At 47.5% G+C, this 242043-nt stretch overlaps 11 protein-coding genes across 12 annotated transcripts; 5 read left to right on the top strand and 6 right to left on the bottom strand.

Moving 5' to 3' along the window:
* Positions 1-8803: 8803 nt before the first annotated feature.
* On the bottom strand, positions 8804-11498 carry TNFRSF13C (TNF receptor superfamily member 13C; the record flags this gene model as incomplete). Its single annotated transcript, XM_082498589.1, has 3 exons — positions 8804-9126; positions 10648-10884; positions 11354-11498. The coding sequence occupies 3 exons, from the start codon at positions 11496-11498 to the stop codon at positions 8804-8806; spliced, it is 705 nt and encodes a 234-aa protein (XP_082354715.1).
* Positions 11499-26512: 15014 nt separating this feature from the next.
* Positions 26513-32999, bottom strand: CENPM (centromere protein M; the record flags this gene model as incomplete). Its single annotated transcript, XM_082484775.1, has 6 exons — positions 26513-26638; positions 27389-27480; positions 28493-28572; positions 29608-29706; positions 32465-32544; positions 32943-32999. The coding sequence occupies 6 exons, from the start codon at positions 32997-32999 to the stop codon at positions 26513-26515; spliced, it is 534 nt and encodes a 177-aa protein (XP_082340901.1).
* A 13247-nt stretch (positions 33000-46246) lies between these two features.
* On the top strand, positions 46247-46453 carry SMIM45 (small integral membrane protein 45; the record flags this gene model as incomplete). The annotated part of the gene is made up of 1 exon (XM_082484932.1): positions 46247-46453. One exon carries the CDS (start codon positions 46247-46249, stop codon positions 46451-46453), a length of 207 nt encoding a protein of 68 aa, XP_082341058.1.
* An 11463-nt stretch (positions 46454-57916) lies between these two features.
* On the top strand, positions 57917-65048 carry SEPTIN3 (septin 3; the record flags this gene model as incomplete). Its single annotated transcript, XM_082498648.1, has 9 exons — positions 57917-58079; positions 58313-58441; positions 59349-59430; positions 59807-59944; positions 60309-60426; positions 60863-60958; positions 63027-63126; positions 63606-63657; positions 64913-65048. The coding sequence occupies 9 exons, from the start codon at positions 57917-57919 to the stop codon at positions 65046-65048; spliced, it is 1014 nt and encodes a 337-aa protein (XP_082354774.1).
* Positions 65049-69056: 4008 nt separating this feature from the next.
* Positions 69057-78518, top strand: WBP2NL (WBP2 N-terminal like). Its single transcript, XM_082480738.1, has 8 exons — positions 69057-69123; positions 71538-71646; positions 72187-72322; positions 73859-73951; positions 74683-74901; positions 75300-75422; positions 75788-75864; positions 76726-78518. The coding sequence occupies exons 1-8, from the start codon at positions 69065-69067 to the stop codon at positions 76771-76773; spliced, it is 864 nt and encodes a 287-aa protein (XP_082336864.1). The 5' UTR covers positions 69057-69064; the 3' UTR covers positions 76774-78518.
* Positions 78519-79019: 501 nt separating this feature from the next.
* NAGA (alpha-N-acetylgalactosaminidase) lies at positions 79020-84480 on the bottom strand. The gene is made up of 8 exons (XM_082480727.1): positions 84214-84480; positions 83433-83607; positions 83140-83317; positions 82778-82872; positions 81965-82126; positions 81288-81485; positions 80931-81074; positions 79020-80646 (listed from the first exon to the last, which is right to left on the bottom strand). The coding sequence occupies exons 1-8, from the start codon at positions 84438-84440 to the stop codon at positions 80464-80466; spliced, it is 1362 nt and encodes a 453-aa protein (XP_082336853.1). The 5' UTR covers positions 84441-84480; the 3' UTR covers positions 79020-80463.
* Positions 84481-85099: 619 nt separating this feature from the next.
* PHETA2 (PH domain containing endocytic trafficking adaptor 2) lies at positions 85100-87892 on the top strand. The gene is made up of 3 exons (XM_082489366.1): positions 85100-85107; positions 86142-86239; positions 86785-87892. The coding sequence occupies exon 3, from the start codon at positions 86793-86795 to the stop codon at positions 87606-87608; it is 816 nt and encodes a 271-aa protein (XP_082345492.1). The 5' UTR covers positions 85100-85107; positions 86142-86239; positions 86785-86792; the 3' UTR covers positions 87609-87892.
* Positions 87893-91948: 4056 nt separating this feature from the next.
* SMDT1 (single-pass membrane protein with aspartate rich tail 1) lies at positions 91949-95267 on the top strand. Its single transcript, XM_082482079.1, has 3 exons — positions 91949-92179; positions 93921-94061; positions 94975-95267. The coding sequence occupies exons 1-2, from the start codon at positions 92024-92026 to the stop codon at positions 94056-94058; spliced, it is 294 nt and encodes a 97-aa protein (XP_082338205.1). The 5' UTR covers positions 91949-92023; the 3' UTR covers positions 94059-94061; positions 94975-95267.
* A 149-nt stretch (positions 95268-95416) lies between these two features.
* Positions 95417-99662, bottom strand: NDUFA6 (NADH:ubiquinone oxidoreductase subunit A6). The gene is made up of 3 exons (XM_082482069.1): positions 99485-99662; positions 98869-98984; positions 95417-97573 (listed from the first exon to the last, which is right to left on the bottom strand). The coding sequence occupies exons 1-3, from the start codon at positions 99609-99611 to the stop codon at positions 97442-97444; spliced, it is 375 nt and encodes a 124-aa protein (XP_082338195.1). The 5' UTR covers positions 99612-99662; the 3' UTR covers positions 95417-97441.
* A 2496-nt stretch (positions 99663-102158) lies between these two features.
* CYP2D6 (cytochrome P450 family 2 subfamily D member 6) lies at positions 102159-110307 on the bottom strand (the record flags this gene model as incomplete). Its single annotated transcript, XM_082498820.1, has 9 exons — positions 110040-110307; positions 108291-108462; positions 107401-107553; positions 106586-106746; positions 106281-106454; positions 104322-104463; positions 103547-103734; positions 102452-102593; positions 102159-102337 (listed from the first exon to the last, which is right to left on the bottom strand). Exons 1-9 carry the CDS (start codon positions 110250-110252, stop codon positions 102159-102161), a joined length of 1524 nt encoding a protein of 507 aa, XP_082354946.1. The 5' UTR covers positions 110253-110307.
* Positions 110308-133159: 22852 nt separating this feature from the next.
* On the bottom strand, positions 133160-195601 carry TCF20 (transcription factor 20). Of its 2 annotated transcripts, none has more exons than XM_082498818.1 (6): positions 195594-195601; positions 170691-176333; positions 147240-147333; positions 140520-140569; positions 137407-137534; positions 133160-133409 (listed from the first exon to the last, which is right to left on the bottom strand). In XM_082498818.1, the coding sequence occupies exons 2-5, from the start codon at positions 176295-176297 to the stop codon at positions 137451-137453; spliced, it is 5835 nt and encodes a 1944-aa protein (XP_082354944.1). In that variant the 5' UTR covers positions 176298-176333; positions 195594-195601; the 3' UTR covers positions 133160-133409; positions 137407-137450. The 2 variants fall into 2 exon arrangements, with proteins under 2 accessions (XP_082354944.1, XP_082354945.1); XM_082498819.1 differs by having other exon boundaries at positions 137407-137501.
* Between the last annotated feature and the right edge of the window lie 46442 nt (positions 195602-242043).

Below are 242043 nucleotides of genomic sequence, written 5' to 3'. Positions count from 1 at the left end.
GCTGGGGTCTGTGCTGGGCCTCGTGGGTGCCCTCAGTGGGGAGAGGAGGGTGGATCAGAGCATCCCTTGAAGCAAGACAGGTTTCAACACTTCCCCTTCCACAGCACACATAAGCTCTAGGTCAAAATACATCACAATTTAGGCACGAGCGTTTTAGCCGTGGATGGCTCTGGATTTGGGCTGAAAGCAAGGGATGGGCTAAAGACAGACTTCTTTTAACACCTCCCAGGCCAGCAGTTCCCCCCCCCCCCCCCCCAGTTTCTCTCTCTGGACCCTGCCCGTACTGGCCCGTACACGCTCCCTACACAGCCTTTAGCCATCTCCGACATTGCCACTGCCACTCTCCGGGATGGTAGTGGGGACACGGGACACGTCCCAGTGGGTTCCTATGGCTGAGGGAGCAGAGGCCTGGCCATGGTGTGAGAGGTGGCGGGTGGAGGTGGGGTCCCACAGAAAGTGACCCCCCAGTGGCAAGGAGGGTCTCTCCTAAGCATGGGGTCAGTGCCTCATCGGTTGTGGTGGACACCCACCATCACAGAGAGGTGGTGCTTAGGGGGTCCTGTTGCTGCTGCCCCCGTGGCCGTTCGGCATCAGAGCTGGGATGGGGCTCGGGTGGGCAGGGCAGTGCTGGGGACAGGTCAGCAGGGCTCCTGAGGAACTGGCCCAGCACACACCCTGCTGCTCTCCAGGTCCCTACAAAGCGCTCTCAGCAGCCCCCTGGCACAATGTGCCCATGCACATGGGCATCCCCACACACCCCCTGCATCCCCTTCATCCCCCCCAATCCCCTCCATCTCCTGCACCCCTCCATCCACTGCATCCCCCTGCGTGCCCTGCATTCCCCACCTCCTACCACATCCCCCACATCCCCCAAATCCCCCAAATCCCCTGCATCCTTCCATCCCTCGCATCGCACCACAGTCTCTATAACCTCCCACATCCCTGCATTCCCCCACCCCAGACACGTGTGCGGGATATGGGAAGCTTACAATTACCCCCCAACCACTTTAAACTGTAAACGAAGGCAGTCAGGGTTTACCATCCACTGGCAAGACTCTCCCCAAATATCCCTGTTGGGAAACACCGTGGGGGGAACTGGATTCAGCCCTGCCGCTGGCCCTCCCCGGCCGATGCTGGCAGTAACCAGCTAGGCATGACTACCGTCTCTGTGGTTAGAGCTGATTGAGTACATCTTAAGTGACTCACTGGGGAATTTTTATTATTTTTTTTTAATAACTCACAATGTCACTACAGGGCACGAAGTTTGCTTCGCTGAGTTTGTTTCCCCGTTTCCTTGCGGAGATAAATAATTGAGGAGCTGAATAGCAAACCAGAAACCCAGAGAGACCGTTACTAGGAATACACTGGGAAATGTGTCACCCCAGCAGCATTTATAGATTTCATTTTTATATTAGCGGTGAGGAGGGGGAACAGAGACAAAAGGGAATTTGGCAGGAGGGGACTGAGGGGGGCAGGCCTGGGGGGTTGGGGGGGACTCTGTGGGGGGCTTGGGAGGGGGGTGACAGGTCTCTCTTTCCCCCTCATCCCAATCCACTGCTCCATCCCTTTCCGCCTCCCCACAATAGGATTGCCTGGTGTCAAAATGATGCTCCCTCTCATTTGGCATAGGAAGCGCTTTCAGCATCTCCCACTGCAAGTAAGCCAGGGCCACCCTCAGGGGAGGGCAGTGGTGGCCACGAGGGGCCAGTGAGGGTAACCAGCCATGGCTGTCCCTCCCATTCCTGTCCTTTGCCCCTGCTCTGCTCTGGGAAAGGGGACTGCTCCCCCCGAGAGGGCTGTGGTCCTTGGCAGACACCCCTGAGGGTGCTCACTGCCTGTCACCCCTGGGGATGCTCACAGAGAAGGCGAACCTCAAGGCGAACCTCTTAGCTAGGGAAAACAGCATTAAAAAAAGAGAAAAATTATTCAAATACTTAAATTTATCGAGAAAAATTATTCAAATACTTAAATTTATCTAATACTCAAATTTACCAATGCTGCATTTAAAGCCAAAATTACCATAACTTCACGAAGGAATTAAGAGCTTTGTAAATTCTTACCAATAATATTATTATTAACAAAGAATAAGAACTGTGGAGATTTTTTGGAGGAAGAATAAGATGCTTTTTTGCGTGGCACCCCCACCGTAGACTGCTATTGAAATTGCCATCCTGAGCTTGGTCTCGGCCACAGCTTTTGACTGCAGGTGCCTTCATCCCGGAGTTTCACCGCTCCGCAAAATGCCGGTGCTTCTCAAATCAGGAAGTGGCATCGGGGTAGCAGGACCCAGTCAGACTGCAACCCCGGTAGGGAAGGAAACGAGAAAGACATCTGCATCATTGAAACCTTTCAGGATGGTGGGGGGTGGTGGTGGGGAGGGGAAGGATGGGGAAATCTCCTGAAAAATCCCACCTGCTCTTCCCTGCCCGCAGCCCTCCTCCCAACGTGCCTCCCGTGGCTGTCACCCAAACCCCCGCGCTCACCCATCGATCCGGGCTCAGAATAGCTCCCGACAGCAGCTGGTGAGCAGCAGCCGGCCGACACCGGAGCCGACGGGAGAAGGACATGGGGCTTCGCCCCAATGGCACCCCGCTGCCGGTGACGCCCCCTCCCCCTGCACCCCTCCGGCTGCACCCTGGACTCCCAGCACAGCCCCATGCTCAGAAAAAGGGGGGAAAAAAAAGGGAAAATAGAATAAAGTGGGTGGAAGAGAGAAGGATGCAACATGGGCTCGTAGCAGGATGGGCTGCGCCATGTGCTCCAGCTCCAGCGCCAGCCACCTCGCCACCTGGCTGACTGATCTCTTTTGGAGGGGGTCCAAAAGTGGACCCTCACTTTTGGGGGAGGTCTTCCACATCCCATGTCGACTTCCAAAGCCCTTTGGGAATGGCGTGGTGGGGCAGCCAAGCTGCTGTCAGGAGGAGAGCCCTGCATCCCTCGGAGGTGTCCCCGGCGGTGGGGGGTGGGGTCAGTCCCTGTCATGATGGCGCTTCAACAGGAGCACAGAGGCTCTCCCTGTGCAATCTGCCTGTCGTCGCAGATCACTTCAGGTGTCAAACAGGGTTTGTGTCACTCAGCGGGGCTCTCCCCCCGCCCCCTCACCAGCTAGGACTGGGACGAAGAGTGGGTTTAAAATGCCACCACTTGCTGTGGGAGGGGGGAAATCACCCCCCTCGAAGCCCAGGGGACGTGCAGGTTTGCCCCATGCCTGCCTTGGGGCCTCCTCTTGGAGCATCCCCAGAGCGGAGCCACGCTGCCACCAGGCTGAGCATCCTCCTCCATGAGGCTGAGCATCCTCCCTGCCCGGCATGTCCCTGTCCCTGCATCCCCAGGGTGCAATGGTGTGGGGTGAAGGCCCCAGGCATCTTGAGAGCGTTCGGGGCAGCTGCTGGGGGCAGGAAGGGGGGTTTCCCTCATACTCCACCATGTCCCCCCCTAGCCCCGGGTGCACCCACAGCCTGGCTGGTGGCTCTGGAGGCAGGTGGCATTGCCCCGAGGCTTGGGGAAGGAGCAGGGTGAAGGGCTTGGAGGGGTTTGGTTGCAGGTGGGGTTTCTCCAGGGAGGAGAAGCCGAGAGCATTGCCGTCCCTGCCCGGCCACTTTGGTCCCTAAAGTTGGGTTTTGGGTGCTCCCCTGCAAACCCCGGGGTGGTGGCCTTGCTCCTCTGTGCCAAGGAAAGTGTGGGGCTGTCCTTTTGCCTCCCGAAAACAAGGGCAGCCCTGTTTCTGCTGCCTGCTCACCGCAGCCCCTCTGGCAGTTTTTGGCTGTCCCTCCCCCCGACCTCTTATCCCCTTGGGAAACAGCTCGCCGAGCACGGCCAGCAAAGCGGGGAGCAGCGGGGGCGGCCCCGGGGGAGAGCATCGGCCCACAAAGGCAGCGAGGAAACCCCCTCCGTGCCGGCCACCCAGGCAGGCACTGTGCCCCCTCCCACCGCTCCCCCAGCACCCTAAAACACCTGGGGGTGTGGGGAGACAAAGGCAGCTGATGCCACCTCTCAGCATCTCCCTGGCGTGCCTGTGGACCGAAGCGATCCTGACACGAAGTGAAGGAAGGGGAGGCTGATAGAAGCCAAGTGGTATTTTTTTTCTTTTTTTTTTTTTTTTTTTTTTTTTCAAAAATCTTTCCTTAAGTGTGAACACCATCTGGCTCCCCCAACTCTGTCAGTGCTTCCAGTCCCCAGGCAGCTTCGCTCTTCCTAATTACTGTCATTAGGCAGTGGGTAGCGATTAGGGAGGGATGCTGATGAGCGACATCAGGAAGGCTGTGGTCCCCCGACAGCCTCGTGCAGGGGACTGGGCGGCCTCTTCTCCCCAGCCCGGGGCCTTTTCCCATTGGGGAGCTTGGCGGGTAGCATGGTAGGGTTTTTTTGGTAGAAACTGATGGGGAGGGGATGGGGAAGGGAAGTGCCAACTGGCAGGTCCGAGTCCCGGGGAGTCCCCAGGGAGGCCTGATACCACTGGGGATGGGCTGCTCTGAGGAGTGGGACAATGGTAGAAGTGCTCAGTGCTGGTGGGGGAAGGAGCAGCAGCTCACTACATCCCACTCTGCCTCTGGTTGTCCCACTGCTCTGTGCCTGTGCTGCCCACAGGTGTCCAGCCACCAATAACCACTTCTCCTGGGCAGCCCAGAGGCCATGGTGATGGGCCGCATGGCCGGACGGAGTCAAGCCCAGCTGTCACCCTTCTGCCTGACCAAAGTGGAACTGGCCACCAGCCTGCATGGTCTTCCCTGGCTCCTCTTGCTGCATTTGGGCATTCATCCTCCAACACAGCTCCCCTGTGGCACTGCAGCCATGCAGGCCGGAATACGGTGTCAGTGCCACCTCGTGGTAGGCACCCGGGGCCTGCTGGCCTCTCATTGTCACCCACGGCCTCCCACGGGTGTCCCCCGGGGAATTGCAAAGGCACCCACGTGTCCCTCTGCCATGCCTGGCCCCGGGAAGCGGGTGTTGGGGAAGGCTCCTGTGGGGCAGGATGAGATCTGTGCCCCACGAGTGGGTGATGGAGTGGCCACGCAACCCCGGTCTTCTTGCATCAAGTGGGGGGATCGGAGGCTGTACCCAAAGACAGGTGGTCCCTGTTGGGCGTTGGCCATCGGAGTATTGCTTTGTGCACGGGATAAAATGGTGCAAACCTTACCCTGCCTGCTGTCAAGGTTCAGCACCCACAAAAAGCCCATGGAGGGGAAAACTGGGTCTGTGGGGGTCCATGGGGGGTGCTCTGGGCTGGAGTAGCTGGGCCCGTTGGTGAACTATCAGGAGACTTAGTGGGTTTAAGTCACTAGACTGGTGGGTTAACCAGCAACAGGATGAGCGAGGAGAAAGTGAAGTATAAGGACCCAGGTGGGGAGGATGGTGGAGGAAAGCCGAGCACTTTGGGAGGCTGGGGAGCTTGTGGGATTGAGGATGGTTTGGCAGACATGACCAGTGGCTGCAGAAGAAGACCCTTGGCCAGGGTACTCTTGGTGCCTCCCTTCCCTGTGCCACCGTGGTTTGTTGGCCAGCTGGCTCCTGCCTTTAGGACCAGGGATGAAAACCACCTCCATCCCAAGGGACACTAAAGCTTCCATCTTTACCAATAGTGTCATTGGTGGGACTTGCAGGAGTTCAAAGACCACTGTGACCTCTATCATAGCAGGGGTTGGTGGGGATGAAATGGCTAGGGATACACCCAAGGTGGTTTTGCAGCAAGGAGGGTTTTAGCCCTGGTTCCTTCCTCTTGCCCTGGGGTTTCCTTAGACTTTCCCCCAGCTCGGTCTGAAGCCCTGCGCCCCTGTGGCCAGGTGAAGCCTGGCCTCACCAGCCTTTCTAGGCAGTTGTGTGGGGCGGACGCCGGGCCGGGGAGGAAGCACAGCTCCTGCCTCACAGGGGGAAGTGAGAAACTGCTGTGGAAATTCAAAGATGGGCAACACCCCCCCCCCCCCCCAAAACCACTCGCCCTGCTCCCCATGCCATCATCCAGCTCCCAGGGAGGCCATGGCAGGGATGGAGGTGACCAGGCTCAGGTTGTCCCTGGCCAAGCAGGCAGCTGTGTGCAGGGGACGTGCTGGTGAAGCTGGAGCAGAGGGAACCTCTCCAGCTCAAGGTCCTGCCGTACAAGGTTCTGCTGTACCCCCTTGGACCACCATAGAGGAGACCTCTGAAGCCAGGGCAATGGGGGTCGAGAAGGCATCTCCCCATACAGACCTCAGAGCATGCATTGGCAGTGGGTTCACTTTATTCTTTATTTTTTATAACCATATTTTTCATCTCCATTCCCTCTGCTCTCCATGTAGTTCTCTACAAGACAGACAGCCCCCTTCCCTGTACATATGGACAGAGAAGCATGCACAGAGGGGGGCACCACTACCACACCATGCTGGCATTGGGCAGGCAGGACATGGGGAAGATGCCCTGCACACCGTAAGAGAGAGGGGATCTGAGGGGCACGCGCTGGCTGAGGAATCCAATGTGGATCGAAATGCCGCTCCTGTGAACTGCAGATGTGGGCAGCGTCCCATAGAGGAGACGCCTGGCTGAAGCTCTAGCAGAAATGAGAGCAGAAGCCCTTACCTGAGCAGAAAAAGGGGCTTTTTCAATGGCATTTGTATGGGAGTTTCTTTTCAAATTGCCACGCTGGTTGAAGTGGGCAGCGCATTCTCAGGGCTGAGTTACAGCAATCACGGGGCAGGAATCGGGAGAGGAGCCTGCTCCCTTTCCCTCTCGCCCCCATCTCCCATGAAGCAGGTTGCTCTGCTTCTCACGAGCCAAGTGAGAAGTTTGGCACTCTTCCAGTGCCAAAACGTCCCCTGGCCTGGCTTCGGCTCATTTCGCCTCATGCACAAAGGTTGCTCAAAGTTGCTTCACAGGGCTGGGTGTGGAGCACAGAGATGAGGAGATGCCCGATTCATGCTGCAGGGATGCTCATCCTGCGATGGGCAGCATGGCTGCTGCAGATAACTGGGAGTCCAGCGCTGGAGCCTCCACAGCTCTTGCTGGTGAGCCACGGGTGCCTGGAGCCCCAAGGGACAGTCTCTGGGCACGTAGACAGCCCCTCTGCCATCCCCAGCCCCTGAGACAGGGACCCATCCTGGGTCATGTGGAGTCTCAGCTGGATGAAAGCTCACCTCCACCAGCATGTTTAAGTCTGGGAGAGGAGTCGTGGTGAGGAATGTGGGCCCTGGCACCTGTGGCAGCTCCTGTGGTTCCCCTTATGGGACGGATGCCATGGCTCCAGTGCCACAGCAGGGGAGAAGGAGGGTCATTTTTCAACAGCAGTATCTGGTCCTGCAGGCCAGAAGAGAACTCAGGCTTGGGTGGAGGGTCACCTTCCTCTCATCAGAGGGACGTACCCTCCTCACAGTGCCACTGGGTGACCCTCCCATGAGCTGTGGCCCTTGGTGGCCCATTGGCGCTTGGCAGCAGCGCTCCCACACTTTGCTAGGCCACCTCTGCTCAGTCCCGAAGCTTCCCGGGTGAGGAGGCCACCTGGCCAAATGAAGAGGTCACCTGGGCCATCACCAAGATGGCACTTCATGCAAATACCCACCCTTCCCCCCAAGGCACATCTCATTGCCTAACCACCTCCTCTGGGGCCAGCAGTGTTTCTCACCCAAGTCATTGGCCAGGCTTTGTTCAGCCAGGGGGATCAGCTGCTGTAATTACTCAGGAACAGCAGTCCCACACTGAGTTTGTTTCCGAAGCAGATCCCTTCCTGTGCAGTAAAGCCACTTGCAGGTAGGTGAGCAAGACCATGTACAGAGAAATGCCTTGCACCAGCACCTCCGGCCAGCTCTGGTACACAGGCAAAGCCTTGAAGACACTCACATAAATTAAGTCATCCTGCCTACGCTCGCATCACTCCCTGCCTGGTTTTGCATGGCATGGAAACATCCATCACCGGGAGCCCTGTCATCCCGAGTGACACGAGGTGTTTCTGCAGCCACTGTGAGCTGAAGTGACGGTTGTCTGAGGCCGCAATGACAAGCTCATGGAGCATCTCTAGACCAGCAATCTCCTTTGCCTGCCCCTGGTCCTCCCTGACTTCAGTGATTGTAGGTCAGAGCATAGACAGATTTTTTTTTTCCTCCCTCTACCCTCACTTGTACCCTGCTTGGGAAGACGGACTTGTTCCCCATCCCCTGGGTACCCGCCTGTGGAGGGGATTCCCATGACTGTCGGTGGATGCCTGCCACCACGTGAGAGCGCCCAGAGGGAGGAGAGACCTGGATATTACAGCATGCAGAAGAGGAGGGGGCAGGACTGGGAATGGAGCAGATGCTGGATGCGCCTTGCTCCATATGGCCCCGAGCCTCCTTTTATTGAGGTCAGTAGCAAAAATTGAGCTAATGACAGCAGTGTGGGACTTGATCCTAATGTAACTCTCTGCTTCCCTCTCCATCTTCCTTTTCGCTCCTTCTTTCTGCTATTCCAGCCCCGTGTCCCCAGGAATTGCCCATCCAGCAGCAGACCCGCCCTAGCACAACTGCAGTCTCACAAATGGCACAGCAGCCCCTGCCATGCTCCGTCCTCACCGGCCGCATCTCCTCTGCCTCATCCCAATGGCACAGCTGCGGCAGCTGTCGGCAGTTTGGTGTAACATGGTGTGATCCACTTCAGCTTCCACCAGCACTTACAAGTCCAACTTGGGACTCAGTGCAAACAGGAAAGCGGAAAAGAGCAGTGATCCTAGAAGGCTGATCTTGCTTGAGGCAAAACCTGATCCTCAGCCAGCTCAAGTCTATGCAAGGCTTTGCCTGACCCCGGGGATGGGCTCTGGGTGTCCACAGGGAGCAGCCAAAGCGCTCCAGCCCCATTCCCTCTGTCCTCAGGCTCTCTCCTCGCTGGCGCAGTTCTGGGTGGTTTTGGTGGTGACCAGGGCTGTGGCCCCCAGCTCAGTGGCGGGCAGTGGGAAGCTGTGGTTGCACTCCTCATGCCGGGGGTACACAGTAGAGAGCAGGACGATGTCACCATCGGCATCACCCCGGCAGCATGGCCTCCGCTTTGCACCGGCTTTTCCAGGCAGCCCTGGCATCTTCAGGCCTCCATTATGATGCGGGCATGGAGCTGGGTCCAGGATGGCATCTCCATCTGGCACAGCAGGGTCCTGGCAGCCTGGGCTGGGCAGGGGGCTGGCGGCATCCATGTTTGCTGTGAGAGGGCAAGAAAAGGGGGTTATGGGGCTCACAAAGTGGGGCCAGGTAGGTCCCAGGGAGAGGGTCCTGTCCCTGGGGACACACGGAGGGGGGCAAAGATCGAGCTGGAGCAAGAGGAGCCTGCAAGGTCCCCACCGCACCTCTCCTGCTTACAACTGATGGGGTTTTCCCCCCCCCTAAAAAACAACAGGGAGAGGCAGAAACTTGCCCTTGCACTTCAAGCCCTCTCGCTAAACCCTGCCAGCGGCAGAGCAGCCCGGCCCTCGGCGGCGTGCCCTCCCCAACCGCCTCCCACTTAAAAATAGACTTGTTTACACGCTTTGAACACAGGCGCGTGCCGCCGGCCCCAAGCCTCCTGTGACTTTCCACGCATCCAGTGCCACAGTGGTGGGCATGCTGGGGTGCAGCCCAGGGGTATAGTGGGGACAGGGACCAGGGCATGCCACAGGAGAGTTGCTGAGGGGTGCCTCCAACGCCCTCCATCGTGGCCGGACCTCTCTTGCCACTGGATTTCTCCATCCTCTTTTGTTCTTGGTATTTTTCCCAGGCGTGTGTGTCATGGGCTGTCACAGCTGCACTTGGTTTAGCGGAAAGGCCCCAGGTAATGTCCCCCCCTAGCCTGAGTCACCCGGCTGGCACTGCCAGTGGTGTGCGGGCACGCAGGGGTGCGAGGACCAGCTGCCCCCGGCCCCACCACCCCTGAGGGCACCCACCTGGGCGGTGGGGTGGTGGCGGGTGCCAGCATCCCCCAGGGAGCCATACCCCCTGCCTGGGGATGGGGAAGGGTGAAGCCAGACAAGATGATTTCTGAGAAGAGTGGCCAGGGTTGAGTCAGTGCCAGGGCAGGGGTCCCCGGGGGATGAAGTGGCTGCCCAGCCCCCGGCTGACGCCCCAACAAGATGAGCCACCACAGGGCACCATGGCCTCACCCCCCTGGAAATACCCATGTCCCTCACCCCCCAGCTCTATTTTTGATGCCTTTGGGGATGACCCCATGCGGTGCCCCAGCATCCTGCCGACAGGGCTGGCTCTGACACCGTTGGGGTCTTTGGGGCACACATTGGAGGGCACCGGGCATCCCAAATGGCAGTGCCAGGCTGAGCAGTCAACACGGGACCACCATTTGTCCACTGCCATCCCTGCAGCCCCTGCTCCATCTATGTCTCTCCAGCTGCTGGGTGAAAGGGACAGGCAACTTTCTGGTGCTCTGTCTGTGTCCGCCATGGAGAGGGGACGGCGCCAGCGGGTGCTTTAAGCAAGCGAAGGCACAGGGACACCTGGCAAAAGGAGGGACAGTTCAGCAGGGTCCTGCTGGAAGCCGGGTGCAGGTGTGGGTTCCCAGGGGCCACAGGACACCTCAGCTGCCCCAAAATGCCCCAGGGTGCCCATGGAGCCCATGTCGAGGTGGAGGAGACAGTCTCAACAAGGATGTGCCTTGGGGGAGCTGGTGGCAAGCAATCCCACCTGCCCTGAGAGCCTTGGGATGCTGTGACAGAGAGAGCAAGAGGTCCCCTACCTTCAGCCTCCTCGTCCGCCGCCTTCCTCTTCCTCCTCTGCTTGCCCACCTTGCAGGCCAGGAAGCCCCAGAGGGCAGCCAGAGCCAGGATGAGCCCCACCACCGCTGGAACCCCGAAGATCAGGAGAGTGCTGGGCAGGTCCACTGATGGGACGGTGGGTGCCAGGGCAGAGGTGGGCGCCATGCCGGCGGGCTCTGCTGTGGGGTGAAACACCAGCAGCGTCAGGAGGGGGAGAGCTGGGGTGAGGGAAGGAGGGCAGCAGCGTTTCCCATCCAGCCGGCCGGCCTCAGGGCTGCAATGGCAGGGAAGGAGAGTGGCTCTTCATCGATGCTCACCTACCGCCCACAACAAACCGTCCCCAAGCCTGACCGGGATCCTTGCCCCACCCACTGCTGTTCCTGGCTGGTGGGAGATGAGGGCATCCTACTCTTCCCCATGGTCACCCCTGGGGCAGGCTGTGACCCCCACACCAGGCTGGATCATCCCTCTTCTCCCCGCACCGCATTCCCTTCACTGGAACTGGCTGCCCTCTTCTGTCCTACTCCTCCAGGTGAAGGCAGCGCTCCATTCTCCATCGCCACCTCCATCATCATCCGCAGGAAAAGGTCCCCTCCACCTGCCCACCCCCGGTGTGCCCCCAACCCCCTTGGCCCACCACCACCAAGCCCAGGGGAGCTTGGTCCATGGCCGCCCTTGTCCCCTTACTTGCGTTCTCCTTGAACAAGTCGGAGCACTGGACACAGGACCTGGTCAGGGGGTCGAAGCACTGGGAAGAGAGGCAGGAGGAGGAAGCGGCGGTTTTTCCTGAGGACGACATGGCAGAGTGGGAGCGAGAGCCTGGCTCCCGCATGGCGCAGCAGCGAAGGGGCCGCCCGAGTGTGAAATCGCAGCGCCTCGGGGCCTGTGGCAGAGGGAGATACAGTCTGTCAAGCTGCGTTGTCTCCCCTGGGGCTCGCGATCGCTGTGCTTGCCCTGGGGCGGATCTTCACCAGGGAGGAGGAGAGCGAGCACTCAAGCCCTACCCCTGCCTGCCCGTGCAATGCGCCCTCAAACTACCCCTCTCCTCCAAAGTACGCTTCCAAAATCCACACAAGCCCTGGCATCCCCCAGCCACACAGTACCCCATGCCTAGTGGCATGGTGCCCCAGCCCAATACTGTCACCTCCTCGGCCCTCACCCTTCCCCAGCCCACCCATATGTCGCCCCCAGCCCAGACACATCTCCCAGCCCACACCCTCCCTCGCCAGCTGGTGAAAAGCACCGTCAGCATCCTCCAGTGCCGACAGGATACTTTCCTGTGCCCAGATCTTTACAACACCATGTCCCAGGACCACAGATCTGGCTTGGGTGGAAAATGCAGAAAAGGGCCAGAGGAGAAAGGAGTGCAAGGGCACCGAGGTTTTTCCCTTTTAAAAGCTCCCACTGCTCCCAGGACACAGCCGGTTAGTGATTGCTGCACAGGCCGACCAACAGGTTTGTGTTCTCCATCCCTACTAATGACGGTGCTCTCCATCACCTTGCTCTCTCCATCCTCTCCATCCCAGACCTAGATCCGTGACAAGGACCCTCCCAGCTCCTTGGCACCATGTCTCATTCTCTGGGGTTCAGATGTGTTCTGCTCAGTAACTATCCCTGGGCATGGACAAAGCAGGTCACACCAAGCACGTCCAGTCCCCATACACTTGGAAGGGACCAAATAAACTCTTAATGGTTTTAGTTGTTCCTGATTGTGAGCAGGAGAAACATTCTGCGACCAGTCCCCATACATCAAAGCCCGATGCTTGAGATCTGAAGTGGATAAGCGATGGATTTCAGTGCTGCAGGTGGCTCCTCTCTGTCCCTGACAAACAAAAGTGACATCCTGTTTTCCTTCACCCCGTAGGAAAGAAAGGGACCAGCCACAGTTGCCAGCTTGCTCTCACCTGAAGGAAGCAGCACAGGAGACCTGCCCTGGCCAGATGAGCCCTAACAGGGCTTTACTGCTGGAGTCTTGTGCTTGCAGCAGCTATGGCCTCCCAGCTCTTTCTAGCAAGGTCTCTGCCACTTCTGTGCTGGACTGAGGCTGGGAGGGGAGGAGGAGAAAAGCCAAAGGACAGTTTGGCTTAAGCGACAGAGTAGCCGGTGTCCCCACTGAGCAACTAAGCTCCTCTGAGACAAGCCAGAGGACTTGGTCCCTGGATGCGCCTGCCCCTCTCCAATGGCTTTTGGGCAAGCTGAGCCCACAGCCTCTGCACCTCATCCCCTGAAGTCCTGGGTGGGATGCAGGCACCAGCTCCTCACACGGGTTTGCAGCCCAAGCATGGCTCTCCAGCACCCATGCCCTGCAGGGCAGGAGCTGCCCTATGGTGGGGCCCTCACAGCCCCCCGGCCGTGTCTCCCACCCTGCTCGCAGCATCCCCAGAGGATGGCTTTACACCTGGGCAGTGCCAAAGCAGCTCCAGCACCACCTCAGCCCTCCCCGCTGGGTGCCGCTGGGCTCCGGGCGAGTGAAAGTCCCGACCAAAACCGGTCGCTGCCTGCCGGTTCCACGCCTGCCGCGATTTCACTTCCCTTTCCAGCCAGCGTGCCCAGCCACTTGCTCCCTCGCCCCTCGCACGCGTGCCTAGCCGCCGGGGAGCACCCCGCACTGTACTGGCAGGGATGGCTGTGCCAAGCCCAGGGGGGCTGTGGGCTCCTCCGAGGAGCTGCAAGAGCCCGGGTGCCATTCCTGTGCCTGTGACTCAGTAATTCCCCCTCCGTCTTAGTAAAAGTAAAAATCCCCACATGAGCAGGGACATGCCAAGCACTTCCCTCTCTCTCAGCGTGGCCCCAAAATCTGAAGCCACGAGTGGCACGGCCAGCTCGGCACCCTCTGCCTCCATGCTTGTGCTGAATGTGCTGCAGTCACCCCTGTGCAGGTAGCTGCTGGGGGAGAACATGTGTCCGTATCCCACCCCACTGGGCTCCTTGCCTCTCTGCGCCCCGGGCAAGGAGCGGGGCTGTGGGGCAAGCCCGGGAGCAAGAGCAGCGCGCATCCAGCAACTGGGTGCACTGGGATGATCTTAGGAGGGGTCAGAAAGCCACAGCAGGGAGGACTGAGGGGTCAGGAGAAAAGCTCAGGCTTGCCCCAGGCTACATCCAAGCTCCAGGGACTCGAGGGCACCCGGAGTGCTCGCTGTCCTTGGCAGGCAGCTCACAGAAGCGTAAGGGTAAGGACTAGGGAGCAGACAATGTTTTGCTTTGTGAGCTGGTGCCACACACGGTGGCAGAGGACCCCCACAAAACAGGCAGTGCCCTGTCAGGACACGCGACCCTGAAACAGCTCACTGCTCCAAAGGCTTCACTGTTCCTCCTGCCCCGGGGTGTTTCCACCTGCTGGTCTCCTTTTCCCAAAGGGGGATGCTGCCATCATCGCTCTCACCCTCTCCCCTGAAATCTGCCCCTCCCCCCCCACCCCCAGCCCTGGCTTCCCTCGCGTCAGTTGTCTCTCGGCAACCCCCAGCCCCTATTCCCGTGGGTCCCCCCCCGGAGCACTGTCACCCTGCCCCTCTCCCCTCCCTGCTTGGCTTAACGCGGGGTGGGGGGAAATGGGTCCTAGCATCTGCTGTACCACGCTTACAGATTAACTCTGTGACCCCTCCATTCAAATATATGCACCAGGGAAAGTCCAAACTGTGGTACCTACATGTTGCTTTTGACACAGAAAGAGAGGCTTATGGTAGAGATCAGGAGCTGATGGCTCCTGTTTCGGTACCTGGAGGGAAAAACTGAAGCTGCACATGCATAGCGAGGAGCCCGGGGATGGCAGCCGTGATGTCCTCCTGCAAACGAAGTGCTCCCAGGTCCTGTTGCGTGGAAGGATGTTGCAGCCTCATCATCGCGATTGATCTTACCCAATCCCCCTCCCATTTTCTAAGCGCTTTTTACCCCCCTCTGCAGCTCTTTCACGCTCCCTTCCCGGCCCGTCTTCTTCCTCCTGGTCCAAGAAAACAATGTTTGAATTCACACATGATAACACTTACTCATGGAGAAAATCCCCGCTGACTTCCCCAGCGTGTGCCTGCTCACCAGCATGTGCCTGCTCACCAGCATGGCCCAGGCTGCCCAGTCGGTTCTGGGCATCAGCCGTCCCACTCTTCATCTCCCCCATCTTTGCCTCCCCTGCCCTTCGTAACGGCTGTTCATCGTTTCTGGAGCAGCGAAAGTTAAAGCTTGGTGAGTAGTTTGAACTGTTTGCATCTAAGAGCTGAATACGCTTGATAATAGCACAAATGCATAATTAAAGAGCAGAAAAAATGACTCACTGGATAAGGAAATGCGCTTTTCTAATCTCCTCTGCAGAGAAATGAAAGCCTCAGGAGCCTGGGACTCCGGCTAACTAAGTGCTTTTATTAAACAAATAAACCGGCAAAGATATCAAATGAGCTATTTAAAAATTATATCTTAATCCTGGAGTCAGAGAGCTCACTTTCCAGTGCTGTTTGCTCCAACTGTGCACTGGGAGGACTGGCTTTCGCTGAGTTCAGCTGCTGGGATCCCTGTGGAGTGCCCAGCCAGAGACAGGGCAGCATTGGTGATCCCAGGAGTGGGGAGGGACGGCGGTGTCCTGTGGGTGGTCGTGCACACGTGAGCAACCGGACTCGTGTGAGCAGTTCCTCTGGTGTCAGGGGTGGGTGAAGTGACTCACATATATGCTTGCAGAACCACCCGTAGCAGAAAATATCCACCGAAAGTTCACCTTGTGCTTGTGCACACCGGAAACCCAAAGGCTTGTCGATCAGAAAAGCCGCGAGGTGTTTATCAAACAGACCCAGTTACCTTGGGATAGGCATCTGACAGGATGCACCCAACGCCCCGGGAACACCTCGGCACAGCCTGACGTCTGCCCCACATCCAGATGGTGCCGCTGGAAGGCTTCAGCTGGAGCCAACCCCCACAGCACATTCAGCACCTCACCCCTAAGCCCCATTCCTGCGCCTCTGCCCCTACACTCCCTCCTGAAAGGTCCCACTATGGAGCTTGGGAGCTGGTTTCTCAGGGCTCCAACACAAACCTCCTCCTTGGGATCCACCAGGATGCCCCCACACAGCCCAGCGCACCCTTTGCTCTGCTTTCTCAAAGCCAGCTGGGCTTAGGGACAAAACCTGGAAAGGTTTTAGGAATAAGGTGGGAAAATGAAGGCTTCAAGAGATTCACCAATGCCCTAAACCTGGACCTCTCCACAGGCGCTCTGCTTCTTACCAAGGATTTTTGTGGCACTTCTCAATGACCTGCATGGGGAGTTTGGTGTGGGAGTTTTGTGTGCCCAGCAGCAACAGCTCTGCTGAACATGGTTTGTCTCCTCTCCTGGTTTAAAGGCCTCTGTAGCTGTGCTTGTCCATTAAGTTAAGGAAAAATGAGCAAGTCTCCTTGGCTCCCTCTGCAAGGGGACTTATACCCCTCCAGGGGTGCTACTGAGCACCCAAATTAGGCTTCTACAGTGGGGTGCCCTTTGAAGACCCCTCCAGGGTTGCAGAGGGAGGGTGGTGGGTCAGCACTGCCTGGGCTCAAGCTCCCTCTACCCATTCCCCCTCCCTGCTCCAGAGAGCCCAAGAGGGACACAGCAGCACCGAGGACATGGGGGAACCCCCCCGTTCCCGGTCCTGCCTTGGGGGAGCTGAGCCCTTGACCTCCCCTGCCAGGAGCAGGCAGGAGGGGAGGAGCGAGGCGTGTTTCCATCCGGTGTGCTGGCTGCTCTTGCTGCTCTGCAGAGTGCGGTGGGACTCTCTTAGAGAGGCTTGCACCCCCAGACACTGCCTGGGCTCTCACAAGCCCATCATGAGCGACACACCAGTAGCTGAGCCCGGCTCTTCTGCTTGGACTTCCCCACGAGCAAATCCTGCTGCCCGCTCTGCCTGTGGCTGGGATGCTGCCCCCATCCGCACCCTAAAGATGTGTGGGAGCTTGCAGTGACCCCCTTGGGTGGGTAGTGGAGGCCAAGTGCCCCCCAAGCTTTGCCTGCGGCTGGTTAGGGAACATTCACATGCTCTGGCAGGGCCAGGCAGTGCGTCTGGCACCGAAACGGAAACAAATGGCTGAGGGGGATGCACCGCCACATTACAAACCTGCAAAGCAGGTGGGTTCAGTTGGTTCAGACATGCCTACGCCAGGGCAGAAACCTGCCTGGGATGCCAGGCTGAGCACAGAAACCTCCCTGACACTTGCAGCAAGGCGCCCCACTGCTGCACTCTCAGGGCATGGAGGTCTCCAGCCGACAACTCCAGAGGCAAAAATCAAAGCCTGCTGAAGATGAGGGGCTGTCTCCCTTTGAGCCCTTACCCTTTGGCCCCAGCACCAAGGGACAGGAAACCAGTTGGGGCAGCCTGGAAGTCAAAACTAAACTGAGCAGCCTCAATTAGATTTTGCATAGCGCTTTGTTACAATGAACCAACGCGGGAGAGCTGCAGCTCTGGCTCACGCGCAGGATTGGTTTGGTGAATACATTTGAACAAGAAGGAAACCTGAGAAAATAGGAAGGTCCTTGTGAGTGATTCTAACACAGAAGAAATGTTTGTCCTGAGTGCGCTCATTTGTTGCAATTTGCAGCCTGCGATCCGACCACCCTTCTTCCCTGCACACAAATAACACCCCACAGCCCCCCACCACTGCAGCCCAGCCCCAGCATGGCTGCTCCGCAGTCACGCTCCTCAGCGCTGGCCATGGGAGCCATTCTAACGGAGATGCTCAAAACCAGTGGCACGTCTGGATAACTTAAAGCACAGCTCAAACGGGGAACAGAACACTCCAAAACACCCCCAAAAAATCCTGTGGCACCTGTAGATTACCACTGCCTAAGCAAGAGTAAGGGACAGGATGCTGCATGGGTTCCAGTACTAACCGCTGCTCCAGAAATGGGTCCCTGAGATAGCTTTTGTGGCTGCCCTGCAGCCTCCCACCACCCCAGGCACAGGCAGTGGCGGTAGGTGCAAGGCGAGCCTCCCTCACCCCCACCACTGGCGAGCTCCGACTATTCTGTTTGTCACTGCCGAACAATGCCCCGTGAGCAGCTGAGCCAAAGGAATACAGGGATTTTGACTGTAGGCTGCGTGGCCGGTCAGATGCCAAACTCAAGCTGGTTTGAGCCCCAGAGCACTGAGAGGGACTGCAGTGCTGCAGGAGGAACGAGTGGCACGTGTTTGGACATGAGTGCAGCCCCAAACCAGGATGAGAAGCAAGGAAGCGCGTTTCCACTGAGCTGAAGCGGGCCCCGCCGCTGGCCGGCTGCCTCCGGCAGCGAGCTCGTCACTGCCACGCTGTCGGCTGCGAGGCTCCCGCTGACAGCCTCCCCTCCCCTCCCTCTCCAGCTGAAGCACCTCTGTGCCGACAGCGTTTCATTAGTCTGCAGTGGCATTGCTGTGCTTGTCAGTATCTCCACACCGTTCCCCAGCTTCTCACAGACCTTTGGGTCTCAGCCTCGTATAAAAATGCCGGCTTAAATGCAGATTAACATTATGAATTTCAATAGCCTCGTTAAGGATGTGATGTAGGAGAAAAGTGACAGAAGGATTTGGCCCACGTCCCTCTTCTCCTGGTCAGCATCTGGGTGTGATGCCTTAGCCATCCTGCTAAGCCATCTCCTGCCCGGAGAAGCAACAGGGGAGCGATGCATCAGGTGAGGTAGGGGAAGAAAGGAAGGGCAATGGGCAGCTGCGGGTGCAGAGCTGGGGGGTGTGGAGAGTACTGCCAGCAGCCCTGTGCCACGCTCACCCCCAGCCTCCAAGGGACCTGCGGGCAAAGTCCACTGATTCCCATTCAAAGAGAGGGTCGTCCCCACAGCTCGCAGGGGCTCCCCCTGTAAGAGCCCTGCTGAGTTCTGAGCCTTCAGAGCCTTAAAGGCTCTGGCTGGAAGAGGGATGAGTTGCACCAGTACGGGCTGCCATAGGAAAGGAGAAGCTGGAGGGGTGTGAATGGTACTGCTGCGGCAGGCAGACATAATTTCCCGCCCCCCCACCCCCCCCCCCAAGACCCCTCCTCCCATTTCCCATCCCAGTGAGAGCACCCATAGGGGAGGTCCTGCCCTCTGCCACAGTCTCATGGGGAGGCTTCCTGCCCGTCCCCAGGGAACATCTCTGAGCCAGCACAGCTCCCTGGATCACACTTGCCTTAACCCCTCCATGCCGCACCCACAGCACGGCAGAGGGCTGGACCACCGGAGGATGGAGGCAGGCTTCCAAAGGACCGTGCAGCAACGCAGCATCTCCCATCACCCAACCTAAAAATGCACATTAGAGGCTGAGGGCAGATACAGCTTTATACCCCCTAATAATCTTGTCTCTAAGCTAGATAACTAGGACTGTAAATCCCTGGTGATAATCACAGACACCATGCCTGCAAGCTCTCCCCCGGACCATTCATTTAGCTTGATGATGCTTTAAAGAGACATCTAATGAGGATAATCTGATTCAAATCCCCTCTGCTTTTGGGCAGCAGAGCAATTCAGTTCCCCTCAAACTCCTTCTTCCTCCATGACTGTCTTTATTTCCCCTACTCATATGAATCACTCTGGGGTTTCCTTTGCTTTTTGCATTACTATTTTGATTCTTTGATATGACCACTGCAATCAAGATTCACTCCCTTTAGAACCTAATTAGCATGAAATCAGACTCGCTTTTTACTCATCATCTCATGGTAATAGGATGCTGGCCTATGCTTCAGCTCTCACTTTGGGTGCAAGGAACATTGCAGCCTGCTTAAAAAATTCCCTGTTTACCTGATTCAATCAGAACCACTTACAGGAGATCCGCACACATTTCAAGCTTGGCAAGAGAGTCAAGCTTTGGGAAAGGGGGAAGGTCTCAATCACACTCAGCTTTCAGCGCAGAGCAGATGGCGAACATACTGACTATATAATTTATAGGACACCATCACTACGTATTAGTCCCATGCAGTGGCCGAGCTCAGCCAAACCACGGCTCACACATACGCAGAGGGGACTCACGCAGGTGATGCTCCACGTGCAACTTGAGCAAGAGAGAAGAGCCAGGTTCTGGAGAAAGCACACACTTCACATTTTATCTCCTTCGTAACACAGAGCAGAGGATGCGGTGAAGCAGCCCTCACCCCAGAGGGGTTTTCTCTTCCCCGCGGGTTGGGCAAACACTTCCCAGCCCTCAAACTTGTGTTTGAACTAGGTCAGTATTATGCAACATCTGCACACAAGCAGCTCCTCTTCCCTTCTCCAGGAGCAGCTCACACACGGCGGCATGATAGATGCTGGGGCAGCCCAAGGCCAGGTGTTGGGGTTCATTTGCACTTCTTCAGGGCCACCATGCCACAGTAGCATGGCCTGGAGTGCAACTCCTTGGGGGTCACAAAGCCCGAGGGGGACATGCACCACCACAGCTCTATTTCCATGGTGCCTAAACCTCCCTGCCTCCGCCTTTCATGCAGATGCACACACCCGCTGCTCAGCAGAGCCAGGCAGGGATGCTGGAGAGACGTGAAGGACCTATAGGTGAGAACAGGAGGGAGAATTGCTCAGGATGGCCAAGTCGGGTTATAACAAAGGAGCAACAGGATGGAAAAGATCAAAAGGGAACACCAGGTAGTAAAAATACTCCCTGCAGAACAAGGTGAAGGCAGTTTCAGCCCCATCTCTAAGGTAGCAGACCTTTTAGCCCATCTCAGCATAGTTAAAAAGGAGCCCTGGAGAAAAGCGTGCAAGACCGAGCCTTCACAGGTGCCCAGTGTGCAGGCACAGAGGGACACTGTGCTATCCCAGGGCTTCCCCAGCTCCAATGCCTTTGATCCTCTGCTCTTCGGCATAACAGCACGAGGCACCGAGTCAACCCCCAGTCTCACAGGGGAATGAGGATTAATTAGTTGATGCTGGCACATTGCTTTGAAGAGAGGTGCTCCGCTGCAGCACGAGCCACAGGTTGTTACGTACCGAGCTGAGTCAAATGCGACCCTGGCTTCACATCTGTCATCTCTGGAAGAGCAAGAAAAGGAAACGTAGCAGTGGTGGTGGGGGCGGGAGAAATGAATGTTCACACTGGGGCAATGCCAACACTGCTGTCAAACCCAGGAGAGCAGCCAGCACAGAGGTTCAGGAGAGCTTTGAGCTGACCAGTGCAGACAGCGATAGTGCCTCAAGGACTGCAGACCCTCTGTAAGTACCCAACGTGTTTTGCCAACCTGAGGGCTGTGACAACACAGCCAGCAGGGAAGGAGCAAAGCAGGCCCAGCTGCAGCACCATCACCCTGTCACCGCAGGGTGGGCACATGGTGGGACTGGAGAGCTTCCATGGAAAGACAGGAAAGGAAAATACTTCAAGCTGCCAGAAAACAGGGGAAGCCCCCTTAGTATGTTTAATGCTAGCTGGGCTTTTTAGGTTTTTCCAAGTGCTCACCAGTGTGTCTCTGTCTCGCTTTTGCATGCGGACTGCTCTCGAGCACGGGTACTTCAGCTGGCCCTGCCACAGCTTGTTGTAGTGTGGAGAGGGTGGCAGGACCCAAAGGACAGAGCAGCCTCTGTGCACCAAGGCCAGGTTTCCCAAGGGGAGGTGGCTTCTCTCTTTGTTTTTGTCCTCACCCCACCTCAGTGCTCCTTCCCGTGACGTGCAGAGGCCCCGGGGGTCTCGCACCCAGCCCGCAGCTGCACCTGGGCTGGCGGCGGGGAGGCAGCCTGCATGTATGTAAAACACAGGCTCTCTTTCACACACCACTGACTTCCCTCGGCAAAGGAGGCGGCAGGGCAAGGGGACGAGCACGGCGCCTTTTCTGGCTCCTCACAGAACACCCCACCACACGGGGAGCTCAAGGGGGATGAGGGTTGTCAGCATCGTGGCACGTGTCAGCTCTGGCACAAGGAGCCCCTGGCAAGGGAAATGTGGCCCAGCACAGGCTGGGAGCCCATGCTACTCAGCTGCCAAGGAGTCCGAGCAAGTCACATCACTTCCGAGTCCCCTGTGCCCATCTTCTCTCACACACCGGTTCTTCACAGCCAAGACAGCCCCTTCTGTGCAGAGCCGACCCGAGGGGATGCCATCCTGCCTAGCATCGCCGCACCGTATTAATATTTAACGGCGAGGAAGAGAGCCAGAGACTTTGATTTCTCCCACCGGCCAATTCAAGGATAATTGCACTGAGCGGGGAATTTCCATGTTTCAAAGGGTGGTTTTGTTCCAGTTCACAACAAAACCCAACCATGCTGCAATGCCTTATGAGAAGGATCGCAGCCCAGTTTCAGGCAGCCTCCCTGCAGCAGAATCAGGCAGGTAAGCAGCATGAAACATGGCTGATCTCAGGAGGTGCCTGGCAGGGAGGTCCTGCCAAACCCTCCTCCCCCAGAACTTAAGTAAATATTAAACTCTTCTAATTAGGCAAAAATGGTTTCTTGTGAATGTTTCCACCCAATTCCAAATTTGTGACCCCAAAGCAAAGTCAATTCACCCTCATCACACCCCCCCAGAGGAGGCAGCTCCTGCTTTAGAGGCAGAGCAAGCGAGGCTCAGTGAATTTTAACACACGTGCCCAGGGTCATGCAAGAAATCAGCCACAGAGGCAAAAAGAGCCCAGCGTTTCTGGCTCCCAGCTCTGGGCTGTGCCAGCTATTGCTTTCTCTTGCATATAAATCACTTTTCCCCACTAGTGAAGGACAGCTGGTCACTGAATGGAAAGTGGCAGTTGTTCAGCAGCCCATAGCAACACTGCACACCAGCTTAGGGTGGGAAGTGGAGAACACTCAGCACACAGAGGAGACTGCCAGGGGATCTGGGCCAGTTGAATGGAGACAGAGCAGCTGGAATCTGGCCAAAGCAAAGCCCAGTGCTCCTGTGAAATCAAGACAAGTTAAAAAACCCCATAGAAGAAAGTCTCCCTTGCTTTTGCCAGCAGAGCAGGTACCTCTGCCACAACTCTGCAGGTCAGCTGCAGGCAGCAGAGCAGAGAAGTCCCTTCTTGTTCACTGCTGCTGTGGACAGTGGTCATCATGAGAGCTACCAAGCAGCTCTTACAGCGTGACCACAGCTGCTGAGCACCACCACTGACCTAACACACCAGTCCCTTTGAACTATAGGTCTTGGCAACCAGAGACATTCAGTTTTAAACAGTCCCCAAAGCAAATATTAGAGGTGGCCTTGAATCTAAACCTCTACCACCAGTTTCAAGGTTTGGAGGGACAGATAAGTCCCCAGGGTCTGGATTTATTGCTGATATTTGTTCCAGGACAGAGAAATCTTTTACTACAAGTACCATATCAGTACACAGACTTTCTCTCCTGTTAGCACAGACCAAGCATATCATGTCTTACCATGCTTAAAAGTTGGTCTGATTTAACTGCTGGTGTGGCAAAGCCAACAAAAAACCCTATCCTTGTAAAACCTAGGCTAGCGGACAGCTATAATCCCAACAGGTAATGACAACCAAGCTGATTTGTGCTGAAATCTCTCACAGAGTATGTCTGTGAGCTGCTCAGCTAGCAGGCTGAGGATACAAAAATCATTTTCAAGTGACTGGACTGAAGGCAAAATCCTGTTGGGTCAACCTGCCGTAGCAGAAGACATCCTATTACAGCCTCATTCAGTTTCACCAGAAAAAAAAAGCACAGCGTGACCGAAGCTTACACCAGTGCAACTGGTGCAGGGTCTTCTAGACTAATTAAACCACTTTTACACTAATTTTGCTGACATAGCTGACAAACAAAAACACGTCCACAAACTGAAACAGTCAAACCAGCAATGCTCATGGGTACTTTTGCCACAGAGAGGGGAATTTCTCTTTGTAAATCTCCACAGGGAGAGGGAACTGAGGCAACAGAGAGAGGAAGAGAAAGTATGTAACTCCAAAATATTTCTGTTAGTTTAGATTTCAGCCAGCTTGGCAAGCTCTTTCATGATGTTTAAACACAACAGAACCTGAGTCACTAGCCTTAATTCAGCTTCAGGCCTTCCGTGCCTCTGATCCCAATCCAAGTACTACTTTCACAAGACCTTTATCAAACATTAGCCCTGGCTACTCCATCCAGATGAAAGATATCCTCAGCTGCCTTGTCTTCTCTGGTAGGGGCACTGTTATGGCCTGTCTGAACTAATAGCTGACAGTTCCTAGAGGTATTTACATAGTTGAAGATGTAGCTTTAGATGTGTCCCAACTACTTTTGGTTGTAAAACATGATGGACCTGAGACAGAGTGTCATATTCTTAGATACGCTCCACTTCCCCTGCCAGTTCTAGTAAAGACTTTTTCCTAAGAGTAAGAAAAATATTTGCCCCAAGGTGAAGTGAGATGCTGCTCTTAAGGAACTAGATTTTATTTTGTACCAGCTGGGATTCGGCCACCTGTAGGAAGTACAAACAGCATCTTCTTTGAAAGTAGTAGAAGGAAAGAAATACCGCATCTGAAACACAGCAGTGGAAAAACACCCTGTGTTTGAAGTTGCAGGAATGGACAGTAGCACGTGTGGGTTGCTACAAAGCATTCTGGGTGAACCAAAGAAAGTTTCGTTTTCACCAGTTAAGAAAGCGCAGCGAAATTACTCGAGGCCCAAGGGATCTTACCCGAGTCCAATAGTTATTAGAGGCAACTGGAGAGCAACCTAGGACACGGAAGAGTCTCCTTACCTTACAGCGGTTGCGGAGGACACGAGAGACTGGCTCATTTCATGCCGCAGCCCTTCCTTCCCTCCCCCAAACTGCACCTGCACATCAAGACCAAATCGAAACCAGCCTATTCTAAACCATGGTCTCATTTATTTTGAGGGACCCAAAGTGAGAACGAGGCTGAGACAGCACAACGAACAGAGAAACTTGTTTCTCAGCATGATTGCCCCTCTCTGGTGGCAAAGTCCTGGCTGGTACCTTCAGGATCACAAAGCTAGCTGAAAGTAGGGCATGCCCATTAAGCTTCTTACACAGCCACAAGAGTTTGCACATGTCTTTCTCCTTTGGGTTTTAGCCAGAGTCCAGCCCTTCTGGGCACCATAACACAGCTGAATGGTTTAGCTCCTTTTGTTCCATCTGACAAACAACCTAGCCCTCCCCTGCCAGCAACAATACAACTGGAGCTAGGATTTGTGTGTCCTCTGAGCAAGGATACAGGCTTTGTGCCTTGCTGAGCTGTCTTTGCAAGGACTGCCAACACTCACAGCTGATTAAGCCTGCAGTGCTGCTTTCTGCTTTTTCCTGCTCACAGACAGATGTCAGAAACAAGCTAAGTGAAACAGCACACACAGCTAGAGCTCTGCACCTAGGAACATTAAAGCAGACTATTAGGGATTAAATAAATTAAACCAGAGGGGAGCTTAACACATTCTCTCTAGACTTCATTTCTACCTGGCATTCAATTCCGAGTAAGAAGCATCCCAGCCTTTCAAGAAACACTGTATTCTGACTCAACTCGGTATACAGGAAGGACTGTATTTGGAAAAGCTTTTGCCACCACCACGTGGCTGAAACCGTGACTGCAAGTCACCACCTAACGAAGTACAAACTGCCAGCAAGGACCAGTCTCACTGCCAGGACAAACTGGAGCAAGCGTTCCTAGGTTTTAGAGCCCATGCCACATACCTAAACAAACAGCATACAACTAATCGTAAAATATTATACATTTTATTAACTCAGAACTCCAAAACACACTATTGACTCGTCGTAAGAATAAGGCATGAATGACTGCTTATAAGAACCTATTAGTTAAGCAATTATACACAGTATATGCCCACCTTACAAGAGACAACATTGTTTTCTGCATGATGCTATAGTCCAGTCTGCTGTGTTTCATCTCTGATCAGCTACAGAGTGCAGAGCCTCAGCCCTACAGATGCTGGAAGGACAAGCACGCTCCTGCAGCTCTCTGGAGCTGAACTGCCCAATTTGCAGAGGCTTGCTGGAGGCCAGCAACGTCACCTAATCTTAGATTTGGCTCTTTGAGAGTATGAGAGAGAAAAGCTATTCTGTGGTTCTTTACTTTGAGAACGAAGATGGATTTCCACTAGCAGCTGCATGTTTCTCCTCCTGTGTTCTGCCTGCCATGGCTGCAACACACTAAGTGCTGCTACACTCTCAGTTACAGCTCTTTAACCTCTTCATTTCCTGACTCGGAGAAGTTTTGACCTCTCTGGACGATTATTTCTTGGTCTGCAGGGACCAACTTGGAGCAGAGAAGTCCACAGCTGCCATATCATGAGCAAAGACCAGAGTTGCTTGTTATCCTGGGCTTGAGAGATGGAGCCTTTTTGTTTAAAGATCTAAGGGAAAGCTAAAATGCTAGATTACCTTTTTCAGTCTCTTTCTCTCCAGTTAGGTACCAGGCATGGAAATATTGAGCCCTTCACTGGGTAGATGCTCACACAGCTGGATCATTAACTGCCAACTGCAGTCTATCTAGAAGCTGCAGGACAGCCTTCCTTCTCTATTATTCTCTTGGTGGGTAGACAAAACCTAGCTAGCAGCAAGGTTTCACATTAGTCCAAGGTGCTATATTTCAACTGAAAGGAAGCAGGAGCCTGCTCCCTCTTCTCTAGTACTTCAGGGACACTGAAACTAAGATACTCAACCATGACATGTGGCATTTGGGATAGTGGCCTGTTCTTCTGATAACCTCTCAGTAAAACACGTGGCTCCTGGCCACTGGCAAAGTGGGTGAAACTCAAACTTGATAATGAAACGGGATTCAAATGTAATAATGGGTAGGAATCCCCAGTTCAAACTGCCCTGCCCCCAGCACATATACCTTATCCACAGAACAGGAATCAAGCTTTTCTTGAGAGATTAGCAACTAGGAACAGCTCTGGATGAGCAGTCACGACAAATCAGGCAAAAAAGCTTCCCAATGTGATTCCGACTACAGCAGCTTGAATGCCTGAAGTGAAAAAACTGATGAATCTGGCTGAATTCTCACAACGAGAAGCTAGTCATCAGCAGAGTTCCTCATCAGTGTGCTAAAGAACAAGGCAGAAACTCCTGGTATGTGACCAGCACAGATCTGTAACATCCGGAGAAGTCGCTGAGCAGTGGCAACTCGTATCCCTTCCAACTGGAAACAAAAATGGAGAAATTATTTAACCAATAGGAAAGAACAAAAGAGTGCTTAGCTGCAACAAAAGAAAGAACTGGAACCGGCATTAAGTATGGTACAGATCTGCTAGCTACAGAAATTCCCAAAGAGGCCCATTTACTCCCCTAATGTTAGGGAAGGTACAGCATTGTCAGCTGAAAACCCTGAAGGGGTTGCCAAAGGCACAAATATTACCTGCTGGTAGGGAAGCAGTCTCTGAGGGTGGAATAATGAGTACACAGAAAAGTGAAGTGTGCTACCACTGAATGCCAAACTCTCTCTCCAGCTTTTCACACCAAGCAGGTAATTGGAAAGAGTGGTATATCAGATGGCAAAACAGTTTGTGATGCAACAAAGCCTGGCTAACAGGAAGCATTACATGTGCAAGAGTGACATGGCAAATAACAGCTCAGGGGCTCCCAGGAAGAGAAAACACCTCAAGGAACAAGTGTGCCAAGGCTTTGCATATCAGAGAAGTCTTTGTTAATTTCGACTTGGCTTCCTGAGGCTTTCAAGTAGCACAGGAAGGAGCAGGTAATCGAGAAGACTCATTTCGAGGACAGTCAGACTCCTGTACCTTTACTGTTCTTGTGGGAAGAATCTGGTCTCTGACACTTATGCAAGACAGTAGCATATGTACATATATTTATCGCTAATGTAATGATGTTCCTAAGGATCAGAGAGCAGTGGAATTCACAAATCCCTTCAGACACCAAATAAGCTCCTTACCTCCAGCTCACAGAATAGCACAGGACTGCAGTAGACATCTCCCAGTTTCCAGATGGCATTCGTCTCTATGCTGCAGTAATTCACCCTGCCAACTACAGAAAAAGTTTTCCCACATTGCAAGCCCCATAATCAACATTCAGCAAAGAAAAGTACTGGGAAATTCCACATCCACAAAAAGATCCAGAGCTAATTTTGAGAGCACCATAGAAGGTAAGGCAGACAGTGAGCAGTACAAACAGAACGAGCCACGTTACCGAGTAGTGTAACATTGACATTTTGGATAAGGGATCAGTACGCTACCAGCAGGGGCAGAATCTGCTAGTCATTAATCAGCAGCTTTCCTCTCATGTGGTATCACAGGGTGATGTCTCCAAGCACTTCACTTCATCAGGAGAGCACAAGACAATGCCAAGACTCTCTTCCACCCCAGAATTAAGCCTCCTGATCCCCAAATTCCAAGGACACAGCACCTCTGTTCCAACACTGAGCAGTACAGGCTGGCCCCTCCAGTCCCTCAGAGCTGAAGTAGGGAGGTCATGCAGGAAAGCACCCTCTCTGCTTTTGGGACTGGGGGGAGGGAGGCGGGGAGGAAGAGAGATTAAAAGAACAACAGAGCCAGACAGCACACAGCAGGGATACCAGTTTTGTGTTAAAACTACACTTTATAGTTTAGTAGCTCATTCACTTAGATTCATTTTATTACCACAGTATCATATGCTCCTCGCTGCTCATTAAGATTATCATTATGAGAGATCTGCAAAATCAGATATAACAGACTTCTGCAGTGCCACAGGAAGGAAAAAAAAAAAAAAAAAAAAAAATCAGTAACACAAATCATATTCAGGAGTTAGGGACAAAGAAGAGAAGTCCGGCTGGCAAAATCAGAAAGGAGAGAGCAAACGAGCATGAGAGAAGAGAACCATGTTTTATCTAAGAAAACAATTGAAAAAGGCAGATGAGTTCACATATAATTTAAACAAAGTTTTCAACAAAGCCACTGGTTTCCTTTGTTTTGTTTCAAGTTCAGTCACTGCCTTGTTTTAAGGAAAGTAACAGTGAGTTGTGCTGCTCAGACAGGAGGAAGAGGGCAGATGTCATACGTACCCCCAGTGACAAGAAAGCACACTTTCCCCAGGAAGAAGCTGGCATCCACATGAGCTAGGGAAGCTTCGACATTCTTCAAGCTGTCAGAAAAAGCACACACAATCCAGTTGGACAGGGAGGTAAAACCAGTACAGCATAAGGACAAAGAGAATAACTTTCAGAAGCACAATTAGAAAACCAATGATGTTAACATCTGCTGATCTGTGAGCTGGCAGAGTTATGCTGTATGCTAAAAGCATAGCAGCAGAGACCTCTGCAACACCCACAGCTGTTTAATAATCCATAACATATCCTTTCTACTCAAAACTCAACAGTTAGACTTAGTTTGAACTGTGCCCTCCAAGATTTGCGGACACTAAGCATCTGAATTCATTAACATCCAACAAGACTTCAGCACTACTTTGGTTCTTTCAGAAGAACTAGCCCACACATTTCTGCAGCACCATCTGTGCTGTAAGTATGCAGCTGGGCCTGTCATTTTTGGTAAATGAGAGCCCAGGATCATCAGTCACAAGTTAAGTAATAAAATGCTGACTTTTGTGCCTTACCAAGTCTTTACTTACGGCCTGGAGACACAAATATCATTTGTACAAAGATGAGCACAAGAGGAGAGAAAAGGGATCAATCCCTGCAGACCTTTCTCTTTTGCCTACAGACATCCATAGTACTGATCTCTCTTGACCAGAAGTATCAGTGAACTGGGGACACAGATGCAGCAACTGGCTGGTTATTAGGTAGCACTGCCCAACACACATCATCCAACTGCATATTACAGAACTTAACAGCACCACCATTGTTTCCATCTAATTTTACAGACAGCATCTTTCCAAAGCTTAGGTCAAATCATCCCATGTCTGTATCCAAGAATATATTCTGCCTTCTCTGCTATGGCAACTTAGTGCACAACAAGCGTGTTATTGGACAGAGCGGTTCAGTCCTAATCCATTGCTGGAGGCCAGAAAACCACTGTATACATTACTGAACTGTTCTGCCACAGCAAGTCTTGGGTTTGAAGTCCACTATCCAGCAATTCTGACACAGTAAAAAAGTAGATTTAGCCATCAATCCAAGAAAGAATATCAGTTTCCCCTCTCATATTTTTGCCCTTCTTTTACCTGTATTTGCTCTTGATGTCAATCATAAATACAATCAGATCTATCCTGGGCCGAAGGTGATCTCTCTCTGAAGGTAAGGGGAGGGATGTAGCAAGGTGACTGAAAGATAATAAATTTGCAAGTTTAATCAAATAGCTTGGCAAGGCAGTATCCACTTAACCATAACCACATAATCATTGCAGTTTACCATGTAGCAAGTTACCAGGAAGCCTGCTAATTACTAAATACGTAGGCACTGAAGAGACACTATGATTCTTTAAGGGGTATTCTCCTATCTTAAGCCTACTCATAATTGCTGACAGCCACAATGATACTTGCTAGACAAGGTTGTTTATAATGGGAAGCTTATTAGAGCATAACAAGACTCACAGAAACATTTTCTCTGCACAGATCTGTATGGCAGTCATTTTATTTAATTGTTCAGAAGAGTCCTTTCTAACAAAGTGAACCCCAGTGCTTTACTGGTAAATTTTGCTGCCAAGTTTCAGTTAAAATGCATCAGTGCTTTCCTGTCACATTCCAGAGATAATGCTTATACGCTTACACAGGAAAGGCTACCTTCTCAGGTGTCCATGTTACAGAAAGGTGTGTTGTATTCACAAAACCTTAAACCAGAAATTTATCACTAGTATATCTTTATAGACGAAGTCATAGCTCAGAAAGAGCTTCTATTATACCATTACGTCCCTTTTTATCCCTTTCACTGTGTCAGGAGTTACTAGGTTAGTTTAGGTGTCCTTCTACACAATACCACCACTGCTGATGCAGCTGTTGGAAGAAGAATTACAGGGTGGAGAATTTTATGTCTTTTCCCACCACCAAAAAAAGAAAGGCAGGCTTCAGTAGTGCATGTCTGGGCCTTCCACAGGAAAGAATATTATCAGCACCATATTTTGGAAGATCCCCTGACAGATAGATTGGACAAACAAAAATCACAGAATTTCAGTCTCTCTTACAATCCAAGCCAAGAGAATCTGGAAGCCAAGAGAAAAACACTGATTTTGGTGTTCCTGGGGAATATTACTTCTAGAAATTAAATCTTAAGGACTTAACAGTTTTCCCCAGCAGTCACAAACCACAGTACACATTCCCTTCTATTAATCATATGCAGTTAGTAGTTTTGTCTGCCAGTCTCCAAATAAAGACATTCTGTTTCCTATAAATAAGGTATGTTTTCACAAAAATATTTTGAAACTAACACAAGATATGAGCAAAGTGCGCTTGAAAGACACACTGCAACACAAACAAGCTTATAAATTTAGGGTAAAATTTAGGGAGAAAAGTGGTGAAAGGAAGGTATCAGATCTCATTATCGGGGGGGGGAGAGGGAGGGGCTGGAACTACCAAAAAAAACTAAAACAAAAACCCCTCCATGATTTGGAATTCTACTGTTTTTAATAAACATCAGTAGATTATGTCAGCAACCTCCAGATATGCACTGCAGAAGTGGTAACAGACACAGAACCCCCAGCTCTGTAATTCTTCTCCCAACAGCCGTATCTGGCAGGTAGAGCTGCCAGACAAGATACCCTATTTCTTTGTAATATGTATAATCCCAAAGCAACACAGTGGGAAAAAAATAAACTGTCACAGACTTCTGCTTCCCTAGGGATACTAGCACAGGGACTTAGCTTGCTCTGTAGTACAAGCATAAGTTTCAATGCCTTTGGGTAGTTACCCAGCTGTAGTGTAGTACCAGTAGCCATCTAGTTACAGCACTCCACAGCTCAGCAAAGGCTGCAGGATTTACATAGAAAATTGAGTACTTTAGAATCATAGAATGGTTTAGGTTGGAAAGGACCTTGAAGATCATCGAGCTCCAACCCCCCTGCCATAGGCAGGGACACCTCCCACTAGACCAGGTTGCCCAAGGCCATGTCCAGCCTGGCCTTCAACACCTCCAGGGATGGGGCCTCAACAACCTCTCTGGGCAACCTGTAATTTACTGTTAGTTAGCACAAACACCCAAGATGCCATGATCAGAGCAGTACAGTCACTCTAACTGGCCAGTAGAACATTAGCTCAGGCTTGCTTTTACTGCATAGCCTTGGATTACAGCAGCGAAGTAACACAAACACCTTCTGAAGAGCTGACTAAACTGATTTGGTCTTGGCAAGCGAGCTGTCAAGGACATTATATCATAAAAAGTTAGTTAATCAAGCTTTTATACAGGACTTGTCATGCAGCTAAAGTTAAAATTCCAAATGCATCTTAATAGCTCGGGGAGGAAAAGCATGTGCATGCATACAAACCAGGAAACAGCTATGAAGAGCACCAAAAGTAATGAACATCTTTCAGGAAAACTTGTTTGCATTCAAGTAGTTGCAAGCATTGTACTTGTCCCAGTTTGTCCCAGGATGTTTTAATTCCTGTATGTGTGCCTCCCAAGAGAAAAAAAAAAAACATATCTGTGCTCTCCGCATACCCTTGCAATTTATTAATCAAACACCCGTGCAACACGCAAAGGGCAATGGTATGTGCAGTGAACAAGATGAACGTGAGAATTATTTCCATTCCCATTTCTAATCATGCCCAAACTGCTTGCCCTGAAGACACCGGTTTTCCTCCTGCAGATGCCAGCCACATCTGTGCAGTAGTGCACTCTAGCGTTCACAAGAGCAAGTTCTTTCTTTGCAACGCATGCCCTGCGGTCCCAACTACCGCCGCTTGGGTAGAAGCTGCATTTATAATCAATTTCGGTGCGTGCGTTTCTGAAGCGGAAACTTTCCGTGAATACGCATCGCAGACGCTGCTTTGGCTCCATCTCTCGGACAAGGTGGCAGAGAGCCCCTGTTCGACCCCACTACGGCCCCGCGGCCCGGGCCGGAGGCGGCGCGTCCCCCTCCCCACCACTCACATACTGATCTTGAAGCTGTTCTTCACTCGGAGCATCGCCTCCGCCAGCTTCTGCTGGAGGTCTTCGTCCGAACCCACCAGCTGCACGGGAAAAGGAGGGAAAAGCACGGTCAGAGGTCGCCCGGGAGGCGGCGCCCAGCCGGGGGCAACCCCGCGGCCCGCCTCCCGCCAGCGCGCCGGGGGCCCCGCGGGAACCGGCACCGCAGGAGGGGGGGAAGGGGGGGGCGGGGCCAGCCCCGGTGGCTTCATTTGTATATCGCAGCCAGGCGGCCTATCCCCGCGGCCGTTGGTGCCGAGGCACGGCCGTTGGTGCCGAGGCACGGCCGTTGGTGCCGAGGCACGGCCGTTGGTGCCGAGGCACGGCGCGCGGCTGCGGGGGGGGTGCGCTGGACAGGCGAGCGCTGACCGCAGGGCCGGGCCCCGGGATGGGTTGGGATGACGGGGGCGAGGGGCAGCGCCACGGCGCCGCTCGGACTTACAAGGATAGTGGCAGAGTTGAGCTCCGGGAGCTTGTCGAAGGGCCGCAACACCGCCATCTCCGCCAGAGACAACGCCGCCCGCCCGCCAAGATTCAAACCGCCGCCACGCTCCGCGTCGCTCCGACGTAGCGCGTCGGGAGGGCGGGGCCTGAGGGGAGGGACCGGGGAGGACGGCCGGGTGGGGCTGGCAGGGCCTTGGGACGGCCTACGGCCTGGCTCCTCACTAACAACCGCCCTGCCCATGGCTGTTCACAGTAAAACTCGGCAAAGCAACTGTATTCCTGCGGCACCCCGGTGTCCCGGGGGGTGAGTCGTACCGGTGACACGTAGGGTAGCGCCAGGCGATGCTCGAGGGTTTCAAAGGTGCGGGCGAGTGGCAGGATGCTGGCCTCGCCTCGGCTGTCCAGGGGTATCACAGACAGCCCTACGCTTCTGAGAAGCAACGTCCTTGTTTCCAGGGCTGAGCTGTGCCCCTGGTCCTTGCGATGGGCTGGTGTCAGTTTGCTCAAGCCGAAACAATACCGAAGTCCCCGGTAAAATTCCGCTATTCCTTGCATCGCTGTGCATAATGTGAACGATGTTAACGGAGTTAATACACTTTCATACTGCTTGATATAACATGGAAGGGAATTTCCCTAACAGTGTCCAGCAGCAGTGCCTGGCTTTGTGTGCTAAATTGTTCTGCCTGAAGGTTTGCCGCAGCTCCTGCAGCCTCGACCTCCATCCTACCCCTTCCTGGCCACCTGCCCCCTCGCCCCCATGGCTGGCCGGCCTCTGCCCAGCCTGGTGCTCCCCTGCCCACGATACAGGCGGGAAGGAGCCTGTGCAGGAGCACTGCAGTTACGGAGGTAGGCTGAGCTTTCCTCATTCCAAGGTCAGAGCGGGATGATGACGTGCAGTGATGTAAAGTCCTCGGAAGTACAATGTCCCTTGCTGGTCTGTGGTCCACCTTGCTGCAACTCTTGGTTTTTGCCTCGTCCCTGGGTTCAGCTTCAGCTCGATGTGGAGGGGGTTCCAGGACCCCTTCAGCTGCTGGCTAGGGCTGGCTCTCCCTGCCCCTTCAGCCAGGGCACCTCCAAAAGGCAGGAGATGTGCCAGGGGGAGGAAGGAGGCCGCAGGAGGATGAAGATGCATCTCCCCCTCTGCGGTGAGCCAGAGAGGGAAGGCGGAGGGATGAGAGGGGGGCTTTAATGTAAGCTGACATCACATGGCTGCCGTGGCTTTTTTGATCTTGACAAAGGCAGACGGTTCCACTCGTTGCCAGCATGAGACAAATTACAGGTGAAGCAGAAGAGATTACAGGATATTTCTGGTTGTTGTTGAGTTCGGCGGGGGGAAGGGAGGATGAATCCAGGGCAGACGTGTCCTAAAGATGGGAGGCAGGCAGATGCGATAAATAATGAGAGCCAGCTCCCAGTCGGGGGGGCATAGAGAGCAACTTGGACAACGCTGCTTTTGGGCTGCTGAGGGTGCAGAAATTTGCTAAAAGCTGCAGCACCCACCTAAAAGGTGTTTCTCCTCTTTCATCTCCCTGCTACCCCCCATTGCCCGCTCTCCAGCCCTGCAGAAGGACCTGGGTGTCTTTAGTATCCAGTTGGGGACATACTCTCTGTCTCCTCTGTTACTGCAGGCTTCTGGTGACGCCAGTGCCTGTTGAGGTTCAGTGTGTCCAGATGAGCTACCACTGAACCCACAGTTATTTTTCCTAGTCCCCAGCAGGTTTCTTGGCCGTCCATTGGCAGACTTGCCTCTGCAGGGCTGACCCCCATGGGTCCCCCCATAGGGACACAGAGATTCGCCCTGCTCCCTGCTTCGCATGCCCCACTTTCACTGTGCCGTTTTGCTGGGGGCATGCCTCCCCCCTAGCACCTTACTAAGAAAGGACCCTTTGGTGCACGGCCCACCTGAGGGTGACTTGGAGGGGGGCAGTGGTAGTGCTGATGGTCCCTGTCTGAAAATCCAGGCTTTGGCACAGCCAATTTCCTCCTGGGATGCAAAACTGTTGCCTGACAGCTGGCACAGCGAGCTGCGCCAAGCAGATTCATTTTGGTTTCCTTCCTCCTTGAAATGTAGGCAGGGATGCTCTGTGGGGGGATGCAAAGCTTGTAGAGCAAACTCAGCTCTGTGGGGAACCAAGGGAGAGAATAGGAGCCGTCATCCTGCACCCTCACTGGCTATTTGCCCATGGGCCAAGGGGTGTAAAACAGATCTGATGTCAAAGGGTAGCATTTAAAAACTGTTTTTCATGGTAGAGGATGGCATAAGGATGTGGGGACTCAGGCTGGCAATGTGCCTGCAGCTCTTGTATAGGTCTGTAGCTCGGCAAGGAGAGGAGGGGAGAGGGATGAGAAGTGGCTGGTGTTGGAGGCTGGGGTGTATTTTACATATCACTGCATGACTGTCAGGCTGTTTCACCTCTCTCCACCCCGTTTCCAGTTTGCAAAATGGGAACAATGAGATGATCTCTGCTTCTGAGTAGTGCATGAGAGCTGAAGCAGGGGTGTCAGTGCACTGGCCCCCAGCGCAGGCAGAAAGGGTGAGAGCAGGATATGAAACGGAAGGGGAGAACTCCCGATTTTACCCTGTGGGCCATTTTACATTGCTCTGGTAGCACAAACCATTCCAAAAACGAGTAGAAGTATAATGTAGCCCATATGAAGATGCTCAGGTGCTGCCAAGGAAGGCAATTAGTGTCAGACTTGGCCTGGCCATCACCAGCACTCCCTGGGAATGGTGCAGTCACTCCTGCAGCAGGACAGCACCAGCCGCTAAAAAATATCGTACAATACACATTGCCCTCTGATATCCTTGGGCAATTTGCTGTGTGCTTCATCTGGTGGGTTGGTGACTGAATCTCAGGGTATTTTCTCTCTGATTTCTCTCTCAGTTCTCCCTGAGCAGCCAGAGGAGTGGTGGAGACAGGCTTTGGAGATGGTCTCGGGAGCAGCCAGACCCCAGCATAGTCCCAGTTGTCTCAGCACCCGCTCACAGACCTCCTGGCAGTGGTAGCTTCATAGAATCATAGGGTTGGAAAGGACCTCTGGAGATCATCTAGTCCAACCCCCCCTGCCAGAGCAGGGACACCTTAGAGCAGGTTGCACAGGAACGCGTCCAGGTGGGTTTTGAATGTCTCCAGAGATGGAGACTCCACCACCTCCCTGGGCAGCCTGTTCCAGTGCTCTACCACCCTGAAGGTAAAGAAGTTCCTCCTCATGTTTAGGTGGAACTTCCTATACTCAAGTTTGTGCCCGTTACCTCTTGTCCTGTCACTGGGCACCACTGAAAAGAGTCTGGCCCCATCCTCCTGGCACCCACCCTTTAAGTATTTATAAGCATGGATCAGGTCCCCCCTCAACCGTCTTTTTTCCAGACCAAAGAGACCCAATTCCCTCAGTCTTTCTTCTATGAAGAGAGGTGTTCCAGTCCCCTAATCATCTTGGTAGCCCTATGCTGCACCCTCTCCAGCAGTTCCCTGTCCTTCTTGAGCTGGGGAGCCCAGAACGGGACACAGTACTCCAGGTGCGGCCTCACCAGGGCAGAATAGAGGGGAATGATAATCTCCCTCGACCTGCTGGCCACACTCTTTTTAATACGCCCCAGGATACCATTGGCCTTCTTGGTCACAGGGGCACATTGCTGGCTCATGGTCATCCTGTTGTCCACCAGGACTCCCAGGTCTCTTTCTACAGAGCTGCTCTCCAGCAGGTCAGCCCCCAACCTGTACTGCTGCATGGGGTTATTCCTCCCCAAGTGCAGCACCCTACACTTGTCCTTATTGAATTTCATAAGATTCCTCTCCGCCCAACTCTCCAGCCTGTCCAGGTCTCTCTGTACGGCAGCACAGCCTTCTGGTGTGTCAGCCACCCCTCCCAGCTTTGTATCATCATCAAATTTGCTGAGGGTGCACTCCATCCCCTCATCCAAGTCGTTGATGAATACATTGAACAGGACTGGACCCAGTACTGACCCCTGGGGAACACCACTCGTCACTGACCTCCAACTAGACTCTGCGCCCCTAACCACAACCCTCTGAGCTCTGTCTTGCAACCAGTTTTCTATCCATCTTACTGTCCATTCATCTAACCCACTCTTCCTAAGCTTCCCTATGAGGATGCTGTGGGAGACCGTGTCAAACGCCTTGCTGAAGTCAAGGTAGACCACATCTACTGCTCTTCCCTCATTTATCCATCCAGTCACACCATCATAGAAGGCTATCAGATTAGTCAGGCATGATTTCCCCTTGGTGAATCCATGCTGAGTACTTCTGATAGCCTTCTCTTCCTCCACGTGCCTTGAGATGACGCCCAGAACAAGCTGTTCCATCATCTTTCCAGGGATGGAGGTGAGGCTGACCAGCCTGTAGTTCCCCGGGTCCTCCTTCTTGCCCTTTTTGAAGACCGGAGTGACATTGGCTTTCCTCCAGTCCTCAGGCACCTCACCTGTTCTCCAGGACTTTTCAAAGATGGTGGAGAGTGGCCCAGCAATGACCTCTGCCAGCTCCCTCAGCACTCTCGGGTGCATCCCATCAGGGTCCATGGACTTGTGAATATCTAATTGACCTAACTGGTCCCTCACTTGATCCTCCTCAACCCAGGGGAAGTCTTCCTCTTTCCTCGTTACTTTCTCCAAGGCCTGGGACTCCTGAGGGCTCGGCCGGGTAGTAAAGACCGACACAAAGAAGGCATTCAATAACTCCGCCTTCTCCGCATCCTCCATCACCATGGCTCCTGTCTCATTCAACAGTGGGCCCACAGCTTCTCTGGTCATCCTTTTGCCTCCAATATACTTGAAGAAGCCCTTCCTGTTGAGCTTGACATCCCTTGCCAGATTTAGTTCCAAGGCGGCCTTGGCTTTCCTTGTTTCATCCCTGCACACTCTGGCAGCATTCTTGTAATCTTCCCAAGGGGTTAGGCCATTCATCCCAGCCCTGTTCAGCATGAGTTTTGTGAGATGTTGCCTGACCATGCGTTGCTGGCTCCAGGCTGACCTCTTGCAGTGCTGCCCAGGAAGCATGCAGAATACAAACTCGGTGTATTTGATTGCACTTGTCCTCTCACTAACAGACAAAAATTATATCATTTGCAGCAAGTGCAAATTATTAGGGAAGCTAATGACATTTCCACATATGTTGCTGGCAGCTTCAGCTTCCTTTGGCAAAGACTCTCTCCAGCTATTGTTATACCCAAACTAAGTCATCTTTTTCCATTCTGTTCTTTAATTTAACTCACCCTACACATTTCTCTAGCTTTGTGATCAACTCAGCAAAGCTTTTCAAATGGGTTTCCTTATTTGAAGCTGCAGTAGCAGCCAGAAGGCAGGTTACTCTGCTTTTGCGCCAGAGCGTCTGACTGATGTCCTGCCATGCTTCCAGAGTGCCTTCTGCATCCTGCAGCAGCTCACCCACCTCCAGCAGCTGAGCAGAGAAGTATATCTGTGACTTGTGCTGTGGACCTTGGGGGAGGCTAGTTTGATAATGTCCATCTTCTCTCATGCCTCTACCTACCTTGGGAGAAGAGTATTTGGGGCACTGGTATTGCCTTAAAGACAGGCAGAGACTTGTGTCTGATCATCTCAGAAGATGCCAATAAAAGCCTAAAGGACACCAAAGAACAGTTGAGGAAACTTGTTAGGAAAAACTGGAATAGCACTTAATCAGGCTTGGTTGGGATTAAGCTGAGATCAGTATGTTGTTCCTGTTGTGATTTATGGGCGTGTTACAAATGGGAAGCGTGTGCCTGAGGTTGCCCAACCATCTCCTCTTTCTCCAGCCAGGTCTTTTGTCTGAGAAGGGTTTTGCTGAGGGATATTAATTGTTTAGTATAAATAAGTACGTTTTAATTAGAATAGATTACTTGGGATAATAATATGGTGTGATTTGTGCTGTTTGCTTTGCTTTACTTAGAATGAGTAGCTAGATTTGCTGAAGCCTTCTGGCCGTGAGAAAGTTATTCTTTTTAGTAATTTTCCTAGTAGCCGGTACAGTTATGTATGTAGTCTTTTAGTATGGGAAAGCGTTTGATATCACACTGATGTTTTGGTATTGTTTCTCCCAAGTCCAGAACTCTTCAGTTCTCCATGTTCTGCCAACAAGGGCAGATGCACAAGGAATGTAAATCAGAAGATACCGAGGCTCCAACCCTCAGCTGAAACTGAAAATCAACAAGATAAGAGCCTGCCTGGACACAGAAAAAGAATCCAATTAGATGTTAGAAGACCCCAGACCAAAAATCATCATTGGACTAAAAGATGCATGAAGGGCACATGAGGGGCAGGTGTACAGATCACAAGGGTATAATTGCCCAGGGATTTCTTTATTCATGATCCCTCTCTTTGGAGGCACCCAGCCCAGGCTGTTCTTGCTGCTGTACCTTCCAATTAAATTAATTATTTTATGAAATCTGACACCTGAGACTCTGCTGCGGGAAACCTTGGGTCAAACCTGAAGAAGGAGGAGGCATGTCTGGGAGTAAGCGTGTGTGCACAACACCATGGATGGTGTGTGAATATTTGGGCAGCAGCTTCTCCTTTAACAGTTTGGCGACCCAGATGGGACCCTAGGCCACCACCCTCCTTTAACAGGTTTCATGTTTTCTGCTCCGTCTGGGTGTCCCTTTCATGTCAAACCCAACCCCATGCTCACCTTCATCGCGCAGGTGAATTTGTGGCTGCCCAGAGATATGGAGGGAGCTGGAGGCTTGGTGGTGGGCAAGTATCCTGGGGTGAATGGCTTTGGGGGGCTTATGTGTGCACAGCCGCTCAGGGGCTTCCTCTAAGCCAGGTGGAAGGGGTTGGAAGCCCCCTCGGGCATCAGGCAGGATGATATGCACGCGCTTATGCCTGGAAGATGCTGGGTGGCACATGGCAGCCTTATTCGTAGTGAAAGCTGAACTGCAGCTGAAGCGTTTCCATGCGGTCTGAGCTGTACATGGCACGTTGATGCCTGGAGCAGTCTCGACGCTGCAGCTCTTGTTGGAAACCAAGGATGTGACAGCACCTGAGAGCTCTCTCACAGGCAGCAAGCCACTGCCACGGTGTCAGAGGCCACCACAGGGCAGGGGCCTGCCAGTGCATCCTAGCTCCAGCAGCATGAAGCCCGGTCCTCATTTCTTGCTGCTTCCAAGGGTGCTTTGAACTTAGCTGGGGTGAGTGCTGCTTGAAGCAAGCGAAGCTGCCTTGTCATGACTTCCACAAACCCACCAGTGCGGTGATGGCTACGGAAAGAGGAGATCCCCCCTCCTCGCCGTGCCCTCTCAGTGTTTGCATGGCAGAGAAGTGAACCAGGAGGAAAAAAATGACCCCATGAGACAAAACTATTGCTGTTCTGGGGTTTGGCTGCACGAGCAGCATTTTAGCATTAAGTCTGAGCTTAAACGTAGGGAGCAGTTGCAGCCCAACAGACACACACTGACTCTAGTGTCCCCCTGGGGTGACCTACAACGGAGAGCTGGGATGGTTGGCTGGGTATGGAGGAGGATCTTACACATTTCAGCACAATGTCCTTGAGGACACTGGGACTGGTAGACCCTACCAGGGTGGCCTATGTCTCTGGCACTGACCAGTCTCCTGGAGAAATGAATAGTCTCCTGCCTTGTGCCAGCCACCACTGATCTCCCTCTCTTTTCTTTGCACATCTGGAAAGTGGTTTTCCTTCTGCCCTCTCAAATGTACTGCATCTTTACCTGCCCTTAGGGTTTGCTCTGGGAACACAATAAAGAATATCCTTTCAACATTATTTTTTAAAAATCTTTTTGGCTTTTGGTTTGTCCAAACCACATGTTTCTCTCCCAGTGTGGTCAAAACTGTGAGGCTTGTATTTTCTTCTCTCTGCAGTGGGATTAGTGAAGCAGTTAATGCGCTGATGGTCAAGGTGGATATCATGGCTAAATTTCAGTGAGGTTAAAATTAAGGCACAATTGCAGGCTCCTCTCTGGAGGCACACGGCAATCATCCGAAGCAAATTTGCTGAAGCAAAACAAGAAGCAGCTAGCTAATCCTAATGATTCTGATCCTCTGTGCAGATATCCTGCTAGGCACAGGGGGGTCACGAGCCTATACTCAGTGCTTCTAAGCTATTATGACATTACCTCAAGCAGAGGTGGTAACACCTCTTTTGTCCCTGGGTGGGACAAAAGGAGGATGAGGAGGAAATCACGGAGCTTGCCAGCCAGTTCCCATGGCTCCCACCCCAGCCCTCTCTCTGCACTGATGGATGAAACCCCGGTGCAAACCAGACGACAGACCCCTTGGGTGCATTACCTTTGGAACCAGCAAGCGCACGTGGGCTCTCTCACCGTCCACAGGTTGGCTTGGGGAGGGGACAAAGCCATTTGTGCCTGAAACACAATATGCTGGGAAGCCAAACCTCACACCTCTCTGCTCCTGGGGCATAGGCATGTAGTGGGCACAAATTCAGGGCTCAGACAGTTTGGTGGAAGTTATTAGCCCTGCAAGCCTTTACAACTACCCCCCGCGGTGCACCTGCAGGGCTGTAGGTGTCAGAGACTAAGCAGGCATGGCTGGAGGGCGCAGGCAGGAGAGCAGGAAGCTCTCGAGGCTGGAGCCCATTGTTTGATTGATTTTGTTAAAACATTTTTTGCATTAAACGACTTCTGGGTCACAGTGAATATTTCCCTGTGTAAAAAAAAAAAAAAAAAAAACAAAAAACAAACCCAAACCCAAACAAAACCAAAATCAAACACAAACCAGAAAACCAAAACAGTTTAGTTGTTCCTATTCCTGTGCTGCTGAAAAGCTGAAAACGTCTTGACAAAACCGCTTCTCTCAGCAGCAGCAATCACAGAGCCAGGTATGAAGGCAAGAAATGAGGTATTTCACTCAAAGCAAAAATATTACTTCAGACAGCAATGTTTTTCTTCTTTTCTGCTGTAAGATGCTTTTGGTCAAAGTGTTGATTCTTTTCTTTTTGCATAAAACCACTAAAGGCAGTACTAACCTCCCTCCCCTTCCACTCCTCTGTCTCTCTGCCTCCATCCTGCTTCTGACAAGCCACCAGCCCCTGGAGCATGGGGTGGGCACACCGGTAAATCCGTGGAGCCTTAAAATCCCATAAATCTCCATCAGCCCGCACTCACACATGTCTCCCCCAGCATTTCTTCTCCTCCCCAGCCCGGAGGAGAGCAGGTCCTCGGGCGCTGCAGCTGGAGCTGCGGATGATGCGGGAGGAGGGAGAGCATCCCTTGGCCGCCTCTCCCGTGGCTCTCGCCCGGGTACCATGTGCGGGTGAGCTCGGGAGGCCCGTTGCCATAACGACTGCTGCTAAAATGCCCCCCCTGCGCGAGGATGCAATTGGTTGCAGACGGTCCCTCCTTCGGGGGGGGGTGGGGGGGGTGGGGGACGGAGGCCGGCGGTGGGGTGCCCTGGGGAGGCTGGAGTGGGGACTGACGCTGCCGGGGAGGCGATGGGGGAAGCCCCCAGGAGCCCCGGTGGGAAATGAGGCCGCGCTGCCGACTGAGTGTCATCCCTGCACGCTGTCGCCAGCCGCGGCTGCTCCCGCCATCCGTCCATCCATCCCTCCCTCTCCCCCCGCGCCTGTCGCCTCTCGCTGTTGCCCTGCTCTGCCGGAGCGGGGTCCCATCTCCCTGGAAGGGAGCCTGATTCACCCCGGCCGGGCTCCGGCAGATGCCGGAGAGAGCAGCCTCATCCCGTTGCCCTGCGCCCTTGGAAAAAGGTAGGTGGCATGTTGCAGGGCAGGTAGTGGGTGCTTGTCAGGGATGCAACGTATGGGAGCAGGGTCATGTCCAGGTCCCCAGCTGTCAGCAGCTCCTTGCCCCCAGCTGTAAGATGCCCCCGGGTTGCTCTGTCCTGGGGGGGATCTTCTGTGGTCGGGGTGACCCTGTGGCTGGTAGCACTGCACCCTGCTTTGTGCTCCTGACCATGCACACAGGAGGGTTTTGTGCCCAAAGTCACCTGTGTCCTGGCACTCTGCACGCGCACCGGTCCTGCCTTGCTAACCCCATGCCTGCTCACTGCTGCGTGTCCATGTCTCCTGCAAACCCCCTTTCCCGGCTCCAGCCCCCCCCCCCCCCCCAGCAGTCTCTGCCCTGTCACTTGCAGCATGGCTCCCCAGGGCGCCTGTCACAAGCGTACCTACAGCACCTTGGGGGGCAGCCAGAGGTAACACATGGGATCCAGGGGTGACATTGAAGGAGAGGCGGGAGCGACACATGTAGCATGGGTTTTAAAAGGGTCAGTTGGCTTACCTCTATGAGATGCTCTCTCAGCTAAAACACCAGGCACTCTTTTGTGTCTTTGGAGGGACACAGATGTCCCACTGCAAAACAGGGTGCTGAAATCGACCAGTCCAGCAAGGGTTAAGGCACGTTTAATAATCTGCAGAGCTGCTCCAGAAAGCTGACATCTTCCCAAATTAAACTCCCTCTTTCAGCATTTGCAGCCAAAATCTGCTCACCCACCTGACAACAGCAAGTGCTTTGCTGGGCCAGCCCTGCAGAGGCTGCTGGAGGGGGGGGGCTCTGACACCTCGCCCAGCACGCAGCTTGGCCACGGTGAGGACCCTTTGTTGGGGGGCAGTGACGGGCGAGTGGTGGGGGGATGCAGCATGAGGTGAGGACTGCATAGCAAGTAGACTGAAGAATAGGTTGCTGGCGAGGAGCTGGGAAATGTTGGCTCTGCTAGTCACCGAGGGACGATAAATGGGGAAGTCTGTAGGGCTGCTTTTCATTGTGGTGTTTTTGGATGGCAGCTTCACTCCCAGATTTGGAAAGCAGATGATTAGGGAAGGAAATGAGGTTGCTGGCTTTCCTCCCTTTGCCTTAGGGGGGTCCAAGCCAGAGTCACCTTCCCAGGCTCCCTAACCCTGCCCAATGCTGTTGCCAGCCGGGGACTGGTATTGGCTGCTGGGGCATCTCTGAAGAAGGGGTTTGCAGCAGCCTGGCCATGGCAGTGGCTGGAGGGGTGCAGTGGGTGTGCTGGGCTTCATGCAGAAGCAGCAGAGGACACAGGAGCTACTTTTGCAGAGCACATAGGAAAGATGCGCTGAGGTGTCTCTGGCCAAACCCAGACCTCGGACCTGACTCCTGTCGGGAAGGGGGGTTCATGCCTAATTCCTTCCTCAGCACCTCAGGATAAGTTGAGTGAGGGAAACCCCACAGTGGGCTTCCTGCTCCCCACAACATGTCTGCGATGTTTTTGCAGGCTGGGGTGGGGGGGTTCCTCCTGAGTTACTCACCCGAGGAAGGCAGAGGTAGCCATGAAGAGGCAGGAGCAGCACCCAGACTGCCTCTTTGCTCCCGGCCAAATGGTGGCTGATACTGAGCCACCTGATCTCATTGCTCTCAATCAGGTGGAGCAAGGTCCTGGCAAAGGGAAGGTGTGAATCACTGAAAGGGAGACAGAAGAAGTCCTCCAGGACTTGGCAACGGTAGGAGCAGCGCCAAGGACTGCTGAAAGCCAAAGAGTGTGGTAGGAGGAAGCAAAATCCACTGAGGTCTCCCCTGTCATGCAAGAACAGATAAATATCAACATTCATGCCAATAAGTGGGAGGAAATCAGGCTTTTTCTCCAATGCTGGCAGTTTCTTGCTTACGCTGGCAAGAATTGCAGCTCATTTCAGATCTAGCCCTGTGACAGAAAAGGTGTTATTCAGAAGGTAGAGATGAATCTCATGCTTCCTGCTGCTAGTCTCAGGGCGAGCAGGCAGGGACGGGTGCTTCTGCTGCAAGAGGCATCCAGCAGGTAAATGCTGCTGGGCACGTTGGAATCAACTAGTGGCTGTGGTATAAAAAACCAACCAACCAAACAAAAAAACCCCACAAAGCAGCCCAGCCTCTGATGTGGGAAAGGGCAGCAGTCTTATGGGCCAGGAGCGGGAAGCAGGACGGAGATGGTCAGAGCTCTCCCCAGCCTTCGCTTAACTGCCCTGTGCAAGGGGGGCCAGGGACATGTGGTTATTGGTAGAGGGGTGACTTGAGGGACGGTCTCAGGTGGCAGCTTTCAGGTGTCTTGAAAAACAGGAGCTCAATGCGGGCGCAGCTGAAGTCAAGGGGCATTTCATCACCCCACTGAGGGGCAAGGGTTTTGGAAAGCCCCCCCTTCAGGACTGCATTTTGTGTCTGAGCCCAGCACTGTCATGCTTTCCCAAGCCTGAGGGTCCCCAGTTTAATCCACCAAAGCCTGTGACAAGTGGCACACTCACCGTGCAAAAGCCAGCAGCGCCGGTGCCCGAGGAAGGCTGTAGCTGTGGTTTTTTTGGGGGGATGCTTCTCAATACCTTTTTCTACCCCTGCATGACCCACACCCTGGTAGGTGTCTCGGTAAGAGTGGGCAGCTGGGGGTCATACAAGTTGGGCACCGCTGTGGGTTGCAATGTGGGTTGCTCCCTCCCTCCCAAAGGACAGGGATAAGGGATGGACACAAACATGGTGCCATTACAGCTTTTAAATGGCCCTGAGTCAGGGTGTAGGCCCTGAGCACGGCATCAGCAAGGCCATAATGGTGGGGAGGGAGTGCGCCAGGGCACCACCAGGTTGTGGGTCTGGGACCCTATCTGTCCACCCCTCCAGAAAGCTTCAGCCCTGACGGTTGGGCAGGGAGATGTTTGCTCCTTCCTCCTTGCTCATTTTTAGCACCAGGTTGACAGCGATCATGTGGTGCATTTTTTTTTTGTTTCCCAGGGCAGTGCTGTTCCGGACTCGGCACCTCACGCCTGGGTGGCGAGGGGCTCCTGGCAAGGCAGATCAGCCACCCCTGGTAAGTGGTTCCCACTGCCCACCAGCTGATGCTGGGGGGAGGATCTGGGCTCCCCTCAGAGACCAGTACTGAACCAAGCACTGCGAGGACCCCAAGCCCCAGCAAAGCAGGACACTAAATAGGGGTGCAGCAAAGGAGGGCTCAGCATTCAAAGGGAATTCAAAGGGATCATGGAGCACCAGGGGAAGGGGCAGCAGATTTTCCCCCAAACAGGAGATAAGAAGCAGCCATATTTACCCGCTGCAGGAGCTTGGCTTAGCCAGGCACCCGCTGCCTATTTTTAATTGTTGGCAGCAGGGCTGGGGGTGTGCAGGATCGCCCCCCTCTGCGGGGAGGGAGCGGGACTGCTGCTCAGTGAGGGTGTCCCAGTGATGAGTCGAAAGAATTGCCCTCTCCCAAAGGCTGAGGTGCCTTGGTGTGCAACCAAGCACGACCTGGGGTGCAGCAGGGCTGTGAGGAGGGGTGCGGGGAGGATGGGCACTGCTGATGGGGCAGATGTCTCATGATGAAGCCCAGTGGAGGTGGCTTTTGGGTGCTCCCACTGCACAAGCTTTCTCCCCTTTTGTCTGGCAGCCATGCCACACTTCTTGGATTGGTTTGTGCCGGTGTATCTGATGATCTCCATTCTCATCCTGGTGGGCTTTGGAGCTTGCATTTACTACTTCGAGCCAGGGCTCCAGGAAGCCCATAAGTGGCGAACGCAGAGGCCAATCATGGAACGAGATCTTCGGAAGACACTGATGATTCGGGACAACCTGGCCTTTGGAGTGCCTGAGGTCTGATACGCTGCCTGTTGAGTCCAGAAGAGCCTCTCCTGGGCAGGCAGCAGTTCACAAGCCTCGGTAGGGATGACAATCCTGCCCTGCACGAGCAGGGCTGACCATCACTTTGCTCTTTGCTGATTTGGGTCTCATACTCACCACTCACCTTTCTGCCCCTTTGCTTCTTAGGCAAGCTTTGTGTGGCACTGTAGACTCAGGGTTTCCCACGTGATCACAGTCCTTCACCCAGCCAAGGATTTCTGCTCTTCTCCATGGCTGAGACTAATGTTTCGCTCAAATGAAAGGTCCCTTGTTAATTGCTTAGGTTTGAGTTGACTGGCATCTTGACGTGACCCTCAGTAAGGAAGGTCTCTGTGAGGTTACCAGGCTTCCAAAGGGATACAGAGCCTTTTACTCCTAGTCACTAGGTTAAATCTAACCCAGTCTGTTTAAGTCTAGGGGCTATTTTTGCGGAAATAAATGGGATTTCAATGCAGATCATTGCTTTGGCTGAGCTCTTCACAGCACCCCCCCTTGGCGCTGGGATGGTAAGCTTGCTGAAGCTCTGTGCAGAGGGGCCAAGGGCAGTGTGAGCCCCAGAGACTGAATGCCTTTATCCCTGCTAAGGGCACACCGCTGCTCTGTGTCTGTTTGGGAGATGGAGAACATCCTTCCACCCATCCATCCATTCCAGATGCACTACATTCAAATTAAAGATCTTTACTAAAGAGGTTTGTCCAAGTCCTGTGTCAAGCTGAGAATATTATGCTGCCCTCCATGAAGGGGTGCTGCCAGACTTATCACATAAGTCTCTCCTGATCTGCCTGACCTTCTGCTCCTCTGCTGTGGAGTGAGATGGGATAGAATGGGGGGTAGCTTGCACTTGTTCAGTCCCCTGCACTCTGGAGTCCTATGGCATGGATGGGCTATTGCTTAACTGTCATCCCAATGAAAGCTGTGAAGCATCCCTCAACCCCCTTTCCCTGCATGCCTCTGAGAAGGGACACTGAGTCTGTTAGTGAAATGGGCCTGTTGCACCGCCTCTGCTTTCTGGACACAAGCCATATAATGTGGGTCTGGCACAAAATCCCATGTTTGTAGACCAGCTATCTGCATTTTCTGCACTGCCCCAGGGCTGACTGGCTACCAAAGTGCTGCACGAAGGCGTGATGCTGGGGCTAAGAGGGACATTCACATCTTCTCTCTCTCTGTCAGCCCAGTGCGATGCCCAGTGTGTACAGGGAGGTTTGGGGGAGCTCTGAACCCATGGCAGGAGGTTGTGTCAAGGGCCTCTCCTCACCACTCCTCCCACCGCAACACCCACTCTTTGGATGCAGTAGGTGCAGAGGTGGTACCTGTGAGTGCTCTGGACATGATGGGGTCCTGCATGCCCCACTCCTACATGTCCCAGGGGATGTCAGTTTGTGCCACCACCCCGTGTGCACGTGTCTGTGCACCCCATGCCATCACCTGGGCCTGCCAGTATGGGGGTGACCCCCATCCTCAGCATGCTCCCAGGGTGCCGGCTCTGTGCCATAGTCTCTGACGGCTCCTTGGGGCAGCAGGAGTCCCACAGGCTGGCTGCCCAAATCTGCCACAGATTTTGGGTGGGCTCATGTCCCTCAGCCTCTTCTGTGAAACTGTCAGGGGTAGGTTTTCTCCTCCATTCCAAAAGAGAGGAGGAGAGCAAACAGGGCTGGTTTAAGTGAGTGATGCTACATTGCTAATTCTCTGGGGATGAAAGTTAATTTTTAGCTCTAAGGGTTTTGGCTGAAGAAGGAATGGGTCAGGACATCCTGTAAATATTTTGGGTCTTTCTGTGATATTTCATCCATCCAGATTGTAATTGTATCACCATTATTTCCCACACCAAACCCAGGCACAATGGCAGGAGATTTCTGGCTCTGTTTCAGCCAGAGGACAAGTACTTCCATTCAGCCAAAACCCAGACATCATGATGCGAGTACCCTAACTGGGGAGTCTCACTCAGCAGGGAAATCCAGTGAGTGGGATTACTCCTGTGCCCAAGATATGCTCGCCCTGGCCAGCAAAGGCTCAAAGTGCAGGTGCAGCCGAAACAGGTAAATCCCACATATTTTTTGTGCCTTTGTGACTTGGGGCTGTGAAAGGGAAATGCCACAGGGCTGGGCTGCATGGTCCCCTGGGCTGCTCATGTCCCCTGCTCCATGGGACAACACAACCATATCTCCAAGCGCCAGCTTGGAAACCCACTTCCTCACCTCGACTCCATCATAGCTGGGACTGCACTGTAAACAGACCCCAGATGAGCCATGGAGTAGCAATAAAAACCTCTGTACTGGAGCTGAGGGGCTTGGAGCAGTCAGGGACAGGTTAAACTGTCCCTGTGTGAAGGGGAACCCAGTCTTTGTGGCCCGTGCCAGTGCAGGCTGCTCTGCCATCACACCTCCTCTAAACCCACTTTCACCTACTGAGTCAAAAGAGAAGAGGGAAAACCACCAGTCTGGTAAAAACGAAAGGCTGCGTCTGCCACCACGGGTCTTGGCCAGCTGGTGTCTGTGGTGTGATGGGGCTCCCCATGGGTGTCCCCTCTCCCCTTATCTGTGTCTTCCTCTGTGCACTGTCCTGCCTATTTTTACCTCTGCTCTGCCCACGACTCACCGCAAAAACCAAGAAAAAAGAAGACAACAAACAGATCAGGGCTGGACTAGAGAGAAACTAGTTATTCATCTCCTTTGGCTTGTTTCACACTGTTTAGTCCTGACACAATCAGTATTAAGCCAGGTATTTTCCACTGGTATAAAGGACTTTATTGCCAACGGTGTCAAAGCCCTCCCCGGTGGAATAAAAGTGTGTGACAAACCACATGGCCGATGCTTTATTTTCCTGTTGTGCCCCCCGGGGAGCTGCCTCCCTCCAGCTCCAGGCAGGCAGCAAGGACCAGTCTGCAGCAAGGTTTCCTTAGCAGCAGGGTAGGTCTTCCTCACCTGCTTTCTGTGCCAGCTATGCTGCAGGGCTATCTGGGAATAATTAAGCCAAAGGCAAACGCTGCCTGAAAACCGAGACCGTTTCTCCCCTGCGGGACCTGTGCAGCCAGAGAGACCTCAGGGGAGAAGGAAAGTGTCTCAGATACTGAATTAAACTGCATAAAGCCTCAGAAAAAATACTTAGTGCTGGAAATACTGCTCAGCACCAGGTTGGTCTTATCCACCTTCTCTGTCTCTTTGCCTTTAAAGAAGCAGAGAAGTTATACCACCCTGAGCCCTACTTTCCCCCAGCTCTCCCCATGGCTCGCTGCAGTTTGGGACAGCAGTTCCCCCTTCACCCCTCAGCCTTGGCCACTCCAAGGCAGGTGAGCATCACCCCTGTGGTGCTATGGGTGCCCAGCTCTCCTTCTCTTTGCTCCCATTTCCCCACCAAACCACATGTATTCTCATCCCACCCCACCAAAACACCTTTCTCCTTCCCTCCTTGGTTATTGCATTGCCCTTCAGTCTCTATGATAGTAAGGAAGGTGTACAGCGGTAAGCTGACTGCCTGTAATGGATGCCCTCTTGACCTTGAAAATGCCCCAAAGCTGGCAAAATTAAGAAAAAATTGGAATAATTAAGAAGCAAAAGAAAATCAGTATAAGGGAAAGAAGCGTCAACGTGGACAAACACCCAACAAGCGAACACTGAACTTCCTCAATGGGGCATAAATTGTGGAACTGCCATTTGCAGGGGAGGTGGGGGAACAAAGAGAAGAAGGGAAAACATTTGAAAAATTCAGAGATTTAAATTGTTTTTTTTAAATTGCACTCGTTCTCAGGAGCAGGCGGCGCAGGCTCCTCCACCTCCTGCCATGGCAGTGGGGCAGGGTGTCATGGTGTGGGGCTGCCCATGGTTGTGGGGCTGCCCTTGGCGGGGGGCTGCCGGTGGCGGGGGCCAGGAAGACACCGGGCCAGGGACAGGAGCGGCCGCGACGCTGGGCGTGGGAGTGTGCTGGGCAGGCCACAAGTGTGCCATTGTCCCGGCCGGAGGCGGGCTGGCCCCCCCCCCGGGCAGGGCTGCCAGTGGGGGCTCAGGCCTGTGGACGACAGCAGCTCTGGGGAGTGCCGCGCCCCAGTTCGCTGCGGCACCGACACCAGGGAAGGCCTGGTCCCCCCAGCCCAGCCCAGCATCGCCTGGCCCCCGCCCTCACGTTTCTGCCTGAAGCCCACCGCTGCCTGCCATGGAGGAGGATGTCGCCCCTCACCGCAGCCGCCTGCCCACCCTGGGTGGCCCCAGCCGCATCCCGGGCCCCCTGCCGCGGCGGGATGGCCCCCTCGGCAGCCCCGCCACCCCCACAAAGCGGAGCTGCCTCTCGGTCACCCTGTGCCGGGCTGGTGGGGGTGGTGGGGGGCCCCCCTGGGAGCGGCTGCGGGGTCTGGCCCCCATCACCCCTGTTCCCCCTCGCCCCCGTCCCGCGGCAGCCGAGGGGCCCCATCGACGTGGAGGCCCTGGTGGGGCAGAGGCCGCCCAAGCGGTGAAGATGGGGGTGCTCTGCTCCCCACCACACTCCGGTGGGTCTCCGCTGCTGGGATGGGATGGGACGGGCAGGGGGGAGGGAGGCACCAAGGGGTCCCTCTGTGGTGGCACCATGGGGCTCAGTGTGGGGCAAGGCTTTTGGGAGCGGCAGGGGGACGTGGGGGAGGACAGGGGCTTTCTTCCCCTGGAGCGATTTCCCCTTGGCCCTCACTGGGAGTGCAGGTGGGTGAAGGCAGGTGGGAGGTGAGCCCATGGCATGGTGAGCCCGGCACCTGGTGGGGAAACGGGCGGCTGCGGGTGCCATGTCAGGAGCTGCTGTGAGTGCTGGGATGCCTGTCTGTCTGCCTGCCTGTCCATCTGTCCAGAGGTCTTGTTGGACTGCTCAGCCTGGCCTAGGTAACTTTTCAGTGCTGACAGTGATTTCTAAATACTCCTGTTACCCACAGCGGGTGCAGTTTCCTTTTTGCCCAGGGACACTGCAAAAAGAGGCACTCAAAACCCTTGCCCAATGTGCCAGGCATCCCGCAGGCCAGCTGCCACCCAGGGGGCTGCCGTGTGGTGGAGGGACACATGAGGACATCCCTGAAAGGACATCAGAGGAACAGAGCAGTCCCAGATGTTCGTGCTCCAGCACGGTGTGGCGGGGCCATGGTGTGCGATGGGGCTGGGGCTCACGACTGTAGAGGAAGGAAATGCATAGGGAGGAAGGGGCATCCACCTCCAAAGGCACCGGCAGCCAGGGGCATCTGCACAGCTCTCTGGGCACAGAACATCCACTGGACACTGCCAGGCACAGACACCTGCCAGGACATGTGGGGATGTGACCTATGCACCCTGACATGGTCCCGCAGATGGGACCCCTCCCTGCTCGCCACATGCGTGCACACACGTGTACATACAGACACATGCATACATGTACGTACACACACACGGAGCGGGAACCGTGCTTGCCTCTGCCTCTGTACCGTGGGCTGACAGCCAGAAATCGTGGTGCCGGAGGAGAAAAGGTTTCTCACGCCTCCGCAAGCAGAGCTGAAGGGCAAATAGCTTCTGATGAGCCAAAACATTCCCAATTTCCTCTCCCCAGAAAAGCAGAAGGAGGCCTTGCAATCCCCTGAACCCAGTAAATACCTAGAGTGCCCTTTCTCAGCCCTGCTGGAGCAAAGCCTCAAAGGGTTAAATATCCCCCTCCCTAAACAAGCAGAGATGCTGAAACCGATAGGGAATTGGGAGGGAAAGGGGGAAGAAAAGACCTGTCAGTTGTGGGTGTGCAAAGGGGGCCCCTCTGGGACACAGGGTGCCCATCGGCAGTGGCCCCCCACATCCCCATGGCTGTGCCCACCCAGGCGGGGAGGCTGGCGGGGGCCTGGGATGGAGCCGGGGGAGGGTGCGCGGGGGGAGATTTTGCGGCGATGCTTAATATTCAGGTCACATGACGATGGCAGCAGGAGCAGCACCAGCATCCCCGCTCCGCTGAAATAGCCACTGGAGAAGGAGGGGAAGGAGAGGGGGGGAGAAGAGGACACAGGGAAGAAAGAGAGAGATAAAAGCAGAGCCTTGTAGCCCACCACACCGTGTTGGCATCAGGCTAGAAAAGTGGGGGGAAACCCACCCCCTTGGGAGAGGATTCGGAGACAAAGGAAGCTTCATGTTCAAAGGTAGGATGCTCTGGGCTTGGCAGGGCTGGGCGATGCCGGAGGGATGCCGCTGGGGCTTTTCGTGCAGGCACCCCTTGCCGTGCCCCCACACCACCCAGCTCTGTCCACGGGGGAGGAATAACGCAGAAAGGCAGCGGGGGAGATCCGTCCTGGCTTTGTCTTTCCTCTTTTTTTTTTTCCTTTCGGTGGCAGCAGTCTGGCATGAAGGAGAAAGAGCAGGGCTGGTTGTGGTGCTGATGGGGACTAGCTGGCGCCAGGGGCTGCTCTGAAAGAAAGAGATAATCCCAGCTGGTCCAGGGCTGGGGAAAGCCCACAAGCTGCTCGGCAACTGGCTTGTCCCTTGCCAGTGACAGGCAGTCGCTGCGGGGGCAGGGGGGACATCCTGTGCTGCTCCCTGGGCATCTGCGCAGGAGCCGGCGGGCGGGCGGGCAGGGGACAGGCAGCTGCGGTGGCATGGGTACCCTGGTCCAGGGGTGCTCAGCATCCTCTTGCCTTGTGACACAGCTGTGCCGCCCAGGCAGTGAGCTGGGGTATAGGGTAAGGACTGCACGGCCAGGGAGCAGCGCTGAGGGCACGGCCGGGGCAGAGGCGAGTATCTAACCCTGTAGCTTCTGGGCTGGGGACATCATGCCCAAGCCCCTTCACCTCCAGCTCCTGCATCTCCAGAGAGGCTTCGGCACACGCTGCCCTAGTTTTCACTGCAGCCCAGGCAGAGCCGGGCTGCTGCCCAAGCCCTCTGCAGAACGCTGAGGGGAAGGAAGGCTGCTGCCGGGAAGGTTGCGGCAGCTCAAAGGGCTGGGATGAGCTTCCCTGCCTCACTCAAAATGCCTGGTGATCCTCAGGCCAGGCAAAAAGATCTGCTAAGGAGAATGGCTGTGTTCTGAACCCTGAGGTCAGGCGGTGCATCCGGCATGGCTTGGCCTTTGCCCTGCACAGCTGGGAGAAATGCCCTGGGGTCAACATGGAAATGGAAGGGAAAAGGATTTTTCCAGTGGAGAGATGCTCAGTCCAGCACCTCTGTGGATCTGAAACAAGGACCATATCCTAATGCCGGCAAGCCCCAGGGAGGCTGTGCTACCGAAGCAGCCGCTTGCTTTCCTTCCTAGGGACCTAGTCACCCACCAAGGGCCCCCTCCTGCCAGCCGCCTTCAGGCTCTGAACCCATCCCTCCTCCCTGTCCTGTGCCTGCAGGGAGTGGGACTGTGGGTCCGGGGCCACGCGGGTTGAAGGGGCTGGGGTGAGATGCATGTGTGGATCTCTGCCTTCAGCCAAAGTGGGACTGCCTTGTGCCACATGGGAGGAGAGCCACGGCGAGGCTGTCCATGTGTTATGTGAGGGTTAAATAGCCTTTCCTTGCTGGAAGCTGTTTTGTGGTGAGCGACTGTTTGCAGCCCTCCCTCCCTCTTGCTACTCAGACAAAGGATGGGAAGGCAGGGGGAGGGGATGCGACTGTATCTGGGTTATTGGGACAGAGTAGATGTTAGTCCCCACTACCTGAGCCCCTAAGGGACCTGCAGGGCCGCCCCTGTCCCCAGCTAGCTGCTGTGAACATCAAAGGCAGGTGGACACGAAGGGTGTGTTGCAGTAGTGGTGTCTGCTGCTGGCCACATATGCCAGCCTTCCAGGGAGAGGTATTGGGGTGAATTGGTGGGTGTCAGAAGCAGGAGCTACCTGGGACTGCTGAGACCTCTCTGGGCACCCATTGCCCTTCTGGCCTTGCCTGCCCCAGCCCCAGATGCTGCACCTCTCCCTGCTCCAGAGCTGAGTGGAGCATCTCCTGTGAGCCAGACATTATACCCTGGCAGCCCAGCCCAGGCCACTTCTCACCGGGAACCAGGCAGCAGAGGTATCGCCAGCAACCGCCCTCTTAAATGAGCTTTGCTTAGCACAGAGAACAAAGCAGCAGGGAAAAGGGTGGCAATGCAAACAGCGGATGTAAGTGGTTAACCTTGGCTAACCTTCTATTCATTGTCAGCTGTACTGGCTGTAGTGCCCTATCATGTATTCATTATAGGGAACAGCTGGAGGGGCTACAGGATGTGCCTAGGATGCATAATGCTGCCCCTTGACCAGACAGTCAGAGCACTAATGAGGCTTCCCAGCAGCATTAGCATTACTGCATGTGAAACAGAGCCATTCCCAGGAGACCAGGTAGGCACGTTTCATGTCTCAAGGTGCCTCTCAATGGCTGTGGCCCCAGTTTTGCACACCCTGACCTCCCCGGCAGGCTGTTCCTCAGTTGGTTCCTTGGATTCCTCCATGGGAGTCAAGAGGTGGAAAATCCTGTGCAGAAAGCTGAGCCCTTGGGCACCTCTTTGCTAAATGGGGGCTTCCCTTCCTGAGGCTGTATGTGAAGGCACCCCACACAGAGAGGAAGGCAAGTGACCAAGAGGAGAAAGGGAGGTTGTCTATCCCAAGACCTTGAATGTACAAAATCAAAATGCCCAGGGTAACAACACTGATATAAAATCCAGAAAATATTTAAGGAGACTTCTTGAGCTCTTTTGTGCTGGTCTCGGGGCTTTTTATAGGTGCTTAGGGACCTGACTCTGAAATATCTGCTCCAGCCACTGCAAGCTCCTGGCTCCAGCAGCAAAGCCTGCAAACGGATGGCCACATATTGTGATGTCCACAGCAGAGTTAGCAACATCTGCCAGCTCTGGGCAAAGCATCCCTTGGTGAGACTGAGGGACGAGTTATGAACCTCTTAGTGAACCTTGAGGTTGGCTGCCAGCAACTTCCCTCCTTCTTCCTCCCTGTGTAAGAACAAGGAGTTGAAGGAATAAAGGAAAAGGCAACAGATTCCCTTAGGACAAGCTACTGCCCAGGCAGCAAAGGGGTTGCAGCCCACATAGCCCAGGTCCTGCACTCATCCCATGTGGCTGCTCAGATGGGCTTTTTTCCCACCTCGACCTGTTCCCTGTCCACCTCCAGGGTCTATTTGCTTCCATTACTGTAGTAGCCAAGTGCCTCACCGGGGCCACAGCCCCTTGCCCCACATGCCCTCATCATTCCCTGTCTCACTCTACCTTCTCCCTGTCTTCGGGGTAGGTGGGACCCCAGCAGGGCTGTGTGAGTTGCGCACTGGAGGATGCTGCAGCAGGATGAGGGGCATGGCACAGCCACGCGACTATGTACAGGTGGCACGGGGCAGCCTGAGAGAGGGCGAGCAAAGGGCAAGGTGCAGGAGAGCTGGCTGGTTTGTCCCTCTGTGCTGTGCCAGAGAGATGGGCTTTCCTGGCTGGCAGCAGCTTTGAGAAAGCTGGAAAAAGACAACAGGAGCCCCAGGGGATGCTTTGTCAGCAGGAAAGGCGCAGACTAGCTGTGACGGGTGTAAGAGCGGATTGCAGCTGAGAAGCGCTCGGTTCGGCAGGCTGCCTCCTCCGGCAGCTGCCCAGCAGCATGAAGTGCTCCGAATTGCCAGCCTGGCTCAAGCCAATGGTCCATCTTGTACTTTGGTCCCCCCCAGGGTGCTGCTCGCTGCTTCAGGAGAGGCTGATGATAGTTCAGAGTGCTATCGCTCAGTGGGGAAGAGCAGGAAGGGGGGCCACCCTCTGGCAGACCTTTCCCCTGCTGGCAAGGTGGAACGGAGGTGGTAGGAAAACCTTCAGACTTTACACACATGGGTGGCTGTGCTACCATCCTCTCACACGGACGGAAGATCCCTTCTCCCAGTTTTAACATAAAAGACTTCCCAAGTGGTGTAAAAGGAGCTGGGTGGAGACACCCTCCTCCCTGCCAAGGGTGGCCCTTCCGCATGGTCCGCCCTCAGCACATGGCAGTGGGATATTAAAGCTTATATAAAACTTAAAGTCTTTACTGTGTAGAGCAGCCCGTGTGCCTGCACAGGAGCTTTGATGTGGGAATGGTAGGCAGGGTCACCAGCCAGGCAGCCTGTTGCAGCCCAACCCTGTCCTTGAACAAAATCTCTCTGACCTCTCCCCAGTCCTGGTCGCTGCCTGGCCTTGCTGAGCTGTCACAGGGAGCCCAGACTGGTGCTATCAGCGTCCCCAGCCCAGTGACCTCTGAGTCATCTTCCTCTCCAAGAGGCATGTGCCACCCACCAAATGGCAGTCACCTGCCTGGCCGCTCACATCCTCCTCTGCAGCCAGCGGGTTCTGCTGAGAGGAGCTAAAAATTCCACCAAAATGATGGAAAGGGATAATTTAGTGTGAGATACTTGAACTGAAGCGGCATCCAAAACAAGCGGAGTGCTTACCAAGCAAAAACACATGCTGTCCCTGTCCTGGAAAAATAATCATCTAATGAGACAAAGCATGGAGGAGTCAAGTAGTTAGAGTGGGAGAGGCTCTAGTTTGCAGCTGGTTCATATATGAAAGGTATTTGATTCCCATCCTCTTCATCTTCCTTTCTAGATTCATCCCTCACACCTCCCTTCCCCACCAATTGCAGCTTTTCTTCTGTGCCCTGTCCTCTCCCAACCTCCGGCTTCCTCCCAGCGGGTGGGAGCTGCTCACTAATGAGACAAGAGACAGAGATAAATGGACGACGCCTGCCCCAGCAGTGTGTGCCATCATCTAAAAAAGAGTCAGGGAGGCTAGAAAGCCCACAGGGTCTTTCTTTTTGTCTGTTAGTTTTACATGGAAGAAGCAAGGAGGGGGAGGCGAGGAGGGAAAAGTGCAGATGATTAGTTTATTGATCATGATTATTAGTTTCTTGAGCATGACAAAACCCGCGCATCTATGGGCAGGAGGCAAGCGTGGAAGTTGTGGCCGTGCTTTGCGCTTCCACCACTGCCTTCCTCTGAGGAACTCAGCCTGCACAGCACAGCTTGTAATGCAGCCGCCCCTGGCAAGGGCTGAGCTTGCAAGTCCTCAGAGTAAATCCCAAATTCTCTTTCAATGCTGGGATTTGGCGCATGATGATTTTTGAAAGTCTCCTGCATTGCAAATTTCATGTGAAACTTGGAGGGGCAAAATGCTGGTGATCCTGGTGAGAACTGGGAGACAAAAATGAGGAGACACACACAGAACTTTGGGCACCTGATTAGGAGCCCAGCCAGCTTCACTGGGTCTGCTCCTGCTGTTTGGAGGTAGCCATCAATACGTTGCATGCTCAACGAACCCCACTTTGACACCTCCTCATCTGGAGTGATACACAGAAGAGTGTGCTGGAAACTCAAGTGGATGTTCCTCCATGAAGAGCCTTACTGCTAAAATCTTGCCATTCAGTCATCCTCAGTAGCCCTTGAAATGGATGCTCAAAGTTGCTCTCAGCCCCTGTGACAGGTCAGCAGGGAGGTCCTCATTACGACTCAATTACGATTTTTCAATCTTTCTCCCCATGCAGGGCCAGTGGAGAGCAAAAACGAAGCAGCCATGTCTGAGCTGGTCCCAGAGCCACGACAAAAACCAGTGGTACCGATGAAACCCATGGGCATTAACGCCAACTTGCTGGGCTACATTGGTATTGACACTATCATTGAGCAGATGCGCAAGAAAACCATGAAGACGGGTTTCGACTTCAACATCATGGTTGTAGGTAGGCAGGGAACAGCTGAAGTACTGGGAACCATGGGCAGGGGCTGTCCCATGAGGCCAGATGGGAGACCAAGCCCTGCAGGGAGGGCATGAGGGAGCAGACAATGCTTGCTCTGTGGGAAAGGAGAGCCTGAACAAGGCAAGGAGACATCTATAGCCCCTTCCCCTGCCAGCCTGACTCCGTCCCCTGGGCCTGCTGTCAGATGTCACAAGCTTCCTCTTTATGATCCTCAGGTCAGAGTGGACTGGGAAAGTCGACGTTGGTGAACACCCTCTTCAAATCCCAGGTGAGCCGCAAATCTTCAGGCTGGAACCGGGAGGAGAAGATTCCCAAGACGGTGGAGATCAAAGCCATCGGGCATGGTAAGAGCCAGGCTGCTGGGGTGGAGGCAATACTGATGCTTCAGCACAGTCTTGCAGAAGACTGCAGTAGTCTATGCAAACAGCTCTTTGGTATTAGGCAGCTCTTTTTCCATGGGAAGCTAAAGGATAAGTACCAGTTTTAGATGGCCTCAGACCCAGCCAAAGCTCTTCTTAAATAGCAATGCCACTAATGCCACAGCCAAAAGTGGGATGTAGAAAAAGAGTTATAGATATTTCTTCTGCTAAGACATTGGTCTGCATGTGTGGATTAAGCCTTGCTGTAAGTCATTCCCACCTGCAGACACTTAATAATCTATACGAATTTCATTGGTGGGTTCCATCCCAAGCCTGGTAGAGCACATCTCCTCATGGCAAAGCATCAGCACAGCTTCTTCAGTGGTGCGGAGTAATGAGCATCATCTCAGATTCAGGATGATGTGTTGGAGGGGAGACAAGTTGTGTAAGGTAGTGTCGTGGTTTAGACCAAAATGCACTACTGGGGACCTGGGACCCCAGATGGGACCGACAGATGCTCCCCTCTACCCCTCTTCAAAGAGAGAGGCAGAGGAGGAAAAAGAGACTTATGAGCTTAGAAGGAACTAAACTACTTTAATGACAGGTAGGTACTATCTCTGGGCGACAGACTGAGCACAAATCCATTTTCCTGTGGCAGAGTGGTGTAAGGTGGCTTTGGTGCAGAGGTGACCAAAATTTGGGGTCAGAAATTTTGTGACCCACAAAAAGTGTGGGTCACAACTGTCAAGGTGTGACCCAGCCTGGCCTTGTCATGCTTGCTGGGTAGTGATGAGGGCAGAGCGCTCTTGTTCCCTTATAGGGCACAGAGACATGTTTCATGATGGAGCAGGTCCCCAGGGAGGCATATGATTGTTTGCAATTTCTTCCCCAGTCATTGAAGAAGGTGGTGTCAAAATGAAGCTGACAGTGATTGACACTCCGGGATTTGGAGACCAGATCAACAACGAGAACTGGTGAGTTTTGCATGGTGAAGGCCTTGTATCACAGAAAGGGCTGGAGTTAAGATGGTATACAGAGCAACTCTCATCTACTTGGCCTGGAAAGCATCTCTGATACTATTGCGCTCGGGGGGCCAGTAACGGGGACGTGGAATTGTGAACACCATGGGGGTGTGTGAATGCTTAGGGGTACGGACACATTACATAGGGAGTGGCTATTTCTGTGCCCAGTTACAGAAACTCTTAAACATCTCTGCTGATGGCGAGATGCTTGTGGTGGATATTTTTTATGCCTGAGCCTGGTTTGCTGCTGTCAGAGCTGGGAACACTGTAGGCAGGAACGTGAGGAGATTTGTACCCGTCTATTCATCTCTCTCTCCCACCTCAACAGCTGGGAGCCTATTGAGAAATACATCAACGAGCAATATGAAAAATTTTTGAAAGAGGAGGTGAATATTGCAAGGAAGAAACGAATTCCAGACACACGAGTGCACTGCTGCCTCTACTTCATCTCCCCGACAGGCCACTCGTATGTACACAGTCCCTTGTTCTTACTCAAGCCCTTGGTGCCTCTGTGCCAGATATACACCCTGCACTCCTCCATCTCAGCCACAGAACCAGGGGGTTCTGCCTGTGGGGTTGGCTGCTCTTTAGCTTAACTTCAGGTGCTGCAGGGCTTGAAAGGGTCTAGGTTAACAAGGGCAAGAGAAACACCACTGTGTTTTTTGGGAGAGGGCAGGATGGATGGGAAGAAGGAGATGACAATGTGGTGGCAGCAAGAGGGGTACATACAGGGGCGGTTTCATTGATGCCCTGATGCTGGGAGAACCATTAGGATGAAAGGCGAGGAGGGTAAAGTGACCCCTTCCATGTTGTTCCTTCTTGGGCTGCAGCCTGCGGCCTTTGGACCTGGAGTTCATGAAACATCTCAGCAAGGTAGTGAATATCATCCCAGTTATTGCCAAGGCTGACACCATGACCTTGGAGGAGAAGACCGAATTCAAACAAAGAGTGAGTACCTCCTCTCCTGCGTGGGATCCTTCCATGCCCCAGCTGGGAGGTGGGAGAAATGAGTGGTATCCTTCTCCCTGGGATTGCAGTGCAGTCCCCCAGGTATGCACAGAGTCCAACGCTGGGTCGGTGGGTAAGTCCTGAAGATGTAGCTGGTTTTGGCTCTAAGGGCATCTGTTAGAGGGGGAAGAATTCCTGTGACATCTCATGGTACACTCCATCACAGGAACTGCAGAGCTGGACAAGTAACCAGGGTTGGGGAAGAAAGACTCATCATTGCTGCCATGTGTCCTCACTTTGTTGCACAATTCCCTGGGGACAGTCCCTCCAGCCCCTGCCTGCTGGAAAGATGTCCCAGATGTGTTTGCCCAGGCATCTCACCTACCTTCCCTTCAGGCTTGTGTTGCTTTGTACTGCAAAATGTCTCTCTGTCCAGGTGCGCAAAGAGCTAGAAGTAAATGGGATCGAGTTTTACCCCCAGAAAGAATTCGATGAGGACTTGGAGGATAAAACAGAGAACGACAAAATCAGGGTAGGAAACATTTTATTATGGGAGGGGAAAGAAGGATGAGGGCTGGTCATATTCAAGGAGTGTAAAACAGACATTTGTCACTAGAAGTTTTTAAGTGCTTCATGGTCCCTAAAAAGATGCAATAGATGTAAGGGATGGCCATTTCTCCTTCCCAGTTTAATTTCTCCCTGTCATTACTACAGGGTGCTATGAAGCCCTATGTTTCACCTCCCCCTGCTGAATGCTCTGTTTGGCCACCGTTAAGGACCAAAGGATCCTGGGGTGTGACTGATGTCCAGCCTCTGTCCCAAACAACTGCCCCATGAGCCCCCTCATCTGCTGACCAAACTCAACCTGACAAGTGGTCCAGTTCTTTGCTCCCCCAGCCCCTGTGAGGAGGCCTGTTCCATCCTTGCCTCTTCAGAGTGTTAGAAACCATCTCCTAATTTCCAGCCTGTGTTTGTTCATGGCCAGGTTGTACCCAGGACTGTATCTGTGTTCTCGTGCCAACACTGACTCAAGCAGTTCTCCTACCTAGTGGTCCCCTCCACCACTCAAGGCATTTATAGAGAACAATATTATCCTTTGCTGACTTTCTGGTCAGCTAAAGGAGACAAGCTCCTTTGGACAAGCTTCCCATTCCTCAGTAGTCCATGCTCCTCATCACTTTCTTCTGTGCCTGCTCCAGATTTATTTGATTTTCCAACACTGGAGCTGTACCGCATGCTCCCCTGTCTCTTCTGAGATCTGAACTGCTAAGCCCGTGGACCACGTGTGCTTTTCAAACAATTGCATCACACTGGTGGCTTGGGGTCATCTTGTGACTGACTAGTACATGGGGTCCTTCCACTCCTTCAGTCGCTGCTTGTTCATGAGCTCCAAAGTCAGCAGAAGTTATTGATGTTATTCCCTAAATGCTGCTCCTTGTGCCTCAAACTTGCATCTTCCTGGATAATAACCCATTCTGCCTTTATACTGACAATGCCTCTTGGCCTTATGATGCTAGTGCATTTTATTATCCTACTCATCATTTTTGTGGCTAGGCCATTAATGAAAATAAATTGGCCTTGGTGGCAGTCCTCAAGAAACTCCAGGAGTCTTACATTGCAGCCTGACACTTGCCCTTTCAATTCCCCCAGCTGTCACAGCCCCAACAGAAATTCCCACCTTCCCCATCTTAATTAATCATTTCCCTTTTGGCAATGCGTCACACATTCTGGAGAAGACTAGATGGGTTTTGCTTCTTCTCCAAACTGTTACAGGTTTTGAGGAGGGTACTACATTTTTGTTCTACACTTCAGCATCATTGCCCTAGGTTTGGATAGTCTCACACATAAGAAATAAACTGCTTTTTAATCTCCATTGTCTGGTAACTGCATTCCCTTCCCAGGCTCAGGGACGTCTATAAAGCAGAGTAAATCTATGAACATCTGCACAACCTTATGGATAGCAGGATGTCCTGCATCCTATGCTCTGGAAATGAATGGTTTCTCCCTGTGCTTAGAGATATCTGGGTCCCCAACAGCCTCACCTACTGTCCCACTTCCCGGGAAAGCTGCACCCCTACCCCATTTCTGGCCTTCCTCAGTACAACCATTTCAGCTGTTGAACTTGTTGAATGTTCATGTGTCTTGGTGGGGAGGATTATTTTGAGTCCTCTCCTTCTTCTGGTGAAGAACAACAAACTTTGTGAGGAATACTTACTGCAAACTATCCATATGAGCAGCCTGTGCTGACAGACCCTCTCCTGATTACACCAACGTACTTCCTCTCTGGTCCTCCCCCTCTTGAGAAATGCTGAAGACGGGTGCAGAAAAGCTCTGCTCCCCTCTCCAGAGCCCTTAGCACTGCTTCAAGCTACCCACTAATCTCGGGAGGTACACGGACACCTGTAAAGCAAGACCCCAAAATGCTAGGGATAGCACTGATGGGTGAAGAGGTCAGCCAGTGAAATGTTGCTCTGGAGAACCTCTTCCCTTGGAGAGGCCTTGTGTTTGGTGAGCAGAGAGGAGGAAAGGTGGATGGGGAACAGTGATGGTGCTGCTTTCTGGAATGGGTTCAATAGGTCTCTCCATACGTCTCTCCCCAGCAGGAAAGCATGCCCTTCGCAGTAGTGGGCAGTGACAAGGAGTACCAAGTGAACGGCAAAAGAGTCCTGGGCAGGAAAACACCCTGGGGAATCATTGAAGGTAAAAAAACCCTTGTTTCTGGGAGCTGAAAGTATCTCTGCAGGCCCCAGAAATAGACAAGGGTCCAGGTAACATGTCCCACAGCTACCTTCCCATCCCTTTTGCGATAAACTTTTTGAAACCAAGCAAGAGGAGAATTCTCAAATAGGTCTGCTGGGAGGGAACTTCCATGGTCAATGCAGTACCACTACCACCAACTCACAGAAGCTAGAGCCACTCCGAACACCATGGTGTGTGAAGCTGAGCTCCCAAGACTGCCTTGGTTTTCAAATGAAAGTTCACATGTGACCACTCAGCACCTGGCAGTGTGTCTCCTCAATGTCTGACAGTGTGCTGTTTGCATAACTCTCTGTCCTTTCTGAAGTATGCAGGCTCTGCCCACCTGCAACATGCCCCACAGCAATGACCTTCCCATGCTCTGTAACCACAAAGGGGTTGTTGAAAAAATCAAATGTAACAATGGCTTGCTTTCTTTTCAGTGGAAAACCTCACTCACTGTGAATTTGCCCTGCTTCGAGATTTTGTCATCAGGTAAGGCCATGGTCATGCGCCAGTTTGCTCTTGACGAGCAGGGAATCCTTGTGAGACCCTCCTAGAGTGAAATAGCCCCTATGGAAAGGAAAAAAAAAGTGCATTTTAGGCAGTGAAAGCTTATGTGGGGTAGGGTTGGATTGAGTTCAGGGGTAGATACCCTTAGTGACATGACCACTATGTCAAGTAGGTGCTAGTTTTCATGTATGAGTTGCACACCTGGAGAAAAGCAGGGTACTACCACCCCCCTTTATATCCCGTTAAGGATATTAAGCTGCAACAACTTCTATTTGTTGCTGACAACGGGTCTGGGCTGGAGTCAGTGAGAAAGAGGCCACTACTGTATCCCAGACCATGTCTCCTTCCAGGCTGAGGGATGGGCTGGAACATATGACCTGGAAGTGAAAAGCTCCATATTTAATTCAGCTTTCATTATTCTGTCTTACTTCTACTCTGTTTCGTGAAAGTGTCTCAGCGCAAGCGGTATCTGCCCCGAATCCTGTAGAAGAGCTGCAGATCCAGGGTCACCTTTGTTCCCTATAAACACAATTTGGTTTTAAACCAACACCAATATAAGAAAATAAGGGAAACATGCTTCAAGACCAGAGCCCTGTGACTCATTCCACCTGTGGGTATGGTGATATTGAGACACTTGGCCAGGTACAATGCTTTGACATCACCCTATTGCCCTCTTTTTGTTCTGTGATACCTTCTGCAGCAGACGTGCTTTCTGTAAGTCTTCCAGTACGAACATCCTAACCAAGTGACCATCACAAAGCACATAGCAATCCAAGCCTACAGGCTTTCTATGGAGGTTGGGACAACGCTCACAGCAGTGTTCTGCAGGTTATGGTCTGCATTGGACCTGATACAGCCTTCTGGTGCTTCCTTGTCTCACCAGCACTTCAGATGAGATAAGCCCATGTCTGCTTTGACATGCCAGGACGGCCAGTAGCTGTCCCACTGGCACAGGTGTGAGAAGGGCAGAACACTGGCAAGCACAGCCAGGGATTTCAGCCCATATCCTGTATCTTGCGTATATGTTCTTGAATGCTAATGCTCCAGCTCTCAGTGTGTATGATGGCACCCATGCCATCTGTGCAGAAAGAGGGGTACACTCATTAGCCAGACTGAAAGAAGAAATCTTCCATTTATGTCAGGCAATAAAAATGATCATCAGAAGATTAATACTGACTGTGCTGATATTGGTTACTGTATCTTCTTTCCAACCCCATCTTCACTTTGCCCTCTGCAGGACCCACCTTCAGGACCTAAAAGAAGTGACCCACAACATCCACTATGAGACCTACAGGGCCAAGAGGCTGAATGACAATGGAGGGCTGCCCCCCATGACTGTCGAGACAGAGGAAAACCACGAAAGTAACCTGTGAATGATACACCCCACCCCCCACTGTCACTCAGTGTCTCTGGATACGACAACCCACCCCTGCTACCCTTGACTCTGCCATGGGCCTGTCTCTGAAGCATGTGGTGTATCCTCTGTGTGAAAGGATGTGAGTGTGAGTGTGTGCATCTCTGCGTGTGCCTACCTATGTGCCGGAGAGGGACCAAAGGCAACTCTCCCATCCTTCCCAGAGTGTCCTCATTCTCAGTTTGGTTTTCTGCACAGCGGACTGTCTGCCATCTTCCTTTCTCTCATTTGTCTCAGCTGTGTGTCTTCCCTGGGGAAAATAGGGATGGGGGGAAGGATTTCTGGGGGCAGGAGGGCTTTGGAGGTGGGAGGTGTGGGGCATGCTATGGTTCTGTTTTTATCACTTGGAGATATGGCAAGGAGAGACTCCAGGAGAGATGGTGGAGTCAGTGCACACAGTGTCCTCAAGTGATAGCAGCAGAGCTTTCTCTTGGGTCCTTGGTGGGTGGGAAGGCAGCTGGTTGGTCTGAGGGCATGGTGGCCCAGCATTTTATCCCCATTCCTTGCCGCGGCTTGCCAAGGGGAAATGGCAGCTTGGAAGTGGATAGATGGGAGAAGTGACAGACTGACGTGTTTTGTGGTTCAGGGGAAGTGACCGGTGGGAGGAGACAGAATTAGTTCTTGGGCTGTAGCATCTATTTGAGAAGCATCAAAATACTTGGGGAAAATAGCCATATTTTCCAAAAGAAGCAAAACCCAGAGGAAAATAACATGTTCCTGCTGCAGAGGGTGCATTTGACCTGCCCAGCGCTAAGGTCAAAAGCCATGCTTGTGCCACAGGCTTTTGATCCTGTGCAAATCAGACCAAGCTGTCCTGAGTTCACCCCACCTCATCCCCCATTGCAGTGGTCTCTCTCTACCAGCACTGAGCAGATCCTGGCCAAACCCTTCTCCCACAGTATGACTCCTCTGCCATGGGAGCACAGGGAAGACAGTGCCACAGGGGACCCCTGCCAGGGGTCTCCCCCAGGGAAAGCCCTGCTCAGCACAGGGCCTTCAGGATCTTGGAGGACTGCAAAAAGCCATGGGTTGATAAGCACTGGGCTGGGGTGTCTCCCTGGGTCTCCACTGGTGGTGGGAACACAAGAGATACCTCCTCCTCACTGAAACGGCTGCATTTGCTACTCCAGCAGCCTCAGCCTGTGCTGTCTTCTGCCCTCCTATTGCCCTCCCAGCTTCCATGTCCTCCTCTCCTGTGCTTTTGTCCTCATTCCCTTTTAGCCCTCCATAGCTTGCTTCCTTCCTTTCTTTCCCTGTCTTACTTTCTCTACTCTCGACCCTTTCCGTCTCTCCTTTATTTCTCTGAGTACTTGAATATTCCTCTTCTCCAGGCTGTTTCCTCCCTCTCCCTGTCCCAGCTCTCACATCTCCTCCTTATCAATGTGCTTTTGTGTCGGGTTGAGAAGCTGTCAGTTTACCTTCCCCTGGAGGGGACAATGTAGGAAGGTAAAGACCCAGGAGCAGAAAGAGGCACAGCTGTACTGAAGACGATATGCTCATGTCTAGCCAGTGTCAGCTCTTTTCTGGATATCCCTCAGCCGGGCAGAAGGTGTCAGGACTGGCAGGGCGGAAGGGAGGAGGGGAGAAAATCACAGATGTCCTGAGTTTGGCAGTCTCTGCCTGTCACCTAGCATGACACATGGCTGGCAGGGGTTGTCACCTCTGGAAGAACGGCTGGTTGCACTTAAAATGCATGTGCAGAATGCACGCCATGCCATGGGATGGCAGCGCAAGTAAGGGGAAGTGCAGTGGGTTTGGGATGGGGGATTGGAAAGGCTGGTGCAGGAGTGAGGAAGAGGTCCCAGCAAGGGAGTAGCAGGGGGTGACTCAAGCCAGGACTGAGGTTTGTTGATAGAGCTGTACGGGGGCCAGGGCTGGTAAGAGGGTGCTCCAAGCCTTAGCAAAACCGTCTAAGAGCATATGTCCATCTTGTGGCTTTCTCTGGTGCTGTCACTGCAAAGCAAAGGTCTCCACTCTTGCTCCCCCCTGTCCACACAAATCAGCCACTCTCAGCACCGCTACTATGTGAGGGCCATAGTGACCCTTCACAGTCCTTTCACCACCCAGCTCCCAGTGATGGCTCCCAGTGTTCCTCTGTGTGGCAAGTGCATATAGCCTTGCACCCACCTTTCCACCTGCACCAGGTTTCCTCAGCCCTGTAGAGAACAAAAGCCTTGTCACTGGTGCCACGGACCCTGCAGAAACCATCCCGTTATGCTGCTACAAATCCCGCCACCCACATTGGCCATCCACAGCCCAATGTGGGGTCAAAGCCTCCTCCCAGCTTGTCTCCACCAGCCAGCAAGGTGTGGAGGTGTCTCCAGCATCACCAGCTGCCAGAAGCATCTTCTCAGCCTACTTTGCTGTGGCTACTCCAGCCTAGCCTCTACATCATGTTTTAATCCCAGTGCAATAAGAAGGACTACCCCAGGCCTCTTCTTCTTCACTGCACTGAAGCATGAAGCCACACTCCATCATCTTTAGCAGGGGCGTGCAGAGGTGTTCCCTCCATTTGCTTTCTCACACAGCTCTCTTTGGTGGCCATGTGACTGCTCTAATGGAACTCTCTTTCCACCGGGCTGTGTCACCCCGGGCAGCGGTATGGTCATTTCTATGACTTTTGAGCCCAAACAAGGGTTATGGCAGAGAAACAGCACTGTCCTGCTTAATGAAAGCAAAGCAGACCCCACGCAACAGAAGAGATTTTCCTTTGCCTGTAACATGGACTACAAGGACAAGACTGTGTGTTTCACCCTATATGTTTAGGAATTTTTGTTTCTTTGTAATAAGGTGTTTTTTAAGCTCTGCTCTGTAATTTCCTGTCAGATCATGGACTACGTCTAAAGGATCCATAAAAGCTAGCTGAGAAAAGCAAGCTCAGGTATTCCTCACTGCCACCCGCTCATGCAAATATCCTACCGGTGTCCGTGTATCTACCAGAAAGTCTACAAGTGGGAAATATCAAAAATTTCCCATGCTGCACAACAGCAGGAGATGCTGTTGGGACAAAGTCTCTGCCAATGGATAAAGCTGGGAAAAGCCCCAATGGATCCTAGCTCTTGTGTGCCACCAGCTGAGTCCCAGGACAACCACAGCCAGTTGGAATCTCCCCTCAGAGATATCACCTGAACGGTATCACAGGGGGGTAAATTTTACACCGGAGGTACCCACTTAGTGCGTTCAAAGACTTCACAAACTCTTCACCACATAAGCTATTCACCAGGAAAATTTTGCAATGCATGGTAAATGCCAAAGGTCTTTTTTGCTTTCTGTTTTTTTTTTTTTTACAGTGGACAAATTCCATTTAGACTAAGGCGGTAATGAAGCCCATGGCAGGCGCGGCTATGCCGTCAGCAGAGAGAGCAAGAAGAGCCATCAGGGCTACGCGTAGGCACTAGTATCTGTGATTAGTTGTGAGGACAAGTTAATTATGGTTCATTACGGTTTGTAAGCAGGCATCTCCAGGGAAAGGCTGCCACCGACGTGCCACCATCACCTCCCCCACTCCAGCGGAGGTCTTGAAGAGTGGGAAGCGGTGCTGCGAACAGAGAACGACCAAAACCGCGCTTCAGGAGACACCGGACCGGGGATGGGTGGGTGTGTCTGTCGGGAAAGCGCCTTCCCCGGCCGCCTCGGGCCTAGCTGGGAGCCGGCCGCAGGCCGCCGGTAGGCCAGGAGATGAGAGGCGGAACCGTGGCCCTCCCCAGCGGGCCTTGGGCAGACCGGACGGCGGGGCTGCCCCGCGGTGGAGAAGACGCGGTGCCCCGGTCGGGTCGGGCGGGGCGGTGCCGCCAGCTGCAGCTGTAGCGACCCCTCCGCCAGCAGCCATTAAACCCGCGTCGCCTGACAACCGCCGCCGCTGCCTCATTTCCGTCTCGTGTGCGCCGCCGGCCGGCAGGCGTCACCCGGGGTGGGCGGGTCTTTAAGGGGGCTGACGTCACAGGGTCAGGGGTGGGGCCAGCGGGGGGAGACAAGATGGCGCTGAACAGGAACCACTCGCGGGAGGGAGGTGTCGTCATCCCCAATGGCGAGAGGTACCGGCGGGTGGGGGCCGGGGTGGGGGGTTTCTCCTCACTGCCCGTACTTGCAGCAGGGCCGGGGGCGGCGGGGCCCGGTGGTGGGAGGCAGCGGGAGGCAGCGGGAGGCAGCTCGGCCCGCTGGGGTGACCCGGCCCGGGGCCTGTGTTATTAAAGTGCTCCCCGGCGGCGTGGGGTCGGGCAGGGGCAGGCGGTGGGGAGCGGGTCTGGCTGGAGCCGACAGAGCTGCCCCGTCTTCGGTACTGGAGCTCCGGCGGACCGTAGTGCCTCTCCAGCAGGTGCCCTGGGGTGAAGAGTGAGCGGCCATTGCCTGTAAAATACCGGGAATTTGTTTTTTTCTTTTAATGTCATGCAATTAGAGATGTCATAGAGGCAGAGGCCGCTTAGGGTAGGAGTCACATGAATTCAAAGTAAGGAGAACTTTTTGTTCAGGCCCCCTCCTCGGCGTGGTAGGAACCCCTCTCCTCATGGGGTCACAGCTCGACGCCTGCCCTCACCCCGGGTGGAGGTTGACAGACTGGCTTGGCGGGACTCGGCTTCCCCTTGATTGTGTCCGGGTGTTCCCAGCATCCCAGCCTTGCCTAGAGAAATCCTAGAAACCAAAGGCCCAGTGAAGGATCATCGAGTAGGTTTGGGCCTGGTAACAATTGGAAAAATTACTCTCCAAAAATATGCTCCAAATACTGACTGCTATTACATCAGTCAGGGAAGTCCATTGACACACAAAGCTTTTGCTGCTTTAAAGGCAATCGCCATATCCTTGACCTCAAGCCATTCTTTAAGGCACTGCTTAGTCACAGGTGGGTGCTCTGCAGGGTGCAGAGCCCTCCCGTGACAGCCCTGGACAGGCATGCAGGTGCAGACCAGTTCAGTGGCCTAATTACACCCAGTGGTGGTGGCTGTGTGTTATTTTTGTGAGTAGCTGGGAAGGACTAAACATTACAGTGACTACGTAGAAATTCTTCCCAATGAGGCAAGCTAATGTGAAATGCTGCTACAGGACATAGTTGAGGAAGTGTTCTGGTGAGATCCAAGCTGTTGAGGAGCTGGTTTTATTTAGCTTAAAAGAAGCGTTTCCCCTTCGCATCTTGGAAGAGGAAAGAGCTCTGCAGCCTCATCAGTCTGTCCCTCCCAGGCAGTCTGAGAATCTGCACCTAGCTCGACTATGAAATAATGTCCCAGTAGAATTTCTTGGTCAGATTTTTGTTGTTTTTTTTTTTTTTTCATTAAAGCTAAACTTTTTAATGTCTTCTTCCTTGGATAGCTGCATTTTTCAGACACATCTATACTGTTATGTTTTTCTCTTTCCTAAAGAGCACACGGCCTGAAACTACAGGGCTTTTGATTGTTTTCCCATCATGCCCTGCTGATTCCTACCTTCCCCCAGTAATTTTGCAATTTCCTGAGTTGATCTGATTTCTGCAGTAAGCTGATCAGAATACATAAGGATTACTTTAGATCCGGCCTCTTCAGGCTTGTGTTGGGTTAGGGGTTTGTGTTTTCTTTTTCCATGCTCTTGAACCATAAAACACCTCAGATTCTTCTGCCACTAACATGCTGCAAGCTTGTCACCCCCAAGGCTCTTTTGTTTATTCTGCAAACTTTCTTACTAGGTGGCATGTTTAGGATCTATCCTGTAGATTCAATGACATGCTTTCCTGAGTTGACTCTTTCTTTTTTCCTGAAAATATATTTAATTTTTCAGGCACCTCCATATCCCTGACCCTGCAGTATTCACAGTTCTCATCTGTCTTTGTGACATTAGCAACTTCACTAATGTTCCCATAGATATCCAACAATAATAACCTTATTGCTGACATTACTGGCCCTTTATTTTGTTACTTAGCATTGTGCTGTTTATTACAAATATTTACTTAAATTATGTGAAGTAGGGTCAGCAGTGAGGGTATTAGTGAAGCAACTTCCTCAATTTGCACAGCGGGTGCAGTGTTACAGTGGGTAACAACCCACAGTAGCACAGTGGGTGCGGTGTTTTCTCATGCAGTGGCCAGTCCTGGATTTGAGCATGGACTTGGAGGGAGAGGCTTGCTCTGAGATGATACTTTGGCTTCAAGAGGGTGGTTTCAGGCACCTTAACCTTTTCTGTGCCCTGACCTTTGGGCTGAGGCTCTTCTCCTGTGGAGCGGGCAATTCCTCGGCCTGATGGTTTTGGAAACAGAAAGAGAAACTGACATTTAAAGCTTCCCTTTGTGGATGAGGAGCAGGGATTGTCTCTGCATAAATCATCCCTCCATTCAAAGAAAAAATGGCGTGGGCCCCCGTCAGAACTGAGTCTTTTGGGGTAGTATTCAGAGTTTCTGGTGTGCTGTGTGATGGGGGGGGGGGGGGAGGGCGTGTGTCAGAGCTGTTGCTGAGTTTCTCTCTCCAATTTGTCTGATTTCCTCCTTTAGTGTTCTCAAACAGTGTAAAGATGTGGAGCTCTCGTTCAGTGACGTGACGGGCAAGCCTGAAGTCTTCAAAGGTACCAAGAAAGGGATGTTGTATCTCACCCCTTACAGGGTAAGTTTGATGCCAGCAGGGCTTCTGTTTTCTCAAAGGACCTTGTAGACTTTAGACCAAGAATGTAGTTGGTGTTAGAAGTGATTTTTATTATGGGAAGAACCACTGAGTACTAGGTAGGAAAAGGGAAGGTGGAAATAGGATAGTTCGTGCCTGCGTTACAATTCCTTATGAAGGTGCATGCAGTCCTGGAAATCACTGTCTAGAGAATATATTTCATACAATATGTCAGTCAATATTACTTTATTTAAAAACTGTCATAGCTTATCCTTAAAAAGCAGAACAATAAAACTCGGTAAATGTGCTTGTGTGTTTTAAGTGGTATATTATTTTGCAACATACATGTTTCAGGCAAGTGAGGCATATGCCATAAAATCTGGGGATTTGGGATCCCACAGTATTAAGCTGTGAAATAACATGATGCATATTGACACTAGGATTTAAGTTACCCTCTTTTTGGATGCTGCTACAACTAGAACTCTGTGACCACCCTTTATATCTAATTCAAGTAATTCAGAGGCATTCCCTTTTGTCTTGCAGATGATCTTTGTGTCAAAGGGCAAGGATCCCATGCTGTCTTTCATGATGCCGTTTTATTTGGTGAAAGGATGCTCAATCGAGCAGCCTGTTTTCTCTGCCAATTACATCAAAGGACAGATTCAGGCTGAGGCAGGAGGTATGTGCCTGTGCTTTGTAGATTGAACTTTTCCTAAGTGTCACAAGTCCTTTTCTGCTGAACATCAGATAGATGGCTTATGTGCGCAGGAAAGACGGACGGAGTAGCTGTGGCAGTATAGCTAGCATGTCCATGTTGGGGTAACTTGTGTCTTCTGAACCTTAAGGCACTGTTTCTGTGTTACTGTCTGCCCCCAAAGCTAGTAACTGACTTCCACAGGATGACTGGGTTTTTTAATCTTGTTACTTCTGTCTTGCTGTCTATGTCATGTTTACTTGGTTTCTGCATGTGCTTGTTTTCCCCTGTCTTTGACCTGGAAGGGTAGGTAAGTGACCAACTCCCCAGTCATTGGTATTGATAGACAGAATTAATGATCACTTTTGTTTTCTGGAGGTCAGTAGTTGCTTACCGACTTGGCTATGTTTACATGCATCTAGGATGCTGCTGTATGTCATTGATGTAGCTTTGTTCCCCTTTTCATGATGAAACTGTAGTAAGACTTACTGTCACGGTCATGACCGAACATAGGGAATTGCAGAACATAAACAGGGATTAAAAACAAGGCTTCTGGTTTGAATTTCTTCCCTCTTCAGCCCTCTTAAGTTTATGTGCGTTTTGATGGCATCTGGAGAGCTTATGCTTTTGCTTTCTGTTTGTAACGATGTTTTAAAGTGACTGGGTCCTCTGGGAATTGTGGATCAGCCCACTTTCTTGGGCTGAAATCATACAAAGACAGTGGTTTCAAAGAGGCGAATCTCCAAGGGGGTGACTTTTTCCATGGTGGATTGTCTTGTTATATTTCTATACTTTATTTCTACTTTGTTCCCAAGAGACCAGCTCTACTTTTACTAACTTCATTGTTAGACAAGGAAGATAAGTCTTATTTTATGAAATCTTGTTTTATTTAAATAAAACATCTTTTGTTCTAAAGACACCAAAAAAACAAAGCATCCCCCCCAAAAAAACTACCAAAAAAGCCCCTAAAAAATAAAGCACTCTTACTTATCTTGCAACCTACTTCATTTTTTTTCTGAAAAATTGCTGTTATACCTAAGCATTTATAATCTGTCTGAGCTTCTGTGGGTCAAAGAGATTAAAAATGTTGCATTTGATTTAAATCCTAGCTTGAGTTGCAGATCCTGATCTGTAGTCCACTGAGGTCAGCAATAAAACTTCATTTGAGGGCTTTCAATTAAAATCCTCAGTCAATTAAGTGGTTTTTTTTTACACTGTGTTCATTGTTAGGTTCTATTAAATGTTTCAGGAAAGAACAACCTAGTATCTAGAGGAGGTGGTTCCACATAACTATAGTTAGGATCGACTTTTAAAGGATAAAGAAATAAATTCCTGATCTTCTTGAGATAATATTTTGGGGGACATCTGGTAGCAATGCCGTGATTCTTTCCCCTGGCAATAGGACGCAAAATAGTTTTGAAATAAGGAAGAAAAAAAATAATTGGAGTATTAGCTGGTTTGCTGTCTTGACTGCTACTGAGGAGGTTGATAGTCTGTTTCAATTCTGATTCTCTCTCGTAGGTGGCTGGGAAGGGCAGGGGACATTTAAACTGACTTTCAACAGTGGAGGAGCCATTGAGTTTGGACAGCTGATGTTCAAAGCTGCCTCTAACGGTAAGGGATCTTCAGAGCCTTCAGTTCCCCCACAATTGGCTGAGCTTTGTGGGAAGAAGGGTACCCTATGCACTCTTGCAGCAATGTATTTTTTCTCTTTCCAGGGGAAGTTTTGTTTTGCCTACCAATCCTTTTTCTTTATTTCACCTTAGTGCTTTGTGCAATCAGAATATTCTGGGATTTGTGCTTCTGAGGTGGACCACCTTTTTCTACAGAATGTTATTCCTCCTGGAATAAAGTTGAAATATGTGATGGTGAAAAAATGATTCACTTACCTACGCTCAGCTTGGTTCTATAATATAGGAGTAAGATGGGGGAGGTTAAAATGTGCATGTTTGAAGAGGGGTGAAAAAATAAATTTAAAAAAGCAACTTCAATTTAAAACTATCAAATGGGTGGAAAATGTACATTTTTTTCTGATATGAAAGTTGAAAAAGAAGAAAAAAACACCTTACAGATCCTTGCTTTAGAATAGTCTTTTCTTCCAGCAGTTGGAGCTCTGTGATGGGACTGGTACCTGATAGCTAGTATTTTTGCAGCAGGTTTCCTTTAGCACCTTGTGAACTTGCAGTGAGGAGACTAATGCTTTCCAAGCACAGTACTATGCCAACACTGTATAGTGAATTTCAATGAAGGGAGATAGTGCTGCATGAACAGAACTATTTTCCTTTTACTCTATACATTTAGTTGTAACAAAAGGGTGTCTGGCTTACTAAATGTGTGCTCCTTAGCTTCCAGTGGCGTTCCTCTCCAGAACCCTGGCTATGGCTATACACCTGTTCCCGGAGGGTATGCACCCGCCCCGCCGACTCCTGGGGGTTATTCACCTGTGCCAGGAGGCTATGCTGTTCCTCCACCACCAAACGGACCATATCCTTACGCACCACCTCCGATGAATGCCTATGGACCAGCTCCACAGCCCATGGGATATCCATATGCCCAGACTCCAGGTTTGGAAATTGTGTAATGATGACTGGCAAGGTGTATTTGGTGTTAGTTGTAAAGAATTCACAATGGTACGGTCAGGTTTATTGTAGTTTTGTCTCCATCAAGGATCCTTGTCCTTGCAAAAATCTCACGTGCTGTTGATCATACCTGTATGCTTTTATTGTTGCAGCCGGATGTGAAATTAAAATGTGGTTTGTAAATTGTGCTGCTGCTTGGCAGAGAGTTGTTGCCTGCTGACATGCCGGGCATTAGCAAAATGTCAAATCCCTGCCAAGCCTGCAGAGCTTCCCTTGCTGCTGCTCTTGTCCAGAGCTAACATGCTGCTGGGCCTGTGAGCTCTCTTCCCCCCCCTGTTCCATTGCCACGGTCCGAAGCATCAATCCGGTGTCATCTTTTTCAGGTATTTACCCACCACTTCCAAACCCCGTGTATGTACCACCTCCTCCCCCCTACTCCGGGCCATCTCCTGCAGGACCCTCAGCCCCCTCAGCTCCCCCAGCTTGGGGGGGCCCAGGGGTGCCAGGTAAGTGAGACTGGGGGGTTGCCAGGGTCTGGGTGCAAAAGAGTGCTTGGGGGCTTGGGATATTGAGGACACAGTGTGAGGTGGGGAAGTTGTTGTTTCAGGAGCTCAAAGTCATCTTGAACTATTATTTGAGATAGCAGAGCGTGGGGGGAGCTGCTCAGCTCTGCACTGCGCAGCTTGTGGTCAGCTCTAGCCAGCTTTCAGCTTTCCTGAACTGCTGTGAGTTCAAACTCAGCTTGCTGCGATTGCTGCTAGCTCTTTGGATGTTTATTGACCCCTCAGTAGAGCTATGGCTGTGGAGAAGGCTCTGGGGCTTGGGCCACTGCCTAACCTGTGTAAGATGGCATCTTCTCTTTCCTTTCTAGGGAGCAATAAGGCCATGGAAGCCGCTTCCAGTGCGTATTACAACCCCGCCAACCCACACAATGTGTACATGCCCATGGTGAGTACTGCGCCTGTGGTCTGCGTGTGCCTGTTCCCTCTTCCATCACTAAGAGAGGCAGTGGTTTGCTTTCTTAGAAAAGCCTAGCATGCCTTCATTTTGAACATGCACAGAAAGTATGTTTTTTCCTGGGGGGTGTGGATGATAGTGCCATGAAGAAGGCTTGTTAAATCTGCAGTCAGGGAAGGAGGAGGGCCTTAAGATTCACCCAGTAACAGCCATTCAGTACAACAGAAGCTCTCTGTTTCTGTTGGGCCTGAGAGTGGGGACAGTTAAAGAAGAGCAGGTCACTGAAGGATGAGAGTGTGAGGCTTTTGTTTTCATTTTTTTCTGGGCTGCGTGGAGATGGGGAGGTGTCTTAAAATTCAGTCAGTGGCAGCCGGTAGGTAGTCTGTAGCCCACATCTGGCACGTGACAGCCAGTCTGCCTGTGCCCTTCACTGCCTTGCATGGCTCTGTGGTGGGCTGGAGACTGATGGAGCAGCAAAGCTGGCCCTCGGCCCAGGGGTTTGCTGTCTGCTGGGTCAGAGCTATGAACATCAACAGAGACAAAGCCCTGGAATTGAAGGGAGGATGGAGATTAAAACAGATTTAATTGGTCTATTATTTGCAATAGAGCATTTGTTACCTACCTGTTTTTCTACCTTCACTAGAAATGTTATGAGAGGTAGTATATCTTTTAGAGCATAACTGATACTAGAGAGGAATGGTGTGGTGAAATGCCACCTTGAAACACAGCACCCGGCTCTGGCTGTAGCTCACTGAAGAGCAGTGATATCTTGTAAGCCAAGCCTGGGAACGCCTGGGTAGGAGCTCGTCATAAAACCGGCAGGATTGTTGACTCTACTGTATCTCCTTCCAGGATCAGCCACCTCCTTATGCACCTCCTGAGGATAAGAAGAACAACTAACAGAAGGAAATTGCAACCAGCCTCCCACACCTTCTCTCTCTGAAGACAACTTGGCTGTTACTGCCCCTCGGGTTAGCATATCTCTAGGTCTCTTTGTATATACACAATATATGTAGTGCTGGGCAGGGGAGCACCCACCCTCCTTAAATGTATTGCCACTGACTTTACAAGGCGGAAGAACAGCACTTTCCTGCTTATTTACTTTATCTCTTCGAGCTGAAGTACTAACCTTTTGCTCTGCCATTGGCTTAAGGAGAGAGATGGTCTACTGGTGGTTTAAGAAGTCCACATCACTAATCTAGGACTAAAATATGAAGCCTCTGGGATCTTGGAGTAAAATTACTTCGAACGCCAAACTTTTGACTTCTGAAGCACCATCCAAGAGGAAAGGTATAGAGAGCCCTGAGGTTCCTTGCATAGATTCTTGGGTGCCCCAGAAAGGTGTTAAATTTCCTAAAATTCTGACACAGCTCAGCGTGAGGTGGGACTCTGGAAATCCTGTATCATGCTGGAAACATGCGTTTCATGTCCTGAACTAACAGTCATGGTGTGATGAATGTGGGAAGCGCATCCTAAGAGACACTGAAGCATTTGTCTGCGCAAGAGGGAAGGGGATGGGCCCCAGTCAGCCTGCCATTGTAGACATGGAATAGAAAAGCAAACAAAGGTGTGCCTGCCGGGCAGTGAGCTGATACTGGCAGATATGCGAATCAGTCTTCCTTTCCTTCTCCTAGAAGCAGGTCCCATATCTGTGCAATGATCCTGTGTCAAGCAGCCATTCTTCAAGCGTAAAGGAGTCATGTGCTGCACAGGAGGCCGCTTGCCTTGAGCAAAATGTGTTACCTTAGGAAGACGACCTGGCACTAGCCTTGTCAGGAGAGAGGTCCTGCAGCCCTGGCTCCCTCTGCTGCGCAAGCTTGTGCTGCGTGCTAGCTCCACAGGGGAAAACCAGCCTTCATCTCTTCCTTCGGCCACCACAGCCAAGGCCTGTATGCCCACATCTGAGCAGTGTGGGAGAGCAGGCACTGTAAAACCGGAGTTGGGTCTCTTAGGTGGGGTGCAGTGCCCTCTCTCAGCTTGGAACCACTGTCTGGTGTGGATATTACTAACGCTCAGCTGTCTTGCAGAGGCTGGCTGCTCAGCCATAACCGTTCCTTCTTCCTTAGGACATAGTGCCATTAAACCTGCTCTGAAGAGAGCCTCTGTAGTCTGATGGAGACCTTTGCAATCCTTTACATACGGGGTGATAGTACTTCTTCCTACAGCCTTCCGACCTTCACAGTGAAGGGGAAGGAGTGTCTTCCCTCTTGCTTCCCTGTGTGCCAGGGCTCTCCTGTAAGTCAGGCTTGCATGACTTGCAAGTGTGAATTCCTAAAGCAGCCCAGCACAGGGGAAGCAAATTTCCTTATCTCAGCCTTTTATGTCTGAGTTAGAGATATTCTAATAACTCTGTATTTAAAAAAAAAAAAAAAATCAACCCTGAATGTTTGTAACTTTTTGAATTGCACTTTAATACAGGAGTGTTGATACCTTTAGCTGCCTGTTCGCTGTTATATGTGTGTGTTGTGTTGACCTTCATTCTTGCCTACTGTACAGAAGGCTGGAACAAACAACAACCACTGGTGGTGTTCTCTTGGGTCAGCTGTGGGCCAGTCCTTCTCTCTCCTATGGCTAAGACGGATCTGGAATCATGTAACTGGGGGGAGAGAAGGTGGGGGTTATCCTCTTGCTGCCTGGGGGGGGGGGGGGGGGGTGGAAGGCTGATTTGGGCCTTTGCTCTCACCCAGATACCCAGAACTGACGTGTTCATATCCCTGGGGCAGGCACAATATGGCGTGTCCCCTTCTACTCACTATGGCTGTATTTGTAGCACCTTTCCTGTGTACATTTACTGCCCGAGGGAAGGGAAGGCCTGTCTTTAAGAGAAACTCCTTGCTAGCTGCCGCCTTTTTTTTTTTTTTTTTTTTCAGTGAGGGGAAAAATAAATATTTGGTAAAGGGAAATGGCACTTAACTGTGGACAGTAAAATCTGTTTCCCCTTGCGCCAAGGAAAGCTGTTGCCCTGCTGAACATGATGTAACTACTGGAAAGCCCTTTCCTACTCTGCATCAGTCCAGTCTCTTAAGAGGAAAGCAGTTCTATTTCTTAGCGTAGTTATTCCTGTTTTGAGGTAATGACCCTGTAATCCTGCATTAACCAAGTGGCTATAGCTAACAACACTGAATAAACGTGAAACGAGAGCCTGTGACCCGCTTCCCCTTTATTTCAATTAATTTGTCTCAGTCACCCCCCAAGAACAAAGCCAGCTCCTATGTAGAGATATGAAGTGCACTTGTCCTTTCCTGTTAGCACTGCAAGCATCATGTTTGGTGTCCTGCTGCTGCACTCAGAGAAAGTTTCTGGAAGTAGCCAGAATCAGCTGTTTGGTCCTGCGGGAACCAGAGTGGCCAGATGATCAAGAACCCTCCAGCATCTGAACAGAAAGGGGAAACTTCTTCTAAAATGTAGTATTTCCCCAATCTGAGCCTTAATCTTGTGTCGGTCTTCCTGGGCTGCAATCTTAAGAGGCAATCTTCATGAATGCTGCACCCTGCTCTGGGGTAGTTGGGGTAGGCCATGTCTCATCTAAAACTCCTCCATAGGATGTGCATTGTATGAAGGCAAAGCAGTTGAGGCTTCTAGAGTCTGTCCCATGGCTCCCTCCAGGAGTGCTGGCTCCTCTTCAGGATGGAGCTGTGGCTGTAGGTGCCCTTGAGAGGAGGAGCTTTTCCCTGAGAAACCCTGAGTGTTCAGCCCACTGGAGGAGCACCTGAGCCCTCGTAGCAGGTGTTTCCTGCTAGAGCAAGAATAGGATGCAGCTTGGAGGCACCTCTGACCATCTCCCAACTCAGACAACCTCATCTTCCCACCACCACTTGTGCACAACACACTACAGCTCTGCAGTTTTTGGTGCTATACTACAGCAAGGCTGCTGGGGTTGTGCATGGCCAATGGACGTTTTTTTGCTCTGCTCTGCTGTAAACTGATAGCAGAGAGGTTTTAATCCAGTGCTAGCACACCAGCTAGGCTGCAGTGGTGTTGGCCCCCAGCAGCCTGGCAGCAGGGTCAGGCTGGCAAGCAAAGCCTCCTTGCACAGGCCCATCATGCCTCCAGGAGCTCTTGGTCCCAGGGAAGGTACATGGGAAGGGTACAGCCCTATTGACAGCCCCTTATTCTAAGCTAAGCTGATTATAGCAAAGGAAAGAAGGTGACCAGGTCTTGAGGCTAATGCCATCACATGGGGGGGATCAGGGGGTGGTCACTATCCCAGAAGACACTAAAGCATCCAAAGCCTTTCTGCAGGTGTAGTTCAAACAGCCCCTCCAAGTGGTCAGTGGTACCCAGCTCGAAGTGGTGAAGTGCTCAGGTGTCAGAACTGACAAACGCCAACAGCGCCTGGACTCTGCTTGTATGGCATCTTCCACAGGAGGATCTCAAAGGACTTTGCAATCACTAAGGAACTATGCTCTGCACACCCTGAGGAGGTGGGTAACAAGTCCTGCTTTCCACAGACTGAGTAGACATCATCAAGTTGGTGCATGGTCACTCCCCAGTGCTGCTGGACATGCCAGCAAAAGGCACTTAGCCACGTGCCCTGAGGTCTCGCAGCTCACCCCGGCACTGACCCACACCCCCACCTGCTGAGCCTCGTCACAGGAGGACCGGGCGGAAACCCTTGCCAGGGGCTTGCTGTCTGACAACATGCCAGGGCTGCGCCGGGAACACTGTGGGATAGAGATACCACATCACCACCCCCGAGGGGTTAATAACGACCGAGAAGCTGTCTTCCGTCTTTAAGCCACTCATGATCTTCCCGCTGTACACATCTTGTACCTGGAAGACAGAGATGGTGGCTACCAGGATTTCCACATACTTCCAGGATTTCCTCATCTTGAGGTCCAGCCACAGTGACTGACATGGCACGGCGGTACAGGGCACAGAAGTGGGCAACAGGAGGGCCACCCAACAGGCGGCTGCCCCTTTGTCCTGGAGGCAGGCAGTGGGAGTCCTTCCTCCCCACCCCCAAAATGCAAAGGGTGTCAAAAGGGGGAGTTGGAAAGAGGGGGATCCAGGTGCTGTGGAGCTGCCCTGCCATGCAGCGTGCCAGTGGGACTCACCTCATACACGGCATCCTCGGGGAAGTGGAGCTTGGCCAGGCTGGTGGTGTAAAGGAAGGGCATATCTGTCCTCCGGCTGAAGAAGACGAGGGCACTGGCGTCGTGGGACAGTGGACGCAGGAACACCTCGATGTGGGATTTCTCCTAGGGGTGGGGATGGGTGGGTGAGGCAGAGCTGCTGGTACCAGCACTGGCCCATAACTTCTGAACTTGCCCTGCAGGGCTGCTATGCCAGCAAGTCCCCAGCTCCCACAGCTCTCCTGCTTATGTTTCTCTGCATCCCTTCCCTCTCCCTCCTTATTGTGACGCCCCCTGCTGCTTGTCTGCTCTCCCAATTGCGTCCACCTTCCCCCTAACCTTGACAATCCTGCGCCCCTGGATTCCCAGGGGGTCCTGGTTGATCTGGATCATCAGGCGGTTCTGCAAGATCTCCTTGGCGCTTGGGGAGATGGTGCGGAGATCTGTGGACATGAGGAGTGGAGCTGCCATCACTGTCCACAAGGCCATTTGGGAGCGTGACTGTTCATAGCTAAGGCCAAAGTTTCCAACGATGAGCTGGAGGGGAGAGGGTGAAAAGACAGGAGAGGCAGAAAAGGGTTAGAAACTTGTCTGCTTGTCACCCTTGGCGATGTTGCAGCTTGGGAGGGAGCACGCATGGGAAACCTCACATGCACTTTTCCTTCCCCTTGAGCAGCCTACCACTGCCAGGACGTCCCACCCCTGCTAGGTGCCGAGCCATCAGCACACATTCAAACGCACTCACTAACACCCTTCGCTTCACCACTATCCCCCCTCAGGCTGTGCAGGGAAGGACAAGGACACTTGGACAACACCACACGTATTCTTAAGCAGTGAAGGGTTTGTTGCAACCACGGGCTTTTCCCCACAGCTTAGCCAAGGGCAACATGTGCTTTGCCTCCTAGCAGCAACTGGGCTCTTGCTCCTGGCACTCGTCCTTCGCCCTGCACCTAGAAGGGGATCCCCAGAGACCCCCATCCCTGGCCAGGGTCAGTGCACTGACCACCCAGCCGCACCATGTCCGGGTCATTCCAGTGGCCGGGGCCAGCTGCCGGCTGCAGCACATCCTGGTTTGCAGAGAACCAGTCCAGGATGGAAAGTACGCTGTCCCAGGAGTCCTGAATGTCATCGTAGTTACGCCACAGGTTGCAGACCTCTGCCAGGACGGTGTAGTTCACCTGAAGAGGAGCACAGGGTCAGGCAGGAGGGAGGAAAGATGGGGTCTGCAAGCTGGGGAGAAGGGGCAGCCAGACTTCTTGAGAGCTGCAGCATCCAGAAGGTGCTTGCAAGGCAGAGGGAACTGGGGAAGGGCAACATCATGTAATGAAGGAGGACAGAGTCATAGCCCAATATGACTGAGCACATCCCAGTATAATAGGATGTCTGGCAAAACAACCACAGAGATCATGGGGAACCATGATCAGCTGCCAAGAATGAGGCCAGCTTGGTGTTGACTCAGAAGGTAGAAGAGGAACTAAATAAACATACTCAATTCTCAAGAAGCATTACTAGAAGGAACATCCTATTTCAAGCAATTAAGCCAGACAGGACCTGTCTCAGAACAAACTCTTGGGACCAACTCCATATCAGCTGACGGGTGGAGAAGGCCTTGTTTTCCCCAAACTCCCACCACTTAGCCATGCTGGGAACCCTAAGTGTCCCCAGATGCCTGTCAGGGAAGCCACATTCCCCCTGGGGACCTGCAGCCCCATCCTACCCAGGGGCAGAGCAATAAGCGGGGTGTAGCACTCAGCTCCTGCAGCTCCAACAAGAACTCCCCCAGGCCACAGGGGACACGAGAAAAAGCCATCAGACGGGACAACCCTCACCTTGGGGGGGAGCCCCCCCTGATATGCTGGCCAGCTGCAGGAGTAGACGATGGGGCGACCTGTGGCGTTCAAGGCCTTTGCCATTTCTGGGTAGCCTTCAGGAGAGAAGATGACAAACGGTGAAGGAGACGGCGGGCAGCAGCAGCCTGCGTCCCAGCCCACTCCGTCAGGGGGACCCCAGGCCAGCCTGGTCTCCTGCCTTACACCGGCTCTAGGGCACCCAAACTCCCTCCTCTTTGCCCAAGAACTGGAACAAGAGATACAAAGGAAGAACTAAAACTGGCCAAGCATTTCAGCAGACGCCCAGATGCCCTGGCTGGAGCAGTGAGGGGAGAAACACCAGCCAGCCAGGGAGCCTTTACCTTCTGCCTGCTCTTCTCCTGACGAGTAGCACCCATCCAGCTTCAGCATGTCCACACCCCACTCTGCAAAGGTCTGGGCGTCCTGCTCCACATGGTCCAGCGTGGTGCCCGGGTATCCCCCACAGGTGAGGATGCCCAGGTCGCCATAAATGCCCAGCTTCAGGCCCCGGGCATGGACCTGCAAGGAGAGGAGAGCTGTAAGAAGGGGACGAGGGGGTCCGAGGTGCCTCCTGGGAACCGGGCAGCATGGGGACATGGAGACAACCCCACCACCATCCCCAGCAGGCACTCACATAGTCAGCCAGGGCCTTAATCCCCCTGGGAAACCTCTCAGGGTCTGGAACGAGCCGTCCCGCCACATCCCGCTGCTTGGCTGACCAGCAGTCGTCGATGTTGATGTACTTGTAGCCCAGGTCTCTCCAGCCATCCTCTGCCAGGCGGTCTGCCATCTCGTAGAAGAGCGTCTCACTGTGGGTCGGGGGGACAGGGACATGGCAGGCTGAGCCCCTGTGACCACCACACCCCACTGGCTGTGGGCAACCAGCAGGACTTTAGGGCTAACAAGGGCTCTGGAGGGTCTTGTCACTGCATGGGTGGCCTGGGCCGTACAGGAGGGTCCTCAAGGCTGCCATTTAAATCCCGTCCATGTTTTATTCACTGATCTCAGCGAGGGGAAGCGTTTCCCCAACACCCCGCAGAGCCCGGCCACAGCTACCAGCGCTGGGGGCTCTCCAGCCCCAGCACGGGGGTGCCTGAGCCCCCCCGCCTCCCTCACACCCAATGCTCCCCGAGATCCCACTGCTGTAGGGCTCGTTCCAGGGACACAGACGGTGCCAGAGCCCTCCCGGGCCCGATGTCCCACCCGACCACCCACCCTCCGCCGCCCCGGCACGGCCCCGTCCACCCACCCGGGGGCAGACCCGTGACACGGGCGCGGCGTTTCCGAGCCGGGTCCCCCGGCCAGGGGACACACAGGACAAGCCCTGCTTGCAGGGAGGGGGGGGATGCCGAGCCCACGGCGGGGGTGGGGGGAAGGTGTGGGGGCGTCCCCCCGCCGCTCCCCGCCCCGCTGACCTGATGCAGTTGCGGGGGTCATCCCGGCAGTCCACGTTGCAGCGGAACCTCTCCCAGGCCAGCCAGCCCATGGGGGGGGTGAGCGCCAGCCCGTTCTCCAGGGCCGCGGAAGGCAGCGCCAAGACCAAGGCCAGGAGCAGGACCAGCCCGCGCGACGGCGACGGCGACGGCGACGGCGACGGCGACGGCGACGGCGACGGCGACGGCGACGGCGACACCCCCCCCATCGTCCCCACAGCTGCCGCTGCCGCTGCCGCCGCCGGAGCACAAAACGCCTCGCCCCGCCCCACCCCGGCCCCGCTCACGTGATGCCGCCCGCGTCACGTGATGCCGCCCGCCCCCGCAGCCGTGGTACCCCATCGGTATCCCCGCCCACCCCCCCCTTCCCTCGGGCTCTCCTGTACATTATCGGCGTTGAACCCAGTTGGTCTTGCGCCCCACGGCTGCTGTACCCCATTGCCGCTGCATCCCGTCGCCATTGCAACCCCACCCCGCAGCTGTTGCACCCCATCAGCCTTGCACCCACTCGGGAAGGCACCCCACGGCCGCTGCACCCCATAGTTGGCACCCTATCACCGCCGCACCCCACGGCTGCTGCACCCCAATAGTTACACGGGGGGGGAGGAGGAGACTTTAGGTCCCGTCCCTCCCCCGAGGTGGGACCCCCGGGGGTACCCGAAGTGGTGCCGGGCGGAGCGAAGAGGTGCGGTAGAGAGCAGCTCCAGCCGGTGCCCCCGCCGGCCGCCCCCCGCCGCCGGCGGGGCGGTGCTGCCGGGACGGCGGGACGGCCCGGGCGGTAGTAGGCGCCCTCCCCCAGCCCGGCCGCGGCCGGCCCCCGGCTGCCCCGCACCACCCCGCCGCGCCGGGAGAGCCGCCGAGCAGGAAGGGCCCGAGGTGAGCCGGGACGGGACTGGGCGCGCGGTCTCCGCCGCCGGGGCGAGTCGCTGGGCAGGGACCGGGGGGCGGCGAGGCCGTGGGCGGCGGCGGAGCGGGAGCGGGCGGCGGGGCCGCTCCGGGGCGGCGGGGGTTTGCTGGCCCACGGCAAACACGCACAGGGACAGGCAGAGAGACACAAAGACACAGAGCCCGGTCGCACACGCGTGCACACACAGACACCCACCCACCCACCCGCGAATACCGGGGGACCCCCACGGCCCCCTCCGCTCAGGACTGGCGTGGGCCACCCCTGGCTGTCCTCAGCCGGAGCGTGCAGGGCTGGAGATTCCTCAGGGTGCCGCGCCGAGGCAGAAGCACCCCCGGGGAACCGCGTTACCCTACGTCTGATGGGATGTTTTTGGTCCGTTTCCCAAGTGGGGTTCGTGCCCCCTCGTTCTCAGCCCGGCCCCGCAAGCCCCGATGGGGGAGAAGGGCTGTGGGAGGGATGCTGGAGGTTTGTTCAGCAGTGGGGAGGTTCCCCTACCCGGATCTGGCCGGGGCGGAGAGGGAGCGATGGCTGTGGTTTGTTTTCTGCATATTTCTGTATGCAGAGTTTTAGCGGTTCGACATCCATTTGCAGCTGTAAAAGCGCAAAGGCTGTGCTCGCTGCTTCCTTCTGTGGGACCCGCTGCCTTTCCGAATCGCCTGCCACGGGGCCTCTGCAGACGGTGCAGCGATGGGCTTCTACAAAAGCTCTTTTTTTGTTGTTGTTGTTGCAATAAAACCAAAACAAACCCACAGGAGCCAAAAAACATGCCCACGGGAGCTCTGGCCTGAGCTGGGACGGGGTTTGGGGCTTTGAAGCCAATGCACATGCCCCCAGTTTTGCCATCCTGGTTTCCAGAGCTGCCTGCCTGTGGTGCCCAGCCCCAGCTGCTCCTGTGTGCCGAGGGACCTGGCTTTCTCGGGTGGGAGCGATGTACCTCTTTGCTCTTTCAGTCCCAAGCTGTTCTGATTTGTGACTCCATCTCTGCCACCTTTCCTTCAACCAGGGATGGGGCTCAGCATGGTGAAGCTTCGGAGGTCCTCGGCAAGGGAGCAGCCCGCCCAAGGAAGACAGCAAGGGGTTGCAGTCTGACCCACACAGCCGGTACGGCACCTCGCACTCTGCTGCCACTGAACCTGCTGGGGCTGGGGCTGCTGCTGCTGGGAGGGCTGGTGGAGACGGGTGGTCCTGTGTGGAGATAGGAAGCAGGGAGAGGGTGCTCAAACAGAGGTCCCAGAACTCTTGCATCTGAAAACGCCCTCCTTATCCTGCCCTATATACAGGAGAGAGCAAAATGAATGTCTCGCAGGCACAAAGGCAAATTTATTTGGTGTGCCCCATAAAAAATCCAGCAAAGTAGGTCACTCGTGGAATAAGAAACGAAGCAGCGATGTTGCCGTTCCTGGAGAAGGCAGGTGGGGCTGTGGTGGGGCTGTGGTGATGAACACCTTTCTGCAGCAGCGAGGAGCCAGCCTGCCATCACAGGGGTGTTTGCTGGGTGAGACGCTGTCCTGCAGCACTGGCTGCTGGAGTCGGGGCTGCTTCTCCCCACTGTGGGCTCAGGGCAGGATCAGGCCTGTCCTACTGGGGCAGGTGAGATGTTCCTCACCCTAAGCCAACTTCTTCCCCCTCTCTTCCTCTGCTCCTAGATGGGGCAATGAAGCTGAACGAGCGGAGCGTGGCCCACTACGCCACCTGTGACTCACCTGCTGACCATGCCGGGTTCCTCCGCAAGCGGGTGGAGCGGCACCACCACCATGCCCACCACCACCACACCACCTCCTACCAGCGCCGCTGGTTCGTCCTCAAGGGCAATCTCCTCTTCTACTTTGAGGAGCGGGAGAGCCGGGAGCCCGTGGGGCTGGTGGTGCTGGAGGGCTGCACCGTGGAGCTGTGCGAGGCCGCCGAGGAGTTCGCCTTTGCCATCCGCTTTGACGACGCCGGTGCCAGGGCTTATGTGCTGGTGGCTGACGGGCAGGCTGCCATGGAAGCCTGGGTGAAGGCACTCTCACGGGCCAGCTTTGACTACATGCGGCTGGTGGTGAGGGAGCTGGAGAAGCAGCTGGAGGAGGCCTCCAAGAGCTTGGCTGCTTGCCACAAGTCTCCACGGAGGTCCTCCTCCTCTGGCAGGAAGAGGCACCTTTCCAACCCCGCCTTGCTGCCCCTCCAGGAGAAGCCCACTGTCCTGGAGAATGGTTACTCCACTTGGGGTAGTGGTGGTGGCATCCCCGTCGGGGCTGCCTGCCCCGACCATGATGGGGGGCACGCGAAGCCCCCGCCCCTGCCTCCGCGCCGGCGCTCAGCTGCCAGCAGCGCCATGGGGTCCCCGGTCCCTGGCCTCGCACCAGCCATGCCGGAGAGCCCGGTGTCACCAGAGACGGCCTGCTTCTCCAAGCTGCACAGCTGGTATGGGCAGGAGATCGCGGTGCTGAGACGGGAGTGGCAGGAGAGGCAGAAGAGGGGACACCCATGACTGGGGGCGCAAGCCACTGGCCAGCCGATGCCCAGCAGCCTGTCTCCCGTGCGGGAAGAGCGATGCAAGGGATGCTGCTTGCCCCCTGCCCTGGTCGGTGGCCAAGTGCGTGGTGCACGTGCGCTTCACGGGGCGTGTAGGAGGGACCCAGGTCTTCCACAAACCTCACATTTCATTTCCATGAGGCTTTATCCAGCTGGAGAGTGTGTAATATCAGCGGAGCCACCTTTAAACTCTCCTCTGCTGGTGATATGAGGTGCCCAAATCGGCACATATGCAATGAACTTCACCCAACAGGCTTGGCCTTTTGCCATCCTGGCATGGTGGATGCTCTGGGTGCTTCATCACCGACCTCTCCTTCGCCACTTTTTTTTTTGTTTTGTTTCTCAGCATGGAAGTTTGCACAGGTCAGCGTTTCTTATTGTCTGTGGTCTTGCGCCGAAGTCCTTCTGCCTTTGCTCTTTTGCTGCAGATAAGGCTGGGCTCTTACGAAATGCTTCCGACTGGCCACTGGCCCTTGTGGGTGCCTCCAGCCTTTCTGCCTCTCTCACCACAGGACACGTGTGAGCCACCATGGCTGTGGCTGGCCCAGCAGCCAGGGCAACAAGGACCGGGCTCCTGAGTCATTGTTTTTTTTAACTCTCATCTGCACTAACCTTCCTCCCTGCCAGATCTCTCAGGATGTGGATTTCATGGCCTTGCATCTGTCTCTTTGGGTGCCCGAGCTCAGCAGTGAGGCTGAAAAGGAGACACTGAGCCTGGTCTGAAGGAACGGCAAGGACCAGGAGCTCCCCAGGGCTGATCTGGACTCTGTCAACTGGTAGCCAAGCCTGTTAATGTCTCTGGCTCAAGCCTTCCCTGTTCCAAAAACAGGGACACTAAAGCCTCTTTGCCTTGCCAGGGGTGAATTTATCAGCCTCTGCACATACTTTAAGCTCCTGGAAAGTGCCATATAGGACTCAGCCAACTTGTTGGGCAGGTTGCCCGAGACAGCGTCCAGGGCTGCGCTCTTGCAGAGCCCCTCTCACTGTTTTGGCTCTGCCCAGCCCCCAGCAGAGCTGCGCAGTTGGAGGAGAGGCTGTGGAGGAGCAGGGAGGAGGAGAAGGCTGGCCCCGGGAAGAGAAGTAAAGGTGTGGGAGTGAGTTACAGGTTGCACTGACTGACTGCGTGTCAGCAGTGTCTGGGCTTGCTCCTCTAGCATCAAAGCCGTATCGCTGCCTTCTACCAAAGCCAGTGCCTGACCTGCTGGTGCTTCCCTCCAATTTCATGTCAACATCGCTCAGCTGATCTCCGTAGTACTTCCCATCCTCCCGTCGGGTGAGGAGGACTGCGGGGAGGCACGCCTATCACCTCGCTAAAGAAACAAACTTGTCCTTCAGTAGGTCAGAGACTTTGTCCACGAGGCCGACGGTACGAGTAGGTGGGTGCTGAGTCCAGGGACTGGAACACTGGAAGGTTTATAAATCTTCTCCCTTATCCTCTTGGCAAGGGCTGTTTTTCAGAGCAGAAAAAATGTGTGAAGCAGTCTTGTGCTTCCTATCTAACAGTGTTAAACCTGTTTTTATTGCCCTGTTTTATTAAGGAGCCTTGCTAGGAAAGCAAGAGGCCGTTCCAGGTCATGACTGGTAGGAACCTATTTGCCTTTCTGGAGTTAAACACACACAGCTTAATACTTTGCAATAGCCAGTAGAGATTGCCAATGCAGAAAACAAATGACTTCCATTAACTCTTGGTGCCTTTGAAAATATATCTCTGGTAGTTTGGGATGCCGAACTTCCAGCCTGCTGCCTAATTATGGCTCAATGGCATGTTAGAGGAAATCGGATGTTAAATCAGACCTTACAAATATGACTTTGGGCAGTGGGAGTGTGACCTTCACATATGAGTGATGCAATCCAGTCCTCTCCAGTTTGTGCCGGTATTTCTTCACAGTAGGGATCTTTGAGTTTGGGAGGATTATTTTTGTTCTGCTTTTAAAAGTGAAAACAGTTCAGAAAAAAATGGAGCAGGTGGCCATGGGCCAGTACCCAGGCTCTATGACAACCCAGCTGGCTGGACTTACGGGCCAGCTCTGCATCCCTATCTGATGCATAAATTGTTCAGTACTGCAGCATTCCCGGCTGGGAACCTGTCCCCTTCCCCTTGGCAGTGCAGCAGCGTCAGGGCATGGCACTACTCCGTGCCTCCTTGCTGTGAGCGTGGGTATTTTGGGGCCAGGGTCAGATTTGGCAAGCATTTTTCTATGGTTTGCATTGTTTGTTTTTTTTTTTCCAATACAGGGAGAACAATATTCCTGGTATCTCAGACTTACATAAGGCAGTTTGACAGTGAAGATTTAACTTCCAAAATAAATCAAAATGTAATGGCAGTTCCTACATGAGACCCAGGAATTGGGAGTGACTTGAAAGGGAAAAGAAATCAACAAAGCCAGTTCTGTCAGAACTGGAACTGAAACAGTATTATTCATTTAAGGGCAGTTTCACTTTTAAGAAGCTTAGTTTGTTTTAATAAGCCAGGATTGTGCTAGTAACACTACTAAAGAGCTTATATTTAATGCCTTAATCTGTCCCATTCAAATGGCACAATTTCCACGCTACCTGCCTTTGCGTTAGTACATATCCCAACTAAATCCTAAATCCTACAAATGAGAAGCTGCGCTCTGCTTTCTGTTTGATCGCATTTGGAGTAATTTTGTGTTTTATTCTGCAGCACTGAGAAGAAAATTGCTGAACCCTGAACAGTATTTGTACTTGGTGCAGCTGTCTGTGCCGGGGCCTTTGCGAGGTCTCCACAGCGCTGCGTGACTTTGGATGCGCATGGTCAGGGCTTCCTCACCATCCTGCTCACATAACAAGGATGGCCCTTTAGTAAAGAGCCACAATGGAGCCATGCCCAAATTTGTATGGAGGTACAGGTTTTTTTAATGACCACTCCTCTGAGGTGGAGGCTGTCAAACCAGCTCAGCTGAGGACTGGTGGTGATGGCAGCGCCTTTGAAGCATCCCCCAGGCAGAAGGTCAGGATTTCAGCTTCCTGAGATTGCACATGCAGATGGCTAATGGCGTGTCCTCTCTTTCTGTCTGCAGGCAGAGATCGTTGCAGGAAAAGCACAGCATTTTCATTGTCCCCTACAGCAAAATAAGACTGATTGCCACACACTTGTTTTTTTTCTCTGGTCATTCAGGTTTGGACTGTTTCACCTCCCGCCTTTGCTTTTCCTTATTATTTTTAAAAACTAGAAAATGTCTGGGCAGCACAAAATAGGTTCCTTAGCAAAGGAGGGGGCTGAACACTAAGGCTGAATGGTTATTTTTCTTAAAGTACTGAAGTCAAATCCTTTCCTAAGAGTTGTCTTTAGCATAATAATTCAAAAGCGATGAGAGAAAAATGCTAGAATTTAGAAGAAATTGAAGACTGAAAGAGGGAGGGAGATGCTGACATGGCCTTTGTAAGCTGCACCAAGAAAGGATCCTGATCCTTCTAAAAGAGCTGATGAAAACCTTCTGTTTTTCTGAGGCTGGGATTTCAGATTCAGGCCCATAATGTATTGTATTATTTCTGCACATTTATCTTTTTTTTTTTTTTATAGAACAACTGTGGTGATGTTTTCCACCGAATCCAGGTCCTAGTGACTAGAGTAACCTAAAGATTTTAGCCATGGCCACCACTAGCCGTTGGGTGGATGTTTACAACCAACACCGAACACTGCATTTGTAGTTTTGGGGGGCGGGTGACCCCCTTGAGCATTACCCACCTCAACTGCCTTTGCAGAGAAAATTAAGTAACCCCCACACATCACCCAGGGAACATGTGTGGCGTTCCTGTGTGAGTGGCATCTTCATAAATCTGCCCAATTAACAGCCAACACTACGAATGACCTGCAGTTAACGCTCCTGTCTCTTCAAGCGCTTGTATTTTAGGTAGCCTACGTGTTTCTTTTTTTTTTTTTTTTTGGTTAAGAGGCGGTTTTGCATGTGCCGTCGTTTCGCACGCGGAACTCGTACTACGCGTATTCAAGATGTTGTTATCGTTTGTATTTTATGCCATGAAGCCGAATAAACGCGCTGTTGATTTGTAACCCGCCCGCTGCCAATGGAGCTGTGAGCCCCCAACACGGGCGGGAAACCTCTGCGGGGCTCGCCCTGCCCCTTTGCGGGGTCACCCGGGCCGGTTGTCCTCTCTCGAGCCTTAATGGGCCCACTGAAAGGCGGGAGGCGCAGAAAGGCCTCCCGCTTCCCTTACCCCTCCCCCCGCCCCGGTGGGAGCCATAGCGGCCGTAGGGCGGGGCCGTCCCGTGCATGCGTAGTGGCGATCTCGCCCCTCCTCCTCGAGCCTCGCGAGAACCGGAAGCCCCGCCGCCCCGGATAACGCCTCGGCTCGGCCGTTACGGTAGCCCAGTGAGGGGCAGGAGGGAGGATGGCGGCGGCCAGCGGGCGGCTCCTGGCGGCGGCCGCGGGTTGCTTCGGGCGGGCAGGCTGGGGCGAGCCGCGCCGCTCCCCGGCCGCGCTGCTTGTGCCCTCCCGGAGCGCCACCGTCACCCGCAGCGGCGCCATTTTGCCCAAGCCGGTTAAGGTGAGTGAGGGCCGAGCGGGTGGTGGCGGCAGCCAATCACGGCATACCGGATGTCAGCGGTGGCCAATCAGTGCTGGTGTATCTGCTGTGGGTGGGACGGTGGGAGTGAGTGACAGTTTCTAGGCTAATGAGTGGCTCCTTGTGGGCGGGGCGGGGATGCGGAAGCGGTCGCCCGCGGGAGGGTGACGGGAGCGGCCCTGGGGGTCGGGGGGGGCCCGGTCGGCCCGTTTACCCCCGAGCGGGTGGGTGCTGCTCCGACGGGGGTCCCCGCGCCATGGGGAGATAAACACCCGCCTGTACACAGCCGTTTCTCGCCCGCAACCGCTTTCCCTTCCTAAGCCACTAGTGTTCCCTGCCCCGAGCTCCCTGCGGGTTCCTGCTCCCCCGGTGCTGGGGTTTGTACAAGGTGCCCAAGGTGCCGTCTACGATGGCGTGACTGGCGAGGTAGGTGTGGGGAGAGCAGTGGACGTTGTCTGCCTCGACCTCAGTAAGGCTTTTTACACTGTCTCCCGTAACATCCTCATAAGTAGGATTAGGAAGCGTGGGTTAGATGGGCGGACAGTGAGGTGGATTGAGAACTGGCTGAGCTCAGAGGGTTGTGATCAGCGGTGGAGTCTGGTTGGAGACTGTAACTAGCGGTGTTCCCCAGGGGTTAGCACTGGGTCCAGTCCTATTCAACATACTCAACAACGCCCTGGATGAGGGGACAGAGTGTACCCTCAGCAAGTTTGCTGATGACACAAAACTGGGAGGAGTAGCTGACACACCAGAAGGCTGTGTTGCCATACAGCAAGACCTGGGCGGAGAGAAACCTAATGCAATTCAACAAGGGCAAGTTTAGGGCCTTTCATCTGGGGAGGAATAACCCTGTCACCAGTACCAGTTAGGGGTTGACCTGCTGGAAAGCAGCTCTGCAGAGAGGGACCTGGGACTCCTGGTGGACAAGTTGACCATGAGGCAGCAATGTGCCCTTGTGGCCAAGAAAGCCAATGGTATCCTGGGGTGCATTAAAGAGAGTGTGGCCAGCAGGTTGAGGGAGGTCATCCTCCCCTTCTACTGGGCCCTGGTGATGCCACATCTGGAGCAGAGTCTAGTTCTGGGCTCCCCAGTTCAAGAAAGACAAGAAACTGCTGGAGGGAGTCCAGCAGAGGGCTATGAAGATAATCAGGGGACTGGAGCATCTCTCTTATAAGGAAAGGCTGAGAGACTGGAGTCTGTTTAGCCCAGAGAAGTGAAGACTGAAAGAGGATCTCATCAATGCTTATACACATCTTAAAGGGCGGGTGTCAAGATGATGTGGCCAGACTCTTTTCAGTGGTGTCCAGTGACATGACAAGGGGCAATGGGCACCAACTGGAATACAGGAAATTCCTTCTCAACATGAGGAGGAACTTCTTTACTTTGAGGGTGGCAGAGCAGTGGAACAGGCTGCCTGGAGAGTTTGTGGAGTCTCCTTCTCTGGAGATATTCAGAACTCATCTGGATGTGTTCCTGTGCAACCTGCTGTAGGTGACCCTGCTCAGGCAGGGGGGTTGGACTAGATGATCTCTGAAGGTCCCTTCCAACCCCTACCATTCTGGGATTCTGTGTGATGCGGTGACAGGGGGTCCAGCACTAGGGAAGGCAAAGAGTTCTTCCCACTGCTCCCTGGGCCCTCTATGCCCTCGTGGAGCCGGGCGAGCATAGGCTCAGCCACAGAGCAGCTGGTAAAGATTAATCTTTTCCAATCAACTCCTTGCAGACACCCTTCGGCCTCCTCAGAGTGTTCAGTGTTGTGATCCCTTTCCTGTACGTCGGGACTCAGATCAGTAAGAACTTTGCAGCCCTACTTGAAGAACATGATATTTTTGTCCCAGAAGATGACGATGATGATGATTAAAGGGTATGTCATTAAGATTTACAGCAATCTAATTATTTGTGCTTCCTGTTTGGCTTGGGGCAGAGAGGCAGATCTCAGAAGTACAGACAGCAACAGCTCTGAAAGATGAATTTGCAGTTAAACACACGGACACCTGCAGGTGTACTGCACCTGGCTATGAACTTTTCAGTTCCTTTATACTGGAATAGGCCAGACTGGTATCTGACTGTGAAATCTCTACAACATACATTTTTTAAAGATCATAATAAACTCATGGCGGTTTAGATCTTGTAATTTGAACAAGAAATAAAAATAAACTGTTGTCAGTGAGGGTCTATACTGCAGACAGAAAAGAGGGACTTCAGTGTTATTACACATTTACGTGTTTAAGTCTTCCACTAACTCACAGAATGAGTATTTTAAAAGAAAATGAAATTCTGATATAGAGGTGAATAATTTGAGAAAACTCCAGAACCCATTGGAACAAACTGTCCAGTGGGTGTTACAACACTGATCTCTGGAGTAGTTGGTCCATTCAGACTCATCAGATAAAGGTGATTTATTCCTGCTCTTCCTTTATCTACAGTACACTACATTACACTTCCCTCCATTTTATGTTATTCTGTTTGGCTTGCACTTGCGTAAAGACTTGAGTTTGGGTATATTTCTTTATAGAACAAAGAAGTTGCTTCAAATAAATTGTTGTAAATAGTGTTGTTTTATAATCAGCCTGGTGGATGTATTCCATTTGATAAAGGGGGTTTCCAGTGTGCACTCTGCAGCTAAAAACAGAGAATTAAATGGTTGTAAAGACTGCAGTGGCCTGTTAGAAACTCCTTTTATGTAAACCGCCACCTTGTGTGATTCATGGGGAGGGTACGGACTGGAGCTCAGTACAGTATATCTGAAGAGTAATGGCTTATTGTTCCATTTGCAGAACTGTAACAGAAGAACAGAAGGGAGAAAACCATTGACAAAGCAATGGTTCCAACATCTGTCACCTGTGTTTTGTCCTTCCTAAATGGGACGGGGGGCTCTGTATCCCCTTTGCCAGTGAGTGTCCTGCACTTGTCTGTATGATGGAAATCTGTAGATCTGGGTTGAAGGGAGTGCTTGATAGGCCCTGCATCCTTGCACACACACAATCACCTCATCAAAGACTGCTTGGGATTACTTTTATTAGCAATATGGGAAACACTTAATTAAAGATCAAAAGATTGAGATGTCTGATTTTGGTCTTGTGTTTTTACAGATTATGTGCCTATGTGCTAGCATTACTGTCTTAACCTTTCTACCTCTGTACGTTCCAGTAAGGAGGCTCCCTTCATATTATTTCCTCTTATGAGTCCTTTCTGTAATTCAGTACTAATCTACAGTACATGATAGGAATCCTAGAGGAAGCAGCAGCCCTACAACACAGCCCCGTTAAAAGAATGGTGTTCATATTGACACTGGCAGTGCACTTCAAATAATGCTGATTTACAACCTAGCAGGTATATCTGATGGGGACTATACCATTAATTTCACCTCACTGAGGATTAATCTTAAGTATTATCATTGTAGAGTTAAAAGTTTTGAATAGCTTTGGTAAAAGGTTAAAATCACAAGTGGCAAACTAATTCACTGATGTGTTTTATAGCATTTAATCTCCGAATAGCGAAAATCTCTGAATGCTCTGGCTCCAAGTACCTAGTATCTACTAGGTAGTTCACTACTTCCTTCTGTATGAGCCCAAATATATTTATTTTTTTAACTGTGTATAAACTTCAACTCTTCTTTTCATAGAAGTGTTTGCTATTGCAATTAAATCCTTGCATAATAGACTTAAAAGGTCTTCTCTACTGCTGGGGCATGCATAGAGTATCATCAGTCACATCAGAGACCAGCTGTTTTCTCAAATACCTTGAAAGGTTTGTCAGGTTTGGTTTGTTTTTGTTTTTTTGTTGTTTGTTTTTTGTTTGTTTGTTTGTTTTGTTTGTTTTTTTTTGTTTTGTTTTTTTTTTGTTTTTGTTTTTGTTTTTGTTTTTTTTTTTTAAGACAGCATTGCCCCAGTGCGTCTCTCATGGTTTCTGGTCACTAGAGCTCGCCTCTTCTCTTGACTGCTCACTCTTCCCTTCAGTATTCATGTAGCTGTTAAAAAGTTGTGGTTTTTTTTAATGTTGCACACATTAGCATGGTGTATAGTTCCAACAGCCACATTTGCTCCCTTATTATTTAGCACAGCTTTTGATGTTTGCTCTGTAACTCTCCAGTGCAGCTACTGAGAGAAAAAGGAGCCTGCAATCTGAGTAACCCCAACAGCTGTAGTTGAAGACAGTTGGCAGGTTCTTGAGTCACTCAGTATCTGAATTGTCCGCTCCTTCCCTAAGGCTGCCTGAGAAGTGGTGGCTCCAGTTCATCTGCTCTTGGGAGCCAAACATGTCCCTGCTCCCATTTTCTATACTGCCAAATGCTGTATTACTGCTTTATCCCACCACATTGCCTGGCCCTTGCTGACCATGTCAACCCTGTTCTTAAAAACATCCCAGCCCTGAAGGCCCTAGGTACACAGCAGTGCTGCTTTACAGTCTTCATATGGGGAAGCAAGCCCCAGTATTTAGTCAAGGATAAAAAGAAGTTTGAGCATACTACAAAGATTCAATGCTGACCACACATGGGGGAGCTCCAGCACTGAGTTACGTCCTGAAAACCTGTTCTGACTGGTGAAAGAACAAATTATCCTTACCTTTTGAGAAAGGGAGCTAGTAATTCCCAATTCAATTAAGGAGGTGATGGTAGGACACCATCTTCTGCTAGGCATCAGAAGCTCTTATAGAGCCCCCCTATTCTAGACAACAGTACAAAACCCCAGGTAATTTCATTTTACAGCAGGGAAACGGACTTTGCTGATCTTTTTCTTGCACAGAGGGCTTTATCAGCCTATTGGATTTTATGCCCTTCTCTGGGAGGAAGTAAAAAAGAGACTAGCGTCCAAATAAAAAACACAAGGTCAACAGAGTCATAGCATGAAATTTCAAAACACTGCATGAATACAGATGGGCCTCAAGCACAAGAATATTTATGTGACTACACTGGCTTTTCTGCTCTTTCTTCCGCAGAGCTGACATCTACGCGTGGGGCTGCAGGCTAAGCAGAAAACCCAAAACCCCACATACAGGTTGTGTTCTGGTTATTCAGCAGACACTCCAGGGCAAGTGATAGGACAAACTCCCAGTGAAAATACACACTGCCAAACTAGGAAATCACAGCTCTTCATACATATCATAATGACTTGCACACACTCTGGATTCAGATTTAGTCATTAGGCTCCTAATATGCTACACAATCTTTCTGTACAGTTTTTTTTTTTCTACTATATGGAGCTTTATTTGTAATACAAGGCAGGCAGACATAGAGTCAATCTCTCAGGGATCGTGGCCGTCATAGAATTTGGACAGAAAGTCTTTAGGTCGTGGGGTTTCCGTCTCATGGAAATACCTCATGACGTGAGTCCTCTGCTTCCACACCTGAATGGTTTCTTGAAGCTCCATTTTTCCCTGCATACAGACAAAAGAATTTTAGACTAGTTCTCAGTCAGAGCCTGATTCTAACTACATACAGCACCATGAAAGTTATTTGAATGCACTTAGAAACACCCTTAAGATAGCTGCATCGACAATTCTGTACTCCTAAGACTGCCTGCATCATCTATACTGCGACACAAATATAGATACTGTTCCTGCCTTGTGATTTTAATGCTTCATGTCCTGTATTAACAAGTCGCTTGTCTCTACAACACAGCTTCCCAGCCCTGCGGAATAGGCAAGGGACCCTGCCCCCTTCTTAGAACCTGGCTTGCTTCTCTTATGACTAGCATAAAATTCTACATAATATCCCTAACTTTCATGCATCTCTATTTTTTTTTTTTTTTAATAGCAGCAAGTTACCCGTAAAACTAAGTAAAATTGCTGCTTAGAGCTTTGCATCAGCATCGCTACCACAGAGATATTAAACATGACTTCTTCATGACTCCAGTTTAGGAATTATTGTACTGGGTTTGGACAATTACAGCTCAGGGCAGAATGAGACAGCCTGGAACTGTCACCTACTGTATCCACATAGGCTTCTGTTTCCAGATTTTTTTCATCATGTAAAGACAGACAAACTGTCTTGAAATGCAAGAAATACAACAGGTGAGCACGGCAGTCCTTGGTTGGAAGCTTTCTAATGCATTAGAACTGAAGAGGTCAGTTATTGTTACTCAGACTCATTTCAAAGTTGTGCCCTCTTCGTAGGTCCATTACTGCTTTGAGCCAGACGTGTTACAGACTCAGGGTGTTTTGCCACCCAAAGCCAGCCTCCCACCAAGTACCATGTTTCAGAATCAGCAAAGAAAATCACATTGCAATCTAAGGAAGTACTGTAAGGAGTAGAAAGGTAATTTTTAATAGTAAACTATCTAGCAACATCTTTTTTCCTCTGTCTTTGATTGCCATTGTTTTCTAAAAATCACCAAACCACAAACATAGTATTTAAACTACCATTTTGCTTGCCATACATGCTCTTTTAAACATCTGCAAACTAGAAGAGTCAGTACACCGAGTGACAGAAATCTGTATTCTAGCAACTCTTGACTTAGGTGAGTTAAGACCCTGTTCCTCTGTATGCTAAAGCCGCTTGATACCTTATCAACAGGTTTGTTGACAGAGATAAACCAATCTGGATTGCAAGAGACAACTCTTCCACAGTACAAGCTGAGATAAAAACTGTCCCCCTCTTCCATCACACTCGCCACCAACTATCCACTCTCATTTTCTGCAGCTTCAACAAAATGGGAATAACTTGTTTGTACCTTAATAACCAGCATGTCTATCACCCGTGGATCTGTAACATGGGCATTCTTCATGAACATCTCCCGCACCTTGTTACGCCCCTGTTTCACCGTGATGTCCAGCTGGTATAGGTGTACTAGGGAAAACAGAACATCCACAGAGGTCAGCTATATTGCTTTTCATTTTTTCCACTGACAACATGCAACCCAACCCTACAAAACACTAGGCAGTCATTTGTTCTTGCCGTAGCTGCCCACTTCACTAATACAATTAATTTAAAGCGAATAAACGCAACCACGGCACGAGTCCCAGTGCAACTGCAAGGAGGCAGGCAAAGCCAAGCGACAACTAAAGCATGAGGAAATCGAAGTTGCCCCTCCCGGGGGAGGCCACGGCAAACCCGGCCGCGCCGGACCGGCGGGACTGTGCTACGTCGGGAGCGACGGAGAGCCCGCAGCCCCGGCACGACCGCGTTCACCTGCCCCGCACGCAGCGGGGAATTGGGCCGCACACCGGGGATAACCGGCACCCCGCGACGGGCCCTTTAAACGCCCAACGGCTGCGGGGCGGCCGTTGCGACCTTGAGCTCGCGCTCCCGCCCGCGCATGCGCGACCGGCTCCGCGCCCCTCACCCACCCGTGTTGGGCACCTCGCGGTACCAGGCCCGGTACAGCTCCCTCACGCGCCGCTTTGCCTCGCTCAGGTCCCGGCTGAAGATCGGCTTCACCGCCACAGACGCCACTCCCTTCCCCGCCACCGCCATGTTGTTGCAGCCGCCGCCGCGGCGACTCCTGCCCCGCCGCCGGTGGGAACGCGCACCGGCACGGCGACCTTCTATTGGCCGGCCGCGCTGCCACTCCAACCCTTTTGGGCGGTGGCCTCCCACCTGATTGGTGGGGACAAATTCCAGTCACCGCTGGCTGTGGGGAGGAGCAATGCAGTGGGTGGGCGGGGCCGCGGTATGGCCCGCCTCCCGGGCCCGTTGGGCCTGTACCACCCCTCACCCCTCCACCCCGTCCTGCGCCGGCGGGAGCGGCCGTGCCCGGGGGCTCTGGGGGAGGCGGGGGGTCGCAGGAGAGCGGGAGGCGAAGGGACAGCCGAGCAAGGGGGGGAGTAACCGGTCGGTACGAGGAGGGGCGGGTTTAGTCTCGCCAGGCTCACCGAGGGGAGGCCTTCAAGGTGCCACGGTCTCACGACAGTGACCGGGGAGGGAGCAGCCACCGCGGGCGCCTGAGTAGCCCTTGCCGGTCCCTGCCGCCCCGGAGTCACCTGCAGGCGCAGGCCCCGAGGCACTGAGTGAGAGAAGGCAGCAGGACGCTTCTCGGCAGGGGCTCCGTCCTCACAGCGGCCCACTCTCCTCTTACCCGTGCTGGGACAGAGCCTACCCCCAGCCCAACACCCCCTGGTTGGCTTTTAAGGCCATTTTTGCCTTGGAGATGCTTTCCCCTCCCCGACTATCAGTGTTAGATCTCTATTTTGCAATGATCTATTTGTTCCCTCTTGCATCCAAAGTGCCACACCAACTGATGTTTGCAGCTGCAGATTGACTTTCTTTCAATGCATTCTTGCATGCTAGAAAGTCCCTGCTCCAGGTATACCTGTGCTTTGTATCCAAATACGTGATTGCTGGAATCGTTTCTGATTAAAGTTTATTTCACTGACAGCTTCTTTTTAAAAACACTAATGTGTGTGCTGGTAACTATAAACCCAAGCATATTCAGGTCAGTGTCATTGAACCAACCAGAAAAGTAACACTGAAAAGATCTTGAAAGAAACTGGTGGGGTGCCGGCTGTAAGGAGAGAATTGTCGAGTGAGTTTCTGAGGCAGGTCTGTGAGAACCACAAAGAGGAGAGGGTGGGAGGGAAAGAAGACTTTTCAGACCACTTTTATTCTTTCGGATTATTTTGTAGATGAAAAGCATATAAATGTGCAGTTCCTGCTGAAGTAAAAATCTTAACAACGGTATTATGTATTTGCATAATTCAATAGCTTTTAAAGCTTCCAAAATTAGTCATTAGAAAGATGGGATGATGCGAATATGGATTTCTTTAGTTGTGATTATGCATAGAAGCTCCTTTATGCTATGGTCTGTTCAGCCATGTGGTTAAAAGACAGTTACTACTAATCTGAACATCAACATATCTTAACACCTTGCAAAACAATTTTTCAGGAATATTGCAGGAAGAAAGAGAAAAGCAGCTCTGAAATCTACAGCTGTACTGTTTCAAACAGCATAACTCCATCCCTTTGTGAGTTCCAAACCTGCTCAAGAGTTGACTTTATGCAATGCTGAAAAAAAGCAGCTTTCAGGAACTATTTAGGTAGGACACGCTAAATTTAGACACCAAGATTCCTCTTAAAGTGTATTTGTAGGAATTTCTGTATTTCACAAATGACCTGCTTCTGTGGTGGAAACACCATATGGATTATTTACGAACTCCTTCTTGGTATTTACTCCTACTGGAGGCATAGTGTGACAGAAGGGTTTTCAGGCATTTCTCTGGATTAAAACTTGCTTTCTTTGGGGCTATAAATGAAGGCAATGTAGTATGCACACAATAGACAGGAGTATGCAATAAATGGGAGGGAATGAAGGAGACCTACATTTATTGGATGGTAAAACTTTTCAGGAGTGCTGTTCTGAAACTGTGTTTAAATGTCACCTTGTTGATGGACCTGAAGCTATCTCCCTGCCCACCAGCAGCACACGCCAAATCAGCTGACAGGCCGTGGATTGTTTTTGCAGGAACTGAGCCAGAGCTGGCCTCCCCTGGGCATTGGCCAGAGGCACATGCTGCTGTGGGATGGTGCTGCGGGGAGGCAGAGTGTGGCTGGGTATGCAGTGTTGGGCTAACAAGGAGGGGAGTGGGCCAGGAGTACCTTACAGATTTTTCCAAGGTTTTTTTTTTGTTCTTAGAATTGGCAAGACCCCAGGGTTGTCTTTTACCCAGGATAGCCTTGTATTTTGGTGAACTAATTCAGGACTAATAATTCTTTCAGTAGCTGTCTACTCAGTGAACTGCTGCTGCAACCGATGAGAGCCCAAAGTACAGCAGAGCTGGCTGATAGGCATACATGTACTTGCAAATGTGATCGTCATCCATAACCTCTACGGCTGTCTGATTCAAGATCCAGGACTGGAATTAAGCTAAACTATATATTGGGCCAGATCCTTACTTTACACAGCTGTGGACATCTGTGTAGACTTGAGAAGTCTTGAGTGGAACCCAGCATGATCCTAGACCTGCAACATTTCTGACAGAGTTTGCATTAGCGGTGGTCTCTGAGTGAAACGAGAGCAGTGGGCACTTATCTTGGGACAGCGCGCACCAGGTATGGGTGCGGGGAGCTTATGAGGGCAAAGTGACCATCCTCCTGTGGCCTGGGCTGGTCCTTGGGGAACACGAAGGTGAATTTCTGCAGGAGAGTGGTAAAGAAAAGAAAGAGCTCCATCCTGGCCAGCTGTTCTCCCAGACAAGCACGGCGACCTGCAAGAGAGGGAGTAGAAAGTGTCTGTGAAAGAGGACATTAAACCACGCTGGAGCAGATCACCCCTCCTGCTGTGCCTCTGACTTGCAGCTGGATCCTCCCCTCAGATTTACCTGCTGAGAAAGGCAGGAAAGCCTCTGGTTTCACAAACTGCCCGTTTGCATCCAGAAAATGTTCAGGGTAAAACTCGTTTGGCTTCTCCCAGACTGCCTCATCCTTCAGCACGGAAGACAAGTTGGTGATGATTGTCGTCCCCTGCACTCCTCCACAAAAGGAAAGTTCTTATGTGAGAATGGCAGCGTTACCTTGGCACAACGGATCGGTGCTGGTCCCTCTTTGGTCCACATCTCCCATCTAATAGCAACCATCGTTCGGTGCTTCAAAATCAGGCACTGATCTCCTCTTCTGTATCTTATTTAAAACAGAGGTAAAGCAGGGCACTTTTCCAATAACTTATGGTGCCTGCCCTATGCTCTGAAGCATCTGAACTTTTGCAATTTCTGTCCTTACAAAGACCATTGCATGCAAATGCCAATTTAATGGTTACACAGTGGAAACAGACTCTGCTTCTCAGATCCTGCTGGACTTGTTTTGTAGCTGGAGAGAAAAAGCTGACTGACAGACTCTAAAGCCCAACTTTCGCAGGGACCATGGGAAATTGCAAAGCTTTCCTGTTTCACATGTCAATGTTCTAAGCTAGAGGAGATATTGCGAGGCAAAAAAAAAAAAATCCTAGGGCTTGCATTGCTACAAGTGCTGCCAGGGCAGAGTGCTCTTGCTGCTTCTCACAAAGGCAGTGGACTGAATGCCAGTGGCATTTGAATAACTTCAGAGATTTGAGTTTTAACTACTACCATCTCAGGAAAGCCAGTAAGCTGGTGTCGTGTGCCTCCAGAGAGCCCGCTGGACTCCGTTACTTTCTCCTTTTAACACAGGCAGTGGATGTCACAGCTCAGCGAGAGGAAAGCAAACCTTCGCACTGAGTTGCCACTGTACTTGGGTTCCCGCATAACCAATGCAAACCTGGAGCACAAATGTGACTCTCTGCCAGGATGTAGCATTTCAAAACGTCCTACTTCAGTGCTCGCCAGTGACTGTAGTTTGGGGCTGGAAGTGCAACATTGCAGAGTGGCGTGGGGTCACCCACACCCAAGGCCTGGCGTCTACACAGGGAGAGGATGCTGCATTGTCAATCTGGCCACTGTCACCTTGGGAATGAAGAAGCCTTGCAATTCAGTGTCCCGGTACGTCATGTGAGGTAGTCCAATAGGAACGACATCCCCGTAGCGTTGCACTTCATGGATCACAGCGTTGGTGTAGGGCATGCTCACTTGGTCCTTCATGGTGGGTGATCTCTCTCTGCCAATCACCTTATCAATCTCTGCTTGGACCTTACCTGAAAGCAGCACAGCTAAGGAATTAGAGCACCAGAATAAATAGAAGGGGTTGGTACAAGCTGTAGGAAGGCTGGCAGCATGAGATTGTAGACACTGGGCGAGAGCAGGACAAGCAATTAGAGAAAGGAACAGAAACTAGAGCGGACTGCATTTGTTTTCAGTTGCTCAGAGCCATCTGTGTAACTATTCTTTGTGCATAGTGTCTTTAATAAAGGTCTTGTCACTCAACATGCTACTTTACCCCTCCTCCATGCAGCTGGCATTAGAGAATTAAAAGAGATGAGCATCTCTTCCAAATACTGGAAAGAGGGTGCTCTGGCCACTGGAAGTCCCCAGGTAGCCTTCAAAACAAAGGCAAGAGCAAACTTGCCCTTTTGACTCCAGTCTTTTTATCAGGGCTTCCGCCTGCCAGCAGTCCCTGCCAGAACAGCTATGTTTGGCAGTTGTTTCTCCTGGTTTCTGCTAGATCAACAATCATCAAAGCTGTTCCTCACTGCAAGATCCTGAAACCATGAAGAGAAGTGTCCTCACAGAAAAATGAAGGTTGGAGGGAAGACGCCACACCTCTGCCTGTCTTCCGACTTACGCTGTATTTCCGGGTGGAGAACCATGTACAGAATTGCCCACCGGAGAGTGGTGGAGGTGGTCTCAGAACCAGCTGCAAACAAGTCTGCAGTCACCAGACGAAGGTTGTTATAGTTGAAGCCGCTCTCTTCAGCTGCCTTACCCTGTGGAGAGCAAACAAGTGCGCAACTGGAGCTAGGGTACTTGCTGGGCTAGAAGACCAGTGTTCCAGAGAAGTACTGACAGGCACTAGATCTGTTTTTGCTGACCAACAAGTTCATTGGGAGAATAGAGCACAACACAGGCAACAATCTGTGTATGAGATGTACTTTGGTAACCCTGTTACCTCCTGTATTTGAAGGTCATCAGTCACTTCCCGTATCCTGAAAGATGAACGCTACACCTGCTTTCAGGATAGAAGTGAATGTCTCGTGCTCTCAACTCAAACAGACAGCAGGCCCCTGCCACTTCCCCTAACATCCTCCCCCAGAGGAGGTGGAACACAGTTATTCAGGTTTGATCGGATCATAAAACCCACACAGTAGAGAGGAGGCTGCATTGATGTGGCAAATGCAAAATTAACAGGATTTTGAGGGGGTTGTCTATAGCTATGCGTTACAGAGTCTCCCTGCTTCTACCCTGCTATTTTCTTACAATAAAACAAAAAAGATCAGGGTATCATTGCTGCCTATTAAGTCTGCAACACCAATTTCAGCAAAACTGGTCTCTCATCCAAATGCTAATTGAGCTCAAATTTGTTAGCATATGAGATATGACAAGCTCTCTGCATGAGTTCATCTGCTTGTCTTTTCTAATCCTCTTTACACTTTCCTTTCCTAGGGACTAGCTTCTGTTAAATTATTCTGTATATTTTGATGCTGTTGTAATATGGATAGCAATTAATAAAGCATTTAAGACTCGACTGTTGTTCCAATAGAAGATCTCTGCCAAGAGAGCTACGGGGCTGACCAAAGTTAACCCAGTAGAAGGATTTATCAGACTGGCTTATCAGGGGACCTTAGTGAACAGAAGAGAGATGTGACAAGAGGCAACAGCTCACATCCACCCCCAAATGGTATCGCTCGGTGCAGAGTAACGTAGGTCACGTTGCTCTGCCCATGTGAGCTCGGGGGGAGAATGCATGGACTGGAGGTGCCCGGCGCCCGCAGCACAGCAAGGTTTGTTATGCAGAGCAGCAGTCCAGCCTGAGTGAGGACTCAGATGGCGGAAGCAATTCGCAGGCAGAATTTGCTACAATTGCTCATCTGGCACTTGAAATTTAGTGAATCCATGTGCGGAAACTTAGGGTGGATGGATGGGCTGATGCAAGTACCTTTGATTTTATACTGAATTCATGCCTGACTAAATCACAGGAAAGACTCCTTTTAATTTCAGTGCAGTTCAAATTTAGGCCTTCATCTGATCTGTAGGGAACAAGTTCTTAGCAAACAATTCAAAGACACACGTCCCAAAAGGGATGCCGGCTTTCCAAGTCCTAACTTGGTTTAAAGATAGGCTACGGACTGGGGAGTGATACCAAAAAGCCAGTCTGTTGCAGCAGTTTTGTCACTGGTTTTGAGACATCAGTCATTAAAGGCACTGACATACACAGAATCTTACATGTTGACTTGTCCCCTGGCACAAACTTAGCAATATTTGTGAATTCTCAATCATTGCCTTTTAAATGCCTTCAAAATGGTTTAGGCTGGAAAGAAGGGAGTTGCTAGACGCTGAGGGGAACATGAAGGTAGAAAATGGGAACAAGAACATCAGCAGATAATATCAACTCTTAAGACAATAGAGGAGGTTACAGCATGAAGAAGTTAACACATTTCTTCTCAAGATACAATGTGGAATGAAAAAGTAGGAAATTAGTAAGAGGTTTTATACAGCTTTATGAGAAAAGTCAGCTTCTATCAACAAGCTTAAACAGGCAGAGGAATTGCCCCTTGACCCTGAGGTTCTGCTGGTGTCACCCTACCTTCTCCATTTCTTTTAAAAACGCGTCAGTGAAATCTCGGATGTAAGCAGGGTTCCAGGTCTGCATGTGCTTATCTATGAGCACGTCTATGAAGTCCATGAATGCCTTTTGCCCTCGAAAGACTTTCTGTGGCACGCCGGGGATGCGCAATAAAAAGGGTACCACGTTAAGAAGCTGGGATGCCAGAACCAGAGAGAGAGAGAGAGAGAAGATATTATGTGATGCAAAAAGAAAAAAAATGAAAACACAATGCTCTCAAGCAACAGAGGGCAGCTTCTTACAAATGTATTATGCTGTTGGTTTACCTGAGGCAGGAATCCAGCTTCTTCATTCATGGAGTCTTCAAACAAATGTAACAGCTTCTTGAATGTCTCATCACCGTAGTCAAAACGCTCTCCATAGATGGTGATGCAGATCACGTTGCAGACTGCATTATTTACAAGAAAACGTAAATCGAAAGGACGACCTAAAAATGAAAATGGAGACCAAGCAATGAAGCTAAGCAACATCAAGCTGTTGGATCTCAGCTGTCAGCAACAAGAATACACAAATACCTCCTTGATGCCTTCAAGAGAAAAAGTCCCCAAACTGCTCAAAGTACAAATGCATCGTACTAGGAGTGGAGATCTCATCTTCTACTACTATTTGGTTGAACCTTGTTTAAAAGAGGAAACTCCCAAGAAAAGCTGAGTTGCAGGGTTGTCCTGTGACTTGACAGATAACACTTTGCTTTGCTTCTACACGACAGGCAATGCTGACAGGCTGTGAAAACTCTCAGCTGCACTTTTATTGCATGTGATAATATCAATATGTTCCACTAAACTTCATAAAGGTAACAGTTACTCAGCTCTGGGAATAATTATATTTTACCTCTGTATTTCTATTTATTTCCTATTTGTTTCTTGTTTCAAATGTATTAGTGTTACCGTAGCCCCACTGTGTAAAGTAGAAGCGGCTCCAAGGTAGAGCAGGGTCAATAATGCATATACACTAGAAACACTGCCTTTGCTTAGGAAGGGAGCACTGCAGGCAAACAAGAGTAGCTGTGGTGTTATGTCTCTCTCTGCATCACTCTATTGCCTTTTTCTATGACTTCCCCATCCTTCTGGATGTGACAAACCTTCTTCAGAATTGATTGCAGAGCACAGAAATCCAGCTTCCTCTGTCACTCGCTCCTCCAAGGATTTCTTTCCCATCCCGAAGTTCCTCAAGGCAGAGAGCGTGAATCTTCTTAGCTCCTTCCAGATGTGCCCGTATCTTGCTACAACAATCCCTGGAATTATGGACGAGCATGAAATGTCAGGAGCTCTGACCCATCAAGCAACGTTCACTAGAGAATAGCAAATGTGAGTGTGGAGGTACAGGTCTGTGTGAAGAGATAAGAGCTTGGAAAGCTTGTTCTTACAATTCTAAAAACGGATTACTGCACCTTCTAATGCATGTGCACAGCTAGCAAAGGTGGAGGGGGGATTCAACGAGAGCAACAAGTGCTGCTAAGGACAAAGGAATCACTCCCCCAAACCATTCAGCATTGCACCCTTGGCTTGTGTGAACTGGGTGGCAGCTTGTGCCACCTCACAAGAGCTGAAGATGAGAGATGTGGGCTGGGTGCTGGATAATACTCTGTCTTGGAAGACAGTTACCCTTTTTTTCTTTTTTTTTTATGATGACAATGACATGCACATAGTGTATGAGCATAAGCACTAATCACTGGGTGTCAGGAGCTACCAGCTCCAACGCCGGCAGGAAAGTTGTACCACTGATAGTGTCCTAACACTGCTGAAAAGGTGTGTGCTAACACGTGGAGCTGTGTTGCAGCCACTAAGGGTAGCCCCCTTTTCATCAAAACTTATTTTGTCAAAACCAAAGGGTGGCAGACATACAAGGAGCTTGACCAGAGGGACATGAGAAGGTGGCACCGTACTGAGAAAATCTTCCCATCTACCCACCATCTACTCAGCCCTCCTTGTGCTAGTGCCAGTGGGGAATGTCCATTTCCAAGGGACTTGCCTTCAGATTTATTTCCGTAGCCCAGATGTTCATATACTGGAAAGTATGGCCGGTCAGCAAAGTCCTCTGATCTGTGAACCAGGGCTTCCTTCACTGTTTTATACCCATTCAGTACTACCAGGTTGGTCCAGCAGTTCTGGAGATTGAAGACGTTTCCAAACTTCTTTTGAAGCTGCCAAGATAAAAAAAGTACATCCCCGAAAATGAGCTGAATGTAACGTCAAAAATATCACCATATCCTTCCTTAGGGCCTTTACTATTTAGTGATTTTTGAGGTGCTTTTATTAGGAGACCTTCAGCTGATCTTTGACCTTTGTCTTTGTGGTGCAACAGCTCAGAGCGGTGCCGAGCAGCAGCTGAAGCAGGGTTCAAAGCTCTGGGTGTGGAAAGGTTTACAATACGCCTGTCCTGGACAAACTGTTGCCATAACCGTTATGCAAGTATTTTGGATTTTATCTGGCAACACAAAGTCAGGGACCTTTTGGGGGATTTTCAAAGGCTGCATGCTCAACAATGAATTATTTTCGAATACTTGTTTTTATCTTGATCTGAAAGACTAGGCAAGTTGTGAGTTAGTCTATTTCTGCTAGAATTAAATATGGATGATAAGGTGATATGTAATATTTTTTTTTTTTAATATATGCATTTATTCCTAAAGATCTACCCAGAGACTGGTTCCCAGAAACGTGACTGGAAGAGGCAATTCCACACTGGAGTTTCAGGTCAACTTTCTCCCTAAAAGGTGCATACACATCTAGTAAGACTGGTAACTGGCACACACCCTGCATCTGTTGTGATCTCTAAGAGACATAGTTCTGACAGCAGGATGGTCTGTCAGCCATACACTCACCATGGGAGCTTCCCATGGAGCTAAGTCGCCTCCAGGTAGACAAGCCCTTTGACTGAACGTAGACTCCCAGGAAGGCAGGTTGAAGCTCCCCTGCTAGTCAGTACACTGAACAAAGCGCTCAGGAGCATGTTATTAGAAGACAATGCAATAGTAGCAATGCCCCACAGACTGTGTTTGGTTTTCTTTTTTTTTTTTTCCTATTTTTTTTAAGCTAAGTGTCATCATTTCTGCACTGTAGCAAAGCAACGAACTGAAGTATTTATGACTGTACTTGCAGTGGGGTTGGAAAGGAAATTAGCACTTCACTGGCACTAGAAATACATAATTAAGAGTGATTATCGGTCAAGATTGTGGTTCGCATGACCCTGATGTGATGTGATTTAAAAATGGTAATCTTTTGGACTATACACAAGCAAATAATACAAATGCTATATTTAGTTTCTCCATTTGGCAGATTTTGGACAGACAGCTGAACAGTGCTGTCCTAGAGAAAAGGCCTCTAGAGTTTGCAAATTGAAGCACAAACCCCCAGTGGTTTATCTGCTGCAAGCTGTGCTGTGCTTTTCCTTTGAGAAAAGCTAAGCCCTGACGTTGAATAGGAACGCTACGGAGATTTTGGGCATTGCCGCTGGGCCACAATCCTGCCAGCTGAGCTCTTGCACTGAAACCGTCACACGCCTGTAGGCGTGCTTAAGTGACGCGCAGGGAAGTCTGCCATTCCTGCAGCCACATCCCCACCTCATAGATATTTGCTTTTCCTCCCTTATTTGTACATCTCCTTGTTCCCTTGCCCCCACACCTGCCCACATGTTAAGTTGGTGGCCAGCTCTACAGCACAGCAAGCATCATCCATCCAAGCATCATGTGAGGGGTGCTTCATTGCGGGGGCACGCACTCACCTGGTTGAAGGAGAGGTGGGGATTTCGGAAATCAATGTACAGCATGGTCCCAATGAACGGCAGCGACACTGGGCCTGGCGGGTAATGGCTCCACTTCTTCCTGCGCTTCATGAAGTCAAGAAGTATAGTAAAGACTGTAAGAAAAACTCCCAGTATAGAGATGTTGCTCCAGCAGGATGACAGCTGGGACCCCAGCCACAGGAGAAATGACATTTTGTAGCCTGTCTACTCCTTGGTCTTCCTCTTTTGACCCAAGACTCCCTCTCCCTCTCCCTCTCCCTCTCCCTCTCCCTCTCCCTCTCCCTCTCCCTCTCCCTCTCCCTCTCCCTCTCCCTCTCCCTCTCCCTCTCCCTCTCCCTCCTCTCCTCCTTCCCCAGGCAGTTGCCCTCTTCTCCTTGTTTTCTCCTCTTCCCCACACTCTTGTTTTCTCTCTCCCTGCTCTTCTCTCCCTGCGGTTTCTGGCTTCTGACTGTGGGACTTGGCTCAATCCCAAAGCTCCTCCTCTGCTTGGTTCAGCCTTGGGGGAGTGGTGATGAGGGTCATCCCTCCTCTTCCTCCTCCTCCTCCAAAACCAGAGCTCAGAGGCCACTTTGTCCCTGTGGCTGGTGGCAGCTCCGGCAGTGCTGTCCTCTGTGGGGCAGGGCTGGGTGAGGTCCAGATCTTTGGGTGTCCTCTCCCACAGCCGAGGTGGGATCATGGTTCACAACAAGCAATCCAGTCTTGCTGCATTCTCGCGGGGTGGTTTTGAAAGAGTTTGTTTAAATCTGTGTCACCTTCTCATTTGTACAGACAAATCATGGGAGAAGCAGCTCCTAAACAAAAACAGTCCGTGTTTCTGTTTGCAAGACTGAGTATTTGTTCCATTGGAACTTGAGAAAGCTCAGGTTAGGTGAATCTTTCCCCTACAGAAAGCACTTGTCACAGAAATTAGGCTAAAACAGTGACCTGAGACTTTACAAATCATTTATGTCTGTGGGAAAAACAATCTTCATCCAACGCCAAATGTCAGTGAGCATGATGACCTTGATTTTTGTAGAATACAGCTCAGCTACAAGGGAGAAAGCACATGTATTGCAAGCAGCCTCGCATTTCCAGCCTTTGGGGCAGCAGTAATGCAAAGACAACTATGGAGGTAGTCAAAGTATTTCCTAAAACAGCACAGCTATATGCTCCTGGCATCACTGCCATCAGAGATCAATAAAGCTTGCTCTTATGACAGTTAGTTCTAGCTAAAAAGAAGCAATAAACCCATCACAGTTTGATCTGTGATCTCGCTGTGATCAGAGAAAAGCTCCTAATGGAGCAATTGCTGCAACAGTGATGGAGAGCTCAGGCTGAAAAGTGATGCACCTGCAAAGACCGTGCAGTCAGCGCTGGCATGCAGCCAGGGCCTCAAAATGCCCCTTGCCCAAAAAAGCACCTAAACGCTCATTGTCTGTGTGCAGAGGTCCTCTCGCTGGAGTCTCTACAGCATTGGAACAGGCTGCTCCGGGAGGTGGTTGAGTCACCATCCCTGGAGGTATTTAAAAGACGTGTAGGTTTGGTGCTGAGGGACATGGTTTAGCAGTGGTTTTGGCAGTGTTAATGGTTGAACTTGATGATCTTAAAGGTCTCTTCCAACCAAAAAGATTCTATGATTCTATGATCCTGCACGTCCCTTACGAAAGCATTGTGACTCAGGGTTCATCTCAAGTATCTGTAAACAAACATATGCAGCCTGGGAAACAACTAGGGGGGAATTACTAGCTCCCACACAACTGCAGAATGATTTCTTTTGGATTACAGAAGCATGATGAGATAGTTCACTGGTTGCTCTCCAGTCACGAGATGGACATAGGCTTTTCAGGAAGGACAGGCTGGAAAGGGAGAGGAGCGGTGGTGCTTTATGCAGAGGAGTGCCCAGAGCTTTGCCATGGGGCAGGTGATGAGCCAGTTGAGTGCTTCTGGGCAAGGAGAAGGCGGCAAAGCAATGTGGGCAACTGGGTGGTAGGCACTTGCTACAGACTAGCTGATCAAGGAGGACAAGTCAATGGGACCATCTCACACAATTCCAGGCCTTAGGACTCACGAGTGTACTTTAACTGGAAGGGCTGTATGATTTGGCACAATCCAAGTGGTTTCTGGAGTGTGCCAAAGACAATTTGTTGATGCAATTGATGAGACAACTAGGGGAGATGCTCTGCAGGGTTTGCTATTCACAAAAAAAGGAAGAATTGGTTCAGGACGTGATGGCCAAGGATAAGTTTTCCTGCAGCAACCATGAGACCGTGGAATATTAAATCCTGCAAGAAATTAGCAGGATAAATAGCATTACTGCCCTTGCCTTCAGGAGGGCAGATTTCACCTTGTTCAGGTATCTGCTTGGCAGGATCCCAAATGGAGGTGTCCTGGAGAGCAAAGGGGCCCAGGAGAGCTGGTTGTTCTTCAAGGAGCTTCCTCAAAGTGTGAGACCAGCGCATGTCGTTTATTACCTTGACTTTGGCAAAGCCTTAGATAACATCCCCTGCAGTATCCTTGTAGCCAAATCAATGAGATACAGACTGGCAAGGTAGATGATAAAATGGGTGGAAGATTGTTCAGGCTGTGGGGCTCAAAGAGTTGGGATCAGCGGAACAAAGTCCAGCTGGTGGCTGGCAACTAGTGACATCCCTTAAGTATCCCTGTGGGGGATGACAAAGTTTAGCATTATTTATTAACAACCTGGATGATAGGAGAGAGAGCACTCTTAGCAAGTACAGCCTGGGAGAGCCAACAAGAGCTGAAGTATGTTTGCAGAGTAGTTTGGGAGTTTGTTGGCTCCTGAGTACCCATCACATTTCGAACAGCTCTACTGCGAGGTCTTAGGAGACAGAGCTGTGACAGTCCTGTCCTTGGTGGACTGGCTTAGCAGGAGATGGCTGGATACTAAAAGGTGATCAAGGGGTTCCTCTCACACCAATTTTCATGACCCATGCACTCAGATGACAAGGGAAAAGATGGGAAATGTGGGCCCAAGAATGACAGCGGACATTTTCTAATCACCCCACTGGTAAAAGGATGTTACCCTGTTGGTTTCAATTTATTTTGAGCTCCAACTTCACAAACTTCAGCTGAAAAATATCCACCTGGATTCTTTCCTTTTTGCTAATCTTGGCTAGAGACTTGTTGGACTCCCATCACTCACCTCCGGGCTGTCAGAAGGATGGTTGGTTGGAATTTGGGAAGTGGATTTACTTTTAATGAACATCACCCTTAAAGAACATCAGAAGAGTAACTCTCTGGCTGCTCTTCCTCCTGGGGCTCAGCCTTGACATAAAGCAACAAAGCTGCAACCTGAGAAACACACCAACTTAAGAAAAAAATATGACACCCACCCCCCCAATTTTACACCTTTCCAGAAGGTCTCTGGGTGAACTTCAGGCTGCAAACTAGACAGCTCCTCCATTTTTGGCTAGGAGAATGGACTGCCATTCCTGCAAAGGAGTGGAGCAAGTGCTATAGCTTAGGTAATTTCGAAAGAACGGTTTTCAAAGCAAGCAAAGAAACAATAGACAACAAATCTCTTTCTGGGAGAGAGAATGAGAAAAGGGTAATTATCCTCTGAAGAATGAAAGATGTTCATTTACATTTCTTTTCAATAAAGTAATATTCTGAGCAATTTTCAAGTCAGGGAAAAAACCCCTCTGAATTCATACATATTAATTTTAGCTAGCTGCAGCCCCGCTGTGCTGGGTGTATGGCTTTGACTGTGAACAGTCAATTAAGAGACGAGCTAAGCGAAGTTACAGAAGTTGCATGCAGACATCCACGTTCTTTGACTGAAGAACCTGCAATCCAAACAGGCAGCTTTAAGAAAAAGCTTATTAATGTTGCAAAGTGAAGCATCCAGAAGTAAGGTAACACAAGAGTTGCCTGCACAATTTTAATTGAGCCTTTTTGTCCATATATTCCATAAGATCGTCTTTAATTACAGTCTCGTGCTATTTTTCCTTTCTGAAGGACCCTCCCTTTATTCAGTGCACAGGCTAAATGATGATCATTTACTAATCTTGTTTTAATTATAGTATTTGGCTTCAAAGCCTATTTTGCCACCTGCTGTTCACACCCTTCCCAGGAGGTAGAGTTGGTTTTGTTGGGCTTTTCCACCACGGCCATCAGTGACTGCGTGGGTTTGGAGCAGGCAGTCCTTTGTACTCACAGCATCCCTCTGAGGTGCCACCGATGGGGAGAATGGGAAGTCCAAATGACCTTTTAAGTGTTGGTACTAATAGGAAAAGCCTAGAAGCTGGGTTTGACGGCTCCTGACTGCCACATGCAGCTGTCCAGGACCCATGCCTGGCTCTCGGCTGAGGTTGCCAATGGCTTCTGCAAATCTTCCTGCAGGATCACAAGTTTGGCACCCTGGGCATGAAGGTCACAGATAAGTGCTTCTTTATGAGAAGTGCTGTTTTGGTAATTACCCAGCATCACATACTCAGTCCTTCACAGAGGTGTGGTGAAAATCTTTCAATGGACAAAGGAACACTCTTCCTTCTCTCCCTCTTTGCTTTGATACTGGAGCCAGCCAGGAAGCACTGGTCACATAATGTGACTATTTCCTTGAGCTTTCAGAAATTTTTCATCCAGATCCCAGCAGGCTGTCTACTTTCCCCCTAAGCCTGTCAGACAGATCCAAACCTCAGCAATGTTTCATTCTGGAGGAGCAAAGCCTCTTGCAACAGCAGGAATGATCAGTGTGAAGCCTGCTGCTCTCGTTTCCTGGCTGTCCGTCACACTGGCTGCAGCAGAGCTGGGTCTGGTGGAAACCCCAGAAACCTTTCGTCTTCAGTGGCCTCTTCTGAGCCCAGAAAACATGGTCTCCCACCCAGTCCCAGCCTTTTTTGGCCCTTCCTTCACCTCCTTTTTTCAGCCCACCATCTATCTCTTGCCTTCAATTGGGCGGCCTCTCCTCCTGAGCGTTTGAGTGCCGGAAGGGGGCAAGGGGAGCGTGGAGGAGACCAGCTTCGCACTTGTCATTCACCCTTGCCAGCCTCCGGCAGCCGGCAATAACCACCACCTGCTCCGTTCAGACATCTCTGGGACTTTTAGCTGAAAAACTGAGAACTCCATCAAGCGCATGCAAACTGGGTTTTCAAGTGCTTGTAACGTGGCCAAGTTTGAGCACAGTTTTAGAGAGCTGGTGCAATGTGTCTTCCTAACAGAAAGCTGCCTCCTGCCAAATTTTGCGTGTAGCACTTCAAAGCATTAAACTGAGAAAGGAAAATATCGCCAGAAATTTTTCTGACGGGTTAGGAGAAGGTCAGATAAACAATGGATTTCTAAGAACCATGTCAACCATTAGAAAGGGATTAAAAAAATTTTTGGCTGAACGTTTCCAAACAAATTTAGCCTGAGGCACAACCCCAATTCAGGAAATTTTAGTCTCAGCCAGTTCATCATGACTTTCTTGGCCTTCAGATGGGGTTTTATACATTGGAAGTACTTCTACAGCCTTAAGATGGACTGTGCTAACAGCTTGTTCATAATAAAGCAGTCAGGAGAACTGAAATAGCCAAGTCTTTCATAGTTACTGTTACTATGACTTACTGCCAGCCTTCCCACGTTGCAAAGAAATCTGTTCTTCAGGCTTTTCTTCTTTAAATTTCCTGTGGCTTCCTGCTCTTTTTCCTACATCAATCACAGCAGCTCACCTATCCCCAAAGTGAGTCTTAGGCAGATTTTGCTTCTTTCACCCCCCCCTCCCTCCCCCCATCCCCATACACATCGCTTGCTCTTAAAAAGCCACAACTCTGAACTTAATACCGAAAGCGAGGTGGATCTTGGGCCTCATTTTTCACCCCAGAGAGACAACTTCACGACGGTGCTCTAAGATGTCGAGGCGTCAGGCTCTGGCGACTGCTGTGACCCACTTGGCAGCATGAGCTGCGTAGTCACTGCAGGTGTCAGCATCCGGATGAATAAAGCAGCCGCTGAGATGAGGTTTGTTTTCTGAAACAAGTTACCCCCAGACAAGCCTCGGATACTGAAGGCAAACTGAAATAAGAGCAGAATGGCTTTATCTTGACTTGATACTTCACATAGCTTGAGATGATACTGAACTGATCTCACACGTATACGTAATGCTGCCCAGTAAGGGTTTTGCCAGTTCAGCAAATGACTAGACCGTGGTTGTTATGGGCGCTAACCCCGGTATCCTCGTCATGTTAACTAGGGTTAAAGCAGAAAGCAAAAGACGCTGGCTCGTTTTTAACTAGGCTAATCACCAAATTCAAGGCCTTAATTCCTCAGCCTAAGAAATTCCCACTCTTACCTGAGTTAGCTAAATGGAGCTTTGCATGTGCAATTTCTAACCGCAGGACGGAGAGATAATGAATCAAAGTGCTGCTTTGTATGGGTCGAGGTACCAGCACTGGTCTAAAATGCCTCCTGAAGATACTGTTAAACCTCTGTGGTGTGGCCAAGCTCTGAGAAGACGCCCGCTCGTTCAGAAAATGACTGGCAGCTGTTGCCTTGACTCACACTCTCCTGTGAAACTGTCAGAAAAATATGGCTTACGCCCCCGATACCATAGGCTGTTGATTTGTCTCAGCTGCTGGTTTTGGTTTCTTGTTCTTGAAGCTTCTTGAGAGCTGTGAATACATTGCTTTTCTTTTCATTTTTGGTTTAGTATTGATACCATGGGGTTTTTCTTTGCTGTACTGGGAGCATCCAGGGGATTTCTGGACAGAGGTAATGGGTAAAATCCTGGTGTTGGCTCCCCCGCCCATAAAAGATGCATTTAAATCCATATGGGGGAACTCATCCTGCTTTCCCGAAGGGTGACATCAGTGAGACACCTTTGAAAACAATGAGGTGATTAAATCCAGGTTTGGAAGCCAAAGGGACAAAAGCATCTTGGTTTAGTTTCTGTCATTGATTTGCCCTGTGAGTTTGAGGCGAGCGCTCAGGTGGCTGCTCGCTCAGGTTCACCGCTTGTAAAACATGTCTAATGGGGCTGTTTACCCACTTGTGAGAAAGCAACTACAAATCTAGGTGCAAAATACATTAATGAGGACTGATACTGTAATTATTACATAGCAAAGACGTGGGTTGCCAAAGATCTCAGAGGAGAGGTTAAAAAAGATAAAAAGTTAATTTGAAGACTTGCTCTTGTTCCAGGCAACATCTAACTCTGATCTTTTTTCTTCTGGCAGAAGGAGTATTTCACAGGAAGTTTCTGTGTGTTGGAAGGATAGCTGGGGGTGATGTTTTTTTCACAGTTAGGTCCTCAATTCAGTTATTTATGAATAATAATAATAAAAAAGGAAGCTAGTCTGGCTAAAAAAGAGAATTGCATTTTTCTCCTGTACTGAAGGTGCTCAGGAGCAGACAGAATAACACTGGGTGATGCCATCTCCTAGTAGGTAAGTCAGCTTTCAGGTTTCGGTTTCTTTCTCTTTTCACTCCAAGCTCATTAGCCTGTTTCTGATGGCTCCTGAACAGCCCTGGCTTCCCAGGAAAGCATTCAGAGCTGCGTGTGCTCAGCACATCTGAGACAGAAGAGACGAAGAGAGGCATTACTTCTGAAAACGTACTTGCTGTTACGATTTCCTTAGATTCAGTAAAGGTAGAAGTGACTCTCTCTGTTCACATCACCTTCCTCACAGCTTGGTGGCTGTGATTGCTCCAACGGTGAGAGTAAAAATATTCTTGTTCTGGTAAAGCGGCGCATTATCTACTCTGTCTGTTTACGCACGTGTTCAGGGTGATGCCACAGCGGTTATTTTGGGGTGTGCTGTGCCCTCCTGCCTCATTTAAGTTACACAGCCATTTTCAGCATTGTGAGCACCTGCAGTCACTCAGCTCAGGATCCCTTGTCTCCTCTCATGCCGCCGCATTTGCCTGGCTGTTTTGTATAGAGAAGCTTGTGTGAGCTGACCTGTCGCTGTGTGACAAGGCGTGCAGACGTTAGCGTCTCAAACACCATCTTTTTGGGTGTTCGCCTTGGGCTACGTCTTTCAGATACAGCGGGTCCTACAGAAGCAGTAGAGCTGTACCTCATTTGGGGCTGTGGTGTGCTGGTCTCGACAGACGGATGATAGCAGCTATCTGCTCCCCAGGACTTAAACTAAGACTAAGCAGCAGGGAAACTGAAGGCAGGACATCAAACACAAGTAAACGCTTGAGTGAGGTGAGCCCAGTCACTTCTGCCAGTCTGGGCTCAGGCTGCCAATGCGAGAAGTGCAGACCGCCCTCCACAGCACTGGCAAAGAACTTGCAGGCAGAAGCGACGCTGCAGTTTTCCCCCGGTTTAGAGGTCGGTGAACGCAGGCTCAGTTCATTTGCCTGAAGTCAGATGTTTGCTATAACTATTTATTAACCTTACATAGCAGCAAGGACAGGCATTCCCTGCTGTGTGTGCGTCTCGCAGGCGGTGGGACCTACCTGCAGGTTGGGCACATCATGGGCACGTTTGAGTCGCACGGCGGGGACAGCGTTGGGGACGTGGTTCCCACTGCCACAGGGAAAGCGACATGAGCCCAGCTGGCATCCCATGGGGGGTCTTGGCCAGAGAGGTTTCCATCCCCGCAGCAGGCTGACGGCAGGCTGCACACGGATCCTCCTCCAACCACTAAAAACCACGTGGCTTCTCCCGGCAATCTGCGAAAACGAAATGACACCTCTGGCTTTGCTCACTAACAAACCGGCACAAATCCCAAAAATCGCAATGCTTCTGTCTTACTCCCAGGGACCCGAGGAGCCTCAAGGGGAAGGAATTAATGATAAGAAAGGAAAAAAGCCCCAGTGACTGGTAGAGAAATCCAAGGAGAGAAGGGAAGTAACAGACAAGACAGCGTCCTCTGGAGAGCAGACTGTCGCCAGCAAAGGCACACGTACTGGCAGGCCAGGCTGAACTGCGGAAGAAAATGTGACTGCTGCTCACTGGGTACAAATTGATGATTGTTCTGTCAGGCAATTCATGATCTCCTGAATTTTGCCCTTTGTTCACCAGTCCATTAAGGCAGCACCAGATGAGGAGCTGAAGAACTTACAGCGACTCTATTGGGAAACTATAAATAACTTTAACAGCAACGATACAATAAAATGTGTGTTTGTCCCAGCACTTTTTGCCCAAATAATTATTAATCCACTTAAAATGAAAATACTCAGACATACAATTTCGATGATATAAAACCTCTGTTAATCGTTTCTGAGAGCATGGTGTGCTTGTTGTTTGAGTACGGAGTTTATTATTTTGCTGTTTTCATGAATAACGCAGTGTCAAGCTCTCGTTAGCAACTTTTTCATGGTTTTATCTGCACTTTTTTTTGTCAGTATAAACAATGGCTTGAATACAAGTCAGAGTTTAGAAGTTTTTATCAGTGTGTTGGAAACAGAAGATTGTTATATGTTACTGTGACAGTGAAACAGGTTGTTTATGTTTGATTTCTCTGTGATGCTCCTAATGATAGTTTATGCTACACAAGTCTGAATATGCGTTGGAAATCAGAATGTATATTTTATTTTTTTTTAAGAACAGGAAACCCACAAATAACTGTTTGAAACTTTGGCTCAGTCATGCTTACAGTTTGATTAATAACAGTGGGACCATATGGAGTGAAATAGAAATTAGAAATGATGAAATTGCAGGCAAGAGCTTACTACAGAGCATTCAGCTACTTGGTTACCTTTGGTAGTCCACCCCAAATTATCTATAGGTTGCTTTCGCCAACAGTAGTTGCTACATTCTCATAACAACTGTACATAACAAGCTTATTTTTCTGTGTTCATTTTTATATTTTCTTCAGCTACATAACTGTGGTTTTGTGTTAACAAAACTTGCACCAACAAAAATACCTGCACTCTTTTACCCAGCAGGTATCCATAAGCAGTAAAGGGGGAAGGACCAGAGGTGGTGGCTGCAAGAAAAACTGAAAAGGAAAGTATTTTCTCTATGTTTTTTAAGCTGGACAAAACACTGAATGGGTGCCTAAAGACATGAGGCTGCCACGCTGTGGGTCATGAATGGGAGAGAAACGACATGGGAGACATCCGGACCTCCAGCGGATTGACCCTGCTCCCCTCCTCCCGACAGTGAAACACCGAGCTCCTCAACATAAATGACACCTCCTCACCTGCAGAGAAACAGCAGTGTCCTAAACCTGCCGGTCCCACCGGGACGGCTGCGTGGCTGCACGTTCGCAGCTCAGAGCGAGGCATCGCTGAGCACCAGCAACGTGTAGGCTCCTGCGGAGCTAGACAGGAAAAATGAATGGTTTTGTGGTAATGACACTTTAAAAAATGTTGGGTTGCTTAGAAGCCTGAAAACTTGGAAATTTTGAAAGCCATGCCACGTACAGAGATGACAAACCTTAGTCCTCCTATGTACTGAATACAGACACTATGTATGTGAATTAACGCCTTTCTGCAGCTCCCTTCTGGTTTGTGTTGCTTCGGGATAAGACATATTAGTCCATATCCAAAAAGAGGGAAAGGCCTAAGACAAATCCTTAATCACTTTATACTCTTTATTGCCAATTCCAAAGTCCAAAGCTTTTTGATTTGCCTTCACTGCGTTTTGAACTAAAGCCTAATATCTGGGATAGCCTTTGTACTCAGGATTAAAAATTCAACAACTATTTCTAAAGTTACCTGTGTCTGATAAATCTGATAGTGAAGGGCACCTCCTGTGATGACAGCTTCAGGGCAGACAGATCCCACCTGTGGAAACAAGCACACCTTGCTGCTCATGGTGCTTGGAAGGAACAGCGGCAGGGGGAAAAGCTGCCAAACCCGGCCAAACTGTCTTCTGCCGTCTCTAGGTGTGAGACCCACTGTGGTCCACGCTGCCTTCTCCCTTCTGGTTGCTCCAGTGAAGCAGCTTCAGATCCTCAGGCCCAATCTCAGAGTCACACAGCACAGGAGTTCTCATCTGGGAGCACAATGGGGATGGAAAGGCTACAGATGACACGAAAAGCCAACAAACAGCAACATATGCCGCCAAGAAGCGTTCAGAGTGCAAACGCAAAGCACAAACCCATTTGCACCTCTTATTTGTTGCTGAGAGCTGATGAAAACAAGCGCCAAGCCCTGAACTCCGCAGCGCAGCAGACCGGCAGCGGCGCTGCCACCCGCCTCCGCGCCCGCCCTGCCAGAAATGGGTGCTGTAAAAAATCTCCTCAGAGAGAGAAACTGTAATCTTCTGCCTCACCTGCTCCGACTATACCCTGCAGATTACAAAGGGTGGTTTCTCATCAGCCTGCAAAATCAAGAGGGGCACGCACAGACCTTGGCTGAAACCCCTCTGTTTTCCCACGAGAGCCAGTGGAGCAGCCGCAGGGCTCCGTGAGAGCGGAATAGCTGCTTTGTGCCATCCTCAAACCACTGTGTGTGGCATCTGGGCAGTCCCCAGCTCCTCATCCTCTGACCCGCAGCTCAGTTTGTCCGTGGGTTTTGTTGGAGTCCGAGTTCAGAAAGCCTTGAGGTGGGAGCACCAGACAGCCCTCGGGGCTGGCACCTGCAGCACTCGGTAGGGACAGAAGGACCATGGGCTCGGAAGCAGCCGCTGTTCACGAGTGGGCAGGCAAGCGGGCAGGCAGGGGAGGGTGCCGAGAGAGGTCTGGGCTATAAGAAGGAAAAATAAACGCCTGCGCACAGAATCACAGAATGGTCAGGGTTGGAAGGGGCCTCTGGAGATCATCTAGTCCAACCCCCCCACCCCCCGAGCAGTATCACCTACAGCAAGTTGCACAGGATGGCATCCAGGCTGGTTTTGAATGTCTCCAGTCTCCACCACCTCTCTAGGCAGCCTGTTCCAGTGCTCTGCCACCCTCAAAGTAAAGAAGTCCCTCCTCATGTTAAGATGGAACTTCCTATGTTCAAGTTTGTGCCCGTTACCTCTTGTCCTATCACTGGGCACCACTGAAAAAAGACTGTTCCCATACCCCTGGCATCCTCCCTTTAAGTATTTATAAGCATTGATAAGATCCCCCCTCAGTCTTCTCCAGACTAAAAAGACTCAAGTCCCTCAGCCTTTCCTCATAAGAAAGATGTTCCAGTCCCCTAATCATCTTGGTAGCCTTTTGCTGTACCCTCTCCAGCAGTTCCCTGTCCTTCTTGAACTGGGGAGCCCAGAACGGGACACAGTACTCCAGATGCGGCCTCACCAGGGCAGAATAGAGGGGAATGATAATCTCCCTCGACCTGCTGGCCACACTCTTTTTAATACACCCCAGGATACCATTGGCCTTCTTGGTCACAGGGGCACATTGCTGCCTCATAGTCATCCTGTTGTCCACCAGGACTCCCAGGTCCCTCTCTGCAGAGCTGCTTTCCAGCAGGTCAGCCCCTAATCTGTACTGGTGCATGAGGGTTATTCCTCCCCAGGTGCAGAGCCCTACACTTGCCCTTGTTGAACTTCATAAGGTTTCTCTCTGCCCAACTCTCCAGCCTGCACAGGTCTCACTGAATGGCAGCCCAACATTCTGGTGTGTCAGCCACCCCTCCCAGTTTTGTATCATCAGCAAACTTGCTGAGGGTGCACTCTGTCCCCTCATCCAGGTCATTGACAAATACACTGAACAGGACTGGACCCAGTACTGACCCCTGGGGAACACCACTTGTTACAGACCTCCAACTAGACTCTGCATGGTCACCCTTTCACGCAGCACAGGATTAGGTGAAAACCTACCCCGTGGTTTCCACACAAGGTAGAGAGGGTTCACCAGCCATAGGAGCGCCCGTGCCAGCAGTGACAGAAAGCTGCTGCCGCCTGACACGCTCTGCGGCATGCACAGCCTGGGGTTTTGGTCCTGTTTCCCTCAAGCAGGCTGGGTTTGACTGAAGCCAGGCCGAAGACCTCAGGTCTCCAGAGAGTATCAACCTGAATGTCAGCAATGCTAGAAAGCAGGAAAAAAGCAAGCAGGGCGTTCCAATTAGAAGATGTTTTGAATTCCACAGGAAGAAGTATGGCTTTGAAGACGGAGGCTCTGATACCTCTTTTCCAAAGGCTTCACACAGGCAGTGGTCCGTGCTCCCCTTCCCTCCTGGCTGCAGAGGGAGGGATCACAGCACAGTTCCCTACAGGAACGGGGTCCAGAACAACCACCTGCTGCTGCTGCAACTCCCTAAGCTGCTCTGGACAGCCCCGCTAAAGACCCGCAGGTCTGTTGGATTTTGGGATTAAAACCCCACTGGTAAATATTTTCAGGGATCTGCACAGCGTGACTGCTCTAACTTGCCATGCCACTGTGAACTGCTGCGTTTATAAGCAGGATGGAGCCAGACTCTTCTCCAAACCACACAGCAACAGGGCAGGAGGCAACAGTCACAAGCTGCAGCAATGGGAATTGCGACTAGATATAAAGGGAATTGTTGCTCCAGGAGAACGGCTCAGCGCAGAGGTCCAGAGAAGATGTGGAGTCTCCACCCTGTCTTTGCAAGGTCCTGAGCAACCTGGTCTAGTACTGAGGTTGGCCTTCACTGAACCACAATTTGGACCAGAGACCCCCAAGAGGTCCCTTCCAGTCTGTTCTTTAACAGGATTTCCAGAGATGGCTTTAAAACGTGAATGTGGATGACAGGGAAAATGTTCATGTGTCCTTTTCGTAACAGTCAGTTGTTGACCGGGACTCCTGATAATAGACACAATATGAATTCTTCTCTAACTCTTGGTCGACAGCAGGCATACCCTTGTGAAGCAATGAAAAAAGATTTCCTCAGCTTGGGCAAATGAAAAGCAAAGCTGAAGAAGTCCAAAATCATTTTACTGACTCTATTTAAAAAAAAAAAAAAAAAAAAAAGAGGAAGAATTTCAGACTTCTGATTTGTCCAGATGATGAGGACAGGTGATTGGCCAAACACCCAACTGGAGAAGTTGCTGAAGTGTAACAGTACTGAAATAGCTGCCTGTTACCAGGAGAGTAACCTCTGGGTGAGCCTGGAGGAGTTGGGGCTTCCTCTGCCTGGGAAGGGAAAACAGATGCCCCTGCGTCGCACCTCCATGAGGGAGGGAGGGAGGGCTGGGAAATGTGAGCTCCTGCATCCCAAATCCTTTGGGCTACAACTCCAAAACACAACCCTTGAGTGACTCCAAGATGAATTATGAAAAATTAGTTACCTGCAAGCAACACAGACACGCAATACACAAATTACCTGAAAGTAACATAAACGATGGAGAAATGCAACAGAATAGTCTTACAAAGACTCCCATAATCAACAGAAATGAGGCTGAAAATGCCTGTTTATGCCAGTTATGAACCCTCAGGTGCTTTTTGAGTCGTCATGCCACAAGGCTTTTCAAGAACAACCAGGGATACTTGTCTGCTCTGGCAATTACAACAGCCTGAGCCGCACAGGCTGCAGTAGAAATCAAGTTCAAACCCTCGCAGTCAGTTGAGGCAGAAGTAAAAACAAAGGGGAAATACGGGAGTTGGCGGCTTCTCTGTCTTCTAACATGGGTTGCCGTGTTGTGTGGCTGTTAGAAGCTTATTTCAAGGACCGGTGCTTAGGAAGTTGGGGCTTGAAGGTCCAAAGGCTGCGAACTATAAGGAAAGATTTCTTTCTTTTATGAACTCTGCCTGTTTGTTTTTCTGCAGAGGCATTGCGCCTCGTGGGAGGCTTTGAACCGCGACATTTAAGTTGCCGAAGTGTCCCCTGAACTCATGATGGACCTTAGCTGCGGTTTTTACCACTCCCACCCAAGGTCATGCAAGCTGGTCAATGAACACAGATGTTTTTTCTCAGCTATTGAATGCTTGTACTCATCTATTTCCAGAGATACGTATACACTTACAGACAAAAAAGTACATGTATTCTTACAAATCGCCAATCAATATATCCTTAATGCACCTGGTGAAGAAAAAGGTAGGTCAGAGGGCTGTTGCAAATGGCCAGATGAAAAGGCTGTTCAGACAAGCCCCAGACTGGTCCTTTCTCTTGCATTGTAAAGGACAAGAAAGAAAAGTTCCACCAGACCCTCCGCTGAACACTTCACTGCACGCTGGGAAGGGTTGTCGGGGTTTTTGATCAGCTACTCTCAAAGCCCAAGTAACTCCAATAAAAGCTAAAAATAAGGGGTGATTTTCTCTCGCTCTGCAGAAATGGTAAATACAGGCTGCACAGACTGCTGGTGTCTCCCTGTCTCTAGCAGCTCTTCTAATTAGCTTAAATGAAACCCTAGAAAACAAACATCAGCCTTTGCGTTCCCCAGTTTCTGTGGGTTGCTGTTGACTGGAGGTAGAAAACCAACACAAAGTACATGTGATCTGAAGAGGAACAAAACCAACCCAGGTGACCTGGCCCACATTCCCTTTTTAAGCACAACAGAGATTATCCTATATTTGGAACCACCATCTAGATGCAAAAGGTCGTTCTACGTTAAAGAATTATTTCAGGGTCTGCCTTTGTTTAGTGTAATAAGTGGCACAGAACGAGTTTTGTATTGTACCTACCTAGACTGTTCTTCCAAAACTCACACACATGCAATTTCAAACAGAAAAGGTCAGCGGGAACAGCCACCTCCACCCGTGAGGGCTTCAAATGCCTCTCCGGTGGTCTTGGATCTCCTCCTTTCATGTCTCAGCATTCCCTAAAAGGAGCCCCAGGAACAAACCTCCCGTGACTTCTACTGACCTGTTATTTCTCCATGGCTCTTTCACACCGTTAGGCCACTTGTAAAAGGTGTTCTCACCTCCTTTTATTTTTGAGAGGAACTTTGGACCATAAAGCTGCACTGCTGACAATCAGCTCAGGGGTGACTTCATCAAACATTGGTGTTGGGCAGTGTTTGAGGCCAACGGGCCATATTCCAAAGCAGAATTTGTCCCAGTTACTGGCAGTTTACAATCATCACTGCCAATTATTAGGGATTGGAATGAGTCTTAGTGATTTCTGCTTTTAATTTGTTCATCTTCTAGACTGCAACAATTCTGCGTAGTCCAAAAGATGCACCTTCTTTTCTTCTTCTTCTGAAGCAACAAACCACAAACTCGATGTTTGTTAACTCTGTCATTCGTATTTGTGTCCTGGTTTGAGGTAAAACAGAACCAATTTTGTTCACTAACTTCACTTCTTAGCTGGGCCTCTTCTAACTACTGAAATTAACAGCATATTGTGCAGCGTTCACTCTCTCAGAGTGATAAGACCAATTGTTTATAGCTGATGCCCAGGCATGGTATGCAGAGAGGCTCCTGCTTATACTTATTGCTATAACAGCCAAGGCCAACCAACTTTATTTGGCCCGTTGGAGGGTCGGAAGCGGAAAAGCATAGTGGGGTCCCACCTGCGGGGAAGAGCGGACAAGACAGGTGACCCAAAACTGACCAACAGGGTATTCCATCCCATCTGCCTCAGCTTTTATACTGAGCATGAGGCAGAAATCACATCAGGAGACTCGAGGTCGACTCCTAGGATTCTGGAGTCGAGGATATAAGGAGACCTGCTGCGGATATGGGTATGGCCTGGCGTGAGACTTACACCCTCTCCCCCGGATTTTCACAGGCCAGCGAGAGCTCACCAGACGTCGTCGGAACCGCGACGCTTTCCACCTCTGCAAATTGACTCAATTCACCTTGCCAAGGCGCGGGCCCGGGTGGAGCTGCCGCAGGTGCAGATCTTGGTGTTAGTAGCAAATATCCAAACGAGAGCAATTTGTCATAAGGAATGCTTACATTTCTGCTGTAAACAGCACCTTTTCTGAGTCTTTTGTGTTCCTGTGGCAACACACTGCTGTTGTTTTTAATAAAAACGAGTTTTGTGGCTGAAGTAGGCTGTGATGACTGCAGCCATCAATGCCCTCTTTAAGGCTGCAAATGCCCAGTTCCATCTCACAGCTCTGGAAACTGTTTTTTCTCTCAGCGATTTTCCTGTCCTGTGAAGCCAAGAACGTTTCATACCTGGAACAGAACTGAACCCAATACTGGAAACCTGCTTAGAGTCTGCAAATTTGGTGCATTCTGTGTGGACTTTGCTTTTGGTTGCTGGAAACGTCTTCATCAGTGGTGTTGCACAAGCTGCTTCTTGCAGAGTACAGTTCTTTGGTTTCATTTCCAAATGGTCAGTTATAGTTTTGCCATCTATCGCCTGCACACTTAGCAATTCCTCCTTGGAAGTTTTAATGACAGCAGGACACCAGCTGAACAGACAGACTGCAACATCCATTTTATACAGTAACCTCCTCATCTTGGATTCCAAAGCAGCAAAGATATTACAAAAAACAGAAGTGTCACATTAAATCACAGTCCTTGTTCTGCTTATACACATGGTCCTTTCTTGCCTCTTTGAGATCCATTTCCACCTGCCAATTCTTAATTTCGTCATACAACGCTGAAGAATCATTTGTCTGCTTTTCGGTATTTCTTCCAACTACAAATGGGAACCATGATATTTGTCTTGTCTTACTCGTTAAGGTACTTTGACATCAGCTGATTAAAAAGTGCACGAGAAGTAGATACTGTTATGCCCCATAATCCAGGTCAAATATCTATTCATGGTAATTTCCAACACTCCCCAAAATAATGTCCTCAAAATAATCTACAATTTATAAGAATCTAATGATGTCACCTCTCTCCTGAGAAGGAAACAGCTCAGGTGCAGGAACTCGGGTTGAAGTCCAATTCTGTTTTCCTAATACAGATGCTATAAAGTGTACAGACTTTTCCATTTTTCATGAAACCATTGGATGTGGTTTCATGAAGATTATTAAAGACGCTTCTTTAATAAATTGGCTTCAGCTCATGGGACTCTTGCTATACAATGCAGACTAATCTTTACAACACTACACTTGTCTTTAGTGTAAACGCAGAGCACCTCCCAGCTCCTTCTCTGAAAATTTCTCTGCCATTTTTCGCTGCTCCCCACCAAAAGATGTGGCACCGGAAACAAATAATTTCAATAAAACTCAGAAAACCATTTTCATGGTATACCTCAAAGCCAGAGAGCGCCGACCTCCAAACCCACTGCGACCTCCAAGGTTGGTTGTTAGCAGGTCTAGCTGCAACCCAAAAGCCACCAACATAATGCAGATGGTATTTGCCGATGACCTGGGTATGTTCATGTTCAGTAGTATGTGCACACAGGTTTTATGATGCAGAAGAGTACACAGTTAGTTTGAATCCAGATTCCCCAGCCAGAGTGAAAGACTTCGCTTATAGCAAACCTCCTGTGAAGGAAAATAGCATTTTTCTTTTTCAAATTATTTGGATGGGAGAGAAGTCTCTCTAGACCTGCCAAGAAGTATCAGCATTTCTAAAGCTAGCCAGGTAAGGTCAAAAACCTGAAACCATGGCATTAAAACAGAGTTAAACAATAAACTACAAAAACCTCTAGAGCACAAGGAGGAAAGGGAAGTGATCTTGGCTCTCAATGTAGCCTTATGAAAGAAGCCACCAAACAAGCAATGCTTTCTCTCTAATTCAGGCTCCTTTCTGTGGAGGTATTAGCTAGGATACGGGTCCTACATAGGAAATTAATTCCTTGAAAAGACTCTGTAAGCAGCAGCACCCTGTTCCCTTTTCAGCTGTATGACAGCATAAACTTTTTGGATCCAAACAAAAGTACAGGCAGAGCAAAAAATTGAACACTCACATATAGAGATAACGACAGCATCTGTTTCATTGACCTTTACACTTTAAGGAAAACCTCATTCTGTCCTTTACATCTTTACATAAGAATTTCTAGCTGAACAGCACAGGTCAGTTTGGAGCTGACAGCGCAGGGGATCTGTACGGAGGTGATTTTTCAGTGATGTGCATTAGTCAAACTCTCTTTGGCATGCAGCAGTGCCACAGAGAAAGTGCCAGAGAATTACTGGTCTCCCACAGTTTTCTAATAATTACTTTTGCCCTCTACCTTTATTGATTAAATTCTCTGTCTCACAACATACTGCAGTAGTTCTATCTTAAAAATCCCCAAACAAACAAAACCCCCAGAAAACGAAATGTTTATTAGAAATATTCCACAGCCAAACAAGAATTTCATCCCGTTTTACAACAGAGATTTCTAACCCAAAACTAAGATTGTATCTACACTTTCAATTTCTCATCAGAAAGTCAGTAGAGCCACAAAACATTAGCCACATCTTTGTATTTTCTAGATCTGGAACTGAACCTGGTTATCTGTACTCTTTCCGTTCTTTTTCACACAACTTCTAATCACTTAAAAAAAAAAAAAAAAAAAAAAAAGATCCAGACCAATGATGATTTATTCATCCCCAACCATCTAGATATCCTGTTCCACCTCCAAAGGTCTGATATTTAAACTCAATTTTCTACATTTTTAGATACAGGACTGCTTCTTCCAGTCATTCTGATAAGCCAGGGACTAGGTCAGACAAACCGATTCCGCGTTCCTCTACCAAGTACTTCTACTGCATCCAGGACAACCACTGCACTCAAGAAAGCCTAAGTAATTCCTCATGTAATAGCACTGTTACTAGGCATGATAATTTACAAATTTTATATGCAACTCAGCCCTAAAATGTTCTTCTTGAAACTGTACCAGTTTAATTAAAGGCGTTACCTTTCCTCATGTATGTTCTTATGTACGTTACAGTTCATACTGCACATTAAACAGTCAAAATACCAGAGCTGTCATTTAATTGGCCATATCTTGACAAACTACTTTTTTTAAAAAACGCATGGCCCACCAAAAATGTTGTTCTTCAGTTTGCCATTAGCTGGAATCCACGAATTAGATGTACAACATTCTCTGGCAGATACTCTGCCCTGAAACCTTGATGTTTTTTCTTATTTCAGTACCATTACATGTCATCAGTTTGTCTTGTCCCAAGACTGATTTAAAAGGTTCAAGAACATCACAGCCCCAGGTAAAATCCCCACCCGTACCTATGTGATACCCAGACTAGCAAGGCTGGCCACCACCTTCTGCAGTGGCAGCCAACACTGCTTTCTCCTGTGCAGCACAACCTCACTATAGTCTCCACAGTAGTCCATGCCTTGGATTTCCAAGCGTAGATTTCACATACAATAAAATTCTGTAATGAGTATCTCAATCAGCAGCTCCAGGTATCGAGATATGCTTGCTGTATGCATCCCAGGGCCTCCGTCAGCTCTTGCAGGAGGAGTTCCTTTATCCTCATCTCCAGCTGAGCTCGTATCGATAGACACCCTTTGCATGTTGAATCCATTGCATATCCTTTATGGAAAAACATTATCTTTTACTTTGACCTTCTTCAGCAGTGTTGACTCTCTCAGGGTAGTTGTTCGAGGGGACGCACGGTCCCCTGGGCTTCCTTTTTAAACTGCATCCACACACTTTGGAGATGCTGTTAAACCATCACATGCGTTTCCCAGGAAGCCCCATTTCCTTTCAATGATCCTGATGGGAGCCAGACTGTGGAGAAACACTTTGAAAATGAGCTGCTTTATCCAAACTCTCATTAGTTCATTCCTCGTCCAAACCGGTAATTCCCAAGTGGCTGGCAGGCCACTTGTTTTCTTCTTGATGCAATCTGCATGTTATAATGTTCTGCTGCAGGTCATTTCTGCTTTACAAATTCTAAATTAACCAAGATTTCCAAACCTTTTCTTTCTTTCAAGTTTTGAGGCATCCATGATATCAAGCTGTTAATTGTTTTTGCAGGATGGAGCTGGTAAACATTTTGTACAATGGTTTTCAGAATCCACTCAGGCACTTTCTATCTTCGGAGCCAAAAGAAATTTTTATTTCCAACTGGATTTTATGACTGCTCTGGATCATTTCCAGGTTCTCTGAAGAAGCCATTACACATTGATTTAGATTCCTCCTGGCTTGGATTTAGAGAATTGTGGTAGCTCTGGTTTCTGTAAGGACTTGACCAACAAAGATGACCAACTCGTGAGACCTCTCTCTACTAGAGAGCGCACTCCTTACCTCTGACAGCAGCGCTGATGAGGGGCTAAGCAGCAGCTGATTTGTAGGGTTTTAAGCACTCCCCATTGAGAAACGTTTCTCATGAAGTGTGGTACCAATTATTTATTTGCTCTACACGACTCCCATTAGTTTCCAACCACAGCGCATGAGCAGCTAGTAAATCTCCACAATTGCCATGAGCACCCACAAGGAAAACCTCCAAGACTCCCTTCCCAGCTACCCAAAAACCTTCTCCCTCCACTGCGAGACACCACCCTGAAGAGCCAAAAGTATGAAATTCAGCAATTTCACCACACAGTCCTCTGCTGTCGTAGTACTACAAAGCTGATTCTTCACCAACATAAATCAATGCAGTAGCAGTAACTTTTTTTTTTTTTTCAGAACAGGTAGAATAGAACAGACACTAGGAAAAAAAAAACCAATTTTTATTCAGTTGAAAAGAAGTCATTTACTCAATCACATTAACTATGCTAAAAATGTTGTTTGTTTTTTTTTTTTTTCTGACTACACCAGCAGTTAAATATTTTCAGCACCAATTCAGGACACATCAGTGACATTTATCACAACAGGTCTATTTCTTAATGTAGAAGGACATACTAACTTCAGTAGCTGCTACTGGGAAAGGAGTAAGCAGAAGACTGCCCTTTCTTCCCAAATACTTATCAGTGAGAGTAGCAACTTCTAGAAATAAATAACTGCCAAATTATCTCCCAAATCTTTAAATCGATCTTTTAAAAATAGAGTTAAAATAGATATCTTAATATGAGCTATCATAGATTTTATTTTTATGTGCTGAATACTCCAAAATGCGAGTAGTTGAGCAAGCATCCAGTACATAACTTTTTAAAATAGTTCTTTCCTCCCCACAATATCAACCCCACTTTTTTTTTTTAATCCAAGTCATGCTGGTTAGATCCCTATCTCTAGTGACTTCCCAGTAAACACCACGCTGTTTGATATCGCTAGGATATGCTACCATCCTATCAGTGACAGAAGTCAGTGACCTGGTGAAATACCACCAACTCACATGAACAGAAAATTCATCCAGTCATTGGCTCATTATCTCTGGACATCAAACAAATCCTAAGCTTTAATTTTTAAAAGTTTTTGTGGTCTTCCTCTTGCTGGGCCAGTTTAGAAGGTCATCACTGAAGGCAGAACTGATGAAGGCAAAGAAACCAAAAAGCAGCAGATAGTACTGTCTCTCTGTCCTTTTAAACAAATCAAGTTCGCACAAAACAAAAGGAGACAAGGTTAAAATGAAGTTTATTAGTTTTTTTGGTTTTTTTAAGCTTTTTTTATATAAAACTGTTTGTGAAACAGCTATTTTATTCCCATGGCAGAGTGACCCCTGAAAGATGCACTAACCCCTTTCTTAAGGCCTTAAGAAAAAAAATTATGATTTTTTTTGTTGTTGTTCCTTAAACCCAAATGTTTTAAAATTACATAATTTACAAAAAAACAACACCCCAAATAACAATATAGTGTAGGCTGTTGCACTGACATTCCCTCTTCCTTCTTTCGGAAAAGCAAAACATAAAGTAAAAAAAGGGCTAAGTGGATTTTCCTGATCAGTTTGAAGACACATTGACTCCACCAACATTCAGACTCCCTTTCCAGTTCCCCAATCTGGCAGGTAAACCATCTCCTCCTCTCACCTGCCTTCAAAACTGAAGGCAGCTTCTTGGAATGATTTGGGGGTGCATGTTTTTGCCACAAAGGTCAGAGACTCCTTTCCCCCACGTGGTACAGACATTCCCACATGAACAAGGTGTACGGGATCTAGCAAGCAGCAACTACCTCTTACTTCATGAGTCTCATGATCTAAGAGTCTTCAGACGTTTTTCAAGCTTCCACTATTAATATATAGTGTTTCTCAAAAACGGTAACCTCCCTACCCCACACACACAAGTACTGACACCCCATCACCTGCAACCATCCGAGCCTTCCTCCCACACCCTAAAACCAAATCATCATTATTTTGTTTGCCTTTTAAAATTGAACTTCCTTGGATGTTGTGAGAAAGAAAGCAAGTGGAAGGGAGACAAGTCCTGTTTGGAGTACTCCCAGTTCCGCCGTTCTTTCCCACAAAATTTTAGGCTTCACGAGCCTTGCTTTGATTTTGGATTGAGTATTTACTTTAGCTACAGTTTGCTTTTTTAATTTATATGGGGTTTTGTTAATTTTAATCAAAAGCATCAAAAGGGATATAGCGCACCTTTCATTTAAAACAAAGTCTTTCAAGACTAAAAAATAGATCTTTATATATATATATATTTATCCCTCCCTCTTTAATTCCCCCCACCTGTTTCCTTTTTCCCCCTCCCCTTCCCACTGTCACTATGGAGATTGTGTCCATGGAAACAGCTGGTTCAGACTCCTTGGTCAGATTCTGTGATGTCATCAGTCTTGAGTGTGATGTAAGAATTTATGAAGGAAGTGCTGGCATTGGCAGGCACGTCGAGAGGGGGCATGGCTGCACAGTGGGAGAGATTCCATTCAGTCACGAATGTCCACCGCTTTTTATCTCAACAGCCTAACCTGAAAAACAAAGCGAAACCGTAATATCAGAATGGTTCCTTCCCTTTGTCTGCCCCCACGCCCCCTCCCCCCAGGGCTTCAGAATAACCCACTTAGCAACCTACCACAGCAGTAACACCAAGAGCTCTTTAGTTTTGTGGACTAAAAACAGACGGAAGGACAACAATGAGTAGTTCATAAAAGCAAATCCATGTGATAAAAAGTATTAGTTTAACAGCCAGCAGAAAATGAAGTAAACCCAGCTACAGAGGAGGTCCAGGATGACAGAACAATCTGTGCCATGACAATGGCACAGCACTCTCACAGAACAGCTACCTCCAGCAGCCCGAAAGGAGCTCGTTTGCCTCACGTTCGCTCCTCATCTTGACTGTGAAAACTGGAAACAGAGGGGACCAAGCACGTTCAAATGTGATGACAGCTTCTGGGATGCCACACTGCCCCTCAGGGACTGGACCCAAACATTTTCATGTAGGTCACCACAATACCATCCGACAGTCGTTTTCAGTGAATATGTAGCAGATAGTGAAATCGGTATCAAAATTACAGTAGTCCAGCTGCAGGAACCAAATCTGGGAAATGGCTAGATTTCACAAGCTAAAGGTAAAGCTGCAATTAAACTAATTGGAGGGCAGGTAGTATTTCTTTCTCTTGCTTTTTGTTCAAATTGCCAGATTATGGTGGTGGAGACAGTTCACGGAAGGACTAAGCTTGTGATGTCTTTCAAGACAAATGTGGAAACATCCAAGTGCTTGGCATACTTGTTCTCCCTGTCCAGAAATTCTCTAGGGTGAGAAAATGAACTTCAGGAGTTTGCTAAGTTGGTGGAGACTCAGTTCAAAAGAGAAACTGCAGACAAAGTTAAAATTTCATTTCTCTAAGGTACAGTTCTCATTCTTAATCTGCACAGCTGAGAAAGCAAAGCTTGAAATAACATCTTCCTTTCTTCCCTCTCCCATAACACAAGTGAGCCCAGAAGCAATTTGTTTATTTAGTAAGGTGACTTACTTTGATATAACTTAGATAAATCCCTCCCCATCAGCTAGTGAGCTTGGGAAAAGGAAAAAAGCTCGCAACATAAGCAACGCATATGGAAAACAGTTAACGGCATTAGAGGTGCGCCTGGGAACGAAGTAACACCCATGTTTATTCATAGCTGGCAATTAAACTCCAGGAACCCTAACTAAGTGTGATACAGAAGTCAATGCTGTTCTGATTATCAGCACACCAATTAGATTACATCCCACAAGCCTACCTCTTGGCTGCAAATATCCCCTCATACAGGGGTGCCACGCTAAAAGCGAAGAAAGAGTCCGGCAAGTACATATGAAAAACAGACGGGTAAGCCATCGAGCTACAGCTAAAGGGGAAAGGAGGGAGGTTGCTAGAGAGTTCAGGCAGCTGACCTCTGTGGTATTCATTACTGTGCAACTGTGAGCCCTCACTGAAGGAGTGTCAAGGCCACGTTGCTGTCTCTGGCTCCTGTACAACTGCAGCTTGCCCATGCCTGGAATCGGTCCAGAGCATTAGGCACCGGCTCAGGGAGGAAACAGGCTCACCGCACAGAGAGAGTCCTTCCCCGCTCCTGGACAGGATCCAGAGCACCAGACTCACTCCCACAGTCACTCTCCAGATCTGGATTTGATCCAAATGTTCTAGAGGCAACTGGCTCAGGGAGAGAGAAGCAACAGAGACAGAATACATGGACTTGCCTGGATGTTATCCAACACGCAGGATTTTTCTTAACTTACTGGGCCTAGGAGTGAACCAGGACTAAAACAGCCAATAATCTAACAGCTGAGTGCCCATTCTGTCTTACACTAAAGCTAGCAGAAGGGCAGGTCCTGTACTACCAGCACTGCTACGGAATTCCTCTAAACTTCTTTAATTACCACAGTACTGCAGCATTTTTCTTTTTTTCTTTTTTTTTTTTTTTAAATAATTGGATCTTTTAGATTTGTATGGGTTTTATTTTGGGATTCAAGGTCAGGTTGGAGAACTTCATCTTTAAGACATTCTCAGAAACAAAAGGGGGAGGCTAAATAGGACCTTCAGATAAGATCTACTTGATGCAAAAGTGGATTTGGAAAGACACGGTGCCTTAGAGAGATGCCTAGTGCACATAGTGAACATGGTGCAGAGATTCCACAGCTTGCAAGGTCTTAAGCCAATACATTCCTACGATATATAAAAAAAAGAGTTAGCACTGGACAATAATGCAGGAAACAAAGCTGTGTAAAGGTCTCTGGGACATAGTAATGTTCACCAGCGCCTTAAAGAAATGGCCCCAAAAAATCACCACTGAGAAGACTTCTCTAGGGTTAAACAGTTTTAACAGATGCCCTGTCTGTGAGACTATCATCCTGTTTTGACATTATGAATTATATTGCCTTTTGTACTTTAAGGAAAAGGGAAAAGCTTAAAAGAATCCCAATGACCTTTACCACGGAAGGAAAAAGTGACTCAAATAATGAACTTTAAATACTGTTTGCATGGTAACCGTTTTAACACCACTCCAAAGCCAAAAAAGAATGCTGTTAAAAATGAAAAGTCACAGAACACGGCAAAGCTAAACCAAGTTAGCAGTCAGTTTACAAAGTATTATACGAAACACTACCTGTCTTCTGCACTGCACTAAACCCCAGAATTGTTTGATTAATCTCTCATCCTTCACAGAAAACACCATTAAAAGCACTTCACAATTACTTAACTCAAGAAACAGGTAAGATTTTAAGGTAAGGGAGGTGCCTGGAAAGCAAGGGAATGACAGTGAGGGGATTGTTACAATCAGCTCAGAGAACAGACATGAAAAAGCAATTTCACCTGCGTGATTGCAAGAAAGAGAAGCAACTAGCTCGAGTAAGAAATGCAACTGCGCAGCAAAATGAAGGCAAGAGACCTTGGGCTGCAGTTTATGGGAAAGGGTCCCAATAAGTATTCATTTGGAACCAAAAACATATTTAATTTAGACGTTCCTGTTGCCATCGAATGGCAACTTGGTGGAAATGAAACAAGAAACCCCAACCTCATTGCATTCCCTGGGTGCTAACTCCCACCTCTGTGCTACTCCCTCTTTGTGCCAGGATATCTGCCAAGCCACACAGTGAACCAGATTAGGAAAATGACCCAACTCGGATGCTAACAGGACAAAATGTAGTTTCAAACAAATTGAATTCCCCACCAAGTTCACATATGGCTGTATGAACACTGGGACTAGACAAAGGAGGAGGCAGGAAGAGCAGCGGGGGAGTTGGGGTACGAGAGCACAACCGCCGCTTTCCGCAGCACTGCTCACTTACGCTGACTTATGGCAACTACAGCCCACCCTGGATTCAGAACGAGGGGAGGTAAGGGGCCAGAGTAAACATTACAAACTTAGGAAGTTGTGGCCACTTGTGGATATAGTTCCACCTTCTATCACCCATGTGTGTTTGCAAAATAGAGGAAAATGCTAGTCTGAAAGGAATGTAATGGGCTCCTGCTAAGATTAATTTAATTATCCCTGTATTTACATTTCCAGAAAAAAGGGGAATCAAGATTATTGTAATCTTGAACTCATCAGTATTAGTAATTCTTCCTTACATACAAAATTCAAATAAATTCATCATAGTCTCTTATTTATACAGAAGCTTATACTACTACTCCGAGTCTTATGGAAAAAAACCTTTCAGATCCTTATGGACATGACGATGGCAATATGAAAGGAGATTGCTGCTACTGGTTTAGCTGGGAGAGTAATCAGGCAGTTGTAACAGCTAACAAGCTTTGCCTCTCACCGCTAAACAGAAGGAACTGCTGCAGAAATAAAAAAAAAGTGCAGTCACTAGCCTGAACACAATGGTAGCAGGGAAAAAAAAAAAAAACCAAAAAAACCACAGTTATTACAAATTTTCTGAATGTACACCAGAGCACCTTGATTTCTCACAGAAATGGGGAAGGCACCAGAGGTAAGGAGCCACAGAAAGCGGCAGGTGGAAACTGGTAACTCTCCCCAACTCACCTGTGCTTGCTTTTATTTCCATTCCCAGGAGTACACTTCCCCCCTCACCCCCGCTCCGACTGCTCTGTGCTGAGGCTGCCTTTCACCATCTTGTTCTGCAAGGAGGGAAGAGAGCAAGGAAGGAGGGGCTGACGAACCAGCAAGCCAAAAGGAAGAGGAAAAAGAAAATGAGGGAGAAAAGGAAGACAGGGGTAGGGAAAGTGAACATACAGAAAATGAGAGAGAAAAAGGAGTCAGTATTGGAACCAGACATAGATTTTTCAGACAGAGTTTTCCCTAGGACAAAAGCAGGCAATTCCACAAAAGTCAAGAGTTTGGGATATGAAAGCCTAGTTAATTTTAAGAAACACAGACTTTAACACAAAAAGGTAGAACAAGCTGAGAAACATCGCTTGGAATTGCCCCACAGATGGCTTAAGACAATCCAAGACCGCAGTGCCACTCAAAAGGTGAGGTATCCCACCCCCTTTATATCCTCCTCAGTGCCTCGGCATCCTCATCAGTTCTGTTGCAACAGCACTCGCTGTGACGCAGACACACAGCTAGTTGGATTTGTGAGAGGAAGCTAACCCTTCAAAAGATGATTAGTTTTCAGACACTGTTTTCCCTGTGATAAAAGCCGCTGTTTTGCAAAAGTAGCACATTCAGGACATGGATGGTTGAAGCATCAATGCTGACAGAAGGAAATGGGAAAGCTCACTGGGGAGCCCAGGGAAAGGCAGGACCAGTCCCTCTGGACTTCACTTGCTTACGCCTGAAGTGTCAAGCGCAGTTAATGAGGCAAGAAGCACCTTTGCTCTCCAGGAGCCACTTATTATGATGAGGTGTATTTACCGATGTGAGGCATGGACTGAAAAAGGATAAGAGGCACTATACTGGGGGACCTACGCAGCGCTAGCAGATTTATAAAGTTAGTTCTTCCACTCATTAACTACAGAACAGAAGAATGAGGTATCAGACAGCTACTAATTAGCTACTAATGTTAAACCAGTGTTACGTAAAAACATAGTTTTAAATGGTCTAATTGAAAGTCTTTCTTCCTCTCAATTGCTCATGTTCATATCATGCAAAAAATTGATGCACTTTATTCTCCAGTCATTCTAGAGCAATGGTTTTCAACCTTCCCGTTCCTGCCTCGCAGCTGGCTGGAACTCTCCTTTCCAGCCACTATAATGGAATGAACAGGGTGATCCTATATTCTGCCCTGCAGAAGGATTTGGAACAAACCAGTAATGATCACTGAACAAGAGGGTGAGGGCAGAGTCACAGCCAAACAAATAAAACTCTGCTTGACATCAAACGAACAATTCACGTCTTTACAAAGCAAAAGCTAACGAACTTCAGTGTCAAAAACAGCTGCTGGTGTTGAATGTCCATTTTGACGCAACACAGAAAGTGATCTGCAGTGAGATAAATTTTTAATTTTATTCAAAACTTATTGCCTCATGAAGTACCTTTATCAACTTAATTGGCGGTTTTCCTCCTCCCACCCCCCAAGATTACTTTAGAAACCAATGTGCCTGCTCAGTATCTTCTCCAGGAGACTGGATTCTGTAAAATGGTTGTTTCCTTTCACAGTTTGAACACCATCACTGCAAGTACTCATACACAGCAGCAGTGACCCAAGCCAGATATGAAAAGCTTTGACGCTACGTTTCCTGCAATACTTCAGACAGTGGGCAGCAAAAAAATAAACAGGCTTCAAAGATGTAACCTTCCTATTCTCTTTAGTCAACTATCCAAAGTTGAGCAGAGGGTGGCACTTAGGTAGTTGCATTCCACAGTAAGAGGAACTTATCCTTCCCATTTTTGTTTGGCAACATTTACAGGTTTGTGTAGCATTAATACATCAATTTGAGCTTGCTGTACATTTTCAACGCTGTTCCACAATTGTGCAGAATAATTTATTTTCTTTTATGATGAAAAGTAGGCCAGTTCTGGATAACAGACTGAATGCCCTCAGAATCTTCCAGCGCATTTTAAATACATGTGTATAAATACATCATATTGTGGTAGAACACCCGGAAAGGAACATGAGACTAATTCTTCTATGTTTACAAAAGACAGATTAAAGATAATCTGTGAAGACAAAAGACCACCAGATGTCAGTCTAATTCTAGGCAGAGAAGAGATATGCAGACAAGGACTAAATGGAGACTAATCCCTGCTAGAAAGCAACACAAGTCTTCCCTATTAACATTTACTTTCCAGCATATGCCACCCACACCCTTGCACAATTCCTTTTGTATACAACTGGCCACAAGAATAGCCATTTTTCTGGATACTTCTGAGCATTTAAAACTGGTGGATTGGTATCCACAGCCTCCCAGAGATGTATCCTCCCTTATGGGCTGGGAGGGGTATTCCCAGCACTGTATCATATTGCTTATATGTACAAAAGAGTATGTACTTTATGCCTTGTCTCTGCTTTCCATACGGACAGAGCAACAGCAGTCCAGCTCTTAGCACCACTGTGTTTGCAGGCTCCAGGGACACTCTGTTAAGGATGCCCAAACCCTAGGCAGAAGCAGCATGCTGAATCCACACTCAAAACCTGAAAATTATCATGGGTCTTCTGAAGAGTCAAAGATCTACAGAACAACTAAACAGACATATTTATTGAAGGCTGAGTGGCAGGAATCAGTCTAGTTACTATCACTAGTTTATAACTCCACTGGTTCATGAGGTAGTCTAAATGTTTCCAAAAACTGGTTGAAACTTTTCCAGGAGCCATTTTAATTCCTCCTTGCATCCTCAGTAAATCCAAGGAGAAAAATCACTGACAGTTTCAATGTAGCACTCGGAGACAGTGAGCAGTGTAGTGATTCTATCACCGAAGACAGGAAATGAAGCTGGGCTTTCTAAAGAGTCATCACAGATCTAAAGAACACCTGAACAAATAGGGCAAAAACTTAATTTATCTGTTTAAACTCTCTGTATTCTTCTCAAGTTGATGTTTGCCCCCAGAATATACCACAAGCACACATCACAGAAGAATTCATCTAAAAGCATCTCTGACTACAGATGTTATCCAGGTATAAAATTACTAATCCAAATGTAGATACCAGAAGAGGGCAGCAAAAAACAGGTCTAATCCAAGAGAGGATTCTTACCTTGTGCTTGGGGCACCTCACTGAGAAATTCTCTTCGTTTAGTAAACAATCTAGAGAAGAAGAAGACAGCAATTTATTACTTTTTTACTAAAAAACACCTTGAATAATACATCATATGTGTTAATCTTGCCTCACAGGTATATTTTCCATTCAAAGATCTCCTATAGGAATACTATGTTATTAGCAGGTTCATCCCTTCCACCCCCAAACTTTTAGCAAATAAAATTACTGAACACCCCAAGTGACAATGTCGCCTGGATTACCAAGCTAAATCCAAGCATCCCCAGTCTCCCCAGTCCTCTTTATAGAGTAAGAATCACAAAAGCAAGTCTACGAATCCTTCATCCCAACCCCCTTCAGCTATTCCAGCCTTCCTTGCTACAGCACAAGGAAGACGAATGCATTCATCCAATCTGAACAGATGATCCCTGCTTTATACTTCATATGAAAATTGATGCCTTTCATCCTTACCCCAAGGCCCTGCCAACATCAGGGGGAGAAGGGGTGTGTGTCTCTAGGTATGGGTGTATATGACAGTTTATTTGCAATCCCAAATCCTGGTGATCAGTTTACACTTTGACACTATGGTAGTCAGGTCACTCATGCTGCTCTTGGATCTGCTTCCATGACTCGTATATGTGAAGCTTCTATGATCTAAGAAATAGTTTAATTAATGATTTAATCCTATTACGGAAAGTGGGGCACCTGTGTAGAAGTGCTTATGTGGGAACAAATTAAGCAATACTGTTGTTTGAAGAGCATTTCTGTAGTGGCACTGCCAGTGTAAGTGTTGCTTCCCCTCTCACCCTCCCTCCCACTCTCTCCCTCCCTCCCAGACGATGCCTCTAAAGGATGCCAAGACAGCAGCTCAAGGAACTTCAGCTCTATGCCCACACCAGGAGCACCACCAGCCAGCTCTGTGTCTTCCAGGTACCCTGTATTTCACCCTCACAGCCAAGTGAAAAAGCAGCACTCTCCTGAGAGAATTCAGCTGCCTTCCCTGGGCACCCTGAACTGCAAGGCCACCTCCCAACCTGCCCGAACTGACTTTGTTCTTTCAAATAGCCTCATGCACTGAAGACAGGCTGATTGAGCACCTTCAGCACCATCACCACCCTCAATGTGACCGACACCATGGGAATTCAGCAAGGTGCTTATGACCTCCTGTCTGCTCCAACCTACCCAAATAGCTAGCAAGTAAAGAAGCACAATGGTAAATAAAATGTGCTAATTTAAAACGCTCTTAAGTATGTAGCATAACCAGCGCTACCTGCTGTTTCAATCTGCTGGAAGAGTTTAGCAGACAGCAGGAGACTGCAACTGAAGCTTGAGGGAAAAGCTTTCTAGACACCCAAGCTTTGGCAGAGCATCCCTCTGCTATGAAACACTTATGTTTCAACATGAACGCCTCTGGCCTGAATCAAAGGGAAACAGCATGTAATAGGCTAAGTTACTTGAGAGATTTTAGCGAAGGGGAATAAAACCCTTAATCCTGCCACAGATAACAATTTCAAATGCAGTATTAGCAAATAGCAGGAAATAAATAAAATGTTGTCTCATTATAAGGGCAGGAATTGTACATTTAGATTACAGCATGAATTAGCACTGCATAATACAGCAATCATCAAAAATATACAGAGCAATCATCAAAAACATACACAGTATGTTAGAACAGGATGGAGTTTTCTTCTTTCTTGGAAATCCAACATCGGTAATGAATGCACTTCTCTAGCTAGTACATCAGAAAGGAAGATTGTACAAGGATCAGGAAGCACTGTCAGAAACCTCGTACCTCATGCTTGATCTGCACACGGAGCTCAATTTCTTACTAGGGTTGGCATTTTTGTTGCAAATACTAATAGCAGATCCAATTAACAGCAATTTTTTGGTTTCTCTTAAGGGACAACTATGAAAAATTTCATCAGCTCACTGTAGAAAATCAGCTGAATACCAATAAGGCAAAACTTGTTCATCATTACAAAGCTGGCCTGGATTTCAGTTAGCAGTTCCAAGTATTTTATATCACAGATTACAATTTATCATGAAGTCACCAGACACATAGCTATGATCAGTTCATTGTGGCAGAAAGGGAAAAAGAACCGAGCCTCGTCCTTGTTTGTGCAGATTTCTCTCCATAAAGTAGTCCGGGAAAACCTAAGACATTTTTAATAGAAGCAATTATTCTTCTGTAAGCTTCACACTTTGTCTCACCCTGTGTTCTGCTTGTTACTCATCTTTAACGATACTTGTGAAGACACAGGATTTCTGTTCTCTCAAAATTCGTTTTATTTTGCTGCTACTCTTTTCCTAATTTACAGTCAAAAATCTTTTGTATGTGAAACTGCCTCAACATGTTGTGGGGACAAGTGTGCTGCAACAATCAGGATCTGACTCCAGGTGGGGATGAACAAGCAGAGGGAGAGGATACAAAATTTCAGAAAACAAAGATCCTGTTTCCATGGAGACGTCCCTAGGACTAAGTTATCTTGAGACATCAGAGGCTCTTCATAAATTTGGACAGACAAAAGCCAAACACAGACAATCTTAACCACAGTAATTTCCATATAAAAATTACTTAAGTGGCACTACTGATCTTGATTTTTATGCAAATAGCTAGGAGGAGTTCAGCTCTCTTGCATCCTATATTGCCAAAGATTACTTTGTATGAAAAGATATTAAAAGGAAGGCTGAATTAGGCTATATAAAAGCATCCATATGTACGAACTGGCAGCTTATGAAACCACATGCCTTGCATAGCAGCCAATTAGCAACAGCGGTGCAAAACCTGGCTCCTCACCAGGGTGGGATTGGAAGCCGACCATCAGCGCAGAAGCCAGAGCCCTGGTCGCACCACCGGGCCAGCCTTCAGTGCTGCGAGTAACTGAAGTAATTCTGAGATATTTCACCCTCCAGACCTTTGCAAAAAATGTACTGCCTTTCAAATGAGGCACAGTCACTGACAGGGTACTAACTTCTAATCCACACCAACGCAAAGGTAAAACATGCTCACAGTGCAACTGCCTAGGAGTATGGCGTGCATACTTCATCTCAGCTAAGGCATGGCCACTCCAGGGATGCTACAGAACTCAAACACCAAGTGTTTATGCCTCACATACCCTGAAAAACACTCCAGCAAGTGTTTTCTGATTATTTTTTTAAGATGCAATACCAATCATACATATTCCAAAAGCCTCAGAGCCCTTATAAACATCAGCAGAAACTTCTGAGGATTCAGAACGGACCTGTCCCAGATCCTCAATAAAACAAAGCGGCACCATCCTTCAAAGCAGGATGGTCATCTTCAAATGAAACTACCACAGAGCTCAAGTACTTGAGAAATATCCACATCCAGTTCACTACAGGAAAGACAGCAGCACTGCATAACCAATAAAAAGGGTTTACAGGCAGACAGCAAGCTGAGGAAAGAGAAAAGAATGCTTATTTGCTTCAAGGAAGCATACATCTGCTTGGGCATAAATGAAAATCAAGTCCTATTCCATGTAGCTTGCTTATTTCTTTTACACAGATTTATTGGAAGAGTGGCTATAGGTTAAGACAGCTTGATTACACCCATAGATAAAAGCAACTGCAAACAAGGTCTTTTACTGTCATACCATCAGGCTGAAATTTTGAATGCTGAGATTCTACTTCAAGCTGGGATCTTTTGTTTGTTTTGGTTGAAAACTTCAGCTAAAGCAGCCTAACAATTTCCTTAAAACTCTTTCTTGGAAAAAAGTTATTCTGCCCATGTTAAACATCCCAGGGAATTTTCTCTGAAAAGCTCCACTAGGACCTGAATTTTAGCCTTGCCAGCTTACTACAAAATCAGCAAATAGGACTCTTTGAAAGGAGGAATGGGGATTTTAATCCGCACATCCTCAGGAGAGCCTTCTTTGATTTTAGTTGTTAGGTCCTTTGAAAATTCTACCAAAAATACTTTTGTTTGGGGGTGAACAGGTCTTTCCTATAAACAAACCTCTGGCCTCAGATTTAAGCACCAGACCCAAAAGCACTGAAGCTGTCAGGGGACATTTCTAAGACTTGGGCACCCTGCAGGAAGAAGGTGACCGTTTCAAGACTACTGCTAGTAGAAGTTAGGAGCAGGGAATCAAGGATGAGTGTCAGCAGAAGGAGGCCAAGACTGAATCAGGATTGATTCAGCCAGAAGGTTGGAGACTAAGAACTAGTAGGATAAGGCACAGAAAGGTGAACATCAAGGGCAATAAACAAGAACAAACGGGGACAAGCAGGGTTAAGTGTGACAAGGAGATAAGCTAGGGGAACCAAACGGGACTAAGAAGCCTAAAGATGAGAAATAGAGCTAGGAGCAAGAAAGGAGAGGAGGAAGCCAGAATGTCAGCTAGAAAACTGGGCAAAGGAAAAGCTGGAAAGGAGTAGGGAGAACTGGTTCTTACAAAGAGACTGGGGTAAGAAATTTGAGAAGGGGAAACTTGGACCAACTAGATAAAGAGCCTGTGGCTGGTATGAAGAGCCAGAGTGGAGAACATACCAGACACATGCAGATTGAAGAGGAAGAAACATAAAGGAAAATGTATAAAGAAACAAAGAAAAGTCTTTGTTCTCACTAAATCGCACTCTTCCTGGAGTGAAACCAGAGATTCACCAGTTATACCACTACTCTGCTATTTTTTAAATATGTTTGTGAAACTCACAAAGCATCCCATCTCCATGCAGCTCTAGTCCACTAAGTGGCTTGCAATTTATTAATGCCATATTACTCAAAGGAGGGAAATTAGCTTGGAATGGTGCACTCTGACAGATGGCCATGTGACAATGTGATGTCTCATAAAAAAATTAAAATAAAATGAAGTAAGCATAGCCTTGCAACTTGAACACAAAAAGCTACTCTAAAAAACCCTCAAAGGTCACAAAGTCAAGACAAATGCAAGGAAAAAACAAATTTAATGTAGCCCACTTCTACATGTTATATGGTAAGCCTATTATATTACATTTAATATGGACTATTATTATTATATACTAGTTTTTGTAAAGGACACTGCCTCTTCCATGCATAACACAGAACTGCTCTTGGGAATCAGTCATGACTGTTCAGTAAATTTGTCATCTGGAAGATCCTACCGCATTTGCTGAAGTGGAGTAGTTAATGAGGAAGGTATATCTGAAGAAAAAAGGCAGTATCTTAATTTTGGTACCCGTTTAGAACATAGAAAATGCTACATACTGTACCTAGTAACACAAGAATTCCAATTAAGCACCCCAAACTACTTTGAACATTCACTATATTTTTTTTTTGTTTTTTCATGGTATTGAAAGGGCAGTCACAAAGCAGAAACAAATTACTAAACACAATATGAACACAAAACTGATGAGTCTGTCCCTCAAACGTACTGTAATGAAGAGTTTTTTGATGTTCATGAAACTCTTAGGCATGAACATCACAGAAAATTCCACAGTTCCACTTTCAGAACTGAGATGGGATCATATGGAGTAAATAAAATACAGAATCAGTGAGGACAACATATGCTCATGAATGAGGACCCTTTCATCCTACAGGCTGAGGTAGGGCCTTACAGAAAAAGATGTCAGTCATTAATAAGGCAATCACTATCTTATAAGATACATTCATAAGAACCCAAAATTAAACTTCCATTACATCCTTATTTCTGGCATTTTTTTTTTTTGAGTGTGCAATTTTTACAACCTGAATAATATTTCTTTAGCACCTTATTTCATGTAAAATCAAGGATTCTCCCTCTATACTGTGGTACTAGTAGTATTCCACTACAATATTAATTTCATAAAAAACATTTCTATTAGAATAAAATGCGGTGCTCGAATAAGGTGGGATTTCACAGTGAGAGGTGCAATGCAGTCATTCAGAAATGAGCATACCTACTTCAAACACTCTAACATTTGAAAAACAGCATAAAATACTTGGTGAAACAAGTGGGCTGCTGTGGAAATGGGATAACAAACAGTAAGCTTGCAATTATTTGCCAGTCAAGAGTTGTAATCTTGAATCCCTACCTGCTTGTTATCAGACTAAGTTTTGTATGATAGAAGTGAGTTACAGAGGACTGAAATAGTGGGACATTATTCATTCCAAGCTGGGATTTTTTACCCAAGAATAAAGTTTACTTCCATGAAAACCTTCACTATCGTACACAGAACGCCAACTCACAACCCCAGGCTTATAGCTGGAGATAATATAATCCAAACCATCAGCTTGTCCAATGATGAAAATGGGACCTACTCAAGAGACTGGCTGAAATACTTTTAAGGAAGGAGAAGGAAGGTTGTGCTGCAAGTGGCACTGATGATTCTATAAATACTTTGCACTTGAAATCATTATTATGACCATCCATAGGAGTGCAACCCTGAAAGAGGAAACACGTTTCTGGTCACTTGCACCCTTTTAACAACAGATTTCTATTTTTCCAAGAAAAGAGCGGTCACTTCTCATATTGCAGCCAAATTTCAGTCACTGTAGCTGCATTCCCCAAAACCAGGCTCTTTCTGCACTTTCAAGTAGATTCTTTTTCATTACAAGTTCCATCTTGTCACTACACGTTATCGTACACTGTTTATCTGATGCCATTTCTCACCACTTATATTACTGTATCTTCATAGTAGGTAAGAAACCGAGAGGGAATAAATCTGTAAAGTACCTTAGAGTTATTTAGTATCGTGTCGTTTTGAATAAACATGAAATACAGTTAGCATGTTATTTGTTCTTACCTGCATCGATGGCACATGGGTAATGGTATCGGAAGGAGCAGCCTTTGTTGTAGCAGCCTAAGGTGGCTCCCGGTTCCTGGCAATGGGAACATTTCTGAAAGGCAAACCAAGAAACAGCAATGAAGACTGCAATCACCTTTCCAAATATCTGTATTTTCCTGGGAATTTTATCAACCACATTCCTCCACAAATTTCTCAAGTATCACAATGTTAGACTGTATCTTTCCACACCACACAAAGAAAGGCTTTTTGACTAGGCAACAACATAAGCTCTTTCAAATAACCAACTTTTCAGCTGTATTAACCAGGCAAGTGATACCAAATGTTCAAATCAACCATTCGGAAAGAACTTGAAACACTTCTCCAATCTGTTGCACTGGCCTATGTTTCAGTACGTGACAATGACATCAGTCTTAAAATTGGAGGAAAAGAGCTTTTTTGAATCTACATCACCTTTAAAATGAGAATTAGCATGACAAAGAATGATTTATAGAAGATACCATTAGTGTAAAAGTAATTTGGTTACATCATTTTCATTATCACTAGCAGTCCAAGAGAACAAGCCAAGCTGAACATTTTTTCACATGTGATCAAAAAAGGCTTACTGAGAGCAGGAGAAGATGCCATCCAGGGAACATACCTCACTGTCACGGAAACGGTTTATCTCCGAAAGAAACGCCTGCAGTGCTAGAAAGACGCTCATACATTTATTTTCAAAGTAGTAAGACTCATCTGATGACCACATTAAATTTCCAGTTTTCAAATCCTATTGACTGGTCAATGATGTATTTAACCGTATTATCAGACAGATGTGAATGCAGCAGAATGAAAGCCACCCATCTGAATGACTTAATGAACGACCTCGGAAAGGAGGCCTATCGTGCATCTCATTCAGACAGCAACTTTATTTCTTGAATGTACACAGTAAGTGATTTTCATTAACTAATCTAACATTCTGATGAAAGCCAAGTTCTGACAGGTTGACATTTTTCCCTTCTAAAAAGAAAACAAGGCACATATGGCAGAAACCAAAGGCTAAGAGACCACTACTATTTAAAAATTAAATCACAAATAGACTTTAACAGAAAAAGATGACCTACAATAAGTAGGTCAACTACAGAGTGTCCTACTTAAGAAAACACCAGAATTTTGGTTTTGCTGATAAACACAACCAACACTGCAGTAAGGCCTTACATAACTGGTACAATTCACCTTGAGTTTAGGCCATAAGTAGCTGCCTTTGGTCACTGACTGCACACAGAGAGATGATGACAATGATCTAAACTCTCTTTTTCTATTGGAAAAGCTAGTGTCAAACTACATGCGCTCTATTAACACTATCAGCAAGCTACACCTGTACAGCACAAAACAGATGTGCTCAGACCAGCAGTGCACCTGGCACTGGACAAAAGCATGTGTTTTTTTAACCTGTACGGGGAGGCTCATATGCCAAGATGGCCATATCAGCTAGACCACACTTCTTCACATCCCTGAAAAACATACATGTGGCAGTGGAGGTCTACAGAATAGATGTGGCTAAAGATAACAGCCACAGTGAAGTTCCTTGCTCTGCACAGTAAACAGGGTTTTGGTTACAATATTTCAAAAACCACTAAGAATATGTGACAGTCATTGCTCTTCCTACTATTCTAGGCTATGCAGAGATGACTATAGTTTGTATTTAAATGACTGAATGAGGATGCAAGTAAAACTAGCTCCAGCCATAAACCAGGTGGTCCTCTCCAAATCAAAGCAGATGTAACTAACAGAAAAGCTTGCGAGATGTCAGTTCTCACGACATCTACAACTGCAGTCTTGAATACTGCCTTCTATTTTCAGTTATGCAAAAGCATCCTGAGCCTCATCTTCAGTGCTCCCTATTAAATTGTGTCTATCTTCTAAGCAGTGAATGTGTATCATGACAAAGTATTGTAGTATTTATGATGTAAGGAAAGCATCCCTGAGGCCTAGAGACACCCAAGCAGCTTATTTTTGCCTGTCAGAACACAAATGCTAGGTAAAAAAGGTTAAAAAAAAAAAAAAGTAAATCTAAACCAGTACTTAAACGCTCACCAAAATGTATGGACCTCTAGCCAAACTGCAATGTAATTCACTCTCTCATGGGAGTAAACCCAAGTTTCACATATAGAAAATGTCTTTTCCTAGCTATGAAGTCAAGCCTAGAAGAATATTATGTACTGGCAATAGTCCCAGATTCACCTATGCCAAATATTCACAAAGCACAGTTTGAGGAGTTCTGAACCACAGCTCTTTACCTGTATGCTTTATTCTCGCTTTTAGATGTGGCTGACTGAGATTAATTATTCTAACAGGACAGAACCCAAATTGACTATTCTTTTTGAACACAGAAATTAATTTCTAGTTTTGTTCCTCAGAGGCATTCTGTCCTCCCCACTTTATCTCATCTTTGAAGTACCATCACACTGTTGCAACAGAAGAGGTCACCCTTCCCTGGAACACTGTGTCCTGTACAGAGGAGTCAATAAGAGCATAAGAACTACAACAGTGGAGATTAAACTGCAGCTGTGTAAAATATTTCTTAACACTAAAAAGGCATGTCTTAAAAGAGTGTACTGTGCGATACAACCGAAAACAAGACGACCCCTAGCAAAATTTTTTATACTTTTCCAAATGTTAATTTAGTCTTTGAACTTACTCTTTGTTGCATCTAGCATGGTTCATCTTGCTATTCTGAAACTTGCAGCAGAAACACGACAGGCATTTTGACAAATTTTAAGCTTGCCTGTAGCCCTTAGCTGAGAATGGGTACGGAATACCTTCAAATCGGCTGTAGTTAGGACTGATTAGACAAGAAAAGTGGGTAGTTAAGATGCCAGAGCATGAGCATCAAGCCTTTCATTTCCTTTTTTTTCAGTCTGCCAGACCAACTAGATTATTACCAAGGTTACCTGCAGCTACGCCCACAACAGCAATTCCCCAGTGGACTACAATACCATTGACTGCTCAAGGCAGAGATCATCTGCTGCTGCTGGCTCCCCTGCTGCTGAACAAGTCTCCATTCTGGCAGATGCTTCTGCTTTTCACAAGCCACTGACAGTCTAATGGCCCCATTTCTTCTACCTCCTGGGACCCCCGACCATCTGCTTCTTTCAGGGGAAGCTGGGGGAACCACATACACAATAACTACTCTTTTCTTTCGAGTTCTTTCTTCTTGACAAACCACCGAGTGCCTGAACAAAGCAGACACCCTACAAAGCTGTATGGTTCTAAAAAAACTTACTAGTCTATCACTTAATCTTTGAAGGAGACTATCATCATGTACTGCCACGTGGTTTCCAAATATATCCAGGTGTTTCTAGAAAGACAGAACAAAGTGATTAAAAAAAATTCTGGACGGTCTCAGTCGTCTTTTGCAAGACATCACTGCTGTGCCTTAAAAGATAAAAAGATGCATAGTTCCTGTGAGGACTTTTTGTGACTTTGGTCAGAACCCTTATCCTTATGTATCTGTGTTTCAAAACAAAAAGAAAATAAAAGATGTACACTGCAACTAGAAAAACATTCTAAAACCAAAATAAAATCACAGAACTTCATACAGGAAATGTGTGAATTGGGCTTAATGACCACTAATAACGCTCTTTGGTCCATGAGCAAATTTTCACCCAAACTCCACCATCCTGCAGCTATTCACCAGCAGATGGTAGCAGCCTGCTTGTCACTTGTAAAGGAATTATAGCATTCTTAGCCAGGGAAACAGCACTCAAGCCCTCATGGGAAGAGAAATTCCTTTTGCTCAGTAAGCAGCCTGCTTAACCTCCCATGCTTGAAAGAGCTGAAGGCTGGTACTTGGAGTGTGCTCCCAATGGGAGGTGCCAATGGATAGTAATCATTGCCAGGCATCTAATCAACTCCTGGCTCAAATTAAAAATAAAAAAAATAAAAAAAAAAAAAAGAAGAAAAAAAAGACCACACAGCGAAGATTGATTCAGAGGTCCTATCTCCACAATTCATCTCTGGCCACAAGGCACATATATCTCACTTAGAATAGGCTGGAGAGACTGAAAAGTGCCATTTAGAAGAGACACTCCATCCCTTGAACTAAATTATCAATAGTATTAAAGCCAGATACATTGTCTCTACCTCTCCACGCTATTAGCAGCCCATCTCTTCCTGGCTACAGCCCATAATTCTCTGTCTACCAAAATGAAGTAACACACAACCTCGAAGCATGAACAGTTGGGGGACAGCCACCACAGAGCAGTAACAGAGCTGCTCCGATTCATTCAAAATACTAAAACATGCACTAGCTATACTACTTCTGCTTTAAGTGCTGGTGTTTTTTTTTGTTTTTTTTTTTTTTGTTTTTCCTGCAATTTGTATTTGTTCATTACTACAACAGTAAACTCTTCTGAGAGCACACTGCTCTCAATGTAATAAATAGGGGTGTGTTTTTACGGTACCTTTTTTTGCCTCACTTGGATTTGTAACACATAGGTGTTAGAATATAAACGTGTCCTGGGTTACCTACCTCCCTTCTCCCGACCAAACGCAAACTCGTAGGCTTGTGAAAAGAAGTGGCCCAAGCTGCTCAAGTAAAACACACACCTTAACTTTTCTCTTTGGCTGTGCACTGACAGAGATAATGTCTCTGTCTAGGAGTACTGGAATCCCACAGGGACAGGGTTTTGCTAGTGGGAGGATGGGACCTCCAACATATTCTGGGTAGTAGCAGGAACGGTTGCTTAGAAGGAGAAATTAATTGCTTCTGCCTAACAGTAATGTAAGATGTTTTCAGATTATTCCTATCTTTCTTGTGGAACAATTATCAAAGAAGTTTAAGCAAGGACACTCACAACAGAGGCAACTATATCTTATTTTCTACTGTCTATAATCCAAAGAGTCTTTTCTCGCTGATCAGTTGCTTCTTTCAGTTTGCTCACCTGCACCCCACACTCAGGCCTCATTCTAACTTCCACTCTTCCAAGCACCAGTTTTTCCTTTGCTCTGCTCTGTTTTCTTCCCTTTTCCTTTGCTTTGCTTTCTAGGTATCTCCTTGTTTTTCCCCTTCTTGCATACCAGTGTCAAGAATGCATAAACAGAATAAAATGGAAGGCAACAACTGAAGGTTACTAAAAAAGAAAAACAAGCAAAAAAAAGAAATATATATATATGGCATTAATTATACAGGTACACGTCTTCACTTTACACGTTACATGCATTTTTCAGACACTCTCCTTCGCCTGTTTAAATTATAAGCTTTTAGGGAAATAATTGCTTCTGTATAATTGCACTGCACGAATGCAGATGTAAGATAATGAGGATTTCAGAGTCAGCTGCAATATTAGGAAGGAGGGCCTTCTGACTATTTCTGATTAAACAGTTGGCAGGCTAGGCAGAAGCTCAGATTTAATATCCAGGCAAAAGGGCAACAGAAGCAGCAGGCAGCCGCATTCTCTTTCCTGGAAAGCGGGATACAGAGACAACTTACTCCAACGAGCTACAAGGAAAATGAAAAAGAAAAAATAAAATTTGTACTGTTTGCTGTAGGAGAAAGGAGTAAGTGATTTTGGAATACTGCTGCAAAAAGGGATTGAGATGAAAAAAGAGAAGTTGGGCAGAGATTTTTAGGGAACAAGAGAGGAAAACGGCACTTTCACTCTGATGTGCAGATACTAGTTAATGAAAAAATTTGCTTATGTGACTGAGGCTAGAGATAACCAGTACTTAAGGACACAGAATTATAAGTTTCCATTTCCTGTCAAACAATTTAAGCTCTCCAAAAAGCAGGCACAGAATATCAGAAAAATGAACCCCACAATTAAAAAGATAAAAAATCTTTAAACTTGCATTATTAGAAATTATCTCTTGCCAACAACGATATACTCCTGTAGCAAGCAAATCAAGAAATAATAAAATAGTCACTGATGTAAAATTGGGCAGCTATCTTCAAGAAACTAAGGACACATTCAGATTCCAAGATCTCAGCACACAGACAAATCGGTGATCTGGAAGATGCTATACTAATAAAGTTGCATTAGGAAACACAGTAAAAAGTCAGAACTGCAGTGCTGCATGGGCTGCTGAAGCACAAAGGGAAGCTGCAACTCAAAATGGATGGCATGGGAAAAAAAAAAAAGAAATACAAGAACTGAAAAGCATCTTAAAAAAGGGGAATCTTATTCAGTACATACAAAACTGATTAAAGTACAACAGAAGCACTTGAAATGAAGAACAGAGCATTCTATTTCCTTCAACCCAAAGGAAAAATAGAAAGTAAGAAGAACAGAAATAAATGGTTAGTTTTGACAAGGAATAGTTTGCCAGCAAAAATTTCTAAGGTCCTATTGCAGACACTTAAGCTATTCAACTGAACTAACAGAGACTCTCAAAAAAGGGGGGTGAACAAAAAGGTATGAAAACTTGCGAAGTCTGCAATATTATCCAAGGTAGTCAGATCTCAAATTGATGGTGGTAAAGAGCTGCAAAAAGATCTTACAATCTCTCATCTCAAAATGGAGACGAAAATTAATGTTCTTAAGTACAAAGTCATACACATGGGGAAAATATTTTCACCTATGCATATATGTGATGACAGACTCTAGATTAGCTTGTACTACTCATGGGAAGGTATTAGTAGTCATCCTGGACAGAAACATCACACAGTCCCTGCAACTGCAAAAAAAAAAAGACAGCCAGAATGTAAAAAGAAAGGAAAAGAATTGATAATGAAACCCAACTCTTCGTTATGTATTACTCTTGTAGTATCCTGCCATCTTGAATATTGTGTGTGGTTCTGGTCACCCTTATCAATAAAGGAATACAACAGATCAGGGGGGAAAAAAAAAAAATAATAAAAAAGAGAGAAACCACAGAAATAACTAGGAATATAAAGAGCTTCCATATGAGAAAAGACTAAGTCTTTTGGAAAAAAGATAACCGAAGGGGAATTGAGATGGTGCGACTAAGTGGATGATTCTTAGCCATTTCCAAGTAGGAAGAGCAGACAATGAGTTTAAATTTAAAATAAATCCGCTTTTTTTTTTTTTTTTTCCACACAACAAATAATTAAACTCATTGCCAAAGAATGCTGCACTGGCCAAAAGATAAGTGAGTTCAAAAACAGATTAGACAAATTCATCAAGGACAGGTAGGCCACTGTCTGTTGAACACAGTGATCCAAAAGACACTACTCTAAAGCTGTGATTGATGAAAGCAGGGAGAAAATATGCAAGTAGCACCCTCTACATGTCTGGTTTACTACACACCTCTGAAGATAACTGCTCCTGGCCATTGCTGGAGACAGAACGCCACAACAAAAAACATTTTTGCACCTGCCTGGGATTGCAGTTCTTTTGCAGACCAAGAGATTTGATTGTGAAATTCCACAATGAACAACAAAAAAAACCCCATGATTATTCAAAAGAACGCAGGCACCCAGAAATTATACTGTTACTAGTTTTTAAGGTTCTTCAGTCTTACCTCGATAACAGCAAGGCTAAGCTAAACTGTAACACTATATCAAGGGTTGAAATTTGATCTAAGCAATAAATTCATGTTCACAACTCCATACAAGCCTAAGTGTTTCATTCACTCGGTGGAGTGATCAAAGGCTTAAATGTGCATGAACATACTCTAGGAGACGAGACTGGTGAGAAGCTGAGAAAGTCACTGAGAAGGATGAACCCTGCCCGCCTCTCGAACAATGGAAGGAGAAAAAAAACCCAAATGAAATAAGGACAGAGCATAACTGAACCAGAATAGATTAGATACTTCAAGAGTAAACTGATGGTTAACTGAAATAGATTTAGCAAAACTGAGAAAAAAATAGTAAATTTCAATGGCAATGAAAAAGCATGTTTAATTTCAAATTAAGCAGGCTAAGTACATGCCTTTATAGCCATTTCATATTTTAAAAGGAATATTAAAATAATGCATAGACTACCAAGTCCAAGACGACAAGAAATGTGTCTTATTTCCTTTGATGACAAAGAGCCACCCTGAATGAGAGAAACATTTCAGACAACCACTTACAAGTATAGGGATTTGAATTTGCTAAAGCATGCAAGGCTAGCAGAAAAAATTACACCGTTTATGTTATCTTGGCTAGTCATTTGGGGAATTAAATGTGCAACAATAAGTGCAATTTAGTTACGAAAAGGTCTGAAAAATAGAAGAGCAGACTTAAAAGAGGAAAGAGAAATTCAAATTTTCAAGCGCTGATTATGTGATAGGGACATACAGAGTTGTGGGAACAGCACAGTCAGCAAGAGAGAACATTTAGTCCAGTTGGGATTTTCTGCCGGTACTGGATTTCTTTCCTGACCATCTTGGGTACTGATTACAGGAAATATCCAAATATATGGTGAATTTCTATTTAGCACAAGGTCTGCTGAGTGCAGTATAAAACAAAAGTATGCATTTACCTTAAAACAAAGCAACATCACCACCATAAGGGAAAGAGTTTTAGGATAAAATAAATAATTACCAAAATCCTTCCCCTGTAAAGCCATACCTTTGAATATCAATGACCGAAGTGACATAAAAAAGGAAAAAAAACTGACATAAACAAGAAAATGCAATAAAATCAAGGAATTTGTTTTCAAGAGGCAAACTGCATGATGGAACCAGTTTTTCTCTAGTCGAAAAAAAGGAGATGATGCTTAGTATTTACTAAAGGCTCAAAGAAAAAAGGTCTAGTTCATTAAGGACACAATCACTATGTTATTAAGGCAGTGCATTCAACAGAAACAAAACCTTTGTAAAGGCTTAAAAATAAGGAAATGCTTTTGAGCAAGGCAAACTGTAAACAGAAAAGATTTTGACAAGATATTAAATACCTAAGCAACCTGGCAGGAAGAAGGGTGCACCACAAATCCACCCCTGCCAACAACTCAGACTTGTAACATTGGACGGAAATAAACCATTTGTCATTATTTGTAATAATCTGTGCAAGCCTTCATCATAAACAGAGCCCCACTGTGCAAGTCACTTCGGTAATACAGAACAAAGCGTTGGTGGATGCAAAGGGATGAAATGGGAACGGTGAGACTGAGCCAACAGCGCTGGGCAGAGTCCATCAAAGCAGCAGGCTAAGCATGTCCAATTGTTCAGCAGAAATCCCAGACAAGGAGGGCTTTGAAGAAATGCGTGAAGGAAAACAAAGGTAAACGTGCAGGGTTTTGAAAGTGAGGCACTTCGTTTAGGAAATGATAAAATTAGCCAGGATGCACTGATTGGAAGTAGATCGTAAGTTCTTGAAACTGAAAGAAGAAAAACAAGCAGGATGAAGGCAGATAAAATAACGATGAGTAACTTAATGTTTGAGGCATAAGAAAAGAGGAAGTCGGCAGATGAATGTGAAAGAAGCAGGTACATGAAAATGATAGCTTAGAAATACTATTTAGTCAAAATATACTCCACTGCAAGTAAGGATAGGTGAAAAAGTTACAATGCTCATCTTACTGGAAAATGAACAACTTGTTGTTCTCTCTTTATTTGCTACCCTTTTTCTAGAGAGACAAGAAGACAACAGCTCCTCCAGAAGGCCGCTGAAGCAGTAGTTGGCAGCAAAGCCATAATAAGCAGTAGCAAAGTGCACACAAGGATTGTGAGGTCATTTGTGGCAGCTGCTGCCACCCAGGGAAAGCAGCTGAAGATGAGCGACAACAGCAGGTCAAATGAATCCAAGAAAAGAGGTAAAGGTGCAACGCTTACAGAAGGAGAAATGCCTGCAAGTCAGAACAGTTCATCACTAAAGAGAGATGTAAAGTAACACATCAGTATTTAAAAAAAAAAAAAAAAACCAACTGAAAAGAAAACACAAACTCATGAACTACAGCAATAAATAATCAATCACAGTTGAGGAAAACTAAACAAATTAGTAACACACAATGATGAAATCACCTCAGATACAGAAGAGGTGCTCTATGTAAAATAGTGTTCACTGGCCAAAAATCTGAATGGGTTGAGAGAGGCATATGTTACTTCACTATTCAATAATCACCAGCAAAAACCCTACAAACCATAATGATATACGTGCTGCTTAAACTGCCCATTACAATAATAGCTACTTTTTATGAATTTTAAACGGAATTTATTCAAAAATATCTATGGTCAGTAGGCTTGCCAGAGACACACAACACAAGAAAACTTCCTATGAGCTAGCAGCAGTTAGAAGTGGCAGCAAATATAAATAGCAGCAGAAGTCCAAGGCCGGATGGCATTCCAGCTGGATATTACAAAGCAGCTGAGGTATCGTCAGTAGTTTCCTTAAAGGACAGACTTAATGTTGTTCTCCTGGGGAAAGAATTTTCTCCATCTAAGGATTAAGAAGCTGTGTGGTTCTCCCCAGGTCTGAAGGGAAAAAAACCCCAACTAATTAACATCTTTCAGGCTCAGAACACTGCCGAATCGTGATAAAGGCAATAATATTATCTAACTATTCGCAAGCCACATCTTAATTTTTTTATAAATCTAGATCAATCTATACTAAGATAAAAAGGACTGGTATGAACCATAGAATACTAGAAATAAGTCACTGTGCAAGATCAAAGAGAAATTTCCATCTTTTTCTATCCAAGGCAGGAATTGAAGGACACAGGCATTTCTGGTTTGTTTTTCATTAATTTTACACAGGCACACCCTCTTCTCACTTCTTATTCCTCCATCTTCTGAAGGCTCTAGCCCAAAAGCAGAAGTCTAAGTGAGCAATAAAGTCGTCTTTGTTAAGACAGCTTCAGAGACTCAGAACAGCAAATTCTTCTTTTGGCAATACCCTTGAAGCTATTTGTCCAGAAAACGGAATTTATTGGTAACTATTCAAAACTCCTTTTCCAAAGGAACCGCCTCTGCAGATTTCTGCTTAGAGAAATAGTACCATGTGGCATTACTAAAGAATCCTTATTCTCCCCAGTGATAATATGTGACACTTCAAAGGAGGAATAATTAAATTTAAGTAGAGGAGTTAAGGCTGCATTAAAACCTCGTAAAATAGTTTTATATACCTACAATGTGGGTATTGGATTTTTTCTAATCTAACCTAAACAAGTTCCTAAAATTAGCATCTAAAAAAAATTGTTGGTTTTCTGGAAAGCATTGGTTATGCATTGTGTCAACCTTGAAATTTTAGTGATTAAATTTAACCTGAAGAGTTATTCCCCTCAGAAAACACTTAACAATTAAATATAATACTGAGTTTACATATGGTACCAATACATTCAAGTTAGGATCTTCAGCATTTTAACTTTCCACAAGAAAAGAGAAAGCTAAAATCAGATGAACACATAACAAAACATTTTTATTATCTTTTGTGGACCTGACTCTAAATTATACATGAACAAAATTTAGTTTTCTCCCATTACATCTATGCAACTAAAACACGTAACCTTGTATCAGCTCCCTAATCTTCCAATTTAATTAAGAACACCTGACAATTTAAACACATACTGTACTTTCAATTTTCAAAGCACCCTACACATTTGTCTCAATGGTCACAAAATAAGTGGTTTTAAAGCCTACTTTACAGAATAATTAACTGACTTGTCAGAGGCCCTGTAAGGAACTTTTGACAGTGCAGGCACAAAGTCTGAAAAGTTCACAGCTCTCAAACCTGAACTCAAGTACATGAAGTTGATTTCCCCTCCCATCCACACCCCCCCTTTCTTTTTTTTCTGCCCCTTTTAAGTTTCACATTGAGCAGCAGTGTCCTTTAGAGAAAGTCTCCTTTTCAGAGATACATGCCAGGACACCCTCCTCCTTTCTCCCCTCCCTTAGTACTAAGTCCTTTATGAAGCTGGACAGTCTTCTTTAATCATCAATAACTTTCTGAAACTTAGCAAGTGAGTTCTCAGTAAGAATAAAGGCATCAGAGGTGCAAGAAAAGCTGCAGTTAACAGCAGTATAGTGCAAAGTTACCAATAAAACCACATTTTGTGAGACGATAAGCCATGAGAAAAAGACAAACATACAGCTGAGTTAGAACCAGGGACATAAGCACAAATCAAAAGAAAACATGCAAGGAGGTAGAAACAGGGAAGAAAAAAATCATTAGCAAGTGAAGACTGCACAACCAGTTTTTAAACAACCACCTTTAATATTCTCCTCAAACAGAAGGAAAGCTTAGAATGAAGACAATTAGATGGTTGAGATTAGACTTCAGTGTATCTGTGCTACGATCGGTTGTGCAACCAGACCTCAGGAAGACATACGCAATCTATTTTTACCACTGGTAGCTCAGGTACTGACAAACAGTGCAGCTGCAGCACGCAGAGCCCTGGGTGGGCTTTGCCACTCACCTTGGTCTTTGTGTCTCCTGTAGGGTTGGTATTTTACACTAAGACCTACGCTGCTACATCTACTCTTACCAACAGCTCAGCAAGTCTGAAGACAACTTAAGTAGATCTACACCCTGAGCACTGCTAGAATTTCTCAAAACAAACTGCAGCTATTTTAGCCCTTTTAACTGAAGAGAAATGCCTGCTTTAGGTTACTCTGGTTGGCAAATTAGGCCAGGGCAGGGCCTAAGTCCCCAGTGCTTCTAAATCATGGAATGCCCTAAGCATCCAGTCCCCAGTGCTTCTAGATCATGGAATAACAATAATAAAGAAAAATCCCAACCTTTTCATATGTCTAGACAACTACATGCTTGCACTTGACATCAGTAATGAATGCTGCAGAGCTAGACACATTTGAGAACCACCTTGGACAAATTTTAAAATGGACCTTTTATTGAATTTACTAGTTTGTGTAATTAGTAATATTGTTCTGGAAAAACTTTCTATCTGAAGGTATGGTCTTGGACCAGTCCACTCACTTCCAGACCATTTTAAGGTATCAGTTTGTACTTGTGCAACCTGCTGGCCCCCACTCCTATTCCTAGCTGGGGCATTTCCCCTTATCAGTACTGACACTAAGAGCCAAGAAAGCTGGTCCAGCCAAAAAATTAACTTGATAAAAATGAAAGGGGTGGAGGAGAACTTCCTGGTCAAATCAGCTGCCTGACTTGGTTCAGTCATGTGGCAGTAGTTCTGGCAGAAGGGGAGGTGTGGGGGAGAACAGCTTCTAACAACCCTAACTTAGCCTAGATGAAATTACCACCATATTTCATCTTCACAACAGACTCCTCAGTGGAGCAGAAGTGGTTTACAAGCGACAGTCTTTCCTCTTTTGTACCTTTAACAGCAAAGGAGTCTTGACCTTTTGCTATATCCCCACATCATTCTACCCTCATCGTATTCCACTTCCCCAGCCCTCGCCCTGCACTCATCTTTCCCTTAATTTACCCCACTGTGGCACAAAGCAATCAAGGACTGCTATCATGGTAAAAACAGGAATTTCATCAAGTTCAGGGGGGGATTCTGAAAAAAAGTGTTTTAGCTGTCACAAGGAGTGGGATAAGACTACGAAAACCATCATTGGCTGTGAGAGCAATTCAGAACCTTCAAAGGGCCCTTTGAGGAAGACGATTATTTTTGATAACTTCCTACATGAGGGCTCATCCACAGCCGCTCTCTGTGCCCTACGTCCAGGCTGTGCTGTTTTGGCCATGTGCTCCATTTCCCGCTCCTATTTCCCCTCCTGGCTCCCCGCTGTGGCAGGAATGAGCTGCTGAGAGCAACTAATATCAGAATTCCCATCACCACATTCCTTGAACAACTTTGTGCCCACACCTCCAGCTACATACCTTCTCAACATGGCTCAAACCACTTATGCTCGCCCATAGCTTTAGCAATACAAGACTGCTGTTAAATGCTAATTGCTTACTAATGAAAACTAATCATCATGCAATTAAACTTTAATCACTAAGCAGCTGGCTGAGATCCAATCCGTAACAATGAAGGTTCATTAATAACTTTTTTCCAAAGTGCTCTATCTGTGAAGACTATCCTATACTTCACACAGATCCCAGCTAAGTGTATGAAATTTTTGAAAAATATTTTTCTGTCAAGAAAGAAATAATACCTACCCAGAGCACCACACAGTAAGCATAGCAGTTTAGACTAGCTGAAAATGATGGTTTTAAGATTCAGGGAACTTGAACTCTGATCCTAGCTTCTTCCATAACCTCAGGCAAAGTGTGTAGCACAGACTGAACCTCTTTTCTCCAATTCTTGTATCTGCAGAGTAACATTCTTCAAGGCAAAAAACTGAGTTTTAATTTTGCTGTAGTTTCTAAAATTATTACATGAATACTCATCATACTTCGGTTTTATTTTTACTCATCTTTCTAAATTTAGGGAAATTCATCTAACCTCTCAGAACATATTTCTCTAATTAAAAAAGATATCAGGGTTATATAACCAGGTTCGTAGTGGGCAGATAGATGAAAATTTACTTTCAAAAGAAAAGTTTAAAACCTGCTTTCTAGATTGTATTTAAAAAGCAAACAAACAAACAACCTCACACCACCACCAGTGTCTCAGTTTTTTCCTACCCCAGTCTGCCTACTGCAGAAAGCACTATGCTTATGAACTTGGTTTGCATTGCACCGTTTGAAGAAATTTCTACCATTCATAATAAAAGACCATTAGTACAGTTGAAGCATTATTTTTTCATATTCAATGATTAAAGGATTCAGGATAATGTTTATTTTAAAATAAAATGGAGAAACTGTCATTTTTTTTATTTAAAGCGTCTTACAAAAGATAGAGAATGTAATTCTAATAATCCATATAATATAACAGAAAATCATTAATTCTTACCCCCAGAAATTAACCTCTTATCAAACTGAACAAGCAAAGAAAGATTAAGAAATGATAATTTTTCCAAAATCAGGGAAAATATTTTTTAAGGTTTGCATTTTCACCTGGTTGTAATCAAACATAGTCCATCTTAAACTCAGAGGCATGGAGCAGAATAAACTGAATTTCTTGAGTGTCCTTCAACACTTATTTGTTAGTATCATTCTTCTAATGAAGTTAAGGGGATACAGCTCAAGTGACTATCATCTGGAATTAGTCTAAGTTAAAATAGTTAGTTTGGTTTAAGTTAACAAAACACAAACAGCATAACCACCCTCCTCTCCATTTTTTGTGAATCTTAACAACCTTTTTGCCAGCACAGCTTAAAAAGATTCAAGCTAAGATGACACAAATGGATTGTATTCACTCGCTGTTGAGAATTTAGCAAGAGTTTGGCATCTCTACAGTAACAAGCAACTTAAATCTTACAAAAAGGATTGTGTGAGCTTGTGGATAGCCAGACAAAAAGCTCTAAAAGCTTTGTTTAGAAATCTGCACAGAGAAGGCCCCATTCCCATTTGGAAGAGCTTCTTATAAATTGAAAGTTACTTAAATGTATTTTTTTTTAAACAAAAATTGTACATAGATTTCAAGGATTCCTGATGCTTTATAGAAAGGCCTCAACTGTGGAATGAGCAGGCTCCTTTTTACACACAAGTCTCCAGTGCTCCTGGCTACAACTAACGTAAGTGGTTAAACATCCTATTCTTTCCCAACGCTCTATTGTCAGTAAATCTATTTTCCGCTTTCCTCACTCCACATGCTAGACAAACAGTAAAATATAAAACCACATGCAAGTGCGGACATAATGCTCATACTTTGGGATAAACTAATGGCAAAGAAGTCTGCTAATAAAGATGCATAGAAATTACTTCTGCTACATCTTCTCTCTGTCCCCATAGAAAAGGTCAATACTGGAGAAGTCTTTCCTCTTTTGCCAGTATCATCCTTATGTATGAGACCTCAACTAAATTGTAGTTTTGGTCATCTACAATTCATGATCACCAATAAGCTGCACCAGTCTTACCCGATTTCTACTTGCAATAAAGCCAAGGAAAGCCAGTTTCATTTCACAAATGTAAAGTAACAGCTTCCGATCACTCAAGATATTGAAATATATGCATCAGAAACGTAGACGTGGATTCTGCCTGCTCACCTTTTTGGTGTTTGAGGTTTGTGATACCAATATACAGAGCTGCTGTGAGCTACAAAGTGCTGTAGTGCTAGTCACTCACACTTCTAGGTCCCTACCAGAGGAAGGCAATGAACGGAGATACAAGAGGGGCTTCTACCAGCTTCTCATCTCTGTGGCAGCACACTCTTACAGACCACGAGTCATGACAGCATAGAGAGTCTCAGTAGCACAGCAGATGGCAATGCCTTTCTGAGAAAACCGAATCTGAAGTTCATTATTCAGCCTGTCTTTCAGAATTTCTTCTCCACCCAAAATTTCATGCTTCCTTACTTTAATATTCTTCCACAGTGTTACAAAAGAAATGTGTGTGAAATATTCTTCCACAGTGTTCCTAAGAAATGAAAACAAATTTTAAACTAATTGTACTAAGTACTGTTTTTGAGAAAGAAAGAGCACATTTCCAGCTCAGGCAACTAGGTGTTCGGACAGTCCCTCAATGAAAATCAAGAACTCAACCACTTTAAGGGCAAATGTAGAAGGTGCCTCAAGACTCTGTGGCAATCCTCACTGAGGGGTTAAAGCATACTAAAACCTGTTGCCAGAGATAAAAATAAGCAGACAATGTTCTCAATACACCCTTTTTTCAACCACTGCTAACAGGCAGGTTTTAAATTTGTTACTGGTTTCTCTTTCTCCACAGTGAAAAATTAACAAGCTCCAGTGTCGCTTCTTCCTACTCTGGAAATTTCTCCCTACTATTACAGGTCTGGGTGTAAGAAACACAGGTTCCCCTTCCTGTGTTTGTCAGGCATGTGTTCTTTGAAGCAGCAGATTATTATTTCAGCTGAGCCCTGACCTGACTGCAGAACTTCACTCGAGGGGCTTTTTGGGGTGGGGGGAGAAAAAAAAAAAAAAAAAAAAAAAAAAAAAAAGAGAGAGAAGGAAAAAGTATGCCAGGTTCTGCACATTTTTCTTCTCTGAAAAGGATGATAATGAATAAAAGGTCAGCACTCATCTCCCAATGCTTAGAAACAGTGGCACTGTGGGCCTAAAACACTTAAAAGTGGTGGTGTCACCTGGGCACAATTTTGCATTATGACTAACTTGATCTAATGGTTTTAACTACCCTTGAGAAGAGCCCTCCCTGTCAGACACAGCAAACATGGTTCAGAGAGTAAGCAGATTCAGATGTCTGATCTGGCACAAAGATCCCCCACTCCAGGCTAGTCTTCTGATGCATTAGCTAGCTAAAAATCAACCCACTGTGCAAATGCAGAGTTGATAGATACAGCACAAGGGAAACAGTGGGAGCAAGCAGCTGGCAAAGAGGATAAAGAGGGATCACCCCTCTTGACAGCAACTCACTCCTAGCCTGGCTTAGGGATAACAAAGCACACCTGTGCCAAATGAGACATTCAGAATAAGCTGACACCTTCAGACTCATGGTGCTACACTACTCAGGTTTCTGGGGCTAGAAACTGTTTGGCTTTGTTTTGCCAGAGGTAGTTAACCTTTCACAATTTTCTCAGTTCATACCGAGTCCCTAGCTTAGGCATTTGATTAGCCACACAGTTAGGAACCTTTTAAAAGCAATTACTTACAGCGTGTAGGAGCATTTTTGTTAGGCTTTGATTTCCCAAATCTAAGGACATAAATAGCTTAATTCCTAGTGATCCCTCTAGGCACCTTTCTTTACCCAATTTAAAGCTACAATCCAGAATAGTAGAGGTAAACAGAAGAGTTCTATGAAAGCAACAGAATAAACAAAATATTACAGACAGGTAATCCTTATTTCCTCTATGGTATGGATTTCCACAGATAAGATACTCTGGGAGATCAACTAGCAGGAGTCTTAAGTGGTCAAGGACAGCTTTTCTATGTGAAACCAGAAGTTGTACTATCCAGATTTCACAGAGAACATGTAAACCTGTCTCCAGCCCTACAAACTAACAAAGGTACACTCAACAGTCATAAAAATTTGAAATATTTAAGTATCAATCTGCAAAGAAAGAGAGATGCATTTAGGTTCTGAACTTCTGTGAGCCCATATGTAGTTTAAGAACTTTCTCCAAAGTCAGTCCGACCTTCTGAACAGGCTAATAACAGTCCTAAAGCAGGTAGATTTCTCCTCTTCAGGTAAGCAGCAGGCTTTGAAAGATAATCCATTGAGAGTCAGACAGGCAAAATTCCAGACTGGTGAGAGAAAGCCCAGAATCTGCTTCCATTATACTGTAGATAACGGACAGATTTTACCCTTCACTGCTCGTTACTCTGAAGTTCTCCTGACTGAAACCCAAGATGATCCTTTCAATAAGAAGCAACAAAGGAAAGAGGTTCCAAGGACTTCTTTCCATGTATAAGGATTAAAAGATTTCTCAAACCGGGAATGAAGCAGAGATTGATGAGAAAAGCATTAAATTCTTTAGACCTTTTAAAAGAGATCTTTAAAAGGGTGATAAACAAGTTTTCCTTTCACAGAGCACTGTCAGCAGAAACAAGAGCTAGATTTACCTTCAGCAAGGTCAATTCAGACAGGGGGGACAGCAGGGAAGAAAAAAAAAAAACCACAACCCCCCAAAAACCCTGAAGTAATGCCTGTGCCAAGCCAGAGCCTCTGCCTTGTAAAAAAAAAAGTATTTTATAAAAAATAAATTCAAGAAACAACATACCTCTTCCTAGTGAAAAGCTTTTTAGAAAACAATAGTAGAACTATCTCCTCAGATTCTGCAACTCAACCTAACACAAAGAATGTTCTCTGCATTGTTCTTCTCTTCAGTTACAGCTTAAATTTAATACTGAGAATAAAGACCATCAATTCTTTTGAACACTAAATCTGCTGACAACTACCAAAGTGACTTCATAATTTTGCCAGTTTCAAAGATAACCAAGATTTCATCTTGCATGAAAATGAGTTTCTCATAAATAGGAAAACAATGAGAAGATAAACAAGGTAGGAAACTGTTTCCTTACAGTTATTTACAGCAAACTGCATGCAACTGTTAAGTTTTCCAAATCTATAAATGCAAAGAAATACTTGACATGACTGTAAGAAGAGAGACCAAAAAATTTCCAGAGGAAGAATATGGATGTATTTTCAAACCTGCTGCAGGAATACCTGCTGTAAGATTCCCAGTATCATAAGGCAAAGATATTAGCCCAAATCACTTATAATCTGCTTTACCTAGTCCAAAACATGGCAACCTTTAATATTTGAAAGAAAGCATTCTATAGGCAACAGGATGATGCAGCACTTAGGAGATGGCATTTTTTCAGTTCAAGATTTCATTAGCCTTGGAACACAGAATGTCCAACTGCAAGAAGGCCAGTTACCACCCTTACTACGGTTTAATAAGCAGTTTAAGAGAGAAAGACAGACTACTTGGCAGGTAGGTCCATCTGCTGGGGCATCTATTTTGAATATCAAAATAAGGAGAAGGACAAAGCCATTCTGCATCTGAAGCAGCCCAATTCACCTGATCAGCTATTCACATTCTCAGAACCAAGAAGTCCTCTAGAGTGGCCAGAGCAAGAGGAACACAGTTTTGCCTTCAAGAAAAGCAGATTCTAGCACTTTGGAAACCAGCTGGATTGCTGCTTAGAAGTTAATACATTCACACTATTTTCAGTCTAGGGCAAAATCAACCCTAAAGCTTAAAGCTCAAGAGAGCCACTTCACAGGTTGGTAAACCTTTTTAAGACAATACCTTCTCATCTCAAATTCTTCTAGAGCATCTGGTACAAGTCTATCTTTAAGCAACCTCACATACACTTCCACATAAAGCTTCCACATGAGAAAAAACAGGTGAGTTTGTGTGAGAAGAAGAAATGTATGGTGGGTTAATTATGCCACTGTCTCTACATCATGGTTTGATGGGTTACAGCCTTGGACTAGAAGTTTAAGTTTATCATTTCTACACCAGGATAATGCGTAAGCAACAACAGAGCTAGATCTCTAAAGAAAATGCTTCAACTCATTTAATGGTATGGGTTCGGTTTAAATTTGGTGCACATTGGCCCTTTGTGGGTATTACAGTTTCCATAGATTTTGAGTTATGGCAGTATTTCATTTGTACAGTGCATTACATACATGAATTATTCACTTCCAGACTCACAACCCTTCATATGCCATAAACTAATGTTTTTCTTTACCCTAGACCAAAATTAAGACCTAGATTCCTGCACGCTTTTGCACACAGTCTGTCTACTCTCCCCTGCTAGCAAGCAGCTACGTAGTTTGCACATCTGCTTTTTCAGGACACTAACACTGATGAACTGCATGTCAGCGGGAACAAAACCAAAATGCACTTGCAAAGCAAGGAAGAGGGAAAGAAAGAGCATATGCAACAAGCATAGGAAATCATCTGTCTGAGCCAGAAGGCTATCCTCAGGCAGCAGGGCAAAAGAGTCTAGTTCAACAGAGCCTTTGCACTGCCTGGGGATGGCTCCTGGCAGGTACACCTCTGAATACCCTGACTGCTATCTCTGTGTTACACGTAACCCTCTCCGAAGAGAGTGGAGAGTGGGAGGATATACTGCTTCCAGAGAAGAATACAGCACTACAGTTTGCTATAATAGGATAAAAAGGTTGAGGAAAAAACAATGCTAGGAAAAAAAAACTATTCCATCATATATGACAGAGGTGAAAGAGAAAGATGCATTACTCTCATGGATGTAATGCAGAAGAGCCCAGTATTCAACTAGGACGCCCATTACTGTGTTTGTATAAGACATAACAAAACAAAGCGCACACAAGAAAATGGTGCCTGCCTCTGAAAGTTCAGGGTTTTATAACTGGACTAAAAACGAACCCAGACAGAACAGTGGAGAGGACTGAAAGGCTACGTATTACTTCTCACACACAGAAATTAAGCAGTATTTCTTACAGCCTTAAATAGGAAGGATTAGGAAGAAATAATTTAAAAATCAAATTAGGAGATTGTGAATCTGAGTGACAAGAAAATCAGAACAAGATGGCAGACGATGGATTAAAGATGACTTAGATTAAAAGCCACATTTTGAAGTGAGAGTCTGAGAACTCACCACGAATTCAAGAACAATTTTTAAGTTTGTGGCAGAAGAACATGAACCTGGAGTAAAAAGGAAGCTCTACAAGACTCTGAAAAAAAGTAACCAGGTTACCAAAAGCTACCCAAAGGAATGGTATTCCAGGATAAACTGAAGGAAAGCACAAGTGGAACTTCAGCGGATCCCACACAAAAAAATCTAGGAGTAATGAACAACAGCCTCTGCAAAAAAACAGTGGAAAGGCAGGCAGTAATCAAAAGAGGACACAGACGGGAAACAACAGTGGAACAACACTTCAAGAGCAGCACAGCTGATAGTGACAAATGTAGCTGACAGGGAAAGGAAAATGGAGTACTGGATCTGAACCTTAGCTAGGAAGAGATCACCGTAAACACTCATTACAATTGTAGTAGAGCACAATTGAAGCTGCAGTGGAGGACAAGAGCCCTGGACAATACACTCAAAGAATTTTGAGATGAAAAAAGGGAAAGGAAATTAAGAGGTAGTTGCAAAGGCAAGAGAGGCCACAGGCGTTTTGAACACTTGGTTGTTGTTTTTTTTTTTTAAAAAAAAAAAACGGGGGGGGGGAAACACTCACATCTACAGGTACTATGAGGGAAAAGAAAAGCTAGGAGTTGAGCAAGTGATTAAAGGAAAGAGGTAGCGAAAGGACACAAGGTTCAAGGGAGATAAGGAGATGTTCTTGTATGGTGCCATAAGGACAGATGAAAGGGTTAAGAAGAGGAGAAAAAGAAATTCTATTTGTGATAAGGAGATGATCATAACCGTTGGAGGAAAGTGATAAAGGGTAAGCCAAAGTGTATTCCATCAGAAAGTCATCAAGATGCCATGCAGAGGAAGAGCTCGATGTCAAACACGCAAAACACAAAAATGTTGTGGATAATGGGCTACTATTTGTCAAGTTTGATTAGAGCCTATTAGCGTAGCATGTTCCTGCTGTGCATACCCCCTTTGCAGGTACAGGAACACAAAAAGGATTGCTGGAGGACAACTCAAGGGGTTCAAGAACATGCAGAGAAGGCATTTGCTATTGGGAGAACAAGGATCATAAATGAAAGACAGACCCTGAAAACAGGAAAAAGGGAAAATCAGGCTGGAGCGATCCAAATTCAAAATACCGGTGAACTACAGGACATATGAAAGCATGGCCACATTGCAAGTAGAATCCAAATGGTGGTGGAGATCCCGAAAGAAACCTTTCAATTATCAGAGATAAGAAATTCAGCAGTTGCATCAGAACAAGCATGCAAGCACGGCTCAATGAAAACCAAATGAAATTAACTGACTTTGTTTAATGAGAGGCTAGAAAAAAGAATGCAGGCCAAATCAAGTTAGGGCAAAGAAGCATGTAATTACTGTCAAAGAGCAGTGAGTGAAAATGGAGAACAAGCCAGGAATCAAACCTGAAGGCCCACGGGGAGGAAACGAGCACACTGTATGTAACAATACAGAGTGAAGAGAAGATAAAAACTGGATCCCAACACTGTTTAGAAAAGGAAGAATATGAAGGCAACAAGAAAAAGTATTCTAGTGCCTCTTCCACAGTCTGGCCCAGGACAGAAAGCATAATGCAAAAGGTAACCACAAATAAAGGGATGCAGCATATTGATGATGGCAAAGAAAGCCACATTAATTGTGGTTTTAAAGTGTCAGCTTATGTCTCAAAATCAAGAATAGTGTCTTCATCCACAACCAGGTGGTTGTGAATAAAAGTTCTCCCTTTGTCCCTGCTTTAATTTTACATGTCTTCTCACTCATATACCTGCACTTTGGAGAATGTCATTTATCAGTATGACTTATGGTGTAATTCATACTGAATTCATCAATATTAAACCCATCCATGTTTCACTTAAAGCTTACAGACCTCTGTGCGATTCTACTCTATCCACCTTATTTTGTAAGGACTGCAAATTCTTATACAGTTGTGTAATATGTATTACAGCCACAGAATAACTTCGGTTAGAAGGGACCCCTGCTGAGGGGGGTCAAAGCAGAGCCAACTTTGAAGCTAGATCCAACTTCAGAGGTTAAGTGGATTGTGTAGGGACTCACTCAGTCACATTTGTGCATCTCCAAGAACTGATACTCCACAGCTTCTCTGTTGTTCCCCCCTCCCTCAATCCAATGTTTGACCACCCTCACTGTGAAATTTTTTGCCTAATATTGAATAGGAATTTTCTTTGTTGCAATTTGTTTCTGCTGTTGCTTGTCCTTCCACTTTATGACTCCAAGAAGAGCCCAAGAGAATATTAAGTATCTAAAAGGATAGAATAAAGACGAAAAAAAGGTCACTGTAGTCATGACAAGAATCTTTGGACATCCAAAACTTTTAGTAGGTAATGAGCATCCAGCTTTTTGATGCCTGAAAAATCTGTCTGATCAGGTGGGGCAGAGATCTAAATGAGGCCATCAAAAGGACATCATTACAGATTTAAGATGAAAGATGATTGCTTAAGACATGAAAGAAGAACAAAGAAAAATGGTATTCCAAATGGTATACATATTGCAAATGAAAACAAATCATTTTGTATAGCAAGGTTAGGTACTCACCATCTCTCTTGCGATCTCCACAGCTTCCTGCAGCCCATAGAGCCTGCCACAGACCAGGTAGATCCCATTGGCCCAGAGAATACAACCCTCATGGACCCAAAATTCATTGCTGTCAAGAGGTAGTTCAGGAATTTGTAACTCCAGCTCAGTGCCACCTTCTGAAGCGGGCATAGAGGGTTTTGAGTCCAAAGGAGTCTTTTCACTACCACTGCCACCGTCAGTGGTTGCTTTTTTACAAGACGCTCCCCTTGAAAGTGACCGAGAGGCTCCACTACAGTCCTCAGAGCGGTGCCGCCTCTTAAAGCGGGGATGAGCAGCTAGGCTTCTTTGTTCCTTCTGTTGTTGCTGTTCCTCCTCCTCTTCTGTATCTGTCTTGGAACCATTAGAAGCACTTTTGTGCCGTACCTTGACCTTGCTCTGCATTTCTGTGGCCCTCTTTGGAGGTGGGTTCTTGGGCAAGGTGGCTGCGTAATCCTGGGGGTAGAAAGGACCAAAGAGGTCACCCATATTACGATAGCTGGCCCATTTGCCACACAGGCAGCAAACCAGATGCCCCAAGACAGAAGACTCTGTTACTACAGGGCCCTGCAGCATGAAAGTTGAGGTCGGCAGCACTTTGCTCTCCACATTGCTAGGAGGGGGTGTTGAAGACCTCTGTCCTTTCCGACCCCTCACCAATTTGTTCTGCTCCTCTTCCTCCGCATTAATGATTGTGCACACAGCGCCTAATTCACACTTGTTTACCACATGAATATAAGGGAAAAAGGACTTATTCTTGGAGTCAGTTTTATCTACAGATTGGGTAGCATATTTAAGCTTGATCTCTGGTTCTTGAGGCTCCACAATTGGAGCAGCCCGTCTAGGCTTCCGCTTCCGTGGCTGTGCTGCAGGTTTTCGCCTCTCCCTCCTTTGCCTCTTCGGCTTTGGCTCACCACCACCTACCCCTTCTGAACACTGTGAAGGTACTGGTGGGGGTGGCGGGGGTGGTGGCAGTTGCTGCTGTTGCTGCTGCTGTTGCTGCTGCTTCTTCTGCTTGTTCACGCTCCCAATTGGCCTTCCCTTTTTCTTTCCAGAGGGAAAATATCCCTTTGGAGGGAAACCATCTGGCTTGGGTGAAATGTTTGTCACATCTCCATCTTTTTCCTCAGACTTTGGATTTGGTTCAGAAGTAAACACACTGGAAGGAGAAATTGTTTTTGAGTCAGAAAAGGTTAGAGTACCAGCTCCACTTACAGATCCATCAGACCTTCCCTGACCACCTGACTTCTGAGAAGGTGCTGCTGCTGCACTGGATCCAGCTCCTTCTTTACCAACACTGGCAGTTTCAGGGACCTCTTTCTTGGTTTTATCATCCTCACTGCTTTGCCACTCTTCTGAAGATCGTGGAAGAGTTATTTCACCAGTTGTATCCTGGCTTGCAGGCCCAACTTGATCTGACATCTCTCCTTTCCTCTTCTCAGCATCTGGTCCATGTCCAGACACATTTCCTCCTTCAGGTCCACTCTTAAGGGACAGGATGTCATCGAGAGTGACAGTATCTGCACCGGTTTCAGCACTGTTGGCAGAAACGCTTCTCCTAATATTGGGAGATGTAATTTTTTGAACAATAGCTTCCAGTTTTAATCCTCGCCCCTTTCTTGGGGGCAATATTTTGGTCTTAGCCGGGCTTGTGAGGGAAACAGCAGGGCAATTCCTATTATCAGGACTCGGCAGGTCCTTGAAGGAATCTCCCTTTCCAACTGACTTGCCAACATCTTGGCTTTGAGATGAATGGGCATAGGAGTTGTATGTTTTATCAGCTCCTTCTTTTGCTGAAGTCATCAGTCGCCCTTTATCTTCACTGCCACTGTTCTTCATATCCTGTGGCTGTCTTTTGGTAGGGATAGGCGAGATGAAAGAACGGACTCTCCTCCTCATAATTAATGGATTTTGAGGAGACTGGTCTTCCTGGCCAGGGAGCCTGAGCATGGCATTACTAGGCTTGGGCAAATCTGTAGATTCATCTCTTCGATGCCCATCGCTTTCTTGAGGGCAAAATCTTTTTTGGTTGGCTGCTCCAAGAGGGCCACTGCTTTTGGCCGGAGAAGTTTGCCGAGAGAGGTCCCAACCAGATTCATGATGCTGCAACTTCTGGTTGCTATGTTTCAGTTCAGTGCATTTGCTCTGAGTACTGTCACTCCCCATAACGCAGCGCCCAGATTCCTGGCTTCCAGTATCATGGTAAGAGCTGCCTTGAAGGTACATCATTCCATCCTTGTCATTTTTTAAGGGACTCCTTACTCTTTCCAGAAACTGCTGTTGTCTTGGGCTCTTCCTTGCTCCTTCCTGCCTGTGCTGAGCTGCAGCAATGACACCCTGAGCAGTGCTGCTTGCCCATTCTTTGTATTCTTCTTGCTGTTGCTGGTATATCTGTCTCTTGTAATGATACTGGGAATTTAAACTCTGGTTAGGGTCACCAAAAGCATGAGGCCTAGCATTTGTGTGATATGCTGAAGCCAAAGACGGGCCTTCTGAATTCTGAGGGTAAGCAGAATGCAAGGAACCCCTGTTAACTCTTTCAGATAGTGTCATGTGTGGGTTCATGTGATGCAGATCGGTCCCTGGGCCTCTGCTTCTGCCTGGTGACATTTTCAGCTTATCTGCAAGATCCTGAAATTGAGAAGGTGATTTACCCCTGCTGCTTCCAGTTCTGCCAGGTCCTCGTCTCATCTGTGTCGATCTGCTGTCCTGCTGGGGAATGTAGTCTGGAGCAGCATCGGAGACTGCAGCTCCAGGGCTAGCATTGCCTCGGAAAGATTCATGCTTGATGCCAGCAGGATGACAATGGTCTCCTGTTTTTTTATTATTGAGACTAGCTGAGCTCTTTGACTGTTCAAAATCTTCTTCTTTTATTTGCCCACTGTGAGCTTTCATCTTTGTTTCCATGGATACTAAACCACCAGGGAGTATTACTGACTGGCTCAAACCAGGGGCAAGACGTTCACTCCTTCCACTTCTGGCCTCAGGACCCATGTGCCCCATTGGGTGAGGGCCAGGATCTCTGACAAGTTGCCTTAATGGAGATATGTCACAGATCACTGATCTCCTCTCTGAGAGTGCTCCCCCTTCATGGGCAGAGGACTGAGACTCCACATCAAACTTTCTAGCAATAGGGTAATCAGCTAGATTTATCTGCTTCATGTCAGTAGTTGCGCTGCTAGATTTCCTATCCCAGGGACCCCAGTGAGGGCCTTCTAGGAGAGACCCCATGCTTTTATTTAAGAGGCCTCTATTGGTCAATTCATTGGTTTGACTAATTAAGATATTGGGCCTCATGGCTCCCTCCAAACTCCCAGCCATCCCAGAATGCTCCTGCGCATTCCTTGAATACCTTCTGTCTGGATGATGGTGGTACCCCTGTAAGACCTCCTGTAGGAGGCTAGGAAACTTCTCATTCCGGCCTTTGCGCTCACTGTGCCCTGGAAAATCCCCTTTTTCTTGACCAGAAGGATACTGTGGAAAGCCACCAATATTTCTCTGTATACCAGCTGCTATATTATCCTTGTAACTGTATCTTAAACTACCAGGAGATTTGGAAGGTTCTGTTCTTGCAGGAAAATTTGGCCCAACAACTGCATGACCAGGCTGGCTGTTCCCCTCTCCATTATGGTTAGTGTTATCTCCACTTTTGCTCCCTTTACTTGCTCCTTGAGTTTCCGGCTGCGTCCCTACATGCCCAGTTTCTTTTGCTCCACTAGCACTAGCTGGTGCCTGAGTGCCTGTGGAAGCATCATCTTGTGCAGGTTTATCTTGTCCACCTGACTTTTCTACTCTTCCTGTCATGGCTTCCCGGGAGACAATTACCCCAACTGCCTTTTCATTCACTTTTGGGGCATTTTCCACAGCCACCACAGCTTCCTTTTCATCAGAGGAGGCCACATCCTCCCTAGCTGCAGGGCTGCTGCTGACTTTTGATGGCTCATTCTGAGAGCCTTGTGCTGGTGAGGAGTTGGATCTCTCTAAGTTACCCCCTTTGTAAGTGGTGTCTGAGCTGGTGCTCTGGCCACTCAGCTGTCTCACCCTTTCCCCATGATCCTCCGAACTACTGGAACAGCCACCGTCAAGGGATTCTGCCAGGGGAGACTTGAGTTGCTCCTCTGCCTGGGAGGAGCCTTCTGAGTTGGTGCAGCTGTCAGCCTTCTTTGAAGAGGACGACCTTTTGGAACTTTTTTTCTGAGGTGCCAAGGCATCTGAGAGCAACATGTGCTGGACTGTATTGGGCAGATTGGCTACTTGAGAACTTAGAGCACTCAGGCTACTCAGCCCTGGATCTGTGAGCCTTTTTTCCTGCAATCCTTCCAGCCCAAATCCCTTGAATCCCCCTGCATGAGCATTGGGGCTTGGCATCATAGATGGTGTAGGACTAAGTTGAGGCATCATCTGCAGGATTCGGTTTCTAGAACCCATGGACATGTTGCCTTGCCCACACTGGAGATTTTCTCCACCTGGCATGAGTGGAGAAGGGGTAGAGCTGCAGCTTGGAGACTGAACCACAGATGCAGCAGGAGATGGATTAGAGATTGGACTGAAGTTTTGGTGGAACTGCATCGGTGACCTTACAGGAACTTCAGTCTGGCTGTACTGCCCCACTTGACTTTGAAGAGAGAGCTTGGTGGCAGCATTTGAATACTGCATTACGTGCTGAGGTGGGTGCTGTTGCTGCTGCCCCTGCTGCCCGCTTTGGGGCAGCTTAGACTGCTCAAAGCTTTTCATTGGTTGAGACTGAAAACTGTAGTTTGACTGGGTCCCATACGCCTGTGCATTGGAACCCACAGCATGGCCTTCATACTGCGACCCAGAATTCACACTGTAACTTCCATCATAATTCTGTCCTGACTGGCCAAAACGCTGTGGGGAGGGGAAAGAGGAGGAAGAGGAGGACGAAGGTGGCTGATAGTGTTGGCTGAACTGACCCACTCGTAACTGGTACCCAGAAGCAGAGGAAGGCAGGGTGGATGGACGCTGCATTGGCTGCAAGTGTGAGGTGCTAGAAGCAGACTGGCTGGAAGCCTGGGGTAAAGGCTGATGAGATTGATAAATCTGCTGTCTCAGCTGCTGCACCTGCTGCTGCTGCTGGCTAGAAGCCTGCTGCTGATACTGGGCACTCCCTGGAGAAAAAGGACCAGTATAATCCTGTTGGTAGTGGGACACACCCCCAAGGGTCGAGTGCTGTGTTTGAAACTGGCCCACATGTCCCTCACTCCCATACTGACTCCCAAAGCTACTCCCTTGAGGGGGCCCATAGCTCTGTACGGGTCCAGAAGGCCTGCGCTGAGGTGGCTGCTGCCCTCCTGACGCCACGGGATCTTTGTTGGCAGCCATATAGTAAAACTCTCCTGCTTCTTTTCTGAAACCTTGGTAGCTCTGATGGCCAGAGCTCTCACCAGGCATCGCTGTAGAGGCTCCTGTTGCTCCACGACGTCCACTGCCAGCACCTCCTCCAAAGCTCTGGAACATCTGGGCCTGCTGGCGGGGGCTGAACTCTTCCAGTCGGGATGAACCGTGCACTTCCTGCGGGTAGCTCTGCTGGTTTCCGTGGTAACTACTTTGCTCTCGAAAAGACTGCATGCTGTTCAGCAGCAGAGCGGCAGCTCGAAAGCCCTCCTAAAGGGTGAGAAAAAGAAAGAGGGGAAAAAAAAAAAAAGGTATAGCATTCACATCTCCCAGTCATACCAATACCACTGCTCAATTTCACTGTTTTAATAGCAATGAAAATTCAGTATTTATCTCCTGCTTTCTGGTACATCAATGTGTATCCCCTCTCCTTGCAACCTTCCAACATTCTAGGTAGTGCAATTAAGGGAAATCATTCACTTCCAAGAAAATAAAAGTCAGTAGTCTACTACCACTTGGAGCACATCTGTGGCATTAGTATTTCCCCACAGTCATTTACTAACTGGGTCTGTTTATGTGTCCCTGAAGAAACAAACTTCCAACAATATTTTGCAAAGCAAAGGACAACAATACTCACCCTCCAGCTATTCTCTATGGCTAATACTGGGAGTAATCAAGTATTTTGCCACATGTTAAAAGATGCACCAATGAGAAGCCCATAACAGTCTGCAACCACTCTTGGATCTACTGTAGGAATGGTATCTAAGGCCTATGTTTCACTCCAGAAAAGATCTCTGTTAGAAAACACTCAAGATAAAATTGACCAAAGCTCAAAGCAAGATATTCCAATGAAGGGTCTATGGGAACTTGTGAAAGAACTGGTACCAGCATGCTCAAAGACATCTGCTCCATGCTCTGTTCCTGACTACTCCAGTGACACTTTTTAAGTGAAAACCAACACTGCAAGACAACACACGGTATTCCCTCCCTTCCCCCCATCTGCTTTTAAAAGATGGAAAGCCAGAACAAGTCCACTCTATTAGAGCAAAAGGGTCTACAACTTCATTCCTTAGGACTTTCATATTACCTTGAATGACACTTAACTGAAAACATTTGTGAACCAGAATATATATTTTTGGAATACCATGTACGGTCATCTACATTTACATAGTCAACTCCGAAGTAAATGCATTTTAGGAAGGCGCTCCTATGTACTTCAATTTATCATTCACTGTGTGGAATCATGACTCATCCTCAATGACTGGACTACAGCTGTAAAATTGTTTGGGGACCCTGGCTAGTCCCTCTGTAAAAGCCTGACACATCACTAGATGCATTAAGAAAAGTATGGTAATGAACAAGTATATGAATATACACTTTATTGATTTTTATTTATTTAAATTAAAAAAACAGATGATAAAAGCATTTCATTTCTGAAACACTTCGTGGTCTTCTCTTCCTGAAAACAAACTGGATAAAGCCACCTGGAGAGACTCCTTCCTTTAAATAAATCATAAGACAATGCTCATACTTTTCCAGGAAACAGAACCCTGACTCCTCAGATTGGAGATTTCCTGGAAGACTTGCCTGCGTTATGTTTTCTCATTTAGCCATGTTTTGTGCCATGTGTTTTGTTGGCCACATTCAACTGAACCCACTCAAGATTTAAGTCTAGTTTTGCACTTGAAAGTTTCATTCAAGTAGATCACCAGAGTCCCAAGAAAACAGGCACACAAACAAGGAAATGCTGGTGATGTCTGGCATCTTTTCCCATCTGCCTCTCAAGATCTATTTTTTTTTTTAATTAATATGTATATTACATACAGGAGGCTCTAACTCTACCATTAGAGTATTTCAGAAAGTCATCCTAGTTATATTTGGGTTTCTACTATCTGTTTGTGCATGCAGACTACAGAACACGCACAAAAAAACCCCACAGGAATGCATGTCTCCACAAATCCTCTCTGATAACTCAAAGGCATCTTTGTGTTGTGGCCCTGATTCATGTGCAGCTTGATGTCCACAAGCACATTACTGAAACACTTACTAGAATCAGAAGGGAACTTTCAAATTCTTGATACTTCCAGTTATGTCTCTCCCCTTATAGGAAGTCAACTTTACTGCTGTTTTAATCTTATACTCTAAGTGGCATACTACAAGAGAGGTCTGCTACTCTGCTGAACTTCTACTTGCTAGCATTTTAAAGACTACATATATTGCACAAATAACACTTCTACGAATGCCACACGGTGCAAATCTGTCCAGTTTGGGCTTCTTATGTTTAAAACCCTCCCTTTTCTGAATTATTCCCTTTGATGTTTCATCAGTTTGAAGCTCCTGCCCTCAAAATCGGGATACCTAATACAAGCTTCTTTTTCCCTTTTTGTATGATTTGCTGCTAAGGTGAAAAATGGGAAAAAAAAAAAAAAAAAAAAAAGGCAGGAAAGAAAACACACATAGGAATAGAAGGAAGTTCTCCAACTGAAGGTGGAACATCTACTGTAACTGGCAGATGTTAGAAAGCAGCTTCTCCAGATAAGCAGTTTGGGCCTCCGCAATCAGCAACATTCACGTGGTATGGAGGCTGCGTGCACGCCCTGGCAGTCTCATGCTTTGCATCCTCTTCTCATGAAAACAACATTTCCATCCTCATCACAGGCTCAGTCTCTCTACAGAATCTCAGACTAGTTTTTAAATACGAGTTTAATAAATCTTACTTTGCATAGGCTGAACAAGGTCTCAGTTGCATTACATCATATAAAAACTTTCATCACTGATGATAGTCATTCTTCCATAATACTACTAACAGGCTTGAAAACTGCTAACGTATATTAACAATGCTAGGAAACATTCCTAAGACTTCCTCACTATTAAAAAAAGAATAATTTTAATTACATAACGGAACAGAAACAGCACAAGATGCTGTAAAATACCTTTAGGAACACAAATCCAGTAAAGGTTAATCGAGGCACAAATTCATATCCTCCATAATCTCATGCCACCACATACTATTTATTTAGTCCAGAAGATATATAGGATAACTAAAAACAGGGAGAACATGTTTTTCTCTTTTTTTTTTTTTTAATTTTGGATTTTACCCTGACAAATAAATAAAAGTTTTCATCAGGAGAACTTACATTGCTGGTGCCCTAATCAAATGCTTTCTGTTTTCACGTCTCCTGCAGAACACCACTTGCTTTGAGTATCTCACAAGGATCTTAACTGGAGTAACACAACCAGTAGAATAGCAACCAAAAAATGAAAGAAAAAAGGCATTTCATTAATAACAGCAGTAATAAAAGATAGGAGGTGCTTCAACCCATTACATCATTGATAAGTTAAGACATATAGCACACTTCCTGTAATTAATATACTATAAATACAGGACTATTACAATTACTATTGTAATAATCTTTCTTAATAATAACAGCGCTGTAAAGTGTTTAGATCTAAGTGCTATATTCTCAGCAAAACCATCAAGAGTAAGTCCACGGGCAAGTCTTGTTAATAGAATACGCTGACAGATGAGACCTTCAAAATCTACCTAGACCCACAGGAAAAAAAAAATATTATTTGATCAAATTTTTACTGGAAGCCTTTAAAGAAAACATTTTCAGCTAGCATATACTCCTCCTCATGCAGGAACTCAAGAGAACAATACACCAGCTGCCAACTCGAGACAACACCACAATCACATAAAACTCCATTATGGTGGTACACGTCCGTAATCCCATTCCCGGCAGAAGGGACAAAGTTCCACCTCCAAAAAGTGCTCCATTAACAGCCACAAATTACACACATTTATAGCGTTTTCCAACACACACAACAAAAACATCCAAAGCCTTCCCCATTTATTCAAAGGGAAGGTAAGATTCTGGCACAGCTTTCACTACTCATGTCACACCTACACTCTCACTACATGTGCATCCAGCTCTCTCAATAAAGCCTCATGATTGTCCTCAAGTATTTATAGCCTGTAGCTGCAGAGCCATCTAAGCATATCCATCTAGATCACATACTACATTCACTAGGCTAAGCAGTTTTACTCTACTTCAACACGTTTCTTACTCAACAGCCCAGTAACCAAAATTTGCCTTCAACCTGGTAGGAAAAAATACAAGCTTGTGTGGCTGATAAAGAAACAGCCTCACTTAGGAAATCACTGCACATAAGTCATGAATAGAGAGAAGCAGTAGGTCCTCTTATCCATGTCTCTGACTTATTTTTGAAACATCTGAAGTTATTTAAGGCAGTCTTTTAATCTACCTTCTCCATGTGAACTTATTTTTAAGCATACCTACAATGCAGATTCCGTTTCTTGTTTAATCGTCCGAAACAGCCTTGTAGAACAACTTTGTTAACATAGCAGTTCCTCAAAATATGGAGTTACTGCATTCTGATCCTACTGTGAGCAAGATTATTAAATGGTAGTCAACAGCATGTAAGCATCTTTCAACAGTTCCTGCATGTATGTAAGACTGCCCCCAACCATTGCTGATTAACAGGGTTTATAAGTCCTCCCACATCAAGATTACTGTGTGAAATGATCTTCTATGACATACTGTGCTAGGTTTCTTAAAATCCATGTAAGTCTAAAACTTCTTTGTCCCAATTATCAAAGACTGGGCAAATACAGGACAGCTGCCCAGATCTTCCCACATAACACTGATGCCAGCATAGTAGTGCATCACTACAGACAGATAGCTCCAAAAAAGTGAGCTAAAACCCAAAATACTGTGGGGATATGCTTAATTCTTAATGATAAGCCTACAAAGGAGCAAATGAAACCAGCATCACTTAATTCTGTAGGAGGTAAGTGAGGTCTTTCTGCTTCGTTAAATTTTCTTTAGATTTGGGTTGACTACTGTGACCCATCTGTGCAGAGAAGTCTCAGGCAGCAGTCATGCAATATATTTTCAGTGATCTGTCAAAGACCTCTCATTTCCTAGCATGCTTATCAGGAAAGAAAATGTAGTTACAGGCAGGTGACAAACAGTAAGATAGCATTTTCCATAGTCAAAAGATGTACACAAACAAGTGGGTTTTTTAACAGAGTGTCCAGGCTTTTGATTGAAGTAGACTATTTGCTAAACACTGTGCAAATAACATATACATACATCTCTGTAGACATTTCTAGTCACAACCCCTACAAAAAGCAAAAGTTACCATTTTTGTCCTTCCTCACTGTATCTTCCTGAAGTAGCAGAGCACACCCACAAGCAAAAAAACCCCACTAAGCCCCAGAACTTCAGTATGAGCAACCCAATGGCATAATTTGCAAGTAAACAAACCCCAGGATCTGAAATAAGCCTGAAATAAGGAGGGGAAAAAAAAAAAAAAAAAAAAAAGCATTCCATGTACACAGTATCATTCCATTGCCAAGGTTAAGCTGCTAATCCTCATTTCTGCAGGAACACAGTTATTACTTGCACACCTGAGAAACGGCTGGGAATAGGCTGATCTTGTTTCAGTTTCAGGGGAACAATACCCTGTCTGTTGCTTTTAAGAGAAGGCAAATCAGCTATGCCACAAGTAAATGAACTAAAGGATCAAACCTAAGACTGCATTTAACAAAGTAACAGATCTAACTTATTTCTCCTACATTTGATGCCTTTTTAAAAGAAACTGGAAAACAGTTTGTTTTCAAGCTTAGGTGTGATACAGGAGTAAACCAACAGAGCCAGCACTTCAAGAGGCCACCAGTTTGTCCAAGCAATACTCCTCACTGCTCACTTCTTTCAAAAAGTTGTGGTTACCCTGAAATGCAAACAGATTTTCTTCATACCTTTCTATAAAGCTGTTTCAGATCCTGCGCCATTTAAAGTTACTTTTGCATACTACGAATAAACAGAATTAGATCTAAGACATGGGAAACTGATCTTGTCTTACTCACCACCGCACCTCTACAGAAAACTGTGTTCAGATATCACTCTCACCAACACATCGTTAATTAATTGTATCAAAGAAGCCTTACTACACCACTCAGAAGTTGAAACAGTATACAATTATTTTTCACTGAGAGTGCCAGAACCTGTTGAAGTAGCTAAACTGAAGTAAATATTGTAGCTTGGAAAGTACACAAAAATTGAAGTTAAAATCAGAATACTATGTCACTGAAAACTGAATTTTACACTGTAAAAAAAAATAAAATCACATTTAAAAAAAAAAAAACATATGTAGTTGTTACACATGGTTAAGTGTCTAATAATAATACATATTAGCAACGCCTTGCAAATCAGTGCTAATATCGGTCTTTGAATTTTGTCCTGCCCAATGAAAAACTTAAAAGATTCCTCAAATGAGTTAAAGCTTGGCCAAGTGGATTGTAACTAGTTTCCATCACCTCACAGAGACACTGCGCCTTCTTTATCAAAATGTCTGTACAGCTTTTTAGAAAGTCAGTATGTATGAGCTTAAATCCAAACAACTAAGAATGTTTCTCACAGAATGGGTGAAGAACAGATGAACATGGCAGAAGGAACTTAGTGAGCTTTGTCAGCTGAGAGAGCGGAATGCTCTGGGGATTATTGTGCTAGATAAGATCTACACTCACTTCTTATTTCATATATATTTCCTTAAGTGGCCACAGAAAATTTTACTAAGCCTGAGTCATTGCATCTTCCTATCTCACAGGGGAGTCGTGAACAGAGTATTCAACTACTACAATAAAAGGCACTATATAAACAAACAACAACAAAAAAGTAATCAGAATTTTGCATGTGGATATTATTTAACTGCTGATTTCTTCCCCTACCCTCGAAATATTTTTTTGAAAAAAATAATTCAGAAAAAATATTTTGATAACACCAAATTAAAAACACACAACCAGTTTTTTTTGCGGCTGCAAGTCCTCCTTACTCACTACATGAACAGAACTAAAACACCACCCTCAGTCCAGCACTTTGAGTGAAATGTACTGTTAAATTCATATTCCTAAACACGAAGAAAGGAGTTTGACAAGAACAAAATTTTGTTGTAAGCTGGTATTAAAGTTGAGGTGCTATGAAAACATGCATTTCTAGAAATATAACTGATGATCAAAGTTCAGCAGAATTTTATGTGATTTTATTATTATGTCATTAGTTCTTGGCCTCAATTGGTAGCACAGATGCACTTACATAGCTTTTTAAAATCCACCAACCGATTGCTGAAAGTGATCCGTCTAAATTTTTCACAGATACTGCTATTTTAATAAGAATCTATGCAAATCAGTCAGATTCCGTTTTATGCCAAAGATTAAAACAACACTTATTTTCACATATAAGGTCAGTTCGCTATGTAATAGCTTAAGAGATCCTGCCTCCTCCATGGTGCTAACACAGCCATTCAAGCAGCAAGCCAGATCAGGGAACTGATATGGCTGAGAAACAATTCAGCAAGACAGAAAAGCCATTTCTGAACCGACAGATCCGTTCACTGTATCGTCACACAAACATCTGTGCCAGCAAAACGGACACAGCAGGAACTGCTTAAGTGGCATGGCTACTGAAGTGCACTTGAAATCAAAAGTTCATATTTAAAAGGCTCTTCATCTTTACAAAACAGTCAAACAACGCTTCCCACCATCAAAATGAAAGTAATACTGAACTCTAAGCTCCTCCTTTCTTTTCTCCAAGCTGCAGATCAGCTGATTGCACATCTTAACCAATTCACTATCCCTCCAAGAAGTTTGGCAACTCATTTTATGCCTCTTATTGTAAATTCGCCAGTATCCATATCTCCGTCTCCATACAGTCAAAATGTCTGTTTCCACAATACAGCAAAATCTGAGCAACCATTTCCAGGACAGCGCCTCATCTGCTCTTTGCCTCCTAAGACACGTGAGACAGTAGGTTCAGCAAAAGCATCACAACTCTCACCAAACCTTCACCTTTCAGTTACAAAATTGAAGGCAGTGAAAAGAAGTCAATTACTAATTACAAGAGGAAAGCAGAAAAGAGTGAGTAGTGTTGCTAGGTTCTACCTGTCCAAGCTCTCACTTTCATTGTGGAAATGAATCCGGTACCACAAATACTCAGAACTATACAGCAGTAAAAAAAAAAACCAACCAAAAACCAACATAAAAAATAAAATTAAAAAATCTAATACGTTCTTTTCAATTAATTTTTATAAATTGTTCATACTAAGAACTAGCCTCTGCCTTTAAAGTCTTAAATGCATTCCCTCTCAAATTATGACAAGTTGCTAAGATGAATACTTGGGTCATATTTAATATTACCTGTAATACACGTCTTTCTTTTCTATTCAATGTAGTCTATACAATTAAGCCTTTTTATTCTGTTTTACAATGCCTGGTGCAATGAGCCTGTAACTAAGACTCCTGGGAACTCCTCAAGGCAAATGAAGTAAATTAACATAAAATCTCTATCAGTTATGTTCAAGTATTATCACAATACAGGTTACGCACTGTATACAAGAATTAAATCCATTGATTAGGATAAAATCATTGTTGAGGATAATATCACCTAGTTATATTATATGCAATAACATTAAAATCAGGTAGAAATACAACCTTGATCTACTTAAACTAACAAATTAAAGAATTACCATCCAATTGCAAAAAAGCTGTAATCAAATTTATGTCCTTCAAACTTCTTACAAATAATTTTTGTTCCTTTAAGATAACACAAGAAATTTAGCTATGCATTATACCATTTTCAAGTTTCACTAGCCAAGGTTATCATTCTTCCTATCAGTTTAGCACTTCATCCCCCTAAGGTGACACAGATTTAAGAAAAATTTGGGTGCGGAAGGTGTAAATCCTCCTGCTATGGAAGACTCAAGACAAAAACACAGCCAAGGCCATATGATGCTTACTGATAAAATGTTAGTGGAAAATAACGTTCCTTTCTAAAATAAGAAAGAAGTGGTTGAACTTCTCTCAAAACAAATTTTCCAAGCATTTTTAAGGTTTTCACACTAAAAAACAAAACAAAACCCACAAAAGCCAACAACAACTTCTCTTTCCCTGACATCTCTCCTTGTCTGCTACAACCTATATCCTCTAAACATCACTTTGCTCATTCCTCCACCCTCTGGGTCCCACAGTATCTGCCTCAAGCTGAAGCCAAAAGTTGAAGCAGATATGTTCCTACAATTTAAGTGTTGTCTCCTAAAAGACACTAACAGGGAGAGACTAAGACCAGAGCCATAGTTACAGGGAGACAAAGAAACAGTTCAAATTAATACAAAGTAACTCCATATATTTCAGTGACAAATAAAAAAAAGATAACTTCAGTTACAGCAGTATTTTAAGGACTTCCTCCCCCTTTCTACCTCCCCATCCCCAAGACTCATTCCCACCCCCCAGCACTGCAGTTTTTCTTCTGATTTTTCAGATCAGACTAGTTTCTTGAACAATCTCATTGTGCATCCCCACTGTAGTTACACTGGCATAAACAGATATATGACAGAGAGGAGGCAGCATACTGCAGTCCTGGAGCAAACAGTTAAGAACTCCTTTAAGTTCATACTTTTTTAAATTCCTGTATCACTAAGCCTTAGCCTCAAGCACTTAAACTGGTCGACTCTCAACAGCTTCCCCATGGAGTCAAAGAAAGCCTTCCAGAACGTCTCTTTTCCATGTCAATTTTATAAGGTGATTAAACTCCTAATACACCTCAGTTAAGTATCTGAAATTATATGGTATAAACTCAGGCCACCATAACCAACAAACAAGATACTGTACCCCGCTATTTCAAACTGCAGATGCTTAACTTCGTGCTTCTAAGTTCTGCTGCTCCAGCCAAGACCACAGTGAATGAAAACAGTAGTCAGACCACACCAGAAACAAAATTAACTCTAATGAGCATAAGCAGTTCACAGAAGTGAACAAGCTACAACTGCGGATCCTCTCACAACTGGGGTCTAAAGCCTTCTCCACCAGCAGATTTCAGTATCACCACAGTGATAGTGTTAGGCAGCGTTTGATGTTGTTGATGGAGACACACTTGGAAAGTTGATGGATGACAGAATACACTGTGTGTATTCCGTCTTGTATCCTACAGAATATATCCTGAAGAGAGTCAACAGTTGAAAGCGAAGAGGAGGGATGAATTCAGCACCAGAGAAGAACGAACACCTCTACAAATACAGATTAGTATAGCAGACGCTGCACTCCAAGCACAATTTTTGGAAATGCTAGTTAAGATTCCAAAGGAAGACAAAGGGAGCTTTAGATGGTCCACTACTCTGAGAATCAGCCCCACCATTCTGTTAAACTTGAGTTCCTGTGCACCAGAGAAAAAACAAAACCAGAAGGCTCTGCTGTTTCTTTCTCCATCCTGCCTCCCCTCTAGAGGAAGCTAAATAAAGAAGGACAATTAATATAAACCACACATGATGGATTATATATAATCATTCCATAATGCCAACGTATTCCTAGAGTTCTATTACAACAACATAAAGATGAGATGCTGTTTCCTCCCTTGCTCTAAAACATCCAAACATTCAATGAAAAATTGAGAAGTTTGCTACCTTGTTTCAGCTAGAAAGATGACAACAAAAGCAAGTCATTAACTTTTATCTTGATAATTGCTCCTGATTTAATTCTTTATGTCTTGTTAACCAACTGGGCAAAAGGTTCTTACTCCTTAGCTTATTTCAGATGGGCCATGTACACACGAAACTAATCATGAAAAATTTCATGAATAAACACAGCCTAACAAAGTCTTTACAAACACTACAGTACTGTGGATAAGCAAGGAAGTTTATTTCCTACTTCCCCCTCCTGCTCACATTTAGGAACTTCCTGACCCTATTTCTGGTTGAACTAAGAGATGTACTTTCCCTGGTAAGCTTGATCCAGATTCACTCAAGTCATCTTTTTCCACCAACTTCAACAGGCTTTTGATTAGGCTGTAGAGTATACACACATTTAATCCCTTCTCCTCCCCTTGCCACTTTCAGCAGCTGTATTATAATACACACCACTTCGGTTTTCCACAAATCCCACCTTTCAAACATACAGCAAACTATATTCCTGCACAGCAAAAAGACAAGGAAACAAACAAAATGAACATATGGAAAATAAAATTTGTATAACCTAATCACAGGATACTACCACCATTCAAAAAAAAAAACCAAAACACACAACATGTACTCAACTGAGGAATTCTCAAGAAAGAAAACAGTTTTGTCTCCGATAACTGGAGTATAAAAAGATACCAAATGCAGAAAAGTAGGAAAGGAAAAAAGACCAGATGACAAGAATCACCACCCTGCTCCCCAAACTGCAGAAAACATACCTCAGACTGAAGTCGTAAATGCAGAGATGCAGAATACTACATTGCAGTGGACCTCCCTGGGCCATCACCAAAGCCAATCCCCTACCACAGCTGGAACTAAACCATTCCGCGTAGTAAAGTTCTCTTTATGCACCCTCACAGTAAATGGGAGACTAAAAAAGGCAAAGGAAAGATGTTTCTCCATTACAATGCAGTGATTTGGAGGGAAGGGGGGATAAGGATGGCACAGTTTTGGTTTTTTTTTCATGCAAAATAAATAGCACCACTTTGGAGCAACTCCCAATCATCCTCCTGCTACTTCCACTCTCCAGCAGTACAGAAGAGAATCTGCCACTCACTCAGTGATGCCCTCTGATACAAAGACAATCTGCTACCACCTTCTGTAACAATTTTGCCCAACTCGTTTAATTCACTGCCTGCTAAGTGTCTATCATACTTTTCATGACCTATCTAAAAGACCATTTTTATGTAGCAATATGCACAAGGTATGGTCAGGACCAAGAACATCAGAAAACCTGATGAGCACAACATTTCATGTAATTATGCTGGAGAAGGGGAACCTCCCCACTTCCACATGCATGGAGACAGATAGGGAAAACATACAGTGCCAAACAAAAATGTACACCATATGACAGAACACTTGACTTCATTCTTTTTTTTCCCTTGAAGGCAAGATGAGAAAGAAAAGGAAAAGATGTGACAACGTAGAATCATTCAGGTTGGAAAACACCTTTAAGATAGAGTCCAACCATTAACCTAACACTGCCAAGTCCACCACTAAACTATGTCCCTAAGTGCCACAACTACATGTCTTCTACATACCTCCAGGGATGGTGACTTGACCACTTCCCTGGGCAGCCTGTTCCAATGTTTGATAATCCTTTCAGTGAAGAAATTTTTCCTAGTATCCAATCTAAACCTCCCCTGACACAACTTGAGGCTGTGTCCTCTTGTCTTATCACTTACTACTTGGGAAAAGAGACCTACACCCATCTCAATACAACCTCCTTTCAGGTAGTTGTGCTGAGCAATAAGGTCTCTCCTCAGCCTCCTTTTCTCCAGCCTAAACAACCTCAGTTCCCTCAGCGGCTCCTCACAGACCCTTCACCAGTTCTGTTGCTCTTTAGATGCGTTCCAGCACCTCAATGTCTTTCTTGTGGTCCAAAACTGAAAAAAGTATTTGAGGTGCAGCCTCACCAGTACTGACTATAGGGGGACTATCACTTCCCTAGTCCTGCTGGACACACTATTCCTGATACAGGCCAGGACATCACTGGCCTTCTTGGCCACCTGGTCACACTGCGGGCTCATATTCAGCCAGCTGTCTACCAACACCCCCAGGTCCTTTTCCGCCAGGCAGCTTTCCAGCCACTCTTCACCAAGCCTGTAGTGCTGCATGGGGTTACTGTGACCCAAGTGCAGGACTCAGAACGTCATACCATTGGCCTCAGCCCATCAATCCAGCCTGTCCAGATCCGCCTATAGGGCCTTCCTACCCTCAAGCAGATTGATACTCCTGCCCAATTTGGTGTCACCTGTGAACTTACCGAGGGTGCACTTGATCCCCTTCTCCAGGTCATTGATAAAGATATTAAAGAGAACTGGCCCCAACACTGAGCCCTGAGGAACACCACTTGTGACTGGCCACCAACTGGATTTAACTCCATTCACCACAACTCTTTGGACTCAGCCATCCAGACAGCTTTTTTACTCACTGAAGAGTATGACCATCCAAGCCATGAGCAGCTAGTTTCTCCAGGAGATTGCTGTGGGAAATGGTGTCAAAGGCATTAGTAAAATCTAGGTAGACAACATCCACAGCCTTTCCCTCATCCTTAAAGCGGGTCACCTTGTCATAGAAGGAGATCAGGTTAGTGAAGCAGGACCTGCCTTTCATAAACCCATGTTGACTGGGCCTGATCACCTGGTTGTCCTGTACATGCTGCGTGATGGTACTCAAGATGATCTGCTCCATAACCTTCCCTGGTACTGAGGTGAGACTAACAGGCCTGTAGTTCCCTGGATCCTCCTTCCCGCCCTTCTTGTGGATGGCACACATTTGGTAACCTCCAGTCAACTGGGACCTTCCCAGTTAGCCAGGACTGCTGCTAAATGATGGAAAGTGGTTCGGTGAGCACTTTCACCAGCTCCCTCAGTACCCTTGGGTGGATTCCATCCCATCCCACAGACTTGTGTGTATCTAAGTGGTGTAGCAGTTCACTAGCCATTTCCCCTTGGATTATGGGGGGTTCATTCTGCTCCCCATCCCTGCCTTCCAGCTCAGGGGGCTGTGTACCCTGAGAACAACTAGTCTTACTGAGGCAAAGGCAGCATTAAGTACCTCAGCCTTTTTCTCATCCCTTGTCACTATTTTCCCCCTGCATAGAATCAAGGATGGAGATTCTCCTTAGCCCTCCTTTTGTTGCTAATGTATTTATAGAAACATTTTTTTAATTATATTTCATGGCAGTAGCCAGATTAAGTTCTAGTTGTTCTATTTAAGTTCTAATTTTCTCCCTGCATAACCTCACGATATCCTCGTAGTCCTCCCAAGTTGCCTGCCCCTTCTTCCAAAGGTCATAAACTTGCCTTTCTTTCCTGAGTTCCAGCCAAAGGTCTCTGTTCAGCCAGGCTGGTCTTCTTCCCTGCTGGCTTGTTTTTCTGCACAAGGGGACAGCCTGCTCCTGCACCTTTGAGATTTCCTTCTTGAAGAATGTCCAGCCTTCATGGATTCCTTTGCCCTTCAGGCCTGCCTCCCAAGGAACTCTGTCAACCAGTCTCCTACACAGGCCAAAGTCTGTCCTGCAGAAATCCAAGGTAGGACTTCTGCTGACCGCCCCCCTCCTTGCTTCTCTGAGAATGATTGCTATGCCCAAGACAGCCTCCAAACATCACATCAACCACAAGTCCTTCTCTGTTCACGAACAGGTCGAGCAAGGCACCTTCCCTAGTTGGCTCACTCACCAGCTGTGTCAGGAAGTTATCTTCCACATGCTCCAGGAACCTCCCGGACTGTTTCCTCTCTGTTGTATTGTATTTCCAGCAGATAATATAATGCTGATCACACAGCATTCACTACATTTATCAGGTAACCATTTATGTTAATTAAAAAAAAAATAAAAATCACATAGAGTGTTCTCACTATTCCAGAACTTCTACTCATAGGAAACACTGTTGGACAAACCAAATCTCTCAGAAATTCAAGTGTATCCAGGCATTGGACCAAAGGTAACAGCAAAATGCAGATATTGAACTGGAAGCTGATTAACAACATTTCATTATGGTGTACAATGGTTTATTCCTTTAAGTTCTGGCAGGTGTGACAGCAAATATTTTTCTTTCAGTTAATAAGTTTTAGTTATGTTTTTCATAGTCATTAGCGATGTTGTACATGGACACAAGCCATCTATAGTCAGCTCTACTAACACCAAGTCTCTAGTTCAGTTAAAAGCTACTACCAAGACAGAAGTTGCAGAACTTTTTTTTTTTTTTTTTTTTTTACAGTAAAAGTGATATATACAATACTTCCAATAAACTGTGTTAAAGCTTCTAGCATAGCAGCTCCCCATACAATTTCTAGCTAAGTACTGAGCTCTTATCAGAACTCATTGGAGGGTTGTTTATGACTTGCAATTTACTAGCAATTAGATGACTGAGTTCATACTAGTAAAATACTCCAAAATAAATCATCATATTGCAGCACAGAATACACAATGATTCCATATGCAGTTATTGGTATGAACATAGACATGCTGCATGCTTACAAAGAAGAGAAAAAAATAAGTAATTTTCCTAGCTTTTTTTGTATTTGTTGTATCACAACACAGGCACGAAATAATGGGCTTCTCAAATGGAGAACAGATCACAACTCAAAGGGCCTCAAGCCAAGGCTTTCAGACAAAGAACCTGGTAACTTTTTCCACTCTTCCAATATTACCAGCGGTTATAAACATTGTGGTAAAAAGAAGAAACACAAAGAGCACTGGCAAAAGTACGTGCATATTCACTGTCACCAGGTCGAGTCGACAAGAGGATACCTGTGCTTTCTTCTGCTACTTCTTAACTCTGTTCTTGAGGAAACATTAGACAAGAAGCAGGAAAAAAAGACACAGGAGTTTTACTGCAATATGAATGTTTTGTTGTATCCAGGTCGAAACTGGATGTTTGACTGCTTGTGCTGTTGTTCACAAATGCAGCACAAACAAGTTCAAGAATTGGTAAAATGTAATTTTCACTTTTTTTTTTGTGCCTTCAAAGGCAAGTAGGCAGCATATCACAGACTCTAGAACATCCTGAACTGATCTTATCCTCCCACAGGGCTAAACAGAATCCGCTTTTGATTACACGTCAACCTCAACTTTTTTGAATCTTTGGGGTTCCCCTCCCCTTTTTTAAAATGAAAGGAAACCCATGTACATGCACAGTGAAGAAAATCTTATGCTTTTCCAAGTGTCCCAAAACAAACCAATACATAACTTAGTGGTATGGCTCAGCTGAAGCAGTGTACCTTAACACTAGTGTGACACAGATGCACCCGCAATGCTGTACATGGCTGCAGGACACAATCTTCCATTTTTCCAGTCATTCAAGACTGAAGTCTAGTCAAGAACTGTAAGTGAGGGGACCCAGGTCAGAAGAATAAACAGTACCAACCTTTTTATTTTTTTTTTTGTAAGAGTTTGATAGAAAAAGAATAGCACATTAGGGTCCCATTACCAGAATACAATAGCCTCTCCTGTATGATTTCAGAGAAGTACAAACATCTGCTTACTTGGTGTTTGTGTCCTCTATCAGTAGTACTACGCATTTTTCTACAAAAAAATTCTACATAGCATATCAACACTATTAGAAGCAGTTAAAAGTACTTACAACTACCTTTATTTTTTATTTTAGAAGTCCAAAACCTGAAGGAGAAATTAATATTTTTTTTGACGGAGATCTCACCAAAAACAGTGAAGAAAAAACACCTTTTGCTATCTGCTGCAGATTAATCACTTGAATGGGAAGAGTTGGTTGGTTTCAGTCCAGTCTCTACCAACAAATCAGCACATTAGTTGGCTCTTCAGAAACTGCTGTACATAATTTTTCCTCTCTCAGAGGCCAATTGCAGGATTAAGTAACACAAATTCTCACACAACCAGTTAAGGTACACACTGAAGCCTGAGAAGCTAGCACTGCCAAAAATGTTTCTGAATCTTTGAAAGTTATAAGAACTCAGGTTCCAAAAACATTAGTCTAATACCCTTCATAAGTATAACTGAACAGTGTATGAAAAAATAAATATATGTTTTAACTAAAAAGCTACCCCACCCAAACAGAGATCTGGCATACCCTGTGTCAAAAGGCAAGATATGCATAAACCAGCTATAGACTCTTAAGTATACCTCTATCTCAAATTAAAGGGAAGCCAAGCAAGCAGCATGAAATCATTCAAGTTTATTACATATTATGCCCTCATTCCAGATAGCAACCTGCCAAGCTGGTAGAATAGCAACAGGGATTGTGCAGTACAATTCCTATGAAGCGACCCTTCTAAGAGCAGGATTATTTGCCATTTTGCTGTGCTTCATGGGTGGTTTAGTTAAACATGACCTAAAAAGGAAGAGAGAAAGTGGGTATGCAATGATTTTCTTTTTAACATTGTACCAACAGCCCAAAAGGACTTCTTTGCACACTTTTGCACAACAAGAAGGGGGGGGACCCAAACCCTATACATTTCACTCTTTTTCCAGACTTTATACACGTATCAATTATAGACAGACCCGTATTAAGAACATTTTTACTTATACTGCGCTTTAAGCCTTTAAATTTAATCTGAGTATGCTTTAAAATGTAGTAAAGACGAGGTTAGTATCTCCCCAGTTCTTCAGTCGAAGGTTAATGAAACAACTTCTGACAATAAAAAGAGGTCTCCTTTACAACTAACACACAAACAAGTTTTCTGTTTCATTTGAATAACCTTCAGATCTTACTTATGCATTATAGAAACAGATTTACTCCTTTAATAAAAATTCATCTCAAGCCTTCTTTATAAAGCATTAGTAACTAAGAAAAGGACCAAAAAACCCCATAATTCCTGACCTCCTGTTAAAGACACTCCAACCAAGCTGGCTCCTAGTGCTTTCATACAGGGAACCATGCTTAACCTGCGCCAGGCTGCAAAAGCATATTAAAGTACACATTTCAACAAGAATGCAGGTTTCATCAATCCCAAAGCCTCTGAAATCTGATTTAGAAATCAAAGCCCAAATTGAGTCAAAACACATACTATTCTACTAGAAAGGATGCTAACAGATCTAGAGCTAAGGAGTCTGAAGAATACCAAACTTGCAACAAGGTCCAAAATCCTTCCCCAGTCATTTAAGTCTATTAATATAAAGCCCAAAAGCTATCAGCGTGTCTGAGGTCATTCCCAAAACTATAAGCAATGAAAAATGTACAGTAGCAAGCCATATTTTTTATATAAAAGGTGTTGTCATGTTCCCACTCAGAAGACATAGTAGTTTGCTTGCTAATTTAACCATAAAACACAAAAATATCTATTTCATGTACCAGCAATTTACAGAAATGAGGAAACACTATTCTCCTCTCCTTATAAAATTAACAAAGTTTAAGACATAGTTAACTAATAAATATATCTTATTTGAATAGTAATTCTTTCTGCAGTACACTAACATAGCTAGTTTTTTATATGCCAACTGAACCTAATGCAGAGACAACATGAAAAAAACACAGCTTCAAACAACTCAAAGTGAACTAATACAGAACACCATTTAAAGATGTAGATTTAAGAAAAAAAAAAAAGACCAAAATATTTCAGCCAAATAGTATTGTTACTTGTGAGTTTCTAAGTAAGAAGTATTTACCACATACACTTAACCAAATTGACTTAATTATGGTATGCAATACCCATCTATAAACCTCAAAAAATAAAGTTACCCAACAAAAAAACAGTCTAGAAAATAGGTGGAAAAATCCTAGCTCTTCTTAAATTGAATTCTGCCAATATGCTACAAACCTAACCCAGAGGATGCTGCATCTCCACCATCCAGGCATGTCACTGTTCTACAAAGACTAGGTAAAGGTGAGCCAACTGCTTACATGCACACCTATTGATCAGGAAGGATGCTAAAAATCAAACACTCTGAATAATTACCCATGAATGAATCAACAGATGGCAACAAGTGACACAGACACAAATAGCTTTCAAAACGCTAACCAAAACTGATCTGAAACTGATCCTCAATCCCCTCACAGGTATCTCTCATATTTCTTCTTTTGTTTTCAAAGGAGCGTTAAAAAAAAAAAAAAAAAAAAGCCAAGTGAATGGTACGGGAAACAATGCTGCAATTTAATCAAAGTGCCTGCCCTTTTAACGAAGGGGGGAATGTTACGGATAAGAAAGTATACACCAGAAATAAAGGATTCTGATCCAAATCTACCCACAGAGACAATCACTTGTTGATTCACATACAAACAAGCTCATTTTTTTACTTAATAACACAGTCCCAGTATCATTAGACAGCTCTGATACATAGCTTAAAACACTTAGGTTACATAACTTTCTCTTATTCCTTCCTTGAAGGTAAGGAAAAATAACTTCCAACTGCAGTCCTAAACACAACTTCCAGCAAAGTAAACAGCATTAACAAAAGACAACCTGATCCGCACAACAGCCCAAACGCACTATATTGTGATTATCTCTGCAAATGAGCCACGCTAGGTTAACCCTCCAGAAAGGAAAAAGCACTACGAACCTCGAGCGTTCACACCACAGCCTGCCCATCCACAGAAATTTGTGCACGGGGTGCACCCATCTTCTCCGACATTTGTAATCATTTACCCCCTCAATGAAAGCACCAATCCCCATAAAAACTTCACGATTATTGCAAATGACCGTTCTTTTGGGACAGGAAAACAGGTGGGCGCCTCACCACGGAGCACGAGGACCTCTTTCAACACACGTAAAGACAAATATTTTTTTTTCTTAAAAAAAAAAAAAAAAAAAAAAAAAAAAGGGGGAAGGGGGTCGGGGGGAGGTGGGTGGGTGGCAAACGTGCTAAGGAAGAGAACTTCCCGAGAGCCCTTCACTCGCCCTCCAACTCACGGATGAGACCCCCCCACACACACAACCTCACGCAGTACCGAGGGGGCCTCGGCCTCCCCAGCCCGAAATGAGGGGGGGAGGCTGGCAGGCCCCACTGGGAGACCTCCCCGCCCTAAGTCTCCCCAACACCCCCGACATCACCCGGCCCGGCCCGGCCCGAGCGCGGGCACCCCTTACCTGCGACCCTCCCCTCCCCACCCTCCCCCCGCCGCCTTCCCCGCCGCCCCCAGCTGCCGCGGGAGGTGCGGGCGGGGGCGGGGGTGGTTCAGCAGCGCGGGCGGCGGGTGACCGCTGGGAGACGGCTGCCGGTCCGGGGGGACGGCGGGGACTGGGGGGCGTCTCGGTCCATTCTCCCCTCACACACACACCGAGGCGCGCGCACACACACACACAGGAAATAACACAGGGTCAGCTGACCCCCACCAGCCAATGGCGGCGGGCGCGGGGGAAGCAGCGCGCGCCAGCGGCAACGGCGCGAGGCGGCGGGTCCCGGCCGGGCGAGGGGAAAGGCGTGGGGGGTGGGGGGAGGGAGGGGGGGGAAATCGGCGCGTGCGCGCGCCCGCAGGCGGAGCCGGGGCGGGGGGCGCGAGGGAGCCACCTCCCCACCCACCGCCGCGCGCGCTTAAAGGGGCCGCGCGCCGCCGCCTCCTGAGGGAAGGCAGCGGCGGCGACCGCCGGTTCGGGACCCGCCCAGTCCTATAGGCCGCACGCCGGGGCTGGGCGGGCCCCGAACCGACCCCGAACGGGCGGTGCCTTCACGGAGCCGGCGGGGAAGCTCGGTAAACAACATGGTGGCTCGGCGAGTTTGGTGCCACTTGGGCAATTGGAAAAGAGTATTCCCAGCCCTCCCTAGTGCCCTGTAAGGCCTTAAATGGGGGAGTTAAGTGCGTCTAATCGTACTTCTGCGCTGAAGAAACGATGGGGTTTGTTTTTGGTTTTTTGTTTTTTTTTTAAGCATATTCGGTAGTTTTTGGGGGGGTTAATTTTTGAGAGGGAGGGGTGTAAGGAGACCGGTGGAGGGGATGCGGTGGCAGTCAGATCGTTGTCTCCTTGGTCGAGGCCTGCATGGCAGCAAAAGAAGCTCTGCACCATGCTACGGCGTCCTCTGTCTGCCGGCTCGGAGCATCTCACGTGAAAAGGCAGGAGGCGGGCAGCCTGGAAGGCTCTAAGCGCTGGGCAGAGGAAGCTCGAGCATCATTTAAAACTTGCTTTGCCAGGAACTTTACTGAGTGGATATGACGGTTTCAATAACTGCCCTGTTTCCCAAGCTTTGTTCCACAGATCCTCAGCAAGCCTTACGCTGAGAGAAGGCCCCTGCTTACAGCTAATCCCCAAAAGCAATGAACTGCTTAGAAGGACTGTGTTGTAAGCACAGCCAGTTGACAACTTCACTGATGGCTCCCCCACAGGTGACTTGAAAAATAAATACAAACCACCACATCTTGTACCACGCATTATCTGTCAAAAATAATTCGGAGACCGGCTGAAATTCCATCTAGATAAGACTGCAATGATGGCAATAGTCTGGGGAAAACAACCGAGGCAGACAACAATTACATGTGCTCCTACCATTTGTCTTTCAAGTTAACAATTCGAGGGTGTAAGGGATTCCCCAGCTGCCAGCCAGGCAATCGTGCAGCAGGAGCGCCCACCCAAGAAGGACTCGCCTGCTCCTCCAGCTCCTCTTTGGACTCAATAGGCCACAGCTCCTTTCAGAGACAAGCCTTCTGCTGTGATCTACGCCTTATCTCCTTCAGATGAGATTACTGCCACGTGCTCTGTATCGGCTACCTGGGAATTGCAGCTGGAGCACACAGGCGCTGCCTTACTGCATGCTCTTGCAGTACAGTATGCCCCTGCTCCCTCCAGCACTTGTTGCCCACCTGCATGCAGCGTTTAAGGCACGGTGCTTCACTTACATGAGGTGAAGGTCATTGCTTCGTTCGCCAGAAGAAGAGGCTCCGACAGCACATTCACTGTGACAAACCATGAGGTTCCTCTAGTCACAAACAGCCTTAATCTTGTTGACTGCCACGGCATGCTAAGAGCTTGGTTAGAGCAGCATTCCCTCTGGGGATCCAGGACTGTGATAAAAGCCGTAATGGGGTGGGGGAACTCGATAAGGCTTTTATAATTTGATTTTCTATTATCCGTTTTCTGATTTTGAAGTGAAACATCAACTGAGGTCAATCCTTTATGTAGATTTACAAGGCAGGAGTGCTTAGAGCACTCTACCTCAAGTTAAACTTACCTTAAGGTAAAATCTTTTTGTATATACAAATACGTGAGAACATAGCTTATCTACATAAGCTTGGTATATCAAGGTACTTTTTACCTAATATCCAAAATTAAGTTGCAGCATAAATAGAAAAAGGCACTATAAAACTAAAAGGACAGCTAACATTCAGAAGTCAAACATTTCTCAAAGGACCAAAAATAAGTGAATTTACATACTTAAATACCTGGATCTCTAGTCTGCTGCACAGCAGCGTTTCCCATCTCCACTAACGACTACTTATAGATGTTACAAGGGAAGTACAAGGGGAGTTGCTTTTTAAAATATTTAAAGCTCAAAACTATACAGCTGATTTTAAAGTATGAAATGAAGTTTTAAAAAAACTCATGCTATAAATACAGGCAAATGCCACACTGTCATCAGCTGTCGCAGTACAGTAGGCATCTGGTAACATACGGGGTCATTAAAAGTGCAGAATGAAAACAAGAGTTACCAAAACTGTATTAGTTAAATACCACACAAGCAGAGACACCATATCCTTTGCAGCTTTTGAAGTGATGTATCAGGCTTTAACGTACAACCCCCACTGAGCTTAATGGAGAATTTAATTCTCTCAGAAACTAATTTTTGGCTGTCTGCAGACTCTGGATGAAAAACCATAGTCATTAGTACACCTTGTTCACATCACCGAGGGTTTTTTTTTTGCCACTGAACATTTTACCTTCTTTCCTGAAGAAAGAAATTCAACCTTCTGACTTGGCCATTCGGTGACAGCTACTTGACCACCATCAGTTACACAAAAAAATTTGTTATAAATAAAAACATTGTTAGGACTAATGAAGAAAGTAACCCCATCATGCTACTAGGGCTCTGATCCTGCAAACACACGGTCACGGCGCAAATCTTAACATCCACACAAGCAGTTCTAGTTCAGGGTAAAGTCATCAGTAGTATCTATATGCTCTTAAAGCAACTTACAAGCAAATCAACCTTCAGTTCCACAAAGAAGAAAAAACCCAGGGATTTAAGGCCAAAAATGGTTACTTACCAAAATAAATCCTTAAAGGATCAATTTTAACATCAATGCAACAAACTAAACAGGTTTGCATGTAAATTTCCAGCAAATACATTCCATCATCAGAGAGCACGTGCTATAAATTCAGCAGCTGCACTACACCACAATCATAAGAAAGACTGAAGTCTCTGCTTTTAGTGGAAGAAAATCAGCTCAGCCGTCATTGTACATAGCCACTATGATACTACCACGACAGAAACCTTCCAAATCCTACCCGTTTCCTCCCAGACACCCTCTTCCTACCTCCTAATCAAAGTGTTTTGCAGGATAGAGGCACAAACAAGGCAGAGACATGCAGGAAAATGGCCTCAAGACTTGGAACTCTCCTCTACAAAGGAAGGGAGACTCTGGGCACAAGTAGCCCCCCGGGTTAGTGCCATTACTCCTACCAGTGCTGCTGTCACAGTACACGTGAGCAATGCTGACTCTTCCGCTGTACATGAACTCTGTAATGGCAAAAGCAAATGTTTTTTCCCTGTTACGCCTTAATGTAGGGCTTACCATGCACATCCCTTTCCCCTCTCCCACAGATCCCGGAGAAAAAAGGTCCTTCTGACCTCGACAGGACTGACAAATGGAGATGGAGAGTCTCCTTCTGTCTTTGAGGTCACCACTTCTGATCTAGCCGTAATTCAGTAATTACTCAGTTTGTGTGGCTCTCCAGAAGCATACATTAGCAGCTTGGGTGAGGGGGAACAGAAGGATGACACCATTACTGACCTCAACCACCTCTCATCTCCACATACCCTCTGAGCTCCTTCTGCCTGGAAGGGGGAAAGACAGCAAGTGATGCAGCTCGGGGGATCAGGAACAAGTCTGCAGGTAACATATACTGGAAAGACTCCAAGCGCCCCAGTGTTTGTTAAGAGGAAAGATGATTTCTGAATGCAGCTGGTGGGGTCCTCTGAGAGATTTCTTCTTCTTTACAAAACGTTTTGTTGCTGATGAAAAGCACTGAACTAGCAGCACCAGGAGGCTGAAGTCTCTGCAGTCAGGCACACAGACTTCTCACAGGCACAGCACCTGTCCCCTCCAAGTATTACCCTTATCCTAATCCTTTCCCCTGTTACACAATTTCATGTCATGCACAGGCTCGCCACTGCGCTTTTACAGCTTTCATCTTGAGGCACTTAGATGCTATGGGAATGGGCATTAGAGACTAGCTTGAAGATAGATAATACAAAAGATGACAGCAAGATCGGGCACCTACAGGTCACACAACCAGGGACTGAAACTTATATTCACGGTGGGACAGCTACATCTTTAAGCAAGTGTAAAGCAAGGGCAGCTAGCCTGTTTCTCCAAGAAAGACATCAGCATGGCTGCATTTATTAACATTTCCTACCTCCCTTCCTATCCAGCCCCAGGACTTCCCATACCTTCCTCCTATTTCTTTTACGCTTACTTCAGATAAAAAGTGGTACATCTGACCCTACACAAGGGAGAAGCAGTATCAGACATCTCCCAAGGAACTGCAGCAAAGACAGGGAGGGCTCTCCTCTCATTAATTCACCGATATTGAACTTTTCCCCTTAAGACAGCCAAATGATCTGTGTGCTTGCTGGAAAGTATTTTGGACAAGCACAGATTCTCAACATACTGACTGTCCTGTCACGGGTGCATCGCTCGGAAGCGGCTCTCCTTCAGACACAAGAAGTGTCTCTATAAGACATAGTGTTAAGTCCTACAGCCCAATTCCTGCAACAGAGCAACAACTGGATTGAAAGACTTTGGAGCATCTCAAAGGAAGGAAAATGATAAAGCAGCTGAAGGTAGGTAGCGTGAATCACAGCAGGAGAAAAATTAAATCACCTATATGGGAGACAATTCTGCTCTGTCTTTTAATACTGCAACACTTCTGTCCTCTCATCTTCCTGTTACAAGAAGCTGATTCATGAAAATATGATCTTTGTACCTTAAGACCCGCTCAGCTTCTTCTGCTTATTCCTTTTACCTCCTGCCAAAAAGCTGCTTCTGGCAGAATCAGAATTAGTTGCTGTGAAAGTGATTGTGATGCTGCAGACAAAAGAATTTGAGTCCAGTAAAAAAAAGAGAGAAACAACAGAAGCTGGACTTTTGAGGAAAAGCGGATAGCATTTCCATGCAGATGTCCAAAGTAATAAAGGTAGAAATTAAAATAGAAAGCCACACAAATATGATTCCCTAGCAAGACTGTCTCCAACAAGGCAGAAAAGGCCATCAATAAATCTTCATTATCTGAATTGCTAAATGTATCTAAGTAAAAGGAGAAATTCAAATATTAGAAGAACGCATCTTTTTAAATGGTCTTACATAAAACCAACTCTGCCTTGCCTGAACATGTTTTACAGAAAGGGATTTTTTTTTCCCTTTTACTTCTGTTGGCCTTTTACAGAGGTTTCATTTGCTGTTTTTTTTTTTTTTTTTCTGCCTACAGGGAAGTGGGAATTTCCAGGCTTAACAAGCTTAAATCCCCATGACATATAGTCCCAAGTTTTTGAGGCAACTAAGATTTTGATTCTTCCTTTGCTCCCTGTTGGTTTCCTCCCTGATGCATGCGATAGCTGTTTTGAATCTCAGCTGTTCCAACAGGAGGTAAAAAAAAAGGTCCCTGAAGGAAAAGTTCTTCCAGTCGCCTTGCTGCTACCGCGCTCCAGAATTCAGGCACATGAAATAGCACATGAGAAGGGCTTGCAGCAGCAAGAGGCAAAAGCAGAGGGCATCAGACTAGACCAAAACCAAGAGGTCTTCTACATTCATGTGGTAAGAAGGCTGTATTGGGTAGTAGCAACCTAAGGGTCAACTGAAGATATACGTTGCATGATCTCATTAAATTCTTGTCACAGAAACCAACTTCTGCTTTTTCTGTCACGTACAGTGATGGTCCCGATTCATCAGAGAGACTGGTTTATTAAAAATATTTTTAAAGTTCCACCACAGTTTACTTATATATCTCCTATTGCTAACAAAACATGAGAAAAAAACCCTACTTCTAACGCAACCACTTTAATTACTTTGTATCTCGAGACTCACAAAAGTACATTCAATGCTCAAATCCTCTAATTCTACATTTCAAAAGACATTAATGTCTTATTTTAGTGCCCTGCATTACTTTTAAAGTTGCACTCAAATCCAAGTCAGCATAGAGCACACGAGAACATACAGAACTTATGACTTTAAATACAACATATTCAACTATTTATGAGCACTACAGCCATGTTTGGCAGTGGGGGAAAGAAGCATAGTTTCATTCAAGTCACCTAACCCAAGTGATGACAACATCTTAAAAGCTATCAGGTAATAAAGGTAACCCTCCTGGGTTAAGAAAATCAGCATTTAATTTTGTAAAGACTGGACAGACGTATCTTTAGAGAGCCCAAGGCACGCAGTAAAATCTTAAGTAGCTTGTTTCTATTTCAGGATTCAAGGGACTCTTCCAGTTGCCTACTGAAGTTCAGGTTCAAACTAACAAAACCTTTGCTTATATATCAGGGCTTTCATCATCCCTCTCGGACAGATTATCTTCTGCAGCTGGGAATCCTGCTGGCACTCACATTTGTCCCGAGAGGTGATTAGGACTGAAGGCTCCCCCTTTAACTTTTCTGTAAACATGCTCAGAGTAATTAGACCTAAACAGAATACTGTCAGTTCTACCGGGGCTCTGAAAATAAGGTAGGCACTTCTTCTTAGGACACCACCAGCAAGCACAGAAGCCTCAGCAAGCACAATCCATGTAGACCTACCAACTCAATGAGTCTCCACTGGTTTTAGTAAATTTTAGAAATAGCCCAAAGCCATGAATAAGAAAACAAGCTATCCCAACACAAACACTTTCAGGAGGAGCATCAGCATTTGGGGGGGGGCTGCAGTCCTCAAGGTGGTCCCCTAACAACCCTGGCAAAACCCACGTTTAACGAAGAGACGGTGCTTACATTGGTGGAGAGAAAGCATTTCACCAGGGGTGAAATTTCACATTCCCTGGGATACCTGCCCACAGGTCAGGGTTCCCCCCATCAGGGACCAGCCTTTCCACAGCAAGGAGTGTGGGGTGAGAGCAGGGGTGACTACTCTTCTCCGAAACCACCAATGCTTCAAATTCTTACAGTGTGATTCATTCCACGGGCTGAAGATCAAGGTGCCTACTTACTTATTGATGAAAAAGGGTAGTCACCCTATTTATAATCAGCTAGCATTATCTCATCTCGAGAAACAGTAAGTCAGCAGCTAGCCTTAGGTGGTAAGTAGGGGGTTTCCTTAACAGTCCTCTTCATTGAGATTGAAGAGAAGGGTTGGTTTGTGTTTTTTTTTTTTTTTTTTTTTTAAAAAAAAAAAGAAAGAAAAATCCAGTGGTAGTTACAAGAAAGGAAATATCTTAACAGAAGTGGGGGGACACGACACCAATTAACACTTTCAGCTCGTTCCCCATCACCACTGCCTGGAAATTCTCCTCTGATATAAGTAGTGCCTGCCTAGGGCTTTTTGAGAGACCCTTGCACATCCTCACTGATTACTTCCCCTACTCAGGGAGGGAGACTGTCCTTTACCCTAAATGCTTTTATCCTCTTGATGAGGTCTCTTACCCAGCTGGATCCTGCCTCCTTCTCCCACTGCAATCTCTGAGCCTGAGAGAAGACACCTGGGGACCTTCCACTTTGCTTAGGAAAGAGATTTAATCTTTTCATATCCTAGCATGGGGCTGAAGTGATGCACACCTCCCCCCTCCTCAAACACCTATGGTTACAGTCCTGGGTGACGGATGTCCCTACCTGAAAAGAAATCAAAGGAAAGGGCTTTCTCCACTGTTTTCTGCTCTTTCAGGAGTCATTTAAAAGCAGGTGTAGATAAAGAACTGAGGAAAACCCCATAGGGGACAATCCTGCTGTACCCAGACAAGATGATGAGGCTTAAAATCTCTTCTGTATCTAATCTTAGCTAAATCGCATCCCCAATGTCCTCTACCCTCAGTTTTGCAAGGTGTATTTCAGTCATCGCCCCTCACCTCCCAGGCTCACATGCAGTGTCCAGTCCCACCTGGTCACCCCCACTTCTGCCCTCCCTGGGGCCAGAGGTCCGAAGGAGGACTCATCCACCATCCACTGGGTCATTTGACTTAATCCTCTGAGGAGGCTGCAGAGCAATTCCAGGCTTCACTTCCCAGCCAAGCAAGGGTCGTGACTCAGACAAGCCAACAGACAGCACTCAGCACAGACAATGATTTTTATCTTCAAAGTGCTTTTACAAACTAACAAATCCTTACTTCCCCTCTGAGAGAATAAAGAAGAGGAAAAAAAAATAATCCCTAAACATCACCACCATGATGGAACAGAGATGCAAATAACCCTGAAAGTCCTTTCATGTTGGAGCAGGGGCAGAGGAGAGGAATGCTGCTGCGCAGCAGTGCTTTGGGTTTAGGGTTTTTTGTGGTGTTTTTTGCTTTTACACCAAAGACGGATTCAAATCCTGGTTTGGATCGTTATGTACATTACAGTAAGACAGAGGTTCTCAAGCTGCAGCCAGGAGGTCCCTTCCCTGAGGGCCGTGGAGTTGGGGGTCTGAGAAGCAGGCGGCAGTACATGGGTATCTTCCAAGAATCCACTTGCCTGTTCAGACTGCAAAAGTGCCGCGCGATTAATTATACATCTGTGCTACAAAAGATCAGCTCTATAACTGCAGGGGGTGCTATTCATCAGCCTTGAAACGAACTGGCAGAGGACAGCCAGGGTCCAGCAGTTGAAATAAAGAAATAAATAACTACAAAAGCAGGATGCGCTCTGGGTCGTTAGGAGCGAAGTGTGGCGGCGGGACCCAAGTGACCTGGGAGCAGAGAGGAGCCTGGCGCTGCTGCCGGTCGGGATGCAGTGCTTTGCCCAGGAGTTCCATGAACCAGAGCAGCGGAGAAGGCACTGGTCAGCGGAGCGAGGTGCATAGGCAGAGCAGTGGCAGCAAGAAGCTTGCCTGACACCTGCATGCACTTTTCCTTCCTCAGCCCTCCCCTTTCAAGGAAGCAACAAAACATCACGTTCCCAGCAGCGAGAGTCCAGTCTGAAGCAGCTTCACTGCAGGGGCAAATTCAGAAGGACCTCCTTTCCCTCACCCCTTTCTTTCGAAGCCCTCCTTTCCTGGAGCAGGCATTTAGCAAGTACAAATACACCACAACGTTAGGCATCCTTCCACTGTCACTCTCCACTATCCTTCCTCCTCCAGACACACACACTAACACAAAATGACGGCTTCCTCAACAGACTGAATGAGCAAAGCCCTCACGCCGATCCTTAATTGTCTGTGCTTTACTCTCTCGCTCCAGTCATATTATATCACAAAACTCAGAACAGCCCACCCACTGCCCCCGTCTTTGTCCAAAATCTCAAGTGAACGGTAAATTGGACACAGGAAAAAAAAATTATTGAAGAAGAAGGGAGGGGCAAGCTAACACCCCCCCCCCTTTTCCTCCTCCCCCTTTTTTCTTTTTCTTTCCCCCTTTTTTTTTTTTTTTGAGGTTGCTCTTTGCTGGTGCACCCACATCGCTATTGTGTGGTTGTCAGTTAAAAAAAAAACAAACCAAAACAAAACAACAACAACAACCACCCCCCCCCAAAAAAGATGGAAATATATTAAAGAAGATAAATCGTATCTCACAGCCCTTGAGAATGTGACCCTGAGGCCCTGCCCTTCTCCCTCCCGATGTACCCACCCATCACGGGGGAACGGCAGGCCCCCACCCCAGCCACCCCCGTGCTCCTCTGAGCCTGCAGAGGGAGGAAAAAAAATAAAAACGCATCCAAAGCCAAAAATAAACAAATAAATAAATAAATAAACAACACAGTCAACAAGGGATGCAGGGGGGAGGGGGAAGCTGTTCCCCCCCCCCCCCCCGCGTATGTATAAACCCCAATAACCCATTTATACCGGTCTGGGAGCAGGAGCCAGACCGCAGCGAGCAGCCAACAGCTGGGGCCTTTCAAAAGGGACACGGCCAGCGGCTCCCCGCGCACGGCCACGCCGGCCTCCGGCCGCCCCCCGCTGCCACGCCGCCCTCCCACCCCACACCCCCATCACACACCCACACACCCGCATCCCCACGCACCCCCACCCGCGGGCAGCCCGGGCGGGCACGGCGGCGTCGCTGGGGCGGGTGACACGCACAGGGGCGCCGCAGACACACGGCGGCCGCCGCCGCCACCGCCGCCGCACGCGTGGTCGGGGAGAGCTGGCCTCTGCAGGGCAATTTCCCACTCTCAACTTTGAGGGAGAGGAGGGGGGGGGAGAGAGAGAGAGAGACAGAGAGAGAGACAGAGAGAGAGAGAGAGAGATAAAGCCCATTTACTGTACCTTTCTGGCATCTTTCTCAGCTTTCCCTGCTGCTTCTCCCCACCCCCTTCCGATTTATCTCAGCTACTGGTTTTATAAACCGAGGGGGGGGGGGGGAGTGAAGGGGGGGGGAAGGGAAGAGGAGGGGGCTGCTTTTTTTTTTTTTTCTTTTCCTCTGCTCTCAGCCCCGTCTGCACCTTCTGCCTGAGCCCGCCGGTGAAGTCACAAGGCTGAGTCTCTGACATCACACAGAGCCCACAAACGCCGGATTGTGACTTCACTGCAGGGTAGAACAGGGAGGAATAGGAGAGGGGAGGGGAAAAGGCTCTTATTCAAACACATATCTGCAGTAGTAACAAAGGGAACTCAGGAAATGGCTGGCCAAGAAAATGGCTTTTTTTTTTTTTTTGTACAAAACATACTCTCTTTTCTTCTTGTGTTTTTTTTTTTTTTTTTTCGGGGGGGCATTTCTCCCCCCCCTCCCAAAATAAAGTTTGCGACCAGGATGGAAATACCTTTCAAAAGTGGTCTGGGCAGGACAGGCAGCAGGCGCCATCCTCCAGCGCAGCCCAGGCTCCCGCTGCCCCTTTTGAGACAGAGCCACCAGCCATGCTGCACCCACCAGGGACAGAGCGGGATGAGGTGCTGGGGTGAAAACCAAGGGGCGCAGAAGGAGGTGGAGGGGAGCAGAGGGGGATTGAGGAGAAAGGACCGAAAGAGGCGGATGCTGCGGGTCACGGCTGGGATGGCAAGCAGGGCCACACAGTGCGACCGCAGCTCAATAGCAGAGGTCTGGGAGCCGTGGGCCATGCTGAGGTAACGCTTGGTGTTTTTTCCTTTTTTTTCCTGGGTGTTTTTTTTTCCCCACCTGAGGATCTGAAACCACTTTTAAACTCTAATTGGAGTAAAAGAGATATTAAAGGTCAGGGTTAACGTAACAGAGTTGTATGTGAGGCCTAAGCAAGGCAATAGGGTTAAAGAGTGAGGTTTTTGGTTCCCTAGCGTATTTTTAGGTTTTAGGTGCCCTGGGGAGGGGCTGTGAGGCTGGGGTAGGTGAAAGAAAGGCTTTGGTGTACTCCCAATACAAGGCAATGCTTGGATGTTGCTCTGGGAGCAAGAGCTGATGATACAGACTTCTGTGGTCATTTCTGAAATAAATCCTAAAAGAAAAAAAAAAGGGTTATTAAGTAGCTATTGGCTTAACGTGACCTGGAAAGTTGTAAGGTTTGGGGTTTTTTTGTTTGTTCAGCTGGATGATTTTTTTTTAACATCAATTTCTCAAAATTTAACACAACCTCAAACATGTTGGTAAATAAGCAAAAAAAAAATTCTGTTATTTGTGTTTAAAATGGAAATTTTTTTCTCCTTTCGAAGCAAGGCAGCTCAAACACTAGCACTGTGCTAATCATGCCTGAAGGCCAAGAATTCAGAGGGATAAGCCAAGGGCACAGCCACAGCCAAGTGAAATAAAAAAAAAAATTAAACAGTGCTAATTGCAGACAATGTTATAAAGTTATTTGAACTGCAGAGCCAAAGGGGAGACAGCTTGTGCTCCTCACAGTGTGTCTGCTCCTCTCTCCAGTCTCCATCCCTGCCCTCGCCGAGACCTGCAAAGCATTCCCCACTGCCACGCCGACCTGGAAGGGAGGAGAAAACAGCACTGCCATCACAGCCTGCCCTTCCCGCAACCTGCCAGTGCAGCAGGAGGGAAATCTGTACGTGGAGCGAGCGAGAAGCGAGAAGGAAATGATCCAGATCCCTGCCATCAACCGGCTGGCAGGTACGTTCCTGGCTTGCTGCTGCCGGACAGCGGGTGAGACCCATGAGTGCTCGAGGTGCTCCGGAGGGCTGGCAGCATGTGCGACGGCACTGGAAGCCCGGCAGTGGGCAGGGGCGAGAGGTGGTTGTTGGAAATTTTTGTACCTCAGCAGCTCTATGTGCTTCCAATGTAAAACCCAGGCAGCCAGAAGATGCTCTTCCAGGCGGGAGCTCCTCCATGGCTGAAGCCTCCGTTCCCACACTGACTCTGAATCCCAGTGCCTCAGGGCATCACCCCAGCCCTGGCACAGCCACAGCACCAGGGAAGATTTCCCTTGTCATTTTATGGTTTCTCTGTGCCAGTACAGCAATAAACCAGGCTGCAATGGAAGGAACAAATTCTCCTCTTGCCTCTGCTTGTGAGAGGGAGGGAAAAGGTACTAATTGCAAGCAGGGAGGTCCCCATCAGATCTTGTATCCTTCAGCAAGTCTCACTCCTTGTTTAGCCACAACTTTGCTACCATTTTTATATTGACTGAATCTCCTTTGATCTTTATTTATTTTAATTTTATTTGCACCCTTCTGACTGCATGAGAGAAAGCTCCACATTTATCCCACTCCTTCTCTCTTGGGGAATCTCCCTCAATCTGCCTGTGGCGGGGAGGCAACATGGCTGCCGGTGTGCCAGGATGCCAGCAAGGCGAGGAGGTGAAGGGGGGAGAAAGGGAGGCATGGGTGGTTTGTTGGGAAGCAGAATAAAGAAGCGGGGAAGAGGAAGGAATCTAACACACGCGCACACTGACTAGCATGGGCTTGCTCCAGCTTGGCCCACGATGCAATTACCTGACTTGGAGGCCGGCCAAGGCTCCCGGGCTAAGTCCCTCCGCACTTGTGCAAAGTGCTGTCAGAGCTGCTGGGACCACGAATAGTCAGGGCTTCGGCAGCGAGTCTCATCCAAAAAGGAGAAAAAGAAGGGAGGGAAAAAAAAAAAAAAAAAAGAGACAGGGCAGGGACTGAAAGGGCTTATTTTCACACAACTGCGATTGTTTTGTTGATGCGGAAAGGTAATTAAAAAAAGTTCTGATTTCAAACGTGCCACAGAATTCCCAGAGCCCAGAGGCTGCTGCTTAGAGGCAGATTAATCACACTGAATTCTCCATCTAGATATTGCATGCACTCCAAACTCCCACCGCTAATAGCTCTAATATTCTCCTCAGCGTGTGCATGCTGCTGGTGTTATGTTCCAGGAATATTAATTCCCCAACTCAAGCTTGCGCATGTACCCTAAAGGCTTGCTGCCGGGCACCGGGAGATTATGGAAAAGAGAAAACAGGGCTAGAGGAGAACCGGGGTGCAAAGGTACTGGCTGGAACTCCTAAAGGAAAGTCATTAATGTTCTTTGGATAAGCAAGCCGTCCAAATAAAATCTACCTGAAGGCCAAGTTCTTTAAACAAAGACAGCCAACTACACACGCACAAGATGGTTGAAATTAAAATGAGCTCCCAATGCTGGCTTTGCATTACCTGCTCCCCCTGCCCTGAGACTTGCCCAAAATTTCAGTCCTAGAAATTGTGAGCTCTGAATTAGGGGTTTCATTTCTGTCTTCTGTTGGTGTCTTCCCCCAGCCCCCTTTACCCCCAAGCAAGGCTGCATGCATCTGAACTCTTGCTGCCACATGGTAGTAACAGTGACAGTGTAGCAGGTTGTAGTACAAGCATCCAAAGATGGCACTTTACATGGCCAGTGCCTTCTACCCCTAGCAAAACTGACAGGCCAGGAGGTTCATGGTCCAGCGCAAGGTCTTGCTGCATGTCAGGGACCAGAAGGTGCATCCCCAAGATCCTCGTTCCCCACAAAAAACAAAGAAGGAGGAGGAAGGCAGGAGAGAAAGGTGTAATTTTTCTTTGAGTTCAAGTAACCGCCGTTCCTAGCAAGCAGTTCAGTGTGTGTGAGATCTATATATATATGGCCAAAAGGCCGTCTGCTAAGCTTTAAAACCAATGCACACTTGAAAAGTACCATTTAAGATGCCTATGATGTGGTTTTCAAAGCTGCTAAATGCCCAAAGCTCCTAGTGCTGTTTAGCAAAGACTGCAGGTAGTCGCCAGGTTAAAATACTGATCCCTGAAAACGGCGACACCAGGACTCGGAAACCACCACACAGAAGATATCTCAAAATGAATGGCGCTGGTCATGCTTCCATTTAGTAGGATTCCTTGCATGACAAGAAGCTGTTGTGGGTATGATTTTCTTTGTCAAGCAGTCAAAATATGTATCTCCATGTAATATAAATCAGCATGCCTGTGTCAGCACTGGAAAATAAAAGGGAGTTTTACCCCTTTTGTTGCAGGCATTTCTGGTAAGTGCACCAGTATAAACCAGCCCATCAGCTGTTTTCACAGCTCAGAACATCTTACCTAGTCTCTGGACTAAAACCTGTAACACCACGGGTGCACAGGTGTAAGTGATGTCCCCCTCCGCATTCACAACAGGTCAAAGAGAAAAGGCAACATTTTTATGGCTAAACACTTTACAGGGGGCTGTTGGTGGTGGGAGGGAGAGGCATTAGAACAGAGACATTTCTTTGAGCTTCCTGTGTTTGCTACAGATCACGCAGGTGAACCACACACACACGGGCCTTGAACTCTCAGCAGATTCCTCAAACTTGGCTCCTGCTGCGGGGGAAGGGGAGGACAGGACTCCAACCAGAGCACGACCTGCATAAGGCCCTAAAGGCTTAACTCTGCTGTAGTGGAAGGGGAGAGGCATGGGCTCCCTTCCCTGTGATAAACTGAGGGAGGCATCACTCTGTGTAGCTTAGGTGCAAATCTGTGATCCTCTTTCTCTCTTTGTACGCAAAGAATGAAGCTGATAGCGAAGCTGACATCTAAATCCTCACTACTGCACATCTGAGATAACCCCGGTTGTTTTTGTTTTTCAAACTCGAACATATGAGAAGGGAGAAAGACAGAAGGATTTCAACCCTTGCCAAACCCTGTCGCCAGCCCCCTGAGTTACAGATCTATAAACTCTTACATGGGATGAGGGCTCTTTGCTTTTATCTCCCTGTGCCGCGCATGTCCTCAGCCCTTTGCAAACAGATGTTTTGCCCTCCGAAAGGGAAAAGAGGAAAAAAAAAAAAGAGCGAGCGCTTGAGCACAGAGCAGAGAGAGAGAGAGAGCATGAGCAAGAATGCTGTCTGCAGATGTCAATCAGGACTTCAGTCTAGGTCTAACCTGCCAGTCCTGCAAAAGGAGGATACATGAATTTTCTAGTTGGATAGTCAGTATCATCAAACAAGAAAATCGTGAGGTTTAGATTGTAATGCAGTCTCACGTTCAGTAAAAAGGCCTTGCTACATGGAGATGATGTGGGACCGAGGAGCCTATTCCTAGCACCTTAAAAATTAAAATTTCACTACAAATATCCTAAAGAAATGGTCAAAAATAGTACAGCATTTCAGACCGTTTTTGTAGAGCATGGTAATATTGGCAAGGGGGAAGTGATTGTAGGTAGAATACTGTCAGGTTTGGGGAAGCTTTCTCTGCATTTTAAAAAAATTATACGAAGGAAAATATTCTTGGGAATGAAAAGTCTAATGATTACAGGTATACAGAGAGTGTCATCTCTATCTTGGCGTTTAGCAGAAATCAACTCCCCCACGCCAACACCCTCCCCTCCAGCCACCCACCCTGATATTCTTCTTCACCACTTCCCACCCATTAACCCAGTACCTGCAGTGCAGTGTTCAAGTGGGACTGGCGGAGCTGCTGCCGCTGTCATCTCGTCGGAGCTGGCAGTCACCTGCCAATCTCGCCCCCACTTCCTCCTCCCCCCTGCTCCCCCCCACCCCTCGTCAGTGCAGCTTTCCCTGGGGATAGATCACTCTTCCCCCCCCCCCCCCCTCCAGCAGCCTGACAAATAACTACTGTTAACTCAATAATATCCCCCTCCAAGGTTTTTTAATTACCAGCCATCCGCAGGGCGCAAGACTCGCACGTACGGGAAGAAACGGGCCAGAGAGGCAGGCTAGCAACAGGGGGTCGGAGAGTTTGGGCTGATGCGGGTTTTACACCGAGGGATGGGCTCCTTGTCCCCCATCCACATGGCAGGGTTGGCACAGGCAACCTGCAGACCCCTGTGGGATGCTGCCACCCGGGTGGCGGGCACAGACACACCAGCAGGTGTGGGGTGGGTAATGTGCCGCTGTATTTGGGGGGGAGGGGGGGGGAATTAGTCCCACAAAGGGCTGATGTGGAAAGCTGCTCCTGCAGGACAAGGGGAGGCTCTGCTACACCAACTGAGGAAGCACCATCCAGGACAGCGTTTGTTTATACGGCATTTTACGTGGGTAACAGGAAAAAAAGGGGGGAGGGGGGGGGAAGAGGAAAAAAAAATCAGGTGCATTTCTGTTTGTACATCTTTACCAAATATATCTATCTTTTCACATACAAAAAGCCTTTTTCCTTTGCAAGAGAATAGTCTTATTTTGCCTTTCTTCTTTGCTGAAAATTCATGGGTCTGTGGCCTGAGAGGCTTTTTCTTAGCCTTGAATGAAATGGACACGGCTTACTGAACTTTCAAACAAGCTCTCCACCTAATATTTGTTTGTTCACACCCATTTACAATCCCTTGATTTTTAACAGGTCTGAATAAGGCTTATTTTTTTAAATAATTGGTTAATGAAGTTTTATCTGAATAGTCATAAGCCTGTTAGTGCTTGAGTTGTCCATCGAATCCCCCCTCCCCCGAGAGGTTAAACAAGACCAGAAATCCTTTTGTACTTGAAATAACACACTGGGAAGAAAAGAAGCAAAGAAGGATAAAAAAGCCCAAGCCCCACATTCAGTCCTTTTTAAATCATAAAGAGACACTGGAAAAGGGGCATAAATGGCAGGGTCTCCCCCCCTTCTCCTCCTCTCCCTCCTTTGTAGGTCACCTTTACTATAAAGACATCGATGCTTCAAGTCTTCATTTGCTTAAATCAAAAGAGTAAGTTCAACACCTCAATCAGGTAACCGCTGTACCCCAGGCGGGCAATGAAGGGGAAGGGGCATCCATCCTGGCACCGGGGAAGGAGGCACCCTGCATGGGGTGAAGACTGGGTCCTCCGACACAGGAGTAGGGCTGGGGGTGGGGGGTGTCCCTGGGAAGGGGCAGGTGCTTTCGGAGCAGGACAAGTTTGAGGGCACGGCACCAAACACACTGGGCTCGGGTGGAAGGGGAGCAGGCAGACATGTTGTGCTGAGGGATGGCCCAACACTGGCCTCCGCACTCCTGGAAGGGCTGAGGGCAGCAGTCAAGGGGGAGAGTGTGGCGCAGCAGCCTAGGAGCCCTTTGGCAGCTGCCCCTCCGCCCCGGGGGAGCATCCTGGCAGGCGAGAGAGCCCCACCGCTCCCCTGAAATAAACAGCAGCCTTCCCAATGCTTCATTAAACTAACACAGCTTCCCGCCATTGCCCCGGCAACCGACACAGGCCTCCTGTTTGCCAGCTGGGGGAATTAAAGGCAGCCTGGCAGCCAGCCCCTGGCTCCTCCAAAAGCTCCCTCTACACTGTCAGAAAGCATCCCCAAGCAGGGGAGGGGGCAGGGCAGCCCCCAAGGTGCCACCTGAGATGGGGGGAGTCCTGTCCGCCCTCAATCTGGCAAGTTGCAGTCCCCAGGGAGCCAGAGACCCCACCACTGCCACCAGTGCTGGTGCTGGAGGACAACACAAAGCTGGAAGGCTCGCCAAAACTATCTCTGGACTGGAAAAGGACTAAATAACCCCCCAGATAGTCCAATGACACAAAGGTGGATGCTACTCCCCATCACAACATCACCTCTGTCCAAACGTGACCAATAGTTCGCATTAATTAGCAACACACTCCTCTCGCTGCCCATCCACCAGCGAAGTGAGCAAATTATGCCCTCATGTCCCTGGTTTTCTTCCTTTCTCTTATATCACATACACCACCAGGTAAGCCTTAGCACAAGCCCTTCGCTCACATCGCCCCCGTGGTGGACACAGGAGAGGCTCACCCTTTGCCGCTCGCCCTTAAAGAAAGCCATCTCAGGAAGAGCTCCGAATGAAAACATTGATGTTGTACCAGCCTCAAGTGCATGGGCACCCTCACGGTCCCTCAGTTCAAAACAGGCAGACAGCAGGCAAGGCAGAGACGTCCCTCCACACGGCCTCAGCAGAGGAGCTTGTTAGCTGCCCAAACCCCAAAATTAGAGCTGCTGGGCTGGTGCAACGTGCCAGCTGTTTCCAGCACCTTCCTCCTGCTGCCACCCCAGGCCACTAACACCACAAAGGAGGCTGGCCAAATTGGTGAGGAGAGGAAAATACCTCGCTTCACAACAGTAACGAATAAAGGAGCACTATTCACTCGCTTGGGCATCCACATCTGTTTTGTCCTGTTTTCCATGACTACTGGCTGCGAGTAGAGGTCTCACAGGGAGGAGCATTAAGTATTTATTCCAGCTCTCGGTTTTGTCAGCTTCTGATGCCACCAATGTGTTTCAATCCTGCTTGAAAAACTGCACTGCTTTTTTTTTTTTCATCCAGGGATCCCAAAACAACTCTGCAAAGGTACCTCCAAGCTCATTGGTAGTACCCTAGCTTTCTATAGCTCTGCAGCACATGTTTCACAACAAACCTAACCCTGTCTAAAGCGATCCACTCTAGTCCTGCCTCTGAACAATTTGTATGCCCTACACTTCTTTGTGATAATATTTAGCTTTGTGAAATACTACTTAGCTACACATTAAATATCAGAATAAGAAAAAAAAAAGAAAAAGGGAGAAAAATAAAGAAATGAGTACATTCCAGATTCTAGTTACTACTCTGCATTGCACGAGGAAGTGGCACATGGAAAACGTGGAGCTGTTTATAAGCATTAAATAACAGTCTCTAGCAATCTTGCAGAGCCAAACGTGAAGGCAGCATGTCCAAGAAACCCTACAAAAAATTAGCTCAGAGATCCCACCCCAGTGACAGGAGACAGCACTGTAGTTAAGGGTGTCTGAGCAAATCTTGAGCAGAGGACAATTAAGGGGCAGGAAAATATAATCAAACACCTTCCTTCAGTCCAAAGCTCCCCAAAAGAACTGTTCCAGTTTGTGCAAGGGGAGTCTTTGAGGTTAAAGTGAAAAAATATGAACACTTTGACATCATCCACTGTAAGTTAGAGTGACAGTGGGAAGAATATTGCCTTAGCTTTGATGGAGGATGCAGAGAAAAGGGGATACTTCCAGCTACTTGCAGGAGAAATTGGAAGGGGAAATTGCAAGGGGAAGATGTGCATGCAGACCACTGCAGGTAATGGCCATTAGACTGGGAAGTCTGGTTAAAAGTTGCATGCCTGCCAGCGGTCTTGGTTTAACCACGTCTCCTACTTTGGAAATTTCTGATAGTCTCATCTTCTGGTTCCCTCCTTGTGCAGGACTCTGACCTCTCAAAAAAATGGTGCACGCACACACAAAAAAAGCAGCTTTCTAGTTAAGCTTTCCTTCAAAGCAATAAGAAGTCAAATCCTGGAGACTTAAAACTAAACTCCTTTCCCCAAACAGAAACCAATTTATGTTTGAATCCCCTCCCCCCCCTTTTTTTTTCAGGTAGTGCCAGGGTGTGAAGGGAAAGGAGGCTGACAAGTCCTGAGGCAAAGGGACACCTGCACCAATCTGTGCCCTGTCCCCACCTCTCCAACTGGGAAGCACTCAGAGCCTGCTGTTGCCAAACCCACTTTTATTTTTTCCGTGCTCCTTGCTAATTAAACCTTCAGTCAGGTCTGCCTCTCCTCCCACCTGGACTAGCTCAACTCCCTGCTTTCACATTTTTTTCATTCTTCCTCAAACCCAGGAGATTTAAGTTTCTTGAGTCTCAAAGCTCCCAGAGGATAGGGTGGGTAAGGAGCCGTCTCTTGGCTCAGGCGAAACACGGTCCCCCTCTGACTGCCCTCCTCTGGGGCTGGATTTCAGAGCAGAAGAGATTGCTGTCAGCGAGCCAAAGGCGCGCAGGGGTAGGGGAGGTGCTGGTCTCTGTGTGCGCACCGCGTCCTCCTTCCTCACTGCTGCCATACATGATTAATCATCCCTGAGACACGCCTGCTGCTTCCCTCTGGCTCTCCAACAACCACAACAGCGGCGGCAGCAGCAGTTGAGAGCAGAGAGACCTCCTCAGGTTCCCGGCCCTGGCCCAGCGAGCATCTCCCAGCGGGGACCTCTGATCCTCACACACATCTCTCTCTTGCACACGCCAGTCTGCCTCACGGCCTCGCAATTAATCGCTCCCCTCCCCCCATTTTCAAACTCGGCTTGTCTCCCACCCATCCCCCACCCCCACCCCCACCCCCCCGGTCCATCTGTGTCTAATTGCATTTCATCTGTAGTCATTCTCTGGAAAACTCACCGGGAAGGTGTCCAGGAGACTAGCACAAGCTTAAACACGCGCTTGACACGGGGAGCCGGGGGGAGGCCGGCTGCTCTGCCGGGGCGGATCAGGGGCCTGAGGGAGCTGGTCCTCTCCGCAGCCCACCTCTCGCCTCACCGCTCCCAGGCCGAGCAGAGGACAGGGTGCCTGCCGGCAGGCAGGGGGCTAGCAGCCAGGGAGAGGCGGCAAGCAGCCAGGAAAGGCCAGGGAGAGCCAGCGGGGTAGAGGTGAGGCTGCTCAGATGCCAGCTCCTGTTCCTCCACCGCAGGAACCACTTCCCTCCTTCCTCCGCCGAGCACCAGCACGACCTGCAGCCAGCAGGATCCGGGGGCTCCCCTTGCTTCTGCTCTCCGGGGCGCTGCCCCCTTCCCCATACAGGCGCTTTCCTCTTGCATTACCAATGTTCCTGCCTTTTGCATGGCACGCTTCAGCTGGCCATGTCCCAGCTGCACCTGGTGTGGCGTGCACAGCCCTGCTGGCCACAGAGCTCCTTGGTCCCACCCCATCACCTTGCTGCTGCTCCGATCCTGCGGGGCCTCCTGTAAGAACCAAAAGTTATCCAAGGGCTTTTTCACCCTGGGAAGGGGGCAATAAGCCAGGCTCTGAAAGGACAGCACGCTGGGCACTGCACACCAGCTCATGCCATAGCCACTCTTATGCGATGCCACTGGAGTGAGCAGCTCTGCTCTTAATTACGTATGAAAAATGCCACACAAAATAGTCCAGAACAGCTAGGGAGCCATAAACTCACACTCCAGCTTACTGCATGCTAACTTCCCTGCATAAACAAGCTTAAGCGCATAGTGGTTTTATGCTGCAAGCAAGATTTCCTCCTGGAGAGGCAGCCCGCATCGTGGGCTATTTAAGATTTTAGACCTCGGGTAGAAGATCTGCAGCCCAGGGGCTGAGCACAGTCCACAGGTTCATTTTGCATAGGCTGGAACCACCTGACTTCACACATCACTGCTGGATAACACGAAGGTATGGGCTAATGCGTGGCTGCCCAAAAGGCCAGCTTGGCTCTCACCAAAGGAAAGGTTCTCCACTTTGCTGCAAAGAACCAGTCTTCCAGCTGTGGGAGGGTAGGGAGTAAACTACTAACCCATATAACACCACCTTAAGCCTCATCCATTTGCTGCCAAAACTTTAAATACAAGAATTTACAGCTCTGATAAGGGTGACAAATTTACTTTAGTAGACCAGAAACTTAGACCCAGACAAATCTTCTCCATTTCTTTTCTCCAACCAGACAGCAGCTCTGCAGGCAGATTTGCTTCTATCCAGGCTAGCGGGGAGGAGCGTGATTACAACCAGGTAACTCCCAGGCTTTTCCTTTCATTTGCCTTCCACTGACAAAGGCTACCCACCAAAACCAGTCCAAGAGATGCAAACACAGAAGTAAGCAATTGAGTTACCGTGACTATCAAGTTACCATTTGCCAAGTGAGTCACAGTAACGCTGAACCAACCAACCTCCTGATGGTTTAAGCGAATGTTTTACTTCTTATTGCAATGAAGAAGGATCACAGAGTCAACTACTATAGCCCAGATGACAACTTACAATCTCATTGTGGTAAATCAACTTGCTGGCAATCGTCTGTTCATATATTTTGCTCTGCCAATGTCAGACTGAGTCAAACCTTTTGGTTCCACCAAATGCCATAAGCCAAATGCATTTCTGCAGTACAATTGCAATGCTGTTTGTGGTGAAGATGCAAAAAACTACTACACTTTATCCTTTTAAGCCACTTCTCAAGACAATTATTCTAATGAAAAGCGCCACATTGAAGTGGTTCATCTCCAGAAGTAGATTCAACAGAAACGTATGTAAATATATCTTTAAATAAGCACAAAAATAATCCTGCCTTCTCCCTCATTCTTCCTGGGTAATGGACACTGAACCGAGAATCCAAGAAGTCTGGGTTCAGTTCCCAGTTTTGATGCAGACCTTCTGCACCATCTTGAAACACACAATGCATTTCTTTATGAGGCTATAAAATGGGGATGCTACTAGTTTTGACAGAAAGCAAGGTGGAATACATGCATCAATGCTTGTAAAAAGCTCTATACAAAAGACAATGGTTGTATAAATAACTAAATATAAATATACACAATGGATTTACCACTGCCCCAGAACTCTGACTTTATAAGGTAGTCTATAGAGAAGGGTATTTTCCTGATGCTTACTCATTTAATGAAAACAAGTACCTATGAGAGAACAGACAGCATTCCATCTGCAGATGAATTTTATCTGCTTTCAATGCTAGTTCAAAGCCAGCACATGCTGGGAGTAAACAAAATCCCTTACGGGAAAACAATTTGTGACAAATGAGAGCAACACATGGACTGAGGACCACTGAACAAGTCCCCCTACGCCTCAACATCATGGAAACTACCATCACCCTTCCGAACTCTTGCAGAGGTCAGGAATTGGGCAAGACACAGAAACTTACCAGTCCTCTCACTGCTAGCAGCACTCTGCTCTGTGTCAACACACGTCCTCCAGGCTGGCAGAGGAAGTTTTTACTGGCATTGTCTAAACTGTATCGTTACAGTGCAAGGACTGTCAACCCTGTCTCTTTCATCAGCACAGAGTTCTCCTTATCAGAGAAGAGAAGCACAAAAGGGAGAGAGAATTACGTACACACGAGCAGTGTTTCTCTGATGCTCAGCATAAAAATCTAATCAAAATTGTACTAGAATGGTGATGTGAAAAGCACCCTGCCAAGTCAGTAATAAATATAAAATTCATATCTTACATTTCCACAATATATCACCTCTCATCCCGCAGTACTTTGCGCATTGTTGGGACTCGGATGAATCCCCAAATCAGAACAGATTTGTACTGGAATCTAACATTTTTGTTGGCTTCACATTCATTCAAATTGCACCCTTAAGTGAGAGTAGGATAACAGGCACTTAAAATGGCCCCTTGAATGCAGCAGCAGCCATTTTAAATGGGGCCCAACTCCTTCCAGCCACCGGACTCAATCCCTGAAATTCGTCCCCCACCCTCCCTCTCTGTCCCTCCCACTCCCTGAGCCCCGCACTCGGTCCTGTTCCCCCTCCTGTTCACCCTGTGGCAGAGGAAAGACAAAGTGGTATTTTTAGGGTGCACAAACAGCTGGTTCACCCCAATAGACCCTGTTGATGATATCCTAACTCTGAACACAAACCATCTAATTCTGGAGATTGCAGCCACTGAGACCCGAGCAAGCCTCTGCATAAAAGAAAATAAACTCCTGTAGTAACAGTTTCTCCTTTTTGTGAAGGCCTCGTGAATTGGGAGAAAAGTAGAGGGGAGAGGGAGCGAAAAGTCATAGTCCACCTCCCTGTGGCTCATCATCTTAATACCCATCACCAAATCCTTCCTGACAGATGCATTTGTCAACGACTCTGATAGGAATATTCAGCAGTGCCATTCTTTCTCATCCTATCAATGTGCGTATATGACAAAACTGTGTTCATTTCTGGCCCAAAGATTTCATCTTCTGAAAGACAGATGCATAAAAGATAGGAGGTGTTAGAAAACCCTGAGGAACGCTACAAGTGTTAATAGCAGTAGGCACCTTAAGACAGAAGTGCCGGTTGTAGTCCTTAGAGGATCATACAATACCTGACCACTGCAGGTCTAGGGAAAGCATATTCTAAAAGCTCAGCTAACAATAAGGTGTCTAAACAAAGACCAGGTTTTCACAGCTGCTCAGGAGCCATGAGCAGTAGGTGTTCAGTTCTAAATTCTGATGTTGCCTCTAATGAGCCACAGATTATCTCAAGCTCCTCTGCCTCATCACTAGTGGTAGCACAACAAACTAGGGATGGCAGCAGTGAAATGCATTGCAAGGTTTCCCTTTTGTTAGTAAGGTTTTGCAGATCTTCATATTTTTCATATTCATATCCATTCACTTCTTGGTGCCACTGCCTACAAACCAAGTATTTGGGGAAGAAAAACACCCTTGGAAGCCACAACAACATGAATGATTTAAAGTAGTCCATCCAAAGAAGGAAAAAGGATCTACTAATACTTGGGAATGCTTCCAAAAGGAGGTACATGATAAAGGGAGGATTCTCCTGTAGTTCCAAGTACATTTATCTGCATCTACATTGATGAAATCAGGACAGTTATTTCACCTCTGGCAGCAGAAACACAGCTGCAGCACACTCCAAGAATCAACTGCTGACATTAAAAAAAGAAACAAAAAAAAACCAACCAAAAAACACCTCACAATGTCATTTAGCTTTAGAATGAGATGATAAACTACGCATCATTTGTCTTCCTTTTCCTAGTATAGATAAGGCCCTAGAACAGCATCCCCCGAACTGTGGTCCACAGGTCACTACTGGCCTGTGAAGCATCATATAGGCCTGCTATCTGCAAACAACACTCAGTGAGCTGCAGCACCTAATAAAACTCTCCATCCAGTGCCCTGTGTCGTTTTTCTCATTATAAACACTGAATGTTTTTATGCCTATATGACAGATAAGCATTTATATCTAAATGTAAAGCATCATCCAAACCGCATCTATTTTGACCAAAGGAAAGAGACAATATAAGACCCTTTCTGAGAGAGCCAGCCATCACAACTGAAACATCAGCATTTTCTACTCACAGTCACTGCAATGATACAGGCATAGGAGATGCAGGATGCATCGGTGGGCGGTCTCCTGGAGGAGACTGTTGTAACAGAGCTACTTCTATTTACAGGTGGGCACTGCTGCAACCAAATAGCTGCGCTTGCTGCCTGTGCTTGCAGTATTATCAGCAGTCTCTAGAGCTTACAAGCCTCAAATTGTTTTGGTTGTAACTATACCTGAAAGCCAGCATTTAATTCTGGGCTAAACCTGCTCAAAAAACTCATGACAAAATAGAAGGCTGCAAAAGATCAACAAGCACGTTACCAACAACCAGAAATCAATTTACAAACACAAGGACTAAATACCAGAGCTTGCTAAGCAGTGATCAATGAGCTGGGAACTGAACTGCCTACAAACCTTCAACAGGCACAAACAAAAAAGGGGGTCATTCACTGCTACCTGGACCATGCTCAGGTCCAGTGGAAACCAAGAAATGAAAAACATAGACCTGTTGCTGCATGGGAAAAAGAGGACAAATCACCTTAACAGAGAGGCATATGGTCTCATCTTCTCAGGAAAACATCGGAAATGCAATCACTTGGGACAGCTAAAACTAAATTGAATGCAAACACCAGAAAACGTGCGGAAGGAAGTATCACATCTACTGTGTTTTGATCACACGTAGAGGTTGGTAATCAGATCAGTGAGGTGGTTTTTTTTGTTGTTCCTAGCTAAAGGATACTCAATTCCACAGCTGAACGGCGACTTACTCTTCAGTTCCATCTTGCCATTGTCTACCCAGGCTTCAGTGTGGGGTGGTCCCTCTCACGCAGGAGCATGACACACCTGTACCTAGAGTACAATACGGCGCAAGAGGCTTCAAGCAGAACCTCCATTCTTGACTCTATGAGGATAATCAAATAACCACGCTGAATCAGGCTGGTTGTTTTGCTTAAAATGTATTTACTTCAACAAGTAATTAATATTTTGAGTAGAGAAGGCCTTTGTTAAAGATTCACCACATTCACCCCTTCAATTAAGGTTTTAAATGTTCACATTCATAGATTCATTTACACCTCCCACTTGTCCTTCAGCAATGCCAGAAAAGACCAGAGTTTACATTCCTGGCATCTCAAAAGATAAAAGAGAAAGGGAAAATAAAACTAAATCCTCCATAAAACAACAAAACAAACAAACAAAAAATACACCAACCAAATTGAGGGGAAAAAAAAGACCAAAACCACACCTACCAGGTCTTTTATCCATCTCCAGAAAGAAGAAATGGTGTCTAAGCCGAGCTGTTTAGAAATCTCTTCCCTCTCACGTGCAATACTGTAGCTGTAAGATGAATTAGAGGAGCAACTCCGGCAACTGGGGCATCACCAGCCACCAGAGGAGAAGACCTGAGCCCCTCAACCTGGATGCAGGGCTGAAGGGCCTCACTCACCCCATGGCTCTGCACCCCAACGTGGGCAACGCGGAGAGGGCAGGTGTGGGGTAGGGGGATCCAGCCTCCCTTAGAATCTGCAAGAGGGCCCGGAGATTTCTGCTGTGTGCGCGGTGAACTCGGCGTACCCCGGTGATGGACAGGTACCCCGGGGTGGCTGGGATATTTGCATATGTTAATTGCAATGTCAAGGTGTTTGCGCCCGCCGCGCTCACTTCTTCAGGGGGAAACGCCGGCGGGATGCGACTCTACCTGTGCCGTGCTGGTGACGTCACAAGCAGCTATTTCCAGCCCAGTTGCCATGGAAACCACCAGGCCTCAGCACCAGTTAGCAGTTCAATATATAATTTACTTACTCTTTTTCACCTAAGTGATTAGGACTCAAAATACAGAGGCATCTCACAGACCCTCAAATCCTCTGATCGTTTCATAGGAATTTATTGAAGGCAAAAGCTAGCCTGAAATACTGAGCTGTGCACTCACCAGGGAAAAAAAAAAACAAAAAAAAAACAGGCAAATAAAAGCCTAAAAGAAGAAAAGAAAAAAAACACAACAATCCTCCCCCTCCACCCCCTGCCCCCCCGTCCTCTGCTCTCCCAAGTTTCAAGGGAGACAAATGCTGCGGCTTCTGGAAGATTTCACAGAGCTGTCACCATCTGAAAGAGATGAGCTGACGATAAAGGACAAGATAAAAGCCCAATACAGGAGCTGCCATGTCCAGCGAGGCCTTTGGTCCATCCCGCCCGGGTGCCACATCCTGCCGGCAGCTCCTGCCCGACACTGCCAGCAATGCAAGTGCCTGCCCCATCCCACACCACTGGTGATGGGTGGCTGCAGGACCCCTAGAAAGTCTCTTCTGGCTCCTACAGATGACCACTGTGCATTAAGGAACAAGTCCCTCCTCCCGATTAATCCTAGCAGAAGCAGTTATGAGTGCTGCTATAGTCAATGCAACACCAGCCCGAGCCCTGGGGCAAGGTAGCCCCTCTATCTCCATCCCCTTTTATAGCCCAGGATTGCAGCAGTTGCCTATATTTTCCACAACTTAACTAGTGCTGCGGTCAGAGGTAAGGTGATTTCCCTGCTTTTCCACTGCCTAATTAGTCACTGCAGAAGCTCCTACGAGACCCAAAGGTTACACTTCAACATACTGGTTCAGTGAGAGAAAATACAAATATTTTTATTGGGAGAATTTTCAAGTGATTCATCTATCTTCAGGTACTTTTAAAGTACTGGTCTTAACGTTTCTTATTGTGCTTCATGATTTTTTAAATTGATATCTTTCAAAATGGGAAGTTGTAAGCATTAATTTTGAAAATCAGTTGCTTTGTGGCCAAACCATGTGGTCTGGCAGAACAATAGGAACAGCAGCACCCCTAGCCCCCTCGTTTCAGACCAGCATCGGCCACTTCCCTCTTATTTCCCCAAAAAAGTTGTTGCAAACCATCCCCGTTGCACCACTTCTTCTCACAACTCCTTCCTCACATGCAAAGGTGCGAGCAGGGGAAAAATGGGCAACCACCACTGAGACCCAACAAATAAAACCAGAGGCGTTGAGGCACAGTTTTAAATCAGGTACATTATTCCCTAAAGAGTAAAAGGGGAAAAAAATGCAGACAAGGATCTTTCCATAGCTACATAGCAGAGTCCAGTTGGAGGCCGGTAACCAGTGGAGTGCCTCAAGGGTCGGTACTGGGGCCCATATTATTCAATATATTCATCAATGATTTAGACGAGGGAATTGAGTGTACTATCAGCAAGTTTGCTGATGACACTAAGCTAGGAGGAGTGGCTGACACGCCAGAGGGCTGTGCTGCCATCCAGAGAGACTTGGACAGGCTGGAGATTTGGGCAGGGAATAACTTAATGAAATACAACAAGGGAAAGTGTAGGGTCCTACATCTGGGTAGAAACAACCCCAGGTTCCAGTATAGGATGGGGAGCTACCTGTTAGAGAGCAGTGTAGAGGAAAGGGACCTGGGGGTCCTGGTGGACAGCAGGATGACCATGAGCCAGCACTGTGCCCTTGTGGCCAAGAAGGCCAATGGCATCCTGGGCTGTATTAGAAGGGGGGTGGTTAGCAGATCGAGAGAGGTCCTCCTTCCCCTCTACTCTGCCCTGGTGAGACCGCATCTGGAATATTGTGTCCAGTTCTGGGCCCCTCAGTTCAAGAAGGACAGAGAGCTGCTGGAGAGAGTCCAGCGTAGGGCAACTAAGATGATTAAGGGAGTGGAGCATCTCCCTTATGAGGAAAGACTGAGGGAGCTGGGTCTCTTTAGTTTGGAGAAGAGGAGACTGAGGGGTGATCTTATTAGCGTTTATAAATATATAAAGGGGGAATGTCATGAGGATGGAGCCAGGCTCTTCTCAGTAGCAACCAATGATAGGACAAGGGGTAATGGATTCAAGCTGGAACACAAGAGGTTCCACTTAAATTTGAGAAGAAACTTTTTCTCAGTGAGGGTGACAGAGCACTGGAACAGGCTGCCCAGGAAGGTTGTGGAGTCTCCTTCTCTGGAGACATTCAAAACTCGCCTGGACGCCTTCCTGTGCAACCTCATCTAGGTGTTCCTGCTCCGACAGGGGGATTGGACTAGATGATCTTTTGAGGTCCCTTCCAATCCCTAGCATACTGTGATACTGTGATACTTTTGCTTGACATTCTTAAATGCTTTACATGTTAGGAAGTTCTCATCTACTAAACAGGACAACAATTTGAAAGCCACCAAGACAAATTGACAGGGGACAGTGCCAAGCCATTAACGCTTTCAAGAATTTGAGGGCCTATCTCCCCAGGAAAGGAGGGTGCTATCAGACACCATATGACCTCAGGAGCAAATTTTAAAGGTCTTCCTACTCAAAACTATTTAACATGATAATTTAGAGTGGTCAGATGCTTAAAACAAAAGAAAGCATCATTAAAGCAAAGTGTAGAAATATAGGGTAGTGCCTCAAAAGTAAAAATCAAATAAATGTAATCTATAAAGCTAATTGACATGAATGAACCTTTTCCCCTATTTCCTCCCTTTTCTCTCTTCCAAATCCTTGACTCAACCCACCTTTCTCCAAACCACTGCCTTCATTTGTGCTCCACTTCCTTTCCTTCTTTGAGCTGCAGCATCTCCTTTCCTCTCACCCGTCTGCATAACCCTCCACATTCCTCGCAGCTAAACACCAGGTTCCCTCCGGTATCCCTTGGTCTGAACTTCCTCTTCCTCTTTTTCCATGACTTGTCCCTTTCTGTCCCTTCATGCTCCCACCCTAATTCTGCTGGGTCACAGAGTATCTCCCTCCTTCTCTAATATTAGGATCTGGTGCACACTCTACCAGTATCAACTGAATTAAACAGCCACAAAACCCTTGAGATTTTACCAGGAGCTACCCTGATTTCAAAGCTAACAGAACTAAAAGATAAATTTATAAGTGCCTGAGCAAAGACCACATGGGAAGTCAGTAGTATCGGCCAGAATAAAATGCAGAATCAGGCTGATCTGTACTCGGGTCACTTCATCATCTAGAATCGGATCACACCATTGACAAATCGAAACAGATTTATGCCAAGCCTAAACCAGAAACAGCCACTGAAAAAAATAATTGCTGTTGGCTGTACATTGAGAAGTATGATGAAAAAGATGATTAAATGTTTCTATTTTGGAAAAAAAAAAACAACAAACAAACAAACAACAAAGAATGTCTTTAAAACCCCTTTGCTACAGCAGCTCATTTCACACAGGGAACAAGGCAAGAAAAACATGTTGCAGTGACTTTAGTATGGGAAAATGACTGATATTTTGGATCGAGCTGACAGCTGACTTAAGAGTCATCGTTAGGGCTAACATCTTCTCCACAGTCTACAGTGGTCTGGCATGTCTCAAAACTTGAAAGAAACAAAGAAAAAAAAAACCTACTGATTTCATAGGGAAGTAGCCTAAGAGGCTGTTTGGAGGATGAAGTCAACTACATATGGTTCTATTTATTTGTTTGTTTTGGGGTGGGGAGAGGGAGTCAGTGGCAAATTCTCAGCCCTAACAACCAGCTCACAATAAAAGCTTATGAAGTCAAGAGTTCCTCAAGGAAAAGGAACACTCTTAAAGTTTGTATTTATTACATAAATGCCAACATATTTGCAAGATTCCAAAACTCAGGCAGCATCCAGTTCGAATGATTAAAGACCATTTCTCCTTGAGGCCACCATTTGAATCCAGCCCAGATAAACTGTAATCCAAAACTGCCTTTGGATAGCAGGTCAATATAGTTTACACAAAACCCCCCTCTGTGCAAGGAGGTGATACAAAACAGGTACACTAGGCAGGTCATATCCTAATGCACACTTAGACCTCTACACCACAAACCAAACACAGCTGCATTTGAATGCATGACCAAAGATTTCTGCATTTTCTTCTAGTGGGGGGGAAAAAAAATCCTCCTAGGAAACACAGTACAAAAATATCCCTTCTCTGTGCTTTATGAATGAGAATTCACATAGAAAAAGGCAGGAAATGAGGTAAGGTTGCTTTTCCCCTCATTATGTTGTGACCACAACGCACACACACATTTCTAAGTTTAAGAATATAACCGCATACTCGTATATAGTTGCATCTCATCCAAGCGCTGGTCACTTGGGAAAACTTTGAAATTCAAGAATTCTATGACTCTGATCATACAGCCATTACCAGTTGGGAGCTAACATACATTTCTTTTTTTGTTCATCCTGAAGCTTTGAATTATAATTTGCTCATTAGCCTAATAAATATCTCATCGTTGTGTGGCCTGTAACAGCAGAAACAGCACTTATTATAACAGTTCCCCACTGCAGCAGAGGAAGTTCGTCTGACCTCAGTATCCCTCAGCACCTTAAGCAAACACGGATCTAGTATAGCCATGATCCTCACGGAGCTTTCCTGCTAACCCAGACGTATGCAAAGCAAGGGGTGAGACTCTCCTTTCTCCGGAGCACACGCAGGCTCTTCTCCAGTCACAGGAGAAATATCCCATCCCCAGAGGTTTTCTCCATCTGCTCCCGGTAAAAAAAAATTAACAGTCTATGGCACAGGGGCAACACGTGCTTTAAAAAAGGTTCACTAGCTCAAATGCTTTGGCTGTGCTGAGCATTTCAGTTGTGACCAACATAATTTCCTGCCATTCCACTTTTCTCAGGTTGCCTCTACATCTGTCCTGAATCTATGTGAAACTCGTTTATACTTATCCAGAGCCTGGCAAAAACTCCATTTTAGAGTGGAACAGTAAGAAAACCAAGAGGTATTAACAGTTAACAGATTTGTATTTTTTTAGAAATCTTCTCAATGCATATAAAATTGACCCCAAAATAATGAGTCTGGTTTTGTTTGGGTGGTGTTGTTTTTGGGTTTGTTTGTTTGGTTTTTTTTTTCTTTAAAAGCTGAGATTGTGATTCTGATTCTGTTGAAACCTCCCCTGGCCCATTCCCAAAACATATGTGTGATGAGAAGAGCGATGACTCTCCCAAATGCACTAAATAGGGCAATTTTGGGACCTCCTCCAAGATCTCTCTCCATCTGTCCATCTTCTGCCCAGCAATTCATTGTGTCCCCCAAATCTCTAACTCTACTGCGTTCTCCAGCGTCGGCATTGGTTCCTATCCCTGTCCCATGTTAATCTGGTCACATCCCACCCCAGAGCAACACCTTCGCTCTTCCTGGAGCTCTCCATCTTCTTTTGCAGACTGACAGCAGGGAAGTTTTCTGGCTTTCCATTCCCAAAGCCAAGTGGTCCCCCAGGCACAAACGGGCAGAGCCCACTGCTTGCAAAAGGGAGTGGGGAATCCTATGGCACAGATCTTTACCTTCTGCTACAAAAACAGGCATCAATCCCAAAAGCAGAGGCATAAAGTTCTACCCCCTTTCTACACCAGCTCACACAAGCTCCAGTTGCTCACTTGTCCCATTTCTCTTTGGGCTTGCTTTTCAAGTAAGGCTAAACCTTCTAGCATCATTATCACACCTAATTCAGCCCTGCTGAAATCCCAGCATTTGCCTGCACAAAATATGGAAAGAATTAGCACTGATCTTAGACCTGGACAAAAAATTGTCCCTGTACACAAAAGATTTAAGTACTGATGTTGTGTGTGCCCAGAGGACGTGGCAGAAAGACTCTTCTGTCTGCAGCAGGTGAGAGACGGACCTGCAATTTTCCTGGGAATTGGGCTTTTTCCCTTAGCCTTCTGATTTATAGCACAATCAATAGGTTTCTGCCCACTGCTGCCACCCCCTTTAGTTTCAGAATTGATGGGCGGCAGCACTCCGGTGCTATTGTGTTACAGACAAACTGCGAAATGCCACCCAGGCGAGTGCTCGGCTGAGTCACGCACGGTCAGCACAATGCAACCGGGCCAGCCGCACATTGGAAAGCTCTGCGCGGACCTGGCCGTGCCAAGGCAGCCCGCTCCCTCCTGTCAGCAGCTCTTGCCAATGCCATTTCTTGCCCCGTGGAGGTTTTGCCAGCAGAGATGATTATCTTAGGTCTCTCTCGCACACGTGAGCACATACATGCATGTTGCACCTGATCACTTCACAGCCTGCGATACCCTCATCACACCCTCATGAAGCTGGGAAATACTATTAAATGGGGACAAGGAGGGCAAAGGGTAGCGGCAGACGAGTTATCTAAATAAGCTGAAAACAAGTTGTTGGATAACACATCAAGAAAATCCAAGTCCTTACTTCTGCTGAAAGGCGCAAATAGGCCCCTCCTGCCTCTTCCCTACCTCCCCCAGCACATTTTCCCAACTAGATCTGACTGAAAAATGATGGTTTTACTAGGTTAGTTTACCACAGCACACTTGCAGCAGTAACAGGGAATGTGGGAGGCAACAGGGTCCATTCTATTTCGCAACCACGCTGATCTCTATCTCCTTCAGCCTGCCACAAAACCACGTCCTCATAAACACCCCAAAACCCGCAACCCAAACCCCAATACTGCCTCATCTCCGAGCTGTAGATTTCAACTCCAAATCGTGAACGGTACAGATTAAACACAAGCCTGCTTCCATTTGGGTTTGTCCATCTGCTTCCCTTCCCTCAGCTCAGCCGGAAGGGGTTCAACCCTAATTCCTGCTTTCCTTGTCAGATGCCCACAGCCACAGCTTACAAAGGGCAGCCCTTGGGTGCATCCTCTTCTGGAGATGCAGAGAAGCTAAACAATGTTATCAGCAGAGGCAAGCTTGGGTTTGAAGTATGGCATGTTGAGTCCTCGTCCTTTCCTTGAGCTGCACGTGTTGTAAATGATATTGCATCCACGGCACTGCCACTGTACCACTTAATATGAACCTGCAGCTTGACAAGTGATTACTTACTGCACCATATCAACAGGTACCTGGATCATAACTTGCCACCCAGTCCTGCCCTTTCATCCTCCAATGCCTTTTGAAGGCATTTTCCAGGAAAAACTTATCACACACCAGTTTCCAAAGTCAAACAGATGTAAGAATGACTTAATTACACTGCAGTGGATCACATGCCTTTTCAAAGCTTTAAAGAAACAAAACCCAAAACAAGACAAGCCTCTCCTCCTCTCCTCACGGAAGGGCCCGAAGGCACAAGTGGATCCTAGCTGCTAGTGACAAAGCCAGTTTACAAAGCCACTGGCGCTCTCTCCATCCCCTCGTGCTGTCCCCAGGCATGACTGGGAAGCAGGATCTGTTTGGGAAAGGACAACCACCGAAAAAACGCCCTGCCCACCACCTCGGGTGCAAAGCCTTGCTCTAGCTCAGAGGAGGGCCTTTAAGCCAGCAGGCTAGGGGATATTCTGGGCAGCTGGACAACACTGCATTCCTTTCCCTATGAAACTTGTATGAAATGCTGTGTCTTAGACAGACACTTATTACTGTTTAAACTAACACTTTCCAAAGAATAAAAAAACCCACATTTAATCAATATCCCCAACTGGCTCAAGCACTCATATCTAAAACGGAAGGAGAAGAGAAACGCTAAGAGGGACAAGAGAGGGAAAAGAGAGTGTTTTCAGATGAAATGAGGAATGTGAGAGAGAACTGACAAAACAGAGATGGTCAGCAAGTCTTTTCCAGAGTCACGCAGCTGTACAGGAGCTTTCTGTACTAGAGGACAGATTTTTTAGGAAGCCAGAGAAGAAGCTGCTCTAAAGAAGTGCAAGGTATGGGGGTGAAGAGAAGGGAAAGTAAAGGAAAAGGGAAGCTCAAGCTGCTCAAGCAGCTTAATGCTCTGACTGAGACCAGTGGATGATAAGCTATAAAACACCTTGGCTGGATGTATGGATAAGCATGAACAGAGGGGGTCCCTCATTTTCATCACCAGTGCCTGCAATTCTGGCATGAGGTTCCTCGGATACTTGGACACAGAGAACAAGTGAAGTTTCTTAGATGCAGGCACCACCCGAGAGGAGGCCTTGCCAAATCACAGCCTCTGCACCCACAGGATAGAAGCACAAAGGATAGCTGCTTTGACAGACCAGAAAAAAACTGGCCAGTATCTTAATTTAATTAGACTTTTCTAAGGATAATGAAAACATCCACAGTGGTATCGGATAGGAAATCAGTTATAAACTAGTACAGACCTTCACATTGCAAAGTATAATATAGCCAACTGACAGAGACGTAAAGAAACAGCTTCTGTCTCAGGTTCATTGATCCAAACTAGCCACAGTGGAGTTGTTCTTCACTTCCCAAACAACGGTCTCAGCTCCAGCATCACAGCCAGCTCCAGCATCCAAAACAGCATATCAGACCAAATGGGTCAGTGGTCCAAGCAGTGTGCCATGTGCCTCTGGCACCTTATGCTACCATGGGTATGAAGCAAAGACCACAATTCCTCAGTTCCGCTGTGATACCTAAGGACCAACCCCACCACAGGAAAGTTTTGGGTGATTAGCTACCAGGTTAAAACTGATGTTTTTCCCACTGGCAAGAACCCCAAATAGTTCCTCTGAACAAGAGACTTCATCACTAGCCTGCCATTTTTACTCTTGCCATAAATGAGAGGTTTGGATTTGGCGTGGAGGCAGAAGAGGTCAGAGATTCTGCTAATTGCTCGCCTATTTTTGACAGCTAATGAAAATCGTGCATCCCTGCCAGCTCTTTTGTATTGGTCATCTGACTGCAGTTAGTCAACATCAGTGGACCACAGAAGCAAGAGACTGATCTTGAAGGAGACCAAGTCACCAGCATCATGCACAGGATCTTAGACAGCAAAACCAACTGTTTTCTCTACATCTCAGGATGTAGCTTACTTTACAGGTTTTGATAAGCAGTTCAATGCCCATCTTTAGACTACAGGCAGGCTGAAGAGGACCTATGCGGTACAGCATCTTCTGGTATATAGTTTTGTAACTCCAGGCAACTCATTTATGCTCCGCCTCAGGCCAGGTCAGAAACGAGAACTAACAGCACCTCATCACTGATAGAGCAGCAACACACAAACCGTGGTACCCCAAATCCTCCCAGCAAGATGCCACGGTGAAAGGCTTGGGAGAACCACTGACAGTAGATGTTATTCATACACCAAGTACCTCACTTAATTTTGTCCATCATTCATGTTTATCATATGTAACCAAAATAATCATTAAAAATCCAGTTCTGTGACATCAAAGTTTGGTCTACCCCATTGCATCGACCTGCAACCAAGGTCTCAGATGCAGAAAAGTCCTATGAGAAATAGGAATAACCTGCAAATACCACAAGAGCAGATGCTCCTTCCCAATAAGGCTTACAGATCACAGTCCTCTCAGTTAGAAACGTGGCTTACAACAAAAACTTGGTCAAAGGGACTAAGAAGAAGGATTGAAATGTAGTGCTACATCTAAGACAAAGCTCTTCTAGAGAAACAAGGAAAACAGCAGAAAGACACTTCTGCTGTGCAAAACCCAGCATGGCCCATCTTCACCTGAACTGCCCACCCGCAGGGTCTAATCAACAAAAGCACATGTTCCACTGGCAAGGGACAGGCCAGATGGGTAAAGGCTGACTAAACAGAGGGCTTCTGCGACCTCCGGTCTCCCAAGGCACGAGCTGAAAGTCACCATGCAAAAAAACTAATGGAAAAAAAGGGAGAAGGTTGGGGGGGGGGGGGGGGGGGGGGGGCAGGGAGAGATCAGACTCTGTATTTGAGATTCTGGGAGCTGAAAGAGAATAAAAGGCTAGTTGGAGCCTAGCAATCCACTCTGCTAAAAACCCTGTGTGCGGACACAGAACAATGCTAATTTTACACTAGAAACCAGGAAGCGAGGTGGAAGGAGAATGCAGGACAGCGCTGTGTTTCTACATTAGGATTTTTAAGTACACTGCAGGATTTCTGTCTCAGAGTACTCATTGAGTTACATCAGACTGTAATGGCCTGTTGATTTTGAGAGATTATGGCAGTGCTGCTGATGCAGGGGGAGAGGAGATGGAAGGAAAGAGAAGATGTGATGTATCAGCCAGCGTGCACACACATTTCAGATGATTACCTACACTCCTGTGTGAGAGAGACACAGCAGACTCACAGTGGGACCAGGACCAGGAAGGGACTGTGCACAGGACCCTATTAGTAATCTAGGCTGGCACGGCAGGCTGTTTTGGTCAATACCTGATCCCTGTTTCATTCCCCTGGGGCAGCAGATGCCAAAAGCAACATTTCTGCAGGGCAGTCCTATGCAAGGCTGGTAGGACCAGAGCCATATCGTGTGGCACAGCAAGCATAATGGAGGAGGTGAATCCCATGTGTTCAAGGCGCGTGGCGCCTTCCTGAGATGGATTCAGTCTCACTCTGTCAGGCTGACAACTTTGCCTGCCTGCCTTTCTCTCCTGTATTTCACAGAGAGATGGTATCCTTTCCTTTTCCTTTCTTTGCTCCCGGGCACAAGCAATCAAGAACAAAGGATGAAAGAAAAATGCGGGGGGGGGGGGGAGTGAGGCGGGGGAGGGACGTTTGAGAGTTAGGGAGCAATCTTTAGCAGAGAGAAGAGAATTAAAAAAAAAAAGGAGGAAGAAAGGAGATGCAGAGGCTTGGAAAAAAACACGATATGCAAATGAGGCTGAACAAAAATCAGAGCTGGAAAAAAATAAAATAAAATCACACCAAACCCACCTCTCCATAAGCTCTGTCTCTCACAGACAGAGGGATGCCATCAGGGTGAGGGTTCCCAAAGCCTTCTACCACTCTCCATCTCCAGCAGACACCCGTGGCTCACTGCAGGCAGGCAATCTGCCCTCTGGGGCATAGCAAGGGAAGGGAAGTGGGAAGAGTAAAGCAATTCTGGAGCAGTGAAAAGCCTTGTTTTCTCTCTGAGGTAGGGAGCTGTGGGGCAAACAGAACCAGCCAGGTGCTTCTAACATGATGTTTGTCAAACAATCTGATTTCAAGCTTCACTGGAGTAGTCCCTCAGCAGCTGCTTTAATCTACCGCAGCACTTCTCCCCCACAGCAGGCTACACTCCCCTTGTCCCTCCTCCACTCTTCCACCAGGACAGCGGTCCCCCAGGAGCAGAGACCTCACTGTGGTCGGCAGCAGAATGCCTCGCAGACCGAACCACCTCAGGCCACACCACAAGCTAAGCAGGATCAGGCTTGAACTGGAGGTTTCCAAAGGGCATCCAGCTGCACAAGGAAAAGGGGGATTTGCTGCTGCAGATGACAGTACGGCTCTCGGCGCAGAGCCCTCACACTGCTCGGAGGTGGGTGTCAGCAAAGGTGGCCTCTTCCCTCCAGACTGTGGAGTAAAAATTCATCCATCAGCTTGTTCATTAGTGACACTGTAGCTGGTGTTGTGTTATGACACACTGTAGTGCAGTTACCCTTCTACTCATCATCATTTATTTCTTCTTCCAAGGTATGGCATAACATCAGTGCATGCTCTTCAGCTGGGAACAGTGAGAAGTGTAAAAGGGAACTAGGAAGCAGCAGGGGTTGGAACTCGATGATCTTCAAGGTCCTTTCCAACCTAAACCATTCTATGATTCCTGGCTTTTAGACCAACTCTGGGGCTGACTCACTAATACCACTTTTTAGCACCAGTAGTATTCTTCTTCCACATCAACAGCAAGCAGCTCCTTTCCCCCAGCTTTCTGTTCACCCTCCTGCCCATATTTCTACTCCAAATATTACTAGTTGTGTTTCTAATTCTACCTACAGACACCTGAAGCTAGGGACGTATAAGCTACGGATTGGTCTTTAAAAAACAAAACATTAAAAAAAATGTATCGATATCAGAAAAATGGATTATTACTTTTACTTACTACCAAGGAACATCATTTAACTTAGTAAATATTAAGTGCCTAGAACCACAAGTCACAGCTGTGTTGCAAGTACTAGTTAGAAAACAATTTCAAGAAGCTGACAAATTCCAGAGCAGAGGTGTCTACGTACCGGTGGGGCGCCTAAATGCAAAGGCGAAGCCTTGCACTGTATTTTACAAAGGACTGCGGATATCAAGGTAGAGCAGAGAAGGAAAGCTGTGCACGTATTGAGGGCACTAAGTTGTCTAAGGGGAAAACAGCAAGAGAACAAACGCAGCAGTGAGGAGGGGAAGAAGAGGACAACAAGTTTTAGCAGAGATCTTTGCCAGGCAGATCAGTAACTGCAAACGCCTGCAAAGGTCTCTCACACCTTCAGCAACTCCAGTGGCTGCAGACAACAGCTGCATTTCCCAAGAGCACCCTTGCTCCCAAGTGTGACTCCCCCACCCCAGAGACCCGCAGAGAGGCAGAGCGGGAAGACATATGATGTCTCAGTTCACATCTTAGCCAGGTCTGTGTCCCCATCAGTAAGAACCACCACCACAACTGACACTAATTGGTTCTCTTGTTGTCATGCTGCAGAGGTGACAAGGACCACATAGGCACAGACAAGAAGCCTCGCTCTTCCCAGTCCCTTCAGGTCACGTCTAGGTACCCTGGTAGGAACAGTGTGTATTCATAGCTGGTATTGCCACGATGTGTGTGATGCTTGCTCTGTGAATAAAGAGCATCACTATCTGGAGCTGTCGAGCCTGCGTCACTCACTGCAAGAAGCAGGGGGGGGAAGACAACTACCAGCTTAAACCAGATTTTACTGGTAGGAACACCACCACAATCCATGCTCTCAGGGACTTTACAGGGGAACCTGAAACATTACCAGCTGCAGTTGCAGCCTCCGTACCCTCCTTCAGCCTGGAAAAACAACAATTAGCATACGTGTGCGTTACTGCCTGCGTTTGCATGAGCCTGCAGTGCAAACATATACAATAAACAGAGCGAGGAAGAAAGAGATTGTTGTTTGAAGCTCAAAGAAGCTATTTGTAAAAATCAGTGTGCAAGTGAGAATGAAACATAGGCAAGAATTACTTTCATCTTTCTGGGAGGGAGAGGGGGGGGCAAGGAATTAAGCGCACACACACCCTGAGCAATGCCCAAGAAGAATTATGCTGCTTGTGATAAATGCACTTTTCTGGTTCTGTGAAAAATCTGACATAATGAAAGTACCTTGAATGCAATTACCGGCACTTGTTTAGCATGGCAGGGCATTGCACTGCCACTGGGCTCGCTCCTCTGTGCTCCCAATTAGCATGCCAAGTACTCTAGCCACACACATGGGCTCACGGGTCAGGGATTGGCGCGGAGGAGCAGCAACGAGCTACCTGCCCTCCAATGAGGGAGCGAGCGATGTGCTGGAAAGCTCCGTCTTCCTTCATTTTACATCCTCCCATCCCTATCACACTCTTTTCCTCCACTCCTCCAGGGTCTCTGGAGGCAGTGATAAAAACCGCAAACTCTCCCCCTCCTCTCTCAGCTGGTCTCATTCACGGCTCATGGCAGACCCAGTTTCCTCTGGGGACTCACTAATGAAGACGGCCAACGTTAATCTCTTTCCCCCTCCCTGACGGGTCGATTTATAGTTCCACGGAGAGTCCTGGATTGCAGCCAGAGGGCTTGACACATTCTTCTTGTTCCAAGACGGAAGGGGGGGGTGGGGGGGGAAGAGACAGGCGCGCACGTGCACACACACACACACTGAAGACACACACGCGCATTTATGATTTGGATTTAGCTGGAAGATGCAGCTGGAAAACCTGTTTACCTGTTCCGAAACAGCAGCTGAAGTGAATAGTAACCAACAGCGCTTTTGTATATATGTGTATACTCCAAACATCTTTGTGTTTCCATAGCACCTCTTTCAGCCCAAAGACCCCAAATCACAGGGATCACTCCCTCATCACCAGGATGAAATAAAGCATCAGTTGTGTGCCAGCAGCATTACCCGTGAGTCATTAAGAGAGGAAGCGAATGATAACTTCTCTAGGATAAACGGCAGGGGGAGGGGAAGGGGAAATTTTAGACAGGCAGAAAGTAATGAATTGGAATCTGGCCAGGACACCGAGGTTATTGTCCCCTCATCTTGTGAAAAGTGCAGTGGGATCTTTAACAATCGATTGATTGAGGCCTCAGCTCTACCTCTCATCCATAAGAGGTTCCAGCAGTAGTTGAAGCTTCTCCAAGAGCAATGCTGGTGCATAGGCTCAGGAGCGAATCAGAAAAATGCACCCTTCTGGTACGCCCCACCTGCCTTTCTACGGCACTGCATGGCATTGCCCTCACTGGAACTCCTCAGACCTGTCATTCCCACGGCTACACCTTCAAAGGAAACTCGAGAAAAGGAGAGACTCACATATTTTTTCACCATTGAGCTATAAGGGAGTATCCCTTCCTCCCCACCAGCATTTCATTTTTTCCCCATTTGGCAGTCGCTGCTGTAACCTCACCGCATCCCCAAACTTCACACTATTTGTTTAGTTCAGTCCCCTGTCTGCGCACCGGACTCGCCTGCGATGACAGCACGGCTCTGCTAATAGGGTCAGTCAGTGAGCTACTGCTGCAGAGCCGCAGGGGAGCACAAAACACTGGCTTTATTCCTGTAAGACCTATACATTACCTCCTCGCCCCTGCCTCCTCAGGAACCAAGTGGTAGATTTAAAAGGAGCACTGTCAAGTCATTTAGGCCCATTATTTTGCACTAGAAGAAATAGCCTTTACAAAGCTCAATGGAAGCACACTCTCATTCCATCTTTAAGTAATCTTGAAGGCTTCAATTGCAGGGCTCTAAACCACAATGCAAAAAAGCACAGACAAATAGATCAGATCAGATATGAGACTGCCCAGACACAGAGTTCCACTTGCCAAGCTGACTGCAGAGCAAAAATAGAAATGAACGCTGCACATAATTATAGTATTTTACATTTCCACTGCACTTTCCATCCTGAAAGATCCCCAAGTGCACACACATGTGCATGCATGTGCATACAGAGAGGCAGGACATTGGGAAAATTCACTTGCTGGTGAAAGAGACTAAGAAACCGTGGTCCAGTAATAACAGCTTGTACTGAACCAAAGCCTTCATTAACAAACACACACACACACACACAAGCTCATAGAAAATCATTATAATGTGAAAAAAGACTAAGCCAAGCCACAGCAATCTGTAGATCAGCGGCTCCAGCACTTCTGCTGCTGCTCAGCGTTTCCCCAAAACAAGAAGATTAGAAACTGATCTTTTATTAGCTCACACCCTCTGTTTCCCAGTGAAGCCCAAGGTGCCAATTCCACTTTGCTACTGCAGGGCAGGGGCAGCTCTGCAGCTGTCAATTCCCAGCCTTTCCCTCTCCTACTGTAGAGCGCTTCGCAGCCTGTAAGCACACACATCCTCCAGCCCTGTGGGCTGCGACGGCCCCATTTTGCAGATAGCGGAGCATCTGAACAGGGGAACCAAAGCCAGGGACAGTGCCCTAACCACAATGCTCATCTTTCCCTCCTGACAAAAGAGCCAGCGTCAGGGACAAAGGCCCGTTCTCTACGTGCATGCCACCCAAGATGCTCTGAGCAAAGATGAAAAGAAAAGGGCCAGGAAAAAAGAGCACTGGAAGATAAGCAGGAGCAGAGATGTGACACTCTGGCAGAAACCTCCAACTTTCTCAGGAGGTTGGCAGGCAGGGGAGAAAAGAGCAGGCACTAGCTCAAGCCTCAGCCTAGGATGCTGGGTCACTCCCTTCTCTTTCCCACATGTCTGTAGCAAGTCAGTTTTGTCTTCCACATATTAAATATCTCAGAGCAGTTTTGAACTCCCATCTGAGCACACAGGCATTTCAATGTTGACTTGTGGCCAAGCATATGAAGAATGAGGATAGGAAGTTCAAGAGAAGACAGAGAAGGTGGCGGCTCTGAGGGCACTACAAAAACAAACCGATAGGTCACTAGGATGGAAGGAAACAGTCTGAGGTTATGAAATGATACAACAGCTGGCTAGATAGAGCTGGGATTTCTATTTTTTTTTTAATGAAAAACAGGAATCTCACCAGCAATACAATGTAATCAAGCATAGTACGCAACTACCCGTTCAGGGAAGAGCCTCCCTGCTAGTCGCCTTAGCCCTTACACTAGCATGAGGCTGAGATCTGCTTTTGTTGCCCCTCACTGAAGATTCTGTTCACTCAGCAACATGCTGCAGTCATGTCTGAGGCTCGGTAAATGACTGGCACGTGCCCCTCTCAGTGGAGATTTTGGGGAAGGAAGAGATTTTGTCAAGGACACTGCAGCAACATACTCCCCTATACTTAGGGAAACAGCCATGGGATTGTTAACGTCCAGAGAGGACTCCAGGTTTTAATAAGGTCACATCTGAAAGAGCCCCACGTAATAAGCTGCATGGAAGTCAATTTATCGACCTCAGCACACAGGGCTAAGTCAAGCCTGCTGGGACTCAAAGTTGTGGTTGCAGGGCGCATAGGTAATTCATACCTGATGCTTGAGGCCATCCCCTCTGGCTGCAAATGGGAGACCAATACAATTTCTTAAATATCATTTAGTTTAATAGTCTGGTGCATTAGTCAGGAATGCAAGGAAGAGCTCGCTTAAAATAGCATTTTTATTTTGACAATGTCACTTTAACAACAAATAGCTGGCTGCTCAGTTCCCTTAGCAGGGAGACAGCAGGTGCTCAGCTGGCTGATTTAGCAGCAGCCCCAACCGCCACCAGGAGCTGCTGGGTGCAGTCCACAGGCTGCAATTCCCTACTCCCCCCAACAGGACTGCAGATTCCCAAGGAGAGGGAAGGGCTAACAGGAGCAAGAGAAGAGGTGCAGGGGCAAGCTTGGGGTGAAGGATTATTAAATTAATGATCAAACCTCCCTACGACTTCATTGGGACACCCTCGTTGGACCCATGCCAGCTGCCTTCCCCCAGCTTTGTGTGCTCCCCTTCCTGTGTAAGTGAATTCAACACTGTGGTCAGGAGACTCCTTTCCCGTCCCAGAAATAACATGCCTGTTTTTTACCTGCATGCAACATCAAAAAGATACTCCATGGTCTTCTGAGACCCTCCCCAATGGCTTCCTTTTATGAAGTCAAATCAGCGTCTTTAGCTCTGCCTTAGTAAACAACTAAAAAGCAAGAAAACCAAGTTGCACAGCCTTGTGCCTACAGAAAAGAAGGGCTATGGCAATACATCTTAGCAGAGGGGATGGTACAGCAAGTGGCTTGTGTCATGAGATTGCTAGAGAGGACCTTAAAATAATCTTTAACATTAAAAATAGACAGACACAGGTGACTGGTTTGATTTTTGTTTTAGTTTGGGGGTTTTATTTTATTTTTAAAAACGTACTACATAAAGAACGTCAAGACAAAAATTCTGGCTATTTCCTTTACCTCCTCCATCTTCCTCACCAAGCAATGAAAGTTTTTTCTAGGTTGAAAGACTATCACAATCAGTGGACCAAGAAAATTATGTCCTCCTAAACAGGGAGAAACTGAAAGCTGTGATACTAAAAGGGAATGGGACTTTACTCAGCCCACATCAAATTCTAGTTGGTCTTCACTTGCTTTTGCTATTGACTGTACCAAGACTTGTATTTATTCACTTTTTTTAAGCTGAAGACAGCCAGTAGACTCAAAACTCTCTTAGCTACAATTAAAGTATTAGAGCTCACAGAAACATCCGTTATACCTCAGCAGCAGTTCTCTAACTAAGCCCCCCAAAAAAATTAAAACCCAGAGCACGCATTACTCTTTATTGTAGCCTTAGATATATCAGGCTTGATGACAGTACCATTTTTTAAATCCATCATGGCAGGGTGGAGGGGGAAGATAAATTGGTACAAGCCCCGTGTAAAACAAACATTCCCTTTGGCTCATCTTTAAAACTAATCTGGACACAACACTAGAAAACACACTTAGGGAGACAAACAAAAACCTTCCAATTGTTTTATAAGCATACTATCAGTGGAAGAAAGGCCGGAGTAAAAATAATACTATATGACTGTATTAGCTGTCTGTTATTGTTGGCTACTCAAGCAAAGTAGGTCTTCAACAACCCAGAATTTACAGGACTGGGAGCCTGATGGGTCTCTGGTTTTGATTTTGTGCCAATTCACATTCACTCATGCTCTTGGATAAGTCATGATGCCGTCAGCAACTTCAGCCCAGCTGAAAAACTGGGTTAAGAAAGCAATGGACGCTCACCGAAAACTAGGGCTTGCCTGCACAGGGACACACAGGACAGGCAAGCTGAAGCACTTTAAGCAGACGGGTAAAATGGCATTAAACCCCTGTGTGGACAGATTTATACAGAACGCAAATGTGTCCCTGATTCGCCTGCTTCACTACTAAACCGATTTTTACTAAATCAGCTGAAAGTTAATTTAAAAGTTAATTTAAATCTAAATAAGAGTATGGTCAGATCAGCCAAGCAATCCAGTCAGTGCAGGCTAACAAGTTGCTGTCCTTTCAGTTAGGTATCGGTAACTCACCATATGTGCTTCTAGTCTTCTGTAATGCAAAGAAACTTACAGTATCTTCAGAGAAATCTCCTACAAACTGTTTTTGCACTACTTAAAAATCAGAGGGGACAGTTTGGCTGGGAGTCAGCAATCTGGTACATTGGCAGGGGCAGGTTACAAAGGATGTCCCTAGAGTTGCCAGTCTAGCACCGTTCCTCAGCTCCAAAATTAAATAGACAGTCAAACTTTTAATTTAAAAAAAAGAAAAGAAAAGAAAAGAAAAGAAAAGAAAAGAAAAGAAAAGAAAAGAAAAGAAAAGAAAAGAAAAGAAAAGAAAAGAAAAGAAAAGAAAAGAAAAGAAAAGAAAAGAAAAGAAAAGAAAAGAAAAGAAAAGAAAAGAAAAGAAAAGAAAAAGAAGACAGAAATATAGCTTTGACCCTGCTGGGATGCTGCCTCAGGAACACCCAGAGATGTTACCACCAAGAAGGGGCATTCATCTGCAGCAAGACATTTCCCAGCACCACAGTCACTTGATAGAAACAAGAAGCCAGGCAAGGACTGTTGGCAATGCTCATGCATGCTACTCCAGGACTGGGCAGGGACTCAAGAAAACTACTTCCCGACCTCCTCCCAACAGTGACCCCAACCGTGCACCTGCCTCAACAGATGCTGGCATGCCTTTACGGCTTTGACAAGAAGATGCCTCTCATGCATTGGCTTCCTCACTTGGAGGAGGCCCCCCAAACCATGTGGGCTCAACATTGGGTGGACAGACCTCCTTGTGAGTGGACACAGAGAGCTGAGCTTGTCGCTGAATACAGGGGAGATACAGAGCCGGAACAGTAACTGTTTCCTGAGGAACAAGAAGTTACCTGCACCAGGCAAAATGCTGGTTTAGTGTTTACATGATTTTCTGTCCTTTCTATCCCAGGGTTACATCGCCCTTGATCGGGATTTTGTGAGAACGGGAGTGCAAGGATGGAAGACAGGAGCCACGGAGGGTGGGCTTAGTCCATCATACCCATCCATACCATAACCCCTTCCAGCCACCCTCTCAATGTGTCACCAGGGCCATCCTCTCCTTGCTGCTCTATCTAATCAGCACGCACC

This window comes from Vanellus vanellus (genome assembly GCF_965231255.1).
Source record: "Vanellus vanellus genome assembly, chromosome: 1".
Classification (NCBI taxonomy): Eukaryota; Metazoa; Chordata; class Aves; order Charadriiformes; family Charadriidae; genus Vanellus; species Vanellus vanellus.
This window is presented reverse-complemented; position numbering and strand designations above follow the sequence as displayed.

Coding starts and splice junctions, on each gene's coding strand:
- SMDT1 (XM_082482079.1), top strand. CDS start 92,024: ATGGCGGCGGCCAGCGGGCGGCTCCTGGCGGCGGCCGCGGGTTGCTTC. Junction 92,180..93,920: donor TTTTGCCCAAGCCGGTTAAG/GTGAGTGAGGGC, acceptor AACTCCTTGCAG/ACACCCTTCGGCCTCCTCAG.
- WBP2NL (XM_082480738.1), top strand. CDS start 69,065: ATGGCGCTGAACAGGAACCACTCGCGGGAGGGAGGTGTCGTCATCCCC. Junction 71,647..72,186: donor TGTATCTCACCCCTTACAGG/GTAAGTTTGATG, acceptor TTTGTCTTGCAG/ATGATCTTTGTGTCAAAGGG. Junction 75,865..76,725: donor ACAATGTGTACATGCCCATG/GTGAGTACTGCG, acceptor ATCTCCTTCCAG/GATCAGCCACCTCCTTATGC.
- NAGA (XM_082480727.1), bottom strand. CDS start 84,440: ATGGGGGGGGTGTCGCCGTCGCCGTCGCCGTCGCCGTCGCCGTCGCCG. Junction 83,318..83,432: donor TTAAGGCCCTGGCTGACTAT/GTGAGTGCCTGC, acceptor CTCTCCTTGCAG/GTCCATGCCCGGGGCCTGAA. Junction 81,075..81,287: donor AGGGGCGCAGGATTGTCAAG/GTTAGGGGGAAG, acceptor CCCCACCCCTAG/GAGAAATCCCACATCGAGGT.
- PHETA2 (XM_082489366.1), top strand. CDS start 86,793: ATGAAGCTGAACGAGCGGAGCGTGGCCCACTACGCCACCTGTGACTCA.
- TCF20 (XM_082498818.1), bottom strand. CDS start 176,297: ATGCAGTCTTTTCGAGAGCAAAGTAGTTACCACGGAAACCAGCAGAGC. Junction 147,334..170,690: donor TGGAGATCGCAAGAGAGATG/GTGAGTACCTAA, acceptor TTTGCCTTTCAG/AAATGTTCCCATTGCCAGGA. Junction 137,535..140,519: donor TGAGGTGCCCCAAGCACAAG/GTAAGAATCCTC, acceptor CTGGTTCGTCAG/CCCCTCCTTCCTTGCTCTCT.
- NDUFA6 (XM_082482069.1), bottom strand. CDS start 99,611: ATGGCGGTGGCGGGGAAGGGAGTGGCGTCTGTGGCGGTGAAGCCGATC. Junction 98,985..99,484: donor CCGCGAGGTGCCCAACACGG/GTGGGTGAGGGG, acceptor TGTTTTCCCTAG/TACACCTATACCAGCTGGAC. Junction 97,574..98,868: donor TAGACATGCTGGTTATTAAG/GTACAAACAAGT, acceptor GTCTGTATGCAG/GGAAAAATGGAGCTTCAAGA.